General features: G+C 45.0%; 16 protein-coding genes, 1 long non-coding RNA gene, 7 other non-coding genes and 5 pseudogenes across 42 annotated transcripts; 20 read left to right on the forward strand and 9 right to left on the reverse strand.

Moving 5' to 3' along the window:
* Window positions 1-20,243: 20,243 nt before the first annotated feature.
* On the reverse strand, window positions 20,244-36,181 carry Slc3a2 (solute carrier family 3 member 2). The gene is made up of 10 exons (XM_004656570.2): window positions 35,924-36,181; window positions 25,797-26,216; window positions 25,289-25,462; window positions 23,647-23,741; window positions 22,185-22,253; window positions 22,041-22,099; window positions 21,715-21,895; window positions 21,486-21,629; window positions 20,881-20,955; window positions 20,244-20,779 (listed from the first exon to the last, which is right to left on the reverse strand). Exons 1-10 carry the CDS (start codon window positions 36,033-36,035, stop codon window positions 20,417-20,419), a joined length of 1,692 nt encoding a protein of 563 aa, XP_004656627.1. The 5' UTR covers window positions 36,036-36,181; the 3' UTR covers window positions 20,244-20,416.
* On the forward strand, window positions 26,236-29,761 carry LOC123453598 (annotated as a pseudogene).
* A 222-nt stretch (window positions 36,182-36,403) lies between the features above and the next one.
* Window positions 36,404-39,278, forward strand: LOC123463403. Its single transcript, XR_006638913.1, has 11 exons — window positions 36,404-36,431; window positions 36,787-36,834; window positions 37,037-37,085; window positions 37,275-37,323; window positions 37,599-37,636; window positions 37,876-37,950; window positions 38,128-38,151; window positions 38,352-38,388; window positions 38,744-38,779; window positions 39,016-39,079; window positions 39,178-39,278. It is a non-coding gene; the product is annotated as an uncharacterized LOC123463403 (long non-coding RNA).
* Window positions 36,883-36,961, forward strand: LOC123458392. Its single transcript, XR_006635650.1, has one exon. It is a non-coding gene; the product is annotated as a small nucleolar RNA SNORD26 (small nucleolar RNA).
* Window positions 37,137-37,206, forward strand: LOC123458391. Its single transcript, XR_006635649.1, has one exon. It is a non-coding gene; the product is annotated as a small nucleolar RNA SNORD27 (small nucleolar RNA).
* LOC123458390 lies at window positions 37,454-37,529 on the forward strand. The gene has a single exon (XR_006635648.1). It is a non-coding gene; the product is annotated as a small nucleolar RNA SNORD28 (small nucleolar RNA).
* On the forward strand, window positions 37,992-38,056 carry LOC123458389. The gene has a single exon (XR_006635647.1). It is a non-coding gene; the product is annotated as a small nucleolar RNA SNORD29 (small nucleolar RNA).
* LOC123458393 lies at window positions 38,217-38,285 on the forward strand. Its single transcript, XR_006635651.1, has one exon. It is a non-coding gene; the product is annotated as a small nucleolar RNA SNORD30 (small nucleolar RNA).
* On the forward strand, window positions 38,540-38,607 carry LOC123458394. Its single transcript, XR_006635652.1, has one exon. It is a non-coding gene; the product is annotated as a small nucleolar RNA SNORD31 (small nucleolar RNA).
* LOC123458399 lies at window positions 38,818-38,944 on the forward strand. The gene has a single exon (XR_006635657.1). It is a non-coding gene; the product is annotated as a small nucleolar RNA SNORD22 (small nucleolar RNA).
* Window positions 39,279-42,231: 2,953 nt separating the features above from the next.
* On the forward strand, window positions 42,232-51,247 carry Wdr74 (WD repeat domain 74). Of its 3 annotated transcripts, XM_004656569.2 has the most exons (11): window positions 42,232-42,306; window positions 42,378-42,484; window positions 42,576-42,697; window positions 45,766-45,841; window positions 46,029-46,175; window positions 46,337-46,438; window positions 49,167-49,267; window positions 49,352-49,407; window positions 50,209-50,354; window positions 50,480-50,536; window positions 51,034-51,247. In XM_004656569.2, exons 1-11 carry the CDS (start codon window positions 42,243-42,245, stop codon window positions 51,205-51,207), a joined length of 1,152 nt encoding a protein of 383 aa, XP_004656626.2. In that variant the 5' UTR covers window positions 42,232-42,242; the 3' UTR covers window positions 51,208-51,247. The 3 variants fall into 3 exon arrangements, with proteins under 3 accessions (XP_004656626.2, XP_045012306.1, XP_045012313.1); XM_045156371.1 differs by lacking the exons at window positions 42,232-42,306; window positions 42,576-42,697 and having other exon boundaries at window positions 42,362-42,484; window positions 45,766-45,873; XM_045156378.1 differs by lacking the exons at window positions 42,232-42,306; window positions 42,576-42,697 and having other exon boundaries at window positions 42,362-42,484.
* Window positions 51,248-51,394: 147 nt separating this feature from the next.
* LOC101614484 (testis-expressed protein 54-like) lies at window positions 51,395-51,806 on the forward strand. The gene is made up of 2 exons (XM_012948315.2): window positions 51,395-51,473; window positions 51,595-51,806. Exons 1-2 carry the CDS (start codon window positions 51,395-51,397, stop codon window positions 51,804-51,806), a joined length of 291 nt encoding a protein of 96 aa, XP_012803769.2.
* Window positions 51,807-52,092: 286 nt separating this feature from the next.
* On the forward strand, window positions 52,093-81,518 carry Stx5 (syntaxin 5). Of its 4 annotated transcripts, none has more exons than XM_045140475.1 (11): window positions 52,093-52,158; window positions 52,860-53,103; window positions 54,272-54,342; window positions 54,471-54,526; window positions 55,167-55,237; window positions 65,769-65,885; window positions 65,977-66,033; window positions 66,198-66,279; window positions 71,119-71,225; window positions 71,359-71,480; window positions 80,804-81,518. In XM_045140475.1, the coding sequence occupies exons 2-11, from the start codon at window positions 52,879-52,881 to the stop codon at window positions 80,961-80,963; spliced, it is 1,068 nt and encodes a 355-aa protein (XP_044996410.1). In that variant the 5' UTR covers window positions 52,093-52,158; window positions 52,860-52,878; the 3' UTR covers window positions 80,964-81,518. The 4 variants fall into 4 exon arrangements, with proteins under 4 accessions (XP_044996410.1, XP_004656625.1, XP_044996415.1 ...); XM_004656568.2 differs by having other exon boundaries at window positions 52,097-52,219; XM_045140480.1 differs by having other exon boundaries at window positions 52,133-52,219; window positions 53,012-53,103.
* A 1,320-nt stretch (window positions 81,519-82,838) lies between these two features.
* Window positions 82,839-104,238, forward strand: Nxf1 (nuclear RNA export factor 1). Its single transcript, XM_004656565.3, has 21 exons — window positions 82,839-83,025; window positions 93,061-93,244; window positions 93,431-93,584; window positions 95,025-95,108; window positions 95,224-95,328; window positions 95,805-95,885; window positions 95,983-96,052; window positions 96,188-96,276; window positions 96,398-96,505; window positions 96,645-96,754; window positions 98,542-98,578; window positions 98,866-98,934; window positions 99,012-99,067; window positions 99,507-99,614; window positions 99,717-99,775; window positions 99,872-99,987; window positions 100,123-100,165; window positions 100,831-100,903; window positions 101,355-101,537; window positions 103,733-103,793; window positions 103,908-104,238. Exons 1-21 carry the CDS (start codon window positions 82,998-83,000, stop codon window positions 103,944-103,946), a joined length of 1,857 nt encoding a protein of 618 aa, XP_004656622.1. The 5' UTR covers window positions 82,839-82,997; the 3' UTR covers window positions 103,947-104,238.
* A 104-nt stretch (window positions 104,239-104,342) lies between these two features.
* On the forward strand, window positions 104,343-106,190 carry Tmem223 (transmembrane protein 223). Its single transcript, XM_004656444.2, has 2 exons — window positions 104,343-104,661; window positions 105,569-106,190. The coding sequence occupies exons 1-2, from the start codon at window positions 104,343-104,345 to the stop codon at window positions 105,859-105,861; spliced, it is 612 nt and encodes a 203-aa protein (XP_004656501.1). The 3' UTR covers window positions 105,862-106,190.
* Window positions 106,172-108,139, reverse strand: Tmem179b (transmembrane protein 179B). The gene is made up of 5 exons (XM_004656443.2): window positions 108,013-108,139; window positions 107,114-107,298; window positions 106,909-107,034; window positions 106,716-106,794; window positions 106,172-106,552 (listed from the first exon to the last, which is right to left on the reverse strand). Exons 1-5 carry the CDS (start codon window positions 108,109-108,111, stop codon window positions 106,388-106,390), a joined length of 654 nt encoding a protein of 217 aa, XP_004656500.2. The 5' UTR covers window positions 108,112-108,139; the 3' UTR covers window positions 106,172-106,387.
* On the reverse strand, window positions 108,133-124,463 carry Taf6l (TATA-box binding protein associated factor 6 like). 4 transcript variants are annotated; one of them, XM_045133147.1, is made up of 12 exons: window positions 124,331-124,426; window positions 123,127-123,185; window positions 118,305-118,464; window positions 117,785-117,871; window positions 116,399-116,549; window positions 116,206-116,256; window positions 115,577-115,671; window positions 112,222-112,296; window positions 111,878-112,098; window positions 111,456-111,588; window positions 109,055-109,183; window positions 108,133-108,939 (listed from the first exon to the last, which is right to left on the reverse strand). In XM_045133147.1, exons 2-12 carry the CDS (start codon window positions 123,141-123,143, stop codon window positions 108,172-108,174), a joined length of 1,887 nt encoding a protein of 628 aa, XP_044989082.1. In that variant the 5' UTR covers window positions 123,144-123,185; window positions 124,331-124,426; the 3' UTR covers window positions 108,133-108,171. The 4 variants fall into 4 exon arrangements, with proteins under 4 accessions (XP_044989082.1, XP_044989088.1, XP_004656620.1 ...); XM_045133153.1 differs by lacking the exon at window positions 124,331-124,426 and adding an exon at window positions 124,121-124,190; XM_004656563.2 differs by lacking the exon at window positions 123,127-123,185 and having other exon boundaries at window positions 124,331-124,463.
* Window positions 124,464-128,609: 4,146 nt separating this feature from the next.
* On the forward strand, window positions 128,610-129,049 carry LOC101613616 (annotated as a pseudogene).
* Window positions 129,050-133,642: 4,593 nt separating this feature from the next.
* On the reverse strand, window positions 133,643-135,816 carry LOC101613334 (annotated as a pseudogene).
* Window positions 135,817-137,914: 2,098 nt separating this feature from the next.
* On the reverse strand, window positions 137,915-145,359 carry Polr2g (RNA polymerase II subunit G). The gene is made up of 8 exons (XM_004656442.2): window positions 145,233-145,359; window positions 145,022-145,131; window positions 141,198-141,357; window positions 140,396-140,446; window positions 138,900-138,965; window positions 138,730-138,801; window positions 138,318-138,351; window positions 137,915-138,109 (listed from the first exon to the last, which is right to left on the reverse strand). Exons 1-8 carry the CDS (start codon window positions 145,242-145,244, stop codon window positions 138,096-138,098), a joined length of 519 nt encoding a protein of 172 aa, XP_004656499.1. The 5' UTR covers window positions 145,245-145,359; the 3' UTR covers window positions 137,915-138,095.
* Window positions 142,393-142,639, reverse strand: LOC105943896 (annotated as a pseudogene).
* Window positions 145,360-146,599: 1,240 nt separating the features above from the next.
* Window positions 146,600-157,066, forward strand: Zbtb3 (zinc finger and BTB domain containing 3). Of its 4 annotated transcripts, none has more exons than XM_045141984.1 (2): window positions 146,600-146,650; window positions 153,700-157,066. In XM_045141984.1, exon 2 carries the CDS (start codon window positions 153,748-153,750, stop codon window positions 155,284-155,286), a length of 1,539 nt encoding a protein of 512 aa, XP_044997919.1. In that variant the 5' UTR covers window positions 146,600-146,650; window positions 153,700-153,747; the 3' UTR covers window positions 155,287-157,066. The 4 variants fall into 4 exon arrangements, with proteins under 4 accessions (XP_044997919.1, XP_004656618.2, XP_044997922.1 ...); XM_004656561.2 differs by lacking the exon at window positions 146,600-146,650 and adding an exon at window positions 153,224-153,259; XM_045141987.1 differs by lacking the exon at window positions 146,600-146,650 and adding an exon at window positions 153,364-153,425.
* Window positions 157,067-163,712: 6,646 nt separating this feature from the next.
* Window positions 163,713-180,943, reverse strand: Ttc9c (tetratricopeptide repeat domain 9C). Its single transcript, XM_045158222.1, has 3 exons — window positions 180,029-180,943; window positions 170,499-170,681; window positions 163,713-163,810 (listed from the first exon to the last, which is right to left on the reverse strand). Exons 1-3 carry the CDS (start codon window positions 180,264-180,266, stop codon window positions 163,716-163,718), a joined length of 516 nt encoding a protein of 171 aa, XP_045014157.1. The 5' UTR covers window positions 180,267-180,943; the 3' UTR covers window positions 163,713-163,715.
* A 931-nt stretch (window positions 180,944-181,874) lies between these two features.
* Hnrnpul2 (heterogeneous nuclear ribonucleoprotein U like 2) lies at window positions 181,875-201,316 on the forward strand. The gene is made up of 14 exons (XM_004656560.2): window positions 181,875-182,432; window positions 185,490-185,625; window positions 185,883-185,959; window positions 187,229-187,368; window positions 187,767-187,857; window positions 187,956-188,068; window positions 188,274-188,537; window positions 189,543-189,665; window positions 191,268-191,396; window positions 192,598-192,766; window positions 199,238-199,438; window positions 200,579-200,652; window positions 200,899-201,006; window positions 201,124-201,316. The coding sequence occupies exons 1-14, from the start codon at window positions 181,895-181,897 to the stop codon at window positions 201,202-201,204; spliced, it is 2,244 nt and encodes a 747-aa protein (XP_004656617.2). The 5' UTR covers window positions 181,875-181,894; the 3' UTR covers window positions 201,205-201,316.
* Window positions 201,317-211,603: 10,287 nt separating this feature from the next.
* On the forward strand, window positions 211,604-227,987 carry Bscl2 (BSCL2 lipid droplet biogenesis associated, seipin). 6 transcript variants are annotated; one of them, XM_004656558.2, is made up of 12 exons: window positions 211,604-211,785; window positions 213,395-213,601; window positions 215,207-215,526; window positions 219,430-219,511; window positions 224,299-224,442; window positions 225,130-225,264; window positions 225,606-225,703; window positions 226,883-227,024; window positions 227,158-227,224; window positions 227,394-227,474; window positions 227,576-227,653; window positions 227,762-227,987. In XM_004656558.2, exons 2-12 carry the CDS (start codon window positions 213,533-213,535, stop codon window positions 227,896-227,898), a joined length of 1,353 nt encoding a protein of 450 aa, XP_004656615.2. In that variant the 5' UTR covers window positions 211,604-211,785; window positions 213,395-213,532; the 3' UTR covers window positions 227,899-227,987. The 6 variants fall into 6 exon arrangements, with proteins under 6 accessions (XP_004656615.2, XP_044991651.1, XP_044991662.1 ...); XM_045135716.1 differs by having other exon boundaries at window positions 211,605-211,785; window positions 227,573-227,653; XM_045135727.1 differs by lacking the exon at window positions 211,604-211,785 and having other exon boundaries at window positions 213,237-213,601; window positions 227,573-227,653.
* Gng3 (G protein subunit gamma 3) lies at window positions 211,727-213,109 on the reverse strand. 2 transcript variants are annotated; one of them, XM_004656559.2, is made up of 3 exons: window positions 212,790-213,109; window positions 212,333-212,432; window positions 211,727-212,171 (listed from the first exon to the last, which is right to left on the reverse strand). In XM_004656559.2, exons 2-3 carry the CDS (start codon window positions 212,429-212,431, stop codon window positions 212,043-212,045), a joined length of 228 nt encoding a protein of 75 aa, XP_004656616.1. In that variant the 5' UTR covers window position 212,432; window positions 212,790-213,109; the 3' UTR covers window positions 211,727-212,042. The 2 variants fall into 2 exon arrangements, with proteins under 2 accessions (XP_004656616.1, XP_044991708.1); XM_045135773.1 differs by lacking the exon at window positions 212,790-213,109 and adding an exon at window positions 212,544-212,683.
* A 2,800-nt stretch (window positions 227,988-230,787) lies between the features above and the next one.
* Lrrn4cl (LRRN4 C-terminal like) lies at window positions 230,788-233,263 on the forward strand. Of its 2 annotated transcripts, XM_045137890.1 has the most exons (3): window positions 230,821-230,919; window positions 231,469-231,575; window positions 231,713-233,263. In XM_045137890.1, exon 3 carries the CDS (start codon window positions 231,718-231,720, stop codon window positions 232,417-232,419), a length of 702 nt encoding a protein of 233 aa, XP_044993825.1. In that variant the 5' UTR covers window positions 230,821-230,919; window positions 231,469-231,575; window positions 231,713-231,717; the 3' UTR covers window positions 232,420-233,263. The 2 variants fall into 2 exon arrangements, with proteins under 2 accessions (XP_004656497.2, XP_044993825.1); XM_004656440.2 differs by lacking the exon at window positions 231,469-231,575 and having other exon boundaries at window positions 230,788-230,919.
* Window positions 233,264-238,801: 5,538 nt separating this feature from the next.
* Window positions 238,802-239,558, reverse strand: LOC101612168 (annotated as a pseudogene).
* A 987-nt stretch (window positions 239,559-240,545) lies between these two features.
* Ubxn1 (UBX domain protein 1) lies at window positions 240,546-245,323 on the forward strand. Its single transcript, XM_045160416.1, has 10 exons — window positions 240,546-240,612; window positions 240,697-240,784; window positions 240,881-240,934; window positions 241,023-241,126; window positions 241,209-241,281; window positions 242,747-242,938; window positions 243,031-243,082; window positions 243,412-243,528; window positions 244,829-245,021; window positions 245,181-245,323. Exons 2-10 carry the CDS (start codon window positions 240,726-240,728, stop codon window positions 245,228-245,230), a joined length of 894 nt encoding a protein of 297 aa, XP_045016351.1. The 5' UTR covers window positions 240,546-240,612; window positions 240,697-240,725; the 3' UTR covers window positions 245,231-245,323.
* Window positions 245,324-260,903: the final 15,580 nt, after the last annotated feature.

Raw genomic sequence — 260,903 nt, forward strand, 5'->3', positions numbered from 1 at the left:
GACTGAGGACTGAAAACCAGCGGCTCCTCAGGAAGACTCCAGGCCTTCAGGGCCAGATAGTTTATTTTTTCCTGTTTCCTCATTGTGCGCTTTCCTTGCTCTTCAGCATACAGGATCCTTTCAACTATTTCTATAGAGCTGGCTTAGTGGTCATATACTCCTTTAGCCTATTTTTTTGTTGTGGAATGTCCTAATTTCTCCATCAATTTTGATGGATAGGTTTGCTGGATAAATGGAGTCACCATGTGGTGACACATTTAAGGAAGTAGGTTATCCACATTCCTCAAGAAACCACCCAGCATTATCCCTTCCTTGTCTAATACCGCCCCCCCAGGTCATGACTTCCTGTAAGTAACCTTGTCACTGTTCTGGTGTCACACCCTGGCTATCTTAGATCTCCCTTAAAGAATTTTTTTTTCAACTTTTCCCTTCCTCACCTTCCCCCAACTGAAGAGTCCTATAAGCAGCACTTGTGAGTGGACCATGCTCTGCTCTTGAGAGTCAGTCCTGGCAGCTTGTGCTTTTCCTGAATAGAAGCTTCCATCTTTGCCTCAGAGTGGTTTCCGTGGTCTTGGACACTCCCGAACCTTACGCCCAGCCCTTCTGGCTTTTAAAGTTTGTGTTGAGTAATCTGCTGTTATACTGATGGGCTTGCCTCTCTATCAGTGACTTGATATTTCTCTGTAACTACTTTCAATATATTTTCTTTGGTTTGTATTTTTAGTAGTTTATAATATGGTGAGGAGTTTTGATGTTTGGTGTTATAAAGGCATCTTGTATCCGTATTGGCATCTCTTCCCCTATTTGTGGGAAATTTTCTTCTATGATTTTATTGAAAACATCTACTATGCCTTTGGAGTGAAATTCTTCTCCTCCTACTATACCCTAAATGCTTATATTTCATTTTTTCATAGTGTCCCAAATGTCTTGAAATTCCCATTCACGGGCTGGAGAGATGGCTTAGCAGTTAAGTGCTTGCCTGTGAAGCCTAAGGACCCCGGTTCGAGGCTCGGTTCCCCAGGTCCCACGTTAGCCAGATGCACAAGGGGGCGCACGCGTCTGGAGTTCGTTTGCAGAGGCTGGAAGCCCTGGCGCGCTCATTCTCTCTTTCTCCCTCTATCTGTCTTTCTCTCTGTGTCTGTCACTCTCAAATAAATAAATAAATAATGAACAAAAAATATTAAAAGAAATTCCCATTCACACCTTCCTTTTAGTTTTTCTTTCCCTTTATTGAACTGTAGTAGATCTGCCACCTGGTCTTCTAGTTTAAATAGTCTGTCATATCCTTTATCTTTTTTTTTTTTTTTTGGTTTTTCGAGGTAGGGTCTCCCAGGCTGACCTGGAATTCACTATGGTGTCTCAGGGTGGCCTCGAACTCACAGCGATCCTCCTACCTCTGCCTCCCAGTGCTGGGATTTAAGGCATGCGCCACCACAGCCGGCTTCTTTTATCCATTCTATTGGTGAAACTTTCTACGGAGTATTTTATTTGATTTACTGGCCAGGCATGGTGGCACACACTTTTAATCCCAGCACTCGAGAGGCAGTAGGTGGATCACCAGGAGTTCGAGGCCACCCTGAGACTCAATAGTGAATTCCAGGTCAGCCTGGACTAGAGTGAGACCCTACCTCGAAAAACCAAAAAGAAATTTAAAAAAAAATGGCAAAGCCAAACATCAATCAAATTTAACATATAACTTGCCTTGACATGGAAGGTGACAAGCACTTAAACACTTCCAATGCAGGCCTATATACCAGGCTTTGGGGCAGTTACTGACCCAATGTAAGTAGGCCCTATTATCTTTTGGGATAGCCTGTGCTGGACGCTGTGCAGCTGAGTTCCCTTCCCAGGTCTCCAGTGGTTTCTGGTGCTGGGGGCTGGGGGAGGGGAGGGTGCCTGAAGTTGTACTGGCGGTGCGTAGCTGGTTCCCGAGTTCCTCTTCATCAGCAGCTGTCCAGTTGGTCCCTGCTATCTTCTCCATCAGGTTTTGGGGTTGGTTGGTTGGGTTGTCTTGGGATAGGTTCTTGCTCTAGCCCAGGCTGACCTGGAATTCACTATGTGGTCTCAGGGTGGCCTCGAACTCTCAGCAATCCACCTACTCTGCCTCCTGAGTGCTGAGATTAAAGGTGTGCACCGCCGCAACCAGCTTTCCTTCAGGTTCTTGACTTTGTGTGGAGACTGGTGTGAGTGGAGAGCGCCCCACTTGGGTTCTGTTCCCGTGACTCAGCACAAAGCTCTTCCCAGAGACCTGGGCCCGAGCTGCAGTGGAAGCTGATTCTTGCTTCTTGCTGTGGTTGAGAATTCTTTGCACACCTTCATTTTTTGGTAGAAAAGTGTATTGTGCTATTTTTCTGCTTACATTCCCCCCACACACACACAGGCTGCTTTGGCATGGCTACTCTGCCACGTCTTAACCAAATGTCTGGCCCAAACTTTTGAACCTGCTCCTCCTACAGTCTTCCCCACCTCATTAAGTAGCAAATCCAATCTCCCTGTTCCAACCCAAAACCTTAACAGCATCTTTGCTACTTCCATTTCTAGGGCCACACGAGCCTCACTGGCACCGTGATGAGTCAGGACAGGTTACTGTCCTTTCAGTACAGAGGCAGTGCCATGGGTGCATGACTTGGCAAGAAAAAACAATAATAGTGTTCGTGGGATGGCTTAGCCGTTAAGGCGTTTGCCTGCAAAGCCAAAGGACCCAGCTTCCATTCCCCAGCACCCATGTAAGCCAGATGCACAAGGTGGCACATGTGTCTGGAGTTCATTTGCTGGAGGCCCTGGCATGTCCATTCTCTATCTGCCTTCCCCCTCCCTCTCCTCTTCTTTCTCTCAAATAAACAAAAAAATATTTAAAATAATAGTAATAATAACCTTTGTAATCCCAGGACTCAGGACATACCAGGACCATTGCAAGAACATGTTGTGAATTTCAGCACCACCCACACCCTGCCCAGGGCAGCTAATGCCTTTGTGCAGTGTGTTTTTGTGCCAGCCACACACATCTTGGCAGTTTGTCCCCCTGTGGCAGCACCCCAGGCTGTTCCAGTCAAAAGACAATTGTGCTTCCCGTTTCTTGGTGTTTGCTTCCTGTCCATTTGGGGAGTCTAGCTCTACTTCCTCCTTGCAGTTCCTGATGGCCTTCCAATAAATTCTTTTGGTGCTTAAGAAAACCAGGTACTCCAACTGCCCCTATCCAGAAACACATACAAGTTCCCCCATCATTAAAATAAAATTTTTAAAAATTCACTTTTCTAGCCTCCCCTGGAGTACTCTGGAGAAAATCCCCTGTAGACTAACAATGATACCCCTGTCACCTAATCCAAAGGCCACCTGGGACTCTTCGGTTCTGACACTGACTTTGCCAATTCTTCATGACTTCCTGTCTCCACCAACAGGGCTCTGCTTCTGGTCTTCCTTCTTTTGTGGTTCCCCTCCCACTGTGGCTTCAGCTAACTAGCCCTTTTGTCTTTCTCGGCCCACACACTCACCAAGACATCATTCATATTCAAGGCATGTCCCACCTCTACACCAAAGGCTCCTAGATTTGCTGAGCTGTGTACTCTCCCTGCTGGAAACTCAGTCTGCTAATCCAAGGATAAATAAACCCAGCACATCCACAAGGAACTAATCTAATCATTTTCCTGTCTCCCCCACTCAGTGTGATAATTCCAACCTCCTCAACTCCATTTACATCCTGTCTACCTGCTTAACAGTCATAAAACCATAAAAGTTTCTTTCTTTCTTTCTTTCTTTCTTTATTTGATAGAGAATGGGTATGCCAGGGTCTCCAGCCACTGCAAACGAATTCCAGATGCATGTACCCCCGTGTGCATCTGGTTTACATGGATCCTGGGGAATCAAACTGGGCTAATGCCTTAACTGCTAAGCCATCTCTCCAGGCCAAAAGTTTCTTCTCTTAGAAGCCAGGCATGGTGGCACATGCCTTTAATCCGAGCACTCAGTAGGCAAAGGTAGGAGGATCACTATGAGTTCAAGGCCACCCTGAGAATACTTGGTGAATTCCAAGTTAGCCTGGACTAGAGTGAGACCCTGCCTCAAAAAAAAAAAAAAAAAAAATCTTGTGGGCTGGAGAGATGGCTCAGTAATTAAGGCACTTGCCTGCAAGGCCTAAGGACCTGGGTTTGATTCTCTAGTACCCACGTAAAGTCAGATGCACAAGGTGGCACATGTGTCTAGAGTTTATTTGCAGTGGCTAAAGGCCCTGCCACTCCTATTCTCTCTATCTGCCTCTCTCTGAGTCAACTAAATAAATAAAAATAAAATTTTTTTTATTTGGTTTTTCAAGGTAGGGTCTCACTCTAGCCCAGGCTGACCTGAAATTCACTATGGAGTCTCAGGGTGGCCTCGAATTCATGGCAATCCTCCCACCTCTGCCTCCCGAGTGCTGGGATTAAAGGTGTGAGCCACCACGCCCGGCTAAAAATAAAATATTTTTTAAAGCTGGGTGCATGCCTTTAATTCTAGCACTTGGGAAACAGAGGTAGGAGGAACACCGTGAGTTCGAGGACACTCTGAGAATACAGTGTAAGTTCCAGGTCAGCCTGGACTAGAGTAAGACCTTACCTTGAAAAACAAAAACAAAAACAAATCTTGTAGTCCCAGCATGGTGGCACACATCTTTAATCCCCGCACTCCACTTGGGAGGCTAGAGCGATGCTTGCAAAGCTGACTACCCAAGTTCAAATCCCCAGTACCCATGTAAAGCTATATCTACAAAGTGGAGCATGCATATGGAGCTTATTTGCAGAAGGCTTTGGCATGCCCATACTGTGTCGCTTTCTCTCTGTGTGTATCACCCTCTTTCTCTCCCCCCCCTCAAATAAACAAATGTTAAAAATACTCTTTGGACAGGCTTGGTGGCACATGCCTTTAATCCCAGCACTGCAGAGGCAGACGTAGGAGGATTGCTGTGAGTTCGAGGCCACCCTGAGACTACATAGTGAATTTCAGGTCAGTCTGAGTAGAATGAGACCCTACCTCAAAACAACAAAAAGCAAAACAAATATATATACTTTTAAGGAATGGAGAGATGGTTCAGTGGTTAACATGCTTGCCTCTAAAGCCTAACAATCCAGGTTTGATTCCACAGTACCCACATGAAGCCAGATGCATAGTATGGCCTATGTATCTGGAGTGCATTTGCAGTGGCTAGAGGCCCTAGCTTGCCCATTTGGTTTTCTTGACATAGGGTCTTGTTGCAATCAGGTTTACACTGCTGACATAAATCACCCAACCAAGAGCAGCTTATGGAGAAAAAGGTCTAATTTAGCTTACAAACTCAAGGGGAAGCTCCATGATGGCAGCAGAAAATGATGGCATGAGCAGAGGGTGGACATCACCCCCTGGCCAACATAAGGTGGACCACAGCAACAGGAGAGTGTGCCAAACCCTGGCAATCCACTGCCTCCGGAAGGTGTTAATTCCCAAATCTCTATCAGCTGGGAACCTAGCATTCAGAACACCTAAATTTATAGGTGGACACCTGAATACAACCACCACATTCCTCCCCTGACCTTCATAAACTTATAACCTTCCATGATGTAAAATGCAATACATCCAGTCCAACTTTAAAAGTCCCCATAGTGCTGGGTGTGGTGGCACACGCCTTTAATCCCAGCACTCAGGAGGCAGAGATAGGAGGATCGCCATGAATTCGAGGCCATTCACTACACAGTGAATTCCAGGTCAGCCTGAGCTAGAGTGAGACCCTACCTCAAAATTTTTTGTTTTTTTGTTTTGTTTTGTTTTGTTTTTCGAGGTAGGGCCTCACTCTAGCCCAGGCTGACCTGGAATTCACTATGGAGTCTCAGGGTGGCCTCAAACTCATGGCAATCCTCCTACCTCTGCCTCCCGAGTGCTGGGATTAAAGGCATGCACCACCACGCCTGGCTAGAATTTTTTTTTTTTAAGTGCCCATAGTTTATCAATCCTAATGATGCTTAAGCATCCCTATAGTCTGAGATCGTTTAACTGAACCATAATACAAAAATAAAATAAAATAAAATAAAATAAAAAATCCCATAATGGCACAGAATAAACATTCACACTGCAAAAGATGGCATTAGGTATAGCAAAGAAACATTCAGACTTCCCGGTCCCAGTTCCCTGCGCCAGAGTGTGTGCAGGCGCAGCACTCAGTGAGTAGGCCAGATCCCTGTTTTCCTGATCCTCTCAGTTCCCTGGTCCTGGTGCACGGGTGTGCCCTGTGCCCATAATGGGAGCAGGACCTGAGGAGATAAACCACCCAGAGCACTCCACCTTGGCCCCAGCTGAAACCACAGAGGAATTGAGGAAATGAGCAAGAGTGCTGCTTTCTTGGTGAACCTGATTAAGACACTGAGGACACTCAACACCTACCAAACTGAGATCCAGAGGCTCCTAAAAGCCCATCACTGAAGTAGACTTAAGAGGCACCCAGCATGGCTCAGGGAATTTGTGGTAGAGAGGGCGGAAAGATTGTCAGAGCCACAAGTTGGGACATTATGCACAGAGACATTGCCTCTCCCCCCAAAACTGACTGCTGCCTCACAATACATGACCCACCATCCCCATGGGGTTGACCTGCATCCCCAACGAGGGGGGACTCTTCTGAAAAGGGGCAGAGATGAGGGAAAGGATGGTAGCAACATGTGTTTTTACATGCTAAGTATGTCCATATCTAATAAAAATAAATTTAGAAAACCAAAACGTAAAAGCTGGACATGGAAGAGTCGGGTGTGATGGCACACGCCTTTAATTCCAGCACTTGAGAGGCAGAGGTAGGAGGATCGCCATGAATTCGAGGCCACCCTGAGACTACATAGTGAATTCCAGGTCAGCCTGGGCTAGAGTGAGCTCCTACCTTGACAAAACCAAATAAATTAATTTAAAATATATTATAAATTAAAAAAAAAGAGCCGGGCGTGGTGGTGCATGCCTTTAATCCCAGCACTTGGGAGGCAGAAGTAGGACGATCGCTAAGAGTTCGAGGCCACTCTGAGAGAATTCCAGGTCACCCTGAACTAGAGTGAGACCCTACCTCGAAAGACCAAAAAAATAAATAAATAAACAGATTCAAGTAATACAAGATTAAAACAGGGCAAACATCAAACTCTGTAGTCTAACAACTCTAGTCAGTAACAAAGTTCCAAGTCTGATAATTCTAACCAGCAAAAAGTCTCCGGAGTTCCATTTCCACCCCTCCAGCTAGGCTAATCACAGTCCTGGAAAACTTCATCTGGGGCTGCAGCTGTCCTTAGCACCTGCCTGGTAGCCCTGGCATCTCCACTGGGTATCCACTGCAATCCATAGACCATCTTCATGGCTCCATGCAAGCAATCCAGCAAACTTGCTTCATACAACCCATGGCCGTTCTCAAAACACAAGACCATGTTGCAAATTCAATGACCCTCTCTTTCCTGTATGTGTTATACTCTATAATACCAGGTAGAATGCCAATTTTGTGGCTGTCAAGTTACATCTTTAAAGCTTGCTAGGAAATTCTCTCTTCCTTTTTTTTTTTGAGGTAGGGTCTCACTCTACATCACTCACTAACATCAGCCCAGGCTGATTTGGTACTCACTGCAGCTCTAGGCTGGCCTCGAACTCAAACTGGAGGTGATCCTCCTCCGTGTGCCTCCTGTGTGCCAGGATTAAAGGTCCCCCCCTTTTTTTAAATTTTTAAAATTTACTTTATTTATTTAATACAGAGAGAGAAAGAGGTAGATAGAGAGAATAAGCATGCCAGGGCCTCTAGCCACTGCAAATGAACTCCAGACACATGCGCCACTTTATGCATCTGGCTTACATGGGTCCTAGGGAATTGAACCTGAGTCCTTAGGCTTCATAGGCAAGCACCCTAACCTCTCCAGCTCTGATCCTTTTTCTTTTTGGTTTTTCATGGTAGGGTCTCATTCTATTCCAGGCTGACCTGGAATTCACTCTGTAGTCTCAGGGTGGCCTTGAACTCACAGTGATCCTCCTACCTCTGCCTCCTGAGTGCTGGGGTTAAAGGTGTGCGCCACCACGCCCAGCTCTCTGGTCCCATTTTTAAACATTGCTCTATGTGTGAACTTTACAAGATTTAAATTATTATGAAGCTGTCAAAACTGACAGGTAGTGACAGAACTCCAGGTACAATTGTTCTGGACCCAAGTGCTTTAGGAATCCAAGTCCTAACACTTAAATATATGCCTTCCTGGCCCCAAATAAGCACAGACGCCTTTAGGAGGATACACATTGTATCTGTATGCATTTTTCCTTATCAGTGCTGTTTGACAGATTCCAGGATAAAGAGTTCCTTCCCACCCATGTCCCCTAATTTTCTTTTTATTCAGCCTTAAGCCTATAGCACTGGTTATTTTCAGGTGGTCTTCATCCAGGTATTAACCAGGCTATCCAGTCCCAATTCTCTTTAGCTTCCAAAATTAGGCCAGATTGAGTATTTTTTATTTTTTTATTTTTGAGGTAGGATCTTGTTCTAGCCCAGATTGACCTGAAATTAGTCCAAGTGACCTCTCTCACAGTGATCCTCCTACCTCTGCCTCCCTAGTGCTGGGATTAAAGGCGTGCACCCTTAATCTCACCTCTGATTTTTTTTTTTTTTTTTTTTTTAGGTAGGGTCTCATTCTGGCCCAGGATGACCTGGAATTCACTACGTAGTCACTGGGTGGCCTTGAACTCAGGTGATCTTCCTACCTCTGCCTCTGGGATTAAAGGCATGCACCACCCCGCCCAGCATTACCTCTGATATTTTTAGTTTTTAAATATTTTATTTGTATTTACTTATTTGAGAGAGTGAAAGACACAGGGGGAGAGAGAGTGAGAGAGAATGACCTCCAGCTACTTCAGATGAACTCCAGATGCATGCACCACCTTATGCATCTGACGTGGGTTCTGGGGAATCAAACTGAAGTCCTTTGGCTTTGCAGGCAAGTGTCTTAACCGCTAAGAGCTCTGCTATTTTTATTTTATTTGTAAGCAGAGGAGGGGGCAGAGGGAGAGAATGGGCATGTCAGGGCCGCTAGCCACTGCAAGCAAACAAACTCCAGATACATGCTCCACTTTGTTCATATGGTTTTATGTGGGTACTGGGGAATTGAACTGAGGTCATTAGGCTTTGCAGGCAAGCACCTTAACCATTGAGGCATGTCCCCAGCTCCATCTTGCAGATTCAGAAGCCTGCAGTTCCCACTGCTCTTAGGAGACAGGGAATCATCCTAACCTCACCAGCAAGATTGCATTTTAGGGTTCCCCAGAGTCATGCCAGCTGTAAACAGAGCCAGGCTGAATTTATTTTCTGATTTAGCAAATAGTCTCATTTATGGAAGTCCAGATGTTTAGAAGAATATCTTGATTTAATTTTGGACTTATTCATTTTCTATTTTCTAAATTTTTGTTCTTTTGTTTTTCAAGGTAGGGTCACCCTCTAGCTCAGGCTGACATGGAATGCACTATGTAGTCTCAGGGTGGCCTCGAATACACAGCGATCCTCCTACCTCTGCCTCCCAAGTGCTGGGTGGGATTAAAGGTGTGTACCACCACACTTGGCCTTATGTTTTTAATTTTTATTTTAAAGAGAGAGAGGGAGAGAGGCATACCAGGGCCTCAGCCACTGTAATCAATGCTTGTGCTACCTACTGGGTATATACAACCTTGCTCTTTGCCACACCTTTGTGCATCTGGCTAATGTGGGATCTGGAAAGTCAAACATGGGTCCTTAGGCTTCACAAGCAAGTGCCTTAGCCACTAAGCCATCTCTCCAGCACTATTTTATTTATTGATTTTTTTTAAACTTTTTTTTTTAATTTTTATTTATTTATTTGAGAGCGACAGACACAGAGAGAAAGACAGATAGAGGGAGAGAGAGAGAATGGGCACTCCAGGGCTTCCAGCCTCTGCAAACGAACTCCAGACGCATGTACCCCCTTGCGCATCTGGCTAACGTGGGACCTGGGGAACCGAGCCTCGAACCGGGGTCCTTAGGCTTCACAGGCAAGCGCTTAACCACTAAGCCATCTCTCCAGCCCTTTTTTTTTTTTTTTTTTTGAGGTAGGGTCTCACTCTAGTCCAGGCTGACGTGGAGTTCACTATGTAGTCTCAGGGTGGCCTCAAGCTCATAGTGATCCTCCTACCTCTGCCTCCCAAGTGCTGGGATTAAAGGCATGTGCCATCACGCTTGGCCCCTATTTTATTTTTATTTTTATTTTTGTTTGGTTTGGTTTTAGTTTTTGAGGTAGGGTCTCACTCTAGCTTAGGCTGATCTGGAGTTCACTGTATAGTCTCAGGGTGGCCTTGAAGTCATAGTGATCCTCCTATCTCTGCCTCAGTGCTAGGATTAAAGGCATGTGCCACCATGCCCAGCTCCTATTTTATTTTTTAATATATAGTTTAATTTTATTTATTTATTTGAGAGAGAGGCAGGTAGAGAATGGGTGCACCAGGGCCTCCACCCACTGCAAACGTATGCCAGACATATGAGTCATTTTGTGCATCTAGCTTACATGGATCCTGGAGAATCAAACCTGGGTACTTTGGTTTTGCAGGCAAGTACCTTAACCACTAAGCCATCTCTCCAGTACTTTTTTTTTTTTTTTAAGGTTTAGGGAGATTTTATTCGATTAAGAGAAGAAACGAGCCAGGTATGGTGGCACACGCCTTTAATCCCAACACTTGGGTAGCAGAAGTAGGAGGACCAACATGAGTTCAAGGCCAGCCTAAAACTAAATAGTGAAGTCTAGGTCAGTGTGGGCTACAGAAAGACCCTACCTGGAGAAAAAAAGAAAAGAGGCAGATAGAGAGAATGGGCACACCAGGGCCTCCAGCCACTGCAAACGAACTCCAGATGCGTGCGCCCCTTGTGCATCTGACTTATGTGGGTCCTGGAAAATCGAACCCGAATGCTTTGGCTTTGCAGGCAAGTGCCTTAACTGCTAAGCCCTCTCATCAGCCCCACTTTTGCCTTTTTAGCCATCTCCCTAGCTCTATTCATCACATTTTTTAAAACTTTTGCCGCACCTTTACTGGCTTTTGACACGTTTGTGACATGCTGCGCTGCCCCCTGAGCATCGGCGGAGCAGCCCCAGCAGCCAGCGCTCGGCCCCTTAGCCTGCTTCTCAGGCACTGGCTGATCTGGACTTCCTCCATTATGGTGCCCAAGATGCTGGCAGAGTTTCCGTATTTATCACAATTTTTGTAATTTGTTTTGTTTTGTTTCTTTGAGGTACAGTCTCGCTGTAGCCCAGGTTGACCTGGAATTCATTATGTCGTCTCAGGGTGACCTCGAACTCATGGCGATCCACCTATTTTTGCCTCCTGAGTGCTGAGATTAAAGGCGTGCGCCACCATACCCAGCTAATTTTTGTATTTTTGTTGTTGTTGTTTCTTCGAGGTAGGGTCTCACTCTAGCGCAGGCTGTCCTGGAATTCATTATGTAATCTCAGAGTGGCCTCAGACTCACGGTGATCCATCTACCTCTGCCTCCCAAGTGCTGGGATTAAAGGCACGCGCCACCACACCCAGCAATTTTTGTATTTTTTTATTATATTTTCGAGGCAGGGTCTCACGTTAGCCCAGGCTGACATGGAACTCACTCTGTAATCTCAGTATCACAGTGATCTTCCTACCTCAGCTGGGATTAAAGGTGTATACCACCATGCCTGGCCTATCATAAATTTTAAACAGGCAATCTGAGCATGGTACAACATGCCCATGATCACGGCTCTCAGGAAACCAAGAGAAGGATCACTGCATACTGGAGATAAACCTCATATAAATAGTGAGTTCCAGGCCAGCCAGGACTATGTAACAGAACCCTATCTCAAATAACCCCAAAATAAAATAAAAATAAACAGAAAGCCCACAGAATATTGCAAAGCATATAAACATGATAAAACTCCATTTATAGCAACATCATGATAAAAACTTAAGTCAGAAATGAAGCCAGACAGCGAAGAGGGGTAAAGAAAGGGCCAGACCAGGGGATTCTGGGAAAGGACACTAAGACGGATGGAGTAGGGAGCCTCTGGAAGAATCCAGAACAGACAACAGCTAGGGGAAGGGGTGGAAAGGAAGGCTGGTATGTCTTCTCAGAAATGTTCTGGAATATGGAGTCCTTCCCTCACAGAACTCAGGCTCTGTTACAGAGCAAGGCAAACAAGGACTGGGTCCTAATGTAGATCTTCTAATCTCTTTATCTGTCTTCTACACCAGGACACCCTCAGAGGCCCAGGCCACCTCAAGCCCCAGCCAGTGGAAGGAAAAGATGCAGTGTGTGCAACATCTAGCATATTCTTTTCCTTAACACTAGGAGATACAAAGTGAACCCCAACAGGGGCCTAGAGAGATTGCCCAGTGGTTAAGACATTTGCCTGCAAAGCCTAAGGACCTAGGTTCAATTCCCTAGTACCCATGTAAAGCCAGATGCACAAGATGACATGTGCATCTGGAGTTCACTTGCAGTGACTACAGGCCCTGGCATGCCAATTTTCTCTCTCTTTATTAAATAAATAAGATAATTTATTCAAATGTGTCAACAGCAAATTCTGTGGAACTATGTGCAGAATAAGTGCAGGATGCAACCACTTTTTACCACCTCCGCCACCACCATCCTAGTGAATATTCTTGGTTACAATAGCCAACCAGCCTCCCTGTGGCCAGTGCACCTATTCAAACCAGTCAGAAGTTTAGGTGGGTCGTGGTAGAGCACGCCTCTAGTCCCAGAACTGGGGAAGCAGAGGTAAGAGAATCGCCATAGTGGATTCCAGGTTAGGCTGGAAAAAAAAGAAAATACAGAAGTCACTTCAAGTCCTCTACCCAGTCCTATTCCCTCTGACCCAATGTGTAGTGAAGAATGACTCCCGCCCACAGATCTGGCCTTTGTCCTCAGGGACAAGGTAATCACTAGGCCTCTGGAATGTCCTGTATCAGGAGTTTGTCTTCAGGGATATCAGCCAGGCAGTCAATGTGAGAGATTTGAGACTCTGTGTGAGAAATGGATTCCAAAGTATTAACCCAAAGTCCTGGGAGGGGCTAGACTTAGTCACACAGGCAGTAGGAGATTAAACCAAGGAAGCCAGGTGTGGTGACCTATGTCCTCCATGTTAGAGGCACTCAGGGGGGCTGAGGCAGGAGTGCTGTAAACTCCAAACTAGCCTGGATCACACAGTAAAATAGAAACAAGCTGGACGCGATGGCATATGCCAGCACTTAGGAAGTGGAGGCAAGAGGATCAGAAGTTCAGGGCCAGTTTCTTAGCTCCATAGTGACTTTGAGGTCATCTTCTTGGTGCAGCAGCCTCCTAACCCCACCCCAAACCTCCTGCCCACCAAACATCTTTCTTGCTTTATTTTTTCCTCCTTGAACACTGATCATCATATTGACCATTCTATAAAAATTTGTTTTCCTTACAACGTGCTCCCTCCAGACATAAAATGGCCTGGATATCCATGACCTCACAGTGCCTGACACTACCTACACAAGACCATCATAATAGGAGGAAAAGATCATGACATCAAAATAAAAGAGACTGATTGAAACAGGGAGGGGATATGATGGAGAATGGAGTTTCAAAGGGGAAAGTGGGGGGAGGGAGGGCCTTACCATGGGATATTTTTTATAATCATGGAAAATGTTAATAAAAAATTGAGAAAATAAAATAAAAAATAAGCCAAAAAAAAAAAAAGACCATCAACCAACAACAAGGATAGCAACATTGTGAGGGGTTTTTGATGATCTAATAAAGTAAAATAAATCAGGGGACGGAAAAAATGTTTTTGTTTTCTTTCGTTTTTCATGGTAGGGTCTCACGCTATTCCAGGCTGACCTGGAATTCACTCTGTAGTCTCACGGTGGCCTTGAACTCATGGCAATCCTCCTACCTCTGCCTCCCAAGTGCTGGGATTAAAGGCATGCGACCCCATGCCACCTAATTTTTTTTTTTTTTTTTTTGTGGTTTTTCGAGGTAGGGTCTCACTCTGGTCCAGGCTGACCTGGAATTAACTCTGTCATCTCAGTGGCCTTGAACTCATGGCAATCCTCCTACCTCTGCCTCCCGAGTGCTGGGATTAAAGGCGTGAGCCACCACGCCCGGCTTTTTTTTTTTTTTAATTATTTATTTGGAAAGAGATACAGAGAAAAAGAAGTAGACAGAGTGAGCATGGGCCAACAAATCACCTGCCACTGGAAAGGAACTCCAGATGCCATCCGGGTTTGCAAACAATTACCTTTAACAGCTGAGCCATTTCTCCAGCCCTATTATACTATCAATTCTATTATTTTGTTTTGTTTTGCTTTTTTGAGGCAGGGTCTCACTCTAGTCCAGGCTGACCTTCAAGTCACTATGCAGTTGCAGGTTAGACTTGAACTCATCAATACTATTACCTCAGCCTCCCGAATGCTGGGATTAAAGGCATGCACCACCACATTCAACAAATTTTATCCTAATTTCTCCTCCATCTCCCCACAGCAATGAACCCTAAGGAAGCAGGGATTTTGTTTTTTGTTTGTTTTGTTTTTTGTTTTTTTTTTTCCCTAAGGAGAGGAGCACAGTGCTGGGGATCAAACCCATTGTTGTATACTGGAGACAAGCATCCTCCATTGAGTCACACCCCAAAGGCAGAGACTTTTCTATTTTATCAAATCCTCCAAACCTATAACACTTCCTGACACATGTTCAATACATTCTTATTGAATTAATGACCTCTGTGGTGGTTTGATTCAGGTGTCCCCATAAACATAGGTGTTCTGAATGTTAGGCGCCCAGCTGATGGAGATTTGGGAATTAATACTTCTTGGAGGCAGTATTTTTTTTTTTTAATTTATTTGAGAGCGACAGACACAGAGAGAAAGACAGATAGAGGGGGAGAGAGAGAATGGGCGCGCCAGGGCTTCCAGCCTCTGCAAACGAATTCCAGACGTGTGCGCCCCCTTGTGCATCTGGCTAACGTGGGACCTGGGGAACCGAGCCTCGAACCGGGGTCCTTAGGCTTCACAGGCAAGCGCTTAACTGCTAAGCCATCTCTCCAGCCCTTGGAGGCAGTATTGTTGGGGATGGGCTTATGGGTATTATAGCCAGTTTCCCCATGCCAGTGTTTGGCACACTCTCCTGTTGCTATGGTCCACCTTATGTTGGCCAGGGGGTGATGTCCACCCTCTTCTGCTCATGCCATCATTTTCTCCTGCCATCATGGAGCTTCCCCTCGAGCCTGTCAGCCAAAATAAACCTCTTCTTCCCACAAGCTGCTCTTGGTTGGGTGATTTCTAACAGCAATACGAACCAGACTGCAGCAACCTCTTAACTGAATACTCTTTAAGAAACCAGGCTATGGTCTCCATAGAGAGTTTCAGGCAGCCAGAGCTAGACTATGTTCCTTCCCTTGCCCCCCAAAACAGTGACTACAAGAGACTTAGGGTTTCCTAAGCAGGCTACTCCTGCAGTCATTTATCTTAAAGAGTTTAGAAGCGAGAGGATGGCCTACGTGACCCATCCAAGCCTCTTCAGGCTCTTCTTGTCAGCGTCTACCCATTTGCTTAGGATGACTTGCCAGTGGCACCTCTGGTCACATGTTCGCACTTGTCTAGTGTATTTTCCCGGTACCTGGCCTCCGTTTTCAGAGAGGTCAGTAACTTCTCTAGCCATGGGTTTATGGAAACTGTCTGATCATCACCCTTATTATGCGGATCCTAGCTACAGATGATTGGGCTTCTGCATGAGAAGGAAAATACTTGGTAGCAGAGGCCAGTAAGTTAAAAAGGAGACAGAAAGGGAAGAGAAAGGAAGGGAGGAGGATACTTAATAGGTTGATATTGTATATATGTAATTACAATGATTGTAATGGGGAGGTAATATGATGGAGAATGGAATTTCAAATGGGAAAGTGTGGGGGTGGGAAGGGAGGGAATTACCATGGGATATATTTTATAATCATGGGAAATGTTAATAAAAATTAAAAAAAAAAAAAAAAGAAACCAGGCTAATTGTAAAAATACAACATGGTACTGACACAAAAACAGAACATAGATCAATGGAACAGAACAGAGGACCCAGATATAAACCCAGGCAGCTACACCCATCTGTTTTCGACAAAAATGTTCATTGGATTGGAGAAAAGATAGCCTCATTAACAAATGGTGCTGGGAAAACAGGATATCTATATGTAGAAAGATGAAAATAGATCCTTATCTCTCTCCATGCACAAGAATCAAGTACGAATGACTCAAAGACCTTAATATCAGACCTGAAACTCTAAAACCGCTAGAGGAGAAAGTAGGGGAAACACTTCAACATATTGGCATAGGCAATGACTTTCTGAATATAACCCCGGTTGCTCAGGAAGTAAAGTCACAGCTGGTTGTGGTGGCGCATGCCTTTAACCCCAGCACTCAGGAAGCAGAGGTAGGAGGATCCCCTGGGCTAGAGTGAAATCTTACCTCGAAAAAAATATAAAAATATATAAATAAATAAAAATAAAAAGCCTTTGTACAGTAAGGACCCTTTGAAGAGAACAAAGAGCCAACTTACAGAATGGGAGAAAATCTTTTCCAGCTATACATCTGACAAAGGATTAATAATATCCAGGATATAATAAGAACTCAAAAAACTAAATAATAAGCAATAAGCAATCAAAAAACAGCAAAGATGTGGAAAAAAAGAAACCCTTCTTCCTTTTTCTTTTTTTTTTTTAAGCCTGAGACTACAGAGTGAATTCCAGGTCGGCCTGAGCTACAGTGAGACTCTACCTCGAAAACAAAACAAAAAAAGGTGGGGCAGGAGGCTATAAAAGAGTGAAGAGAGGGCTGGAGAGATGGCTTAGAGGTTAAGCACTTGCCTGTGAAACCTAAGGACCCCCATTAGCCAGATGCACAAGGGGGCACACACATCTGGAGTTCATTTGCAATGGCTGGAAGCCCTGGCACGCCCATCACCCATTCTCTCTCTGTCTCTTTCTTTCTGTGTCTGTTACTATCAAATAAATAAATAAAAATAAACAAAAAAAAAAAAAGAGGGGAAGAATTAAGAAGAGGGTATTGTATGTACATGTAAGTGGAGGAATAAATTATTGGGGGTGGAATAGCCTAAATTGAGTGAGGGATGGACCAAAGGAAGGGTAGGAGGAGGATTAATCAAAATTTAAGATATTTGTTATTTTTTGTTTTGTTTTTTCAAGGTAGGGTCTCACCTACCACACCTGGCAAAACTTAAGATATTTTGAATCAGCCATATAGAAACCTTCTTCTTTGGATAATGGTGCACCCGGAAGCCATAGATTGCTACTAGAAAATTTTCATTGCCAATGAGTTGTTGACCAGAGGTCCCTGATGCCCCCCCCCCAAAATAGTACAGGTCACTGCCAAGGCTCTTGGTTGTCCACTAGACCTAGATTGTAAGACCCTACTGCAGGTCACTGAGAAATCAATCTGGAGCTGAGCTGGAAGTCAATAAAGATTGACTAGCAGTCAGAAAGCTGGCAAGAGCTATGCTGCATGCAGCCCTTTGGGAGGAGTCACCAAGGGTGGAAAACAGCAGTGCCAACCAGGTCAAGTGTGCCAACCAGTGCAGTAGGGGCATCTGTTATGAGGGAAACCAACCACACTCTAATTGGACCAGAGGTCTGTTCCATGGGAGGGAATACATGCCTGGTACTGAAAACCTAGTCAAAAGCCTATGGCGGGGCCTGGAGTAATGGCCTACTGGTTAAGGCACTTGCCTACAAAGCCTAAGGACCCAGCTTTGATTCCCCAGGACCCACATAAGCCAGATACAGAGGCCCTGGTACGCCCATTCTATCTTTCCCTCCCTCCCTCTCATAAAGGTGTGTGCCACTGCCCAACCTTAAAAATAATAATGCTGTGGTGGACGAAATCATGAGCCCTAGGAGTAATGCCTGCCTGCTGTGATGTCTGGCTAAATACACATATTATGTTCACCTAACTGCCCTGTGAGTACTTTTTCTTTAAATACCCATATATTAATGCTACTCTCACTTTTCATTAGAGAAGCTTCTCTTTTCAGTGGCAGTGACCATTGGGGTGATCTAAGTCACCATAGTGTTGAGAAATGAAAGTGAGTGTTCAATACTGAGACATCTGTGTCACACCTTCCAAGGCTCAAGGTTCACTGAGGAAGAGCTGGTAGAAAGAATGTTAAGAGCCAAAGGAAGGGTAGGACTGCTTAAAATGCAATCTTCCAGACACAAAATGGCCTTGATACTCATGACCTCTCAGTGCCTGAAACTAACTACAAAAGGTCTTTATAATAGATGATGCTTATCAAAATAAGAGCGAGCTGGGCTACAGCGATGGCTTAGCAGTTAGTGTTTGCCTGTGAAGCCTAAGGGCCCCGGTTTCATTCTCCAAGACTCACGTAAGCCAGATGCACAAGAGGGCACATGTATCTGGAGTACGTTTGCAGTGGCTGGAAGCCCTGTCTCTCACTCTCAAACAAAAATAAAGTTAAAAAAAAAAAAAAAAAAAAGAGCTGGGCTTGGTGGCACACGCCTTTAGTCCTGGCATTTGGGAGGCAGTTTGTTGAGTTTGAAGCAACCCTGAGACTCCAGAGTGAATTCCAGGTCAGCCTGGGCTAAAGTGAGACCCTACCTTGAAAAACCAAAATAAAATAAAAGACACTAATTGGAATAGGGAGGGGATTAAATGAAGGGTGGATTTGAGAGGGAGGGAATGATCATGGTTTTATTGTCTACACTTACAGAAGCTGTCAATATAAAGGGCTTTTTGTTTTGTTTTTCAAGATAGGGTCTCACTCTGGCCCAGGCTGGCCTGGAACTCACTATGTAGTCTCAAGGTGGCCTAGAGCTCTTATTGTTGCCTCCCAAGTGCTGGGATTAAAGAGCACACCACCACACCCAGCTTTTAAAAATATATATATATATATTTGCAATTACAGAGAGATAGAGATAAAAGAGAAAGAGAGAATGGGCACACCAGAGCCTCTAGCCACTGCAAAAGACCTCCTGATGTATATGCCTCCTGTGCATCAAACTAGGTCCTTCGGCTTTGCAGGCAAACACCTTAACTGCTAAGCCATTTCTCCAGCCCCTTTTTGGGTTTTGAAGGTAGGGTTTCACTCTAGTCCAGGCTGACCTGGAATTCACTCTGTATTCTCAGGATGGCCTTGAACTCACAGTGATCCTACCTCTCCCAAATACTGGGATTAAAGGTGTGTGCTGCCACACCTAGCCATATAGTTTTTTGGAAAAAAAAAAAAAGAGGGGGTTGGGCTGGAGAGATGGCTTAGCAGTTGGGGTGTTTGCCTAAGGACCCAGATTCAATTCCCCAGGACCCACCTAAGCCAGATGCACAAGGTGACACATACATCTGTATTTTGCTTAGTGGCTGAATGCCCCAGTGTACCCATTCTTTCTCTGCCTCTTTTTCTCCCAAGTTAAAAAAAAAAAAAAACAGACTAGGCACTGAGACCACGGCTCAGCAGTTAAAGGCACTAACTTGCAAGAGCTACCAGTCTGGATCCAATTCCTGAGCCACACACAAGCTGTGGCATTCTTGTTTATTTACAGCAAGAGGCTCTACATGCACACACAGCCATGCCAGGCCACCTCCACTCTCTTTGTGTAGAATGTGTGTAGTGTATGCATACATGTGTATGTGGATAGGCCAGAGAATTTCAGGTGCCTTTCTCTATTGCACATCCATATACTGCCCCCTCCCCTTTTCGAGGTAGGGCCTCCCTCTAACTGGAATTCATATGTAGTCTCAAGGTGGCCTCAAACTCACAGCAATCCTCCTACCTTTGCCTCTTTCTTGAAAGGCCAATAAAACTAATCACACTTGGCTGGAGATCTTTGCTTAGAGAGATAAAGAGCTGAAAATAGCAGGGCGTGGCGGTGCACGCTTTTAATCCCAGCACTCGGGAGATAGAGGTAGGAGGATCGCCGTGAGTTCTAGGCCACCTGAGACTACATAGTGAATTCCAGGTCAGCCTGAACCAGAGTGAGACCCTACTTCGAAGAACCAAAAAAAAAAAAAAGCTGAAAATACCTAAGACCATCAGAACACACCTAAGTCAACCTGAGAAGGCATGGGTGACAGTCCCAGCAGACACTTCCTTGCTAATGACCTTGAAAGAAGCCCTTCTTCTTTAGGCCTTTAATGAATAATTTAGGAGCTAGATCAGCTGCAGGGAACTCTATCTGAGAGCACTGTTGTACAGGCCAGGAGGGGAAGGAGTCCTGCTATGTCAGAGAAGCAAAGAGAAGACAAAAATCTCACCAGGAAGGAGCAACCTTTATTTTAAGGCAAAATACCCTATTTGGGGAGTGTGTAGTCTATAAAAGTTTTTTTTGTTTTGTTTTTTTAAAAAAAGAAGAAAACCAAAGAACTCAAAAGGCCTCTGGAGACAGGAGGTGGGGAGATGGTGGTAGGTGCTAGGGAGCTCGGGTCAGGCCACATAGGGGAAGCGCAGCAGCAGTCCCTCATGAGGGTGCAGAACCAGGCTCCTCAGCTCCAGGGAGGAGTCCTCTTTCCGACCTGGCTGGGTACTAAGCAGAAGGTCAGCCTGGGCTGGCAGGCTGGTGCCTGCAGGCAGGTTGGAGGCCCCTAGCCCAGCCGACAGGCTGCCATCCTCAAAGTTGAGCACCACCAGGTAGCGTTCATTCTGGTCCCAGTGGCGGATGTAGGAGAAGAGCCCAGATGTGGAGGAGAGTGCGTGGAAATCACCGTGCAACAGAGACCGCTCCTTACCGCGCTGGCCACTGAGCCTCCGGAATAGGGAAAGGAGGGAGCCAGGGTCTTTATCCTGACCCTGCGAATGATGGACACACAGAAGGAAGGGGTGAGATCTCCTGGACAGTAACAACCACCCGCCTACCCTCTGAGGGCCAAGTCTTAACTAAAACCTCTTACCTTCACTGTCATGTTGGACTCTGAGGTGCCAGAGAGGCTAGAGTCATTCCACAGCATGACTGGGGCCTCTAGAGGCTAAAGAATAGAAATAAAGAAGGGTCCACTTGCTAGGTGTGGTGGCACACACCTTTTATCCCAGCACTTGAGAGGCAGAGGTAGGAGGATGGCTGTGAGTTTAAGGCCACCCTGAGACTACACAGTGAATTCCAGGTCAGCCTGGACTAGAGACCCTACCCTGAGGGAAAAAAAAAGAAGGGTCCACTCATGGGTGCGAGATGGCGGGCCAAGGTGGCTTAGCAGTTAAAGGTACTTGCTTGCAAAGACTGATGGACTGGGTTCAATTCCCCAGTACCCATGTAAAGTCAGATGTAAAAGTGGCACATGCAGCCAGATACATACAGTGGGGTGCACCTGTAATTCCAGCACTCTGGAGACAGACATAGGAGGATCACTGTCAGCTCAAGGCCACCCTGAGACTACATAGTGAATTCCAGGTCAGCCGGGGCCACGGTGAGACCCTACCTCAAAAATTGAACCCCTTCCCCAAAATAATGACATGAATGAACACATCACCCCTACTGTGCAATGCAAAGAATGAGCAGTACCTGTCCTGGGATGGTAGCTGCCTGCAGGCCAATCTCATCCCCATAGCTGAAAATAGGGGTCCCTGGTAGGGTGAAGAGCAGCAATTGGTAGAGCCGGAGGAGTTGAGCGGGCACAAAGGATGTCAGGAGTCCTGCCTGAGACAACTGAAGGGAAGACAAGTCAGTGAACCCCAAATCCTACCCCTGCCTCCACCCCAAAGGTGCCTAGCCCCACCAACATGGTACTCACACTCCAGCTGCACCAGTGACCACCAGTGGCATTCAAATACTGGGTGACTAGGAATTTTGTATGCTCCCCAGTGAAACTGGAATTTGAAAGGTATGAGCTAGACAACAGCAGATCCTTGGTGGATTCAAGTAGGCTCAGAATCTGTTGCAGATCGGAGGAGTTGGTCCCTGCAATTAAGAGCCTGCATAGAGCAGGGACAGGAGGGTCAAAGTCAGTATAAGACAAGAGCTGAATAACAAAAATGAAGAAAGTTCTTTAGGCTAGGAAACACCCCTCCTCAGGGCCTCACACTCCACCATGCAGTTTCCCCAGGGTCTGGTACCTACCTAGCTTCACTGAAGCTCTTGGTAATATTCTGCCACTCAGCCAAGTGTAAGGGTGCATCCTAGAAGGAAACAAACATCACTCAGCCCTGCCTGAGACCTTTGGTTCTCACCCATACTTGACTTCTCAATGGAAGAAACACTCACCGTAAGATATCCTACATCCCTAACCTGGAACCCATCCACACCAGCCTTCAGCCAAAAACTCAGCGCTTCCTACAGGGAACAAAAGGACAGAGGAACTAGATCAACATACAGGCAAACCTTCACCCACAACACATTTTCCTGTAACTTCTGAAAAACAGTCTGACTTGCCTGGGTCTCCCTACCAATTCAACATTGGTTCAGCCCTCGTTTCCTGCCAATCTAACCTCCTTATCAATTCTTAGTGTTACATTTTTACTTCTCTATTCACACAGCTTCACCTTTAATTTAATACCTACAGAAAAGACCAAGAGGGCTGCAGAGATGACTTAGCAGTTAATGCTTGCCTGCTAAGCATAAGGACCCAGGTTCGATTCTCCAGTATCCATGTAAGCCAGATGCACAAGGTGGTGCATGCATCTTGAGTTCATCTGCAGTGGCTAGAGGCCCAGCACACCTATACTTTCCCCTCTCTGTATCTCTCTGCTTGCAAATAAATAACACGCCAAGGCAAATGCACTTCTCAGTTTCCAGAGGCCTAGGGAGTGTTAGCATATGCATGTCCTTGGAGCTCATTTGCAGCATCAAGAAGCCCTGGTGTGCCCCCCCACCACACTCTCTCCTTGCAAATAATAAAAAATAAAAATAAAAAGCTTGCTAGGTGCATGCCTTTAACTGCAGCACTCAGGAGGCAGAGGCAGGAGGATTGCCCTGGGTTTGAGGCGACCCTGAGACTACATAATGAATTCCAGGTCAGCCTGAGCTAGAGTGAGACCCCACATTGAAGAACCAAAGGTAAAGATCATTGGGAATTTCAAATCTTGGATACATAAAGGTCCTCAGAACCCCAGTTTCTTCATTTAGGAATAATACTAGACATTTTGCATGGTTTGAAAAGGAACTAGAAAATACCTACAAAATAACTGGCATAGTCCCAGATACATACTAAGACCCCACTGCTCACATGTTCAAACTGGGCTCCATTCCAAGCACATCAAACAAGAACTGGGAAACCAGTCAGGACAGGATTCCCAGAGAAAGAAAGGGCTTCCTATCTTCACAAAAAGAAAAATCAAAATTCAAGACTGACATCTGAGAAATTCCCTTCCTGGCACTGCCTCACCCCTAGAGTCAAGGAAACAAGAAACATGAGTGGTTAGAAAAGTATAACTAAGCCAGGCATTGTGGCACATGCCTTTAATCCCAGCATTCAGGAACAGAGGTAGGAAGATTGCCATGAGCTCAAGGTCAGCCTGAGACTCCATAGTGAATTCCAGTTCAGGCTGGGCTAGAGTAAGAACCCTACCTCAAAAAAGAAAACAACACAAGGTACACTGTTGGTCTATCCTACCTACTGTGGGAAGAGGAATACCTGCACCTGGGAGCCAGATTAGATGTGCTGGGCTCGCTGTGAATGAAGCAGCTCAGCCCAGCATCTGTCTGTCATCAGCTCCAACACACTCACCTTCACATTGGTGGCCACAGTGTCAGCCTGAGAGGGGAGGAACCATGAGTTCTGGCCCTGGTAGTTGGGTGTAAGGTCCAAAATCACTTGAATGCCTGGAACAATAAGCAGTCATGAGTCTTTGGAGAAGGGAAAATGAGGGCATCTGAGTCAGTTGAGGGTTTTTTCTTTTCTTTTTTCGAGATAGGGTCTCACTCTAGCCCAGGCTGACCTGGAATTCACTCTGTAGTCGCAGGGTGGCCTTGAACTCTCAGTGATCCTCCTACCTCTGCTCCTGCGCCCCCCCCCAGTGCTGGGATTTTAAAGGCATGTGCCACCATGCCCAGCTTGAGGGTTTTCTAGTATGAGTTGGCACAAAAGCTTGATATGAATGAACCCCTCTAAGGCAGGCTTCAGTGTACCAAGGTTAAGCTTTGTGGGCTCCCCACCCACAAAGGAACCATTTAAAGCTTAGGTTTGGGGAGGATGTAGGGAAGACATGTAATTCCAAACTGGCCTCCAACTAGCTTTGAACTACTTTTGATCCTCCAGCCATCACTTAATTTAAAATTCCCAAGTGCTGGGATTCCAGGCTTGTGCCACCATATTCAATTCATGCAGTGTTGGGTTTCATACATGCTAAACAAGACTACTAACCAAACCACATCCACACCCTTCTCTACTGATTAGACTAACTTAGTCTCTCTCTCTCTCTGCCTCTTTCTCTCAAGCGTGTGTGTGTGTGTGTGTGTGTGTGTGTGTGTGTGTGTGTGTATTTAAATGTAAATGGTTTAGCAGTTAAGGCACTTGAATATATAGCCTAAGAACCCAGGTTCCATTGCAAAGGACCCATAAGCCAGATGCACAAAGTGGCACATGTGCTTGAAGTTCTTTTTTGCAAGGGCTGGAGGCCCTGGCGCACCCACTCGTTCTCTGTTCGCTACCTAATTAAAAAAAAAATACAAGGACTGGAAGACATGGCTTGGTGCTTGCCAGCAAAGCCCAAGGTCCCAGGTTCAATTCCCCAGTACCCACATAAAGCCAACGCACAAGGCAGCACATGTACCATTTTCAGTGGTTAAAGGCCCTGGCGTGCCCATTCTCTCTTTCTAAATAAATTGCCAATAGAGCAAGACTCTACCTTAAAAAACAAAAAAGAAAATATGACTACTTGCCTGCATTTTATTAAGAAAAATAGGAATAAATGATGAGCCGGGTGCGGTGACACACACCTTTAATCCTAGCACTGAGGAGGTAGTGGTGGGTGGTCACTGTGAGTTCGAGGCCACCCTGAGACAAGCAGGTCAATCTGAGGTAGAGTGAGACCCTACCTTGAAAAACCAAAAAAAGAAAACCACCCGGGCATGGTAGCCTAGACTTTTAAACCCAGCACTGGGAGGCCGAGATGGAAGGATCCCAGTAAATTTGAGGCCTGCCGCGCTAGACTGAGACCCTGTTTCAAAAGAACACCTCTCCCCCAACACCCAAGAAAAAAATAATTGATTCTAGCCAAATTAGCAAAACAAGTCTCCCCTATGCCTGCCCTAGTTAACCCTGGGCCAGTTAAGGCAAAACCAAACCAAAAAATTCTTATTCTGCCTTTCTTCTGGCCAGAAGGCCAAGCCCTTCCTCCCAGCTTCCCTAGAAAGCCCGGGACACCCACTCTTTTTCTTGGCACTTTGCAGGAAGTCGACAAAATCTTCCTGGGAGCCAAGAGCCGGATCAATCTCTTTCAAGTTGGTCCCAGTGACATTGTCCTTCTGGTTCTTGTGAATCGGGCCGAGCACCAGGCCAGCCACCTTCAGCGAGCTCAGATAGTCCAGCCGGTCCTTCAGACCTGCGGGACCGGGAGGGGATCGGGGTGAACAGGCGAGGCCTCCCCTCCCCCACCCCCGCCCGGAGGAGGGGAGAGGAGGGGGGGTCGGACCACGAGGCTGATGCAAGGAGCCTCGCTCATGACTTCAGAAACTGGTTTTGACCGGCTCAGGCGCCTCGTGGTGGCCGGAGTGGCCAGGGGAAGGGGCTGTGCAGTTAGCAAGCTACCCTCGGGAACGAAGAGGAGCGGCCGGGCTGGTTTTCTTCCAAGGTGGGGGGAAGAATCAAGCCATCGCCTGAGCACGGGAGGGGGGGCGGGGGCCAGGGCTGGGGACCCGGGCGAGCCCCGCACTCACCCGCCAGGCCTCGGGCGTCGCGGCCCACGAAGGCCTGCACGTCGCCGACGCGGTAGAGGGCGCCCTTGTGCCACCAGCGCTGCACGGGCAGCTCCCGGCAGCGCGGCGCGCGGACGATGATGACCACCGCGCCGGCCAGCATGCCCAGCCAGCCGAGCCAGAAGAGCAGCAGCAGCGCCCAGCGGGTGCGCACCCAGCCCGGGGTGCCCGCCACCTTCAGCAGCTCCTCTTTGGACAGGCCGGTGAACTTGGCTCCGGCCTCCGCGTCGTCTTCGGCCACCTTGATCTTCACCAGGCCGTTCTTCTCCCCGCCGCCCGCCACGGCTGCCCCGGACGCAGCGTTCATGGGCTGCTTCTCCGGCTCCAGCTCGTTCAGCTCCACCTCCTTCATATCCACTTCGGGGTCCTGGCTCATGATGCCTGCGGAAGCAGCGACACGATGATGCGGACCGCGGTCAGGGGGTGCCCGGCCCTCCCAGCCAAGAACGATCTCCCGGGACCGCGTGGCTTTGCTCAGCTCCGGCGACTGCTTCTGCGGCCCGGCAGCCTCGAGTCTGGGAAGTCCTCCGGGAGCTCCGCCCCGACACGCCTCTTAAAGGAACCCCGGGAATCGAACTTCCTGAGACTGGGTGGAGCGGAGAAATCAGAAATAGGGGCTGGAGCTGCCTCCGGCAGCTGCAAAAAAATACATTTTCGCTTCTCAAACCTGTCTGTTTCTTTTTTTTTTGTTTTTCGAGGTAGGGTCTCACTCTGGCTCAGGCTGACCTGGAATTCACTATGTAGTCTCAGGGTGGCCTCGAACTCTCGGCGATCCTCCTACCTCTGCCTCCCGAGTGCTGGGATTAAAGGCGTGCGCCACCACGCCCGGCTAAACCTGTCTATTTCTAAGGCTCAAAAGCACGTAGCTACCGAACTCTGATTTATCCAGCCGCAGGTCACGAAGCCCTCCTCAGCCTTCTGGCTCCACTCCTAAACCGGTGGTGGTTTAGGAGTAAATCCCATCATCTGGGAGGCAAGAGGTAGGAGGATCACTGTCAGTTCAAGGCCACTCTAAAACGACATACTGAATTCCAGGTCAGCCTGGGTTAGAGCGAGAAACTACTAGGGGGCGGGGGTGAGGGTGGGTGGGAGCCATTTCTGAGGCCTCTATCTTCCACTGCCACCTGGTCTTCCCAATTTCACACAGCCACTTGCACAGAAGCCAGCTAGACCCAGCGTATGCACTCACTACAATGCTTTGCTTCATTAACTATGGAATTCACTCCAATTAAAGGTTATTCTGTTTGGGTAGAGTCAAAGTGGACACACACACACACCCTCCTCTTATCCTACCCCACAGAAGCCACTGATGGGGCTATGTGACATTCCAGAACTAGGCCTCAAAGGCATTCAGACATCTACCTTTTTCTAGAATAGTTCAAATAACTTTGCGTCGCCTTACACGCCCTCTCAAACTCCCCCAGAGCGCAAAGGAATTGGAAGCAGCTAGTCCTGTCAGATGTGGAAGACCTCTCCGATTTCCTCATAGAGGGACTTGGATAGAGGGTAAATGGGGCGGAGACAGGGCTCGCAGCAAGGGTAAGTAGACAGCAAGCAACACTCAGGGACTTCTTGTTCCTGAGCAGTCAGCTGGGTTATTTTCAGAAGAGCTGAAGGAAAGATCCTTTCTCCCTCCAAGGCTGGAAGCCAGGATTACTACATATTCAAAAAGAAAGCCACATTCCCAAAGTCCTCCCTACCCCCATCCAAGAAAACCTGATGTGACACCAGGTCCTAGCAGAAGGCAGGCAAGTGGTAGAGGTGGTGGTTTATACCAGTGCTCAATGATAAGAGCTCCATGGTGCCCTGGGCATGCCAGATAAGAAATGCCATTTAAGGTTCAGAACAAACTTGATCCCAAGCATGAAAGCCCAAGGTTGAGGACTGTGGAGTCAGAATCTCTCCTAGAGATGGTTCAATATAACACCCTCTAGAAACATAGTCTCTTCTGGCCTCCACGACTCCAGATGACCAAAGTCAGTTCTGCCTGTGTGCCTCAGGTGAATCTGTCTCACCAGAGATGGCATATAGCAGACATTTCCTAAGTGTTTGGCAAATGAGTGGATGAACTTTTATCACTCAAACCTACATGTCTCCCTTCTCAGAAACAACTGAACAAAGTAGTATATAAAGATAAAGGGCTAAAAGTAAAAAGGAAAGCCAGGCGTGGTGGCGCACGCCTTTAATCCCAGCACTTGGGAGGCAGAGGTAGGAGGATTGCCGTGAGTTCGAGGCCACCCTGAGACTCCATTGTGAATTCCAGGTCAGCCTGGGCAAGAGTGAGACCCTACCTCAAAAAATAAATAAAAAGGAATTCAAACTCTATTGTAGGGCTGGAGAGATGGCTTGGCAGTTAAGGTGCTTGCCTGCAAAGCCTAATGACCCAAGTCTTATCACCCAGCACCTTACAGGCTCTACGCTCCAGCCACATCAGCTTTCAAACGCCTGCCACCCTCCCCACGTAGGTTTAAAGTTTTCAGGCTTTAGCTTCTTGTGCATGTCATTCCCCTGCTGTTAGGCCTTTTCTACTTCACTGTTCCTTACAAGTTCCAGACCTAGTTCAAGTGACAACGCCTAAGCAGAATTGCTAGTCCTCCATCTGGCACCAAAACTTATGTTCCATTTATTTACTGCTTCCTCATTTAAATATCTGCTCTAAATATGTTTACACACACGCACACACTCTTTAAGGCAAGTGACAATTGCCAGGTGTGGTGATGCACGCCTTTAAACCCAGGGAGGCAGAGATAGGAGGATCACAGAGTTCAAGGCCTGGGACTACAAAGTGAGTTCCAGGTCAGCCTGGACTAAAGTGAGACCCTATTTCAAAACAAACAAACAAAAAAAAAAGCCTGGCGAAGTGGCACACACCTTTAGTCCTAGCACTTGGGAGGCAGAGATACAGGGATCACCAGGAGTTCAAGGCCACCCTGGGATTACATAGTGAATTCCAGGTCAGCCTGGACTAGAGAGAGATCCTACGGCAAAACGAAAAAAGAAAAAAAAAAAGGACACATGCAAGGTCCTTGTGCTATTGGTTGATGAATTCGTCTCACCAGAGATGGCATACAGCAGACATTTCCTAAGTGTTTGGCAAATGAGTGGATGAACTTTATCACTCAAACCTACATGCCTCCCTTCTCAGAAACAACTGAACAAAGTAGTGTATGAAGATAAAGGGCTAAGTAAAAGGGAATTCAAACTCTATTGTAGAGCTGGAGAGAGGGCTCAGCAGTTAAAGGCACTTGCCTGCAAAGCCTAATGACCCAATTCAGTTCACCAGTACCTATGCAGAAGCCAGATGCACAAGATGGATGGTGCGTGCATCTGGAGTTTGTCTGCACTGGCGGCACTGGCGCAAGAGGACCCAGTGCGCGCGTCATGGGGTGCTAAGGCGACACGCACCTCTGCCCGAGAGCTGCTTCGTGATGAGAAGAAGAACCCAGACTCGCAGTTTGGTGAGCTTATTGCGAAGTACACTAAAGAAGATTGTGCCAGTAGAGATAACCATCAGCTTACTAAAGAGGGAAATGGATCAAACAATGGCCGCCAGTGCTCAGAAGAATAAATTCTTGATTGACGGTAAATCAAGACAATCTTCAATCTTCTTGGAACATGACCATGGATGGGAAGAATATCTTTCGTTTTGTTTTTTGACTGTAATAATGAGATCTGTACTGAACAATGTCTTGAGAGGAAAGAGTAGTGGGAGGAGTGATGACAAGAGAGAGAGAGAGAGAGAGAGAGAGAGAGAAAGAGAGAGGGGGGGAGGGAGGGGGAGCAAGCGAGCTTGGAAAAAAGAATTGACTTATCTTCAGTCAACAAAACCTATTACTGATTTATATGAAGAAATGGGGAAAGTCAAGAAAATAAATGCTTCTAAGTATGGTGATGAAGTTGTGAAGATTTTTGACAAAGAAGGATAGCCCTGAAAGCACCCTTGAGATCACGCTTGAATATTGGGTTTGGTAGCTGCTATCACAGCTCCCTTTTAAGGCAGTTTTAATCTTTCAAAATCTTACCTCAATTAATGACTAGACAATACACACTAAGACAAATTACATTTGTTTTGCTTTTTAACGTTTGTTCTCGAGAGTAGACAGTGAGTTCAAGGTCTGCTTCATTCTGATTATCATGGTGCTCACAAGACAGAGAAGGGTATCAGCTAGCTCTGTTTTTATTAAAAAGATCATCCCTCTTATAGTTTGTGCTTTCTGTGAGAGAATTTTTTTAGAATGCATATATTTTTTTTAGTAATTATAACATGCTCAGATTAGAGATTTCCACTGTTTCTTTTTGCTGCAGATTTTAAATTTCCAAACTATTGAGTGAATTTGTGGACCAAATTTAAAAAAGTTTTTTGTGAGCCAGGCATGGTGGCAGACGCCTTTAATCCCAGCATTCAGGAGGCAGAGGTAGGAGGATCGCAGACAGTTCAAGGCCACCCTGAGACTACAGAGTGAATTCCATGTCAGCCTGAGCTAGAGTGAGACCCTACCTCAAAAAACTTAAAAAAAAAAAAAAAAAAAAAAAGCTTTTTGTGTAGTCAGGTCCTACACAAGGTGTTTGGTAAACACACTCATAAAGTGGATTCCAAGCAATGTTTTAGTATTTATCAAGTAACTGATCATTTCCTGTAGGAAGAGGAAAACAGAGGTTTTGATATATTACAGCTTGTGTGAAGTTATCTGAAAGTTGTATACAAGTCTGCTTCCAAGGTTTGGGCAGGAGTTGGAGGAGTTCAGAACCTGGAAGAATTGTCTGCATTCTTCTGACAGAATCTGGGGCCAGGATCACGTTCACATCATGTCCTTGAGCTCCATACACACAGTGCTATTCATTATTAACTGATGTTAACAAAATTCCTAGCAAGAGAAACTTGAGAAAAACAAAGTGAGTTCCACATCAGCTTGGGCTAGAGTGAGACTCTGACTCTGACACACACACACACACACACACACACACACAGAAAAAAAAAGAGAACCTTGAGATGCATATGCTAGATTTGTGTTAATGTGGCTCATTTCTCATTTTAATCATACTTGAAGGGATTTTTGTTTTGCTGTTTTGTTTTCTAGCCTAAACATATAGTTAGAATAAAAAGCAATCTAATGGTCAATTTTCTCATTTGTATTTTATTTTCTGAAATATTTTTTCAGTTATTTGTTTAAAAATCATTGCACTTTGGTCAGAAAAATAATAATACATATATCTTATAAATGTCAGGAAAAAAAAAAGATTCCTAGCCAGGCGTGGTGGCGCACGCCTTTAATCCCAGCATTCAGGAGGCAGAGGTAGGAGTCGTGCCGTGAGTTCCAGGCCACCCTGACACTACATTCCAGGTCAGCCTGAGGTAGAGTGAAACTCTACCTCGAAAAACCGAAAAGGGAAAAAAAAAAAAAAAAAGATTCTTAGTGGCTTCAATGAAAGCAATAGAGGGATGCTTACAGAAACTACAAGGCAATAGTTTAGGGAGAGAATAAGGTGAGGAAGTCACCAGGGAGGCTGACAACAGTTTTAGAGACTTCTCCTTTGCTTCTCAAATGATGACAGCTCTTTTTTTCTGGCCAAAAACCAGTGGTGCCCCTGACTTCAGTGTATCTGCCTCATAAAACACTATGAATATGGAAAATAAACACTGCTCAAGAAATTGACTCAAGGGAGCTGGAAAGATGGCTTAGCAGTTAAGGCATTTGCCTGCAAAGCCAAAGGATCCCAGTTCGATTCTCTTGGACCTGCATAAACCAGATGTACAAGGAGGCACATGCTCTGGAGTTCATTTGCAGTGGCTAGAGACCCTGGCGTGCCCACACACTCTCGAACTCTCTCTGCCTCTTTCTCTCTCTCTCAAATAAATAAATAATTAAAAAAAACACCCTCATGCACCAATTCTCTCACCCTCTCTCTCTGTCAAATAAGGAAATAAATAAAAATATTCTCTCTCCCTCTTTCTGTCAAATAAATAAATAAAAATATTTTTTTAAAAATTGACTCAGAAGGTTGGACAGGGTGTTGCAGGAGATGGCTGAGCAGTTAAAAGGTTCTTCCTTACAAAGTCTGATGGCCTGGATTTCAAGCTAATTGGCAATTGGTTAATCTTTGTTCAGGCTAAACCCTAGGACATGGAAAACTATGCACCTTGGGTGGAGTTCCTAGGACACAAGGAATTCGTCAGCTTCTGCAGAGACTTCCTGAAAAACAAAAACTCACAATCTGACCCTATTTTGAATTCATAAGCGCTCTTTTATGCTCAGACACCCCACAGCTTTGACTGCCTGAAACTGAATAAAAGTTACAAATTAAGTCTGCCCAGGGATTCACTTCAGTGAAGCCCCTGACCCTCCTTTAAGTCATATTTTGTGTTGCACGTTCATTTTGTGTTCTCACAGGCACCACTGGACAGTGGCAACAGGGATCAATTCCCTAGTACTCACATAAAACCAGATGCACAAAATGGCACATGCATCTTGAGTTCATTTGCAGTGGCAAGAGGCCCTGTCATGCCCATTCTCTCTCCCTCTCTTTCTCTGCTTGCAAATAAATAAGTAAATAAAAATAAAGCATTAGACCAGGTGTGGTAGCACATGCCTTTAATCCCAGCACTGGGGGGGGGGGGGGAACTAGGGCAGGATTGCTGTAAGTTTGAGGCCAGCCTGAGACTCTATAGTGACTCCAAGGACCCAGGTTTGATTCCCCAGGACCCATGTTAGCCAGGTGCACAAGGTGGTGCATGCATCTAGAGTTTGTTTGCAGTGGCTGGTGTCCCTGGTGTGCCCATTCTCTCTCTCTCTGTCATTCATGTATATATACATATATACATATTTACTTATATACATATATACATACATACATACATACATACATATAAATATATATAGAGAGAGAGAGATGAAAAAGGCTAAATAAATACAAGGCAGTTTAGGGGTGTATGTTTAATGGTACAGTGTATTCTTGGCATGTACAAGGCCGTAAATTAGATTCCCACCACCGAGAGACAGAGATTAATCAACACAGAAAGTTTCTCTGAAAGAAAAGCAGGTCTCCCAGTTCTGGGTGAAGCATTCTCATTTTCATATTCCTTTCCTCCACTACCTGGTAGCAATACCTCTTACAGCCAGGTGGGGGCAGAGTTGCTCTTTGAACATTGTCCGACCCTCCAACAGCAAGCTGGTTAGATAACCTGTAACAGCGAACTGGACTGAAAAGATCATTCAAAATACAGCCTCTTCTCAGTTAAAAGATCTTGGACTTGGGCTGGAGAGATGGCTTAGCGGTTAAGCGTTTGCCTGTGAAGCCTAAGGACCCCGGTTCGAGGCTCGATTTCCCCAGGAACCAAGTTAGCCAGATGCACAAGGGGGCGCACACATCTGGAGTTCCTTTCAAGTGGCTGGAGGCCCTGGCACGCCCATTCTCTCTCTCTTCTGTCGCTCTCAAATAAATAAAAAATGAACAACAACAAAAAAAATACAGCCTCTTAGAGGCAGGAGGATTAGGAATTCAATGCCAACCTAAACTACTGTCCTAGTTAATCATGATTCTCATGTTGATGGATTTATAATCACAACAGAAACAAATCTCTGGGTAGGTCTATGAAGATTTCTTTATTTCATAAAGCCTGGCATGGTGGCACATGCCTTTAATCCCAGCACTCAGGAGGCAGAGGTAGGACTGCCATGAGCTTCAGGCTTCCCTGAGATCACATAATGATCAGCCTAGGCTAGAGAATGACACCCTACCTCGAAAAATCACAGACAGACACACACACACAAAAGCAAGCCAGGTGTAGTGGCACACGCCCTTAATCCTAGCACTTGGGAGGCTGAGGTAGGAGGATCACTGTTTGTTCCAGACCAGCCAGAGACTACTAGTGAATTCCAGGTCAACCTGGGTGGAACAAAACACTGCCTGGAAAAACTGAAGAAGAAGAAGAAAAAAAAAGCCAGATTTGGTGGTACACACCTTTAATCCCAACACTGAGGAAGCTGAGGTAGAAGATCACCATTAATTGGAGGCCAGACTGGAGCTACAGTGAGTTTGAGATCAGCCTGAGCTAGTGTTACCCTACCTTGAAGAAAATTTACATTTATCTGAGAAAGAGGCAGATAAAGGGAGAATGGGTGTGCCAGGGCCTCTAGCCACTATAAAGAACTCCAGATGCATGCACTACCTTGTGCATCTGGCTTTACGTGGGTACTGGGGAAATCAAACCTGGGTCCTTTGGCTTTGCTGGCAAGCACTTCAACTACTAAGCAATTTCCAGCCTGAGAATTTTTCTTAATTTAATTTATTTATTTGTTTGACAGAGAAAAAGAGGGAGGGAGGAGGGGAGAGAGAGAATGGGTATGTCAGGGCCTACAGCCACTGCAATGAACTCCAGACGCATGCATCACCTTGTGCAACTGGGTAACGTAAGTCCTGGGGAATTGAACCTGAGTCCTTTGGCTTTGCAGACAAACGCCTTAACTGCTAACTCATCTCTCCAGCCCTTGAGAATTTTTTGTTGTTGTTTTTTGAGGTAGGCTCTCTCCCTCCAGCCTGACCTGGAATTCACTATTGTAGTCTCTTGGTGGCCTCAATCCACTTACGTGTGCCAGGATTAAAGGCATGTGCCACATCTAGCTATGAGTTTTTCTAGATTGGGTTTTTTGAGGTAGGACCCACTCTGAATGGCAGCATCCCCACGGGTTGTGATCCCCAACTGAATAAAAAGGAAAGTGGGTTGGAGAGATGACTTAGTGGTTAAGGCACTTGCCTACAAAGCAAAAGGACCCAGGTTCAATTCCTCAGAACCCATAGTAAAGCCAGATGCACAAGGTGGCACATGCATCTAGAGATCATTTACAGCAGCTAGAGGCCATGGTGCGCCCATTCTCTCTCTCAAATAAATACGTTAATCCATCCCAGCACTCGTGAGGCAGAGGGAAGAGGACTGCCATGAGTTCGAGACCAGCCTGAGACATGGTGAATTGTAGGTCAGCCTGGGCTATGGCAAGACCCTAACAAAAAATAAAAATTAAAAAAAAAGAGAGAGAGAGACAAAACTTAGGGGTGGAGAGATGGCTCAGCGATTAAAGGCACCTGCTAATAAAGCCTAATGGCTTGGGTTCAATTCCCCAGTACCCACATAATACCAGATACACAAAGGGGCACATGTGTCTGGTACACCCATTCTTCTCTCACTTTCATCCTCAGTTCTCTCCCTGCAAATAATTTTTTTTGGTTTCAACCTCTTTAAAAATAATTGCTAACTAGGCCCACACAGTTAATTCCAGTGTCTTCCAGGTCAGTGAGACCCTGCCTCAAAAAAACAAAACAATCCAGTGTGAAGGTGCACACAGAGGTAGGATCGCCAGCCTGAGACTACATTGTGAATTACAGGTCAGCTTGGGCTAGACCCTACCTCAAAAAACCAAAAATAGTAATAATTTTATTACTCTCCCCAGTTCCTTATTACCATACAATGGCTTATACTGATGTCAACTTGACAACATCTAGAATCACCTAGAAGACAAATCGCTGGGCACATGTGTAAGAGAATTCGTAAATTAGGTTAACTGAGGTGGAAAAATCCACCCTAACTATGGGCAGCACCATTCCATGGCCTGAATAAATGTTTATGCATCCTTGTGTACATAGTTGTTGATCACAAATGAGTGATGAGCTAATGCTGCTAGTTAGTTTCAATAACTAACCTATAGCTGTGAGCTAGAAAAATCAGTAAGTTTTGATTAGTTCCTTAGGAGGTCTTTAGATACAATCTCATGCATAAATGGGGCTTGTCCAATGCCTTGGTATTGTAGATGATCAACTCATACAGCATCCTTAAAATGGTGCACAGTGATGGGCATTCAGTGGTAGCAGGTAGCACAAGGCCCTGGGTTTAATCCCTAGCACTTTTATTAAAAAAAAAAAAAACTTTCGCAAATGTGAGCTAATATTAGCCCTACTAAAGTCCAAGACCCTGGACTAATTAGAGCACCGAAACAGTTCACTAGTTCGGAAAAAAAAAAAATCAGAATGTCATCTATAATCCCCAAAAGGCTCTGTGGAAGGGACCTCCACCCGAGCTCAGTCAGGGTCCCAAGTACCTGAGTCGCCACCCACGCTGAGACCCTGGGCATCCGGTTCCGAAGGCGCACTGGGCGGCTGGGACGGAACACAGACGACGCCGGCCGCGGGTTCAGCAGGTTCGGGATCCATAGAGATGGGTCTGCACGCAGGTTTACAAAAAGGAATTCAGGGCAGAGAGTACGGGCAGCTGGCCCTGATGGTGACCGAAAGTCAATGGAGGATGGCGTGTAGCTAAGGTTCCCGCGATGACTGACGTCTTCGCCGCAGTGGCTTAGAGCAGCCAAGCGCAGCGCGAGGCCAGAGCGCACGCGCGTCTTTTTCGCGCCTCAAACTCGGGGGCGGAACGTTCCAGCCCCGCCTTCCCTGGAATTCTCTACCCACAATTCTCCGGGCTTGTTAGTCGTTTTCGTTTCCCTGAGCGCGTGCGCCCATCATAGACCCGCCCCCAAGTCCCATGGGCCTCTGCGAAATGATATTTAAGCGTCTTGCGCCCTGAGTCTCGCTCTCATTTTCTCCTGTGTCTCGGTGAGTTTCTTGTGTCTTGTTGGGCGAGAGGGTTTTTCTTTTTTTTCCTGCTCTTAATTTTAAAAGGCCACGTGGGTTTAGCGTATCCTAAGCCTGTTTCGACGGGGTTACTTTTGGGAAAGTGTGGACGAAGGGAGTTGTTTAGGTGCTTTCAAGACGCCAAACTAGCAGGCGTTTGTAGGACAAAATGGTGGCCCTTTCCAGTGATGAGGACTTTCACAGACCTGTACTGACCTCTGTGAGGACGAGTAACTCTGAGGAGACGGGCCCGGTGAGCCCATGCCTGGCACCTAGTTGATAACCCCGGAGGGCCGTTTTCAAAACCTCCGATGCTAATTCGATGTCTCGTCCGCAGGGCTGAGTGCATGCATGAAAAGAGAATGGAAGGGCGCACTTTCTTGGAGTAAGTAGTCATGCTCCGCCTCCTCCCCCATCCATTGGCTGTGGAGTGCTGTAGTGATGATTTACAACCTGAACTCTCTCTTTCTGATACTTCGTGGAGAAAACGAGATTTATAAATTCTGAGTAGCACCATCTGCAAGAGGGAATCGGCTTGATTTTTTAAACGTCTGAATGTTAAATGTTTTTGTTTTTTAATTCCTTAGGTGGTGTTGGACACAATATTCTCCCAATTGCAGGATTACTTTAGTCCGGGTGGGTATACCTGATTTTTTGCTAGGGAAGTGCATGTGCATTGAGATGTCCACTGTATGATGAATATACGATGACAAGCATATGGCTGAATGGTAGTGATGTCGTTTTACTGCTGACAAGTGGATGGGGGGCATAAAAAAGTCCGAGGGGCTACTACGTACAAGTAATGCCTCCATTTTCTATCTCCAGAGTTATGACCCATGCTGACCTCCTCCACTGGGGATTGACCCAGGATAAGGTAATTGTCCCAGGGGGGTTGGACAATCAGGAGGGGAAGTGGACAGCAGAACCATATCACCCGATTTGCTGATCCATGTGCTTATCCTCTGCCTCCAAAGGAGAGCAGCCCCACAGTGCACATCTACACTGTCAGATGATTTGAATCTGTACGCTGATAGTCTGTGAGGCATAACACCTTAATAGCATGTTAGAGTTCTGATGGCAGTTGTTGGTAATGATGAGTATGTTACTATTTGGTGATACTTGAAAGTAAATATTTGCCTGCTTCCCCAGGTTTCCTTGATTATGACGGTGGAGCGCTGTTCCTTCAGGTATTTGTCCTAATACAATGTAAGACTATGTAAACTTGATCCCTAAACCAAGAGTGGTGGCTTTCTAGGGGGGGATCTCTAAGTTAAAGACTGCCTAGAACTGCGAAGTGAGTTAGATCTAAGTCAGCTTGGGTTCGAAAGAGACCCTACCTCAAAACCGAGAAAAATTAATCATTACTCATAGACAGCCACAGTGTTCTCTCACTGTAGTGTATTGTTCTTGGTTTCATTTCTCATAGATGCCTACTGATCTGCCCAGAATGCAACTTAATGGAAATAGTTTAAGGAGATGATTGCTGATTGTAGCTTGTCAGGTCAGTGGAGATTTTTATTTTTTGTTATAACAAGTAGGCAGTTTCTGTGATGAATCAAACTAGCTCACTATGACTGGCAATGAAAATACCTGAACACCTGAGAAACTGAAGACTAGAATGAATAACTATGCCTTATCTGGAGCCTTTTCACTCAGGGTTTTTTACTCTTTTTCCCAGGTTAACAGTAATGTTGACTCAAAGGTGAGTGCCAGTATGTGTTCTGTATACTGTGTTGGGATAAAAAGGAGTGTCATAGGGGGCCTTGTATACATGATGACTTAATGGAATCTCGTTCGGCTGATGACTTGCTGTTGAGACTCGGAAATCTGATTATCTAGGAACGATGTATTAAGCTACAAACAGTTAAGTTCAGCATATGACAATTACTCTCTACTTTTCAGATCCAGTGTCTTTCCAAAAGAACATGGATCACATGAGGTAAGTGCTTTGGAAGTACAACTGTATATATTTATAAGATCTATAGGGGCTGCGGAATTGCAAGTGGTGCAATGCACACTACTAGCAAATACATGGTACTAGGTTCAGTGTCAGTTTGGTCCATATGGCCAAGTCTGAGCCCTTAGTCCTGCTCACCACTGATGAGTTGAATACCGCCCCAGTCTGATCACTGTGAGGAGAGGTATATTCTGAGTTGTGAGCTCACCTTGTATCCATGAATTCTATAGGAAGTTTTAAAGGCCAGCAAGTAGTGTCTGTAAAGTACCCCAGTTCAGTTTATAAAAATGTGTGCCCAGGGGTATTTGAGAGCACTGATTGCTGTTCTGTTTTGCAGGAAAATTAACCTACTGCCTTTGATTGCAGCTGAAAGGTGAGTAAATGTAAATTAACATGTGCTAAGTTAAAATTTCCCAATGAAGAAACATCCACATGTCTTACTTCCTGTCCTAGTTCCAGAGCCTGAAAAGGTGAACCCACTGGAACTGGCTGGGGGAAAAGAGGAAAATTTTGTTCCAAAATGGACTGTCTGAGGGATAAACAGGGGGTTTTGTACAGAGCAAAGGAATTTACCACTTTAACAAAAGTGGCTGTTTGTCTTTTCTCCAGATCTGAGGCAAGAACAATATGCATGTAGATGGTACCATACTACTTGATAATCAACCAAATTAAGGTAATGGTTTAAAGGGAACTCCCTTTTTTAAGTTTTTAAACTCTCAAATGTTAAATTTCTCCTTTATGATAACTAATAACTCAACCTTACCTTTGTAGGAGTCAAATCATCCCAGCAAACAAAACAGGAATTTTGAGATGCTGCAACTAAGATATAGTGGTCATTTACTTTCCTAATAAAGTTACTGCTCTTTCTTAAACCTTCAGTGTGTGATTTGTCTTTGGAAGGGGGTAACAGCTGAATAGGAAATTTGGTATATGATCTAATGTGCTCAGTTAAGTGTCTTCCACCACACATAATTCCTAAATTTATTGCTATGGTGTCAGCCAAGACTAAAATGATCCTACCTAAAAGGGTGCATAAAAGGGCCAGATAAGAGTTTGTTTGCTTGTGTTGCTACAGGTTTTTATGGCACTAACTACATTATAAAACTACCATAATTGGGGCTGGAGACATGGCTTGGCAGTTGGGGTATTTGCAAAGTCAAAGACTTTGGTTTGATTCCCCAGGACCCACATGTGCAAAGTGGCACATGCATCTGGAGTTCATTTGCAGTGCCTGGAGTGCCCATTCTCTCACATTGCCTCTTTCCCTCAAAAAAATACCATGATTGGACTTGGGTCTGAGTCCTTTACAGGTACAGCCCACAGTGCCCTCTCAGACTCCAGCGTGCAGATAGAGATGCATCAGCACACCTGGCCACTAGACTAGTAATATTTATCTGTGAACAAGTGTAGGCAGATCAGTTTTAAGGCTATCCCTAGCTATATGCCAATTGACAGGTCAACCTAGTCAAATCTTAGTTTTAATGAAGGCTGGTCGGATGGGCCTACTTCTGGTACCCACAGAGAGCCTGGTGCAAAAGGTGGCACGTGATATCTGTAGTGTCAAAAGACCCTGATGTGTTACTTTTCCCACATTTTATTTTTGAGGAAGTCTTATCCCAGGCTATCCTGGGTGGAATTTAATCAAGTCTCAAGGTGGGTTTGAACTTAGGCCTCCCAAGTGCTGTGATAAAAGGCATGTGCCACCACAAGTTTTATGTTGGGTGGGGTTTGAGGAAGTGTATCTATCCCAGGCTGATCTGATCTCTACTTCTGCTTACCAATTGTTTGGCTTAAAGGCATGGGCCACTAGGCCCAGCCCCCACAAAACTTAGAAAATGGGCTCTGTGACCTGGCTCCTGAACATGGTGGTTATAAGCATCCTTAGGACCCACCTGAGCTGAGACAAGAGGAGACACCCCCATCACATTCCATCTCATCCTCCAATGACAGTAACTCCCTGCACTTAAGTGGAAAAATGAATGGCTGGTCATGGTCGAGGATCACTGAGTTCAAGGCCAACCTGCAGCCTGGGCTACAGCAAGACCTTTAAAGAAAAATGTACCTGTGTGAAAAGAATATTAGCCTGGAAAGATGGTTCAGCGGTTCCCTGCAAAGCCTAAGGACCCTGGATTGATTTTCCCCAATACCCATGTAAAACCAGATGTGCGAAGTGACATGTGTCTGGAGTTTGCAGTGGTTTGTGGCCTCGCTGGGCCCATTCTCTGTCTCGTTCTCTGCATGCAAATATAAAAACCAGGTGTGGTGGCACACACCTTTAATCCAGCATTTGGGAGGAAGAGGTAAGATCACAGTGAGTTCCAGGCCACCCTAAGGCATAAGTAGTCTTTTACCACTGCAAATGAAAGCCAAACACCTCTGGCTTTATACATGAGTGCTGGGAAATCAAAATTGGGCTGATAGGCTTTGCATGCAAGAGTCTAATAGCTGAGCTATCTCCCCAGCTCCATATCAGAACTTCAAAACCAGGTTCTACAAAGGCCGAGCTAGCCCATTCCTCGAATCTTAAACACTTGTGAAGCTGAGGATTCTTGTGAGTTCGCGGCCAGCCTGGAACCACACCATGAATTCAGTTTTGGCTTGTGCTAGAGACCTCATCTCAAACAACAAAGCCGGGTGTGGAGGCGCACACCTCTAATCCCGTTGTAATCACATCACTCCGGGAGGGTAGGAGGATCACCATGAGTTCAAGGCCACCCTGAGACTACATAGTGACTAGAATGAAACCCTACCTCAAAAAAAATAAAAAAAAAAAGTTCTGTTTAAGAAATTGGCAATTTCATTTTCTTGCTTTGCCCTTAACAGTCAAGAATGAAGCCATGCACCTCCGTTAATGAGTCGTTTCTGAAGTGTATTCCTTGTTTATATTGCACATATGTTTATGTGGTACATCTGGGAGGCAGGTGAGAGCTGGATGTGGTTTCTTCAATTCACAAAATGACCAAATTTCTCTTAGAAGATGGAGAGAATGGGCGTGCCAGGGCATAGGCTACGGCAAATGAACTCCACACACGGGTCCTCTTTATGCACATGGCTTAAGTGGGTACCGGACAATCGAACCTGGATCCTTTGGCTTTGCACGCAAACGCCTTGGCCGCTAAGCGATCTCTCCAGCCCTTAATTTCTTTTCTTCACCCTCCCCCCTCCCCGGAGGGTTTCACTCTAGCCAGGCTTACCTGGAATTCACTATTTATTGTCAGGCTGGTCCAGAATTCAGTGATCCTTCCACCTCTACTTTTTTTTTTTTTTCGAGGTAGGGTTTCACTCTAGTCTAGGCTGACCTGCAATTCACTCTGAATTCTCAGGGAGGCCTCGAACTCATGGCGATCCTTCTACCTTTGCATCCCGAGCGCAGGGATTAAAGGTGTGCGCCACCATGCCCGCTTCCCACCTCTACTCCTTAAAGGTGTGCCCACAGCCAAGTCAAATTACCTTTAACGTCTCCCTTAAAAAAAATTATATATATATATATATATATATACACATACATATACATACATACATACATACATACATGTATACATATATGTATGCATGTATGTATATGTGACCCAGGCCGGGCGTATGTATGTATGTATGTATGTATATATGTATGACCCAGGCCGGGCGTGGTGGCTCACGCCTTTACTCTCAGCACTCAGGTAGGAGGATCACCGGGAGTTCGAGGCCCTAGTGAGACAACATAGGTCAGCCTGGGATAGAGCGACGACCTGCCAAAAAAAAAAGGGGGGGGTCGGCCCTGTCGGAATCGACGCCAGCGCCCTGATGACGTGGCGATGCGCCGGAAGTGAGAGCGTGGGCTCGGGGCGCGGAGCGCGATGGCCGCGGCGTGTGCGCGCCTGAACCACGTGTGGGTCGGCACCGAGACGGGGATCCTGAAAGGTGGGTGTCTCCAAGTTGTTCTCCGGGAATCGCGGGGTCTCTCGCGTGTCACTGACGTCCTCGTCCCGTAGGGGTAAATCTTCAGCGCAAACAGGCGGCGAACTTCACGGCGACCGGGCAGCCGCGGCGCGAGGAGGCGGTGAGCGCCCTGTGCTGGGGCGCCGGCGGCGAGGCCCAGGTGGGTGAGCGGCGGCTGGGCGGGCGGGAGTTGGGGCTCGGCCGGGCGCCGGGGCTCCTCTCGCCAAACTGCTGCCCCTCTCTGGGTGCAGATCCTGGTGGGCTGCGAGGACCGGACTGTGAGGCACTTCGATACCGAGGAGGGCACATTCCAGGGCCAGAGGCACTGCCCAGGCGGGGAGGGCACGTTCCGAGGTCTCGCCCAGGCTGATGGGTAAGAACGATACCGTGATTCAGGTCATAAGGAAAGCGCTGAGGTCTCCTAAGTTTACTTAATAATGACGTTAATATCTTAGGTGACATACACCAGGGGTGGGTGATAGGAACTTTGTTTTGGCTTGGTTTTTGGTAGCATCTCGCTCTAGTCCAGGATGACCTGGAATTCATTATGTTGTCTCAGGGTGGCCTTGAACATACAGTGATCCTCCTACCTCTGCCTCCCTAGAGCTGGGATTAAAGACGTAAATCACGCCGGGCTGCCCATTCATTCAGTGCACACATTTATATTACAGAGTTCCATGTACTGGAACAGAGTGTAAGGGCTATTAGTATTTTCTACTTTCATAAATTTAGGTTGCCTTTTCCTTATAACTCTGGGCAAACCATTTAATTTAACTACCACCAAGATGAAGAAACAAAACAAAGGATAGGTTACAGGTTGATGATAGAAGGCTGTGGACAGGCTGGTAGGTCACCAGGTGAGCTCTGGAAAGGCTCTGTAGGAGGTAGGCGTTTTGAAGTCGGTAGAATTTTGACAGTTTGAAAAAGAGATGAGAGTATTTTAGTAATCTAGTCAGAAGCCAGTGACTGGTCCCAGATTTAAAAAGGTACATGCATGGGTTAAAAAGTTGTGGGAGGTTAAAGTGAAAAAAGAATTCCATCTATAAGATGGGCTTTAATTTCGTAGGGATTTAATGCAAAGGGCTTTTATTTTGTAGATGGTAAGGAATTACAGGGTTTTGAGTAGGAAATGGAACAGACAGCTAGCTGTGAGCCTGTGAATATTGGAAGTACTGCTGCTACAGCCTCAACCTCGGAGGAAAGAGTGGGCAGATGTGAGAAAGCATAGGCCCAGGCTAAAAAGATCTGTGAAGAGACTTCTGTGGGTTTCTTGGGTGGAGTGTTTTTTTTGTTGTTGTTGTTTTTCCGTGGTTTCTGGACGTAGGGTCTCACTGTAGCTCAGGCTGATCTGGAATTCACTATGTAGGGTGATCCCTGATGACTTCTGTCTCCCATAAGGCTGCATGCAGCATAGCTTTTTCCAGCTTTCTTAGGAAGGAGGTGTTTTTTTGTTTTTTTTTGTTTTTTTTTTTTGTCGTTGTTGTTGTTTTGTTTTGTTTTAAGATGGAGTCTCAGTATAGCTCAGACTGACCTGGAATTCACTATGTAGTCTCAGGGTGGCCTCAAACTCTCAGCGATCCTCCTACCTCTACTTACTGAGTGCTGGGATTAAAGGCGTGTGCCACTACGCCCGGCAGGAAGGAGGTTTTAAGCTCAGTTCCAGCTTGGTTTTTCAGTGACCTTGCAGCCCAAGTGTGTGGACTCTTCAGCAATAGGGTCTTGCCATATATTCCTGTTGGAAAACCAAGAGCCTTGGCAATGGCCTGTAATGTTTTGGGGACATCAGAGACCTCCTTGGCCAAGAACTCACTGGAAGGTATCCTGTCATTGGCACTGAAGTTTTTGTAGTAACAATCTGGCTTCTGGGTGTGCTATTGTCCAATAGAAGTAGGTTTCCATTTGGCTTATTCATACCCTCTATTTATTTTTGTTTGTTTGTTTTTGTTTTTTGAGGTAGTTGTCTGTCTCTAGCTCAGGCTGGCCTGGAATTCACTATGTTGTCTCATGGTGACCTTAAACTCATGGCAATCCTCCTACCTTTGCCTTCCAAGTTCTGGGATTAAAGGTGTGTGCCATTATGCCTGGCCCCTCCCCCACCCTTCCTTTTCTCAATCTCTTCCCTGACCTCACTTAGGGCATTCCATCCCCCATAATATGTTTATCTATTTACATATATACAGTATCATTTCCTTAAGTCCTCCCCTCTCCTCCCTCCCTTATAGCACCTTTCTAGCTTACTGGCGTCTCCTACCTATTTATTTATTTGCCTGTTTATTTGACAGAGAAAGAGAATGGGCACACTAGGGCCTCCAGCACTGCAAATGAATTCCAGACACGTGTGTCCCCTTGTGCATATGGCTAAAGTGGGTTCTGGGGAATTGAACCTGGGTCCTTTGGCTTTGCAGGCAAATGCCTTAACTGCTAATCTATCCCTCTAACCCTCTCCTAACTTTTTATCCCAACTTGCATACAAGTTTGAACATATGTAGCTAGAATCCACATATGAGAGAGAAGACGTGGCATTTGACTTTTGGGGCCTATATTACCTCACTTAGCATAATCCTTTCCAGAGCTGTCCATTTCCATGCAAATTTCATAATTTCATTTTTCTTTACCACTGAATAGAACTCCATTGTGTAAATATACCACATCTTCATTATGAATTCATTAGTTGAGGAACATCTAGGATGGTTCCATTTCCTAGCTATTGTGAATAGAGCGGCAATAAATATAGATGTGCAAGTATCTCTAAGGTAGTGAGAAAAGTTTTTAGGATATATGCCTAGGAGTGGTATAACTGGATCATATGGTAAATCTATCTTTAGCTGTCTCAGGAACTTCCACACTGATTTCCACAAGGGTGGTAGCAGTTTACATTCCCACCAACAAATGGGACACATGAAGGCAGTCCTAGGAGGGAAATTTATAGCTTTAAGTGCCTATATTAATAAATTAGAACCTGGGCTGGAGAGATGGCTTAGCGGTTAAGCACTTGCCTGTGAAGCCTAAGGACCCCGGTTCGAGGCTTGGTTCCCCAGGTCCCACGTTAGCCAGATGCACAAGGGGGTGCACGCGTCTGGAGTTCGTTTGCAGAGGCTGGAAGCCCTGGCGCGCCCATTCTCTCTCTCTCCCTCTATCTGTCTTTCTCCCTGTGTCTGTCACTCTCAAATAAATAAATAAAATTTTTTTTAAAAGTTAAAAAATAAATAAATAAATTAGAACCTGGCATAGTGGTGCATGCCTTTAATCCCAAATAGAAAGGTTACAAGTAAACATACAAAGAATCAAAGAAATAGTTGGTTCTTTGAAAAGATGAACAAGATTGATTAAAACCCTTAGCAAATCAAATAGTCTTAACTTTTCAGGTGCTGCAACTACAAACATGTGCCACTATGCCTGACTTGTACTTCTTAAAATGCCTGTTTCCTCTTCTGCTTGCAGCACCCTTATCACATGTGTGGATTCTGGGATCCTCAGAGTCTGGAGTGACAATGAGAAGGAGGCATCCTCTGACCCCGTGAGGCTTCCCTACCCTGTTTATTGGGGAAGGTGGGAGCTAGCATAGGGGCCTAATAGAGATTTGGGAGAGGGATGATTAAGGATTCCAGAACCTGACCCATCTGTTTGTTTGTTTGTTTGTTTTGTTTTGTTGTGTGTGTGTGTGTGTGTGTGTGTGTGTGTGTGTGTGTGTGTTTGCTTTTTAGCTCCTGGAACTGAAGGTGGGTCCTGGGGTATGTAGGATGCGTCAAGATCCAGCACACTCCCATATGGTTGCCACGGGTGGAAAGGAAAATGCTTTAAAACTGTGGGACCTTCAGCGGTCTGAACAACCTGTGTTCAGGGCCAAGAATGTAAGTGATGCAGTGGGGAAGGACTGTGTCTGAGGTTAGTGGAACTTGAGGCCACTGACTGATCAAAGATAAGAGGGGCTTTAGGGGTAATAAAAGAAGATTGGAGGAGGTGGCTCGCCAAATTCACCAGCACCTCTGCCCCCACATACTTCCCACACTAGGTGCGGAATGATTGGCTTGATCTTCGAGTTCCCATCTGGGACCAGGATATACACTTTCTCCCTGGGTCACAGAAGCTTGTCACATGCACAGGGTACCATCAGGTAAGGCCACTGCTTATTTCTTTGGTTTTCCAAGGTAGGGTTTCATTCTAGCCCAGGCTGACCTGGAATTCACTATGTAGTCTCAGGGTGGCCTTGAATTCACCATGATTCTCCTACCTCTGCCTCCCGAGGCCACCATGCCCAGAAACCACTGCTTATTTCTAGGCTGAAGCAGCTTTCTAGAGGAATAGTTTACCTAGGCAGAATGGGCCCCCATGGTAGGGTTCTCTCATCATCATCTTCCTTTTAGGCTTTCAAAGGAGCATGTACTTCCTCTTTCTGAACCTGTGGTCTTCCAATAACTACATTCTAGGATGGAATTTCCTGTATTGTGGCTATTTCTATTTCTCTCACAAGGAGCAGGTTTAGTGGGTGGACATTATGTTGAATGTCAAGAGAACTGTGCTTACCTTCTTAAATCAGACAAAATTGGATACATTCAGAGTGGTATGGCCATAGACAGAACTATGTAGTCCTGATGTAGTCTAATTTGCTTTGGGACTCAGGCCTGATCTTCCTCTCTCTGGCCTTAGCATTTCATGAAAGGCATAAGGTATCTTTTTTTTATTTTTTATTTTATTTATTTATTTGGTTTTTCAAGGTAGGGTCTCACTCTGGTCCAGGCTGACCTGGAATTAACTCTGTAGTCTCAGGGTGGCCTTGAACTCACGGCGATCCTCCTACCTCTGCCTCCCAAGTGCTGGGATTAAAGGCGTGCGCCACCACGCCCAGCAAGGTATCTTTTTAAAGAAATATTTTTATTTCCAAGCAGAGAGAGAGAGAGAGAAGAGAGGAAATGGGCATGATAGGGTCTCTAGTCACTGCAAACAAATTCCAGATGTTTGCACCACTTTGTGCATCTGGATGTATGTGGATACTGGGAAATTGAACTCAGGTCGTTAGGCTATGCAGGCAAGTACCTTAAGTGCTGAACCATCTCTCCAGCTCTCTCTATTTTTTTTGAGAGAACTGGCTTGTCAGGGCCTCAGCCACTGCAATCAGACGCTGGATGCGCCACCTAGTGGACATGTCTAATCTTGTGCTTACCTCACCTTTGTGCATCTGGCTTAGCTATAGGAACTGGAGAGTCTGACATGGGTCCTTAAGTGCTAAGCCATCTCTCCCCAGCCCTTTTGTGATGAAAGGCCTTGTTCTAGTCCAGGCTGACCTGGAATTCAATATGTAATCCCAGGGTGGCATCAAATTCACCATAGTCCTCCTACTTCTGCCTCCTTAATGCTGAGATTAAAGGTGTGTGCCACCATGCTCAACATTTTTTTAAAATTTTGTTTATTTATTTATTTAGGTTTTACAAGGTAGAGTCTCACTCTGGCCCAGGGTGGCCTTGAACTCACAGCAATTCTCCTTCCTCTGCCTTCTGTCCTTCCCACAAAGCACTGAGCCAGGGCGGCTAGGGAGATGGTTCTGTCAGTAATACTTGCCTTGCAGGCATGAGGACCTGAGTTCAATCCTCAAGTCCATCTAAAAGTGGCTGGCATGGGCCGGAGGGATGGCTTAGCAGTTAAGGTGTTTGCCTGCAAAGCCAAAGGACTCAGGCAGGTTTGATTCCCCAGGACCCACATTACCCTGATGCAAAAGGGGGTTCACGCGTCTGGAGTTCGTTTGCAGTGGTTAGGGGCCCTCCCTCTTTCTCTGTCAAGTACATAAAATAAAAACAGAAAAAATAAGCCAGACGTGGTCGCACATACCTTTAATTCCAGCACTCAGGAGGCAGAGGTAGGAGGATTGACGTGAGTTCGAGACTACATAGTGAATTCCAGGTCAGCCTGGGCTAGTGTGAAACCCTACCTCAAAAAACCAAAAACTTAAAAAATAAATAAATAAATCATTCATTCATTTGTAAGGAGAGGAAGAGAGAATATGAATATGTGTTTACCAGGACCTCCTGCTACTGTAAACAAATTCCAGATGCATGTACCACTTTGGGTGTCGAACCCAGGTTGTCAGGCTTTGCAAGCAAGTAACTTTTAACTGCTGAGCCATCTTTCCAGCCCCCTTGGTCCTATTCTTTCATACTCATGAGCAGCTCATTGCCCTCACCCCACCCACCCAAGGCACACAAAATGAAAAGACGCACATTCTTTGAGGGACTCATAAACAAGCAAGCAGTCTCTCTCCCACTCCAACCTACATAGGGTCTTCTAGTAGTCCAGGTCACCTAGAGTTCACTAAGTAGTCTCAAGGTGGCCTCAAATTCTTGGCAATCAAACTCTGCCTCCCAAGTGCTGGGATTAAAGGCATTTGTCACCAAGCCCAGCTTTTTTTCCCGTTAATATTTGAGAGAGAGAAGGAGGGAGAGAGAATGGGCACTCCAGGGCCTCCAGCCACTACAAACAAACTCTAGGTACTACCCTGTGCATCTGGCTTACACGGTTCCTGGGGACTCAAACCTGGGTCTTTTGTGGCTTTGCAGGCAAGTGCCTTAATCTCTAAATCATCTCTCCAGTGTCCCCACCCCTCTTTTTGTTCTTGGATTTTCAAGGTAGGATTTCACTGTAGCCCAGGCTGACCTGGAATTCAATCTGTAGTCTCAGGTTGACCTTGCACTCAAGGCAATCCCCCTACCTCTTTTTCCCAACTGCTAGGATTAAAGGTATGTGCCACCATGCCTGGCTACACAAACAGTCTTTAGAAGAAAGGATAGTTGCAGAGGTGCCAGGACAGTGTGTAGAGAGGATACTTTTATGATGCTTCAGTTTCCTTTTAGGTCCGTGTCTATGATCCAGCCTCTCCTCAGCGCCGGCCAGTTCTAGAGACCACCTATGGAGAGTACCCACTGACAGCCATGGCTGTCACTCCTGAGGGCAAGTGAGTATTTAGAAGGGAAGGGGTGGGGTTCCAGAAGTAGTCCACAAGTCCTGCTGACCCTACTGCCTCTAATTTCCTCCTCAGTTCTGTCATCATAGGCAACACTCATGGACAGCTAGCAGAAATTGATTTTCGGCAAGGTAAATGGATTAAAGGGTGCTTGGGAACGGGTAGGGGAGAATGTCAGGTTGTGAAGGGAGCCACTTGGGCCTTCAGTCAGAGCCACATTGCCTAGATTCAGATCTTGGTTTCACAAAAATTTCTTTGATCATTGCGCATCTGTAGTTCCTTTACAGTGGCAGGATGACTTGTTGGCCCATGCTCACTCTCCACTTCCTTTTCTGTTTCTCTTTACAAATATATATATATATATATATATATATATATTTTTTTTTTTTTGAGGTAGGGTTTCATTGTAGCCCAGGCTGACCTGGAATTCACTATGTAATCTTAGGGTGGCCTCGAACTCACGGCGATCCTCCTCCCTCTGCCTCCCAAGTGCTGGGAGTAAAGGTGTGCACCACCATGCCCAGCTTTCAAATAAATACTTTCTAAAAAAATTTCAGCAGCATGGTGGCACATGCCTTTAAATCCCAGCACTCAGGAAGCAGGGGGAGGAGGATCACTGTGAGTTCAAGGCCAGCATGGGAGTACAGAGTGAATTCCAGGTCAGCCTGGGCTAGAGTGAGATCCTACGTTGAAAAATCAAAAAAAAAAAAAAAAAAAAAGAAAGAAAGAAAGAAAGAAAATACAAAAAACAATAGCAAAACCTAAGCCCTCTGGGATCTTGGACTAGTTACTTAATTCCTTGTGCCTTAGTTTCCTCACTTGCAAAATGACCTGTCTCCAGGTTATTTTGAGGATTCACAGTTGATATGTGTACTACTCAATAAATATTCATTGGCTGGCCATTACCAACTGGTATCTCCACCCTTCTCCAGGGCGCCTACTGGGCTGTCTGAAGGGGCTGGCAGGCAGTGTCCGCGGGCTGCAGTGTCACCCTTCAAAACCCCTACTAGCTTCCTGTGGCTTGGACAGAGTCTTGAGGATACACAGGATCCGGAATCCACGTGGCCTAGAGCATAAGGTGAGGCCCAGTCCTCACGTTTATACCTTTGCCTAATGGTCTTTTGAAGCCCCTACTTCTGTGCTCCATGTTCATGTTTCTGTCTCAGCTTTCCCATACTCTTCAAGGTGTCTTTTCTGTTGCAGGTTTATCTCAAGTCTCGACTGAACTGCCTCCTCCTGTCAGGCAGGGATAACTGGGAGGTGAGCAGCCAAGTGTGGAAATATGAGAGCCAAAGACATGGATACAAAGATTTCCTATGGAGAAAAAAGGAGGCAGGAGCTGGGCAGTAGCTCAGTTGGTAAAACTCTTGCTGCACAAGCTTGAGAACCTGAGTTCCTAATACATAAATGCTGGGCAGGCACCTCAATGCTTGGGAAGCTGAGAGGGAATCACTGGGGGCAATTAAACTAGCATAATGGGCAAACTGGGTTCATATGAGATACCCGATCTCAAGAAATAAGGTGGACAGCGATTGAGGTACACGTTTTTTGGCCTAATAGATAATGAACTGCCTCAACATTAACTAATGTTAGTTTCCTTGATGAATATTAACAAAGTTCAAAAAAACTTATCACCAAGGGTGAGACTTCAGACCATGATGGCAATGTTTTCTAGGTGACAAAGGTGCTGCTCAGAATTCTTTTTCAGCTAGGGTCTCCTCTGTTCCCAACCCATGCACTAACTTTCTACTCAACAGGATGAGCCCGAAGAACCTCAGAAGCCCAACAATGTGCCAGAAGACACAGAGACCGATGAGCTTTGGGCGGCTTTGGAGGCAGCTGCCAAGCGGAAGCTTCCGGATGCGGGTCCCCGAGGGACTGTCCAAACCGGGAAGATAAAAAAGAAACGTTCTAGATCACCAGTTCCTTAAGACTGCTTACTTTCTAAATAAACAGCTAAATTCATCATGATCCTTAACTTTTTGTGATGGAAGAAAGCAGAGGAGGGATGGGGGGCGGGTTTTCCGAGTTGGGGCTGTGGGATATCTGACGTCACAAAAGTCTAGTGTGGAGCCAGACTTGCTAGTGTGGGTAGCCAAGTTCTGCTCATCGCGCGCCATGGGCTGCTGCCAAGACAAGGACATTGAGACATCCGATGATCCGGCAAAGGAAGGCTCCCCTGAAGAAGGCAGGGAAGGTAGGACCACATACAGAGAGGGCCCAGGGAGCCTCTAGAAAGTGTATCTCAAGGGGCTACCCTGGAGGTTGGACGTGGGAGGAGGGCGAGGCTGGACTCAGAAGCCGTTTGGCCTTCACAGGCAATGAGATCGATTTGGACTCTGCAGCTCACAGGAAACCCAAATCTGAGGAAAGCCTTCTGATAACCGTGCTGTGGCGACGGCTATCCATGTTCAGTCGACGGGGCTCTTCGCGGTCAACCAAGAGGCAGTCAGAGCCGGGTCCAAGGCTAGAAAGTTCAAGCCAAGAACGCAAACATAAGGCGAACCCAGAACAGCCAGAGAAGGGCTGACCTGAACTGTTTTCAGGCCGCCCCAACCTCGAGAGAATAAAGTTAATCACATGGGTACGCACAAACAGTCTCTGTCGCCAACTCCGCGGGCGAGAGGCTGCCGAGCGGCGGGCGCGGGCTCTTTAAGGGTCCTTTGACCGAGCCTGCGCGCTTCCGCCCGAGCTCCCCAGGGCCGGGTAAACGGAGGCAGCCTAGCCAATGGGAAGGCGGGGCCGCGCTTGCGTGCGGCGGGGGCGTGTCCCGCGACCACGTTAGAAAAGGCGTGGCGCAGCTCCACGTCGCGAGGGCGGGGTTACGTGCGGGTGACGTGGCGGCTCCTACTCTGGTCTGGTTTCGGCGGCTCAAGCGCAGGGTGAGGCGGCGGTGTCGGCCCCGGGGACTGGCAGTGGCCGAGGTGGTAGGCGGCAGAGGAGGTAGGGGTTCGCACTAAGCGGGGGCGGGTTGCTCTGTCGGCTGCTGCGGTGGCTTCACGGGGTGCCGAAGGCACGGGAACCGGGAGCCACGGTGCAAGTCCTGCTGGCCTGGCTGCGGGTGAGCTAATACCTCGCGGTCTAATCAGAAAAGCCTGTGTTGACAAAGACGTCGGCCCTGACTAATCAGTGGCTGTAATTTTCTAAGAGGCGGAACTTTGGTGGGGTGGGACTTCCTGTTTCAAATAAACATTTAGAGGTTCCCCCCTCCGCCCACCGAAGTGTGTCCACCTCCGGAGGTCGGTCCCGGTTTCTCCAGGAAGGGTTGAAGACAGTCACAGCTACGGTTAGGGCCTGAGGCAGGTGCACAGGTCGTCGGACCTCCTGGAGGCACTGGGCCACGGGACCGGGCTCTGGTGTCTCGGCTTCAGGGCCACAGGCCCACGCTTCGACCACTAGAGCCAACTTGGAAGAAGAATCCGAGGCTTCGTCTGGGGCCTGGAGGCGGGTCCCAGGATCTGCGGGTGGCCCTGGGCTCCAAAGTCGGCCAAGTGCCAGAAAAGGGTCCACGGATTTGTTAATTGAGGAGGGAGTTTGAGGAAGGAGGCTGCCTTAGGGAATGACACTCTCCTCTCCACAACAGTCCGAGGTTATGCGACTCAATGATCCCGCGGAAACGCTACGGATCTAAGAACACGGATCAGGGTGTCTACCTGGGTCTTTCAAAGACACAGGTTCTGTCCCCTGCATCTGCTGGCATAAGCAGCAGCGACATCGCCCCTCTGCCCCCCCCAGTGGCCCTGGTCCCTCCTCCTCCCGACACCATGTCCTGCCGAGATCGTACCCAGGAGTTCCTGTCTGCCTGCAAGTCACTCCAGAGCCGCCAGGTAAGGACTTGGGGTAGGAACAGCAACAGTGAACCCTGCTAAAATAGGCATGGTGGGTTCCAGCACGAAGCAACGTAACTCTTGGGGATCCTAATGGATAGCTGAAAGGTAGGATGAGATCCTTAGAATATACCAGGGCAGGGCCGGAGAATGGCTTAAAGGTTAAGGCGCTTTCCTGCAAAGCCAAAAGACCCAGGTTTGATTCCCCAGGATGCAACATAAGCCAGATGCACAAGATAGAACATGCTTGTGGTGTTTGTTTGCAGTGGCTGAAGGCCCTGGCATGCCCATTCTCTTTCTCTCTATATGCCTCTTTCTCTCTTGCTCTCTCTCAAATAAATAAAATTTTTAAAAATAATATACCAGGGCACAGAGAGAAAGTGAGCTTGCTAACTGGAGGCAAGGGCATATACTGAAGAAATTTCCCCAGAGGATATGATTTCTATTCTGGAAGGAGTATCTCAGGGCCCGAGGGGTTTGTAAGGTAGTTGATTTGGGTAAGGAACAAATTCTAGATAGAGTCTTTAGTTGAGAGACATGCCCCTTTAATTCTAGTTCTATCACAAGTTCGTTCATTGACTGTGGAGAACCTAGTTAATCTAGGTAGGCCTCAGTTTTTCTTTCTATCCAATAATAGCATGGTGGAAAGGAAAGAAGTTTACTCTGTGGTCCAGGCTGGATTGAAAATTACTATGTTGGGTAACTGAACTCATGGTGAGCCTTCTGCCTCAAGCCTCCCTCCCTGACATGGAATTGCTTTATGAAAATTAGATTCCACCAGTCGTGGTGGTGCACACCTTTAATCCCAGCACTTGTGAAGCAGAGGTAGGAGGTACAGGCAGAGAGTGAGCAAGAGAGAGAAGAAAGCATGGGTGTACCAGGATCTCTTGTCTCTGTGAAAGAAATCCATACACTACTTTGTGCATGTGGCTTTATGTGGGTACTGGAGAATGGAGACTGGGTCCTTAGGCTTTTTAGGCAAGTGCCTTAACCACTGAACCATCTCTACAGCCCTGTCATTCTTTTGACTAAAAAACATTGATACAGATAATCTGATGGTAGATGCCACTAATGTAAGAGAGTTTACTGGATATATGAGAGGCAGTGGAAGCTGGAAGTGGTTAGTGGGGGGAACTGAAAGTTCGCACCTCTTGGCATTGCTTTACAGAATGGAATCCAGACAAATAAGCCAGCTTTACGTGCTGCCCGGCAACGCAGTGAATTCACCCTCATGGCCAAGTGAGTTGGAAGCAGCTTTAAAAATGGTAGAATGGCTGAGGAGAAGTGGACTTGGTTTTCTTTGGTGGCTTGGCTGAGTGGGATTGGTTGTGCTGAAGCTAATATGGGAATCTAATGTTTATTTGCAGGCGCATTGGGAAAGACCTCAGCAATACATTTGCCAAGCTGGAGAAGCTGACAATCTGTGAGTGTTCTTGGAGTAACTAGTAAATGGGACAGTGAGCAAAACAAAGTGCTAGAGACTGAGTTTTCATGACCCTTTTGTTTTTCCTTTCTTTCTGTTTTTTTAATTTTTTGTTTATTTTTATTTATTTATTTGAGAGTGACAGAGAGAGAAAGGGGAGAGAGAGAGAGAGAGGGAATGGGCACGCCAGGGCCTCCAGCCACTGCAAACGAACTCCAGATGCGTGCGCCCCCTTGTGCATCTAGCTAATGTGGGTCTTGGGGAATTGAGCCTTGAACCAGGGTCCTTAGGCTTTACAGGCAAACACTTAACCGCTAAGCCATCTCTCCAGCCCTGTTTGGTTTTTTTCTTGAGGTAGGGTCTTGTTCTAGTCCAGGCTGACCTAGAATTCACTATGTAGTCTCAGGGTGGCCTCGAACTCAAATTCATGATGATCCTCCTACCTCTGCCCCCCCAAGTGTTGGGATTAAAGGCATACACTATGCCTGGCCTCTTTTTATTTGTTTTTTTTGGGGGGGGTAGTTTGGGGATTTTAACATTGTGTCTATTAGACAACTACCTCTACCACTGAGCTGTACCCCTCACCCACTCTCCCAGCCTTGTGATTAAACTCATATGTTATAATTTCTTATTTCTGCAGTGGCAAAGCGCAAGTCCCTCTTTGATGATAAAGCAGTGGAAATTGAGGAGTTAACATATATCATCAAACAGGTAAGCTGCTAGCTGTCAGTTGAGCCCAGCATTCTAATTAGATTATTTCTTTTCTTTTTTGAATTTTTAAGGTAGGTTCTCAATCTCGCTTAGGCAGACCTGGAACACATTCTGTAGTCCCAGGCAGGCCTTGAACTCACAGAAATCCTCGTAAGTGTCTAGATTCAGTCTCAAACATCCTCCCCTCGATTGCATCAGTAGATCCTATGCACAGAACACTGTACTAGATGCTGTTGATGCAAACATGAGGCAAGATTCGTTTTGTTTCTTTACTTTAGAAATATTTTTATTTGTTTATTTGAGAGAGAGAGAGAGAGGCAGAAATAGGCACAAGATAGAGAGAATGGGTGCACCAGGGTCTCCAGCCAATGCAAAGGAATTCCAGATATATGTGCACCCTTGTGCATGGCTTACAAGGATCCTGGGGAGTCAAACCTGGGTCCTTTGACTTTGCAACCAAGCACCTTAACCACTAAGCCATCTCTTCAGCCCATTGTTTCTTTATTTTAATGCATGTGTAAGTATGTACGTTTGCATGTGAGTGTGCACATGTGTGACCATGACACATGCATGGAGATCAGAGGACAATCTTGGAAGTGCCTATGCTTCCACTTTCTTTGAGACATGTCTGCCAGTGCAGAGTCCCAGTCTAGCACCTTCAGTTACGCCTTCCATTGTCATAGGCACCTTGGGATCACAGATGTTTATGCTACTCTGTGTCTGGCTTTATGTGGGTGCTAGAGAGGATCAAACTCAGGACAACAAGCTTTGTATCCTCCTTGGATACAAGGCTTTACTCTAGCCCAGGCTGTCCTGAACTCTCTGTGCAGATCTGGGTAGCCTTGAACTTAGTGATCTGTCTGCCTCAGCCTCCCAAGCATTGAGGTTACACATGTGAGCCCCCATGCCCAGAGTTTGTGTGTGTGTGTACGAGTGTGTGCATGCAGGCCAGAGGTTGCTGTCAGATGTCTTTCTCGATTCCACTATTTTAAAAAATATTTTATTTTGGCTTCTGCGTGAGAAGGAAAAAACTCAGTAGCAGAGGCCAGTAAGTTAAAAAGAAGATATAAAGGGAAGAGAAAGGGAGGAGGGTACTTAATAGGTTGGTATTGTATATATGTAAGTAGAATGATTGAAATGGAGAGGGGATATGATGGAGAATGGAATTTCAAAGGGGAAAGTGGGGGGGGAGGGTATTACCATGGGATATATTTTATAATGGAACATGTTAATAAAAAAATGAGAAAAAATATTTATTTTTTATTTATTATTTACTTGATAGTGAAAGGGGGGAGAGAGAATGGGCATACCACTGAAAATGAACCCAGACATGTGTGCCCCCTTGTGCAGCTGGCTAACATGGGTCCTGGGGAATTGAACCTGGGTCCTTTGGCTTTGCAGGCAAACGCCTTAACTGCTAAGCCATCCCTCCAGCCCAATTGCACTATTTTACTGAGGCAGGATCTCTCTCTTGAGCCCAGACCTTGCCCACTCAGCTAGTGTAGCTAGCTAGTTGGCCTTGGGGTAGGGGGGATCTCTTGTCTCTACTTTCTGCACCTTGGGATTGTAGGCAGTAGCCATCCCCCATCTCCCTCTAATATTGATGTGGGTAATAGGGATCTGAGCTCCATATCCTTGCATAGCAAGCACTTTATAAACAGCCATCTCCCCAGCCCAAGAGTCTTTATCTTCAATGGTTTGTTGTTCAGATGAGTTAACCAGCACTAAGTACCCATACTTAAAATAATTAATGAGGTAAGTGGTACAGAAAAGATCTTACTAAAAAAAAGATGAATTTAGCCGGTGTGGTGGAACATGCCTTTAACCTCAGCACTCAGGAGGCAGAGGTAGGAGTATCACCATGAGTTTGAGGCCATCCTGAGACTACATAGTGAATTCCAGTTAAGCCTGAGCTAGAGCATGACCCTACCTTGAAAAAAACAAAACAAAACAAAAAAATGGCTGGAGAGATGGCTTAGTGGTTAAGACACCTGTCAGGAAAGCCAAAGGAGCCAGGGTTGATTCCCCAGTACCCCTGTAAAGCCAGATGTACAAGGTAGTACAAATGTCTGGAATTTCTTTTCAGTGGCTGGAAACCCTGGCCGGCCCAGTTCTCCTCTCTACTGCACCTCTTTCACTCTCTCAAACAGATAAATAAAATATTTAAAAATTAAAAGGTGATGTCTAAACCACAAAAGAGAAAGATCCATAAATATTGTAAGAACGGGGATTTGTTTTCTTTGGGGGCAGTGGGTTTCAAGGTAGGGTCTCACTCTAACCCAGGCTAACCTGGAATTCACTATGTAGTCACAAGGTAGCCTTAAACTCACAGTGATCCTTCTACCTCTACCGCCCAAATACTGGAATTAAACGCATGTGCCACCACGCCTGGCTACTATCTTTTTTTTTTTTTTCCCCCTCTGTACGTAGGACTTTTATTTGGGTTTTCAAAACTGCCCACTGGGTCTTTGTCCCTGTCCCTGCTTGTCACATGTTGCAGGACAAACCAGGAGGGATGCAACCATCCAGGGGGTAACTTCTTGCTTTTGCTGCTGTTCCTGCCCATGGGGTCCACCAAACTTTGTTCTTTTTCTGGAAACAGGTCTGGGAAAGTGAAGGTTTGCCATGGGCCACTTTGCAGTCATGTTTCTTTAAAAAAAAAAAAAAAAAGCTGGAGAGATGGCTTAGTGGTTAAGCACTTGCGTGTGAAGCCTAAGGACCCCAGTTGGAGGCTTGGTACCCACGTAAGCCAGTTGCACAAGGTGGTGCATGCATCTGGAATTCGTTTGCAGTGGCTAGAGGCCCTGGTGCACCCATTCTGTCTGTCCCCCTTCCTCTCTCCCTCCCTTTTTCTCTGTTGCTCTCAGTAAATAAATAAAATGAAAAAAATACACACACACACACATATACATGTATGTATGTATAAATGTATTTATTTATTTGAAAAAAGTAGAGCGGGCATGCCAGGGCCTCTAGCCAGTACAAATGAATTCCAGATATGTGCCCCATTTTGTATTTATCTGTTTTATCAGTGGGTCATTTTGTGCATCCATCTTCATGTGTGTACTAGGAAATTGAACCTGGGTCCATTGGCTTTGCCAATAAGCACTTTAACCTCTTAAGCCATTTGTCCAGCCCCATAGTCAGGCTTCTTTTTTAAAAAATCTTATTTTTTATCAATTTTTTATCATTTTCCATGATTATAAAAAATATCCCATGGTAATATCCTCCCTCTCCCCTTTTCCCCTTTGAAATTCCATTCTCCATCATATTCCCTCCCCATCTCAGTAAATCTCTCTTTAATTTTGATGTCGTGATCTTTCCTTCTTATGGTGGTCTTTTGTAGGTAGTGTCAGGCACTGTGAGGTCATGGATATCGAGGCCATTTTATGTCTGGAGGGAGCATGTCCTAAGGAGTCCTACCCTTCCTTTGGCTCTTACATTCTTTCTGCCACCTCTTCCACATTAGACCCTGAGCCTTGGAAGGTGTGATCGAGATGTTACTCGGTACTCTAGTCACTTCTTTCCAGAACCATGATACCTTCTGAGTTGTCCCAAGGTCACTGCCATCTGAAAAGAGAAGATTCTGTACCCAAAGTGAGAGTAGCATTAATATAAGGGTATGAATATTAAGAGAAGTGCTTACTGGGCAGTTTGATAAGCATAGTATATACACTTATCCAGACAGCAGCAGACATTACCCCCCTAGGGCTCATGACTATCCCTGTTTTAAGTTTTCAGTATCAAGATGTAATTCCCTCCCTTGGAGGGGGCCGCCAGTCCAATTGGAGGGGAGTTGGTTTCCAACACTATTGCACCCATAGTCAGGCTTCTTGATCCTCACATTCCTATGGTCCCTCTTTTTATTGGAGCCATTACTGTACCCATGTGTGGACTGCAGCCACAGGCACATTGTAAATGTATTCAAGATAATTCCTGAGGTTCTCCCTGGTCATCTCCATGGGCATTGGGAACTGCACATTATCCTCAGGCTGGGTCATGCTAAGCTACACAAGCTAAATTAAGAAGTTGGTTCAGAATATGTGGAGTTGTGGCCACCCACAACTCCCACATCATGGCGGCTGCACCTTGCTGGCAGTGTTTCTTTTTTGTTTTGAGACAGTATCTGGCTACTGGCCTCAACTTGTGATCCTCCTGCCTCAGCCTCTCAAGTGTTTTGAAATTTAGGCATGTGTCATCATGCCTATCCAGTATTTTTCTTTTTGTTTGTTCACAGACATATCACAAGTGCATTTAACAATGTTTGACATTATTGGTTTATTAAGTGATTGGCAAGAAGCTAGAAATGTAAATTAGTGGCCAATTGTGAAAACATTGTAGAGTCATCCTCAATACTATACACTCACTACACACAGAATTTGAGCTGGGACATGAATGGGGCAGAGGTCTGGGAGAAGGCCATTGTAGTTGAATAGTACAATGATGAAGACAGAGACCAAAGGAAGACCCAGTCCAGAAATACTGTGCTAGAAGAAGAGAATGTTCCATTAAGTATTGGGTGTTTTTAACCATTTAGGACCTGGCCCACAGTATTCAGACTTGAATTGGGAAAGGTCTGCTACTCACTTAGGTTGTAACCTTGGGTAACCTTCAGAGCTTCAATTTCTTTTAGCAGTAAGGTGGGGGTCATAAAAGTCCCTGCTCCAAAGGTTCTTGAAGATTAATTTATTTATTTGAGTCACTGACTTTACTGAGTGACTGATCCATGGATAAGACTATGATTGATTGATCTAGACTGGTTTTGGTTGAAGAAGTGATACTTAAGAGTTACCTGAATTGTAATGAAAAGAGTCATTCAAAACTGTCATGCCATGGCTGGAAAGATGGTTTAGCAATTAAGGTGCTTATGTGCAAAGCCAAAGGACCCAGGTTCTATTCTCCAGGGCCCACACAAACCAGGTGCACAGGTGGTACATGCATCTGGAGTTTGTTTGCACTGGTTAGAGGCCCTGACACACCCATTCATTTTTTTTTCTCTCCCCCCCCTCTTTCTCATGGTCTCACAGTTAAATTCTTAAAATGTATTTTAAAAAGCTTATTTAAAAAATATCATGCCAGGCTGGAGAGATGGCTTAGCAGTTAAGCGTTTGCCTGTGAAGCCTAAGGACCCCGGTTCAAGGCTCGGTTCCCCAGGTCCCACGTTAGCCAGATGCACAAGGGGGCGCACGCATCTGGAGTTTGTTTGCAGAGGCTGGAAGCCCTGGTGCGCCCATTCCCTCTCTCTCCCTCTATCTGTCTTTCTCTCTGTGTCTGTCGCTCTCAAATAACTAAATTTAAAAAAATTTTTTTTTTTAAATATGCCATTCAAAGGGGAAAGTGGAGGGGGGGGGAATTACCATGGGATTGTTTTTATAATCATGGAAAATGTTAACAAAAATTTTAAAAAATTAAATTAAAATATATATATATCATGCCAGCCCGTTTCAAAAAGTGAGACTGCAATCTAGAAAATAACTATAGAAAAAGGAAGTTGGGTGAGCCAGAGAAATGGTAAAGGCGCTTGTCTGCAAAGCCTAAGGACCTGAGCTTGATTCCCCAGGACCCACGTAACTCCAGATGTTCAAGGTGGCACATGCGTCTGGAGTTCATTTGCAGTGTCTGGAGGCCCTGGTGCACCCATATTCTTTCTCTATATCTCTCTCAAATAAAAAAAAAATTAATTTTTTTGTTTATTTTTAGTAATTTGAGAGCAACAGACAGAGAAAGAGAGAATGGGCCCCCTTGTGAATCTGGCCTACTTGGGTCCTGGGGAACTGAGCCTTGAACTGGGATCCTTAGGCTTCACAGGCAAGCGCTTAACTGCTAAGCCATCTATCCAGCCCAATAAAAATAATTTTTAAAAAGAAAAATAGGAGCTCATCTCTGTCTGTCCCTCTCAAACAAATAAATAAAAATAAACAAAAATAATAATAAAAAGAAAAGTAGACTGGAGAAATGGCTTAGTGGTTAAGACACTTGCCTACAAAGTCAAAGAACCCAGATTCAATTCACCAGGGACCCACATAAGACAAATGCCTAAGGTGGCGCATGTGTCTGGAGTCTGGAGTTAGTTTACAGTGGCAGAAGGCCCTGATGCACCCATTCTCTCTCTATCTGCTTTTCTGTCCCTCTCTTTCTCTGGAATAAATAAAATAAAACATTTTTTTAAAAAATAAGAGAGCCTAGTGTGATGGTGCAGACTTTTAATCCTAGCACTCTGGAGGCAGAGGTAGGAGGATCACTGTGAGTTCAAGGCCACCCTGAGACTACATACTGAATTCCAGGTCAGCCTAGACTAGAGTGAGACCCTACCTCAAAATATCAAAAAAGGGCTGGAGAAATGGCTTAGCAGTTAAGCGCTTGCCTGTGAAGCCTAAGGACCCCAGTTTGAGGCTCAATTCCCCAGGACCCACACTAGCCAGATGCACAAGGGGATGCACGTGTCTGGAGTTTGTTTGCAGTGGCTGGAGGCCCTGGCATGCCCATTCTCTCTCTCTCTCTCTCTCTCTCTCTATTTACCTCTTTCTTTCTCTGACTGTTGCTCTCAAATAAATAAATAAAAATAAAATGAAAAAAAATCAAAAGGAAAGGGGGTTGGAGAGATGGCTAAGGGGTCTTATAAAGGACCTGCCTGCAAAGCCTAAAGACCTGTAATGATGTACAAGGTGTTGCCATACATCTGCAATTTATTTGTAGTGTCTAGAAGGGCTGGAGAGATAGTTTAGCAGTTAAGGCACTTGCCTGCACAGCCAAATAACCCAGATTGAATTCCCTAGGACCCATGTAAACTAGATGCACAAGGTGGTGCATGCTTCACACAGAAGTCCAATCATTTGTAGCTAGGATTCACATATGAAAGAACATGCGATGTTTGGCTTTCTGGGTCTGGGTTACCTCACTTAGTATAATTTACCTTTTCAGATTCATCCATTTTCCTGCAAATTTCCTAACTTTATTTTTCTTTACTGCTGAGTAGAACTCCATTGTGTAAATGTGCCACACCTTCATTATCTACTCTTCAGTTAAGGGACATCTAGGCTGGTTCCGTTCCTAGCTATTGTGAATAGAGCAGCAATAAACATGTTTATTTAAAATACTTTATTTTTATTTATTTATTTTAGAGAGAAAGACACAGGGAGAAAGAGAGAGAGAGAGAGAATGGCTTCTAGCCACTGCAAATGAACTCTTCACACATGTGCCACCTTATGCATTGGGCTTTATGTGGGTCCTGGGGTATTGAACCAAGGTCCTTTGTCTGTTCAGGCAAGTGCCTTAACTGCTAAGCCATCTCTCCAGCCCTGTCTCTTAATTTTTTTTTTTTTTTTTTTTTTGGTTTTTCGAGGTAGGGTGTCACTCTGGTCCAGGCTGACCTGGAATTAACTCTGTAGTCTCAGGGTGGCCTCAAACTCATGGCGATCCTCCTACCTCTGCCTCCCGAGTGCTGGGATTAAAGGCGTGCGCCACCACGCCCGGCCTGTCTCTTAATTTTTAAGTGCTGAAATTATAGGTGATCCACCATGCTCAGCTGGCATTTATATGGGTGTAAGGATTTGAGCTACATTTTTTTTTTTTTCAGGTATGGTCTCATTTAGCCCAGGCTGAATTCACTATGTAGTCTCGGCTTGGCTTTGAACTCAATGATCCTCCTATCTATGCCTCCTGAGTGCTGGGATAAAAGGCATGCACCACCATGCCCTACCTTTTTTTTTTTAATTTGTATGTGCATGTGTGTATGGGCATGGCATGGTCTCATTACCACTACAAATAAACACCTGTCCAGCTTTACATAGGTGTCCATGGAATTAAACCCAGATCAGCAGGTTTTGCAGGCAAGTGCCTTTAACCACTGAGCCATCTCCTCAACTCATTCATACCCACTGATCTTTTAATTTTTAAAATTAAGTTATTATATTTATTGAGGAAAGTACAGAGCCAAGGAAAGGTACCTACATGGCTAGAGATCCCACATGAAGGGCCTGGAAAAAAGCGTAGAAGAAAAGTAAAGAGAAAGTTTAAGGAAGGCCAGGCGTAGTGGTGCCTGCCTTTAATCCCAGCACGCAGGAGGCAGAGGAAGGAGGATCATCATGAGTTCGAGGCCACCATGAGACTACATAGTGTATTCCAGGTCAGCCTAGGCTACAGTAAGACCCTACCACAAAAGAAAAAAAAAAAAAAGAAAGTCTAAGAAGCTCCTGCAATGTGGGAAGCTGGAGGGTATAAAGAACCCATGTGGAGAGTAAGGGCTGGGGCCCCTCCTGGCTGGGCCTGGGCCTAGCCTGCCCTCTCCTTGCAACAGTATTTATAACCTTTTAGTGGTAGGCTGTCTTCCATCTCAGATGAACCAGGACAGCTGGTTGGTTAAGGCTAGGGGCTGTCTAAGGAAGAGGTTAATCCTGACACCAAGTTCTGAGGACTAAACTTGATCAACCACAGAGTTTAAGTCCTATGAAAGACCTCCCTCATAGGAGGGAGGCCTGGTTGTTTGTGGAAAAACAGGTCTGGAGAACTAAACAAGAGAGAAGCCAGATCATCTTTGATTTCTAGCAAGTGCAGATTTTCTTGCCTTTTCTAATTTCAGGGGTCTAGTCACCCCAAGTATATCACCCTCTCATTTCCCCCTCTCATGAGAAGACACTCTAACTGCTATTAGAAGACAAGGGGCAATGGCGGCAGATCATGAACTATTTTCTGCTGAATGGAACAGAGTTGTGGCAGTTAGAGTATTTCCCAGAGAGGGGAACTATTCTAAAGGACCCCAAAAGTTATTGATGGAGTGCAAGAAGATAGTCTTGGAAGAGAATGTTGGGTGTTGGGGAGAAATAATAAAAGTAAGGGGTCAATGAGGAGTGAGCACACAACAAACTGGTCTCAGGGTTTTCCTTCTTGTAGGCTTCTTGGCCTTGGGAAGCATTCAACGGAACCCAGTTAGATGGAATTGGATTGTCTCAGGACCATCTGAGCATGAACTGGCTGAGATTTTTTTGTTCCAGAACTGTCCACCAAATGGCACAATAGTGTCTGACATGGCCTGAATCCGTTTTTGTATGGCTTGTAAAACATGATATAATTAGCAGAGTTACCCAGAATATAAACACAACATTTAACCTTGACAAGGTAAATATACCATATTTTGCATAATAGCCTTCCAGAGTGTATCCTTTTAAAATTTGTCCTGGGGGTGTCCAGGGCCTTTTTTAAAAAAATTATTTATGGGCTGGAGAAACGGCTTAGCAGTTAAGGTGCTTGCCTGTAAAGCCTAAGGAGCCAGGTTCAATTCTCCAGGTCTCATGTAAGCCAGATGCACATGGTGGCACATGAGTCTAGAGTTCGTTTGCAGTGGCTAGAGGCCCTGGTGTGCTCATTCTCTTTCTCCACCCCTTTTCTCTCCCTCCCCCCTCCTTCCCACCCCTCTCTCTGTCTCAAATCTTTAAAAAAAATATTTATTAGAAAGGGAGAGAGAAACAGAATAGGTGCACCAGGGCCTCTAGCCATTGCAAACAAACTCCAGATGCATGTGCTCCCATGTGCATCTGGCTTACATGGTTTCTGAGGAATCAAACCTGGGTCCTTAGGTTTTGAAGACAAACACCTTAACCACTAAGCCAGCTCTCCAACAACCCTCCAAATGATCTTTTTTATTTAGTGTGTAAATGTAAACATGTATATGGATGGGTGTGCATGTGTATATGAGTGCAGGCATTTGTGTAGGCTTTATGTGGGTACTGGGGAATTGAACCTAGGTCCTTTGGCTTAGCGGTTAAGGTGTTTGCCTGCAAAGCCAAAGGATCCCGGTTCAGTTCTCCAGGACCCATGCAAGCCAGATGCACATGCACAAGGGGGTCGCATGCATCTGGAGTTCATTTGTGGTATGGATTTAAAGTTTTGGGTTTTTTTTCTGGTTTTTCTTTTCCTTTTGTTTATTCATTTTTTTGTTTGTTTGTTCATTGTTTTTGAGGTAGGGTCTCCTCTAGCTCAGGCTGACCTGGAATTCACCATGTAATTTCAGGGGGGCCTCAAATTCACAGTGATCCTCCTACTTTTGCCTCCCAAGTGCTGGGATAAAAGGCTTCTGCCACCACACCTAGCTCTGGTTTTGGTTTTTCAAGGTAAGGTCTCACTTGAGTCCAGGCTGACCTGGAATTCACTATGTATTCTCAGGTTGGTCTTGAACTCACAACAATCCTTCTTCTGCCTCTGTAGTGCTAGGTTTAAAGGCATGTGCCATCACATCCAGCTATGTATAATACTTTTGGTCTTTGGAAGGGTTCTGTACTTTCACAGGTGGAGCAGGGCAGAAAATGGAGCACTAAGGCAAATTATGAGGCCCTACTTGGCCTTTTTCTAGACTTTTTCTGCAGGGACTTCTGAACCAAGGTAAAGAACAGAGCAAGAAAAGTCCTAACAGGTCCTTCTAATTGACTGTTTGGTACACTCTTACTAGTAGCTGTCATCTTGTCCTCCCTGTCATAGGTGGCCGCAGAAAGGGACACTGGCTCCTTAGTTAATAACTCTTTGTGATTTCTTTTACTAGGACATCAATAGCCTCAACAAACAAATTGCTCAGCTTCAAGATTTTGTGAGGGCCAAGGGCAGCCAGAGTGGCCGACACCTACAGACCCACTCCAATACCATTGTAGTCTCTTTGCAGGTGGGACCTTGGGAATAGAGGCAGGGAGGAAGGGAGCAGGGGAAAGTGTGTGTCTACTTTGACTTACCCTTTTTTTCTTTTTTTCTTCTAGTCAAAACTGGCTTCTATGTCCAATGACTTTAAATCAGTTTTAGAAGTGAGGACAGAGGTAAGGGGAACCTGTGGGAGGGATGGAGATGTGAAAGTAAGGCCTCAAGGGGAAAGAGAAAGAGGACGAAGTTCTTCAGGGTCATGGGGCCGATAGGAGAGATCTCTTTAATGTGTCTACTTTCCAGAGGCCTCAGGACCTTTGCATTTCTTCCCCAACCCCAGAACCTGAAGCAGCAGAGAAATCGGCGGGAGCAGTTTTCCCGGGCACCAGTGTCGGCGCTGCCCCTTGCTCCCAACCACCTAGGTGAGTCACAAGTAATGTGGGAAGCCCAAGGGCTAAGGCTTTGTTGTTGTTGTTTTATCTTGTTTTGTTTTTTGAGGCAGGATCTTATTCTAGCCCAGGCTGACCTGGAATTCACTATGTAGTCTCAGGGTGGCTTCAAACTCACAACAGTCCTCTTACCTCTGCCTCCCAAATGCTGGGACTAAAGGCATACACTGCCATGCCCGGCTTAGACTTAGTTATTCTGGCATCCTCTGAAGGCACATGTAGAGGACAACAATGGAGGGGCCAAGGAGTTGCTTGGATATTATCTCTCAGAGGACAGACTAGTTTTGGGGCATTTGTGATCCACACGTAGTCCCTCCACCTTCTCTTCTGGTAAATGCAGTTGTTACCCACAAAAATGACAGTATCTAACTTTCTTCTGTTAGTTTTACATTGTTTGTTTGTTTGTTTTTTGAGGTACTGTCTTACTCTAGCCCAGGCTGACCTGTGTCAGCGGGCCTCAAACTCACCACAGTCCTCCTACCTCTGCCTCCCAAGTGCTGGGATTAAAGGCGTGTACCACCATGCCTGGCTAGTTTTACTTTTTTATTGACAACTTCCATAATTATAGACAATAAACCATGATAATCTCCCCCCCAATTTCCCCTTCACAGCTCCACTCTTGATCATATCCTCTCCCAATCTCCATCAGTCTTTTATTTTGAGGCCATCATCTTTTCCTCCTAGTATGAGGGTCTTGTATAGATAGTTCCAGGCATTGAGAGGTCATAGATATCCCGGCCATTTAGTGTCTGGAAGATTTTGGGTTTTTTTTTTTTGTTTTTTTTTTTGTTTGTTTGTTTGTTTTCTTTTTTAAAGTGAGGTCTCACTCTACTGGAAGATTTTATTGTAAGTACTCCTACCCTTCCTTTGCCTCTCACATTCTTTTTTTTTTTATTTTTTTAATTTTTATTAACATTTTCCATGATTATAAAATATATCCCATGGTAATTCCCTCCCTCCCCACCCCCACACTTTCCCATTTGAAATTCCATTCTCCATCATATTACCTCCCCATTACAATCATTGTAATTACATATATACAATATCAACCTATTAAGTATCCTCCTCCCTTCCTTTCTCCACCCTTTATGTCTCCTTTTCAACTTACTGGCCTCTGCTACTAAGTATTTTCATTCTCATGCAGAAGCCCAGTCATCTGTAGCTAGGATCCACATATGAGAGAAAACATGTGGCACTTGGCTTTCTGGGCCTGGGTTACCTGACTTAGTATAATCCTTTCCAGGTCCATCCATTTTTCTGCAAATTTCATAACTTCATTTTTCTTTACCGCTGAGTAGAACTCCATTGTATAAATGTACCACATCTTCATTATCCACTCATCTGTTGAGGGACATCTAGGCTGGTTCCATTTCCCAGCTATTATAAATTGAGCAGCAATAAACATGGTTGAGCATGTACTTCTAAGGAAATGAGATGAGTCCTTTGGGTATATGCCTAGGAGCGCTATAGCTGGGTCATATGGTAGATCAATCTCTAGCTGCTTTAGGAACCTCCACACTGTTTTCCACAATGGCTGGACCAGATTGCATTCCCACCAGCAGTGCAGAAGGGTTCCTTTTTTTCCACATCCCCGCCAACATTTATGATCATTTGTTTTCATGATGGTGGCCAATCTGACAGGAGTGAGATGGAATCTCAATGTAGTTTTAATCTGCATTTCCCTGATGACTAGTGACGTAGAACATTTTTTAAGATGCTTATATGCCATTCGTATTTCTTCCTTTGAGAACTCTCTATTTAGCTCCATAGCCCATTTTTTGATTGGCTTGTTTGATTCCTTATTATTTAACTTTTTGAGTTCTTTGTATATCCTAGATATTAATCCTCTATCAGATATATAGCTGGCGAAGATTTTTTCCCATTCTGTAGGTTGCCTCTTTGCTTTTTTCACTGTGTCCTTTGCGGTGCAAAATCTTTGTAATTTCATTAGATCCCAGTGGTTAATCTGTGGTTTTATTGCCTGAGCAATTGGGGTTGTATTCAGAAAGTCTTTGCCAAGACCAATATGTTGAAGGGTTTCCCCTACTTTTTCCTCTAGCAGTTTCAAAGTTTCCGGTCTGATGTTAAGGTCTTTAATCCATTTGGACTTAATTCTTGTGCATGGCGAGAGAGAAGAATCTATTTTCATCCTTCTGCAGATATTTATCCAGTTTTCAAAACACCATTTGCTGAAGAGGCTGTCTCTTCTCCAATGAGTATTTTTGGCATTTTTATCGAATATCAGGTGGCTATAGCTACTTGGGCTTACATCTGGGTCCTCTATTCTGTTCCACTGATCTACATGTCTGTTTTTGTGCCAGTACCATGCTGTTTTTGTTACTATGGCTCTGTAGTATAGGGTAAAATCAGGTATGGTGGTACCACCAGCCTCTTTTTTGTTGCTCAGTATTATTTTAGATATTCGAGGTTTTTTGTGATTCCAAATGAAGTTTTGGATTGTTTTTTCTATTTCCATGAAGAAAGCCTTTGGAATTTTGATAGGGATTGCATTAAATGTGTAGATTGCTTTAGGTAAGATTGCCATTTTCATGATATTGATTCTTCCAATCCAGGAACAAGGGATGTTTCTCCACTTTCTAGTGTCTTCTGCAATTTCTCGCTTGAGTGTTTTAAAGTTCTCATTGTATAGATTCTTTACTTCCTTGGTTAGGTTTATTCCAAGGTATTTTATTTTTTTTTTGATGCAATTGTGAATGGGAGTGATTCTCTGATTTCATCCTCTGTGTGTTTGTTGTTAGCATATATGAAGGCTACTGATTTCTGTGTATTTATTTTGTATCCTGCTACATTGCTGTAGGTTTTGATCAGCTCTAACAGCTTGCTAGTAGACTCTTTAGGGTCCTTTATGTATAGAATCATGTCATCTGCAAATAATGATAACTTGATTTCTTCCTTTCCAATTTGTATCCCTTTTATGTGTGTCTCTTGCCTTATTGCTATGGCCAAGACTTCCAAAACTATATTAAATAGAAGTGGGGACAGTGGACACCCTTGTCTTGTTCCTGATTTTAGTGGAAAAGCTTCCAGTTGTTCCCCATTTAGTAATATGTTGGCTGTAGGCTTGTCATAAATAGCCTTTATTATATTGAGATATGTTCCTTCTATTCCCAGTCTCTGTAGGACTTTTATCATGAAGGGATGTTGGATTTTGTCAAATGCTTTCTCTGCGTCTAATGAGATGATCATGTGATTTTTGTCCTTCAACCCGTTTATGTAATGTATTACATTTATAGATTTGCATATGTTGAACCATCCCTGCATCTCTGGGATAAAGCCTACTTGGTCAGGGTGAATGATCTTTCTGATATATTCTTGTATTCTGTTTGCCAATATTTTGTTGAGAATTTTTGCATCTATGTTCATGAGGGAGATTGGTCTGTAAGTTTCTTTCAGTCACCTCTTCCACAATGGACCCAGAATCTTGGAAGGTGTGACAGAGATGTTTCAGTGCTGAGCACTCCTCTGTCACTTCTTCTCAGCACTGTGGTGCCTTTTCAGTCAACCCAGAGGTCACTAACGTCTGAAAAGAGAAGTTTCTCTAACAAAAAGTGAGAGTAGCATTAATATGTGGGTATGAATGTTAAGGGAAGTGCTTACCAGGCAGTTTGGTGAGCATAATATATACATTTAGCCAGACACCAGCAGGCAATGTACCCCTAGGGCTCATGACCTCGCCTGTCATAGATTTTCATTATCAGGCATGTATTCCCTCCCGTGGAGGGGGGCCTCCAGTCCAATTAGAGAGCAGTTGATTTCCTTTCTTAACAGACATGCCACTGTGCTCCCATTGGCTCATTTGGCCAGGGTGGCCAAACTTAAAGCTTTCAGTGTCCACTGTTTATCACTGCTGATGACTTCTCTCTTCCATTGGGCTGCATATAGTGTAGCTTTTTCCAGCTTTCTGTCAGCTGGTCTATAGGGAAGAGGTTTTCAGCTCAGCTCCAGCTTGGTTTCTCAGTGACCTTGCAGCTCAAGCATGTTGGAGTCTTCAGTAATAGCTAATATTTGTTTTAATTTTTTTATTGATTTAAGAGAGAGAATGTGGGGAAGAGAGAAATGGGAACTCTGGGGCATCTTGCTGCTGCAAATAAACTCAAGGTACATGTATCCCTTTGTGCATCTGGTGTTACATGGATACTGGGGAATTTAACCTAGGCCAGCAGGCTCTGCAAGCAAGTTCCTTTAACCACTGAGGTATCCTTTAACCACTGAGGTATCTTCTCAGCCCCAATATCTTACTTTTCGTTGTTGTTGTTTTGTGGTAGGATCTCACTCAGGCCCAGGCTGACCTGAAACTCACTCTGTACTCCCAGGTTGCTTTCAAACTCACAGAAATCCTACTACCTCTGCCTCCTGAGTGCTGGGGTTAAAGGGGTATGCCACCATGCCCAGCTAATATCTAAAATTTTTGTGCACTTACCTTCTCTCATTTTACAACCATCCTTTGACAGTGCAATCATTGATCCACACTTTAGACTTGAGGAAACTGAGGCCCAAAGAGGTTAAATGACCTGTCCAGGGTCACAGGCTAGTAAATGCTGGAGCTGGATTCAAATCCAGAGCATATGGGCTTTGAAAGTGGCCCTTTTTTTTTCCCCCCTCTCTCATTGCTTTTATGAGGCATGGTCTTAAGCTTGTGCTGGCCTCTAGCTTGCTATGTAGCCAAGGATGACCTTGAACTCCTGCTTTTCCTGCTACCTCCCAAGTGATGGTGTAACCGGTGTGCACCTCCATATCCAGCTTTTCCTGTTTTTAACCTCTGAAATATGACATGTCATCTTTCCTCCTTAGGAGGTGGTCCTGTAGTTTTGGGAGCAGAGTCTCATGCCTCTAGGGATGTGACCATCGACATGATGGATTCTCGAACCAGCCAGCAGCTGCAGCTTATTGATGAGCAGGTACCCAGGCTCTTGACTTGGGAAGATCACCCAAAGTGGAATATGCTGTGGTAAAACAGCAAGCCGAGAGGGTCTTATAAGAGTCAGACCCTACTCCAAAGAAGTTCATGGTGCTTTATTTTTTCCTCTAAAGGATTCTTATATCCAGAGTCGGGCAGACACAATGCAAAACATCGAGTCTACAATAGTTGAACTTGGCTCCATCTTTCAGCAGTTGGCACATATGGTTAAGGAACAAGAAGAAACAATTCAGAGGTAAGACATTCCCCCCCCTCCCCCCCCCCCCCGCCCTTCAAGGTATGGTCTCTCTCTAGCTCTCAGGCTGACCTGAAATTCACTGTGTAGTCTCAGGGTGGCCTCGAATTCATGGCAACCCTCCTACCTCTGCCTCGCAAATGCTAGAATTAACCACGCCCAGCTTTTTGTTTCTTTGTTTTTAAGGTAGAGTCTCCATCTAGCCCAGGCTATTCTGGAATTCATTGTAGTCTCAAAGTGGCCTCATGCTCACAGGTCCTTCTATCTCGGCCTCCCGAATGCTGAGATCAAAGCTCTGTGCTACTATACCCTGCACATTTTCTCTTTCATACCACACAAAGGAAACTTCTATTCCCTGTCAATTGGCATCTTAAAATTTCCTGGGATGACAGCTAGTTGCCTTTTGGAAGAGCAGGATGATTCCTTAGTCCTTTTTTTTAAAAGATTTTATTTTTATATATTTATTTATTAATTAGAAACAGAAAGAGAGTGTGTGAGAGAATGGGCATGTCAGGGCCTCTAGCCACTGCAAACGAACTCCAGATGCAAGTGCCACCATGTGCATCTGGCTTACGTGGGACCTGGTGAATCAAACCTGGGTTCTTAGGCTTCATAGGCATGCACCTTAACCACTAAGCCATCTCTCCAGCCCTTTTTTTTTTTTTTTTTTTTTTTTTTTTGATAGGGTCTCACTGTACAACAAGCTGTCCTGGAATTCACTATGTAGTTTTAGGCTGTCCTAGAATTCTCGGTAGATCCTCCTACCTCGGCTTCCTGAGTGCTGGGATCAAAGACATGTGGTGTGCAACCATGTCCAGCCCTTGTTCTTCTGTTTAAAATATTATTTTATGGGGCTGCAGAGATGGCTTAGCGATTAAGTGCTTGCCTGTGAAGCCTAAGGACGCTAGTTCAGGCTTGATTCCCCAGGACACACGCAGGCCAGATGCACAAGGTGGTACATGCATCTGGAGTTCATTTGTAGTGGCTGGAGGCCCTGGCGCATCCATTCTGTCTCTGCTTCTTTTTCTCTCTGTCTGTCACTCTCAAACAAATAAATAAAAATAAACAAAAAAATTATTCTATGGTCTGGAGGGATGGCTTAGTTGTTAAGGCATTTTCCTGCAGAGCCACAGGACCCAGGTTCAGTTTCCCATGACCCACATTAGACAGATGCACAAGGTGGCACATGTGTCTGGAATTCATTTGCAGTGGCTGGAGGCCCTGGCATGCCTATTCATTCCCTCCCTCCCTCCCTCCCCCATCTCAAATAAATAAATGAAATATTTTTTAAAAAATTATGCTGGGACTGGAGAGATGGCTTAGCAGTTAAGCGCTTGCCAGTGAAGCCTAAGGACCCCCGTTCCAGGCTCGATTCCCCAGAACCCACGTTAGCCAGATGCACAAGGGGGCGCACACGTCTGGAGTTAGTTTGCAGTGGCTGGAGGCCCTGGCATGCCCATGCTCTCTCTCTGCCTCTTTCTCTCTCTGTCTCTTGCTCTCGAATAAATAAATAAATAAAAATAAACAAAAATAAAATAAAAAATTATGCTGGGCATGGTGGTACACACCTTTAATCCCAGCACTCGGGAGGCAGAGGTAGGAGGATCACCGTGAATTTGAGGCCAACCTGAGACTACATAGTGAATTCCAGGTCAGCCTGGGCTAAAGCAAAATCCTGCCTCAAAAAGAAAAAAATATTTAGAGACTGGGGAAATGGCTTAACAGTTGTAGCATTTGCCTGTGAAACCTAAGGACCTGGGTTCAATTCCCCAGGACCCACATAAGCCAGATGCACAAGGGGGCACATGTGTCTGGAGTTTGTATGCAGTGCCTAGAGAACTTGGCCTGCCCATACTCTCTTTCTCTCTCATAAATAAAAATATCTTTTTTAAAAATTAAAATTTATTTGCAATCAAAGAGAAATAGAAGAAAGGCAGGATGGGTATATCAGGACCTCCAGCCACTACAAACCAACTCCAGATTTATGTATCACTTTGTGCATCTGCCTTTATGTGGGTACTGGGGAATTGAACCTGGGTTGCTGGGCTTTGCAGGCAAACACCTAAACCACTGAGCCATCTCTTGTTTGTTTTGCAAAAAGTTCTCACTCTGTAGTCCAGGAATGCACCTACCTCTGCCCCTCAAGTGCTGGGATTAAAGGTGTGTGCCACCACACCCCTCTAAACATACCTTTAAAGAAAGAAGAACAAGCCAGGCGTGGTGGCTCACTCTTTAATTCCAGCATTTGTCTTTAATCCCAGCACTCGGGAGGCAGAGGTAGGAGGATCACCCTAAGACTCCATAGTGAATTCCAGGTCAGCCTGGGCTAGAGTGAGACCCTACCTTGAACCCCTCCCCAAAAAATAAAGAAAAACAACTGGGTGTGGTGGCACACGCCTTTAATCCCAGCACTCAGGAGTCAGAGGTAGGAGGATCACCTTGAGTTCGAGGCTACCTTGAGACTACATAGTGAATTTTAGGTCAGCTTGGGCTAGAGTAGGACCCTACCTTGAAAAACCAAAAAAAGGAAGAACAAAAATGCTAATGGTGGGACATGCCTGTAGTCCTGGTATTTAAGAAGCAGAGTAGGAGAATCTGTTGCAAGTTTGAAGTCTAAAGTCAGCTTGGTCTATATAGTGAGATCCAGGCTAGCAAGGGCCACAGAATGAGATACTGTCTCAGAATCCCACCCCCCCCAAAAAATAAATTAAATAAAATAAGGGCTGGGTGTGTACATCTCAAGTTGATAGTGCCCTTACCTAACATGTGCAAAGCCATGGGTTCAGTTGATCCCCATGACCACAAAAATAAAACACAGGATAAAATAAAAACAAGTAGCTGGGGCTCTGCCAAAGTGGCTCAACAGTTATGCTCACTATTTACAAAGTCCTCATGTAAAGCCATATGCACAAATGTGGTGCATGCATCAGGGAGAAAGAGGAGAGAAATGCCTGCCATTCTCAACTCTAGATGCATGTGCACTTTGTGCCTCTGGCTTTTTATGGGTGCTAGGGAATCAAATTCAGGCTAAAAGACATTGCAGTCAAGCACCTTTAACTGCTGAGACATCTCCCCAACCCCACTTTCTTTTGTTACTTTTTTTTCGAGGTAGGGTCTCACTCTAGTCCAAGCTGACCTGGAATTCACTATGGAGTCTCAGGTTGGCCTCGAACTCATAGCAGTCCTCCTACCTCTGCCTCCGAAGTGCTGGGATTAAAGGCATGCGCCACCACGCCCAGCTCTTTTTTTACTTTTAATTTACTTTTATTTGTTTATAGAGAGAGACAGAAACTGGGAGAGGGAGAAACAGAGAATGGGTGTGCTAGGGCCTGTAGCCACTGCAAACGAACTACAGATACAGCACCTTGTGCATCTGGGTTACGTGGGTCCTAGGGAATTGAGCCTGGGTCCTTTAGCTTTGCAGGCAAGCAACTTAACCACTAAGCCATCTCCACCACAACCCCCATCTCACCCAACTTTACTTACTGAGGTTTATTGGTGAACCTCGAGCTCACCAGTTTGTCTAGCCCAAGCTTGCTTCAGGGCTTAACTGTCTCTACCTCCTGAGTGCTAGTATTGAAAATATGACACAACACCCACTAGTCATTTATGTGTGTTGTGGGAATCTGACCAGGAGTTCACTATGTATTCATCTCAGGCTGGCCTCAAACTCATGGCAATCCTCCTACCTCTGCCTCCTGAGTGCTGGTATTATTAAAGGGGTGCACCACGACTCCTGGCTATTTTTTATGATACATTTTAAAATTTGCAAATGGGCAGGGTGTAAGAACACTGGTGTTCTAGGGCCTCCTGCCACTGCAGATGAACTCCAGAAGCATGTGCCACTTTATGCATCTGTTTTGACATGGGCACCTGGGAATCAAACCTGGATCAGCAGGCTTTGCAAGCAAACAGCTTTAACCACAGCCATCTTCCCAGCTCTTCATCCATTTTTTAAAATGTTTTATTCGTTTGAGAGAGCAAGAGAGGCAGGTAAATAGAATGTGTATGCCTGGGCCTTCAGCCACTGCAACCAAACTCCAGGTTGCATGCGCAACAATGTGCATCTTGCTTATGTGGGTTCTGGGGAGTCAAACCTGAGTCCTTAGCCTTCACAGGCAAGTAAGTACCTTAACTACTAAGCCATCTCTCCAGCCCCATATTATTTTATAGTGAAAAAAAAATATGTATTTAGAATTAACCAGCTAGATCCAGTTTAGATGATCCCAGTTTTGTTGGCAACATCCAGTGCATCTACAACCAGCCAAGTGTGTCTTCTTCATTCCATCAGGCCTGATAAGGGTAGTGACTTTGGACACATTAATGTCATAGTTTCTTCACAGCCTGTTTGATTTGGTGCTTGTTAGCGTTGACGTCCACAGTGAACACAAGAGTGTAGATGTCTTCTAGCTTCTTCATAGCTGACTGTGGTCAAGGGAAACTTGATGATGACTAGGTTGAGTCTGGGGTGGGGGCAGGGAGAAGAAAAATAATGGTAACTGCCCTTGGCCCAATATTAGAAAGGATGAGCCTTCAAAAAACCCAAAGCTAGAGGCATGTCAGACAATGAAATAGCAGTCATTTCTTGCCTGCCTGCCTTCCTTCCTTCCTTCCCTCCTTCCTTCCTTCCTTCCTTCCTTCCTTCCTTCCTTCCTTCCTTCCTTTCTGTGTTTTTCAAGGTAGGGTTTATCTTGTCCAGGTTGACCTGAAATTCACTATGTATTCTCAGGGTGACCTTGAACTCACGGTGATCCTCCTACCTCTGCCTCCGAAATGCTGGGATTAAAGATGTGGGTCATGGGCTGGAGAGATGGCTTAGTGGTTAAGCGCTTGCCTGTGAAGCCTAAGGACCCCGGTTCGAGGCTCGGTTCCCCAGGTCCCACGTTAGCCAGATGCACAAGGGGGCGCACGCGTCTGGAGTTCGTTTGCAGAGGCTGGAAGCCCTGGCGTGCCCATTCTCTCTCTCTCCCTCTATCTGTCTTTCTCTCTGTGTCTGTCACTCTCAAATAAATAAATAAATAAATTTAAAAAATATAAAAAAAAAAAAACCCAAAAACTAAAGATGTGGGTCATTAAGCTTTCTAGTGGTTTATTATTTTTATTTATTCATTTTTGGCTTTTTAATGTAAGGTCTCACTTTAGCCCTGACTGACCTGGAATTCACTATGATACTCTCAGGGTAGCTTTAAACTCACAGTGATCCTGCTACTTCTGCCTCCCTAGGGCTGGGTTTAAAGGCATGCAACACCAAGCCTGGCAGTTTATCTATTTTTGTTAATCAAAGTAATTCATAATTGCCACTATAAGCATTTTTAAATATGTGATAACAAATGTACCCATAATAAAAAAAAATGTAGGGCTGGAGAGATGGCTTAGCGGTTAAGCGCTTGCCTGTGAAGCCTAAGGACCCCGGTTCGAAGCTCGGTTCCCCAGGTCCCACATTAGCCAGATGCACAAGGGGGCGCACGTGTCTGGAGTTCGTTTGCAGAGGCTGGAAGCCCTGGCGCGCCCATTCTCTCTCTCTCTCTCTATCTGTCTTTCTCTCTGTGTCTGTCACTCTCAAATAAATAAATTAAAAAAAAAAAATGTAGCCAGGTATGGTGGCACACGCCTTTAATCCCAGCATATGGGAGGCAGAGGTAGGAGGATCACCATGAGCTCAAGACCACCCTGAAATTACATAATAAATTCCAGATCAGACTGAGCTAGAGTAAAACCGTACCCCCAAAAAACCATAAAAAGGGCTGGAGAGATGGCTTAGTGGTTAAGCGCTTGCCTGTGAAGCCTAAGGACCCCAGTTCAAGGCTCGGTTCCCCAGGTCCCACGTTAGCCAGATGCACAAGGGGGCGCACGCATCTGGATTTTGTTTGCAGAGGCTAGAAGCCCTGGCACACCCATTCTCTATCTCTCCCCCTCTTTCTCACTTTCAAATAAATAAATAAATAATATATATTTTTTTAAATCCCAGCACTCAGGAGGCAGAGGTAGGAGGATCACCATGAGTTTGAGGACACCCTGAGACTACATAGTAAATTCCAGGTCATCCTGGAGACCCTACCTCAAAAACAAAGTGTAATTACAGCTGGGCATGGTGGCACACACCTTTAAATCAACACTCAGGAAGCAGAGGAAAGTGGATTGCTATGAGTTTGAAGTCACCCTGAGACTACAGAGTGAATTCCAGGTCAGCCTGAGCTGGAGTGCAACTCCCTACCTTAAAAACCAAAAGAAATTTTAAAATTAAAAAAATGTTAGCCAGGCATGGTGGCACCCACCTTTAATCCCAGCACTCGGAAGGCAGAGGTAGGAGGATCACCATGAGTTCGAGGCCACCCTGAGATTCCATAGTGAATTCCAGGTCCACCTGGGCTAGAGTGAGACCCTATCTCAAAAAACTAAAAAAAGAAAAGTAATTATACCAAAGGCTAGAACCTGATAGTTTACCCTGTCTTAACATAAAAGGGAAATTACAAATTACAAATGGTGGCAAACACTTTAAGGTTTGCTTTGTGTTCAAGGTCATCCGGGGCTACAGAGTGAGTTCCAAGGTCAGCCTAGGCTAGTGTCTCCTACCTTGAGGAAAGAAAAAAAAAAAAGGTGGGGGGGGATAAAAAATGTTGGTTGGTCATGATTATCTTCTAAGAGCCTTGAGCTTTTCCTTTCACTTCCCAGTTGGATTACCAGGCCCCCACATAGGCCGTACTCAGCTCCCCAAAGTCTCAATACCAAGGACTTAGCTTTGCAAAAGCCAAGGTTCATTCCGTAGTGCATTGATTAATGATGGGTATTTGTACGTTGTTTTGTTTTATTGTGTTTTTTGTTTGTTTGCTTGCTTTGGTTTGGTTTGGTTTTTTGAGATAGGGTCTTACTCTAACCCAGACTGACCTGGAATTCACTATGTAGTCTCAGGGTGTCCTTGAACTCAGCGATCCTCCTACCTCTGCCTCCCGAGTGCTGGGATTAAAGGCGTGCGCCACCACGCCCGGCTTATTTTTTTAGATGCTTATATGCCATTCATATTTCTTCTTATGAGAACTCTCTATTTAGCTCCATAGCCCATGGCAACATTCTTTTTTAAAGAAATATCTTGCTGGTGGAGCTAGAGAGAGGGCTTAGCAGTTAAGGCATTTGCCTGCAAAGCCAGATCCTGGTTTGACTCTCCAGGACCCATGTAAGCCAGATGCACAAGGGACACATGCATCTGGAGTTCGTTTGTAGTGACTGGAGCCACTGGTATGCCCCCATTTTCTCTCTCTTTCCATCCCTCCCTCCCTCCTTCCTCCCCTTTCTCTTGTAAATAAATTGAACTGGGCTATCAGGCTCTGAAAGAAAGTCCCTTAACTGCTGAACCATCTCTAGCTCAGCAATCCAGTCTTACCTGAACCACTGTGATATATGCAGGCTGTGCTAAGGGAAATACTATGTGGCACATGATAGCATTTGGGTTTGGGGATTGCTTATGCAAATTGGCTGGGGGTCCTGGTATTTTGTTTTCCTCAGTAATTTCTCAAGATTATCCTTCTATTGAGGACCTTTCTATTCGCTGGAGAAAATGTTCACCAAAAATAGGGTATTTGCTGGGCGTGGTGGCACACGCCTTTAATCCCAGCACTCGGGAGGCGGAGGTAGGAGGATCATTGTGAATTTGAGGCCACCCTGAGATTACATAGTGAATTCCAGGTCAGCCTGAACTAGAGTGAGACCCTACCTTGAAAAACCGTAAAACCAAAAAGAAAAACCAAATAAAAAAAATATATATTGGGTATTTATTATCCCCTGACTTCCTGCCTATACCAAATTATTACCCCAACCCCCTTCTCTGCAAAAGCAGGATTTCCTTACAGTAATTGTCTGTGAACTTCCCTCATTATTACAGTACAATGCATGTTCATTAGCTACTAATAAGTAGTGATGAATTAAAATAACATTTGGACCAGGTGTGGTGGTGCATGCCTTTAGTCCCAGCACTCAGGAGGCAGAGGTATGATAATTGCCATTTGTCCGAGGCCACCCTGAGACTACATAGTGAATTCCAGGTCAGCCTGTGCTAGAGTGAAATCCTACCTCAAAAAAAGAAAGAAAGAAAGAAAAAGAAAAAAAAACATGGTGGCGTACACCTTTAATCCCAGCACTCAGGAGGCAGAGGTAGGAGGATTGCCGTGAGTTCAAGGCCACCTTGAGACTACATAGTGAATTCCAGGTCAGCCTGTGCTAGAGTGAAAGCCTACCTCGAAAATCAAAAAAAAAAAAAAAAAAAAAAAAAGCACAAGGCATGGTGGTGCACACCTTTAATCCCAGCACTCAGGAGGCAGAGGTAGGAGAACTGCCATGAGTTTGAGGCCACCCTGAGACTACATAGTAAATTCCAGGACAGCCTGAGCTAGAGTGACACCCTGCCTTGGAAAACCAAACTAATGGGCTGGAGAGATGGTTTAACAGTTAAGGCACTTGTCTGCAGAGCCTAAGGGCCCAGGTTTGATTCCCCAGTACCCATGTAAGCCAAATGCCCAAGCTGGCAAATGCGTCTGTAGTTCATTTGCTATGGCTGGAGGCCCTGACGTGCTGATTCTCTCCCTCTCCCTCTCCCTCCCTCCCTCCCTCTCTCTCTCTCTCTCTCTTTCTCTCTCTCTCTGCCTCTCTTTCTGTCTCTTTCAAATATTTATTTAAACCCAAGATAATAGTAATAATAAATAAAAATAAAGGAACTTTCGGGGTATTCAGATGCATTAGGGAATTCATACCAACTTATTTTGCAGATAAGGAAAATGATATTTCTGGTTAAATAACTTAGAATCATAAACCAAAAGCTGGCAAAACTGGTTTTCAAATTAGAACCAAAGCATATTACACTTCAAGAGCGTTTCTGTACACAAATGTGGGATCAGGGGCTAGAGAGGTGGTTTAGTGGTACAGGCACTTGCCTGCAAAGCTAAAGGACCTACATTTAATTCCTCAGAACCCACAGAAGCCAGATGCACATGGTGACACATGTGTCTGGAGTTAGTTTGCAAATTGCTAGAGGTCCTGCCTGGCATGCCATATTCTCTCTCTCAAATAAAACATTTCAACTGGGTGTGGTGGTGCACGCCTTTGATCCCAGCACTGGGGAGGCAGAGAGAGAAGCAGAGATTGCTGTGAGTTCTAGTCCAGTCTGGGCTAGAGTGAGACCCTATTTTGAAAAACAAAAAAAGTGGGATCATGCTATGTATGCACAGTTTTACTCCTACATGCTGTTTTTTTGTTTCCATGTGAATAAATAAGAGTCTACTTGCATTCCTTTTAACCCAGTGTCCTGTTTCTTCTCCTCCTGGCCCTATTCCCAGGATTGACGAGAATGTGCTTGGAGCTCAGCTGGATGTTGAAGCTGCCCATTCAGAGATCCTTAAGTACTTCCAGTCGGTCACCTCGAACCGGTGGCTTATGGTCAAAATCTTCCTCATCCTCATTGTCTTTTTCATCATTTTTGTGGTCTTCCTTGCCTGAATCCTCTCCACTTTCAGGCACTCCACAGGAGTTTGGAACCCTCCTGGGAGGGCAGGTGGCCAGTGCTGCCATTGAGCCTATGCAGGGTGCTTGGGAGAAAGGCTATTTTCTTGGAACTGCTAAGAATGGCCAGTGTTCCTGATCCCCCACTTTTGCCTTTGGCCACTGTGTCGTACCCTCAGGCCCTTGAAACATACCCATTCTGGATTTGGACTTTGCTGTGAAGTGTCTGGAAGGAAGCAGAAGCATGGGGAAGGTTGTCTCAACCAAATTTTTATATAAACTCAACCAGCCTCTCCCAAATGGAACTTTGGCAGCAAGGAGAGATGTCCCTCCTACCTTCCTAAAATGAGGAGAGGAAACAAAACTGTCCTAGGGACCACCTATCCCATCTGGGTTAGAACTTGACCTCCTCTTCACCATGTGAGTTGGGGTGGGGCGGGGCTCTGAGCCCTTCAGTTGCCTGCACAGTTCCTGACTTTGGCTCCTGGTGACTTGATCTGCAAATGGGCTGCAGCAGGTTTCCTTCCAATTACAGCAAGACTGTCAGCCTCACTAGCCTTGTTGTCATTTGTGGATGAGCGTCGAAAGGCTTCAGCAGCAAGCCAATAAACCCACTGCCCATTCAAAAAGGTTGGACTAGTGGCTCTGAGGGCTGGCCCTGGGAGGCAGCTTTTGGGCTCTACCCACACCATAACTAAGGGCAAAAGCACCTCATCAGCATAAAATGCCTTTCAAAGAATGAACTGAGTCCTAAAGCTGTTTGCTGGTTGATATGCCCAAACGCAGCCTGAGCTACCTTTCGTCTGTGTTCTCAAACCAGGAGGCCTTGATTGTCCTTGAAGGGAGTGAGGCAAGTACTCTGCCTGCTACCAGGAAAAGAATAATTTGTCACCAGCTCTGAGATTTTTGGTTCCCTCTAAACCCTTAACTAAATCCAAGCCTTACCAGAATAAAGACCTGCTCAGCTCATACCCTTTCTTCAGCGATGGTAATGAGTTGATTAATCAATCCAGGTTAAGGATATGTGCCAGGGCCTCCCCCAGTGCACACCTCTCAAAACCCGCACATATCCCAAAGGAAGCCCAGGCTATGAAAACAGTCATACACACCCACGTACAGGTCTTAGAAGAGCTTATGTGCCTGGCATTTAAATTTTTTTCATGGTCTCTGACACATTGTCTAGCCACTGCAGGCTACCTTCTCTGCCCAACTGATGAGAATCTACTCAGGCATAACAGTATGTGAGCATTTTGTGAAAGCCAATTCTCACCAGAGTTGACATGCTTGTCTCATTTGATTTGGCAATCTGTGGATTCCTATATGGATCAAGATTTCGTTTATTTTACAAATATTCTAGTTTCTAGTAATGTGCCAGACATGTTGAGCCAGGAGTTGGAGAAAACGCTATGCATTACTTAAGGTTCCTGCTCCTATGGAACTTGCATTCCAATTTCTTATTTCGTCACAATCCATTTTATAAGGCGAGGAAAGCCGGGCAGAGGTCCGCGACTGGCAAGGAGCTAAGCTGAAACTTAAAACAGGCTGGACCCCGCTAGAGGGAGTGGGAGACCGAAGGCTGGGAGCCATTGCTCCCTCTGAAAGGCGCGGTCCCCACTCCCCTGGTGCAGCCCTCTTTCCCGCTCCTCTCTGAGCTCTGGGCTGCAGCCTCCGGCTGTCAGCTCCGACGCAATCACCGGCTGCGCCGTGGCCAATCCGTTAAACAGGAAGGCAGGGTTTAACTGCCCAGGGGGCCATCTCGCCAGGAGCGTGGTCGTGGGCGGGGCTTGGAGGGCTGGCTCCGCCCCCGCGCGATCGCTCTTCTTCTGCGCAGGCGCGCAGAGCGCGTTCCAGGTCCCCGCCCCCTCGCGGCGCCGCCCACAGCCTGGGGACGTCGGCGGCGCGCGACAGGCTTCGCCGGATAAATGCGGTGGCCCTGGTGGTAGGAGAGCTTCTGTCCTGAGCACTGGGGCGTTCGGACGTTCGGTAGCGTCCGGTCCTGAGCCTGAGCCGGCTCCTGTTCTTCGCTGTGCCATGGCGGACGAGGGGAAGTCGTACAACGGTCAGTGCTGGTCTTCGGGCGGGCAGCGAGCGATGTGGGCCCGGGTGGGCGGCGCCGGCCTAGGCCGCAACCCGGGGGCGGGAGGCCGCGAGGAGCCGGGCGTCCGGGATCCGTGGTGGCCGCGCGGGCAGGGGCGACGCAGCCTCGGGCACCGGCAGGACTCGAGATGGGCGCCGGAGTTGTTGGATTTGGGCGTTGGAGGACCTGTGGCTCGGGGGCGGAGTGACAAGACTCCTTTGAACTTTGAGGGTGGTTGATGCCTGTCACTGGAGTTTGGCGGCCTGACTGACTCTTTAATGTGAGTTAGTAATCCCTTGCTCGTGGTCTGCCCTGGTTCCCTACTTTTTAACGTGATCAATCGATTTTATCCAGTAACTTGCAGCTTGGAGACTTAAACGCCAATTTTCCAGTCGGAGCACTACATTGACTTACTATTAATTCTTTGTACTGGTTGGGAGAGCATAACAGCTGAGGTTTGAATTCTGAGTTGGCTGTGCCGACCTTGTGTGAGTTAAGCTTTCTTTCAGTCCTTAATGTGGATGGTTAACTGTAAACCTGACTCTGAAGTTTGCGTGTGTGTCTTAATGAAATCATCTTGATCAAGATGCCTGGCGTTGGAGAATCTTTTTCTTGTACACTTTTTCTCTAGAGTCTTTTACTTGGTTCATTGTTCATAGACTACCATGGGTAGCTGTGATAAGAAGTCGTGGTTTTTTATTTTTATTTATTTATTTATTTATTTATTTATTTATTTATTTATTTATTTATTTTTAGTATATGTGCTGCTGAAATGAGCACTTGTTTTTTGTTTTTTTATATGGGTATGTGATATTAAGGGATCACTGAGGACCTAGAAAAAGTTGTACAGTTTCTGTTCCACCACAGCCATCGCTTAGCCCCATGAACCTTTTTGTTGTTGTTCAGTTAATGAAATAATTTTGAGACTGGGTCTCCTGTATAGCTCTGGCTGGCCTCAAACTCCATTCTCCTGCCTCAGCCTCTTTAGTATTGGCACTTTAGGCATATTCAACCATGCCTAGCTCCATAGTCTTCTGTTTTTGTTTTTTGTTTTTTCTTCTGTGGTGCTGCTGGGGATGAAACCCAAGGCCTTGTATATGCTAGGCAAGCACCCTACTATTGAATATATTTACCCCCCTTTATTTGTATTTATATGTGTGTGTATGTATGTATGTATGTAATATGTATGTATATATTTTAGGAGAGGGTAGATTGAGGCAGGGTCTCACGCTATCCCAAGCTGGCCTCAATATCATAATGATCCTCCTACTTCAGCATCCTGAGTGCTAGGGTAGGAAAAGGCTTAAGCCACCACATTCAATTTATGTATGCGCATATGGCTTTACATAGGTACTAGAGAATCAAACCCAGATTTGCAAGCAAGTGTCTTTTAACATCGCAGCCATCTCTCCAGGCCTGTGTGTAAATTTGAGACAGTAAATTGCCCAGGCTAACCTTGAGCACTCTATAGCTCAGGGAAACTACTTTCAGTTCTACTGCCTTAGCCTCTTGAGTGATGGAACTGCAGGTGTGTCACTGTGCCAACTTTGAACTTTTAAATTTTTATTTATTTATTTATTTTTTTACTTTAGAGAGAAAAGGGCCTCAACCACTGCAGTCAAACTCCAGACGCTTGTGCCACCTGTTGGGAATGTGCAACCTTGTGCTTGCCTCACATTTGTGCATCTGGCTTACCTGGGATCTGGAGAGTTGAACAGGGGTCCTTAGGCTTTGCAGGCATATGCCTTAACTACTAAGCCATCTCTCCAGCCCTGAACCTTTTTTTTTTTTTTAATACTTTATTTATTTACTTGAGAGGGAGAGAGGGCTGGAGAGATGGCTTAGCGGTTAAGCGCTTGCCTGTGAAGCCTAAGGACCCCAGTTCAAGGCTCGATTCCCCAGGACCCACGTTAGCCAGATGCACAAGGGGGCGCACACGTCTGGAGTTCGTTTGCAGTGGCTGGAAGCCCTGGCACGCCCATTCTTTCTTTCTCTCTCTCTCTCTCTCTCAGTCTCTCTCTCCTCTTCCTCTCTGTCACTCTCAAATAAATAAATAAATAAACAAAAAAAATAAAAATAAAAATAAAAAAAAAGAGAGAGGGAGAGAGAATGGGTGCACCAGGTCTCCCAGCACTACAAACAAATTCTAGACACATTTGCCATCATTGCTTACGTGAGTTCTGGGGAATAGAACTTGAGTCTTGTGATGAAGCACCTTAACCACTAAGCCATCTCTCTAGCCCTGACTTTGAACCTTTTTTAAAAAAATTTTTAAATTTATTTATATATTTACTTGAGAGAGACAAAGAGGCAGAGACAGAGAGCACCAGGGCCTCCAGCCACTGCAAATGAACTCCAGACACATGTGCCACCTTGTTCATCTGGCTTACGTGGGTCCTAGAAAATTGAACCTGGATCCTTTAACTTTGCAGGCAAACACCTTAACCACTAAGCCATCTCTCCAGTCCCTGAACCATTTTTTTAAGAGCCATTTCTTTTTTTAATTAAAATGTTTTATTTTTTTAATTTATTTGAGAGAGAGAATTGGTGCGCCAGGGCTTCCAGCCACTGCAAATGAACTCCAGACAGATTCTCTACCTTGTGCATCATGCTTATATGGGTTTTAGGGAATGGAACCAAGGTCTTTTACCTATGCAGGCTAATGCCTTAACCGCTAAGCCATCTCTCCAGCCCTAAAAAGCCATTTTTAGAGCTCTATGTGGTTCTGCATGCCTTTAATCCCAGCACTTGGGCCCAGAGGTAGGAGGATTTGCTGTGATTTTGAGGCCACGCTGAAACTACATTGTGAGTTCCAACTTTCCAAGTCAGCCTGGGCTAGAGCAAGACCCTACCTGGAAAAAAAATTTTAAAAAGGCAGCCGGGCATGGTGGTACTTGCCTTTAATCCCAGCACTCTGGAGGCAGAGGTAGGAGGATCACCATGAATTTGAGGCCACTATGAGACTACACAGCAAATTCCAGGTCAGCCTGAGCTAGAGTGAGACCCTACCTCGAAAAAATTAATAAATAAATAAATTTTTAAAAAGGCCATATCTGTATACATCTGAAGTCAAGTTAGGTTCTTTCCTTTGCCTTTTTAGGACAGGGTCTTGCTGTAGCCCAGGCTGGTCTCACAGTTGGAATGCTTCTGCTTCAGTCTCAAGTTTTATATTCTTGGTTTTTTTTTTGTTTTATTTTGTGTGTTTTTTCCTCGTAGGGTCTCTCTATCCCAGGCTGACCTAGAATTCACTAGGTATTCTCTGGGTGGCTTTAAACTCACAGAGATCCTCCTACTTCTGCCTCCTGAGTGCTAGGATTAAAGGTGTGCACTGCCACGCCCCATTCCAATATTATTTTTTTTTAATTTTTAAAAATATTTTATTATTTATTTATTTGAGAGATAGAAATAGGCAGGTAGGGACAGACAGAGAGAGAGAGAGAGAATGGGTGTACCAGGGCCTCCAGCCACTGCAAATGAACTCCAGATGCTTGCGCCCCCTTGTGCATCTGGTTTATGTGGGTCCTGGGGAATCGAACTTGGGTCCTTTGGCTTTGCAGGCACGTGTCTTAACCGCTAAGCCACCTCTCCAGCCCCCAACATTATTTTTTAAGGAGGCCTTTAAATTGATCATATTTGTAACCAGCATTTTTTTTAGCCTTTTTAATTTAACTTAATTTATTCTTTTATTGACAACTTCCATGATTGTAAAAAATATCCCATGGTCATTCCGTCCCTCTCCCCACTTTTCCCCTTTGAAGCCCCACTCTCCATCATATCCCCTCCCCTTCTCAATCAGTCTCTCTTTTTTATTTTATTTTATTTTTTTCAAGGTAGGGCCTCGAACTCACAGTGAGTCTCCTACCTCTGCCTCCCAAGTGCTGGGATTAAAGGCATGCGCCACCACGCCTGGCTTTTTAAGTCTGTCTTTTATTTTGATGTCATGATCTTTTCCTCCTATTATGATGGCTTTGTATAGGTAGTGTCAGGCACTGTGAGGTCATGGATATCCCGGCCATTTTGTGTCTGGAGGAGCATGTTGTAAGGAGTCCTACCCTTCCTTTGGCTCTTACGTTCTTTCTGCCACCTCTTCCGCATTAGACCCTGAGCCTTGGAAGGTGTGATAGGCATATTGCAGTGCTGAACATTCCTCTGTCACTTCTTATCAGCACCATGATGCATTCTAAGTTATCCCAAGGTCACTGCCATCTGAAAAGAAAAGGTTCTCTACCAAAAGTGAGAGTAGCATTAATGAATATGAACATTAAGAGAAGTGCTTACTGGGCAGTTTGGTGAGCATAGTATATACATTTAGCCAGAGAGCAGCAGATGTTACACCCCTAGGGCTCATGACTACCCCTGTTGTAGGTTTTCAGTATCAGGGATATGTTCCCTCCCATGGAGCAGGCCTCCAGTCAAATTATAGGGTGGCTGATTTCCCCCATAACAGATGTGCCACTATTGTACCTGTTGACTCATTTGGCCTGTCTGGCCAAATATAAGGTTTGCAGTGCCCACTGTTGAGTGTCTTCACTTGTGATTTCTCTCTCTCCCATTGAACTGCATGCAGTGTAGCTTTTTCCAGCTTTCTGTCAGCTGGTCTACGTGGAAGAGGTCATCGCTCAGTTCTAGCAGGCTTTCTCAGTGGCCTTGCAGCCCAAATATGTGGAGTCTTCAGCAATAGGGTCTTACCATCTATTCGTGGTGGGAAGCCAAGGGCCTCGGCAATGGCCTGTAATGTTTTGGGGCATCAGGGACCTCCCTCGCCAACAACTCACTGGAAGGTATCCCATCCCTGGCACTGAAAATTTTCTAATAACAATCTGTGACTTCTGAGTGTTCCATTGTCCAAAAAAGTAGGTTCCATATGATTTATTTATGTCCCCTTAGATTTATATATATAATTTATTTATTTATTTGATACAGAAAAAGGTAGAGAAAGAGAGAATGGGCGTGCCAGGGCCTCATCCACTGCAAACGAACTCCAGATGCATGTGTCCTCTTGTGCAACTGGCTTACATTGGCCTGTAACCAGCATTTTTTATAGATGCATTGACTTTTATTACAGCTGTACTAGATCACTTGGTTTCAAACAGTTTAAAGTCAAAACCCTATTGCCCTACTGTCTACAGGTGCAAAGCAAACTGGTTTACAAATTAAATACCTAAAAACTTGACAAAAATATTAAAATTTGATGAAAAACAATTGTAAAAATCCTTAATCTCTCTCTTCAAAACAGGAGGCAATCTTCTCAGACCTATTATACAATATTAATAACATTCACTGTTAAAAATTGTTGTTGTTTTTGTTTTTCAAGGTAGGGTCTCACTCTGGTCCAGACTGGCCAGGAATTAACTATGTAGTCTCAGGCTGGCCTCAAACTCATGGCAATCTTCCTACCTCTGCCTCTCAAGTGCGCCACCATACCCAGCTAATGTTCACTATTTAAAATATTTTTTATGGGGCTAGAAAGATGGCTTAGTGGCTAAGTGCTTGTGAAGCCTAAGGATCCCAGTTCGAGGCTCAATTACCTAGTACCCACATAAGCCAGATGCACAAGGTGGCACATGCATCTGGAGTTCATTTGCAGTGGCTAGAGGCCCTGGTGTGTCCATTTTCTCTATGTCACTCTCAAATAACTAAATAATAATAAATAATAAAAATTTATGGGCTGGTGGATGGCTTAGTGGTTAAGGCATTTGCCTGCAAAGCCAAAAGACCGAGGTTCGAATGGTAATGGCTCGGCCAGCGGCAGGGCTGGGCTGGGCTGTGGGGAGACCGACAGACCGGTGACCAACACCGCCTGCTCCTTGTGGCCCCTGTATCGCCATGATGATCCATGGCTTCCAGAACAGCCACCAGGACTTCTCGTTTGGGCCCTGGAAGCTGATGGTGTCCAAGACTCACATCATGAAGTCAGCGGATGTGAAGAAGTTGTGCCTACAACAGATAATATAGATACAGAAAAATTAAAAGCCAGAGAACAAATTAAATTTTTTGAAGAAGTTCTCCTGTTTGAAGATGAACTGCATGATCATGGAGTTTCAAGCTTGAGTGTGAAAATTGCTCATGGCAATCCTTCTACCTCTGCCTCCTGACCTACATGCTACTAGAATATACCTCACGAGAAAGCAAAATTGCTAAGTTAATGCATGTTCCACCTTCCCTATTCACGGAACCCAATGAAATATCACAGTATTTACCAATCAAGGAAGCAGTGTGTGAGAAGCTAATATTTCCATAGAGCATGGATTCCAACCCTGGAGATTCACAAGAAAGTAAAGCTGGAATAGAATGTGATACAAAATCTTCTCACTATGGGCTCTCACTACACCCCTTGGCTCTCTGTTTGGGATGTTTTATTATGAGACTTAATTCCTTGCTTGTGTACAGATTTTCTTTCGACTTAAAGGAAAGAAAAAATAAAGGATTATTGCAGGCAGGTTCCACTCAACTGCTATTTGTACTGTGTATTTTCAAATTTGTACTCCAGGTTTATAGGTTCTGGAGGTAAATTTGGATTCCTAAATTGTCACTCAGTATGACCTCAGCAGTAGTGATGTGTGTGTCTCCTGAGCAGTGGGTGTAATCTGCATTGTTATGAAACACTGTCTTTTCCTGTGAAGAGATAAATTTATGAATTAAGTCCCAATGCCTTGTGACTTTCATAGGATTCCTGGCTGTGCGTGTGGAGGTACTGGCTTTGCTCTGGGCTTTCTGGTGTTTACTCACACTTCTAAAGAGTTGTGACTTGTATCAATATTGTGTGTATGTATACACACACTTGTATTTTTTAAAAATAACTGATTTAGCCGGGCATGGTGGTGCATGCCTTTAATCCCAGCACTCGGGAGGCAGGGGTAGGAGGATCGCTGTGAGTTTGAGGCCATCCTGAGACTCCATAGTGAATTCCAGATCAGCCTGGGCTAGAGTGAGACCCTACCTTGGAAAACCAAAAAAAAAAAAAAAAAATTTGATTTAAATGTCTTGATCCCTGAGTAGTCTTAGATTACTTATTTTGATAATAGTTGTTGAAAATTGTGGAGTTAAAATAATTGACTTTTTTTTTTAATTAAAAAAGTGAAAGTGGGTAGGATGAGTGTATTTCTGAAGAGTTCATTGGTTTATTTCTGTGAGGAATACAAAGAAAATATGTTTTGGCCATTACGAAATATGCCATATACCATTTTATATTTATTTATTCTAAATGTCTTTTGTAAGAAGAATAAATAATACAGAATTACATACAAAAAAACAAAAAACACCCAGGTTCGATTCCCCAGGACCATGTTAGCCAGATACACAAGGGGGCACATGCATCTGGAGTTTGAGGCTCTGGTGCACCCATTCTTTCCCTCTTTCTCTTGTCAAATAAATAATTTTTTTTTATGATTGACAACTTTTGTAATTATAGACATTAAACCATGATAATTCCACACAGACACACACACACACACACACACACACACACAAACACACAAGCACTTTACAACTCCACTCGTTTTGTTTTGTTTTGTTTTGTTTTGTTTTGTTTTGTTTTGTTTTGTTTTGTTTTGTTTTGTTTTTCAAGGTAGGGTCTCACTCTTGCCCAGGCTGACCTGTAATTCACTATGTAGTCTCAGAGTGGCCTCGAATTCATGGCAATTCTTCTACCTCTGCCTCCTGAGTGCTGGGATTAAAGGTGTGTGCCACCACTCCCAGCTACAACTCTACTCTGTCATATCCCCTCCCAATGTCCGTCAATCTTTCTTTTATTTTGATGTCATCATGTTTTCCTCCTGTTATAAAGATCTTGTGTAGGTAGTGCCAGGCACTGCGAGGTCACAGATATCCAGGCCATTTTGTGTCTGGAAGACTGCATTGTAAGGAGTTCTACCCTTCCTTTGGCTCTTAATTCTTTTTTTTTTTAATTTTTTTTTAATTTATTTATTTGAGAGCGACAGACACAGAGAGAAAGACAGATAGAGGAAGAGAGAGAGAATGGGCGCGCCAGGGCTTCCAGCCTCTGCAAACGAACTCCAGACGCGTGCGCCCCCTTGTGCATCTGGCTAACGTGGGACCTGGGGAACCGAGCCTCGAACCGGGGTCCTTAGGCTTCACAGGCAAGCGCTTAAATGCTAAGCCATCTCTCCAGCCCTGGCTCTTAATTCTTTCTGCCATTTCTGCAATGGTCCCTGAGCCTTAGAAGGTTTGATAGAGATGTTTCAGTGCTGAACACTCCTCTGTCACTTTTCAGCACTATGATGCCTTTTGAGTCATCCCAGAGGTCACCACCATCTGAAAAGAGAAGGTTCTCTTAACCAAAAGTGAGAGTAGCATTAATATATGGGTATGAACATTAAGAGAAGTGCTTATCGGGCAGTTTGGCAAGCACAATATATATATTTAGTCAGAATATTCACCATTTTTATAACAGGTAGCTAAATCATTTTTGTTAGCATAAACTCTTAAACTAATAGATTTTTATTTGTATATGTTCCAGTTAAGTCTGTGAATGCCATCTGATTGGAATATAATTAACTATCTTTAATACACATATTTTAATAGTTTGCATAGTTTGAAAGGGATAAAGGTTATTCTACAACTAATTATAGGATATTACAGTGCTATTTCTCAAGGCAGTATTTGCTCCCAAATGAAATATCTTCTGGCAGCAGGGGTTAAAATTACTAGTGGCTTTTTCCACTTCCTGAAATAATCAAACTAGAACAATTGGTTATCCATCTCTAGACATAAAGGCCTAAAAATGTATATACTGATATACTTTACATTTCAAGTCAAATTTTGATCCTTGCATGGGACAATTAGAAAGTAAGACTTTGGCTGGGCATGGTGGCGCACACCTTTAATCCCAGCACTTGGGAGGCAGAGGTAGGAGGATCGTCAAGAGTTCGAGGTCACCCTGAGACTACATAGTGAGTTCCAGGTCAGCCTGGGCTAGAGTGAGACCCTACCTCGAAAAACCAAAAATAAAAGGTAAGACTTTGAAGGTTTACTGTTAGTTTTGGTTTCTACTTTCCATGGCTATTTATGAGAGGGAGAGAGAGAATGGGTACACAAGGGCCTCTAGCTATTGCAAACTCCAGACTCATGTGCCTGCTTGGGTACTGAGGAATTGAACCTAGGTCCTTAGGTTTCACAGGCAAGTGTCTTAACTGCTACACCATCTCTCCAGACCTATTTTTGTTTGAGTCAAGGATTTATGTGGCCTTGAATGGCTTTGAATTTTCTGTTTAATTGAAGATGGCCTTCTGCCTTTACCTCCCTAGTGCTAGGACTATAGGAGTTCACATTTATACAGTGTATACAAAACATATTGGCCACTCATGGTAGCGCATGCCTTTAAACCCAGCACTTTGGAGGCAGAGGTAGGAAGATCACAGTGAGTTAGAGGCCACCCTGAGATTATATAGTGAATTCTAGGTCAGCCTGGGCTAGAGTGATACCCTACCTTGAAAAACCTAAAAAAAAGAAAGAAAGAAAAAAGAAATACTGTGTGGCATATTTCAGGTGATTTTCAGGGGTAGGATTTGTGGCCAGGTTGGGGTTGCTCATACTTCTGTATTCTACTTTGACCCAGTTTCTGCTTCGTTTTTTTTTTTTTTTTTAAATGCATGTATTTGCTTATTGAGATCTAGTCTCATGTAACTTAGGCTGGCCCTGACCTTGAACTCCTGATCTTCTAAGGGTTGGGATCTCAGGTACGGGCCTTTAGGCCCAAACTATTCTGTGGGTTTGTTGTTGGGTGGTGTTGGAAACTGAACCCAGGACAAAAGATCTGCTGCTCATCTCCAGACCTAGCCTTTTCATTTTGTAAAAAGCTCTGCAGTTTCCAACAACTTCTGATGCTGCCATCCTGGAAAAAGTTGTTTTTTTCTGGGGAGGCAGAGGTGCTGTGTGGAGGTTGTCATTGTAGTTAGTATGTATCTCTTGTAGTGCGGAGTACTAAAAACCAATTGCCACACCAAGATAGCTACACCAGATTTATTTACCAATTTACATACCTGTTTCCAACTGCAGAGCATGATGATCGTGTTAGTTTCCCTCAGAGAAGAAAGAAAGGCCGGGGTCCTTTCCGGTGGAAATGTGGAGAAGGGAACCGTCGGTCTGGAAGAGGCGGTTCTAGTATTCGGTCCTCCCGGTTTGAGGAAGATGATGGAGATGTTGCAATGAGTGATGCCCAAGATGGTCCCCGAGTACGATAGTAAGTGATTAATTGGTCTGCTCTGAATGTAGTGGCTCACTAGATTATGTAGTTCTGTTGCTTTCCTTGTCATTCCCTTCCCATATGTTAGGGCTAGCTTAGTAGTTGAACAGTCTTAGTTATAGTTGCATTAACTGGGATGGTCTCTCCTAGTGTTTACAGACATTTAATTCTGCTTCCTAACAGCAACCCCTATGCCAACCGTCCTAACCGTCGGGGCGAAACTTGGCATGATCGAGATCGCATTCACGTTACTGTGCGTAGAGACAGAGCTCCTCCAGAGAGAGGAGGGGCTGGCACCAGCCAAGATGGAACTACCAAGAACTGGTTCAAGATTACAGTGAGTACCTTAGGAGTAGATAATGCAAGGGTAACAGGGAACTCCACTTAAAGTAAAGATGTATGTTTCTCTTCCCCACAAAATTCTATCCCCTCATATATTTACTCCATATTCAGATATCCAACCTTTCTCCTTAGCATCTTTTTTAAAAAAAAAAATTATTTATTTGATATAGAGAATTTGGGTGCTCCAGGGCCTGTTGCCACTGCAAACAAACTCCAGATACATGTGTCACTTTTTTCATCTGGCTTTATGTGGGTGGTAGGGTTATGGAACCCCAGCCATCAGGCTTTGCAAGCACATGCCTTTAACCCCAGTCATCTCTTCAGCCCAGAATCAGTATCTTAAAACATCTAAGGCTGGCATGGTAGCAGACACCTTTAATCCCATCACCTGGCAAGCAAATGTAGGAGGACCATGAGTTCAAGGCCATCCTGAGATTACATAGCAAATTCTAAGTCAGCCTGGGCTAAAGTGAGAACCTACTTCAAAAAACCAAATAATTGCCAGATGTTGTGGTGCGTGCCTTTAATCTGAGCACTCAGGAGGCAGAGGTAAGAGGATCACCATGTGTTTGAGGTAGTGTCTTGGCTCTAGTCCTAGCTGACCTGTAATTCACTATGTAGTCTCAGGGTGGTCTTGAACTCACAGCTGTCCTCCTACCTCTGCCTCCCAAGGGCAAGGATTAAAGACATGCTCCACCACACCTGGGCCTCTTTAAAAAAATAAAAAAAAATTCCAAGCAGAGAAAGATAGAAGAGAGACAAATCAGAGAGAATGGGTGCACCAGGGCCTCCAACATTGAAAACAAACTCCAGATGCATGTGGCACTTTATGCATCTGGCCCTATGTGGTTACTGGGAATTGAACCCAGGTCATTAGGCTTTGCAGGCAAGCACCTTAACTGCTCAGCCATCTCTCTCGTCCCTCTCCAGCATTCCTTTTACAGGATCTGTACCCGAGGCTGACCTGGAAATCACTTTGTAGCCCTGGGATGGTCTCAAATTCACATCAATCCTCCTATATCAGCCATCCAAGTGCTGAGATTATAGGAGTTTGCCACCATGCCCAGCTAACTGGTTCTTTCCTTAAAAAAAAAAAAAAAAAATTAAGGACTGGTGAGATGGCTCAGCGATTAAAGAAACTTACTTGCCTGCCAGCCTAGGTTCAATTCTTCAACCAGTTTGTTTGCAGCAATAAGAGACTGGTGTGCACACATGTTTTTATGCACACATACACACCCAGATTTTAGAGAAAAAATAGTTTTGTGGTACAGGGAATCTTAACTAGGGCCTCATGCATGCTGTACATCTAGTCTATCAGTGAGCTGCACCTCAACCCTAGTAAGTCTTTAAAGCTTAGAAGGTACAAAAGGAGCACTGAATGTATTGACTGTTTAACCTTAGTTACATAGTGTTCCTTTCTTTCTCTCACTTCTAGATTCCTTATGGGAGAAAATATGACAAGGCATGGCTCCTGAGTATGATTCAGAGCAAGTGCAGTGTCCCTTTCACCCCCATTGAGGTAAAGTGAGGGCAAGGCCTGAGTGCCTGGCTGGCTGGGCACCAGAGAGGGCTAAGGGAAAACTAGACAAGGAAATGTAGGCTCCTGGTTTAATGTTCATGTTTCCTCTTTCCAGTTTCACTATGAGAACACACGGGCCCAGTTTTTTGTGGAGGATTCCAGTACTGCTTCTGCATTAAAAGCTGTCAGCTATAAGATTCAGGATCGAGAGAATCGAAGGGTATGTGTAAAGGGCCTGGCTAGGCTCAGGTTGGTGCACAGAGTAAGGGGAACTGGGTCTTGTCTCTGGGAATTAGGCTTCCCTGAAGTATGTCTTTTTTTTCGAGGTAGGGTCTCACTCTAGCCCAGGCTGACCTGGGAATTCACTGTGTAGTCTCAGAGTGGCCTCAAACTCACGGCAATCCTCCTACATTTGCCTCCTGAGTGCTGGGATTAAAGGTGTGTGCCACTGTGCCTGGCCAATCTGTCCTTTAAAAAAAATTTTTTTTTTCATTTTTATTTATTTATTTATTTGAGACAGAGAATGAGTGTGCCAGGACCTCTAACCACTGCAAACAAACTCCAGACACATGCACTACCCTATGTATCTGGCTTTACATGGGTCCTGGGGAATAGAACCTGGGTCCTTTGGCTTTGCAGGCAAGCACCTTTAACTGCTTAGCCATATCTCCCGATGTCCTTTTTACTTCTTTCCAGATAGCTATCATCATCAACCCCTCTACTCCACCCTTTACAATACAGAATGAACTGAAGCCAGATCAAGTAGAGCAGCTCAAGGTGAGGCTAGCTCAAGTAATGTATGCCATCCCAGTCTGTAGACACCCCCACCTCCAGTCCAGCCCTGTGATTGCTGTTTAACTTTCTTTTCCTGTAGCTGATCATGAGCAAACGATATGATGGCTCCCAACAAGCACTTGACCTCAAGGGCCTCCGCTCAGACCCAGGTATAGTTGACAGCAGTTGTCCTCAGTTTAGTGGAATCTGGAAGCTATCAGTGTGGGAAAGGTTGGGGCTGTTTTAGTGCTAACACTGACACAGGCAAACCCTCTTAGACTTCTCTTTATTTTTGCATCCTGAAGATTTGATGTCCCAGAACATCAATGTTGTACTAAATCGTAGAAGTTCTATGTCAGCTGCCCTGCGAATCATTGAAGAAAACATCCCTGAGGTAAGTCCTGGCCCAATGTTAGGCATATAAAAGAAACGTGGGATAAGGAACTACATTTGTCTCTGATCTACTCACTGGTGACACTCACTTCCTCTCTTCCTGTACTCTTCTCTGTTCACAGCTATTGTCCTTGAACTTGAGTAACAACAGGCTCTACAAGCTGGATGACATGTCCAGCATTGTACAAAAGGCACCTAACCTGAAGATCCTAAACCTTTCTGGAAATGAAGTGAGGACTGATAGCCTGGCTATGATTTTTGCTGGGGTGGTAGAGAGTGAGAAAAGCTTGCATGGCCATGGTGGGAGGCAAAAGAGAAAACTGAGAGTTGAGGGCAGGACTTGTTCTCTTTTAACCCCCACTTTCACAGTTGAAGTCAGAGTGGGAATTGGACAAGATAAAAGGGCTGAAGCTAGAAGAGCTGTGGCTTGACGGAAACCCCATGTGTGACACTTTCCGAGACCAGTCTACCTACATCAGGTCAGTTGTAGCTTCTGTCTCTCCTCCTGGGGATGACCTTCACCCCCTAGGAGGCTGAGTTAAAGCACCCTGACCAGTGCACATCTGCAGAAGACAATGCAGCCCTGAGCTGGAACCACCTGTCCTTTGGGAAGACCACATATTCCTCCCTTTTGTCCGTCTCTGTCTCCAGTGGTACCCCAAGATCTCCTCTCCTTTCTTTTCATCTACTACTGTTTACTATTTCTCTGAGCTTTTCCTTCCTTCTTGAACACAGCCTTTTCTAGAATCTCCCTACCCTATTGTTCCAGGAAGGACACCTTCCTTCTCTGTTCTGACCAGAGGGTGTCTTAAATAAGCCCCATCTGATGGTTGCCTTCAGTCAAGAGCCTGGTGTCCTCAGGCTGACAAAGCCCTCTCTAATTGGGATGATCTGATGAGATGGGCCTTCCTTTCTTTGTCCTGTGCTGGCCACTCTTGCCCTAGTGCCAAGAGGGACCCTACACTTGTGATCCATTTACCCAAAGCTGTGGCCTGGTCCTTCCTGTTTATGTTGAGGTTGAGACCTCCTGGAGGCTGCTACCATGCTATTGGTCTCTTGCCCAGTACTGTAAGCTGGGCCCTCCCTGGAGAAGAAACCTGGGTTCCCTAAAATGTGACTAAAGCTGGGGCCCCGCCAGTAGGCGAGGGGATCCCAAAGCAAGTGCTGGGCGTGGATGCCACGGGGGCATCTGCTACCAAGGAGACAAAGAACAGACGCTGCTGGGGCACTGCCCCTCCCTCACTTGCATACCTCACGTCACCCTGCTTGGCCCCAGAGGATGGCTGGTTAGCCAGAGACGGGTAAGATTCCTCAGGGAAGGAACAACCTAAGACAGGCACAGTCGCAGAGGGGCCATCAGGAGAGAACTTGGGGGCCAACAGAGGTGGGGCACAGACCCTCACCCCCCCAACTTGGCAGGGGCCTAAGCCCTCATCCCTTCTGAGGGAGGTCTCCTACCCCCATGGCTACTTTGCCTACCACGCCCAGCTCAAATAGGGACCCAGGTAACAGAGACCTGGCCAACAGCACTTGCAAACTGCTACAGTAGAACTTGTTCTTCATTTCTACCTTGGAACACAGGGAAAGTAGCAGCTGAAGGAAATGGCTGTGTCAAGGTGTCTTTCTTGCTTTTCCCTTTTTTCTAAATACCTCTTTGCCTCTAGTTCCTGCCATTTTGCTTTGGTTTCTCTTTCTCTTTCTTCCCTATAATACTTCCCCATCTCTCCTTTGCCCTGCCCCATCCTTCCTTTCTCTTCTCTTCTTTCTTTCCTCCCTTCCTTTGTCTCCTCCTCCCAAGCCCTGTCTTGCTCATCTCCCTGCCCAAACATCCTGTGCCATCCTTATGTATTTTGGTCTTGGCCAAGGCCAGACCTGGCAGAACTGGTGGATACCTGGTGAGGCAGCGGAGCCCCTGGGCTCCCATCCCATTCCCTCCTCCCTGGGCTGCACAGGTGAGTAGGTGGAAGGTAAGGGGGGAAAGGTGGGGAAGGTAGCCCTGGCTTAAAGCTTGGGCTAAGAATGCTAGTCTTGTGGAACTTTAGAGTAAGGTAGCAAGAAGAGACAGCCTTCAAGGCAGTCCAGATGGGTTGTCCCTGGTGAGGTGGGGAATAGGGGCAATTTTCCCCCCAGTGAAGTCTGGGGAGGAGTGGGTGATGAGCAGGACGGGATGGGCTGTTCCTCGGGTTTTTGGTGTATTTGCTCCTAGAGCAGCCCAGGAGGCATGATGGCTCTGAAGCGTCACTCACTTCTGTCCCGTTCTTGACAGCGCTATTCGTGAACGATTTCCCAAGTTATTACGCCTGGTAAGTCCAAAACAGTTTTCATTTTCTTCTTATGAGCACAACAGCTTGAACCTTAAGATCTTGCCTAATAAGTTTTTAAAGGGACATTAACTTGAGAACATAAATTCCCTTAAGAATCTGATAAAAGTGACAGTCTTTCTAGAAAAAAATACCTGTAGGCAAAGTTGCATATGTCAGGGCTCCTTGACACTTTTCATCCCTTTTTGACAGTTGACTTCTGACCCTTTAGACTTAGCTTTTTTGTGTGAACTATCTGGTTCACATGTAACTTAAATTTCTTTACACAGGATGGCCATGAGTTACCCCCTCCAATTGCTTTTGATGTCGAAGCCCCCACGATGTTACCGCCCTGCAAGGTCAGCAGTGGATACAGTTAGCATTTATAAATGGGAAGGGTAATAGTTTCATTTTACCAATGTCTGTCTAATTCCAGGGAAGCTATTTTGGAACAGAGAACTTAAAAAGCCTGGTCATGCATTTCCTGCAGCAGTAAGTATCCCAGGACCCCTGACACAGTAGCAAGTGGTTGGCCTGTATAAAACTCACTCTGGGGGCTGTAAAGATGGCTTAGCGGATAAGGTGTTTGCCTGCAAAGCCAAAGGATCCTGGTTTGATTCTCCAGGGCTTATGTAAGCCAGATGCACAAGGTGGCGCATGCATTTGGAGTTTGTTTGCAGTGTCTGGAGGCCCTGGTGCGCCCATTCTCTCTTTCTCTCAAATAAGTAAATAAATAAAATATTTTTTAAAAAAGCTGTTGTGGTGGTGCATGCCTATAATCCCAGTACTTGGGAGGCAAAAGTAGGAGGATCACCATGAATTTGAGGCCACCCTGAGACTACCAAAAAAAAAAAAAAAAAAAAAAAAAAAAAAAAACTCTAGGAAGCTGCTGTCTTTGGCTGCAGAATGCAAAGCTCAATTTTTTTCATAGGTACTATGCAATTTATGATTCTGGAGATCGTCAGGGTCTCCTGGATGCCTACCATGATGGAGCTTGTTGCTCACTAAGCATTCCTTTCACCCCTCAGAACCCTGCCCGGTGAGTGTCATATGTCAGAATCTGCTCAGAACCATAGGGTTCCCCGGGGGATGTAGGCCACACTTCTTTAACCACTTCCACCTTTTTCTTATGTTGTCCCAGAAGCAACTTGGCTGAGTACTTTAAGGACAGCAGAAATGTGAAGAAGCTTAAAGACCCCAGTAAGTGCACAGGGTAATGTGAGTACTTGAGATGAAAAGGAATAACTAGAGCTTATAGAGCTTCTCCAACCTTGCCTTCTGTTCCTGTTGCCACAGCCCTACGGTTCCGGCTGCTGAAGCACACACGTCTCAATGTTGTCGCCTTCCTCAATGAGTTGCCCAAAACTCAACATGACATCAATTCCTTTGTGGTAGACATAAGTGCCCAGACAGTAAGTACCTATTTCTATCCTGAAGAAGCCTAGAATTGGGGAAGATGCGGGTGAGTCACTCAGGATAGCATTAAGTAGGTGAGGAGGGCTCTGGCTAGAAAGCCTGCATTGTACCTGATTCTTTTTCTCTTTCAGAGCACATTGCTGTGTTTTTCTGTCAATGGTGTCTTCAAGGAAGGTGAGACTCTTTTTAAGTCCTAAGTTTAAAGCATGGTCCCTCCCCCAATTGGAATCTTTCTTGGCATTCTTAGATTCCCAGCTATTTCTACCTATCATTTTTGGTTTTTCGAGGTAGTGTCTCACCCTGGTCCATGCTGACCTGGAATGCACTATGTAGTCTCAGGGTGATCTTGAACTCATGGTGATCCTCCTACCCCTGCCTCCCAGGTGCTGGGATTAAAAGCTCTACCTACCTTTTCTTTTCTGAACTCCTCCCATTCTGCCTCAAGCTATCTTTGTTTGGCTTACCTTCTTCACTGCAATGTAACAAAAGCCCAAAGACCAGGGCACTATAGATTTTGGATGCAGGCAAGTCTCAATTTCCATCCCAGTGTTGGTTCTGGGTCTGTGGGTACCAGTATCTGAGCCTCATATTCTTTGTGAGATGAGGTTAGTAATACCCTTCAATAAAGGAAATACGGGCTTGTCCTGGCATTGAAGTTCTTACCATAAGTTATTAATTACTTCCTTCCCTGACTTGACCTTTCTTCCCATCCCTGTTCTCCTGTACCTAATCATCCTTGTCTGGCCCAGTGAGGGTTCTTTGTATCAGAGATTATGTCTTGAGGACCAGCTTGTGAATGAATGACTCTTAACAGTTCATTGCTGCTCTTCTCAATGCAGTGGACGGGAAGTCTCGAGATTCTTTGCGTGCTTTCACCAGAACATTCATTGTTGTTCCTACCAGCAGTTCAGGGTAAGTGTCTATATTAGCCATGCTGGGTACCAGTCCTAATCCATACCCAGCACTGTGGTAATTGGAAGGTGGAGTCAGTCCTCAGAGAATTTTCAGAACTGGAGAAAGGCAACAGGAAATCAGAGGAAGCTTATGTAAGTTAAGAGCTTAAATGGGTTTTCATCCTGCCTCTACCATGTTTAACTACTGGCAAGTTTCCTCTTGTAAAAATTTATTTAATGTTCACTTCCTAAGTTTGTTAAAAGACCAAAGGATAACTATCCACGGTTTCATGGGAAATATATCATTCTAGGATGTTTGGTGGGCATAATCTGTTTTAAAATACTGAGTCCATGGGAGGGACACCATGTAGAAAACAAAAGAATCTGAATGCCATGTGTCTGAAGAACAGAAATAATGCTAGAGTGAGGAGGATAATTGTTCTTATATTTAAGTGTTCTTTGTCCCCAAGGCTATGTATTGTAAATGATGAACTATTTGTGCGGAATGCCAGCCCTGAAGAAATCCAAAGAGCCTTTGCCATGCCTGCACCCACGCCTTCCTCTAGTCCAGTGCCCACCCTCTCCCCAGAACAGCAGGAAATGTTGCAGGCATTCTCTACCCAGTCTGGAATGAACCTCGAGTGGTCCCAGAAGTGAGTGCTGAACATGTGTAGAACCAAGGGTAAACAGAAAGGGCTGGTGGTGAATAAGGGTTAAAAAAGAGATTTAGGGCTTGAGAAATGGCTTAGCAGTTACGGTGCTTGTCTACAAAGCCTTAAGGACACATGTTTGATTCTCCAGGTCCCACATAGCCAGAAACACAGTGACACAAGTGCACAATGTTGCACATGCACACAAGGAGACACACCAATCAGGAGTTCATACACAGAGGCTGCAAGGCCCTGGCATGCCCATTTTCTGTCTCTGTCTCTCTCAAACATAAACATTATTTAAAAATAAAAAAGAGGTTCAGAGGCTGGAGAGATGATGGCTTTTGCTGCAAGAGTATGAGGATCTTGTTCAATCCCCGGCACCCACATAAAATAAGCATGGTTTTGCATGCCTGTAACCCTGATGCTGAAGTGGTCAGAGTCAAGATGATCTCGGGGGCTCACTGGTCAGCCAAAATTAGCATCTGCACACACATGAGCACATAACACAAGCCATCTATGTACACCAAAGAGAATGATTAAAACTTAAAAGGGTGTGCCACCATTCCCACCCTTTTTCTTTAAATAGGTTCTCATTTTAGCCTAGCCCAGGCTGACCTGGAACCCCTGAGTACTGGAATTAAAGGCATGCATCACCATGCCTAGCCAATTTAATTTCTTAAAATATGTACAGTAGAAGCTAGCCAGGTATGATGGTGCACGTCTTTAATCCTAGCACTTGGGAGGCAGAGGTAGGAGGATTGTTGTGAGTTTGAAGCCACCCTGAGACTACAGTGAATTCCAGGTCATCCTGGACTAGAGTGAGACCCTACCTCGCAAAAACTAAAACAACAACAAAAAAAAATGTAATTCTTTTGTTTAGTCATTTTTTAGTTTTTTTATTTTTTATTTTTGGGTTTTTTTTTGAGACAGGATCTCACTTTGGACTCAAAGTCACAGCAGTCCTACCTCAGCCTCCCCGAGTGCTAGAACTAAAGGCATATGCTACCTGCCCAGCTATCTTTCTTTTTTCATCAATTTTTTGTTTGTTTGATTTTGTTTTTGTTTTTGAAGGGAGGGTCTAACTGTAGCCCAGGGTGACCTGAAATTCACTTCAGGATGACCTTGAAGTCATGGCAGTTCTGCTTCTGCCTCCCAAGTGCTGGGATTAAAGATGCATGACAACATGCCCAGAATATATATGTATATATTTTATTTATTTTTCTTTTTTACTTTTTTATTTTTTGGTTTTTCGAGGTAGGGTTTCATTCTACCTCAGGCTGACCTGGAATTCACTCTGTAGTCTCAGCATGGCCTTGAACTCACAGCGATCCTACTACCTCTGCCTCCCAAGTGCTGGGATTAAAAGCGTGCGCCACCACGCCCAGCTCTATTTTTATTTTTTTGAGTTAAGAAAGAGAATGGGTGCACCAGTGCTTCCAGCTGTGGCAAAACACACTCCTGACACATGTGCCACTTTGTGCACCTGGCTTACATGGGTCCTGGGTAATTGAGCCTGGTTCCTTAGGCTTCGCAGGCAAGTGCCTTAAGCACTAAGCCGTCTCCCCAGCCCTGTTTTGTTTTGTTTTGTTTTATTGAGGCAGGGTCATAGTGTAGCTCAGGCTGACTTGGAATTCACTATGAAGTTGCAGGGTGGCCTCAAATTTATGGCAATCCTCCTACCTCTGTCACCCAAGTGCTGGGATTAAAGGTGTGTGCCACCATGCCAGGCTTCATTTCTTTCTTTCTTTTTTTTTTTTTAATTTGAAAGAGACGTAGAGAAAAGAGATAGAGAGGATGGGCTTGCCAGGGCCATCCCTCCAGCCTTAACTTTTCATTTCTATAAATTGTGTAACAGTGGGCTGGAGAGATGGCCTAGTGGTTAAGGGCTTACCTGGGAAGCCTAAGGACCCTGGTTTGAGGCTCGATTCCCCAGGACCCACATTAGCCAGATGCACAAGGGTCCACATGCATCTGGAGTTCGTTTGCAGTGGCTGGAAGCCCTGGCGTGCCCATTCTCTCTCTCTCTCTGCCTTTTTCTCTCTCTGTCACTCTCAAATAAATAAATAAAAATAAACAAAAAAATTGTGCAATAGTTTATGTTTCTGTCAAATGTGGGAGTATAGCATGGTTTCTTTAGTGGCAAGTGGTCAGGGTGGTTACATTTTGGTTTTCATGAACTTGTTTTCCCATTCCAGGTGCCTTCAGGATAACAACTGGGACTATACCAGATCGGCCCAAGCCTTCACTCATCTCAAGGTAAAATTTGGGAATGCAGTGGAAAAAACACAGGAACTACTGGATCTTTGGGAGGGCTCTCTGAGCTAGGCAAGGCAGGGACACTGGCTTTTACTGACCTTTCATTTTCCCCAGGCTAAGGGCGAGATCCCAGAAGTGGCATTTATGAAGTGATCCCAGAAGAAGCCCCTTGTAAATAGCCCTTGGAATATTAATGTCATCTGTCGTCTCCTGTCTGGCCTGAGGCCTTCTTGTAACTGTGATTGAGGAAGGAAGGCAACTACATCCTTCTCACCTGCCTTCTGGAAGACTTGAGGAAGACTTCCGGGAGATTGAGCCTCATGGTGCCAGGAAGCCAAAGCTTACTTTGTAGAACTGACACTAAACTACCCGAAGGACTTAGGTGCTTTGTGTACTTAACCCCAGGACTACCCTTACTTTTTAAGATAAAAGAGTGATAATGGTATTTCGTGTCCCAAAGCTGTCTGTTTACCTCAGGCGTGGGAGGGGCAGCCAACCTCGTCACTACAGGAAGTCCCGCCCGCGCAGACGGAAGTGGCCCGCAAAGTCATGGCAGAGCCTTGGCTGCTGGGCTCCCGGGCGTTTCTAGGTGCACTGCGGTGGCTGCCTACACGCCGTTCCTCGAAAAATTGGGCCCCTGCACAGGACGTGCTGCTCTTCAAGCATGAACGAGGCCACTTCTTTGCTGTACTTGGGCTGTTCTGCGCAGGCCAGGGCATCTTCTGGGCCTCCCTGGCTGTGGCAGCTTTGTCCCAACCTCGGGTCCGCGTCTCTGCACAGCGGGAGGTGGAGGGCCCCACCCGCAGCCATCAGGACCTGCGCTCCATGCTCTGGCGCTATGGACTAGCTATTAGTTGCAGCGTGATGGGTAAGGCAGGGCGGCGGGCACCAAGTGCAGATTGAATGGAGAGGGGATTTTCCCTCATTTGGGGTGGGCATATGGTTATTGAATGGGCAACCCATGTGCAGTGCTAAAATGAGGTTTACTCTCCACTGTGATCATAAGCTCTGGGTCCTTTTTCTTTTTTACAATAGGGATGGATATCTATTAAAAGGGTGGTCGGTCGGGCATGGTGGTGCACACGCCTTTAATCCCAGCACTTGGGAAACAGAGGTAGGAGGATTGCTGTAAGTTCGAGTCCAGCCTAAGGCTACATAGTAAATTCTAAATCAGCCTGGAAGAGATCGAAACCCTACCTCAAAAAAATGGGGAGGGGGCACATTGAAGCCAGGTGGAGTGGCACAGCACTCAGGAGGCTGAGGTAGGAGAACCATCTTTGGAAGATGGGAGATACAGGAATTCCAGGTCCTGGCTAAGCATAAACCTACCATTAAAAAAAAAATAAGGCTGAAGCCGGGCGTAGTGGCGCACGCCTTTAATCCCAGTACTCGGGAGGGAGGCAGAGGTAGGAGGATTGCTGTGAGTTCAAGGCCACCCTGAGACTCTTTAGCCTGAGCTAAAGTGATACCCTACCTCAAAGAACAAAAAAAGTAAAAATAAATAAATAGAAGTCTGCCCAGGCGTGGTGGAGCATGCCTTTATTTGCAGAAGAGGCTGGATGTGGTGGCACAAGCTTTGACTCCCAGGACTTGGGAGACAGAGGTAGGAGCATTGTGAGGTAGTGAGTGAGTTCAATGTTAGCCTGGGACTACAGGGAGAGTTTCAGTACAGCCTGTGCTACATTAATAAGTAAATTCAATGTTGGGTGTTGTAACAACACATGCACAGAAAGCTTAGAATCCCTTAACTTTATCCCATTCTACTCTTCCTACAGGAACACTGGTACTTGGTGTTGGTCTTCTCTTCTCTCTCCGATCTGTACGTTCTGTCATGCTTCGAGCTGGAGGGCAGCACGTGACCCTAACCACTTATGCCCCCTTTGGCCTAGGGGCCCATTTCACTGTTCCTTTGAACCAGATTTCCTGCATGGCCCACAGAGGTGAAGTTCCTGCTATGCTGCCTCTGAAGGTTAAAGGCAGGCGCTTCTACTTTCTCTTGGACAAAGCTGGACACTTTCCCAATACTCAGCTGTTTGACAACACTGTGGGTACCTACCGGAGCTTGTGAAAAGCCAATTTGGGTCATTTGCCACTTAAGAGGAGAACAAAAACCTTAGGGATGAAGGGTTGACAACCAGGGTCATGGGAAGATTTATTAACAGCAAATACATGAGTCTTTCAAAGAGCAATCAGCTGTGGCAGGCCTGCTTAAACCTCCTTTCTTCCCTTCCATCTATTTGCTTTAACATCGAGAACAATACCAGGATGAGGAAAGTATGTTTTGCAAACAAGCTCCTTTAACTGCTAAGCCATCTCTCCAGCCTCAAGTATATTTTGTTACAAAAAACATTATTAAAAAAAAAAAAAATGGGCCAGCGTGGTAGTGCACGTCTTTAATCCCAGCACTTAGGAGGCAGAGGTAGGAAGATCTCCATGAGTTGGAGGCCAGCCTGAGACTACATAGTGAATTCCAGGTCAGCCTGGGCTAGTTTTCCTCCTGGAGGGAAAACCAAGGCTCCCAGCATAAACAGGGCTATATGGGGGCAAAAGATTACAAGCACTTGGACATGGAGACTTAAGGCTGCAGAAAGCACTCAGTGTTCTTCAGGTAAGGACCACTGGTCTGGCTCAGGAAGACTGCAAGCCATGGGGGAACTGCTGTCCAGAGGCTCATATGATGAGGCACGTTCACACATGGAGCACTTCATGACCTGGAGCATCAAGACCATACACAATACTAGATTCACCCAAGAAGACATCTGTGAAAGAGAACAGGAGTGTGAGGAGTAGTTATCTTGGATCCAGTCCTTCCACCATCTGTTCAGGGTCAGGTTGACAAGCCCCTAAATTCATTTCAGTTTGTCAGTGTACTCTTATAGGTATAGGTACTTATATGAATCTCAGTGGAGCCCTGCATCTCACTTCAGCATTGTGTAGGTTGGAGTAAAATTGGACAGTTGATCCACGAGGTGTCCATGGGATTTTCTGGGCTTCAGAGCAGCTGTGAGGCCAAATAGACAACAAACATGGGGACAAATGATGGTGATGAAATGGAAAGTTAACCTGACCTGCTCTCTGCAGAAGGGAGGTATTCTGTGCCAGGTTTCCCTCTTACCTCATGGTAAGTTTCAGGGAGACAATGGAATTGCAGAGGGAAATGGTGCCAAATCGAAGGATACAGGCACATACCAAAATCAGGAAGCTGGAGATGGCCAGTGAAATACTGAGCCAGACAGAACTCCTGAGGGGAAGAACAAGCTTGTGGTTCAGATGGCACTCATCTCACCTCAGACCCTGGTCCTCAGAGTGGGGCCATTTACCTGTAGAATTTCTGGGTGTAGCAGCAGTAGGCCCAGACCAACAGTAGCAGGAGGCAGAAGAGGGCCAGGAGGCCAGAAGTCCCTGCCACAAAGTGGCAAACAGATGGGGCAGAGGGACATAAGACTAGAGAAGAGCCATTCCGGACAGCCACACCATATAAAGGGCAGTCACCATTGAAGGAGCCCTGTGGAAAAAAGCTGTTGAGTCCTTAATTTAGTTCAGCGGCTTTCCTCACAGAAGCCAGGCGTAGTGGCGCACACCTTTAATCCCAGCACTCAGGAGGCACAGAAAGGGGGATAACCGTGAGTTCGAGGCCACCGTATGACTACATAGTGAATTCCAGGTCAGTGAGGGCTAGAGTGAAACCGTACCTCGAAAAGTCAATTAGGAAGGGCATAGTGGCGCACACCTTTAATCCCGGCACTCAGCAGGAGCTGAGTTCAAGGGCATCCTGGAACTACATAGTGAATTCCAGGTCAGCCTGGACGACCACCACTGGCAGGTTAAGGTCGTCTCACCGAGAGTTAAGGCCAGCCTGGGGCTACGAAGTTATACATCAACATGGGCTTGAGTGAAAAACCCTACAAACCAACCCCCCCCAAACAAAAAATAAATACTGGCAATAATAAACATTAACTTTACGTTTAACATTTACATTACAATCGCGGTCTGGGCATCTCCACTACATTATGCTTTATTTCTAGGCATAAACAGCTTCTGATTTAACGGTGGCCGCAGAGGCGGGGCTGGCGTCAGAACCAGGGAAAGATTACGAGGCTGGAAGCCTGGCTGTCTGCTGTTGGAAAACGCCTCTCCTTTGGCCACGGTTTGATGCAGCCGAGGCCCAAGAGCGGCCAGCCCGCCTCGCTAACCCGCCCGACCTGACCGGAATAGTCACCTGGGTCCAGGTGAGCTCCACGGCCACCACGGCTCCGCACAGGAAGGCAGCAGCAAAGAGTACGAGCTCCACAAGATGCAGACAGCAGCAGCCCGCCATGGCACCCAAACCTCTCAGACGTCACTTCCGGAAGGGATTTATTTAGAGGCGGCTCCTGCCTCAGAGCGGCAAATACAGCGAGTAATCCGAGAGCGCCCAGCGGCGGGCAGGGCGGCCGGTGCGACCGATCATGGGCAGCTTCTGCACGTAGCGGGACGCCGGGCTGGGCCCGTACGGCGCGGGGAAGGCAGTCTGGAAGAGGCGGCCTCGGCAGCGCCTCCCCGCCTGCCGCCCCGCGATGATGAACCGGAAGTGGGGGGCGCCGCGGGGGGCGAAGCGGCTCTTTTGGAAAACGTCGCGGGTGCCAGTGCCGGGGCCTTGTTGCCGAGGCGCTCCCCGCGCCCGGTGCACGCGAGGCAGCGGCCTGCTGTCAGGAGCGGCCGGGGCAGAGGCCGACGGGAGTCCGCCGCCCCGAGGGCTCTCGTCACCTTGCGGGCTCAGCATGGCGCTGGCAGTCAGCTGAGGCATTTTCCGCACCGAGTCCGGGGCGGCCGCCGGCTCCTTCTTATCTCCAGGCGGCCTCGGGGCCGTGGGTGCAGGCTGGCCAGTGCCAAAGCGGGTGGCCAAGCTGTCACCGAAGAAAGCATAGAGCTCCCGGTAGATATCCGCCAGGGTCACAGAAGAAGGGTCCTCGGGCCCCGCGCCCCCTGGCGGCAGCGGCACACCAGGCCCAAAGCCTGGTTCCGAGCCGCCCCCCGAAGGAGATTCTTGCAAGAGAAGGCTGTCCCAAGGCAGGTCCTCCGGACGGCCGCGTTCCCGGCCGCCTAGGCCACCGCGATTAGGCTCCGCTGCCTGGGCCTTCATCTTCAGCAGTCGCTCCACGGCCACCTGTAAGCAAATGATTAGGATAGGAAAGAACTACAAGCATGGATCCAGCAGGTATTCCTAGATAAGCCTGCTGAGCTCATGCAAGGAAGGGAGGGTGCAAAGGGCTGGCACTCACCAGAATAGCTCCATAGACTTTGTGCCCATCTGCCTTGACCTGGGCATTAGATACCGAATAATCATCCAGCACAGCCTGCAAGTTAGTCCAGTAAGTGGACAAATGTGGGTACAGGACTCGTTCTACTGCCTGCAAGGGAGAGAAGTAATGCTTAATTAAGCACCTTTGTTGCTTTACTGCCTCTCAAGTGCTCTTTCCAATGACAGACCTAACTCTGATCATAAGACAGGGTTTAGTCCTCCTAAATTCTCTCACTTGATATTCCACATTTTTCTAGGACTACTGTATGCCTAAGCCTTTCATAAGCAGTGTGGATAAAAGGAGTAGAAGCAGGCAATATGAGGTGCTCCCCCATGTTATAGTATTTTCCATCAGTGTCGCTAACAACACAGGAACTTAGTTTGTAGACTAAATGCAGCAGATAACTATTATTCTCACTTAGACATGACCAACTGCATAAACATCTGAGACCTGAACTCTGATTATACTTGGATTTTTTTTCTGACTCAAATGCTGAGATCACAGGCAAGTACCCCCACACATGACTTTGATTATAAAATTAGAATTATAAAATGAGAATGCTAAGTAGTTAAAGGTTCTTGTTTGCAAAGGCTGTCAGCCCTGGCTCAGTTATCCAACACCCACATAAACCCAGACCCAAAACATCATGCAATCATGTGCTATTCATTTGCTGCTACAAGAGAACCTGGTGTGCCCAAACACACACACACACAACAAATAAAAAATAATTTAAAATAAATTTCAACACTTGGGAGGCAGAGGTAGGAAGATAACCATGAGTTTGAGCTTTTCTTTTCTTCTCTTCTCTTTTCTTTTCTTTTCTTGTTTTGTTTTTCAAAGTATGGTCTCACTCTAGCCCAACCTGATCTGGAATTCACTATGTAGTCTCAGGCTGGCTTCAAACTCAGTGATCCTTCTACATCTGCCACCCCACCCCCGAGGGCTGATATTAAAGGTGTACACCACCATGCCTGGGGCTGTGATGGGTTTTGACACATACCAGAATTCTTTGTTCCACAGCACAAACCTAAAAATGTTGACAAACTCCAACTCCCAAGAAGAATGGTACTTACAAGCACAGATATGATACATGGAACTGGGAAGGTTGCTCGGCAGTTAAATGTACTTGTTTGCAAAGCCTGTCCACCTAGATTTGATTCCCCAGTACCCACATAAAGCCAGATGCACAAAATGGGACATGTGTTTGAAGTTAGTTTGCAGTAGCAAGAGGCTCTAGAGTGCCCATTGCTTTCCCTTTTTAATTTTTATTTATTTGCAAGCAGAGAAAGAAAATGGGTGCACCAGGACCTCTAGCTGCTGCAAACGAACTACAGACATGTGCTACCTTGTGCATCTGGCTTTACGTGAGTACTGTGGAACTGAACCTGGGTCTTTAGGCTTTGTAGGCAAGTGCCTTGAAAGCTGAGCCATCTGTCCAGTCTGTTTGTTTTTTTTCAAGGTAGGGTCTTGCTCTAGCTTAGGCTTTTTGTTTGCTTGCTTGTTTTTTGTTATTGTTTTTCAAGGTAGGGTCTCAATCTAACCCAGGCTGACCTGGAATTCACTATGTGGTCTCAGGGTGGCCTCAAACTCACAGCAATCCTCCTACCTCGGCCTCCTGACGATTGGGTTTAAAAGCGTGCACTACCATGCCTGACCGTAGCTTAGGCTTTTTTTTTTTTTTTTTTAATTTAAAATCCTTGCTAGGTGGCAGAGGTAGGAAGATTGCTATGAGTTTCAGGCCAGCCTGAGACTATATAATGAATTTTAGGTCATCCTGGGCTACAGTGAGACCCTACCTCAAAAAACAAACAAACAAACAAACAAACTCAACAGCAGTAAATATAAATTATTGCAGGCATCCACGAGTGTTTTAGTAGAAAAAAAATCATATTAACAGATTTAAGGCATATCACTATTTTATAATCTACAGATGCTAAAAAAAAAAAAGGCACCTGACAACATTTTATTTCTATTGCCATATAAAATGTGCAGTACAAGAGAAGTCGAAGCTGGGGATGGTGGCTCACACCTCAGCACTCAAGACTGAGGAAGGAAAAGGAGGACTGCAAACTGAAGGCCAACCTGGGCTGGCTACATTACATAATGAGACCTTGTCTCAAAAAACAGGGTGTTGAGGCTATTTCCTAACATATCAGGATGAGCAAAAATGTATCACATGGGAGTACATCAACAATTGCCATATAGGACTTTTGAAGAAATAAGACATTTATGTACAATGTATTGTTAAGTCTGGCCTAACGCATATTCAATACATGGCAGGATCAAACACATACAATTTTTACATTAAAAGACACACCAGTACTATTTTTGCAAAATAAGTAGCAACTTTTACAGTTGTGAGAAAGGCCAGGGTCCTCACCTTCCAGCCTAGAGCATGCAACCCTACCACAGCTCCATAGTGAGAGCAGAGAGGTCGAACAGGATCTGCCAGAACCTTCTGCAGGGATAGCAGGATCTGCTGATAGAGGCCACTTACGAGGTCCCCATGAGTCCTGTGAGAGCAATGGTTAGAAGGGAATGAGGCACAGCACACATTAGTGTGGCACCCTGAGGCATGCTGCTACAAGTAGACTAGTCTAGGACCCAAGAAATGAAGGATCCTGGTATATTGGTAATTCAGCTGTAGAATCCCAGTGTACTGTGGCACATATGCTAGGGAGCTCAGAGGAAAGAGCTTCCCTCTTTCCAAAATACAGCTGCAAAGCTAGCGGTTTCACACTACCCCAACCCACTTGACTGCAGCAATCCCACTCTCTGTTCAGTTCAAGGCCCAGTGGCTACCAGAAGATGTGGCTGAGTAGGAGAGCAGCCCCATCCCGCAGAGTCCAGTGGTCATTCAGTGGGTTGATGGAGGCAGCCAATGGCTCCAGGACACAGTAGAGAACACTGCCCACCAGGGAGCGGACATAGGGCCCTAAGCAGAGGTGTGGGTTCCGAACCAGGCTCCGAGCCACCTGCAGTAGCCGATGAAGCTGCTCCAAGTCATGGCTTACAGATTTTACCTGTTGGTAAAAGCATGGTTTGGGGAAACAGGAGGGGAGCAAGAACCTGCCATGAGCCCTTACACACTGATGGGTCATCTTCCCCATAAAACACTCTAATCCCCACCCAAGCTGGTCACTTACCCCACTGACCACATAAACAAAGTAAGGCAGGAGTGCTGCAATCTTGGAATTAGTCTGCAAGTCCTGGAGAGCAACCTGGAAGGAAGTGCCCAAACTAATCTGTAAGCATCACCCCAAGTTAAAAAAAAAAAAAAATGCCATTGTTGCTGGGCTGGAGAGATGGCTTAGTGATTAAGGCACTTGCCTGCAAAACCTAAGGACCCAGGTTTCATTCTCCAGTTCCCACATAGGCCAGATGCACAAGGTGGCACATGCATTTGGAATTCGTTTGGAATGGCTAGGGGCCCTGACGAGCCCATTCTCCTTCTTTCTCTCTCTGCCTCTCTCTCTCTCAAAATAAGTAAACAAAAAGATTTGTTTAAGTGTCATTGTTGTGAAGGAGAGTTTAGTACTACACTGATGTATTACCATATTAATTGCTCACATTCTGATCCAGCAATTCCAATTAACCTAAAGAAATCCATTCACACAGCACTGACTGTTGATAAGAAAATAATATGAATATGATTTAAACATCTAACATTGTTTATTCAGTTGATTTTTTTTTTTTTTGAGATAGTCTCATGTTTTAGGCCTAAGCTAGCCTTAAACTAGTTATATGGTTGAGAATGACCTTGAACTCCTAATCCTCATGTTTCCCCATCCTGAATGATGGAATTACATGTGTGCATCACCACACCCAATTGTTGTACAGATTTTTCATTAAGATTTTCTACTTTTTAGCCAGGCGTGGTGGCACACGCCTTTAATCCCAGCATTTGGGAGGCAGAGGTAGGAGGACTGCCATAAATTCAAGGCCACGCTGAGACTACATAGTTAATTCCAGGTCAGCCTGGGCCAAAGTGAGACCCTACCTTGAAAAACAAAACAAACAAAGATTTTCTACTTTGTATATTTTTATATTATATATGCTTCTGCAGTAAACATACTCTACAATTAATTTTATAGGCAAAATAAACCAAACCATCTCAACCATGGAACACCAGGAACCTCAAAACTCCTAAGGATCCTAAAGCTCATAGCCATGAAAGCAGGCAATAAGTGAGGAGAGGCCGCAGCACCTAGGCCACAACAGCCAGCCACAATGTGCTCAAAAAGCATGAGCTAGCCAGGTGTGGTGGCACACACCTTTAATCCCAGCACTCAGGAGGCAGAGATACGAGGATCACCATGAGTTCCACGCCACCCTGAGACTATAGAGTTCCAAGTTCAAGTTCCAAGTCAGCCTGGTATAAAGCAGGACCCTACCTCGAAAAAAACAAAAATAAAAAAAACAGGAGCTGTTTTTTGGGGTTTTTTTGTTTGTTTGTTTGTTTTGTTTTTAATTCATTTACAAGCACAGAGAATGAATGAAGAAGAAATGGACATACCAGGAACTCCAGCCACTGCAAACAAACTCCAGCTGCATGTGCCAGTTTTTGCATCTGGCTTTATATGGGTACTAGGGAATTGAACCCAGGCCATCAGGCTTTAAAGCAAGTGCCTTTAACCACTGAGATATCTCTCTAGCTGAAGAAGCTAAGTTTTGTTTTGTTTTTATCTTCTTTTTGGTTTGTGGTTTGTTTTTTAGTTTTTTTGTTTTGGTTCATATTTTATTTATTTATTTGAGAGTGACAGACACAGGGAGAAGGACAGATAGAGGGAGAGAGAGAGAATGGGCACGCCAGGGCTTCCAGCCACTACAAAGGAACTCCAGACATGTGCACCCCCTTGTGCATCTGGCTAACGTGGGACCTGGAGAACTGAGCCTTGAACTGGGGTCCTTAGGCTTCACAGGCAAGCGCTTAACCACTAAGCCATCTCTCCAGCCCTTTTTTTTTTTTTTTTTTTCCAAGGTAGGATCTCACTCTAGTCCAGGCTGACCTAGAATTAACTATGTAGTCTTAGGGTGGCCTCTAACTCACATTGATCCTCCTACCTCTGCCTCCCAAGTGCTGGGATTAAAAGTGTGTGCCAGCACTCCCGGCCAGGATGCAATTTTTTCAAGGGAAATTGTAGCCAAACGTGAAGATACAGAAGATATAAACTATTACACAGTGAAGCAACATGACTGCACAAATCACAAGTTCTTGGGCTGGAGAGATGGCTTAGCCGTTAAGCGCTTGCCTGTGAAGCCTAAGGACCCCAGTTTGAGGCTCGATTCCCCAGGACCCACGTAAGCCAGATGCATAAAGGGGGCACATGCATCTGGAGTTCATTTGCAGTGGCTGGAGGCTCTGGCACACCCATGCTTTCTCTATCTGCCTCTTTCTTTCTCTTTCTGTCTGTCATTCTCATATAAGTAAATAAAAATAAACAAAAATAAAAAATACATTTTTTAAAAAAAGAAGCTTCTCTCTTAAAAAAATCACAAGCTCTCATCTGACTATGGACAGAGGAAAGACGAAGAGTAGTACCCAGCAGGCCCCGAGGAGCTCAAAGGTTAAAGCAACAGGGATTGGGATCTGGCCTAGCAAGTATGTTTGCATAGCAGGCTTGGCTGGGCACCTAACCTGGCCCTTCTAGTTTTGTTTCTCTCGTGCCCAAGTCCATGCAAATAAGAGCTCCAGGACAGATGGCCTATTTGGCCCCAGATCAACAGATACCTAAAAGAGTAGATACTAGCTAGGCATGGTGGCATACACTTTTAGTCCCAGCATTCAAGAGAGTGAGTTAGGAGAACTGCAGTAAGTTCAAGGACAGCCTAGGTCTACTGAGTGAATTCCTGGTCAGCCTAGGCTAGAGTGAGACCCTGCCTCAAAATAAACAAAAAAGAAAGCAGACTCCTGGGGCTGGAAAGATGGTTCACTGGTTTAAAAAGCTTGCCTGAAAAGCCTAAGGACCTGAGTTTGATTCCCCAGTACCCACATAAAGCCAGATGTGCAAGAGAGTGCATGCATGTGGAGTTCGCTTGCAGGGGCTAGAGGCACTGGTGCACCCATTCTTTCTATCTGGCTGGGCCCCCCTCTCATTTTTTAAAAGGGCTGGAGAGATGCATTAGTGGTTAAGGTCTACAAAGCCAAAGAACCCAGGTTCAATTCCCCAGGATCCATGTAAGCCAGAAAGCCAGATGCACAAGGTGGCACATGCATCTGGAATTTGTATGCAACAGGTGGAGGCCCTAGTGAACCCATTCTCTTTCTGTCTATCTTCCTCTTTCTCTCTCTCCCTCTGAGCTGCCATTCCCCAAGAACAAGAGTTCCTACTAGAGCATGGCAGAGGGAGGACTGGCTAGGCAGAGGACCATTTAGGCACAACCACCCAGACAGCAAGTGCTATCTACACCAGTCGGTCTGCAGAACACTGAAAGTAGGCAGCTATAAACATTTCATGAGAATTTCACTTTCACTCTGTGCCCCAACCCAGGTCGACTCACCTTCATCAACTGTGGATCATCCCCTAGCACAGCCCTTGTCACTTGCTGATAGTATTTAAGCAGGTCATCTGTCAGAGAAGATACAGCACTGGGCACTGTGAGAAGATGGGCAGAAAATGGTCACAGGTAGAAGGCTAACTCTCTCGAAGCCTCCTCAGCCTGTTTTCCCACATCACCGCACACACCCACAAGGAGCCATTCAGATAAGACAACAAGGCACAAGCTTCAGATGCTCTCAGCAGCCGCTCCATTCTGATCAGACAAGCTCCACGTGCCTCAGTCAGCGCTGTCTGCTATCTCCCAACCATCCTCTGTCATACAGACTCCTGCTCGGTCCTCAAGCAACAAGTTCACAGGACTCAGGCACTCTGCTTACTATACCCTGGAAGTGAGACATCTCTCAGGGACCCGAGCATGTGGCGCACACTTCTGTCCTAGCCTCTAGCATGTATCATAAACGGTTATACAACTGGGCTCCCATCTGTAATCATTAGCCCTCTGGGCAGGGACCTATGCCTCCCAGAACATGGCAGGCATTAGTAAATGTCAGATGCAGACTAAGAAGTACAGATCCCTTCCCACATAAAGAAGCACAATTCTGTGAGTCAACCCATTCTCCACATGTTTACCTGATCCTTGAGGTGCCAGGTTCCCTTTGCCATCTAGATAGGAGACATGAACTAGAACCAAGGGCAAGAGGTGTGTCAGCAGGAAATTTATCCCTCCAAATTCTACCCCACCCCACCCCACCAGCCAGATACATCAACAGCACTGTGACCATCCAGTTCCTGTCTCAACTCCACCCAAAACCCCAGCATCTACCTCTGACAGCTGTCTCTGCACAGCCTTTGGGAATGTTGGTGGCCAGTGCCAGCTCCACGAGGTTCACTTCTCGGTCCTCAGGAAAGTAAAGCTCACCCTCTCTGACTGGGCGCAAGGGCAGTGCTTCCTGAGACCCATAACCACACACAGCCTGAAGAAAGAGAAGATTAGCTGGCTGAATCCAGGGAGGTAGCAGGTGCCAGGATGGATCTCCTGACCAGTATAGACAGCCTATATTTAATTTTTTTGTTTATTTTTATTTATTTATTTATTTGAGAGTGATAGAGAGAGAAAGATGCAGAGAGAGAGAGAGAGAGAGAGAAGAGTGGGCATACCAGGGCTTCTAGCCACTGCATACGAACTCCAGACACATGCGCCCTCTTGTGCATCTGGCTAATGTGGGTCCTGGGGAATTGAGCCTTGAACCAGGGTCCTTAGGCTTCACAGTCAAGCACTTAACCACTAAGCCATCTCTCCAGCCCATAGACAGCCTATAGTTGAGGGGGGGGGTCCACAGGTCCCAAAAGAAGTGGGGGAAGCCTGGTGCTCAGAGCCATCATTGGGAATTTGGCTGGGGCATTCACAGCCCACTGAGTCGAGGTCTAGATATGTTCTTTTCTTACCTAACTGTAGATTCCTGAGCCCTGACTCCAGCGTGCAGGTCCTGATCATTCACACTTACCCACCTCTGAAACTGTGTACTGTTTCATCCAAACCCTTCTCAACTCCTTGCACCAGAATAACTGTACCAGGACAGACTAATACCCCCATGATATTTTTAATGTATTTATTTGAGAGAGATAGAGAAAGAAAAAGATAAAAAGAGAATGGGCACACTAGGGTTTCTAACCATTGCAAACAAACTCCAGATACATATGCCACCTTGTGCATCTGGCTTTACATGGGCACTGGGGAATTAAACCTGGGTCAGCCTGAGCTAGAGAGAGTCCCTAACTCAAAAAAAAAAGAAAAGAAAAGAAAAGAAAAGAGAAGAGAAGAAAAGAAAAGGAAATAAACCTGGATCCTTTTGCTTCACAAGCAAGTGTCTTAATCACTAAACCATCTCTCCAGTCTTACTCCCCTCCCCCTAATGCTTTTTAGGGCTCCTCCCTTACCCATGCCCTGTTTTCCTTCTGGAATACTTTAATCCAAGCTCAAATTCTAGCACTCTTTAAGGACTAACTCCAGTTCCACCTCTTCCAAAAAGCCTTCTCTGCCCTTCAGGACCCCAGGCGCCTCCTCATCATTCTCTGTAAACTGTGGCCTGGGCCTAGCACCTGGCACGTGCCCTACTTCTGCTGTGCGCTTTGTCTTCAAGTCTTACATTCCAGCCCCATGAAGATGGGCTCATGCCACCTGAGCTATCCGTGGTTATACTCCACTTACCTCCACACTGCTCCACCTGAGTGCCCTGTTGAAGTCCTCCACTGTGAGCTTCCGCCGTTTGGTATGCTTCATGAACTGAGAACTATTCTGGAAGGGAAAGAACCAAAGGCAGAGAGTCAGGAACAATGGAGCAGCTGTTGAGGGAGCCCCCAAATGAAATGGGTATTGGGGAGAATGCAAAGAGGGCATGACGCCAGAAAGCAGAAACCCTGAATTCCAGCTTAGTTCTCATTCAATCTCTGCAGCTTCATGTCCCTGTGATGTGCACCAGTTTCCCACATACAGAATGAGACTATCCACTCTTCCTGGACCACAGGGATGCTGGGGAAAACATGTGAGAAAATGCCCAGCAAGCAGTTCTTTTTCTGCCTGGCTAAGAAACCTCTGTAAAGGGCACGGACTGTTCCTGCTCTCAAAGCACAAGCATGTGCCCAACACATACTTGTTGAATGAGTCAGTGTAGCAGGAGGTAACAGGGAAGAACAAGGAGGATGGGACCCAGAAGCGGAGAGGAGCACACCTGTGTGGCCTCTCTGAGACGGTAGCACACATCCTCAGCAAGCAGAGCAGCCACCTCATCACTCAGCTCCAGCCCTGTGCTCTCAGCCATGAGCCGGACTGACTCCCGCGGAATCTCCACAAACCGCCGCTCTTCTCGCTCTGACATGGCCCCAGTGGAGCTGGAAGTAGAAATGGAAGGTGTTGCAGTTACATTTTTGTTGTTGGGACAAAGCACCTGTCCAAAAGCAGCTGAGAGGAGGAAGTTTGTATTTTGGCTTATATTCTCAAGGGGAAGCTTCATGATGGCAGGGGAAAGCATGACATGAGCAGAGACTGGACATCACCTCTGTCACAGTGGATGGAAAACAGCACCAAGAGAGTGAGCTGAAAAGCCGGGCACGGTGGTGCATGCCTTCAATCCCAGCACTCAGGTGGCTGAGGTAGGAAGGTCACCATGAGTTCAAGGCCACCCTGAGAATACAGAATGAATTCCAGCCTGGGCTACAGTGAGACCCTACCTCCAGGAAAAAAAAAAAAGAGAGAGTGAGCTTGGATGTGATGGTGCACACCTTTAATCCCAGAACTCGGGAAGCAGAGGTAGGAGGTTCACCATGAGTTCAAGGCCACCCTGAGACTCCACAGTGAATTCCAGGTCAGCCTGGGCTAGAGTGAACAAACAAAACAAAACAAAAAAGAGTGAGCTGAACTCTAGTAAAGAGAACTGGTTATAACACCCCAAAAACTTCCCCCAACAACACACCTCCTCCTGCAAGGCTCCACCTTCAAATTGCCATCAGCTGAGGATCAAGCATTCTGAACACATGAGGTTATAGCAGGCATCTTATTCAAACCACCACATAAGGTGGGAATAGCCAACTCAGTGTCTCTGAGATCACCTCTGAGACAAGATTCTATCAGTCTTTCTGCTCTTGTTCCATAATTCACAGACAAGGAGTTGAGGACCCCAATAAGAAAACTGAGGCTGGCCAATGAGGAGGTTCTAGACAAAGTGTCTGGCCTTGGACACATAGAACTTACTCCCAGCCATGCTCTGACATTCACTATGTGAATCTGTCCAACACCTTCAACAGTCTTTGTTCTGGTGTTCTAAGTTATAAAATATACACAGTAAATCCTGCCCTAACTCACAGGGTTTCTGATAGAATAAAATGAGATAGCTTAAAAAAAAAAAAAAAAAAAAAAAAAAGCTGGGCATGGTGGCGCACGCCTTTAATCCCAGCACTTGGAAGGCAGAGGCAGAGGATCCCTGTGAGTTCAAGGCCACCCTAAGATCACATAGTGAATTCCAGGTCAGCCTAGGCTAGAGTGAAAGCCTACCCTGAGGGGGGGGGGGCAGGAAGAAAAAAGAGGGGCTAGAAGGATGGCTTCAAAGTGACTAACTCAAGCAATGGTCCCAATATTATGGCAAAGTGTTTTCTTTCTCCCTCCCCCACCCTCTCTCTTTTGAGGTAGGATCTCCTCTAGCCCAAGTTGACCTGCAATTCACTATGCACTATCAGGGTGGCCTTGAACTCACAGTGATCCTCCTACCTCTGCCTCCCAAGTGCTAGTATTAAAGACATGTGCCCCCACACCCAGCTCTGTTTGTTTGTTAGTTTTTGTTTTTTCAAGGTAGGGTCTTACTCTGGAATTCAATATGTAGTCTTACAGTGGCCTTGAACCAGTGATCCTCCTACCTCCACCTGCTGGGATTAAAGGTGTGTACCACCACACCTGGCTCCTCTTTTATTTTTTTAAATATTTATTTATTGACTCATTTACAAGCACAGAGGAAGAACACTGCAAACAAATTCCAGATGAATGCACCACTTTGTGCATCTGGCTTTACATGGGCGCTGGAGACTGAAACCAGGGTTGTTAGGCTTTGTAAGCAAGCACCTTAACCACTAAGCCATCTCTCCAGCCCCTGACCATCTTTTGAAAAAAATTCAAAAATTAAGGTGCTTGCCTGCAAAGCCTAAGGACCCATGTTCAACTCTCCAGATTCCACAGCCAGATGCACAAAGGTGAGGCAAGCACAAGGTTACACATGCCCACTAGTTGGTGTAAGTATCTGGAGATCAGTTGCAGTGGCTGAGGCTTTGTCACGGCAATTCTCTCTCTGTCTCTGTCTATATATACATTAAAAAATATTTATTTATTTGACAAAGAAGAAGGCAGATAGAGAATGGATGTACCAGGGCCTCGAAAAAGGCAGAGAGAAAGAAAGAACGGCCACACCACGACATCCAGCTACTGCAAATGAACTCCAGATGTATGTGTGACCTTGTGCCTGGGGAATCGAACCTGGGTCCTTTGGCTTTGCAGGCAAGCACCTTAACCACTAAGTCATTCATCCAGTCCACCCACCTAAGATGAGTCTCACTCTAGCTCTGGTTGACCTGGAACTCACTACATAGCCAGAGATCACTGTAGAGCCAGGGATCATTGTTATTTATGCCTAAAACTAAGGGCAGCTTACAGTCCCCTCCCACTGTCCCCTATTGCATTAAAATAAAAACAAAATTGGCCCTTGTTCAGAGGCTGTGTATGGGAGTATCTATAGAACTCTTAATGTTCTTTCTCCTGTGTTCCTACACATTTCCTTCCATCATCACCTTTCATTTCCTCAGAATTCACCCTATGACAGACAGAACCTTTGTATAGCGTTGCTTCACTTGAACTTCTCTCTCCTTGTCAACCCCAAATCACTTTGTCTAGTAATCTCTTACTCCCTCCTTCAGATCTCTGTTCAAATGTCACTTACCCAGTGAGGTCTTCCCAGATCATCCAACTATCCCTATACTCTGCCTTCAAAGCAGCTAGAAAAGTTTGTAATTGAGGGCTGGCTTAACAGATAAATAAGGAGTTTGCCTACAAAGCCAAAGGACACAGGTTCAATTCTCCAGGATCCATGTTAGCCCAATGTACAAGGGGGCACACATGTCTAGAGTTCATCTGCAATGGATGGAGGCCCTGGCACACTCATTCATTCTCATTCTCTCTCTTTCTCGCTCTCTCTCTCTCTCTCTCTCTCTCTCTCTCACACACACACACACACACACACACACACACACACACACCCTCTTTCTCTGTCAAATAAATACATAAAAATAAAACATTTTTTTTTTAAAGTTTGTAATGGAGTCAGACTTGGTAGTACACATGTGTAATCTTCACTTAGATGGCTAAAGCAGGAGAATAAAAAGTTCAAGGCCAGGGCTGGAGAGATTGTTTAGTGGTTAAGGCACATGCCTACATATCCCCAGAACCCACATAAGCCAGATGCAAAAGGTGGCACATGCATCTAGAGATTATTTGCAGTAGCCAGAGGGCCTGGTATGCACATTCTCTCTATATATCTGCCTCTTCCTCTCTCTCTGTCTCTCAAATAAATAAATTAAATTAAAAATTAAAAAACAAGGCAAAGATAGAACAAAAAAAGAAACTTACAGACCAATCTCCCTCATGAACATAGATGCAAAAATTCTCAACAAAATATTGGCAAACAGAATACAAGAATATATCAGAAAGATCATTCACCCTGACCAAATAGGCTTTATCCCAGAGATGCAGGGATGGTTCAACATACGCAAATCTATAAATGTAATACATTATATAAATGGGTTGAAGGACAAAAATCACATGATCAACTCATTAGACACTGAGAAAGCATTTGACAAAATCCAACATCCCTTCATGATAAAAGTCCTACAGAGACTGGGAATAGAAGGAACATATCACAATATAATAAAAGCTATTTATGACAAGCCTACAGCCAACATATTACTAAATGGGGAAAAACTGGAAGCTTTTCCACTAAAATCAGGAACAAGACAAGGGTGTCCACTGTCCCCACTTTTATTTAACATAGTTTTGGAAGTCTTAGCCATAGCAATAAGGCAAGAGACACACATAAAAGGGATACAAATTGGAAAGGAAGAAATCAAGTTATCATTATTTGCAGATGACATGATTCTATACATAAAGGACCCTAAAGACTCTACTAGCAAACTGTTAGAGCTGATCAAAACCTACAGCCATGTAGCAGGATACAAAATAAATACACAGAAATCAGTACCCTTCATATACACTAACAACAAACACACAAAGGATGAAATCAGAGAATCACTCCCATTCACAATTGCATCAAAATAAATAAATAAATAAATAAATAAAAAATAAATTACCTTGGAATAAACCTAACCAAGGAAGTAAAGAATCTCTACAATGAGAACTTTAAAACACTCAAGAAAGAAATTGCAGAAGACACTAGAAAGTGGAGAAATATCCCTTGTTCCTGGATTGGAAGAATCAATATTGAGAAAATGGCAATCTTACCTAAAGCAATCTACACATTTAATGCAATCCCTATCAAAATTCCAAAGGCATTCTTCATGGAAATAAAAAAAAAAAATCCAAAAATTCATTTGGAATGACAAAAAACATCGAATATCTAAAATAATACTGAGCAACAAAAATAAGGCTGGTGGCATCACCATATCTGATTTTAACCTATACTACAGAGCCATAGCAACAAAAACAGCGTGGTACTGGCACAAAAACAGACATGTAGATCCGTGGAACAGAACAGAGGACCCAGATGTAATCCCAGGTAGCTATAGCCACCTGATATTCAATAAAAATGCCAAAAATACTCATTGGAGAAAAGACAGCCTCTTCAGCAAATGGTGTTGGGAAAACTGGATATATATCTGCAGAAGGATGAAAATAGATTCTTCTCTCTCGCCATGCACAAGAATTATATATGTGTGTAACTTTTTTTTTTCCCAACCAAGTTTTTGATTATAACTTAATAAAACCATGGTCCGTTTGCTCACCTCTGCATCCCCAACATCCAGCACAGTGTCAGCACATACTATGCCCTCATTAACAATTGCTGAAAAAAAGAAATAGGTATTTTCTAAGCACATAAATGCCAGTGACATTAAGTTAACCTTTTTTGTTATTGTTGTTTGTTTTTCGAGGTAGGGTCTCACTTTAGCTCAGGCTGACCTGGAATTCACTATGCAGTCTCAGGGTGGCTTAGAACTCAGGAAGACCCACCTACTCTGCCTCCCGAGTACTGGGATTAAAGTCGTGCACCACCACACCCGGCTAAATTAACCATTTTGTATGACTTACTTCATTGTATCCTCCTTAAAAATGATGTACATGGGCTAGAGAGATGGCTTAGCGGTTAAGCACTTGCCTGTGAAGCCTAAGGACCCCGGTTCGAGGCTCAATTCCCAGAACCCACGTTAGCCAGATGCACAAGGGGGCGCACGCGTCTGGAGTTCGTTTGCAGTGGCTGGAAACCCTGACGCGCCCATTCTCTCTTTCTCTATCTGCGTCTTTCTCTCTCTGTCTGTTGCTTACAAATAAATATTTTTTAAATGATGTACATGGTATACATTTTGTGTACTTCACAGGCAAAGAATTCAAAGCTCAGAGCAGTTGTTACACGACTTGTGAAGATCCTGTGAGTACTAGATTAGGAGACATTAGAGACTGAAGCTCCTACTGTTAATCATCCCGGGACACTATTACATTCAAGATCTTGTGTGTAGAACAAGACCGGGATTCGCAGCACAAAGATTTGGCATTGGAGTTCCACCCTATACTCGCCATTGGATAATGGGTAAACTTCAGTTTCCCCATCTGTCAAATGGAATCACTAAATCTTGCCCATGGGGAAAGGAAGTTTTCCATTATGTGTCCCCTAATAAAGATCTACCAAAATCCGGGGTGTGACTAAGGGCCTCCCATTCCTCAGCCTCCTGCCCAGAGCATCCTCTAAGTCACCCTAAGAAGGGGGCGTGGGAACTGACTGACCTCAGAGGGTCTCCGAGACTGCGCACCCTCGGACCGAGCTTTGCACATCCCATATTCTGGGGGTCTAGGGTGGGGTGGAAGAGGTCAGGGGTCGCGGAAGTTGTGTCACGTGGTCCAAAAAGGGGCGGACCCCTACAGAGCCGACTCTAAGACGGAGGGACGGGGTTGGGGGCGACGGCGAACCCGGGCGGCCAGGCTGGGCCTGCTCACCTGAAGGCTCCAGCGCGACGAGGTCCCAGGACCGGACCGCAGTGGCTTCCACTCGCCCCGATCACACTAATTCCCTCTCTCGGCGCCAGGCCCCGCCTTCTCCAAGCGAGGCCAATTGATGGTCGTCTGGCGAGTTTCCCGCCTACTCGGAGGCTGCGGGCCCCACGATTGGTCGGTGTGAACCAGCGGCCACGACCCAGGCGTCCGTGATCACGTGACCCGGGAGCGCGGCGCCTCTTAAAGGAACAGTTCTAGATAGTTCTGCGATGAAGGGCGTTTGCTTTGCCACAGGTTTAGTAATCTTATTCTCAAGGGAGATTGGCCTCATGCCGACGACCCTCGTTTCGAAGCTCTTCCAGGTTTCGGCTGTAGCAATATTTTGATTTTTTGGGTCTGGTTTAGCTTTCGTCCTCAACCTACCTCTCCCCATATCACCTGCCACCCCCAGATGAGATTTCCGGTAGCTGTTCCCCGCCGAAAAGATTCTGGCTGAAGCCAGCACTTTGTGGGAACCCCAGACTCCAGGGGTCTGATCACTGGGGCCTTCCCATTCTCCCGGATCAAATCCTGAGTCCCTGGTGCTCCCATTTAAAAAATGTTTTTATTTATTTAAGACAGAGAAAAAGCCGGTCGTGGTGGCGCACGCCTTTAATTCCAGCAGGATGATCGCCATGAGTTGGAGGCCAACCTGAGACTCTATGGTGAATTCCCGGTCAGCCTGGGCCAGAGTGAGACCCTACCTGGGGGCGGGGGGAGGGGAGAGAGAGATTGAGTATGGATGCTATAGGGCAGGGTCTCTTACCTCTGCAAACGAATTCCAGACAGGTGCACCACTTTGTAGCTGAATTAATGTGGGTACTGCGGAATCGAACCGGGGACTTCGTGCTTTGTATGCAAGTGCCTTGAGTCGCTGAGCCATCACCATCTACTTCCAGACTTCTATTTTGTTTTTGTGTTTGTGTTTGTTTTTGCTTTTGGCTTTTGTTTTGCTTTGCTTTGTTTTATTTTCCAGGTAGGGGCACACTCTGGCCTGGAATTCACTACACTGCATAGTCTCACGCTGGCATGGAACTCACAGCGATCCTCCTTTCCTTGCCTCCCAAGTGCTGGGAAAGGCATGCTCCATTATACCGGGCTTGCTTCCTGACTTCTTGACTATTTTACACACACAAAACAGCACTGATGATCTTCCTATCACAGCAGACACGAGCTGTTTTTTTGTTTGTTTGTTTGTTTTTTCTGGATTTATTTATTTATATTTGTTTGGTTTTCGAGGTACGGTTTCACTCAAGCCCAAGCTGACCTGAAATTCACCATGTAGTATCAGGGTGGCCTTGAACTCATGGTGATCCTACCTCTGCCTCCCAAGTGCTAGGATTAAAATGTGTGCCACCACCACCACCAGTTTAATTTTTTCAATGTTCATTTATGCATGTGAGGGGGGTGGGCACACTGGAGTCTCTCTTTTTTTTTTCTTTTGTTTTTTTCGAGGTAGGGTCTCACTCTAGCCCAGGCTGACCGGGAATTCACTATGGAGTCTCAGGGTGGCCTCGAACTCATGGCAATCCTCTTACCTCTGCCTCCGGAGTACTGGGATTAAAAGCGTGCACCACCACACCCGGCTGGGGTCTCTTTCAACTACAAACCAATGCCCATTCATTGTTCATGGGAGACTTGAACCCAGGCTCACATGCTTTGCAAGCAAGCACCTTTAACTGTTGAGCCATCTCCCCAACGCCTGTTTTTCAAATTGTATTTATTTATTTATTTATTTAAGAGGAAGAGAGAGAGAGAGAGGCAGGCAGATAGAGAATATGGGCATGCCAGAGCCTCCAGCAGCTGAAAATGGGTAGTCAAACTTAGGTCTTTTGGCTTTGTAGGCAAACCTTTTAACCGCTAAGCCATCTCCCTAGCACCCTTAATTTTATTTATTTATTTATTTATTTATTTTGGCTTTTCGTGGTAGGGTATCACTCTGGTCCAGGCTGACCTGAAATTCACTATGTATTCTCAGGGTGGCCTCGAACTCATCTCAATCCTCCTACCTCTGCCTCCCGAGTATTGGGATTAAAGGTATATGCCACCACACCAGGCACTAATTTAATTTTTTTATTGACAGCTTCCATAATTGTAAACAATATCCCATGGCAATCCTCCCTTTCCCCTTTGAAACTCCACTCTCCTTCATAGCCCCTCCCCCTCTTAATCAGTCTCGCTCTCACTTTTTTTTTTGGATTTTTTGAGGTAGGGTCCCACTCTTGCTCAGGCTGACCTGGAATTCACTCTGTAGTCTCAGGCTGGCCTTGAACTCACAGTGATCCTCCAACCTCTGCCTCCTGAGTGCTGGGATTATAGGAGTGCACCACCACACCCGGCTCTCAGTCTCTCTTTTATTTTGATGTCATGATCTTTTCCTTCTATTATGATGGTCTTGTGTAGGTGGTGTCAAGCACTGTGAGGTCAGTAATATACAGCCCATTTTGTGTTGGAGGAGCACTTTATAAGGAGTCCTACCCTTCGTTTGGCTCTTACATTCTTTCAGCCACCTCTTCTGCTATAGACCCTGAGCCTTAGTGTTGGGCCTTGAGAGGCCCAGACATGAGGCCTGGTGGAACTTCTTGAGCCTAGCTAATGTTTGGCAACCTGTCTCTGGCCAGCTTTTTTTTTTTTTTTTTTGACTCAGCAGGATGCCTAATGACCTCTGGCCTGCTACTTCCGCATAGGAATTAGAGTTCCCACGTGCGCACTTAGAACCAGTCATTACAAAAGTCATGGTATACTATTGGCCCTTACAAGTTATTCCTTCCTACGAACTCCACCTTTGTTCTCAACACTATATAAACACCTGCCTGTTATGACAAAACAAGATCCTGCTTTGAAGAGACTCCCAGCTTGGTGTGTTCGTGGCTGTGAACACCCACCCTCCTCCTCAACCCCTTGGGAGGAACCAGCGGGCCTGGTCCTTCCTCAGCACTACCTGCCGGGGGAGCAGACAGTCTGGCGCCTAACGTGGGGTGATTGGAACCCGACACCTTAGAAGGTGTGGCGGAGATATTTCAGTTCTGAAGACGCCTCTCTCTTCTTCTCAGCGGCATGGCACCTTCTGAGACATCCTAAGGTCACTGCCATCTGAAAAAAGAAGCTTCTCTAACTAAAAGTTACTCAGGAGCCACAGATTGTTGCTAGAAAATTTTCAGTGCCAGGGATGGGATACCTTCCAGTGAGTGGTTGGACAGGGAAGTCCCTGATGCCCCCAAAACATTATAGGCCATTGCCAAGGCCCTTGGTTCCCCACCAGGAATAAATAGTAAGACCCTATGGTTGAAGACTCCACATACTTGGGCTGCAAGGCCACTGAGAAATCCTGCTGGAACTGAGCTGATAACCTCCTCCATGTAAACCAGCTGACAGAAAGCTGGAAGAAGCCATTCTGCATGCAGTTCAATAGGAGAAAGAAAAATCACCAGTGAAGATATTCAACAGTGGACACTGCAAGCCTTGTTTTTGGCCAGCCAGGCCAAATGAGCTAACAAGTGCAATAGTGGCATGTCTGTCATGGTGGAAACTGCCCTCTAATTAGACTGGAGGCCTGCTCCATGGAAGGGAATACATTGTGATATTGAAAACTTTAAACAGGATTAGTCATGAGCCCTAGGCGTGTAAAGTCTGCTGCTGTCTGGCTAAATGTATATACACTGTGCTTATCCAACTGCCCAGTAAGCACTTCTCTTAATGTTCATACTCATATTAATGCTACTCTCACATTTGGTAGAGAATCTTCTTTTTTCAGATGGCAGTGACCTTGGGACGACTCAGAAAGTATCATGGTGTTGGAAAGAAGTGACCAGAGTACTCAGTACTCAGTACTGTAACATCTTTATCACACCTTCCAAGGCTCAGGGTCCATTGCAGAAGAGGTGGCAGAAAGAATGTAAGAGCCAAAGGAAGGGTAGGACACCTTACAACGTGCTCCCCCAGACACAAAATGGCCTGGATATCCATGACCTCACAGTGCCTGATACCACCTACACAAGATCATCATAAGAGGAGGAAAAGATCATGACATCAAAATAAGAGGGACTGATTGAGATGGGGAGGGGATATGATGAAGAATGGAGTTGCAAAGGGGAAAGTGGGGGAGGGAGGGTATTACCATGGGATACTTTTTATAATCATGGAAGTTGTTAATAAAAATTTGAAGAAAAGGGGTCGCCTGCGGCCCGTGACGTCATCGCAGCGCGACGCCCGGCGCTGGGCGGAAGGCGGTGAGCTGGTCGTAATGGCTGGTGAGGAGGCCAGTGGCGACTACCCAGTGGAAATCCATGAGTGCTCATCCACGTTTGAGAGCGCCGGCGGGGCGGTGGGCGACATGCTGAACACCGATGTCTGCTTCCAGAAGTGAGCTGCTGCAGAAGTTGGATCCACTTGAACAAGCAAAGGTGGATTTGGTTTCTGTGTACACATTAAATTCAATGTTTTGGGTTTATTTGGCAACTCAAGGAGCGAATCCTAAGGAGCATCCAGTGAAGCAGGAATTGGAAAGGATCAGAGTGTACATGAACAAAGTGAAGGAGATAACGGACAAAAGGAAGGCTGCCAAGCTGGACAGAGGCGCTGCTGCACGATTTGTGAAAAACGCTCTCTGGGAGCCAAAACCAAAAAATGCATCGAAAGTTGCTAAAAGAAAAAAATAAAAATTAACCTTTGGTTTTGAGTTTATCATTTTTATCAGCTTCACCATGTGGAAGATCATGTATAAATGTATTCCTTATTGAAGTCACATATAAACTTATATTGTTTCAAATGCTGATTTTTTTAAAAAGAGAGATTGTCTTTTGGTTTTCTTAAAGTTTTTAATGTTGTAAGATATCTTATATTTGTAATTTACCATTTCTCTCTCTGTCTATGGTTTTTCCGAGGTAGGGTCTCACTCTAGCCCCACTGACCTGGAACTCACTCTGTATTCCCAGGCTGCCCTTGAACTCACAGCAATCCTCTTAGCTCTGTGACTAAAGGCATGTGCCACCACGCCTGACTACCATCTCTTTTGACAAGATAATATAGGTCAATCCTGAAAGTACCATTGTAAGCAATTGTGAAATTGAAATACTCTTTATACACATTTGTAGAATAATGATCATATGAAATATGCTGTGTATAGGCCAAAGTTATAAATTCATTAATTTTAACCAATTTGTTTTAAGAATGAAATGACTTAAATACCTACTTCTCCCCTATGTAGTTAGTTCAACTTGTTTCCAGGATTTTAGGAGTTAGTCAAAATGTGAAATTAAAATTTAAGATTATACTTAGTTCTTGGCATGTTGCTTCAATGTCCTGTTTAAAATTACATTCTCATTAACATTTGATGGGAAGTAAGGTTGTATGTTGATGGCTGAGTTTTTTGTCTGATACTCTTAATTAAGGTAACAGTGTGTAGCTGAATTATTTATTTACTCCTGTGACTAAATACGCCTTCCAGATTAGGAAGGTGAGTTTCAGAAGTCCTACATGGTAGAGAAATTAATGATTTTTGTTTGTTCTCTTGGTCTTTTTTATTTTTTGGATTTTTTTATTATATATTTTCTAGGCTGTATCATGTATTTATAAGTGTTTCAAAACAACTTTTGTTGTTACACTGTGTCCCTTAAGTACAAGAGAAATCCAAAAGAGATTACATTGTATATGTATTTTATTTATTTGTTTTTGGAATATTTGTCTCAGTAAATTCTGTATATTAAATCATTTAAAAAATTTTTGAAGAAAAGTAAAAAATAAATTGAAAAAAAAGATTTAAAAAAGTAAAAGTTAGAGTAAACCAGGTGTGGTGGCTCACATCTTTAATCCCAGCACTTGGGAGGCAGAGGTAGGAGCATCACCATGAGGTCAAGGCCACTCTGAGAATACAGAGTGAATTCCAGGTCAGCCTGGGCTAGAGTAAGTTCCTACCTTGGAAAACCAAAACAAACAAAACAAAACAAAAAAACAGTAGCATTAGTATATGGGTATGAACATTATGAGAAGTGCTTACTGGGCAGTTTGGTGAGCATAGTATATACATTTAGCCAGACAGCAGCAGACATTACACCCCTAGGGCTCATGACTACCCCTGTTGAAGGTTTTCAGTATCAGGGATATCAGGGAAAATGCATTCCCTCCCATGGAGTTGGCCTCCAGTAAAATTAGAGGGCGGTTGGTTTCCCCCATAACAGACCTGCCACTATTGTACTCATTGGCTCATTTGGCTTGGCTGGCCAAATATAAGCCAGCCCCTAAATTTTAAAAATTATTTTATTTCATTTTGTTTATTTGAAAGAGATAGAAGGAGAGATTGAGATTGAGAGAGAGAGAAGGGGCATGCCAGGGCCTCCAGACACTGCCATGGAACTCCAGATGCATGCGCTCCCTTGTGCATTTGGCTTACGTGGGTCCTGGAGATTGAACCAGGATCCATTCATTGGCTTTGCAGCCAAATACCTTAACTGCTAAACCACTCTCAAGCCCATATGAATTTATGTTCACCTTAGATAGGATAATTTTTGTTTGGATGGTTGTTTTTGAAGTAGAGTCTCACTCTAGCTGAGGCTTAACTGGAATTCACTATGTAGTCTCAGGGTGAATTCGAACTCTCGGCAATCCTGCTACCTCTGCCTCCCCAGTGCTGGGATTAAAGACATGCGCCACCACACCTGGCCCTAGGATTTTTTTTTTTTTTTCTAGACAATATCTCACTCTAATCCAGGTTGACCTGGAACTCACTTTGTAGTCCCAGGCTCCCCTGAAACTCACAATGATTCTCCTACCTCCACCTCCTGAGTGCTGAGATTAAAGGCATGCAACACCACGGCCAGCTTCTTCTTCTTTTTTTAAGATGACAGAATGGTCATCGTTTTTTTAAAAAATATTTTATTATATATTTATTTGCTAGAAAGAGAAAAATGGGTGTGCCAGGGCCTCCAGCCACTGCAAAGGAACTCCAGATGCATGCGCTACCTTATGCATCTGGTTGATGTGGGTCCTGGTGAATCGAACCGAGGTCCTTTTTGGCTTTGCAGGCAAATTCCTTAACTGCTAAACCATCTCTCCAGCCCCCCTCTTTTGTTTTAATGTGGGGGGGGGAGATTGGCGCATCAGCCGCTACACTCGAATTCCAAATGCGTGCGCCTCCTTTTGCGCATGTGCGACCTCGTGCTTTGTCACCTAGCGCCTCCGGGACCTGCAGAGCGGCATGTGGGGCCTTCCGGTTCGTAGGCAGGCTCCTTAACTGCTAAACCATCTCTCAAGAGACCCCCTCCCCTTTTAAGGTAATTTCTAGACAGAAGCTTTCTGCAGAATAGCATGCATATACACATCCTCCTTTCGGGGGTGGACGCTGCTGCCTGGGAAAGAAATCCTCTGGGACCTAGCAGTGAAAACCAGACGGGTGGAACTTGAATTACTGTGGCAACTCCACCTGAGGATTCTGACTCTGCTGAATCTCTTCCCGTTATATTGACATTCGGAGTGATTTCCATGCTTGAACACTGCAATTTCTATTTGCCTACGTGAGAAAGAAGATTCCCAAAGATCCCTGTCTATTAGCTGATGGCTGTTATTGCCCGACTTTATTAGCTTGGATAACCATTGACAAGCTTGGAGTCAGGAGGGGTTAGAAGGAGGAAGTCCCAGATCTGCCATGTATAGTGATATATGTGTTGCATACTGAAGGGTTAATAGCCTTTCCTGAAAACTAGAGTTAACAACCCTAAAGTTTGAGGGAATAAAGGCAGCACAGAAGTATTCAGCCTCATTAGGTTGCCCCCCACCCCAAGAGGCAGGGTCTCACTCTGGCTCAGGCTGACTTGGAATTCACTATGTAGTCTCAGGGTGGCCTTGAACTCTAGAGATCCTCCTACCTCTGCCTCCCGAGTGCTGGGATTAAAGGTCTGTGCCACCATGCCAGCCAGTCTCATTAAATTGGACACTTTCCCTGATTGATGTACTCCCCTTAGCCTAGATGGTCTTGAAGGACCAGAGACCATCTGAGTATTCTTCTTTAGACATTCCTAGCTGAAGAAACCTATTTTGAACAAGGACACAAAGAGCTACAATTTTCTTACCAGCTGCACCTGGTACAGTATGTTTCTTAGGATCCTCCAAATAAGTCTGAACCCCAGCATGGCTCAAGGCTTCACTCAAGTCTCCATGCTGTGGAAAGGTTGCTGCCCCTCGCTATTTCTCTCAATAAACAGTCTGTCTATAGAGATCAAGTCTGGTGTTCCCTTTGTTTCTTCTTACACTTTCCTTATATATACAACCTGTCAGGGGCTTACTTGCTCCCAACTGGAGTGGAAGAAGGGGCCAAGGAGAGTTGAGAGACCTACATTGCCATAAAACATTGCCATAAAAACAGGTGATGGGCTGGGGAAATGGCTTAGCAATTAAAGCATTTGCCTGCGAAGTCTAAGGACTCCAGTTTGATTCCCCAGGACCCATGTAAACTAGATGCACGAGGGGACACACGCATCTGGACTTTGTTTGCTGTGGCTGGAGGACCTGGCAAGTCCATTCTGTCTCTCTACCTCTTCCTCTCTCTCAAATGAATATTAAAAAAAAAAAAAAGGTGACTATGGTGGATACTGTTTTGAATGGATGGTAGTATCTAGCTTCAGAATAAGGCTGCTTTAATGTTAAAGCAGTGGAGTGGGCATGGGAAGTCCAAGATAATTCCCTTACTGCCTCTGGGCAAAACAAAAAGTAAATTTCAACAAGCTCTGGATGGAATCGGCCTTAAGGCTTCCAGATATCACTACAGAGAATTTCACTTTTTGTTCTGTTTTCAAGATAGGGTCTCACTCTAGCCCATTCTGACCTGGAGTTCACCATGTAGTCCCCAACTGGCCTGGAACTCACAGCAATCCTACCATTGCTGCCAGAAGGCTGGGATTAAAGGAATGTCCCACAACACCCAGCTAAATTTAATTTCAGAACTGCTGTTATAACATAAAAGATGCACACTGGGCTTGAGAGATGGCTTAGCGGTTAAGTGCTTGCCTGTGAAGCCTAAGGACCCTGGTTCAAGGCTCGATTCCCCAGGATCCACATTAGCCAGATGCACAAGGGGGCGCACATGTCTGGAGTTTGCAGTGGCTGGAGGCCCTGGCGTGCCAATTCTCTCTCTGCCTCTTTCTCTGTGTCTGTCGCCCTCAAATAAAAATAATAAAACAAAAAACATGCACATATACTAGAGGTTTTCCAAAAGTTGGAAATGAAATGTAAGGGCAAATAGAATAACTGAAATTGTCCCAGAGAAGTTCAGAGGGTCATTCTCCCTTAAATGTCCTTGATAACCTCTTCAAATTCTTCCTTTGTGAACATGTGGAAATTCTGACCAGGCTGCACTGTGGCTAGCTCTGTTGTGTTCAGCTTCTGTTCCATTACTTGTTTGAGGATGGTGGCTTCTTTCAGTGTCATAGATTTGTAGGAAACTTGCAAGGAGCTCTGGATACCTCAGAAGCAGGACCAGTTGTTGACACAAGGTACAAAGGTCCCAGATGGATCCACTTGAAACAACTGGCTCTTTTCAACTAATCAAAAAAACAGCGATTCTCCGAAGGGGCAAGACATGCCACCTGGATCTGCATCTTTTCTGAACTGCACAGCCAAGCTGGACACAGCCTGGTCCACTCTCCACCTTCATTGTCTCATTATAGGTAAAACAGTGGTTCTGTGGCTCCACCCTGGCCTTATCAATTCAACTATTATTTTCATTTATTTATTTATTTTTTAAAACATTATACTAGACTGTGAGGAAAATGATTTTGGGCTATTCTTTTTTTTTAATTATTTATTTATTTATTTAAGAGCGACAGACACAGAAACAAAGACAGATAGAGGGAGAGAGAGAGAATGGGCGCGCCAGGGCTTCCAGCTTCTGCAAACGAACTCCAGACGCGTGCGCCCCCTTGTGCATCTGGCTAATGTGGGACCTGGAGAACCGAGCCTCGAACCGGGGTCCTTAGGCTTCACAGGCAAGCGCTTAACCGCTAAGCCATTTCTCCAGCCCCATTTCTTTATTTTTAAAGAGTATGAGCACACCAGTGCCTCCAGCCATTGCAAATGAACTCCAGATGCATGCACCACTCTGTGCATCTGGCTTTACATGGGTACTGGGGAACTGAATCTGGAAGCTTAGGTTTTGCAGCCAAGCCCCTTAACCACTGAGCCATTCCTCCAGCCCCCAATTCAAGTATTAGCATCAGCAATTGGCCTACCCATGGAGCAACCTATCTGAGCATCAATTACTAGTTATTAATGCCACCAGACTTGAGTGAGGCAACAATTCTCCACTGCTAGGCATACACCTTCTGCAGCCGGATGCCAGTGGCTATAGAACCAAGCTTGATAGTTTCAATGGCATATTTCACTTGAAAAAACCTTCCTTCAGGAGAAAATGTATTTATGCGCCTGTAGTACTCAGATGGGGTAAGGAAGATGGTGAGGACAGGAAACAGCATCAGTGGCTACAGGGTGTTTCTGAAGCCACAGAACTCCAACAGCACTCTATTCAACCACACTGCCACAGCACCACAGACCTCTTCATTCCCTTTCTTCAATGAAGGTCCCTGCTGCAGCTTAGTCAGTCTTTCATTAAATCTTCCTTTTCTTTTTTCCTTTATTGTTTCAGTTATTTATTTATTTATTTTGGTTTTTCGAGGTAGGGTCTTACTCTAGCCCAGGCTGACCTGCAATTCACTATGTAGTCTCAGGATGGCCTCAAACTCACTGTGATCCTCCCACCTCTACTTCCCAAGTGCTGGGATTAAAGGTGCGCGCCACCATGCCCAGCTAGTATTAACTTTATTAACTTCAGAAGATCAGAAGAGGGGATGGAGAGATGGCTCAGAGGTTAAGGCATTTGCCTGCAAACCCTAACAACCTGAATTTGATTCCCCAGCACCCACATGAAACCAGATGTACAAAGTGACCAGCATGTCTGGAGTTCATTTGCAATGGCCGGAGGCTCTGGTATAACCATTCTCTGTCTCTCCCTGCTTGAAAAAAAATAAAGGAACAAATAAGATTGGAAGAGTACATTCCCACTTGTTCTCTTCTGGACAGTGCCAACCTCAGTGCCACATCTCACACCTTCCCCAGCACATGATGAATCTTACAAGCTCTTTATCAGTCTTCCTATAGGCTTTACAATACTACCTGGTTTTCCTTTAAGCCATTTACAAAATAGTTTCATTTTAAAGTTCTGCAAGAATTTTACTTAGTGAGGCACTGTGTTCAGAGACTAGAAAAATCCTGTTGTGTTACTGGAGTAATACCTACATTCTTTACACTTGAAACTCCAGCAAAGAAATTTTCCAGAGTTAACAAACTTTATAATCAACATTCTTCAGTTCAACAAACCTGAAAAAATTAACACAATACTGAAAACTGAATCTACAAATATATGGTAAAGTCTAGTTATCTCAGATTTTTATTTTTTCTTCTTTTGTTTTTTTTGAAGGTCTCACTCTAGCCCAGGGTAACCTGGAATTCACCATGTAGTCTCAGGGTGGCCTCAAACTCACAGCGATCCTCCTACCTCTAGGCGACCCCCCCCCACGTGCTGGGTGCTGGGATTAAAGGCATGTGCCACCACTCCCGGCTTTCATTTTCTTTTTTTTCTCCCTTTGTTTTTCTTGATATCTCAAAATTTCAAATTTCAGTGAAAATCCTCTCACCTCTCCCACCCCAGTGCTGTGGTTAAAGGTATGCACCACTAGCACCAGCTGATTTTTTTTCCCACCAAAGTAGTCCTGAAAATACTTGGGAGGTTGAGAAATGATTATTGTGATTCTAAGGTAAGCCTACCTACATGAGTTCTAGGCCAGTCTGGCCTACAAAATGAGACCTTGCCTCAAATCTAAAGACTGATTAGGCAGGCACATGACTTTAATCCCAGCACTCAGGAGACAGAGGTAGGAGGATCGCCGTGAGTTCAAGGCCACCCTTAGGCTACATAGTGAATTCCAGGCCAGCCTGGGTTAAGAGTGAGACCCTACCTTGAACCCTCCCCCCCAAAAAAGAGACTGATTAGCAAATTAAGGTCTCTAGTTTTTTTTTTTTTTTTTTTTTTTTTTTTTTTAGAGGTAAGGTTTCATTCTAGTCCAGGAAGACCTGGAATTCACTATGTAGTCTCAGGGAAGCCTCGAATTCATGGTTGTCCACCTCCCTCTGCCTCCTGAGAGCTGGAATTAAAAACATGAGCCATCACACTCAGCTCCTCTACTTTTTTTTGTTGTTGTTTTTTTTTTGTTTTCTCACTCTAGCCCAGGCTGACCCGGAATTCACTATGAAGTCTCAGGGTGGCCTCGAACTCATGGCAATCCTCCCACCTCTGCCTCCCGAGTGCTGGGATTAAAGGCATGAGCCACCACGCCCAGCTTCCTCTACTTTTATTTATTAATTTATTTTGTTTTTTCCAAGGTAGGGTTTTACTCTAGTCCAGATTGGCCTGGAATTCAATATGCAGTCTTAGGGTGGCCCTGAACTCATGGTGATCCTCCTACCTCTGCCTCCCGAGTGCTAAGATTATAGGTATGTGCTACCATGCCTGGCAGATCTCTACTTTCGTATACCCATCTTAGGAAAGAGTGTGCTAGGACCCAGTCTGCATCACTACTGCCCTATTGTTCACCTTTCTTTATCTGCTGTTTCTCTGTTCCTTTCCCAGTTATATTACTGGACATGTTTAAAGGCAGAAGAAAGACAAGCACTCTGGAAACAGATTAGGATTCAAAACTCAGAATTGTTCCAATGAGGAGCTGGGAAGATGGCTCAGTGGACAAAACTGCAGTGAAAATGTTGAGATCCATATTAATCCACATTAAAGCCAGGTGTGGTGGTCACCTGTAGTCCCAGCACTGGAGAGGCAGATACAAGAGGATCTCTAGGGTTCACAGGCTGATCTAGCTGAATAGATGAGCTCTACACATAGCAAAAGACTCTGCCTCAAAACACATGATAGACAGCAACTAAGAAAGACACCCAATATTGACCTCTAGCACCCACATTTATATACATGCACTTAAGCCCACATATAGGTTTCAGTTTGCCTTTCAATTAGGGAAATTTTAGGTCTTGGCAAAAGAATCTGTCAAACCTTAAGAGTCAAAGAGGATAGTCAAGGTATCAGGCCAAAAAAAAACCCAGAAAGGACTGGGCTGGAGAGATGGTTTACCGGTTAAGGCACTTGCCTGTGAAGCTTAAGAACCTAACTTCAGCCAGGCATGGTAGTGCATGCATGCCTTTAATCACACCACTCAGGAGGCAGAGGTAGGACAATGAAGGCCACCTGAGACCACATAAAAAATTCCTGGTCAGCCTGAACTAGTGAGACCCTTCCTTGGGGGTCAAAATAAAAGCTGGCCATGGTGGCACACGCCTTTTGTCCCAGCACTGGGAAGGTAGAGATAAAGAGGATCACTGTGAGTTCAAGGCTACCCTGAGACTACATAGTGAATTCCAGGTCAGCCTGGGCTAGAAACCGACCCTACATCAAAAAAAACCTAATAAAAATGGTGGTTATTCTTATCAAAGATGATGACAACATTTCCATGAGAACCAAGGACCTTTTATGGTTAAAACATATTGTTAGGAATCTGGGCACAGCAGGTACACTGGAAGAAGCTTAGAAGTCTTCTGGGGACAAGAAACCTTCCTTGCTTTCCCAACAGTGGCCAGAATGGACAATGTAGCAAGTATGACCAAATAAGGCTAGAGGCTCCTATATTCAGCTCACAAGCCCTGTAAAGCAGAAAACATGTATCAGTTATTTTCCAAGCTCCCAGGTAGCCACAACCATATACTTCCCATTTCAAGTACATGTTTATTGGACTTCCAAGTGTATAGAATGAGACAGGCCTCTGATTAAGACATTAATTTCTATATCCACCCCCTCTCCTACGTACCCCTTCTTGAGGGAATGGGTGTGACACCCATGTCAACCACTCACCCAAGTAATCGTCCATCAGGGAGCCAATCGCAAACTGAAAGAGGAAAGGTTGAAAAATTAAATGAGGCCAAGGCAAGCAGGAACTTTCCCATTCTCTCAGCCCCAAGCCTTGTCACCCAGTCTTTTTTTTTTCCCCGGGGAAAATAGCATAGAACTGCCAGGAACCATGGCTGGTAAGAAATCAACAGCTCTCAGCTAATCATGGAGGTACAGGCCTATAATCCTAGCACTCAGGAGACTGAGTCAGGAGGATCACAAGTTCTAGACCAGCCCAGGGCACACATCAAATTCCAGGGCAGCCTTAGCTGTAATAATAAGACACTGTCTCAAAAACCAACCAATCACACAAACAAATAAATCAATAGCTCTCAGCTTGGACTGGTCTAGAAAGGGAGACAGGCATGAGACTCACAATGTCATTCTTGTCTACACGTGTCCCCACAATCTTCAACCGGATCTCATCATCCTGCTGAATCACAATGTCCTGGGGAAGAGGAGAGCAACATGTACTCAGACATGCCCATACTCTGGTCAGTGTGACTTAGCCTCCTTCCTGTCACCAACCTCTTCCCACCCACTCACCTCATCCATTGTCTTGTAACAGGGTGGATTGGAATTAGGATCAAACTCCATCTCTGATGGGATGGACTGAAAGGAAAATGACCTGGGGTCAATACTTTGAAAAGCTGCTTCAATAGAAAAACCATGAATTGCCAGGTTTGGTAATGTGTGCCTTTCAAGTTTTAGTTATTTTTTAAGTTTTTAAGTTTTTAGTTCCAGGTCACCCAGGATAGTCAGACTAAGCTTAAAAAAAAAAAAAAAAAAGCAGCCAGGCATGGCTTGGTGGCCCCACACCTTTAATCCCACCGCTTGGGAGGCAGAGGGAGGAGAAGCGCTGTGAGTTCGAGCCCACCCTGAGAATAGACCAGAGTGAGACCCTACCTCGAAAAACAAACAAAAAAAAACAAGCAAAAAACCAAAGAAGGATACAGAGTTAGCTCCAGGTCACCTAGGATGGTCAGACTAAGTTTTAAAAAAAACAAAAACAGGCCTGGAGGGATTGCTTGGCGGTTAAGGCATTTGCATGCAAAGCCAAAGGAGTCAGGTTAGGTTCTCCGGGACCCACACGTCTGGAATTCGTTTGCAGTGGCTGGAGGCCCTGGCATGCCCATCCTCTCTCTCTCTACCTACCCATCTCTGTATCACTCACTCTCTTCTTCTTCTTTTTTTTTTTTTTATAATTTTTGTTTTATTTGAGAGCGACAGACAGAGAGAGGGATAGAATGGGCACACCAGGGCCTCCAGCCACTGTAAAACTCCAGACACGTGCACCAACTAGTGCATCTGGCTAACGTGGGTCCTGGGGAGTCGAGCCTCGAACTGGGGTCCTTAGACTTCACAGGCAAGTGCTTAACCACTAAGCCATCTCTCCAGCCCCACTCTCAAATAAATAAAAATGAGTTCTTTATAAATTTTTAAAAAGTTTAAAAAGTAGCAGGAAAAAGCTGGGTGTGGTGATTCCTGCCTTTAATCCCAGCACTCAGAAGGCAGAGGTCACACTGAGACTACATAGTGAACTTCAGGTTAGCCTGAGCTAGTGTGAGACACTACCTTGATAAACCAAAAGGAAAAAGGGGGGGCAGAAGAGATGGCTTGGTGGTTAAGGCGCTTGCCAGCAAAACCAAAGGACCCAGATTCGCTTCCCCAGTACCCACATGAAGCCAGATACACAAGGTGGCGCATGCATGTGGAGTTTGTTTGCAGTGGCTAGAGGCCCTGGAGTGCCCATTCTCTGTGTGTCTTGCTTTCTCCTCTTTCTCTCAAATAAATAAGTAAAATAAACTATGTATAAAAAATAAATAAATAAAGCCAGGCATGGTGGCACTCGCCTTTAATCCCAGCAGAGATTAGGAGGATTACTGTGAGTTCAAGGCCACCCTGAGACTAGATAGTTAATTCCAGGTCAGCCTGAGCTAGAGTGTGACACTACCTTGGAGGAAAAAAAAACAAAAAAACAAAACAGGAAAATCATAAATTGATGTCTATTCCTTGGCCCCGCCAAATATGCCTAGACTTACATGTCGAGAGATGAAGCAAGACATGGGCCCAATTTCGGTAAAGAGTCCAACCTAGGAGGAAAATTGAGTGAGCATGACTTTCCTTGTTCCCCAAAGCCTGTTACTTTTCCTATCTTTTTCTGATATCTAATCATATTATTCACATTTTATAAATATTCTGAATTATAACACTTGTTTCATTTAGCCTTTCATTTTTATTTATTTATTTTTAATTTTTTCAACAGAGTCTCACTCTAGCCCAGCCTGACTTGGAACTCACTCTGTACTCCTAGGCTGGCCTTGAATGCACAGTGATCCTCCTACCTCTGCCTCCCGAGTGCTGGAACTAAAGGCATGTGACACCAGGGCCTGGTTTTAGCCTTATAGTTTAAACTACACAAATACTATGTGATTATAAAAAGCTTAGGCTTGTAAGTCCCAGACCTGAACACTTTTGGCAATATGACCTTGAATACCAGTACGTTTCTCTTAAGTTTGTTTCCCACCCCTCCCCACAAGGAAGTGTCTCACTTTATCCCAGGATGACCTGGAACTCTCTGTATCTCTAAACTAGCCTTGAACTCATGACATCTTTTACCTCAGTCTTCTGAATGCTGGGTGCCACTACCCCTAGCTCAATCCAAGCTTCTATCATAACTGTGAACACTAATTCATAAGCTCTCAAGTTACACAAGACACATTACTTGATATATGTGGAAACCAAAACACCATAACATGACTTGTCTGAAGGCATTAAGTGGACTAGGGACTCAAGCTAGACCTTAAGAACAACCCCAAAACCCATCCCTATGAAGGGTCTTACCTTATTCACTTGCGTGACTACAGCATCCACGACTTCACCTTTAAAAGGCCGGAAAACAATGGCCTTGTACTTAACTGGATAAAGGACAAAACCTCTGCCTGGTTGGATTACCCCAGCACCAATATTGTCGATGGTGGTCACAGCAATTACAAAGCCATATCTGTATGTAGCATGAAACAAGAAAGGTATTGTATGAAGACCCTCTAAAGCCATATGTAACAAGACTCGGTGCAAGCCGGGCGTGGTGGCGCAGGCCTTTAATCCCAGCAATTGGGAGGCAGAGGCAGGAAGACTACCATGAATGCAAGGCTGCCCTGAGACTACACAGTGAATTCCAGCCTGGGCTAGAGTGAAACCCTACCATGGGAGAAAAAAAAAATGAAAGACTCAGTGTGTGTATAATATGTGTAATGTGGCACCTCTGCTCACAGAGCTCAATGACCAAGGGAAAGACAAAACAAAGATCAATATCTATAAAGTGATATGCTGCTTTCATAATTTCACAATAAATGTCCAAGGGCCAGGTATGCTGGCCCATGCCTATAACCCTAGCACTCAAGAGACTGAGGCAGGAGGACTGAGTTTCAGGACAGTATGAGCTATACAGCAAGATCTTAAAATCAAAACACTGGGCTGGAGATGGTTCAGCCTTTAAGGTGCTTGCCTGCAAAGCCTAATGTCCCAGGTTTGATTCCCCACTACCCACAAAAAGACAGATGTGCAAAGTGGCACATGCATCTGGAGTTTATTTGCAGCCAAGCTTCATTGGTGCACGTCTTTAATCCCAGCACTTGGGAGGCTGAGGTAGGAGGATTGCTGTTGAGTATAAGGCCAGTCTGAGACTAATTCCAAGTCAGCCTGGGCTAGAGGGAGAACATACCTTGAAAGAGAAACACACACACACACACACACACACACACACAACCGGCTGGAAAGATGGCTCAACTGGTTCAAAACCACTTCGTTATTAAACTCTGAAAGACAGTGGTTTGATTTCCCACTACTCACATGAAGCCAGACACACAAAGTGGTACATGCACCTGAACTATGTTTGCAGCAACAGGAAGTCACTTTTTCTCAAACTGCTGGGATTAAAGGTGTCTGCCACCATGCCTGGCTTTATTTACTTATTTATTTATGTTACATAAATTAACCCATTAATTGCAGGCCGTGGATGTCTCAAATGACAGGGCTTTTACTGGTCCTTCAGTCTTCTGATGGCAGACTTGACTGTGACAGCAAAAGTCATGTTGTAGGTCCAGGCCCCACTAGCCAACGTTTTCATGCATAACCGCAGTGCTGGATGCCCACAGCCTGTCACTTCATCTTGGTTTTGCCACAGAAGGAGCAAGTGTACTTGGTGTGCTGGCTGATTTCAATTTTGTTCACCATTTTCCAGAGGGAGGCACCATAGCGGGTCCTGTACTTACTGAGGATGCTGACCTTGTGCATTTGGCCATGTTGTCATGACTCAAGCCAGACCACAGGAAGTCAAATAAATATAATTTTTAAAAAACCAAAGGTCTTTTTAGTGGGCAGGGAATGTATTCTTAAATTGTTTGTAGTGTAGTGATGGTCTAACTTTATGCTATTGATTTTTTTTTTTGTTTTGTTTTGTTTTGTTTTTCCAAGGTAGGGTCTCACTCTGGTCCAGGCTGACTTGGAATTAACTCTGTAGTCTCAGGGTGGCCTTGAACTCACAGAGATCCTCCTACCTCTGCCTCCCGAGTGCTGGGATTAAAGGGGTGCGCCACCAAGCCCAGCTTTGCTATTGAATTTAAGGGTGAATTGTCTGGCAAGTAAGTTATATATAAAGCTACTTTTGTTTAACAAAAACAACAAAAAAAGACCACTCAGGAGGCAGAGGTAGGAGGACTGCTGTGAGTTCGAGGCCATCCTAAGACTACATAGTGAATTTCAGGTCAGTCTAAGCTAGAGTAAGACTCTACCTTGAAAATCCAAAAAAAATAAATAAATAAATAAATAAAATAAAGTAAAACTAAAGACCAAAGCTGGATGTGGTGGCCCAAGCCTTTAATCCCAGAATTTAGGAGGCAGAGGTAGGAGGATTGCCATGAGTATGAGGCCTCCCTGGGACTACATAGTGAATTCTAAGTCAGCCTGAACTAGAGCAAGACCACACCTAGAAAAAGCGGGGGAGGGGGGGGCATTCTTTTTTTTGTTTTTCCGAGGAAGGGTTTAGCTCTACCCAGGCTTAGCTAGAATTCACTGTGCATTCTCAGGGTGGCCTTGAACTCCTACCTCTGCCACCTAAGTGCTGGTATTAAAGGCATGCGAGTCATCTCTTTTTTTATATATATATATATAATTTTTTATTTATTTATTTGAGAGCGACAGACACAGAGAGAAAGACAGATAGAGGGAGAGAGAACGGGCGCGCCAGGGCTTCCAGCCTCTGCAAACGAACTCCAGACGCGTGCGCCCCCTTGTGCATCTGGCTAACGTGGGGCCTGTGGAACCGAGCCTTGAACCGGGGTCCTTAGGCCTCACAGGCAAGCGCTTAACGGCTAAGCCATCTCTCCAGCCCATGATTCATCTCTTTTTAAAAAAATATATTCTACTTTGTTTGAGAGATAGAATGGGCTCACGAGGGCCTCTTGCCACTGCAAACTCACTCCAGAAGCATGTACCACGTTATGCACCTGGCTTAAGTGGGTAATGGGGAATAGAACCTGGGTCCTTAGGCTTTGCAAACAAGAGTCTAAATCACTAAGCCATCTCTGTAGTCCTCATCTCTTTCTTCTTGACTGGATGTGATGTGACCCTTTAGATATGGTGTCACAAAAATAAGAAAAGTACCTAATACAGATGGTGATTTAGAGTCAAGGAAAAAGTTAAAAAAAAAACAAAACCTTATTGTTTATATAATGTTCAAAGTACTTTGGAAACAGAGGAGTGAAAATTCCACCAATCATGATGCTACAAAATAGTTTAATCTTGGCTAAACAACTCAATATGTCATTCTCATTGTCTAACATGTCAAAGAAGGAAAAAAAAAATTAGAAAGTCTGCCTAGTAATTGCATGCTCACTCTCAAAATAAGCAAAGTAAATCTTGTTATCTAATTTTGCAAACAGCCCAACTCAAGAAGCAGGGGGTTCTATCACACCTTCCAAGGCTCAGGGTCCACTGCAGAAAAGGTGGCGGAAAGAATGTAAGAGCCATAGAACTCATCTCTATCTCTAGCCATGAATCTATCATTTAATTCAAATAAATTTTATATTAAAAAAAAGCATGTAAGAGCCAAAGGAAGGGTAGGACTCCTTACAAAGTGTTCCTCCAGACACAAAATGGCCTGGATATCCATCACTTCACAGTGCCTGATACTCCCTACACAAGACCATCATAATAGGAGGAAAAGATGATGACATCAAAATAAAAGAGACTAGCCGGGCGTGGTGGCGCACGTCTTTAATCCCAGCCCTTGGGAGGCAGAGGTAGGAGGATCGCGTGAGTTCAAGGCCACCCTGAGACTACAGAGTTAATTCCAGGTCAGCCTGGACCAGAATGAGACCCTACCTCAAAAAACCAGAAAGATAAATAAAAAAATTTAAAAAAATAAAAGAGACTGATTGAGAGGGGTAGGGGATATGGAGGAGAATGGAGTTTCAAAGGGGAAAGCGGGGGTAGGGAGGGCATTACCATGGGATTTTGCTTCTTGTCATCATGAAAATTGTTAGTAAAAATTCTTTTTGAAAAGAAACAAAAAGAAAAACCTAAGCAGGGGATTGCAGCCTGGGGCCCCTGGGTTACAGGCACCAGGACTGAGGGCGCAGGGGGCAGACAGCGCGCGCCACACTCACTTGCCCGTGCAGGTCCCCTCCACCTCGGTGAAGAGCTTCTGCTTCACTGTGTTGAGCAAGTTGGGGCCGAAGTAGCGCGGGTGCAGCAGGATCTCGTGCTCCAGGGAGATCTACCGAGAGAGGGGAAAGCCATTCGGCGGCCGCCGCGGGGACCCTCCAAGGCCTCGCTGCTCCTCCCCACCGGGGCTGGCCTCCATCCCGTCCTGCTCACGTGGTAAAACATCTTCCTCCACCAGCTTGGACGCCGAGGCCGCCGACGGCCGGCGGACGCCTCTCTGGCCCGGCCGGAAGCGCACGTGGCCGGCCACACCCGCTTCCGGCCTCCTCTGAGGACCGGGTTGGGGCGCGAGGGAGCGGGCGGGAGCCGCAGAGCTCCGCCCCGGGCCAACTCCCGGGCAAATTTTCAACCTTTATGAATCACTCAGTGAGTACTTAAAAGTACACGAATATTGAGCCGGGCGTGGTGGCGCACGCTTTTAAATCCCACTACTTGGGCGGCAGAGGTAGGACGATTGCCGTGAGTTCGAGGCCAGCCTGGAACTGTAGCGAGAGATCCTAGTCAGTCTGGGCTACAGTGAGACATTAACCTCGGAGAAAAAAATAATAATGGGCCGGGGAGATGGCTCGATAAAGGCATTGGCATACAAAGCTTGCTGGCCGGGATTCAACAGCGAAGCGAAGCGGGCACACGCACGCACACACACGTGCAAATAAATAAATAAAAATTAACCGCGCTTAACCTAGAGTAGTGGAAAACATGTATGCACCGCGGCTTTATACCTGTGTTTTGAATTATTTCCTCAGTTTTTTTCAAACATTTTTAGTTTCAGGTCTTATAACTAGGTCTTGGATTCATTTTAGGATATTTTCAATATGGTGAAAGATGGAGGTCAAATTTCTGTCTTCTGAGTTGGGCATGGTGCTGTAAACCCTTAATCCCAGCACTCTGGAGGTAGAGGTAAGAGGATCGCTGTGAGTTCAAGGTCAGCCAGGGACAATGGAGTGAGACCCTACCTCTAAGAAAAATAATAATAATAATAAAATAAAATTTTAACCGGGAGTGGTGGCACATGCCTTTAATCCCAGCACTCAGGAGGCAAAGGTAGACAGATCACTCTGAGTTCGAGGCCACCCTGAGACTACATAGTAAATTCCAGGTCAGCCTGGACTAGAGTGAGCCTTACCTTGAAAATTGAAAAATAAATAAATAAAAATTTATGTCTTCTACATATAGATATTGTTCTCCCAGCAACATTTGAAGTCTGCTTTTTACATGTACATGGCTTTGGTCTTCCTGGTTTTTTTGTTTGTTTTTCTCGAAGTAGGGTCTTCCCTCAAGTTTGGGTTAACCTGGAACTCACTAAATAGCCCAGGCTGGCCTTAAACTCACAGCAATCCTACTACCTCAGTCTCCTGAGTGCTGGGATTAAACGTGTGCATTACTAAGCCTAGCTATGAATTTTTATTTTTTCTAGATACCATCTCCCTGACCTGGAATTCAGTATATGTTCTCAGGCTGGCCTTGAACTCACAATGATCCTCCTACTTCTGTCTCCTGAGTGCTCTGACCACTGCAAAGGAACTCCAAAAGCATGAGCTACTTTGTGCATCTGCATTGGCTCTATTTGGGTACGTACTGGATAATCTAATTGGGGTCCTTAGATTTTACCGGCAAGTGCCTTAATCAATGAGCCACGTCTCCGGTCCTTGTTTTGCTCTTTCTCTCTCTCTGTCTTGTGGTTATTCAAGACAGTCCAGGCTGACCTGGAATTCACTATGTAGTTTCAGGGTGGCCTTCCTCTTACCTCGGTACCTCTGCCTCCCCAGTGCTGGGATTAAAGATGTGTATCACCATGCCTGCCTTAAAATATATACTAAATTATATATATATATATATATATATATATATTTTTTTTTTTTTTGAGTAGGCTCTCACTCTAGTCCAGGCTGACCTGTAATTCACTATCTAGTCTCAATGCTGACCTTGAACTCACAGTGCTCCTCCTACCTCAGCCCCCCCAGTGCTAGTATTAAAGGTGTGCAAGACCACACCTGGATTGAATATTTTATTTACTTATTTATTATTGACAGCATAGAGAGAGAAGAAATACAGAATGGGTGCACCAGGGCCTCTAGCCACTGTAAATGAACTCCAGATGCATGTACTACTTAGTGCATCTGGCTTTACATGGGTACTAGGGAGTCAAACTAGGGTTGTTAGGCTTTGCAGATAGGCACCTTAACTGCTAAGCCATCTTTCCCATCCTCTAATATTTTATTTATTTGTAAGGGGGGGAGAAAGTATGGGTGCACCAGGGCCTGTAGCCACTGTAAATTAACTCCAGATGCATGGACTACTTTGTGCACCTGACTTTATGTGGGCCCTGAGGAAGTGTCCAGGTCATTAGGTAATACAAGCAAATGCCTTAATTCTTTCACATGAAAAATCTACTTTGTTTTTTTTTCTTTGTTTTTTTTAATTTTTATTAAACATTTTCCATGATTATAAAATATATCCCATGGTAATTCCCTCCCTCCCCACCCCCACACTTTCCCGTTTGAAATTCCATTCTCCATCATATTACCTCCCCATTACAATCATTGTAATTACATATATACAATATCAACCTATTAAGTATCCTCCTCCCTTCCTTTCTCCACCCTTTATGTCTCCTTTTCAACTTACTGGCCTCTGCTACTAAGTATTTTCATTCTCACGCAGAAGCCCAGTCATCTGTAGCTAGGATCCACATATGAGAGAGAACATGTGGCGCTTGGCTTTCTGGGCCTGGGTTACCTCACTTAGTATAATACTTTCCAGGTCCATCCATTTTTCTGCAAATTTCATAACTTCATTTTTCTTTACCGCTGAGTAGAACTCCATTGTATAAATGTGCCACATCTTCATTATTTTGTTTGTTTGTTTTGTTTTTCCGAGGTAGGGTTTCACTCTAGCTCAGGCTGACCTGGAATACACCATGTAGTCTCAGGATGGCCTCCAACTCGTGGCGATCCTCCTACTTCTGCCTCCCAAATGCTGGGATTAAAGGTGTGTGCCAACACATCCACTTTTTAAAAATTTTTTATGTTATTTTTATTTATTTATTTGAAAGTGACAGAGAGAGAGAGGGAGAGAGAGAGAATGGGCGCGCCAGGGCTTCCAGCCTCTGCAAACGAACTCCAGACGCGTGCGTCCCCTTGTGCATCTGGCTAACGTGGGACCTGGGGAACCGAGCCTTGAACCGGGGTCCTTAGGCTTCACAGGTAAGCGCTTAACTGCTAAGCCATCTCTCCAGCCCTAAAATATGTTTTTTAAAAAAAGAAAATAAAAAGTTAAGCGCTTGCCTCTGAAGCCTAAGGACCTCTGTTGGAGGCTCGATTCCCCAGGACCCACGTTAGCCAGATGCACAAGGGGACGCAATCGTTTGCAGAGGCTGGAAGCCCTGGCGCGCCCATTCTCTTTCTCTCCCTCTATCTGTCTTTCTCTCTGTGTCTGTCGCTCTCAAATAAATAAATAAATTTAAAAAAAAATTAAAAAAAAACATTTTATTGGGGAGGGAGGACATTACCATGGGATATTGTTTACAATCATGGAAGTTGTTAATAATAATAATAAGCTTAAAAAATATTTTATTATTTATTTACTTGACAGAAAGAGAAAGGGAGAGAGAGAGAATGGGCATGCCAGGGCCTCCAGCAAACTCCAGATGCATGTGCCACCTTATCCATCTGGCTTACCTGGGTCCTGGGGAATCAAACCTCATTCTTCGGCTTTGCAGGCAAGCTTCTTAACCACTAAGCAACTTCTCTAGCACTCTTCTTCCTTCCTCCCTCCCTCCCTCCCTCCCTCCCTCCCTCCCTCCCTCCTTTCTTCCTTCCTTCCTTCCTTCCTTTCATTTTTCAAGGCAGGGTCTTGCTCCACCCAGGCTGGCCTTGAACTCCACAGAGACCCTCCTACCTCAACCTTTTCAGTGCTGGGATTAAAGGCATGCCCCCTACAAATGTCAATTTCATAGTGATCCTCCTACCTCTGCTTCCCAAGTGCTGGGATAAAAAGCGTGCGTCACCACACCTGGCTTATTTTATCATTTTCAGTATTAATGGCTTTCACTTCCTTGGCTAAAATGATTCCAAGGAGTGAGAAAAGGGAAAACAAGAGCCAGGTGTGGTGGCGCACACCTTTTATCCCAGTACTTGGGAGGCAGAGGTAGGAGGATCACCATGAGTTCAAGGCCATCTTGAGAATACATAATTAGCCTGGGCCAGAGTTGAGACCCTACCTGGAAAAACAAAAAAACAAACAAAAGAGCTGGGCATGGTGGCGCACACCTTTTATCCCAGCACTTGGGAGGCAGAGGTAGGAGGACCACTAGAGACTTCAAAGCCACCCTGAGACTACATAGCTAATTCCAGGCCAGCCTGGACCAGAGTGAGACCCTACCTTGAAAAAAAAAAGGGGGGGGGTAAAACAAGAGAGAGTAATTTGGGACTGGGAAGATTGTTCAGTGGATAAAATACCTGCCACTCAAGTCCAATCCCCAGGCCTCTCACAAAAAAACAAACGGTGGTGTACGCCTTTAATTCCAGCACTCAGAAGGCAGAGGTAGGAGGATCATGGTGAGTTCAAGGCCACCCTGAGACTCCATAGTGAATTCCAGGTCAGCCTGGGCTAGAGTGAGACCCTACCTGGGGGGGAAAAAAAAAAAAAAGGCTGGAGAGAGGTGCTTGCTTGCAAAGCTTGCTGTCCTGGGTTCAATTCCCAGGTACTCAAGTAAGACAGATGCACAAAGTTACCCATGCATCCGTAGTTGGTTAGTAGTTGCAGGAGTTCCTGGTGCACTCACTCTCTCCATCTGTCTCTACTTCATTACAAATAAATAAATAAAATAATAATATTAATAATAATAACCCTGGGCCAGGCATGGTGGTACATGTCTTTAATATCAACACTTAGGAGGCAGAGGTAGGAGGCCCTGTGAGTTTGAGGCCACCCTGAGGCTACATAGTGAATTTCAGGTCATCTTGCCCTAGAGTGAGACCCTAGGTTGAAAAACAAAACAAAAAACCACCAAAATTAAATAAATGAATAAAAATAAACCCTGGAAATGAGCACACATGCCATATAAATAAATAATTTCCAAAAGCTCAATTTATTTTTTTAAAAAGGTGGTCAGGGCAAAATATGTTTTCTTTCATGTGTGGAGTCTAGATTTTTAAGTTAAGTTTTTAACTAATTAATTTATTTATTTGAGAAGGAGAGAGAAAGAGAGGCAGACAGAGAGAATGGGCATGCCAGGGCCTTCAGCCACTGCAAACCAATTCCAGATGATTGTGCCACCATGCACATCTGGCTTACACAAGTACTAAGGAGTTGAACCTGGGTCATTAGGCTTCATAAGCAAACACTGTAATCGCTAAGCCATCTCTCCAGTCCCCCCCAAACATATATATACATACATATACATATAGATATGTATGATATATTTAAAGGATATTGTTTTTAAATTTTTGTTTATTTTTATTTATTTATTCATTTGAGAGTGACACAGAGAGAAAGGTGGGGAGAGAGAGAGAATGGGTGCGCCAGGGCTTCCAGCCACTGCAAACAAACTCCAGATGCATGGGCACCCTTGTGCATCTGGCTAACGTAGGTTCTAGGGAACAGAGCCTTGAACCAGGTTCCTTAGCCCTATTGTTAGTTACTTTAAAATTTTTTTTTGGCTGGAGAGATGGCTTAGCAGTTAAGCACTTGCCTGTGAAGCCTAAAGACCCAGGTTCAAGGCTCCATTCCCCAGGACCCACGTTAGCCAGATGCACAAGGGTGTGCATGCATCTGGAGTTTGCTTGCATTGGCTGGAGGCCCTGGTGCGCCCATTCTCTCTATCTGACTCTTTCTCTGTCTGTTGCTCTCAAATAAATAAATAAAAATGAACAAAAAATTAATTAAAAATATATTTTATGCAGGGCATGGTGGCACACGCCTTTAATCCCAGCACTCAGGAGGCAGAGGTAGGAGGATTGCCAAAAGTTTGAGGCCACCCTGACACTACAGAGTGAATTCCACGTCAGCTTGGGCTACAGTGAGACTATACCTCAAAAAAAAAAAAAAAAAGGAAAAGAAATACACACACACACACACACACACACACACACACACACATATATGTATATATAATTTATTTAAGAGAGAAAGAGGGCTGGAGAGATAGCTTAGCGGTTAAGCACTTGCCTGTGAAGCCTAAGGACCCCGGTTCGAGGCTTGCTTCCCCAGGTCCCACGTTAGCCAGATGCACAAGGGGGCGCACGCGTCTGGAGTTCGTTTGCAGAGGCTGGAAGCCCTGGCGTGCCCATTCTCTCTCTCTTTCCCTCTATCTGTCTTTCTCTCTGTGTCTGTCGCTCTCAAATAAATAAATAAAAAAATTAAAAAAAAAAAAAAGAGAGAAAGAGAGAATGGGTACACCAGCCACTACGAAAGAACTCCAGATGCATGTGACCCCTGCCCCCCGTGCAGGTTTACATGGGTCATGGAGAGTTGAACTGGGAACTGAGATCCTTTGGCTTTGCAGGCTAATGTCTTAACTGCTAAGTCGCCTCTCCAGCCCTGTTACTTTTTGTTTGTTTGTTTGTTTTTCCAGGTAGGGTCTCACTCTAGCCCAGGCCAACCTCGAATGTATGCCAATCCTCCTAACCTCAGCCTCCCAAATGCTGAGATTAAAAGCATGTATCACCATGCTGGACCTTTTATTATTGTTTTTGAGGCTGTGTCTCAACCTAGCTCAGGCTGAACTGGCATTCACGCTATTGACCAGGCTGGCCTTGACTTCACAGCAATTTCCATACCTCAGCCTTTTGAGTGCTGGAATGGTGGGTGAGAGCCATAATATCTGGCTTCATTCAATCTAAATTGACCTGTGAGTTGTTAAAAGCAAGCATACATTGTGCGTAGTGATTCATGCCTTTAATCCCAGCACTTCCAGAGCTGAGCTAGGAGGATGGCAGTGAGTTCGAGACCAGCTTGGACTACAAAGTGCATTCCAGGTCAGTCTGGACTACAGAGCGACCCTGCTTTAGATAAAAATTATATATATAGAAAGCCGGGTGTGGTGGCACACGCCTTTAATTCCATGACTCCGGAGGCAGAGGTAGGAGGATCGCCATGAGTTCCAGGCCACCCTGAGACTATACAGAGTGAATTCCAGGCCAGCCTGGTCTAGAGTGAAACCCTACCTTGAAAACAAAAACAAAAAATTAGAAGCAAGCATCCTTAACAGTGTAGGGTAGAGGAATGCTGCTCTACTGTTATAAAACATAATAAATTAAAGTCTGTCAGAGCACCGTGGTCTTTAAAAATCAGGTTCTGAGCCGGATGTGTTGGCACACATCTTTAATCCCGGCATTTGGGAGGCAATCCCAGCATTAAGGAGGGAGGAGAATCGCGTTAAATTCCAAGCCATCCTGCAGAATACATAGTGAATTCCAGGTCAGCCTGGGCTAGAGTGAAACCCTGTCTTAAAAAAAAAAACTGATTTCCACTCCTTAGGGACTAGCTGCGATCTGGAGGTCCAGGATGGTGTCTTATCACATTGCACCTCATATGGACTTTCTTCCCCGGATCCGTCGTATTTGTAAATGGAGCGTAGAGTTCAGGCTAAGGACCACCCCAGCATATCCTCGGTTGCTGGATTCTAGACATCACTGAACCAGGGATCCTAGACCTATTGGATTGGTGGATTAGAGAAGTGGTGGGGCATCGTGGAGTCTTGGAAGAGATTTTCAAGAGTTAACATTTTAGATAACTGTGTAACTGGCTTTAAACTCCACGGTTTAGGCGGAGGTAGACCTTCAGAATACTACGCCACTTAGTAACTGTTTCTCCATCTCCTAACCCCTCTGCTCAAGGGATATTCACTCCAGGTCAAAATTCAGTGGTGAACCTCACGCCCCTCTGGGGTGGGTACTTGTCAGCCAGCAGCCTCAGGTAGATGAAGTTCAGCCAATCCGGAGAGCTCTGAGGCACAGAAGGCGGGACAAGGAGGAAAAGTTTAGGAGAGGAGGTCAACCAATCCGGCGTCTCGCTGCATGAGCGACAGCCGCGAGCGCCCATTTGAAGAAGCCGCTTGCAGCGGGGCGGGGCAGTGCACAGTGGACCAATCCATGACGAGAGAGGGCAAGCTTGAACCAATTACGACGGAGGAGGTGGGAAGGGGCGGAGCTCTCCTGGTGGCTGCTAGGTCGTGGGTGAGGGATCAGCTTTCTCTGCTAGTTCCTATCCTGGGAGTCCTTAGCCTCTGGAATGCGAGAGTGGGAGGGTCAGACAGTTCCCGGAGTGGGGCGTGGAAGCAACTCCCGGGAAAGCTTGGGCGCGAAAGAGTGTCCTAGTTGGAGGGACCACTGAACGCCGCCGGTCGGCCATCGAGGAAGCGGAGGCTGGTTGGAGGGCGGGACTTCCGGGGGCTGGGCTTTTTTGAATAGGGGCGGGGCTCGTTACTAAGGTTAGGAGTATGGGGCGGGGCTAAAGGAGATCTTTGGGTGTGATCCTAGGAGAAAGAAGGGGAGTTAACTGAAGCCTGGGTCTTGGGGTAGGGGCAAGTGTTGCTAGTGGTCTTGGGTGGCAGGCCATAGTTAAGGACTGTTGTTGGGGAAGTTACCTGTCCTAACTCACTGTCCTCTCTTCCCAGGGAGCCACAGGGTACCTTTCTTGGGCGTCCTTCCCTCCTTGGTATGCTATGGAGTTCCCAGAACACAGTCAGCAGCTGCTGCAGAGCCTCCGGGAGCAGCGGACCCAGGGTTTCCTTTGTGACTGCACTGTGATGGTGGGTAGCACCCAGTTCTTGGCCCATCGGGCTGTGCTGGCCTCCTGCAGCCCATTCTTCCAACTTTTCTACAAGGAACGGGAACTGGACAAGAGGGATCTGGTTTGTATTCACAATGAGATTGTCACAGCCCCGGCCTTTGGGCTGCTTCTGGACTTTATGTATGCTGGCCAGCTGGCCTTGAGTGGGGATACCCCTCTAGAAGATGTGCTGGCAGCTGCCAGCTACTTGCACATGAATGACATCGTCAAGGTGTGTAAGCAGCGGTTGCAAGCAAGAGCTCTGGCAGAGGCAGATAGTACCAAGAAGGAGGAGGAAACCAACTCCCATCCTGCTACTTTGGAGTTTTTGTCCAGCACTTCCCGTGGCCCCCAGCCTTCATTGGCATCTTCTGCCGAGACATCAGTCCGCTGGGGCAAAGAGGAATGGAAAGGTCCAGCCACTCCCTTACCTATTGCCTGTCCTACAGATGAGCCACCGATGCCTGGTGGGGCTGACACTACACAGCCTAGCATGGAGGTTGACTCACCGCATCTGCGAGCACCTCCTCCGCCAGTGGCAGATGTCTCGGTCTCTCTTGCTAGCCCCAGTAGCTCCACAGAGACCATTCCTGCAAACTACTACTCTTCTGGCCTCCCAGCAGCTTCTGTGGAGCCTTTGACTCCTCTTGATGTGGTCCCTGAGAGTCTGAGGGTGGTGGAGCCAAGGGATCCTGGAGGACCACTGCAAGGCTTCTACCCACCAGCTCCAGCTCCATCTCAGGCTCCAGCCCCAGCCGAAGCTGAACTGGTCCAAGTGAAAGTGGAAGCTATAGTGATCTCTGATGAGGAGACTGATGTATCAGAAGAACAGCCTCAGGGCTCTGAAGGACTGTTCCCACCTGGAGGAACAGTGTATGGGGGACAGCCCTCCCAACCAGAGGCTTTTGAAGAACCAGGGGCAACGGGACTAGAGGAGGTGGGGCCAAGTGACCACTTCCTGCCTGCAGAACCTCATTTACCTTACCATCTGATGCCAGGCCCAGGGCAGTATCATCGAGGACTGGTGCCATCACCCTTGCCTGCACCACCAGCCCTGCATGAGCCACTTTACCCGCCTTCTGAGTATGAAGCAGCCCCTGGAAACTTTGGGGTTTTTACTGAGGATGTTCCTACCTGCAAAACATGTGGAAAGACCTTCTCATGCTCTTACACACTACGGCGGCATGCCACAGTGCACACCCGTGAACGACCTTATGAATGCCGCTACTGCCTACGCAGCTACACACAGTCAGGGGACCTCTACCGCCATATCCGCAAGGCTCACAATGAGGACCTGGCCAAACGCAGCAAACCTGATCCAGAGGCTAGCTCCATTCTAGGGGTGCAGACCCTCTCTGGCTCCCCAACAACAGACAGACAGAGTGGTGGTGGAGGGCCACCCAAAGATTTTGTACTTGGTCCCAAAAATTAACATGTGGTTGGGGGAAGCATGGGCTGATGTGAGGCCTGCTTTTACACATTTTTATATGGCCACACAGAAGATTGAAGTATCTCATTACTCTTACTGGGTGACAGAATGAAAGTTCTGCCTAGGTTGAAAGTGTGTACCTTTTTCTTTGCCCAGCCAGATGAGAAAGACTATGGGGGCAGAGCAGGTCAGCCAGCTTTCTCCAAGCACTGGGTATCTTTTGGGGGTGTAATTGCTTCTCACTCCACATTCTGGTACATAAAACTAGCAGTGAAATTCTCTCTTTGAATTGGTGTTGGCTGGTTTCTTCCACAAAACTGCATGCCTTTATACCTGTCCTTTAATTCTTTTATCTTATACCTGTGCTTGGTTTATGCATTGGGATGTGATTGCTTGAGGGAAACAGTGAGATAGGCACAGGGCAATACAGATTGCATAGGAAAACCTTACAAATTAGGGAATCTTACACACAACTTATTGTAGTTGGGCTTTTGTGTTCTGGGCTGCTTTGGGTATATTTTCAGTTAATCTTAAATGACTTCATGGTGGTATTTAGTCTCCCTCCTTTTTATCACAGATAAAGAAACTTGAGACTCAGATAGTTTGCTCAAGGTCACAGCTGGTGAAGGAGCAAGCCAGGATTTGAACCTAGCTTGTGACTCCAGACACCACACATACTATCCTGGTTTATAACATTGTTTAAGGTTGGTAGGTAGTTAGCCAACAACTAGAAATTGTTTACTTTTCTTGTTTGAGTGTGTGGCTTTGTTCCTTTAACTTGTCATCTCTGTTTTCCACCTAGAAAGAACTTTGGTTGATTTGACAAAAAGATATTGTATAAGTTGAAATTTTTGCCTACATGTTGTGAATGTGAGCAAGCAAGCACCTTGAACCACTGAGCCATCTCCCCAGCCCCTTGTGAATGTGAATTGAGGTCTCTGAAGAAACGGAAGACAGAAAACAGTAAGCCCTGTGGTGGTAGTGTGTGTGTGTTTGGGGGAGAGGTGGCGGTGAGAACTTTGTGGAATTACTGAAATAAGAGGTACTTGGGAAAGCTAAAGCAGAAAACACATGACAGGATCTTACAGTCATCTAATCTTACACATTTGCTTCAAAAGTGTAGGTCTGGGGACTGAGCTCAGTGGTTAAGTGCTTACCTTGCTTGCCTGAGGCCTGGGTTTGATCCCTAACATCCCAAAAAGGAAAAAGAAGTGTGATAAGAACCTCAAGAGCTTAAATTACTCTCCTAAGATCATTCAGGTGGTTGTTGACCATGGAAAGGACAAAGTAATGGAAGTCTGGGGTGCTGATGTGGGATAGGGAAAAGACCTCTAAGAATGTTAAGTGAAGCCTGCACAGGCTGCAGTGAAGAGAGAGCTGTAGAATGGACTATCAGGAGCCCTACAAACCACCTCTCTTGGCACACAAAGACCTAGGTGTAAGTAAAGTCAGGAGGAAAAGTGAAAATACAAGTTTCTCAATTGCTTTTCCATCTTTTTGGGTCCCCCATGTCAAATTGAGAACTGTGAATTATTCTTACCAAGCTACTGTTTTTGAGAAACAGGAATGGGACCAATGATATGTCCAAAGAAAACTCCTTTAGTAGGGCATTATGGGAAGAAAGAGTTGGTAATGCTTAACATTTTTGTTGCTGAGTGAATTTTAAAGCTGAGTTACTTTGGCACCTGTCTGTAGTTCTAGCTACATGGGAGTTTGAGTTAGTTTGGGCAACAAAGCAAGGCTGTATCTCCCCTTCAAAATAAAAGAGTGAATTCTATACCTATCCTCTTCCTTTTGTGTTTTTTGTTTGTTTTTTGCATCCACCCATTCCTTCTTTGTGGCTTGAGACAGTATCTCACTCTATAGTCCTGGCTGAAATTCAGTAAGACTAGTTTGGCCTCCAACTCATACACAGCCCTCTTGTCTCCAGCTCCCAAATGCTGAAATTATAGGCAAATACCACCATGCTGAGCTCTTTATTTTTTTTTTGGGCGGGGGGGGGGCCTTCAACATAGGGTCTTGCTCTGGCCCACGCTGACCTGGAATTCACTCTGTAGTCTCAGGCTGGCTTTGAGCTCACAGTGATTCTCCTACCTCAGCCTCCCAAGTACTGGGATTAAAGGCGTGTTCCACCGTGCCTGGCCCCCTTGGTATTTTGAGACTGGGTCTTGCTATGTAGCCCAAGCTGACCTGAAACTCTGATCCTCCTGCCTTAGCCTTCCCTGTACTGGGATTGTAGATATGTGCCATCAAGCCCAGCTCACATCCTTGTATTGGAATAACCGTCTATCTTTCAAATGGCTTCTTATTTTATTTATGCAAATGTACTATTGCCTTAATTCCTTCATGAGCAAGGCAAGATATAAATAAACACAATAAAAGCAATTCTAGGTGAATTGAGCATCTTTTCTCTTCTTTCCTCCAGTAAATTTCAAATCAAAATGTCATAAAACTCATTTGTCTTCAGAAGGGTAGATTTTATGGACTGTAAATTATATTTCAAAAGCGTGTGTGTGGGGAGATGGCTTAGCAGTCAAGGTGCATGCCTGGAAAGCCTAAGGCCCCAGGTTTGATTCTCCAGGTCCCACGTAAGCCAGATGTACATGGTGGCTCATGTGTCTGGAGTTCGTTTGCACTGGCTGGAGGCCCTGGCATGCCCATTCTCTCTCTCTGCATGTCTCTAATACAAAAATAAATAAAAAAAAATTTTTTTAAGTGCATGAGGTCCTAAGTTCCACCTCTAGCATGGAAGGAAAAAAATAACAATAATTCAACACACATACATATTTAAAGCCAAGTGGGTACTGCATATCTAGAAAAAAAAAATCTGCTGCCTCGGAAAGTCAGTTTATTAATTTGAGAGAGCAGGAGAGAGAATGGGCATGCCAGAGCTTTCAGCCACTGTAAATGAACTCCAGACACATGTGCCACCTTGTGTATCTGGCTTATGTGGGTCCTGGGGAATTGAACCTGGGTCATTTGGCTTTGCAGGCGAGTGCCTTTACCACTAAACCATCTCTCCAGTCCCCAAAGCATAGTTTATAAAATTTGTCTACATGTACATAATTTCTCTAGAAAGTCTGGAGAAATACAGAACAGCGTAATAATTGTTTTGATCAGTGGTCAGGTCATAGCCATACTCAATGATTAACTAAAGAGGGGGATGAAACTCAGTAGGTGAATGCTTGCCTAGCCTGCATGAGGTCCTGAGTTCCATACAGAAAGAAAAAAATAACAATAATTCAACACACATACATATTTAAAGCCAAGTGGGTATTGCATGTCTGGAGTCCCAGCTATTTGACTCAGGTAGATAGACTACTTAGCCTAGTCTCAGAAATTTAAAAGACTCTGTATAAAAGACAGTACCATAAACCAGGTGTGGTGATGCACACCTTTAATCCCAGCAGCTGGGAGGTAGAGGTAGGAGGATCACCATGAGTTCCAGGCCATCTTGAGACTACATAGTGAATTCCAGGCCAGACTAGAGTGAGATCCTACCTCGAAAAGCCCCCTCTTCCCCCCCAAAAAGCAAAAACAAAAACAAAACAAAACAGAAAATATACCACTTGGGAGGCTAACAGAAGTACTGCCTCCAGTTCAAAGCCAATTTGGTCTACAAAGCAAATTTCCACACAAGCCTAGATTATGACACTATCTCCAAAAAAATAATAAATAAATAAAAGGGGGAAGGGGAGATGGTTCCGTGGTTAAAGGTGCTTTCTTGCCAAGCCTGCTGGCCAGGGTTCAATTCCCAGTACCCATGTAAAACCAGATGCCCAACATGGTGCATGTGTCTGGAATTTGTTCATATTGGCAAGAGGCCCTGGATGTCCATACTGCCTTTCTCTTTCTCTCAGGTAATAAATACAAGTTTAAATTTACAAAAAGGGGGGGGGTGATCTCCTATACCTGCTTACCACCCCCCCCCCCCAGAGGTAGGGTCTCATTCTGGCCCAGGATGACCTGGAATTAACTTTGTAGTCTCAGGGTGGCCTTGAACTCATGGCACTCCTCCTACCTCTGCTATCCCAGTGCTGGGATTAAAGGTGTGTGCTACCACACCCAGCTTTTTTTTTTTTTTTTTGAGAGAAAGAGAGAGAATGGGTGCACCAGGGTCTGCAGCCACTGCAAATAAACTCCAGATGCATGCGCCCCCTTATGCATCTGGCTTACATGGGTACTGGGGAATTGAACTGGGGTCCTTTGGCTTTGCAGGCAAATGCCTTAACAGCTAAGCCATCTCTCTAGCCCCCTTTTCTTTTCTTTTCTTTTTTCTTTTTTGTTTTTTCCAGGTAGGTTCTTGCTCTAGAAAGGCTGACCTGGAATTCACTATGTAGTCTCAGGGTGGCCTTAAACTCACGGCAATTTTCCTACCTCTGCCTTCTGAGTGCTAGGATTAAAGGTGTGCGCCACCATGCTGGGCTGGTCTGTTTTTTGAGGTAGGTTCTTGGTCTAGCCTAAGATGACCTGGAATTCACTCTGTAGTCTCATGGTGGCCTCAAACTCACAGTGATCCTCCTACCTCTGCCTCCTGAATGCTGGGCTTAAAGGCATGCACCCCCACACCTGGCTTGATTCCTTCAGGATGTATGTGGGGCCTGACAGACCCCCTCAAGACCTACACCAGAATGCCTTCCTTTATCTACTTTTCTGCCCATTAATATCCATTAGGAGCTGGGCTTCAAAATAATAAACTGACAAGTAAGTCTGACCACTGTGCAACCTCTTAGGAGCACTAAAAAAAGGAATACTAGTTTTATTTTTTCCCTTAATGATGCAGAAGACAGCTTGCTGTAACATCAAGTTTTTGTACTGAAATAAAACATCAGAAAGCAAAACCAACCCTAAACAAATGAAGCATGCAGTATAACAAAAATTTTTAACTTAAAAAAAAAGTGATGGTAAGGCAGACATTTCATAGATAAGAGTCATAGTATAGTAATAAGAACAGGAACCAGTGCAACCAGGTCTTACAATGGTGACAGACTGGACCTAACTGACTACAACCACATCAGTTCAGATTGATAATCCAGGGGCAAAATGGGGGTCAGTGAGTGGGGGAAATTACTAAGAGGAAACAATCAAGGATGAAGGGTTTTGTTTTTTGGTTTTTTTTTTTTTTTTCTTTTTTCTTTTTCCCCTGAGGTAGGTTCTCACTCTAGCCTAGGGTGACCTAGAAGTCACTTTGTATTCTCAGGGTAGCCTTTGAACTCATAGTGATCCTCCTACCTCTGCCTCCCAAGTGCTGGGATTAAGGCATGTGCCACCACACCTGGATGGCTTTACTTTTTCAAAAAAATATTTTTTCTTGGGGAGGAGGATAGAGAATGAGCATGCCAGGGCCTCCTGCTACTGCAAACTCCAGATGCATGTGCCACCATTAGCATCTAGCGTATGGGTTCCAGGTAGTGGAACCTAAGTACATAGGTTTCATAGATAAGCACCTTAACCCTTAAACCATCTCTACAGCTCCTAAGCAAGCACTTTTAACCATTAGCTATCTCCCCAGCCCCTTATCATGCGTTCTTATGGTATTGTTTCAAGAACATGGTAATGGCTTTCAGAAAGAATGAACATGTATCTATTAAAAATTAAAACAAACTGGGCTTGGTGGTGCATGCCTTTAATCCAGACACTTGGGAGGCAGAGGTAGGAAGATCACTGTTAGTTTGAGGCCACCCTGACACTGCATAGTGAATTCCAAGTCAGTTTGGGCTAGAGTGAAACCGTACCTTGAAAAAGACAAAAAAAAAAAAAAAAAAAAAAATTTGTATATATAACCAGCACAACACACAAAAAACATTAATATACTTATTTGGACACAAGGATAGAGGGTTATTATAAATATTTTAAGTACATTATTATATATCTCAAGCATTGACTCCAGAAATTTTATTACTTTTTAAATATATTTATTTACTTGCAAACAGAGAGAGATATAACACAGACAGAATGGGCACATCAGGGCCTCTAGCTGCTGCAAACAAATTCCAGATGCATGTGCTACTTTGTATATCTGGCTTTACATGGGTACTGGGGAAATCCAACACAGGGGATTAAGCTTTGTAGGCCAAGTACCTTAACCACTAAGCTATCTCTCCACCCCCTCTAGAAGTTTTAAAACAGAATAGCTTAATGAAAAAAATTTATATTTATATATATATGAGCCAGGCATGGTGGCACATGCCTTTAATCTTAGCAGTAGGGAGGCAAAGGTGGATTGCTGTGAGTTTGAGGCCAGGCTGAAATTACACAGTAACATCCAGGTCTGCTTGGGCTAGACTGAGATCTACACACATACAATGCTAATGATCTGAGCACAAGCAGTGTCAAGGTCTAGCAATTGCCAGGAGAAAAAGAAATAGAAACGAGATACTGTATTCTTTTTTTCTGGTGCTGGGAATTAAATGCAGGGACCTATCACTGAGTTTTATTCTCAGTTCTTAGGCTTTTGAGATGGTTTTACTATGTAACTCTAGCTGGCCTTGAACTCACTAACTCCTCTAATCCCAGCACTTGGGAGGCAGAGGTAGGAGGGTCACTGTGAGTTTGAGACCACTGTGAGACTACATAGTGAATTCCAGGTCAGCCTGGGCTAGAGTGAAACCAAAAAAAGAAAACAAAACAAAAACCAAAAGCAAAAAAAAAAAAATTATTTTTTCTTTTTATCGGTTTTTCGAGGTAGGGTCTTACTTTAGCTCAGACTGACCTGGAATTCTCTATGTAGTCTCAGGGTGGCCTCGAACTCATGGCAATCCTCCTACCTCTGACTCCCAAGGGCTGGGATTAAAGGAGTGCGCCACCACGCCTGGCCCAAAAAATTAATTAAAACAAAAATGATTAGTGTCTATTTAAGTTTTTTAAAAATATTTCATTCATTTACTTGATATTGGGCATGGTGGCGCACACCTTTAATCCCAGCCCTTGGGAGTCAGAGGTAGGAGGATCGCCGTGAGTTCGAGGCCACCCTGAGACTATATAGTGAATTCCAGGTCAGCCTGGGCTGCAGCAAGATCTTAACTTGAAAAAACAAAAATAAATATTTTTTGTATATTTTTATTTATTTATTTATTTGAGAGTGACAGAGAAAGAGGCAGAAAGAGACAAAAAGAGAGAATGGGCACACCAGGGCCTTCAGCCACTGCAAATGAATTCCAGACGCATGTGCTCCCTTATGCATCTGGCTAACGTGGGTCCTGGGGAATCGAGCCTTGAACTGGGGTCTTAGGCTTAACAAGCAAGCGCTTAACTCCTAAGCCATCTCTTCAGCCCCCAAAATAAATTTTTTAAAAATATTTAATTTATTTATTTGATACTGGGCATGGTGGAGCACACCTTTAATCCCAGCACTTGGGAGGCAGAGGTAGGAGGATAGCTATGAGTTTGAGGCCACCCTAAGACTACATAGTGAAGTCCGCCTGAGCTGAAGTGAAACACTACCTCGAAAAACAAAACCAAAAGCAAAAGCAAAACAAAAAAAATTTTTTTTTCATTTATTTACTTGAGAGAGAAAACAGAGAACATATGCATCCAGGGCCTCCAGCCACTGTAAACAAACTACAGATGTATGATCTTGTGCATCTGGCTTATGTGGGTACATCTGGGAAATAGAACCTGGGTCCTTTGGCTTTGCAGGCAAGCACCTTAACCACTAAGCCATCTCTCCAACCTGCCCCTCCTTTTTTTTTAACTTTTGAGGCACAGTCTCACTCTACCTAGTACAGCCAGACTTGAAACTCAATCTGTAGCCCAGGCTAACCTTGAACTCATGGCAGTCTTCCTACCTCAGCTTCCCAAGTGCTGAAATTAATGATGTGCCCCACCACAACACATAGGGATACTGTTATCTTTTGTGGGATGGGAGATGAAAGCATGTGCATATTTATGGTAAGCAAGAAATCTACCAGTGAACTATATCCCAAGCCCCAAAATGGTTAATTTCAAATTTTCATGTAAATATAGTTGGGCCAAGTTTATAATTATCTAGTTTCACAAAAAATATATTTCCCATTGGAAAAAGAAAACAAAGGCATCTGAGGACAACACTGGAAGACAATCCTTTCTGCCCATCTTTACAATTCCATCCTCTACTAGCCTCCTATGTTTGTGAATACATCTAACAATATTTAATTGAAATCTATGCCATAAATATGGGTAACTCCACCCATAGCTGATGAATGCTTCTGGTCCACTTCTCAAGGCAAACATTCTCAACATGTATTAGAAGCTATACAAATATACAGATGGATATTTACAAAAAGACACAAATGGTCTAAGTAGCAAAGAGCCTGTGCAGAACAGGAAACAAAATAGAAATCCACCTGGGTCAGAGGTATAGGGTTAATTTCTCTTGCAGAGGCTCAGGTTTCCCTTTGATGGGTCTTTAGTGGTCCAGCTATGTTCAAGAGGAGGAGCATCTTTTTTTCTTATTAACCAAACATGCCCAGGTATAGCTGCTTCTCTTTCTTGTGGTAGCTGCTGAGTTCTGACTGTGTCAGCTGGAGGTACCGCCGAACATTGGCATCTTAGAAGATGGAGAAGCCAGTTAAGAGACATACCATAAAACACATTAGGCAGGAGAGGGTTGCTAACATTCTCCATTTGTTTTCTTTCTCTAAAAGCTGAATATATCACAACTATTTCAGTTAACAGTAAATTCCATTACTTGATATCAAGTTGAATTATTTAAGACATTTTTTTAAAAAAAATTCATTTTATTTATTTGAGAGGGAAAAGGTATATTGGGAGAGGGAGAAGGAGAGAGAGAAGGAGAGAAGGGCATGCCAAGGTCTTCAGCCACTGCAAATGAACTCCAGATGTATGTGCTACCTTATGCAGCTGGCTAACATGGGTCCTGGGGAATAAAACCTGGGTCCTTTAGCCTTGCAGGCAAGTGCCTTAACCACTAAGCTAACTCTCCAGCCCTAAGGCATTAATTTTTTTTAATTTATAGATTTGTATACTATATAAATTCAACCAGTAAACATTGATGTAACAATTACAGGCATTATAAAGATTTTAGACTGTTTTTTTTTAAGTAAATGCTTAAGTTGGGCATGGTGGCACATGCAGCACTCAGGAGGTAGAGGTAGGAAGATTGCTGTGAGTTCGAGGCCACCCTAAGACTCCATAGTGAATTCCAGGTCAGCCTGGGCTAGAGTGAGACCCTACCTCGAAAAAAAAAAGAAAAAGAAAAAGTAAATGCTTGTTTAGAAATAAAATGCTACTTTTTCAAAATACAGAATTGGATTCCAATAAAACAATTTAATAAAATAAGGCACAATGTTTAATAAGGCAAAATTCGCAGGAGGTTATATACGGTTCATATAAGATCACATTTTTTTATGTCCTGAGGGGGAGGGAAAGAAGTTCTAGAACTAAAATAGCTTAAACACTGTTTTTAGAACATTTGCTAAGGCATTAATTTTTAATATTTTTTTTTATTTTGAGGTAGGGTCTCTCTCTAACCCAGGCTGACCTGGAATTCACTCTGTAGTCTCAGAGTGGCCTCGAACTCATGGTGATCCTTCTACCTCTACCTCCCGAGTGCTGGGATTAAAAGCATATGCCACCATGCCCAGCTCTTTTAGCTTTTTAAGCTGGTCTCAAACTTGATATGCAGCCAAAGATAACTTTAAACTGATCAGCTTGCCTCTACCTTTCAAGTACTGGATTATACACGTATACCATCATATCCAAATTAACATATTCAATTAATTTTTTTTTCTGCATAAGGTAGGGCTGGTAATCAACTCCCCGCTCCCCTGACAGGGTCTTCCCAAGCCCCTGGCCTTAAACTCATGATCCTCCTGCCGTACTCTCCCAAGTGCTGGGATCACAGATATGTGTCATGTCCACTGTGGTTGCTAATTTTATAATAGAAGAAAAGTGGATAAAATAGTTACAGGACTGCTAAATACACTAGTCACATAAGTGGCAATTTATGTTTGTTTTTTAAATTTTTATTTATTTGAGAGCAACAGACAGAGAGACAGAGAATGGGCATACCAGGGCCTCCAGCCACTGCAAATGAACTCCAGACACATGCATTCCCTTGTGCATCTGGCTTATTTAGGTCCTGAGGAATCAAGCCTTGAACCAAGGTCCTGAGGCTTCACAGGCTAGCACTTAACCGCTAAACCATTTCTCCAGCCCCCAATTTTTTTCTTTCCTTTTATTTATTTGAGAGAGAGAGAAAAAAAAAGAGAGAGAAAGAGAATGGACATGTCAGGGCCTCCAGCCACTGCAAAGGAACTCCAGACCCATGCAACCCCTTGTGCATCTAGCTTATGTGGGTCCTTGGAGAACTGAACTGGAGACCCTAGGCTTTGCAGACAAATGCTTTAACTGCTAACCCATTTCCCTGGCATGCCCATTCTCTATCTGCCTCTCTCTCTCCCTCTCAACTTAATAAATAAATTCATTTAAATAAAAAAGGCAGGTACAACCATGCCTGGCTGTTTTGCTTCACACACACACACACACACACACACGAATATATTTATTTATTTAATTTTTTTTTTTGAGGTAGTGTCTTGTTGTAGCCCAGGCTGACCTGGAATTCACTATGTAGTCTCAGGGTGCCCTTGGACTGACTGCAATCCTCCTACCTCTGCCTTACAAGTGCTAGGATTAAAGACATGTGCCACTAGGCCCAGTCTATATAACTTGAGAGAGAGAGGGGAAGGGGGGGAGAGAGAAAGAATAAATATGAGAATGGGCATGCCAGGACTTCTAGCCATAGCAAATGAATTACAGATGCATGAGCCACCTTATACATCTTACATGGGTACTGAGGAATTGAACTTGGTTCCTTAGGCTGTGCTGGCAAGTTACTTATTTGAAAGAGACACAGATAAAAAGAATAGGAGCCAGGCGTTGGGGCACCCACTTTTAATCCCACCACTCAGGAGGTAGAGGTAGGAGGATTGCCATGAGTTCAAGGCCACCCTGACACTACATAGTGAATCCCAGGTCAGCCTGGGCTCCATTGAGATCCTACCTCAAAAAAAAATTATTTATAAAGAAAAAAATTTATTTATTTGCAAGCAGAGAGAAAGACAAGACAGAATGTATGATCAGGGCCTCCTGCCTGTGTAAAGAAATTCCAGACATGGCCACTTTGTGTATCTGACTTTACATGGGTACTGGGGATCAAATCCAGGCCATCAGGTTTTACAAGAAAGAGTCAACTCTTCAGCCCCTTTGTTTCTTTTTTGAGATGGGGATCTTATTATTTTGCTCAGGCTGATCTTAAACTTGTGGGTTCAAGTGATCTTTCTGCCTAAGCGGTAGCTGGGACAGCAGACATGTGCACCTGTGCCCCATTAGCAGCATTTGTTCTATATATATTTGAGGGTAAGAAACACAAGTAGCTCATATTGCAATCTTTACTAGTTCATGGTGGCTTTAGCATTCACTTAAATCAGTGAAATTTTTACTGCACTGTTATGTTTGGGGACCCTCTACTTTTAGATTCCAATAGCTGCTTTTAGAAGGAATAAAAATAAGGAGTAAGTCAGTAATCCCAGCACTTGGGAGGAAAAGGTAGGAGGATCGCCATGAGTTCAAGGCCACCCTGTGATTACATAGTGAACTCCAGGTCACCCTGGGCTAGAGTGAGACCCTATCTCCAAAAAAAAAAAAAAAAAGAATTCAGTTTCCAATGTGATAATCCAAGTGTCCAGGAATGAATTTGCTATCTGCCTCACCGTGTCCTTTCTGCCTTGAAAATAAAGTGTCAGATCTCAAACTCTCAGTAGGTTATCTTCCAGGTCAAAGCGAGAGTTAGCTGAGCTAAAAGATATAATGATAGCTAAAGCAAAGGTCAGCTCCCATCTGGAGGGCATGCCAGATGGTTACCAGGTTCATTCACTGGAATCTATGGTCATATTCCCCCCAAAGAATAGGAACTAAACCTTGAAAACAACGTTTGTAGGGCTGGAAAGATGACTAAGCAATTAATGTGCTTGCCTGTAAAGCCTAAGGATCCAGGTTCGATTCTCCAGGACCACATAAGCCAGATGTGCAAGGTGGCATATGCATGTAAAGTTAGTTTGTAGTGGCTGGAGGCCCTGGTGTGCCCATTTTCTCTCTCATTCTCAAATGAATGAAAAATAAATAAAAAATATATTTTTTAAAAGTTTCTAAGCCAGTCATGGTAGCGCACAACTTTAATCCCAGCACTCGGGAGGTAGAGGTACAAGGATCACCTTGAGTTCAAGGCCACCCTGAGATTACATAGTGAATATCAGGTCAGCCTGGGCTAGAGTGAGACCCTACATTGAAAAACCATATACACACACATGCAAAAAAAAGTTTTTAGGGGCTGGAGAGATGGCTCAGCATTTAAAGGTACTTGTTTGCAAAGCCTCATGTCCCAGGTTTGATTCCCTAGTACTCATATAAAGCCAGATGCACAAAGCGGTGCTTGTGTCTGGTGTTAGTTTGCAGTGGCTGGAGGCCCTGGTGTATCTAACCTCTCACAAACTAAATAACGTTTCTGAACTGGGCATGATGCTACACACTTGTAATCTTAGCACTTGGGAAGTGAAGGGAAGTAAGATCAGGAGTTCAAGCCTAACCTCCTCTAAAGATTTGAGGCCAGTCTGCACTATATAAGACTCTATCTCACCCCTTCCCTGCAAAAAGTTTCTACAATCCCTGCCATGAGTTGGGCACAGAGATACACACCTATAATCCTAGCACTCAGGAGGCTGAGAGGCAGGAGGATCACAAGTTTAAGGTCATTCTGGGATATACAGTGATATTCTGTCTCAAAAACCTAAAATAAGGCTGGAGAGATGGCTTAGTGGTTAAGCGCTTGCCTGTGAAGCCTAATGACCCTGGTTCAAGGCTCGATTCCCCAGGACCCACGTTAGCCAGATGCACAAGGGGGTGCACGTGTCTGGAGTTCCTTTGCAATGGCTGGAGGCCCTGGCATGCCCATTCTCTCTTTATATGCCTCTTTCTCTCTCTGTCACTCTCAAATAAATAAATAAAAATAAACAAAATTAAATAAAACCTAAAATAGGAGCTGGAGAGATGGCTTAGCAGTAAAGGTGCTTGCCTAAAAAGCCTAATGAGCTGGGTTGGATTCCCACATAAAGCCAGATGCACAGTGGTACATGCATCCACAGTGGTACATGCATCTGCAGTGGCTATAGCCCCTCTCTAAACCCATTTTCTCTCCCTTTCTTTTTTTTTTTTTAATCACATTTTAATTTTTTTCTTTCAATACTCTTTATTAATCCTAATTTTGGAGTTTAGATAACATGAACTCAGGATTGTGTTAATTCTTTTTTTAAATTTTATTTTTTGTGTATTTTTACTTATTTATTTGAGAGTGACAGAGAAAGAGACAGTTAGAGACAGAGAGAGAATGGGCACGCCAGGGTCTCCAGCCACTGGAAACAAAATCCAGACATGTGCGCCCCCTTGTGCATCTGGCTAACTGGGTCCTGGGGAACTGAGCCTTGAACCCGGGTCCTTAGGCTTCACAGGCAAGCGCTTAACCACTAAGCCATCTCTCCAGCCCTTCTCTCCCTTTCTCTCTTCTATTTCTCTCTGCTTGCAAGTAAATAAATAAACTAAGCCCATCGTGGTGGTGCATGCCTTTAATCCCAGCACTTGGGAGACAGAGGTAGGAGGATCTCCATGAGTTCGAGGCTACCCTGAGACTACAAAGTGAATTCCAGGTCAGCCTGGGCTAGAGTGAGGCCCTACCTGGAAACATCAAGGTGGGGGAGGGTGGAGTCGGGGACTCACAAAAGTGGAAGGCTTGTTCACTTGTATACCTATTCCTTTGAACACTTTTTGAATTTTTTTTTTCCAGAAGGCAAAACTTAAGAGACTTCATTAGCTTAAGAGAAGGAAGAAGGAGAAAATACAGAGAGCTCCTGCCACACAGAAGACAGAAGGGGATAAAGTCCAAGTGGGAGGAGTCAGAATCTCCTCCCCCCATCTTGGCCCAGCAGGACCAAGATGAGGGGAGCTTACCAGAGTGAGGTGAAAAGCCAAAAAGAAAGCCATTTTTTGAATTTTGAAACATGCAAAACATTGCCTATGTTTTTTAAAAATCAAGAAACTGAAAATGTTAAAACCTGCTGTCACAAGTTCAACCTTAGCAAGACAATTTTTTTCTCATTCATAATATCTTTTTTTTTTTTTTTTTTTTTGGTTTGCAATGTAGGGTCTCACTCTAGCACAGGCTGACCTGAGATTCACTATGGAGTCTCGAACTCATGGCAATCCTCCTACCTCTGCCTCTGCCTCCTGAGTGCTGAGATTAAAGGTGTGTGCCACCACGCCCGGCTTTTTTTTTTTTTTATTTGTTTTTTGTTTATTTTTCTTTCTTTATTTGAGAGGGACAGACAGGGAGAGAAAAAGGCAGAGAGAGAAAGAAGAGAGAGAGAGAGAGAGAGAGAGAGAGGAGAGAGGGAGGGAGGGAGAGGGAGAGGGAGAATGGGTGCACCAAGGAATCCAGCCACTGCAAACGAATTACAGATGCATGTCCCACCTTATGTAACTGGCTTATGTAGGTCCTGGGGAATCAAGCCTCAAACAGGCATCCTTTGGCTTCACAGGCAAGCACTTAACTGCTAAGCCATCTCTCCAGACCCTCTTTTTTTTTAAATTTATATTTTATTTGAGAGAGAGAGAAAGAAACAGAGAGGGAGAGAGATAATGGGCATACCAGGGTCTTCAGCTCCAGTTAACTAACTACAAACACATGTCCCACCTTGTGCACCTGGTTTACATGGGTCCTGGGGAATCAAACCTGGGTCCTTTGGCTTCACAGGCAAATGTCTTAATCACTAAGCCATCTTTCCAGCTCTAATCATCTTTCTTTTCTTTTTTTTTTTCTTTTTTTTTTTTTTTGGTTAGGGTCTTGCTCCAGTTCAGGCTGACCTTTAATTCACTATGTAGTCTCAGGGTAGCCTCAAACTCATGCAATCCTCCTCCTTCTTCCTCCTGAGTGCTGGGATTAAAGGCGTGTACCACCATGCCTGGCCCTAATCATCATTTTTGTTGATATATAATAGCTATACAACATAAGGGGTACATGGACCTGATAATTCAATACACATACACAATGGGTAATAGTCAGACTGGCTAATTAGTATGCCCATCTCCTTATACTTGATCATTTCTTTGTGCCAACAGCAGGACAATTTTACCTGAGCTTACCACTTCAGTGCCTTCTCACTCACCTTTAGGCTGCCTATTGACAGCAGCCATCAGGTAGTGCCGAGCCTGGTCATAGTCCTGCAGATGGAAGAAGGCCACTCCAGCCCGGTACAAGGCCTTGGCGTTATCAGGCTGACGTTCCAGGACTTTCTGACTGTATTCCCTCACTCGTTCGTAGTTCACTGGCTCCATCTGAAGGAGGCAGGCTAATGGGTCAAGTTAAAGGTAGAGAGAAGTACTTTATTATATTGTTCCACTCAAGGCTGTACCTAACATTCACACATTCAATGAAGTGTCCCCCATGATCACACCCTCTTCAGGCACTGGAGAGGAGGCAGCGAATCAAAGCTTTACATACGTGCAATCTACTTCGATATCTACAATTGTCTTCTATGTGCCTAGTGCTATGAGAAGCCCAGCCTGTTAATCAAAAAACAAACAAAACAAAAAAAGTATACTTTGGGGCTAGAGAGATGGCTTAGTGGTTAAGCGCTTGCCTGTGAAGCCTAAGGACCCCGGTTCGAGGCTCGGTTCCCCAGGTCCCACGTTAGCCAGATGCATAAGGGGGCGCACGCGTCTGGAGTTCGTTTGCAGAGGCTGGAAGCCCTGGCACGCCCATTCTCTCTCTCTCCCTCTATCTGTCTTTCTCTCTGTGTCTGTCGCTCTCAAATAAATAAATAAAACATTAAAAAAAAAAAGCATACTTTGGAATTTGATTTAAAACTCTCTCAAGTTGGGTGTGGTAGTGTACACTTGTAATCCCAGCACTTGGAAGGTAGAAACAAGGAGTTCAAATGTATCCTTTCAGCCAGGCGTGGTAGCACATGACTTCAATCTCAGCACTTGGAAGCACAGGTAGGAGGATCACTGTGAGTTCGAGGCCACCCTGAGACTACATAGTGAATTCTAGGTCAGCTTGGACTAGGGAGCGACCTTACCTCGAAAAACCAAAAAAAAAAAAAAAAAAAAAAAAAAGCATACTCTCATACTGAGTTCAAGCAAGGCTGGGGAGGATGGAGGGCAGAGGTAGGAGAAATGTGGTAAATTCAAGGGCACCCTGAGACTATATAATGAATGTGAATTCCAGGTGAGCTTGAACTAGTGATATCCTACCTTGAAAAACCAAAAAAATAAAAAATTATTGCTTAGGAGGTAATGTTTAGGTCAATATTTTACCTTAAAGAAAAATACAGTTAGGGGTATAGCTCAGTAGTAAAGTCTTTGTGTAGTATACTTGAGGCTGTGAGTTCAATTGAGGAAAAAATAGAAGGGAAATACATTTCCTATTTCACAACTGTGTGTATGAATATACAAGTGTTAAATTATGGCGCTGCGACTGGGCAGATGGCTCAGAGGTAAAAGGTGTGTCCTTACAAAACCTGCCAGCCTGGGTATGATTTCCCAGCCACCCACAGCCACCAAGGTAGCTGGACAGGCATCTGTTCACAACAGCAAAAGATCCTGGCATCCACACAACATCCCCAATAACAATCACTTTTCCTTCATTATTTCAGTCAACAACTAGTTGTCAAGCACTATATGTAGACACTGAATTGGGAGCAAAGGTCCAGAGGAACGAGGCAAACATCTTGGTATGCCTGTGCATGCTAGTCTCCAAGTGGAAACACAAACAAATGAAAATTTAAGGGTACACTGAAGAAATAAAACTGTGTTGTGAGGAAGTCAGACTGTTGCTTAGCTACCAAAGGCTTCTCTAAGAAAGCAACGTTTGGCCTGGCATGGTGGCACACACATTTAATCCACTTGGGAGATAGAGGTAGGAGAATTGCTGTGAATTCAAGTCCAGCCCCAGAGTGAGCCCCAGGTCAGGCTTGGATAGTGAGATCCTACCTCAATAAAAACTAAAAATATGCTGTGCATGGTGGCTCTCGCCTTTAATCCCAGCACTTCGAAGGCAGAGGTAGGAGGATCGCCATGAGTTCGAGGCCACCTTGAGACTACATACTGAATTCCACGTCAGCCTGGGCTAGAGCAAGACCCTACCTTGAAAAACCAAAAAAATAAAAAATAAAAATAAAAATAAACCAGAAATATAAAAAATAAAAAAGTATCAGGGATGTATTCCCTCATTCCCTCCCATGGAGGGAATACATCCCTGATACGTTTTTTTAACTTACTGGCCTCACACAGAAGCCCAATCATCTATAGCTAGGATCCACATATGAGAGAGAACATGCAACGCTTAGCTTTCTGGGCCTGGGTTACCTCATTTAGTATACTCCTTTCCTGATCCATCCATTTTCCTGAAAATTTCATAACTTCATTTTTTTTTTTAACCACTGAGTAGAACTCCATTGTATAAATGTGCCATATCTTCATTATCCACTCATCACTTGAGGGACATCTAGGCTGGTTCCATTTCCCAGCTCTTGTGAATTGAGTGGCAATAAACATGGTAGAGCATGTACTTCTAAGGAAATGGGATGAATCCTTAGGATATATCTAGGAGTGCTATAGCTGAGTCATACGATATATCAATTTTTAGCTGTCCTAGGAACCTCCACACTGATTTCCACAATGGCTGGACCAGACTGCATCCCTACCAACAGTGTAGAAGGGTTCCTCTTTTTTCACATCCCCACCAGCATTTATGATCATTTGTTTTCATGATGGTAGCCAATCTGATAAGAGTGAGATAGAATCTCAATGTAGTTTTAATCTGCATTTCCCTGATGACTAAGGCTGTAGAACATTTTTTTAGATGCTTATACGCCATCCATATTTCTTCTTTTGAGAACTCTCTATTTAGCTCCAAAGCCAAGTTTAAAAAATTTTTTTGTTAGCCGGGCGTGGTGGCACACACATTTAATCCCAGCACTCGGGAGGCACAGGTGGGAGGATCACTGTGAGTTCAAGGCCACCATGGAGCTATAGAGTGAGTTCCAGGTCAGCCTGGACCGGAGTGAGACCCTACCGCAAAAAACCAAAAAAAAAAAAAAGAAAAATTGTTTATTACTTATTTATTTGAGAGCAACAGAGAGAAAAAGAGGCAGAGAGAAAGAATGGGTGCACTAGGGACCCCAGCCACTGCAAACGAACTCCAGATGTGTGCGCCCCTTTGTGCATCTGGCTAATGTGGGTCCTGGGGAATTGAGCCTCGAACCAGGCAGGGTCCTTAGGTTTCACAGTCAAGCACTTAACTGCTAAGCCATCTCTCCAGCCCCATAGCCCATTTTTTAATTGGCTTGTTTGATTTCTTATTATTTAACTTTTTGAGTTCTTTGTATATCCTAGATATTAATCCTCTATCAGATATATAGCTGGCAAAGATTTTTTCCCATTCTGTAGGTTGCCACTTTGCTTTATTCACAGTATCCTTTGCAGTACAAAATCTTTGTAATTTCATGAGGTCCCAGTGGTTAATCTGTGGTTTTATTGCCTGAGCAATTGGAATTATGTTCAGAAAGTCTTTGCCAAGACCAATGTTGAAGGGTTTCTCCTACTTTTTCCTCTAGCAATTTCAGAGTTTCAGGTCTGATGCTAAGGTCTTTAGTCCATTTGGACTTAATTCTTGTGCATGGAGAGAAAGAAGAATCTATTTTCATCCTTCTACAGATACATATCCAGTTTTCCCAGCACCATTTGCTGAAGAGGCTGTGTTTTCTCCAATGAGTATTTTTGGCATTTTTATCGAATATCAGGTAGCTATAGCTACCTGGACTTGTATCTGGGTCCTCTATTCTGTTCCATTGATCTACATGTCTGCTTTTGTACCAGTACCATGCTGTTTTTGTTACTATGGCTCTGTAGTATAGGTTAAAATCAGATATGGTGATACCACCAGCCTTATTTTTGTTGCTCAGTATTATTTTCGATGTTCGAGGTTTTGTTGTGATTACAAATTAACTTTTGGATTGTTTTTTTCTATTTCTGTGAAGAATGCCATTGGAATTTTGATGGGGATTGCATTAAATGTCATCCCTGATACTGAAAACTTAAAACAGGGGTAGTCATGAACTCTCAGGGTGTAACATCTGCTGATGTCTGGATAAGTGTATATACTATGCTTATCAAACTGCCGAGTAAGCACTTCTCTTAATATTCGTACCCTTATATTAATGCTACTCTCACTTTGGATAGAGAATCTTCTCTTTTCAGATGGCAGTGACCTTGGGATGACTCAGAAGGTATCATAGAGCTGGAAAAAAGTGACTGGAGTACTGAGTAACATCTCAACCACACCTTCCAAGGATCAGGGTCTAATGCGGAAGAGGTGTCTGAAAGAATGTAAGAGCCAAAGGAAGGGTAGGACTCCTTACAATGTGCTCCCTCCAGACATAACATGACCTGGATATCCATGATCTCATAGTGCCTGACACTACTTACACAAGACCATCATAAGAGGAGGAAAAGATCATGGTATCAAAATAAAAGAGAGACGGATTGAGATGGGGAGGGGATATAATGGAGAATGGAATTTCAAAGGGGAAAGTGGGGGAGGAAGGGCATTACCATGGGTTATTTTTTATAATCATGGAAAATGTTAATAAAAATTGAGAAAAAAATTAAATTGAAAATGTGCACAATAAAAATAAATAAAATAAATAATAAATAAAGTAACTTTTAGAAGCTGGGGATGTACCTTAGCCACACAGTGTTAGCCCAGCATGCATGGGGTTCTTAGTTTTGATCCCCAACACACACAGACACACACAAAACTTTGGGGCTGTGTGTTCAAGGCCAGCCTGGGGCTATGGAATGAATTCCAGGTCAACCTGGGCTACAGTGAAACCCCACCTCGAAAAAAATAAAATAAATAAATAAAACTGAAGATCCCCATGTATGCAACAATTTCCATTTTCCAACTTTTTCTTTTCCATAGCATTTACTATCTGATATACCCTGTATTATTTATTATCTATTTCCGACTTGAACATGCAAATGTTTCAGGAATATATTTATTATACTGCTAATGCTCAGCACCTAAGAATTGTTGACCTGAATAAATTAAAATCTTAGTTACTATAATTACTATTGTTATTTGAAGTTAAGTGTATCATTAAACAAATATTGTAAGAAACCTAGGATTCTGGTGGTTGTGGTGGCACAAGACAGTAGAGAATTGCTGAAGAGGCTGGAGAGATGGCTTAGCGGTTAAGCGCTTGCCTGTGAAGCCTAAGGACCCTGGTTCGAGGCTCAATTCTCCAGGACCCACGTTAGCCAGATGCACAAGGGGGCGCACACATCTGGTGTTTGTTTGCAGTGGCTGGAGGCCCTGGCGCACCCATTCTCTCTCTCTCTCTCTCTGTTGCTCTAAAATAAATAAACAAAAAAAATTTTTTTTTAAAAAAAGAGAATTGCTGAAGAGGCAGAGGCAGGAGGAACAGAAGTTCAAGGCCAGGTTGGGGCTATACCTTTTAGGTGTTAGGGAGATGGCTCAGTGGTTAAAGGAGCTTGCTTATAGAGACTGACAGCCCAGGTTCAATTCCCCAACATCCAAATAAAGCCAGATGCAAAAAGTGGCACATGCACCTGGAATTCATTTGCACTGGCAAGAGACCCTTGCATGCCCATACACTTACTCACACATGTGCAAATAAATAAACATTAAAGAAATCTAACTTTGGGCTAGAGAGATGGTTTAATGGTTAAAGCACTTGTATGCAAAGCCTAATGACCTGAGTTCAATTCCCCAGTACCCATGTAAAAGTAGTGAGTGCAACTGGAATTCTTTTGCTAGAGGCCTTGGTGTGCCCATTCTCTCTGTCTCTTTTTACTTGCAGATAATAAATAAATAAATAAATATTTTAAAAAATCAGGCTAGCTGGGCATGGTTGCAAAGCCAAAGGACCCATTCCCCAGGACCCACGTTAGCCAGATGCACAAGTGGGCGCACTTGTCTGGAGTTTGTTTGCAGTGGCTGGAGGCCCTAGTGCGCCTATGTTCTCTCTTTCTCTGTCAAATAAATAAATAAATAAATAAATTTTTAAAAAATTAAAATAATAAGAAATCCAGGTTTCACTATAGCTAGTGAATATTGCATTACTTATTTATTTGTGTTGGAGACTGAACCCAGGTTTTGTACATGTACACGCTAAGCATGGGCTCTACCACTGAACTGAGCTATGCTACTAATTCATTTCTTCTTTTTTTCCAAGGTAGGGTCTCACTCTAGCTCAGATTGACCTGGAATTCACTATGTAGTCTCAGGGTGGCCTTGAACTCATGGTGATCCTCCTACCTCTGCCTCCTAAGTGCTGGGATTAAAGGCGTGCACCACCATACCCGGCTCTTTTTTTTTTTTTTTTTTCCGAGACAGTCTCATGCATCTCAGTCTGGCCTCAAATTTCCTATGTAACTGAAGATGACCCTGAACTTCATGTATAAAAAAAATTTTATTTATTTACTTGAGAGAGAGAGAGAGACAGGGACAGATAGAATGGGTACACCAGGGCCTCCAGCCACTGCTAACAAACTCCAGACGCATGTGCCACTTTGTGCGTCTGGCTTATGTGGGTCCTAGGGAATCAAACCTGGGTCCTTTGGATTTGCAGGCAATTGCCTTAACGGCTAAGCCATCTCTCCAGCCCCCTGACCTTGAACTTCTAATCCTCCCTTCTCCACATTCTGAATGTTGGGATTGTTAAGCATGGTTTATGCACTGCTGGAAATAGAACTCAGGGCTTCAAGCATGCTAGGCAGATCACTGTACTCCCCAAGCCACATCTCCAGTTGAATATTGTAATTTATTTAAAATTTTTATTAACATTTTCCATGATTATAAAAAAATATCCCATGGTAATTCCCCCCCCCCCCACTTTCCCCTTTGAAATTCCATTTGAATATTGTAATTCTTAAAAAAGATCACATTTTAGTGAGGGTGCATCTTACTTATATAAAGTCTGCCTAGCATGTGCAAGGCTGTCCCTCCTGGGTTCCTCCTCAGTACCACAAAACCTTTTTTTTTTTTTTTTTTAATTTTTATTTTCCGAGGTAGAGTCTTACTCTAGCTAAGGCTGACCTGGAATTCACTATGGAGTCTCAGGATGGCCTCGAGCTTATGGGAGTCCTCTTACCTCTGCCTTTCGAGTGTTAGGATAAAAGGCGTGTACCACCAATCCCAGCATCACAAAACTATCTTTTTTTAATTTATTTATTTATGAGAGGGTAAGAATGGGCACACCAGGGACTCTTGTGGCTGCAAACAAACTCCAGATGCATGTGCCACTGGTGGGTCTGGCTTTACATGGATACTAGAGAATCTAACCCCGCCATCAGGCTTTGCAAACAAGTACCTTTTAACCATTGAAACATCTCTCCAGCCCAGGCTGATCTAGAACTCATTCTGTAGCCCAGGATAGCTTCAAACTCATAGAAATCTTCTTACTTCAGCCTCTGTAGTAGGACTGAAGATACAAGCCATCACAACTGCCTATAAAAGTGCTTTAAAAATTTGTTTTTAATTTTTTTTAAATTTTCATTTATTTAATAGAGAGAGAAAGAAAGAGACAGAGAGAATGGGTGCACCAGGGCCTCTAGTCACTGCAAATGAACTCTAGACACATGTATCACCATGTGCCTCTGGCTTTATGTGGGTCCTGGGGAATTGAACCTGGGTCTTTGGCTTTGCAGGCAAACGACGTACCTGCTAAGGCATCTCTGCAGCCCTAAGTGTTTTTTCTCTTTCCTTCTTTCTTTCTTTTTTTTGAGGTAGGGTCTCACTTTAGTCCAGGCTGACCTGGAATCCACTATGTAGTCTTACAGTGACCTTGAACTCATGGTGATCCTCCTGTCTCTGCTGGCATTAAAGGCGTGCATCACCATGCTCGGCTCAAAATTGTTTTGTAAATTAAGAATTAGCCAATCCTGGTGGTTTACACTTGTCATCCCCAGCACATGGGACGTAAATACAAAAGGATTGCCAGGAATGTGAAACCAGCTGGTTTACAAAGTGAGTTTCTGGCCAGTCTGAGCTACATAGTGAGACTGTCGCAAAACAAACAGGGTTAGAGGGACAGCTTAGCAATTAAGGTGCTTGCCTGTAAGGCCTAAGGACCAATGCTTGATTCTCCAGGTCCCTCATAAGCCAGATGCACATGCGCAGGTGTTACACACGTCTGGAGTTCAACTATAGTGGCTGGAGGCCCTGGTGCGGCAACTCTCTCTCCCTCTCTCTTGCACACACCCAGACATTTAAAAATAAACGGCTAGAGAGACTTAGTGGTTAAGGCACTCACTACCTGCAAAGCCAAAGTACCCAGGTTCAATTCCCCAGGACTCATGTAAAACCAAATGCACAAGGTGGCACATGTGTCTAGAATATGTTTGCAGTAGCTAGAATCCTGGTATACCCATTCTCTCTCTCCTATCTGCCTCTCTATCTCTCTCAAATACATACTTTAGGGAAAAATAGTGCTCGGGAGGCAGAGGTAGGAGGATCCCCATGAATTCCAGGCCACTCTGAGATTACATAGTGAATTTCAGGTCAGCCTGAGCTAGAGTGAAACCCTACCTCAAAAGAAAAAAAAAAAATTTTTTTTAAATTTACAAAAAGGTCAACAGCCAGGTGTGGTGGCACATGCCTTTAATCCCAGCATTCGGGAGTCCAAGGCCATCCTGAGACTACATAGTGAACTCCAGGTCAGCCTGGGATAGAGTGAGACCCTACCTCAAAAATGAAAAAAAAAAAAAAAGTCTGTTGAGCTTGCCTAATAACAACAAATGCTGGGGAGGCTGAGTTAAGAGGATAACTGATTTTGAGGCCAGCATGGGCGCTACAGAGTGAGTTCCTGGTAAGCCTGTGCAAAAATGAGACCTTACCTCAAGTAACCAAAAATTAATAAATAGGGCTGGGGAAATGACTTAGCGGTTAAGGCGTTTGCCACTGAAGCCAAAGGACCTCTGTTTGATTCCCCAGTACTCACATGAGCCAGATGCACAAGGGGGTGCCCATGCGTCTGGAGGTCATTTGCAGTGGCTGGAAGCCCTAAAGTGCCCATTCTCTCAATCTGCCTCTTTCTCTCTCAAATAAATAAATAATACATTTAAAAATATATAAATAAAAAGGGCAATAATTAGCACATGTAGAAACTACTGATAATGTCTATGGACTCAACTTGGAATATCAGATTGCTTCACTATACTGAGAAACAACTTACTTAGCTCTATGATTAATTTTATGAAAGAAATCTCTTCTCAAGAACGGAAACACCCTCTAATCACTGTAAACGAACTCCAGACCCATGTGCCACCACGTGCATCTTGCTTTAGTACTGAGGAATCGAACCTGGGTCCTTAGGCTTCGCAGGCAAGTGCCTTAACCGCTAAACCATCTCTGCAGGCCCGTTAAGTCCATTCTATACCCACTATATCCGAATTCCTGGGGTTTAGGTCCTAGAAAGTTGTGTATTCACAAACTCCAGGTGAGGTTCAAGGCGCCCTTCTCCTTAACAACGTAATGAGAGCGCTATAGAATGGAAACAGATGTCAATTCACTGCCTAATATCCAGATGACAGCAGAAAAGAAAGTCAGTCAGTGTTGCTTGTGATGTTCACACAGTGTGATGCTCCTACCCTTCAGCCCTGTTCTTACCAGCTAAATTGTTGTAGCAGTCTGTCTGGGTGGTATGTAGTACGTTTTCTTGCTCAGGTGTTAGAGCTGGGCCCTGAGGTCCTAGGTTAGGTATCGGGGAAGGCAGACTTGGGTCCAGACACCGCAGCTGAAGCAGAGCTCGATGGTACCTACTCACAGCATCTCGGTACTTCCCTTCCCGGTAGCGTTGGTTCCCTTCCTCCTTGTATAGCTGAGCCTCCTGCAGGCGCTTCTCCATAACTCTTGGTTGTCCGGTGCCCTCGTGAATGGGGAAAAGAGAGCAAACGAAGCTCTGGCGTTAGGTTCAAAATAACTGATATTTGGCAGCGGACTTTGGAAGGTATGGAATTGTCCTTCTTCAGAAGGGACCCGGGGATTTAAGCTTTGCTGCTTCTACTAGTCTCCAACTCCCCTCTCTGCAGGATTTTTCAGGCATCAGAAGTGCAACGAACTTGTTTGTGAGACTCGGTAGTGAAAACTCGGACGAAAAGATTTCTCAGAGTTGGAGGAGGGGTTCCCAGGGTAGGTACAACCTCGAAAATTCAAAGTTCCTACTAATAAACTGAGGAAGGTGTGGGAACGCCTGCAAAATTCGCTTTCTTCTTTCTTTTAGTCACACCCCCCTGACCTGGAAGAAGAGGGAGTAGGCGGGAACTGCTACAAGTCAAAAGCGTCTCCCTCCTTCCCAGCGCTTTGTCCTTCAGAAAGCATTTGTCGATGTCTCTGCAGTTAGTTGTGGCGAATTAAGTCTGTGTGTCCAACCCACCGGCGAAGCTGAGAAGGCCGCACAAGGATGTCAACCGCAAGCCCACCCAACGCCCTCTGCAGAGGCAGGCCCGGAAGTCTCCCCCCCAGGGCTTCAGTTTCAGGGCGGGAGCACGGAGAGGAAAGGGTGAGGCCGGCCAGCAGACTGGTACCTAGGGCGCGCGCATTGCGCCACACCGCCCAATCAGAAGAGGGTCTAGAAAAGTAATCCCGCAATAAACGACCCCGCCTCCTCAGCGGACCAACCCGGAAAAAAAAAATTCCCCGTCTTCTTCGCCAATAGAAAAAAAATCCACACGATCACGATAGGCCAATCAGAACGGCTGACGGCCATTTAAGTTGGCCAATGAGAAGGGAAAATGGGTGGGGCTAGGTACTGTTGCTGGGTAGAATTTGAAATATTGAGAGAAAAGGAGGCCCAGGGGTTTTACTGAATTCTTTGGTACTAAAGAGCCCTTTGCCTGCTACCACGAATACAACTACTTTGCAACACATAGTCTTCCAGCATTTCTTTGTCTACTACCCTCAATAAGCTGCATTCACACAGAATAAGGTCAATGGAGGGAGCCTCAGGCTATCTTGGCCCCTGGAAACGAGCAGGAAGTAGGGATGACAGTAGGCGGGGCACCGCGCGCGGCTGCGCGAAACTCAGGCCGAACACGGGTGTGTACACGCTTCCGTGCTACGAGGCACTTTGAGCCTCAGCCAGCCTTGCCTGAGTCTGACATTGCCGCGGCTGCGCAGTAATGCTCGGGACGCTAATTGGCCTGGACGCTAGAGGGGCGGGAGAAAGTGAAGGAACTCCGTCCTCCCGGCGCGCGCCCTTCCGCGGTCGGAAAGCAAGAGGCTGGAAGGCAGGCTGCTTCTAATTGCGTTGTTTGGGCTCTGGGAGCCGAAAGGGGGAGGGGACATAGGAGGCGACCCAAACACTGCGCAGTGGGGCCTGCACCGTCTCCACCGCTGCGTGCGTGCGTGCTCTCCCTCGCGCGGGCTCAGTGCTGGCGCGTGAGGCGGGCGGCGGCGGCGGCGCCTGCGCGGTCGGGCTCGGACGACAGTTCGCAGGGGAGGAGGCGGCGGGAGGCGGAGGAGGCGGCGGCGGCGATGGAGGTGAAGCGGCTGAAAGTGACCGAGCTGCGGTCGGAGCTGCAGCGGCGGGGCCTGGACTCTCGCGGCCTGAAAATGGATCTGGCGCAGCGTCTGCAGGAGGCGCTGGATGCTGAGATGCTCGAGGACGAAGCCGGCGTTGGTGGGGCCGGGCCCGGCGGGGCCTGCAAGGCGGAGCCTCGGCCCGTGGCCTCGTCGGGCGGAGGCCCGGGTGGGGACGAGGACGAAGACGAGGAGGACGAGGAGGAGGACGAGGAGGCGCTGCTTGAAGACGAAGACGAGGAGCCGCCCCCTGCTCAGGCTTCGGGGCAGGCCGCGCAACCTCCTCCGGAGCCCCCGGAGGAGGCAGCCTCGGAGGCCGCGGTCGAGCCTGATGTTTCCAACAAGCCGACGGAAGCCACAGCCGGGTCAGGGGGGGTAAATGGTGGCGAAGAACAGGGCACCGATAAAGGGGAGGAAGAAGAGCCGGAGGAACGGAGCGGGGACGAAGCGCCAGGATCCGAGGCACCTGGGGATAAGGCCGCAGAGGAACCGGGTGAGAACTGGCAGCGGAGCCCGGCTCCAACCTGTCGGGTGCACCCCGCCCTGCACCGCGCGGTTAGATACCATGTTCCCACTTGCCCGAAAGTGCATTATTGTCATTGCTGTTTGATGGCACTCCCCAGGGAGGCGGCTTACCTCTGCTGCCCACCTTTTTTGAAAGCTAGGCCACCTCTGTGGTTGTACTGTTTGGAGAGACTCCTGTTAACTCGGTTCCTTGGTGCTAATGGATGGAAGTGAATGATTTTTGTGTGCAAACTACTTTTGAGTTACCTGTGGAGCAGTCTAACTTGTTCTTCTTAACTGTTAATGTGCTGAGAGACTGATGATTTGCAGGGACCTGTAGACGGACAGATAGACACTTGCCTATCTGAGTCGTTATTTTCTCACAACAAAAATACTAAACAATAAACGAAGTCCGTCAAAGGCCGCTTCGACAAAAGCACACTGCTAGAGCCTGAGTTACAGAGATTTTGGATATCTAACTTTGTTCCTGCTAGAGCGGTAGGGGACACCATCTAGTTTGAGAGTGCTGAGTTTAATCGTTAACTAGCAAAGAGAAAGTCACAGACTGCTGCAGGTAGGACAAGTTAGTTACTTGACTAGGGCTTTTACCTTGTCTGGATTATCTATAAATTTTGAATTGCCCGATGAGCCTGTGGATGGCAAATTTGTAGATGTGCTGTGCATTCGTGTTAGCCGCTGAGTTCTTGAACTGAAATGACGGGGATTTAGTAGGTCCATTGAGTAACTTTGTGGAAGTGTGTAGAGACACCCCAAGGGTTAGTGACGTTTCTCCTTTCTTTTGAAGTGATCCGCATGCTTAGGATGATCCATAACAGTATCTGTCAGAATTAGGTGAGAAAGGAGGGTTGCTTCTTAGTCTTTAAAGTAGGTTTCTTAGAATGGGGTGATTGAGCAGCTAAAGGCACTTGCTTGGAAACCTGCAAACCCAGGTTCAATTACCAAGCACCCACATAAAGCCAGATGCAAAAAGTGGTGCAAGCATCTGTTGTCCATTTGCAGAGGCAAGAGACCCTGGGATACACAGGTGTGTGCACACACACATGCAAATATATTTTTTAAATATATTTTATTTATTTGAGCGAGAGAAAGAGGCCCAGAGAGAGAATGGGCGTGCCAGGGCCTCCAGCCACTGAAAACGATCTCCAGATGCGTGCATCCCCTTGCACATCTGGCTTATGTGAGTCCTGGAGAATGGAACCGGGATCCTTGGGCTTTACAGGCAAACGCCTTAACCGCTAAGCCACCTCTCCAGCCGCAAATAGATTTTTTTTAAAAAGGTTTCCTAAGTTTTTTCTTATATAAGTTTTTGGTTGCTATTGAGTGTTTTGCTGTATTGGGACGTGTTTTACAGTCACATGCAGATTTTTTTTTTTTTTTTTGGTCTGATGGACTACAACAAAAATCCCATTACATAATCCTTAACTTATGTGTATCCCAAATAGCAGGTTTAAAAAAAAATGAAGGGTAAGAGACTACCTTAAACAAATTGTTATTAAAAGGTCTTCCTAATAATAGAAAATACAGAAGCCCAAGGAAAGACTCCAGGTAGTCCTCTTTTATAGAATGTTGCTAAATATACAATACTTTACTCCCCCAAAGTCGTAGTATTCATTATGGATCTCTTGTGACTTAATGTTTGCTTTCATAACTGAGTTAGTCCCTGGTAAAAATACAGCTGTATATCATACACCTGAGTCCATTTGCTGTAGAAACAAAACTATTGGGTGATAGTTTTTTTATTTTTATTTATTTATTTGAGAGAGAGAGAAAGAGGCAGAGAGAGGGAAAGAGAGAATGGGCCAGCCAGGGCCTGCAGCTGCTGCAAACAAACTCCTTGTGCCTACGTGGGTCCTGGGGAATTGAACCTGGGTCCTTTGGCTTTGCAGGCAAGCACCTTAACTACTAAGCCATCTCTCCAGTCCGATTGTGTGTTTTGATGCTGAGAGGGCACTTTTGAAGCAGTGAGGAACCCGTGTGGTGGTGCATACCTTTAACCTAGCACTCGGGAGGCAGAGGTAGGAAGATCCCCATGAGTTGGAGGCCACGCTGAAATGACATAGTGAATTCTAGGTCAGCCTGTTCTAGAGAGACCCTACCTTGAAAGAAAGAAAAAAAAAAAAAAAAGCTGTGGGAAAGTGTTAGAAATAGACTTTAAGGGCTTGCCTTAAATCCAAATCTGATTAGGTGTGAAGGGTTTTAAAGACTTACAAGCTATTTTTTATGTAATAGGTAAAGAAATCTTCAAGTTTGGCCTGATTGAAGTAGATAAATTTTAGAATGCAAAATTGTCCCAATTTTCATTATTTGAACTATGTCCCCTCATAAAATCCCAATCAGTAAAGGGAAGATGATATTTAGAAATAAAATGGCATATGGAAGCTGGGCTTGTGGTACACACCTTTAATCTTAGCACTCCAGAGGCAGAGGTAGGAGGATCCCTGAGTTGGAGGCCACTCTCAGACTACATAATGAATTGCAGATCAGCCTAGCCTAAAAGTCATTTGGATACAATAGGAACAATCTATTTTGGTTAGATGGCTCAGGTTCCCATACTAGTAACCTCAGGTTCTACTAATTCTGAGCTTATTCTACACTGTGGATAAAAATTGTCGATTTTCGCCGGACATGGTAGTGCATGCCTTTAATCCCAGCACTCGGGAGGCAGAGGTAGGAGGATCGCTATGAGTTCAAGGCCACCCTGAGACTAGAGAGTGAATTCCAGGTCAGCCTGGGCTAAAGTGAGATTCTACCTGGGGGGGGGGGGGACAAAAACAACTGTTGATTTTCAGGCTGAGAGAGGGCTCAGTAGTGGCTAAGGCACTTGCCTGTATAGTCTAATGATCCAGTTTCAATTCCCCAGTGCCCACATAAAGCCAGATGCACAAAGTGGTGCATGTGCCTAGTGTTTGTTTGCAGTGGTTGGAGGCCCTGGCATGCCCATTCTCTCTGTTTCTCATCTCTCTTTGCTTGCAAATAAATAAACATATTTTTTTAAATTGCTTATTTTCTTTCCATCCTTTTGTAGGAGATGACCAAGATAGTGAACAGTCAAAACCAGCAGGCTCAGACGGTGAGCGGCGGGGGGTAAAGAGACAGCGGGATGAGAAGGATGAACATGGCCGAGCTTACTATGAATTCCGTGAGGAGGCTTACCACAGCCGGTGAGGGAAACAGTCTCTTTCTTGAAGGAAAGGTCTGCTCTTGGATTTTGGCATACCTGGTGTTGATTGGACAGACTGGAAGGAGGGGTGAATTGAAAATGGAATGGATTTTTACAAGCATGAGTTTTACAATGAATGTGCCTTGGAAAATCAATGCCTTTTCTCACTGGTTGAAAGAAGCTGTTTGCTGGGGTTTGATAATTCACTGCTAGTTTAAAATGGGTATAATGCCATGTAAATTTCTCTCTTATATATAGCTCAAAGTCTCCACCACCTCCAGAAGAAGAAGCAAAAGATGAAGAGGAGGATCAGACCCTTGTGAACCTGGACACATGTATGTATGAGGCAGATAGATTTTTATTTATTTATTTATTTATTTATTTATTTATTTTTGGTTTTTCAAGGTAGGGTCTCAGTCTAGTTCAAGTTGACCTGGAATTCACTACATAGTCACAGGGTGCCCTGAAATTCACAGCGATCCTCTTAAGCTGTGCTTCCCGAGTGCTGGGATTAAAGTGTATGCCCCACCACACTTGGCTTGTTCTATTTTTTGTTTTTAATATTCTCTATTTATTTGAGAGAGATATATAGAAATAGGCAGGGGGGGAGAGAGAGAATGGGTGTGCCAGGGCCTCCAACCATTGCAAACGAACTCCAGATGCATGTGCCCCTTATATATCTGGTCCTGGGGAATTGAACCTGGGTCCTTTGGCTTTGCAGGCAAGTGCCTTAACCACTAAGCCATCTCTCCAGCACCGCCCATCTTTTTTTTTTAATGAGAGAGAGAATTGTGCCAAGGCCTCTAGCCCTTGCATGTGAATAATGACCTTGTGTGTCTGATTTATGTGGGTTTTGTGGAGTTGAATCTAGGTCCCTAGGCTTTGCAGGCAAGCACCTCAACTGCTAAGCCATCTCTCTAGTCCTTGCTTTTTTTTTTGTTTTGTTTTGTTATGTAGTCCAGGCTGGCCTTGAGCTCCTAATAGCTCCTAACATTGAGTGGAGATTAAAATACAATGGCCTATAAATTTTAGAGGTTCTGTATCCATTTTTTTTTTAACATTGAAGATTTTCAAAAATTTTTATTTCTTTATTAGAGAGAGAGAGGGAGAATGGGCATACCAGGGCCTCTAACCACTGCAAACAAACTCCAGATGCTTGTGCCACCATGTGCATCTGACTTATGTGAGACCTGGATAATCACACTTGGGTCCTTAGGCTTTGCAGGCATGTACCTTAACTGCTAATCCATCTCTCCAGTCCTATGTGTCTTATTTTTTTTTAGATTTTCATTTATTTGAAAGCGACAGAGGGAGAAAGAGGCAGATAGATGGGGGGGGGGAGAAAATGGGCATGCCAGGGCCTCCAGCCACTGCAAATGAATTCCAAATGTGTGCGCCCCCTTATGCATCTGGCTAACGTGGGTCCTGGGGAATCAAGCCTCGAACCAGGGTCCTTAGGCTTCACAGGCAAGTGTTCAACCACTAAGCCATCTCTCCAGCCCCTATGTGTCTATTTTTGACAACTGAGTATACTTGTACTATGTTGTCAGCTTTTCAAGTGTTGGGCATTACAGTAAACAAGGTGTATCTTTCTTTCTTAACAGATACCTCGGATCTCCATTTTCAAGTGAGCAAAGACCGTTACGGGGGACAGCCACTTTTCTCAGAAAAATTTCCTACCCTTTGGTCTGGGGCAAGGAGTACTTATGGAGTAACAAAGGGAAAAGTCTGCTTTGAGGCCAAGGTTAGAGACTCATTAATCATTAAGCCTCTTTATTAATTTTTTTATTAGACTATATTAGACTCTATCCATTGACATTTTATTTGTTCAGAAAAAGGTGTCACATTTAATATAATCCTAGATCTAATGAGCAAAAAAACCAACCCTCATGATTTTGCTTACTTTTTTGTTCTTTCATACTGGGTATTGAACTGAGGACCTCATGCATACTACGTAGGCAGGCAAGTGTTCTGTCACTGAATGTCCCTATCTCCACAGGATTGATTTTGGTTTAGTGAAAGTTTCTCTTCTGATACTGTGTTGTGACTATTTGTGTTTTTCAATTTGTATAAAAATCTCGTCTTTCTAACTCAGACTATACTCCTGAGTTGATCATAAGAATTCCTTTTTTGACTTACCAGGTTACCCAGAATCTCCCAATGAAAGAAGGCTGCACGGAGGTTTCTCTTCTTCGAGTTGGGTGGTCTGTTGATTTTTCCAGTCCACAGCTTGGTAAAGTCATTTTGTAACTTATTGCTTGGGTTTGCTACCATACTGCTTACGGTGAGGGAACTTGGGGGATTAGTTACTAACTTTGTTGATTATTCTAGGTGAAGATGACTTTTCTTATGGTTTTGATGGACGGGGACTCAAGGCAGAAAATGGACAGTTTGAGGAATTTGGTCAGACTTTTGGGGAGAATGATGTCATTGGCTGCTTTGCTGTAAGTGTTCCTGCAAGTTGTGAATTCATAGCAGAGGGTAAAGGACTGGGAGAATTGAACTGTGCTTCCTACTAATTGCTAGCTTTTAATACATTTCTTCATTTGATTTGTGTAGTAGTCCAACATACAAAAAAAGATTAGCCTATAAGATAAAATCATCCTCAAGCCCTGTCAACCCATAAGGGCTCTTGTTTTGTCCTTACAGAATTTTGAGACTGAAGAAGTAGAACTTTCCTTCTCCAAGAATGGAGAAGATCTAGGTATAGCATTCCGGATCCACAAGGACTCCCTGGCCGACCGGGCCCTTCTACCCCATGTCCTCTGCAAAAACTGTGCTGTAGAATTAAACTTTGGCCAAAAGGAGGAGCCTTTCTTCCTACCCCCAGAGGAGTTTGTGTTTATCCATGCTGTGCCTGTTGAGGAGCGAGTGCGCACCACAGTCCCTCCCAAGACCATAGAAGAGTGTGAGGTAAGCTGAACAGGAGGCAGAAGTGTAAGTTTCATCCTTTGGAATTGTTGGTGGATATATTCTTCCAGGTCTATTTTTAAAATACAAATCCAGAGCTGGAGAGATGGCTTAGCGGTTAAGCACTTGCCTGTGAAGCCTAAGGATCCCGGTTTGAGGCTCAATTCCCTAGGACCCACATTAGCCAGATGCACAAGGGGGCGCACACATCTGGAGTTCGTTTGCAGTGGCTGCAGGCCCTGGCGCGCCCATTTCCCCCTCTCTCTCTCTCTGCCTCCCCCCCCCCCCCCGTCACTCTCAAAATAATTAAAGAAAAATGAACAAAACAAAACAAAATACAAATCCAGGAAGGGGCTAGGCGTAGTGGCACATGCCTTTAATACCAGCAACTGGGAGACAAAGGTAGGAGGAGTACTGTAAATTCAAGGGCAGTCTGGGACTGTACAGTGAGTTCCTGGTCAGCCTCAGCCACAGTGAGACCCTACCTTAAAACAAAATTTAAAAAAAAAAAATTCTTGGTGGTACATGTCTTTAATCCTAGCACTCAGGAGGCAGAAATAGGATTGCCATAAATTCAAGGCCACCCTGAGACTACATGACTACATATGGTGAGACCCTACCTCAAAAAAATAAACAACTCCAGGAAGGGGAGATTATGTAGTCTCAGGGTGGCCTCAAACTCACAGCAATCCTACTACCTCTGCCTGGATTAAAGACATGCACCACCACACCCGGCCCTCTATTCAGTTTTATAAAATGACTCTTATTCTTTTTAAAAAAATTTTGTTTTTCTTTATTATTGGAGAGAGAAAGAGAGAGAATGGGCATGCCAGGGCCTCCAGCCATTACTAATGAACTTCATGTGTGTGTGACCCTTGTGCATCTGGCTTAAGTGGGTACTAGGGAGTCAAACTTGGGTCATTTTGCATTGCAGGCAGGCACCTTACCACTAAGTCATCTCTCCAGTCCCAGCTCTTTTCATTGCATCCCTGGTTCTTTTACTTGCAGGTGATTTTGATGGTGGGACTACCTGGATCTGGAAAAACCCAGTGGGCATTGAAATATGCAAAAGAGAACCCTGAGAAAAGATACAATGTTCTGGGAGCTGAAACTGTGCTCAATCAAATGAGGGTAAGTGGGGGGGGGGGGGGGGCTAGTCAGTTACAGTGTTTGCTTGGGAGGTATCAGGAATCTTCCTGTAACTTGTCCTCACTGGGGCCTGACTGGGTCTGAGCACTAGGGTCTCACAAATAGAAAGGTGATCTTTATCTCTTAGTTCTGGGGGGTTTTGTTTGTTTTAAAATTTTTTAAATTTGAGACAGGGAGAGAATGGGAATGTAAGGGCCTCTAGCCACTGCACATGATCTTTAGACACATGTACTACCTTGTGCATCTGGCTTATATGGGACCTGGAGAATTGACCCTGGGTCCTTGGACTTTGCAGTTAAGCGTCTTAACTGCTAAAGTCATCTCTCTGGGCTTTTTTTAAATTTATTTTTGAAGTAATGTCTTGCTCTAGCCCAGGCTAGCCTGGAATTCACTATGTAGTCTCAGGGTAGCTTTGAATTCATGGTGATCCTACTGCTGTGTTTTTTTAGTGAGAAAGAGAGAATCGGTACATCAGGGCCTCCAGCCACTGTAATCAAACTCTAGACTCTCGCATCCCCTTGTGTGTCTGGCTTATTTACTTATTTGAGAGAGAGAATGGACATGCCAGGGCCTTCAGCTGCTGCAGATGAACTTCAGAAACATGTGCTACCTTGTACATCTGGCTTATGTGGGTCCTGTGGATCAAACCTGAGTCCTTAGGCTTTGTAGACAAGTGCCTTAACAGCTAAGCCATCTCTCCAGCCCTTTGTATCTGTTTTTTAAAAATCTTTTTTTGGCCGGGCATGGTGGCACAAGCCTTTAATCCCAGCACTAGGGAGGCAGAGGTGGGAGGGTTGCTGTGAATTTGAGGCCACCCTGAGACTACACAGTGAATTCCAGGTCAGCCTGAGCTCAAGTGAGAGCCTCACTTTGAAAACCCAAAAAGAAAAAAAGAATTTTTTTTTTTTAAGGTAGTGTCTCACTCTAGTCCAGGCTGACCTGGAACATACTCTGTAGCTCCAGGCTGGCCTTGAATTCGTGGTGGTCTTCATACCTCAGCTTCCACAGTGCTGGCATTAAAGGTGTGCACCACCATGTCTAGCTTTTGTTTTTGTTTTGTTTTGTTTGCTTTTTGTTTTTTTCAAGATAGGGTCTCCCTCTAACCAAGGCTGACCTGGAACTCACTCTGTAGTCTCATGCTGGCCTTGAACTCAGTGATTCTCCTACCTCTGCCTCCCAAGTGCTGGGATTAAAGGTGTGCACAACCATACCTGGCATACTAGGTGTTTTCTCACATAATCATTTAATAACAAGTACCTTTAACACTGAGCCATCTCCTTTGGCTCTTCTATTAGGTGTTTTTATTTTGTTTTATTTTTTGGTTTTTTGAAGCAGGGACCAGCTATATGTTTTTAGATATTTTTTTTCTGCTAAAATATCAAATTTCTGAAAACATGTAAAATCTGGAATATATCCAGGCTGAGAATGAATAGGATTACTGAAGGAAATTGACCATACTCCTAGCATTGAAAATGAGGTAGTAACTGATGTGAAAGATGTAACTTTTAAAGCAGCAACCATGACTCTGAGACATTATCTTGCTACTTATCTCCTTGTATTCCCCTTGTTTTCCTTTCACATTAGATGAAGGGGCTTGAAGAGCCGGAGATGGACCCCAAAAGCCGAGACCTTTTAGTTCAGCAAGCCTCCCAGTGCCTTAGTAAGCTGGTCCAGATTGCTTCCCGGTCAAAGCGGAACTTCATTCTTGATCAGGTATTGTTCAAATATTGATATGATGGTTTTACTAGTGAGCCAGAGATGGAAATTTTGCATCTATTAAACCTTAGAATCAAGGTGGGTGTATGCATAGAGCTGGATTAAAGAATAGATTCAGGTTACTTAATTATGATAATCTGCTAGTGAGTAATGGCTACAGTGGCTTTTATTTTATATATTTATTTATTTATATATTTATTAGTGGTATTACAGAGATACTTCTCAGTATTTTTACCTAAGAATGTGTAGACCCAGGTAATAGAGGTGATGGAAGAATTGAGTTCATTTGGATCCCTGAATTTATCACTTCCTGTGTTTGTGATCATAGGAAAGTCCTTTAACTCTCTAACCTGTACTTTTCTGTTGTGAAAAATAATACATCTGTCATACAGAGTTTAAGAAATTAAGCTGGATTTGGTGGTACACTCCTTTTATGGACGTGGGAGGCTGAGGTAGGAGGAGCACTGTGAGTTCGAGGCCAGCTTGAGACTACATAGTGAATTCCAGGTCAGCCTGGATTACAGTGAGACCTTACCTTGGTAAAATAAAAAATTAAGATCGGGTATGGTGGCGCACGCCTTTAATCCCAGCACTTGGGAGGCAGAGATAGGAGGATCACCATGAGTTCAAGGCCACCCTGAAACTACAGAGTGAATTCCAGGTTAGCTTGAGCTAGAGTGAGACCCTACCTCAGAAAACCAAAATCAAAAAATAAAATAAAATAAAGGTGTCCTAAGTTGGTAGGTTTGTAGCTCTGTGATATAGTACTTTGTTAGCATGTACAAGGCCCTAAATTTGATCCCAAGTACTGCCAGAAAAAAAAAAAATTAAAGGAGATTGCACTTCTAATCTGGTTCCTCAGTTATAAAAGTTATAAAAGGCTGACCTGGAATTCACTCTGTAGTCTCAGGATGACCCTAAACTCACAGTGATCCTCCTACCTCTACCTCCTGAGTGTTGGGATTTAAGGGGTGCACCACCATGCCCAGGTAAAGCAATTTTTGGTTAAAGTTAGTGACAATTTTTATTTATTTACTTTTTTGGTTTTTCAAGGTAGGGTCTCATTCTGGCCCAAGCTTGCCAGAACTACTCCTACCTCTGCCTTCCAAGTGCTAGGATTAAAGTCATGTGCCACCATGCCTGGCTTAAAGTTAGTGACAATTTTTATTTCTAAACTAGTTATTCTTCCTGTTCCTAGTGTAATGTGTACAACTCTGGTCAACGGCGGAAGCTATTGCTATTCAAGGCCTTCTCCCGGAAAGTGGTGGTGGTTGTCCCTAATGAAGAAGACTGGAAGAAGAGGCTAGAGTTGAGGAAAGAAGTGGAGGGAGATGATGTGCCTGAGTCTATAATGCTGGAGATGAAAGGTGGGCTAAAATTATACAAATTAGAGATACTGTGCCTGATTAGTATACACCTTAGTGGGTGGGACCTCTTAGCACCAAGAATGGTTCTCCACATATAAAGTGTAAACATGAGCTACAGAGATGGCTCAGCAGTTAAGGTGCTTGCCTGAGGACTCAGGTTCCGTTCTCCAGTACCCACGTAAAACAAGGTGCACAAAGTGGCAGATGCATCTGGAGTTGGTTTACAGAGGCTAGAGACCTTGATGTGCCCATCCATTCTTTTTCTGTCCTTCTCTCTATCTTTACTTTTTTTTGTTGTTTATTTGATAGTGACAGAGAGAGAGAGGCAGATAGGGATAGAAGAGAGAGAATGGGTGCGCCAGGGCCTCCAGCCACTACAAACGAACTCCAGATGTGTGTGCCCCCTTGTGTATGTGGCTAATGTAGGTCCTGGGGAATTGAGCCTCTAACTGGGATCCTTAGGCTTCACAGGCAAGCGCTTAACCTCTAAGCCATCTTTCCAGCCTTCTATCTTTTCTTAAAAGTATAAAGAGGAACTTTATAAGCACTTGTAAATAAGTGTGGGGGCTGGAGAGATGGCTTTGTGGTTAAGGTGTTTGCCTATAAAGCCAAAGGCTCTCAGTTCGACTCTCCAGGACCAACATAAGCCAGATACACAAGGTGGCACATGTGTCTGGAGTTGAGCAGAGTGAATGAAGAAGCAGTCAGCTCTTAACTCATGTGGGCCACCTTCTTTGGGACAAGGTCTCTTGCCACTGCCATGGGAATTAGGGAATTAAATTTTGCAAGCAAGTACCTTTAACCGCTGATCCATCTCCCCAACTGCTTTTAACATGTTATGAGTAAGTTACCAAAAGGGAAATAGGGCTGGAGAGAAGGCTCAGCTATTAAATAAAGAATCTTGCTTGCAAAGCATGATGACCATGGTTCAGTTCTCCAGTACCCAAGTAAAGCCAAATGCTCAAAGTAGTGCATCTTTCTGGGGTTTGCAGTGGCAGGAGGCCATGGCATGCCCATTTTCTTTCTCTCCCTGCTTGCAAATAAATTTTTTAAAGGAGCTGGGTGTGGTGGTGGTTGCATGTCTTTAATCCCAGCACTCAATAGGCAGAGGTAAGAAGAGTGCTGTGTAATATGACGGAGAATGGAATTTCAAAGGGGAAACTGTGGGGGGGGGGGGAAGGGAATTTCCATGGGATATTTTTTTATAATCATGGAAAATGCTAATAAAAATTAAAAAAAAAAAAAAAGAGTGCTGTATGTTCTAGGCAACCCTGAGACTACGTAGTGAATTCCAGGTCAACATGAGCTAGAGTGAGACCCTACCTTGAGAATAAAAAAAATAAAGGAAATATGTAGGCTTACTGACATGCCTATAATTCGAGCACTTAGGAGGTAGAGGCAAGAAGACAGGGAGTTGAAGGCTATCCTGTGCTGTCTGAGACCCTGTCCCAGAAGAAAAGTAGAGGTAAAACACAAGAGAATTTAAACCTAAGCAAGACATGTGGTAGCACGTGCCTTTAATCCTAGCGCTCAGTAGGCAGAGGTAGGAAGAGTGCTGTGAGTTCTAGGCTACCTTGAGACTACATAGTAAATTCTAGGTCAGACTCTACCTTGAGCACCCCCCCCAAAAAAAAAAAAAAAACACACAACTATGGTAGAGGCTTCTTTGAGTCTTTTTGTTATTGTTGTTGTTTGTCTGCTTTTTGGTTTTTTCTTTTTTTCTCTCTCTTTTTTCTTTTTTTTTTTTTTTTTTTGTTTTGTTTTGTTTTGTTTTTTCAAGGTAGGGTCTCACTCTCGCTCAGGCTGTCCTGGAATTCACTATGTAGTCTTAGGGTGGCCTTGAACTCAGAGCAATCCTCCTACCTCAGCCTCCCAAGTGGAGGGATTAGAGGTGTGCACCACGTTTTTTTTTTTTTTTTGTTGTTGTTGTTTGTTTGTTTGTTTTTGAGGTAGGGTATCACTCTAGCTCAGGCTGCCCTGGAATTTGCTGTTCTAGTCTCAGGGTGGTCTTGAACTCATTATGAGCCTCCTACCTGTGTCCCCCAAGTGCTGGGATTAAAGGCATGCATCACCATGCCTGGCTTAAGTCAATTTTTTAAAATATGTTTTTAATATTTAATTTATTTGAGTGAAGGAGGCAGATAGCAATGGGCACACCAGGGCCTCTAGCTATTGCAAACAAGCTCCAGACACACATACCACCTTGTGCACCTGGTTTATGTTAGTACTGGGGAATCACACCTAGGTTCTTAGGCCTTACAGGCAATTGGCTTAACCACTAAGCCATCTCTCCAGCCACTTTGAGTCAATTTTTATAATGGATCAACTATTCGCCCACTTAGACATAGGGGAATATTAGCATGTGAAATGAGACTCAGCCTTCCTAAATATTTATATTTAATGATTTGGACTGAGGACGTAATTCATTTAGTAGAGTACTTGCTTAGTATTCAAAAAAACCCTGGGTTCTATCCCCACATAAAACCAGGCATGGTCAGGTGTGATAGTGCACACCTTTAATATCAGGATCACCATGAGTTTGAGGCCAGTCTGGGACTGTAGGGTAAATTCCAGGTCAGCCTAGTTATAGTAAGACCCTAACTCAAAAAACAGAAAGAAAGCCGGGCATGGTGACACATGCCTTTAATCCCAGCACTTGGGAGGCAGAAGTAGGAGGACTGCCATGAGTTCGAGGGCACCCTGAGACTCCATAGTGAATTCCAAGTCAGCTTGGGCTAGAGTGAGACCTTACCTTGAAAAACCAAAGAGAGAGAGAGAGAGAGAGAGAAGGAGGGAGAGGGAGGGAGAGAGAGAGAGAGAAACAAAAACTCATGCATACCTCAGGCTCGTAACCCAGCACTGGAAGGTGGAGACAGAAGTATCAAAAGTTCATGGCCTGGGGCTGGAGAGATGCTTTAACAGGTAAGTCACTGGCCTATGAAGTCTAAGGATCCAGGTTCAATTTCCCAGGATCCATATAAGTCAGATGCACAAGGTGGCACATGCATCGTTCGTTTGCAGTGGCTAGAGGTTCTGGCCTGCCCATTGTCTTTCTATCTGCCTCTCTCTCTCTCTCAAATAAATAAATGAATAAATAAATAGTTAGGGTTTAAGTTAAAATATGGTAGTTGAAGTTAATGATCTCAACATATCTTGTGTTAAGCTTGTGTTCTGTTTTGCTGTGATATTTGAAAAAAATCATTAATATATAAGAAACCTAAGGGCAAGGTCCATACAAAGCAGTATTAACTATTCTGATTTGTTTTGTTTCATGCTGTTCCCTCAGGGTTGTGACTTTCCCATTGCTCCCTTTAGCTTGTTGCATCCCAACTTTCCATCAACTGCTGACTTTACAACTCCTGATAATCCCTGGCCCTGAAAAGCAACTTATAATTGTTGTCAGGGATCCACCAAAATTGCACAGAATGAACTATGCCAGTCCATAACTAATATTTAGGCATTTGGAGGAATTTTTTTCCCTAAATATTTATTTGTGAGAGTAAGAGAGAGAGTGGGGGCATATCAGAGTGTCTTGCTGCTGCAAAGAAACTCCAGACAACGTGCCACAAATTGTGTATCTAGCTTTAGGTGTGTACTAGGGATTCAAACCCCCATGGCAGGCTTTATAAGCAGGCACTTTCAACCACTGAGCTAGCTCCCCGGCCCTATTTAGTTCAATTCTACAAAATAAGAATAACTGGACTTATTTAAAAATCATGGTAGGAGCCCAGCATGGTGGCTCATGCCTTTAATCCCAGCACTTGGGAGGTAGAGGTAGGAGGATCACCATGAGTTTGAAGCTACACTGAAACAACATAGTAACTTCTAGGTCAGCCTGCTAGAGTGAGACCCTACCTTGAAAAACTAAAGGGAAGGGGAAAAAAAAAAAAAAAAAAAACCATGATAGGGCTGGAGAGATGGCTTAGAAGTTAAGGCATTTGCCTACAAAGCCAAAGGACTCAGGTTTGATTCCTCAGATCCCACATAAGCCAGATGCACAAGGTGGCCCATGCGTCTGGAATCCATTTGCAAAAGCTGGAGGCCCTGGCATTCTTTCTTTCTATCATCTGTCTGTGTCTGCTTCCCCATCTCCCTAATAAATTAACAAAAAAAAATTATGACAAGTTGAGCGTGGTGGCCCATAACTTTAATCCCATCACTTGGAAAACAGAGGTAGAAGGATCAGTGGGATTTCAAGGCCACCCTTAGACTACATAGTGAATACCAGGTCAGCTTTGGCTAGAGCGAGACCCTACATCAAAAAACAAAGGAAGCCAGGTGTGGTGGCGCACACCTTTAATCCCAGCACTTGGGAGGCAGAGGTAGGAGGATTGCTGTGAGTTCAAGGCCACCCTGAGACTCCATAGTGAATTCCAGGTTAGCATGGGCCAGAGTGAAACCCTACCTTGAAAAACAAAACAAAACAACAACAAAAAAAAAAGTAAAAATCATGATAGTCACATTGAAATAAATTCCACTGGGACATAGCCTGTCAGTTTGATATCCAGAGACTGACAAATGTGCTGGATGTACAACTGGTAAATAAGAGGCCTTGTTTTCTACTCTTTTATAGATGAATAAGTGCCTTTAAGCTTTTATTTATTTTTATTTTCTTATTATTTTAGTGCTATGGATTGAGCCCAGGGCTTTATGCATGCCAGGCACGTTCCCTATAACTGAGAGCTACATCCCTAGGCTTGAGGCTCTTAAAACTGTTATATCACAGGGTGGCACACACATTTAATCCCTTTAATCCCAGCACTCGGGAAGGCAGAGGTAGGATTACCATGAGTTCAAGGCCACCCTGAGACTACATAGTGAATTCCAGGTCAGCCTGTACTAGAGGGAAGACCCTACCTTGAAAAAAACAAAAACAAACAAAACTGTTACATCACCTAAGCAACACTAAAATTCTCTCACTTACTTTTAAAAGCCTCTGTTACCTGTTTCTTTCCTGATAAGAAACCTTAACCCACTTCACTAATTTATTATAGATCACTTGAGAACTTGTAAATCTAGTTTACAGATAGCCGTTTGGGACACTTAAAACTGAGGGAAAATTCAGGGTAAAGGAAGTTAGTTTGTAGCAGGCATAATATAGCAGGCACATGCCTGTAATGCTAGCGTTTGAAATTCTGTGGCTAGAAGGTTGGAGAAGAAGAAAAGGCTGAGTATGGTCGTAGACATTTGTAATCCAAAGCATTTAGGAATTAGAGGTGGAAGGATCAGGAGTTTAAAGTCATCCTTGAGTAAACACTTGAGTTCCAAGGCCAATGCTGGGCTACATGAGACCCTATTGTAAAACAACAAACAGGAAAGTTAGTTTTATGATTTAAGGGTGAGTAGATATGAGCAGAGTACATTTTTATGCATTCCTAGGTGAGGATTTAGAAACTTCTGAGCTTGGCCTGGAATGATGTCAGTGCTTATAATCACAGCAATTGGGAGGCTAAAGTAGGAGAATCTTGTGTTTGAGGCTAGTCTGAGCTACATGGTGAGACCCTGTCTTAAGGAAAAAAGTTTGGTGTTGTGTGGCACACAGCTATAATTGCAGTATTCAGGAGACAGAGGCTGGATTAGGAATTTGGGATCAGCCTGGGCTAGGTACAATAAATGCTTTTGTCAGCCAGTTATGGTGACACTGAGGTCTGTGAGATAGGATCACAATGAATTTAAGGCCAACAGTGAGTTTTAGGATAACTTGGGTTAGAGTGGAAACCTACTTTGAAAAAACAAAAAGGCATGGTAACTCATGCCTGTTATCCCAGTACTGAGGATGTTCAGGTCAAAGGATTGAAAGTTTGGCACCATCCTGGCTTATATAACAAAACTGTCTCAAAAAGCAAAAATAGCCAGGTATGGTGGCACACTCCTTTAATCCCAGCATTTGGGAGGCAAAAGTAGGAGGATCACCATGAGTTCAAGGCCACCTGAGACTACATACTGAATTCACAGTTACCCTGGACTAGAGGGAGACCCTACCTCAAAAAACAAAGGGTTCATGTGTTTTTGTATTGCTGAAATAGAATCTCTACCTTAGCTATATACTTTTTGTTGTTTTTTCAAGGTAGGGTCTCACCCTAGCCCAGGTTACCTGGAGCACTTTCTATAGTCCTGGCTAGGCTCAAATTCACAGTGTTCCTTTTAACTGTTTCCTGAGTGCTGGGATTAAAGCTGTGAGCCACCAGGCCCAGCAGAGGAATTTTTTAAATTTTTTGTTATTTTATTTGAGAGAGAAAAAGAGGCAGAGAGAATGGGCACTCCAGGACGTTCAGCTACTTCAGACTCCTTGTGCATGCGCCCCCTTGTGCATCTGGCTTACGTGGGTCTAGGAGAGTCAAACTTGGGTCCTTTGGCTTTGCAGGCAATTGTCTTAATGCTAAGCAGTCCCTCCAGCCCCCAGCAGAGGATTTTTTTTCCCCCTTATCTATATACATTTTAGCCCCATAAGCGTCTCTTTCATTCTTATAGCCAACTTTTCTCTGCCTGAAAAATGCGACTATATGGATGAAGTGACATATGGGGAGCTGGAAAAAGAGGAAGCTCAGCCTATTGTCACTAAGTATAAGGAGGAAGCAAGGAAGCTGCTGCCTCCCTCGGAGAAGCGGACAAACCGCCGTAACAACCGAAATAAGCGTAACCGGCAGAACCGAAGCCGGGGCCAAGGCTATGGTGAGTCCTGGGGACCTGCCAGCCCCCAGCATCAGTCTGTTCTTTGTGCTCAATGCAGAAAAACCCATAAGGAAGGGCCTAAATCAAGTCAAGTCCCTCACTTGTGCCTTCCTTAAGGAATTTATCTCTTCCTGTGTCCTTTCTATCCTGTTTCCTTGTAAAGCAGTATAGCGTGCCTTCTCATCTGTCTAGTTTTCATGTTAACATGGGTTTCCCCAGTTCCCTGTGCCAGTGTATTGCAAGGATTTGTGTGGTGAAATCCAATCCTCATCTTTTTTTTTTTAATTTTTACTTGAGAGAGAGGGAGAGATAAAATGGGTGCACCAATGCTGCTTCCATCCACGGCAAAAGAACTCCAGACACCTGCGCCACCTTTTCATCTGGCTTACATGGGTCCTGGGGAATCAACCTGGGTTCTTTGGCTTTGCAGGCAAGCACCTTAACCACTAAGCCATCTCTCCAGCCTCCAATCCTCATCTTAAGTTTGCTTGATGCTTTTTTCCACTGCATCAACCTAACTGTATAGACAATAAAGTAAATGTGTTACTCAGTAATTATTAAAGGGTTACTAAGTATGTTAGCTAGTGGAATTTTCCTTCTGAGTGTCTAGTTTGTGAGCTAAATCCCCATTGTGTATTTACTGCTCTATAAAAATGTGTGTGTGTGATGTAAATGGACATGTTTTGCCAGCTTTGTGCTGGATGATGGGAATACCAACAGATCGTAGCTCTGAGGAGTACTGGACTTTATTTCCTTTGTGTACAATGAGGGGTTTAGGGTACATGACACTACAGATCCCTTCCAGGGCTGCAAGTCTAATCCTATGAATGGCAGTTTTTAATTCATGTTGATAACTCTGCCTTGTACCCTTCTGCCATCTTTAAATGTTTTGCAGGATTGGGGAGCTTCCAAAGCAAGGTGGCTCGGTTTTCTTGTGTTTCTATTCCTCTGCCCTCCCCCCTCAGACTCTTAAGAGATCCTGGCTGGTGCTTTAATTAACATTGTGTGAGCCTGTCTGAAGCAGGCCTCCTATATTCCTAGAATTGCCTTTGGCTCCTACTTTTTGATTGCCACTCAGATGTGGAGCCAGGACCCCATCCACGCCAGTTGTCTTGAGCGCGCTCTCCATTTCTCTTCCAGTGGGCGGGCAGCGCCGAGGCTACGACAACCGGGCCTACGGGCAGCAGTACTGGGGGCAGTCTGGAAACAGAGGGGTGAGTGCAGCTCTCCTTCTGCTCCTCCCTCTGGGCTATGATAGCCATTTCTATTGGCTTGGGGGAGCAGAGGGGTTTGGGCTGTTTTCTCAGGGCTTAGGGTTTTGCCCACTTGGAAGAATTTAACCTGGGGAAAGAATTAACCCTGTTCATAGTATCAAGATATGATGTGTCTTAAGAATGGGTAACTGGGTCATGCTTCTGAAAGTCCATAAATCTTCACCGCTCCTCTTTCTCCTTCCTCAGGGCTACCGTAATCTCTATGATCGATACAGGGGAGAGTATGACCGATTCTACGGGCGAGATTATGAGTACAACAGATACAGAGACTACTACAGACAATACAATCGGGATGTGAGTATGTTCTTGGGATAGGTAGAGGGTGAAGGGAGCAGGACCAGATGATGAGTGTCATGCCTCTTCATTCTCAGCCAGCTCTGGCTCAAGTGATGGGGTTTCCCTCTCTTCTAGTGGCAGAACTACTACTACCACCACCCGCAGGACAGAGACCGATACTACAGGAACTACTACGGTTACCAAGGGTATCGGTGAAAACCCTGGTATCACCTGTCAGCCATGAAGCTGAGTCTCTGGGTGTACCAGGCACCCCCCAAAACACAACCAAGGAAAACAGGGGCTGTTGGGGTGGGGCTGAGCTGCCAGGGTGGGGTGGTGGGGGGAGGGTGCGCAAGCAAGGGTGGGGGAAGGGAATGGAAACAAACAAAACTGTACATTTTTTTTAAAGTTTGTTGAAAAGAATATTGTCTTATTCTATAAAACATTTCAAACCTAGTTAGACATTTGTAATCAAAAACATTTGCGCAGAAAGCAGCACTTAGAGCTGCCTGTTCTGTACCCTGCAGTTGGACAGGAAAAGAACTGAAAATGTCACCCTCTGACATTCTAAGGCAGCTGGACTGGCAGTGAAGCAAGTGAGACTGGTGTAGCTGTGGGGTAAGGGAGAACAGAATGAGGGTACTCTCCACTGGCAGGTAGGAGCAGGCAGGAATGGGGACAGAGGGAGCGCTTGTGACGAGGCAGTGAAAATAAACGATTGGCTCTTATCAATCACTTGCACCAACAAACCGTTGTATTTTCTTTACCGACCTTTCCCTCTTGGGATATCTGGTCTGGCCCCCGTGTCCCCTTTGTTGTGCCTTTGTGCCACCTGGCTGAGGCATGAAGACTGCTAGTTGGGTGGTTCTATTATATAGGATTCCCAGGCCACAGAAGTATAGAGACTGTTAGGGACTGCAGAGCCAAATAGCTTGCCCCCTGTGTGTACTCATTAGTGAATTCCTATGAAGTCTTGGAGAGAGGGATTGCAGCACTCAGTTTAGAAACTGTGATTTGCCATCCCTAGTCTTGGTCTTCCTGAGTTGAGAGAGGCGGGAGGTGTCTGAAACCATCAGTAAAGTGTGTCTGCCTCTTAATAGTGCGAGAGAAGGAATGATTCTCAGGGTTTCAGCTTATAGAAATGCAGCAGAACTGCAGCAGGATGTGTATATAGGTGAATTCTGTGGTATGGGCTCCCAAGCCCAGGTGCTGAGAATAGCAACTATTTTATTCAGTGTGGGGGACTCTACCCAGCTGTGTTTTTTTTTTGTTTGTTTATTTGTTTGTTTTGTTTAGTTTTGATACACAGGTAGAGGAATAAAAAAGGGGGGTGAGGGTGGGGGGCAGCTCAGTGGGGCTGCTAAAACTTGGGAAGAGCGTGTGAATTTGTGTATGTGTGTGTGAAAGGAAACACCCCTTCCCAACTTGAAACCAGATTCCCTCTGGGGTGCTTTCCTACATGTCCCTAGGGGGGCTTCTAGCCAAGAGACTTCAGTTGGGAGCTTTCAATTTGTAACTTTACCAAAACCCTTTCCAATTCTTGATGGCAGGTGCAGGTTGCTAGGTTCAAGAATGTGGGTAGGAAATGGGAAAGCCCTTTGAATATTCAGCTTCAGGTGTAATTCATCTTCCTGCTTAGCATCTTGTCATCCAGGTGCTTTCTCCACAAACACCACATACTAAAGCACTGCTTAGGGAAAAAAAAAAAATATCCTGGGTTGTGCTACTAGAAAGTACTTCACTTCCACTTCCTCACCTGAGCTGTTCTCTGGTTTAAATTTTTGTGCTGCGATTCGATGTTCCTCTTCCTCTCCTCTTGTCCTTGCCCAGCAGTGCTTCTCTAGGTTTGCAGACCTTCATTCTGTTAGGATACACGCTTCTGTTTAAGGACATCTTTCCCTGAGGTTGGAGCAGAGGACTGTAGGAGATAAGTTTATTTGCTCATAAAGATGTCTTTTCTCTTGGCATCTGCTCCTATAGTGTCATCAAATGGATTTGTGTGGCAGTGTGTGAAGTGATTGCATGTATCTTCTGTAACATTATTATTCCTGAGTTTGAGAAAACTTTGTTTATAATGTCAGGGCAAGAAGGTAAAAAAACAGAGCCTAAAAAAATTCCCTTATGACAAGATTATAGTAGAAAATATAATTTTCTGAAGTAGAAGTTGCTTTCCCCACCACCACCACCAAATACTCAGACCTCTAGAAAATAACATCTTTACATAGTATTTGACATGAATTGTGGATGGTAGAGCCCTTGGACAGGGGAACAAAGCTTTAAATCACTGAGTTTTTTTTGGGGGGGGGTGATAGAGAGCATACTTGCTATTGACTTTTGTTCCTAGAAAAGTTGTCTTTTTAAAAAGCTGTTTTCTAGGTAGGTAGAGAACGAAACTGCCATATCCTCATTGGTTCTATCCAAGAGATCACTTGCAGCAATAGTGGATGTCTGTGTTTTGTTTCTGTCTTGTGTTTTATTATATTTAAAAAAATGTTGGGGTGATTATGGTAACAGGAGAGATCCCTAGCTTTGTTTTCCTTAGAAGACTTGTTTAGTGTTTTATCAAACATCTGTTGTAGTTCTTGTAGATGGAAAAGCTTGTGAGAAAAACAAACACCACATGGAGCCTGTAAATGTTTTTGCACAACCTGTGAAGCATTCTTGGAAGTGGCCAGTAAAAAGGGTTTTACCATTTAAAAAAATGTAATCTGTGTCATTGTTTACATCTGTAACTTTTCCTCCTTAATCTCATTACAACATTCTGGCAAAAATGTAGACACAGTATCTTCCAGTTTTAGAATAAATAACCATTTGGATCAAATTTCCCAATCTGCTATGGCTGCACTGACTGGGGTGAAGTGTGTCATGGGGGTGTTTGTTTATTTTGGGGGGAGGTAGGGAGCAGGGTCTCCCTCTTGTGTAGGTTAACCTGGAACTCACTATATTTTTGGCTGGCCTCCCAAATTTTAGAATTAAAGGCATGAGTCACCATGGTCAGCTTGGTTGATTATCTATTTATTTTGAGGCAAGTCTCTGTGACCTCATCTGGCCTTGAACTCAAGGCAGTCCTACCTGAGCCTCCTGAGTAACGATTAAAGGTATGAGTCACCACACCCAACTTATTATTTATTTACTTGAGGGAGGCAGACAGAATACGGGTGTGCCAGAGCCTCCTGCCACTGCAAACTCCATACGCATGCCCTGCTTAATGTAGCTGGCTTTATGTGGGTACTTGGGAATTAAGCCTGGGCCATAAGACTTTACAAGCAAATGCCTTTAACAACAGAGCCATCTCTCTAGCCCTGTGTTATTTTATTTTTTTATTTCATTCATTTATTTTTTGAAACAAGTCCAACAGACTGGCTTTTTTTCTCTCTTTTTTTTTTTTTTTTTTTTTTTGAGAGAGACCTAGAAATAATTGGCACACCAGGGCTTCCGGCCACTGCAATCAAGCTTCAGACGTGTATGCCCCCTTGTGCATAAGTCCTTAGACTTTGTAGGCAAGTGACTTAATTGCTAACCCATCTCTCCAGCCCTATTTTTTATTATTTATTTTGGGTTTTCAAGGTAGGGTCTTGCTCTAGCCCAGGCTGACCTGGAATTCACTATGTAGTCTCAGGGTGGCCTTGAACTCATGGTGAGCTTCCTGCCTCTGCCTTCCCAAGTGCTGGGATTAAAGGCATGCACCATAATGCCCAACCCTGGCCTATTTTTGAGACAGGGTCTGATGTAGACCAGAATGGCTTTGGTATATATCACAGAATGACCTTGAACTACTGTTCTTTCTGCCACCACTTCCCAAATTTTGGGATTACAGACAAGCACTACCATGCCTGGTTGTTTTCTGGACTGGGGATTGAATAGGGTGCATGTTGGGCAGGCACTCTATGGATTGGATTGTATCCCCAACCCTTACTTAATCCAGGGTTCTCTAGGCCTAGAACTCTTGTCTTGAACTCACAGCAGTCCTACCTCAGCCTCTTGTATGCTAGGATTACAGGCAGGCATGAGCCACCATGCCTGGCTATTTTAATTCATCTTTTGTTTTATTTTCTTCGAGATGAGGTCTCACTCTAGCCCAAACTGATCTGGAATCTGTAGTACCAGGCTGGTCTCTAACTTACTGGGATTCTGCTACCTCTGCCTCCCAAGTGGTGGAATTAAAAGGCATGTGCCACTACATCTTGTTCATTCATTCTTTAATGCTTATTTCTCTGTGTGTGTGTTTTGTTGTTGGTTGGTTGGTTACTTTTATTTTTTTATTTCCAAGACAGGGTCTTGCTCCAGGCTGACCTGGAACACAGCCTCCCCACTGCTGGGATTAAAGGTGTGCTCCATCATGCCCAACTCATTTATTTCTCAAGATGCACTGCACTAGATGTATTCAATGATAGCTTTCTTCCTGCATGCCTGCCTTTTACACTATGCCTTCACTTGAGAGATGCCATCCCTTCACTTTGGTGTATGAAGGGGTCTACCTAGGTCCTGCCTATGCTAAGAGCTTGAGCCATTGGAATAGAAATGACTTACCTCAACCGGGCGTGGTGGCACACGCCTTTAATCCCAGCACTCGGGAGGTAGAGGTAGGAGGATCTCCATGAGTTCGAGGCCACAGTTCTGAGACTACATAGTTAATTCCAGGTCAGCCTCAGCTAGAGTGAGACTGTACCTCAAAAAAAAAAAGACTTTCCTTATAGCCAGATGTGGTGGCGCACACCTTTAATGCCTTTAATCCTAGTAGTTGGGAGGCAGAGGTAGAATTGCCATGAGTTCCAGGCTTCTCTGAAACAAATTCTAGGTCAGCCTGGGATAGAGTGAAACCTTACCTCAAAACAAAACAAAACAAAACAAAACAGCTGGGCATGATGGTGCACACCTTTAATCACAGTACTCTGGAGGCAAAGGTAGGATCGCCATGAGTTTGAGGCCATCCTGAAACAATATAGTGAGTTCCAGGTCAGCCTGGGCTAGTGTGAAACCCTACCTTGAAAAACAAAACAAAAAGAAAAGAAATACCTGTATGTGGACTGTACTAAAACTAGTTGGATGTTTGAGGTTAAATGTGAGGTTCTATGGTAGGTTCATTATGAGTTCTGGGTCAGCTTGGGTTAGGTTAAGACCCTGCCTCAAAAAAAAAAAAAGAAAAACAAAAAAATGAAATAAGGGGCTGGAGAGAGAGCTTAGCAGTTAAGACACTTGGCTGCAAAGCCAAAATACCCAGGTTTGACTCCCAGGTACCCACATGAAGCCAGATGAACAAGGTGGCACATGCATCTGGAGTTCGTTTACAGTGGCTGAAGGCCTTGGCATGCCCATTCTCTATCTGCCTTTTTCTCTTCCTCAAATGAAAATAAATAAATAAGCTGCCATGGTGGTACATTCCTTTAATCTCAGCACCTAGGCGGTAGGAGGACTGCATTGAGTTTGAGGCCACCCTGAGACTTAATTCCAGGTTAGCATGGCATACAGCAAAACCCTACTCAACCCTCTTCCCCTGCCAAAAAAAAAAAATAAGGTTAAATTTATGAACATCATTATTTACTCATAATTACTACCTAGGAAAAGACTGATTATTGGATATTTGATAGGTGTCATTTTCTTTTCTTTTTTTCCTGTTTGGTTTTTTGAGGTAGGGTCTCACTTAAGCTCAGGCTGACATGTAGTCTAAGATTGGCCTCAAACATATGGTGATTCTCCCACCTCTACCTCCTAAATCCTGGGATTAAAGGCATGGCCCACCATGCCCACCCAGCCATATGCATTATTTTCTAATAAATTTGAAGAATGGCAAGATAACTTTAAAATAATATTTGAGGAGCTGGAGAGATGGCTTAGCAGTTAAGTGCTTGCCAATAAGCCTAAGGACCCCAGTTCGAGGCTGAATTCCCCAGGACCTATGTTAGCCAGATGCACAAGGGGGTGTATGCATCTGGAGTTCATTTGTAGTGGCTGGAGGCCCTGGCGCACTCATTCTCTCTTTATCTGCCTCTTTCTCTCTCTGTTGCTCTCAAATAAATAAATAAAATAAATGAAAAAAATTAAAAATAATATTTGAGGGCTGGAGAGATGGCTTAGTGGTTAAGTGTTTGCTTGCAAAGCCAAAGGACTGAGGCTCAATTCCCCAAAACCGACATAAGCCAGATGCACAAGGGTGTGCACGCACGGGGAGTTAGTTTGCAGTGGCTGGAGGCCCTGGCATACCCATCTTCTTTCTAATTAAAAAAAAAAAAAAAAACACATACATATATACGTATATATATATGTATGTATGTATGGATGGATGGATTTGAGAGAAAGAGGAAGATAGAGAATGGGTGTGCCAGGGCCTCTAGCCTCTGCAAACATCTCCAGATGCATATGCCACCGTGTACATCGGGCTTTATGAGGGTGCTGGGGAATTGAACCTGGGTCCGTAAGCTTTGCGGGCAAGCACCTTAACCACTGAGCAGTCTCTCCAGCCCTGGCAAGGTAAAAATATTGACAAAAATACTGTATTACTGGGACAAACATGATCATAGGTGGTTTTATATGAGGCAGGGCAGATTGAGAGATAGTAGATGCACAAGGGCCTTCATCTGCTGCAAACAAACTAGACTCATGTGCCACCTTGTGCATCTGGCAATATGTAATCAAACTTGGGTTCTTGGGCTTAACCACTACTCCATCTCTCCAGCCCCCATAAGTGGGGTTTTTTTTGTGTGTGTGCATGGGTATGCATGTTTGTGTGTGGGTGCACCACAGGATAACCTCAAAGTTTTATACACAGGAACATCTTAATACCTTTATTATTTTATTTTTATTTATTTATTTATTTGAGAGAGAGAGGCAGAGAGAGAGAATGAGCACACCAGGGCCTCTACCCACTGTAAACGAACTCCAGATGCATGCACCTCTTGTGCATCTGTCTTATGTGGGTCCTGGAGAATTGAACCGAGATCCTTTGGCTTTGCAGGCAAACTCCTTAACCGCTAAGCCATCTCTGCGGCCCTCTTACACCTTTTTATTTTATTTTTAAAATATTTTTATTTATTTAGCCAGGCATGGTGGCACATGCCTTTAACCTCAGCACTTGGGAGGCAGAGGTAGGAGGATTGCCATGAGTTTGAGGCCACCCTGAGATGATATAGTGAATTTGAGGTCAGCCTAAGCTAGAATGATACCCCACCTCGAGAAATCAAAAAAATTAAAAAAATGAAAAAATTGAAAGAGAATGGACACACCAGGCCCTCTGCACACAAACTCTAGATACATGTGCCATTTTGAACCTGGGTCCTTTGACATTGCAGGCAAGCACCTTAACTTTTAAGCTATCTCTCCAGCCCTATTGTTTTTATTTTAGATGGACTCATTATAGCCTAGATTGTTGTTGAACTTGCTACATAATAGCTGAAGATGACCTGGAACTGCTGGTTTATGTGGGACAAACTTAGGGCTTTGCATACAAGGCAAGCAAGCACTCGACCTGCTCAGCCACATCTCCAACTACCTACCTCTTATTTTATTTATTTATTTGCACGTGTGTGGTGGGGGGGGGGGGCAGGATCTCTTACTGCTGCAAAAGAATGCCAGACACATGTACCAGTTTTTTTGTTTCTTTTTTGTTTGAGAGTGACAGGCAGGCAGAGAGAGAGAGAAAATGGGTGCACCAGGGCTTCCAGCCACTGCAAACGAATTCCAGATGGGTGTGTCCACTTGTGCATCTGGCTAACATGGGTCCTGGGAAATGGAGCCTTGAACCGGGGTCCTTAGGCTTCACAGGCAAGCACTTAACCACTAAGCCACCTCTCCAGCCCTTATCTATCTCTTTGGAATAAGATGTTATTGACCTGGAGCTCACCAATTAGCCTAGATTGGCTACCCACCAGCAAATCTTACGGATCCTCTTGCGCTCCTTCAGTGTTGGGATTATAGGTGCTTTCTGATACTCTTGGTATTTTACTGGGGTACTAAGAATCTGTCAGACTCAGGTCCTCATGCTTTCAAGGCAAGCACTTTTCCCACTAAGCTGTTTATCTGTCTCCATCATAACCAATCTGTAATGCTCAGCTCAGAGCATTTGGCTTCAAAGCTGACAGTGCTATTGGTGTAGGGTTTGCTTTAGCTCTTCTCTGTGTGACACATTCAGATTTCAGAGCCTATCAGCATTTTTTAAAAATATATTTCCATTTATTTATTTGAAAGAGGGAGGGGAAGAGAGAGAATAGACATACCAGGCTTCCACCCCTATTAAGCCATTTCTCCAGACCCTTACAACATTAGTGGTAGTGCTCGTGCTAGGGACCAAACTCAGGGCCTCACATGTGTCATTAGAGCCCTTTTTTGTCTTTTGGGGCAGGGAGGGTCTTGCTTTTTACAACCCAGACTACCCTCACATGAACCTGGCTCACTAGAACGTAAAGTCCCGAGCTGAGAGGCCAGGCATAGTGAATGGCACACACCTCAATCCCACACTCCAAAGACTGAGGTCAGAGGATTGCTATGAATTGGGGACCAGCCTGAGGCAACAGAGTGAGATCCAGGTCAGCCTGGGCTAGAGTGAGACCCTGCCCTGAAAAACAAATAAAGTCAGCAGAGCTGAGCAGAGCAAGGAGGATCCAGTTTAAAGCCACGTGTGCTGAGATCCACCCTTTAGCCTTTAGTTTTATTGGCTTATGTGTGTGGTGTATACATGCGTGTGCCCTTGCAGTGCCTCATGGGCTAGCCTACAGTGGGATACACTTGCCTGCACTGGCTGGGGTGATGAGATACTGGGAGTCTCTTGCCAGTCTTGGAATTTGATTGTTCTCATCCCCCCCCCCCCAGCTCCAGGGATTCTTGCTTTACTTAGGTACTAGCATTACAGGTGCACTTGGCCACACCCAGCTGTTAAGTGGGTTCTAGTTTGGTCCCTAGCACGAGCACTACCACTTATGTTGTAAGGGTCTGGAGAGATGGCTTAATAGGGGTGGAAGCCTGGTATGTCTATTCTCTCTCTCTCCCTCCCTCTTTCAAATAAATAAATGAAAATATATTTTTAAAAAATGCTGTTAGGCCCTGAAATCTGAATGTGTCACACAGAGATTCAAACTGGCTCTCAGGCCCTCATGCCTGCACAGAAATTACATTTAACTGCTGGGCCAGCTCTCCATAGTTCCCTCTGTTTTGTTCGGAGAACGGCTCTGAAATTTTTTTGGCTGGGGGGGGGGGGTTTCAAGGTAGGGTCTCACTCTAGCCCAGGTTGACCTGGAATTCACTATGTAGTCTCAGGGTGGCCTTGAACTCATGGTGATCCTCCTACCTCTGCCTCCCAAGTGTTGGGATTAAAGGCATTTACCAACATGTCCGGCTTTTTTCTGTTTTGTTGTAATATTTCTATTTATTTGAGAAAGCTGAGTATGAGCAGGCCAGGGCCTCCTGCCACTGCAAATGAACTGCAGATGCATGCACCACTATGTGCATCTGGATTCTTTATGTGGATATTGGGGAATTGAACTGGAGCAGTCCAGGCTTTGTATGTGAGTGCCTTTAACCACTGAATCATCTCTACAGTCCCACATGTGTGTGTATTTGTAAGGAGATAGCAAGTACTAGGGCCTCTTGCCATACTGCAGACAAACTCCAGATTCTTGCCCCACTTGCTTGCAAGCAGACACCTTTATCCCATCAAGCTATCTCCCTATCCCCTAATTTTTTTTGTTTAGCCTTTATATTTTTTAGTTTTTTTTTTTTAATACTTATTTGCAAGCAGAGAGAGAATACGAATGAATGGACACCCCAGGGCCTATTGCCACTGCAAACTCCAGACATGTGCCTCATTGTTCATCTGGCTTTGTGTGCAAAGGGAGGAATCAAACCCAGACTGGCAGGCTTTGAAAGTAAGCGCTAAGTAGTAAGCCATTTCCCTAACCCATAACCTTATTCCTTGTAACTGCTAAGTCCTGTTTTCTCCCCAGCCAGGGTTACAGATAGTTTGTAGAACAAGCAAACTTTGTCTCTGGCCACTCAGCATGCTGCCCCCCCCCCCAAGGTAGTAGGTACACTAAGGCCCGGTACGCTCTTAATAAGGGCAAGAAGTGCCTGAGTTGGCCTGAGGACGAAATAAGACCTAGTTCTGGTCTCCAACTGAAATTCATTTAGCCCCACGGTGGGTTGTCAGCCCGGTTCCCAACACATCCGTGTGGCCCGCGCTGTGCTTCTTGCCCCCTTCCTTCCCACATTCCTTCGTTGATGCCGCTCGTGTGCCTTGGGCTCACCATTGGGAAGAAGTCGAGGTCCAGACGTCGTGATGCAGGAGCAGCCATTTTAGGACGGGGGAGCCCCGAAGAAAGCCTATCGGGAGCTGGCGGGTTAGGGGCCGCCATCTTAAGGACGGCCTGGGCGCCGGGGCGGGGAGACCGCCGCGCTGGGCCGGGGCGGCCGCCATCTTGGGCCGCGGGCGCGGCCATCTTAGGCGCGGCGCCGCCCCGCCCTCCGCTCCTGGGCCTTGGGGGCCTAAGGCTGCCCTCCCTGGCTCCCGCCCGCCCGCCCGCCCGCCGGCGCGCGCGAGCCTTCCTTCCCCCGCCGCCTTGGCCCGCGGGAGCGCGAAGGCCGTCGGCCGCGGGAGGGTCTGTTGTACCCAGCGCTGCCCCTGGGGGCGCCCGCGCTCCGCCCAGCCCGAGCCCGGCCGCCGGCCTTGACCATGGCTCACCTGCTCTGCGGGCCCTGTAACCTGGATATGGCAGTCCTCTCCCTCAAGAAGGCTAACACAGGAGCTGTTCTCTGAAGCTCTAGATGACTTTATTCTTCCAATGGCTTTCCCTTAACTTCCAATAGCTCCAGGTGAGAACGAGAACGAGCACCTGGGCATCCCTCTCTCCCCTGCCTGAGCGGGTCACCGAGGGAAGGGGCAGGACTCTGGCACTTTGACGGGATCCCTCTGCGGGTGGAGCCGAGGAGATGGGGTCCGCGTGGCTAAGGAGGGCCTTGTGCTTCAGACAATGTTAGGGGTAGGCAAGGGTCGGAGCAGGCTGCTACAGTTTCCAACCTAAACAAGGGCCCAGGAGAGGGGAAGGTGAGATGAGAGGAAAGGCAGCTGCTCAGAGGAGGGCACAGAAGAACTTCTTCTCCCGAAAGGGGTTTTCTGAGGTGGGCACAGGAGTGATGAGGGGATCCTCACACGCATGGGCATCGCAGTAAGTCATCAGGTCTGCTGCTGCCTTGGATACCTGGGGCACAGCCAGGAGAGGAAGTATGAGCCAGAACCCCCCTGAAAGGGATTGCAGATACCAAATGGGGTGTCTTAGAATTTCTAGGGCTACTCGAGAGAGTCTTCTCCCTCCTCCTCACAGAAGCCTAGTGTACTAATGGGAGCCAGGGTCTCACCCACCTTTATCCGGCACAAACTGGCCTCAATCTTCAGCTGTTCCACCATCTTGCGTGCTTGTCCAATGCTCATGGTGCTGTTCACAGGAGTCTCCCCTTTCATGCTGGAGAAAAAAGAGGGAGAACTCAGATTGCCTTTCTATATTCCAATAACTTTTGCAAGGCCAAGGTTGTGCCCCAGTATTTTGTGCTCCCATTGCCCACCCTCAAGTGACCTGTCTCATCTCTGTTCCTCAGGGCTTGGGGGGTGGGGGGAATGAAGAAAAGATGAAATGCTCTCGAGATTTCCACATGGCCTGGGTCCTCTAGGTCATCAAACAATACAAATGATTTAAGGTTTTCCAGTTCTTCAAGCCACCAGTGTTACCAGCTATATAAAAGCCTTAGGCAGAACCCCACCCTGTTCAAGACACATCACCCACCTATATCCAATGGGAGATAAACAGATTGCCCCTACTCACCTGAAGTAACGGGGTGGGGGGAAGAGGGGAGCACCAGCAGCAGCCAAAAACGTAGGGTCAGTTGGGGTGGGGAACACCAAACCCTGCCTCAGATAGGTGCCCCACCCTGCAGGGGCTTGCAGCTGAAAATATCTGTTAAAGAGGCAATTAATACACAGATGGCCACTGGAGAGGGTCAGACCAGAGATCCTTGGAAGGGTGGTCTGTTTCTGCTGCTCAAGCACTGCCCAGATGGCTGGTACCTGAAGGATGAAGGATGCTAGAAGGAGCTGCTCAGGTCCTGGAGCATACCAACTGCCTGGCCAGTAGGGGAATCTGGCTGCTATCTGCATCCCCTGCGCACCCCCCCCCCCCAGTGTTGCTGTCTCGATACCTGCCCCTCCCCCATCGCAGGAGTCCTGAGTCTGAGCTAGCGCCCTCCCCAAAGGACCTAAGGCGGAAGCAGACTCCCCCTCAAATGAGGTGGTCTACGCCTGTGACTGGCTGGGGGGCGGAGGGACCCTGCTCATTTGAAAATCTGACATCAGCTGGGCAGTCGCCCCCTCCTCCTTTCCTCCTCTACCCTGACACAGCACTTAGCACCTGAATCTTCATTTCTCTCCCAGTGACTCCCCTCTCCTCACACTAAGGAAAATGTGATGCGCTACAGGTGATCGGCTTCTAGATCACCACTCTATCCACAAGTGACTTGGGTGTGAGATCCAGGAGCAGTGGAGGTAATCATCAGGAAGACGTCTAAAGAAATGGCAGACCAAAGAGGAGAAGCTGGGGGGAGAGTGACTGGAGAGCAGATCAGAGGATCTGGCAGAGAGGTAAGGTACCTTGTAAGAGAGTTTGGTGGAAATATTTTGAAAATAGGTGGCCTTCTTGAGGTGGAGGTAGTATGCAGCGACTTGAAAATTTTTCATGTTATTTCGAATATGCTACTACGCCCGAAGAAAAAACAGGGACATTATGCAAAGATGTACACAACACTGGCCTTCAGCCTTCTGCAGTACCTTATCTGGAGTGTTTAGACATATGCAAAGTAGAAGATATCATCTGCAGAGACCTAGTCTAATGATTTGTAGGAATTCTGAGGGTAACTTTGTGCACTTAAGGTCTTACGAAGTCGATCGCGCAGCATAAAAACTGGAGTCCGAAAGCGAGGCTGAAACGCTGCCATGCTCGCTGGTGACAGCATGCCACCTGCGCAACCCACTAGATGCACAAGTTCTCACAGGATACTAGATTCTGTGGGAGAGTTATGCCCTCTCTCACCTCCCTCCCGGGTGCTGTGAGATTAAAAAGTAAAAACAGTGCCCACCTCACCATCTCCACCCCCCCCCCTTCAACCTCGTCTTGGTTTAGGGGTTTAAATGACGGTGGTGAAGGTGTGGTAGGAGGGCCGCGGTTGGGGCTTCGAGGGGAGTTCTGAGGGGACACTGCTGAGTCAGAGCGTGCCCTAGGGAACATCTTGGGGCCTGGCGGGTGCCTTGCCCCTCTGGTCACTTTAATAGGAGCGTAATGGTCTCCTGGTAGGGGCCATGGGGGAGAGAAGCAGAAGCCTGACATCCTGCAGGCCCCGCCCCCAGATGAAGCCCTGCCCCCTAGGCTGCAAGGCCCACAGAAAGGGGCGGGTCTTCTCCCGCAGCCGGAAATTCCTCCTCGCGGTTGCCGGGGCAGCGAGAGCCTGGTGAGTCTGCAGGGCGACGACCATCGGGCTGGTTCCCATGGTGGCGCTGCGTCGCTCCCACGGCCGAGCCAGAGGGGCTGCATCCGTTGGCCGTGGGGTCGCCCTGTCCGGCGTGGGGACTCCCCTTCGGGAAATTAGCACAGCTCTGGGTGGAGAGGAAAATCTCGGAAGCATTTGTCACTGCTCTTAGGTTGCTGGCTTGGAGTACCGCTGTGTGACATTAGGCAAGTCACGCATCATCCTCTTGCAGCGTGTACTCCCGTATCCTGTGTGTAAACGCGATTTTAGAGAACCGTAAGGTGCTTGTTCTCAGTAAGTTACATATCGCTGTGAATGAGTGAGGTTTAGCATTCTGGCAGTGGTACGTAGAGAGCGAAGTGGAGGAAGGTGAAGGGCTAATTGGCAGAGAAGCAGTCATTTGGAGAAAGGCCATAGGAAACAATGCCTTTGCTTTGTCCTGCTAGCGCCAACCTAAGAAACTTATCTTTTTTTTTGTCCCCACCTCCCTAAGGAAAGAAAACAAATTTAGATATGTATTCTTATTTTATTTGAGAGAGAATGGGTGTGCCAGGGCCTCCAGCCATTGCACTAGAACCCCAGATGCATGCGCCATCCTGTACATCTGGCTTACATGGGCCCTGGGGAATTGAACCTGGGTTCTTTGGCTTTGCAGGCAAGTGCCTTAATTGCTAAGCCATCTCTCCAGCCCCAGAAACCATTTTTTCCCCTTCTCTTTTTCCAGGAACCTCCAGCTGCTGCCTCATCCCATGGCCAGGGGAATCGCCCATGTAGAAGACCAGCTAGAAACTCAAGGCCTGAACCTGGAGCCAGACCCCCTCCTCCTCCCACCATGGTCAATGATCCACCAGTATCTGCCTTACTGTGGGCCCAGGAAGTGGGCCACTTCTTGGCAGGTCGTGCCCGCAAGCTGCTGCTGCAGTTTGGGGTGCTGTTCTGCACCATCCTCCTCCTGCTTTGGGTGTCTGTCTTCCTATATGGTTCCTTCTACTACTCCTACATGCCAACAGTTAGCCACCTCAGCCCTGTGCATTTCTACTACAGGTGAGAAGGATCCTTTATCTTGAACTGCTGCAAGGGTCCTTGGAGCTTCCTTGGTTGAGTCTTGGTACTTAGCTGACAGGACTTCTCCCCTCACAACCCAAGGCTGGAGCAGGTCTGGGTTGCTAGGGCTTTAAGGTTCTAGTTCCACCTCTATTGCTGAATCCTGGTTAAAAGACAACAAAAAGAAGCTTGGTGTGGTGGCACATGCCTTTAATCCCAGCACTCGGGAGGCAGAGGTAGGTGGATCTCCATGAGTTCGAGGCCACCCTGAGTCTACATAGCTAATTCCAGGTCAGCCTGGACCAGAGAGAGACCCTACCTCGAAAAAAAGAAAAAGAAAAAGAGCCTGCAGTTGTGGCTCATGACTGTAATCCCAGCATTTGGGAAGTTAAAACAGGAGGAATGGCACAAATTCCAGGCTAGCCCAGGCTTCAGAGTGAGCCCTATTTCTAAGCAGGGAAAAAGGGACTAGAAAAAAAATGCACTGCTAGTGGGGCGTGGTGGTGCAGCCATTAGCCTTTAATCTCAGCACTCAAGAGACAGAGGTAGGAGGATCACTATGAGTTTGAAGCCAATCTGAGACAACAAAGTGAATTCCCAGGCCAGCTTGGACGAGAACAAGACCCTAACTCAAAAAAAGGGGGGGGGGCACTTCTAGACTAGCATTATGAGGGTCAATTTTATTTAGGTTGGGTGAAACCTCTCAAAGCCATCCCAACTGCTTTCATCTCAAAGCTATCCAGGTATTAGGAAATACCTCCTTTGCCTTTTAAAAGACTGCCTCCTACCCCAGTCATCTGCTTCACAACAGCTACCTACACTCAGTGGCTTTGGGACATAAAACCTGCCTTCCTCTTGTCTTCCCCACCTTCTTAGTTCCTTCCCATTTTACACACACTGCCAAAATCTAGTCATCTGCTGCATCCCTACATAACACATGCACTTTTGCCTGCAGTTTGAGAGGATTGAGGAACCTCTTAATCATTTGTTCATATATCCTTTTGCAGGAGAATTTTCTTTCTATATATATGGATCCTAGCTTTTAATGTTTGTATATATGTATGGGGATGTGAGACTGAGTATGGAATGTAAGTCATGATAGTAGACCACAAGAAGGGAACAAGAGGTGATAAGGGAGCAAAGGACAAAAGGAAAGAAAATAAAAAAGCAAAGAAACGAAACAGAAAAAAGACCTGGGCTTGGTGGTGCATGACTTTAATCCCAGCACTCAGAAGAGAGATAGGAGGATTGCTATGGGATCAAGGTCACGGAAAAGATATTTTGCAGTCCCAGAGCAGAAGTGTTGAATGAAAATCAGTCCTAAAGATCTATTTCTTTGTGTTTGTGTGTGTGTACACACATATCGAGGCCTCATGCTGTTGCAAATGAACCCTGGATGTGGCACTTTTTTCATCCAGCTTGTGTGGGTGGCTTGGGAATTGTACCTGAGCCAATAGGCTTTGCAAGCAAACTGATCTAACTACTGAGCCATCTTCCCAGCCTGAAATCCATATGTATGTATACATTTATTTTTTGTTAGTTTGTTTTTTCAAGGTAGGGTCTCAGCACTAGTGCAGGCTGACCTGAAATTCATTATGCAGTCTCAGATTGTCCTTGAATTCATGACGATCCTACCTCTGCCTCCAAAGCACTGGGATTAAAGGTATGCACCACCAAAATATTTTCTTTAGTTTTATCTTTTTGCTTTTTAAAAAATATTTATTTATTTATTTGACAGGGAAAGAAGGAGAGAGAGAGAGAAAATCTTTTTGGTTTTTTGAGGCAGGGTCTCACTCTAGCCCAGGCTGACCTAGAATTCACTATGTAGTCTCAGGCTGGCCTTGAACTCATAGCAATCATCCTACCTCTGCCTCCCGAGTACTGGGATTAAAAGCTAATATCTAACTTATTTATTTTCAAGCAGAGAAAGATAGAAGAGAGACAGAGCAAGAGAGAATGGGCATGCCAGGGTCTCTAGTCACTGCAAATGAACTCCAGATGTGTTCGGCACTGTGCATTTGGCTTTATATTGGCACTGGGGAATCAAACCCAGGTCATTAGGTTTTGCAGGCCAGTGCCTTAAATGCTGAGCCCTCTCTCCAGGCCTTAAAAAATATTTTATTTTTTATTCTTATTTATTTATTTGAGAACAACAGACAGAGAGAGAAAGAGAGAATGGGCATGCCAGGGCCTCCAGCCACTGCAAATGAACTTCAGATACTTGCGCCCCCTTGTGCATCTGGCTAACGTGGGTCCTGGGGAATTGAGCCGGGGTCCATAGGCTTCACAGGCAAGCACTTAACCACTAAGCTATCTCTCTAGCTCATTAAAAAATATTTTATTTGGGGCTGAGGATATGGCTCAGTGGTTAAGGTGCCTCTCTGCGAGACCTAACAACCTAGATTTGATTCCCCAGTGCCCATGTAAAGCCAGATGCACAAAGTGGCACATAAATCAAGAGTTCATTTGCAGTGGCAAGAGGCCCTGGTATGCCCTGCATTCTCATTCTCTCTCTCCTTGCAAATAAAATATTTTATTTATTTCCTTGAGAAACAGAGAATCTAGGCATTCAGGGCCTCCTGTCACTGCAAATAAACTCCAGATGCATGTGCCACTTCATATATCTGGATTTACATGCGTACCGGCTAATCAAACCCAGGCTGTCAGGCTTTGTAGGCAAGTGCCATTGACAGCTGAGTCATCTCTATAGCCTTGAAATCCATATATATATTTGTTTTTTCAAGGTAGGGTCAGCCCAGGCTGACCTGGAATTCACAGCAATTCTCCTACCTCTGCCTCCTGTATGCTAGGATTAAAGGGTGTGCCCAACCACACTCAAGGAAATCCATATTTTTATTAATCTCAGTGATTATTTTTTAAATATTTTCTTTAAATTGTATTTATTTCTTTGAGAGAGAATGGCAGATAGAAAGAGAGAATGGGTGCATCAGGGCCTCCAGTCACTGCAAACAAATTCCAGACACATGCATCACCTTGTGCATCTGCCTTCTGTGGATACTGGGAAGTCAAACCCAGGTCCTTAGGCTTAGCAGGCAAGTGCCTTAACCATTAAGCCATCTCTCCAGCCATATTCTCCACCCCACCCCCCCACCTCTGGTTTTTCGAGGTAGAATCTGTCTCTAGCTCAGGCTGACCTGGAATTTGCTCTGTTGTCTCAAACTCATGGTGATCTTCCTACCTCTGCCTCCCAAGTTCTGGGATTAAAGGCATGCGCCACCATGCCCAGCTGGTAGTTAGATTTTTCAGGCATGCACTTTAACCAATGAGCCATCTCTTCAGCCCCCTAATGACTGTTTAGAAACACTTAAATATTCATAGGTTTCTACCTAAATTTTTACCCTAGTAAGAGGAAATAAATTGAAGTAGTAGGAAGACAGAATAATAATAATAATTATTATTATTATTCTGGCCAGGTATGGTGGCATAAGCCTTTAATCTGCAGTACTTGGGAGGCAGAGGTAGGAGGATCTTGATGAGTTCAATGTCACACTGAGACTATATAGTGAATTTCAGGTCAGCCTGAGCTAAATCAAGACCCTATCTTTAAAAAAAAAAAAAAAAAGGCCGAGCATAGTAGTGCATGCTTTTAATCCTAGCACTCAGGAGGCAGAGGTAGAAGGATTACTGTGAGTTCAAGGCCAGCCTGAGACTACATAGTGAATTCCAGGTCAGCCTGGACTAGAGAAAGACTACCTCAAAAAAAAAAAAAAAAAAAAAAAGTTATTCTTGCATCTTGAATCTCTTAGCCACATTTATTCTCCACCTTTCTGTGACAGAGGGGGATAGAAGACAGGAGGAAGACCTAGGGAGTCAAGAGGGTGTGCAGGCTGACAGGTAGGACAAACTAACTTAGCAGAGTATCTTCCTCCCCTTCTCATTTAGGACTGACTGTGATTCTTCTACCACCTCACTCTGCTCCTTCCCTGTTGCCAATGTCTCGCTGGCTAAGACTGGACGTGATCGGGTGAGTATGGGAGCTAGAAAGATGTTTTATGAGAGCTTTTATTGTTTGTTTTATTTTGTTATGTTTTTCGAGGTAGTGTCTCACGTTAGCTCACTAGTGTCAGGGTAGCTTTGAACTCATAGTGATCCTCCTACCTCCCATTCCAAGTGCTGGTATTAAAGAATGCAACACCATGCCCAGCTTCATTTCGGCTTTTTAAAATATTTTTATTTTTATTTATTTAAGAGAGGGAGAGGCAGAGAGATACAGAGAGAATGTGTGTGCCAAGGTATCCAGCCACTGGAAATGAACTCCAGATGTATGCACCACCATCTTGTACGTCTGGCTTACATAGGTCCTGGGGGAGTTGAACCTGAGTTCTTTGGCTTTGCAGGCAAGCGCCTTAACCGCTAAGCCATCTTTCCAGCCCCCTCTTTTTTCTTTTTTTTTTTTTTTTTTTTCCTAGGTAGGGTCTCACTCTAGCCCAGGCAGACCTAGAACTCACTCTGTAGACCCAGGCTGGCCTCAAACTCAAGGTGATATCCTACCTCTGTCTCCTGAGTGCTGAGATTAAAGGTCCAGCTCATATAAGCTATTATGGCTTGAAAAAGATGTGGAGACCAGGGATTGAGTATTAACAGAATAAAAGAAAAACTGTGAAGGGAACGGAAGTTAGAAATAAATTAAAATCTGAAAGTTGAGCATGGTCACAGTCAAAGTATCAAGTGTGATATGACTTATTTCAGATGGGTCATATCTCCTAGATAACATAGTATTTTAGATATGAGTTATTTAATTGGAATAGTGTGGTACCCACACAAAAATTTTTAAATCTTACATATAAAATTATGAAATGGAGCTGGAGAGTTGGTTTAGTGGTTAAGGCACTTGTCTGCAAAGCCAAAGAACCTTGGTTCAATTCCCCAGAACCCACGTAAGCCAGACGCACAGGGAGCGCATGCATCTGGAGTTTGTTGGCAGTGGCTGGAGGTCCTGGTGTGCATGCTCTCGCTCTCTCTCAAATAAACAAAAATAAAACTATTTTTAAAAAGTTTTTTTAATTATGAAATGGTTGACAAATGTGTGTGAGCTGTTATTACAAAAGGTACTGTGTCAGAGGACTGGCCCAATGCCAGTGTGACTTCAGTAAACCTGAGAACTGTGACAAGTACACATGGATATTAAGCTTCTCTACTAGGCAAGCTGGTAGAGGCTCTGCTAAAGGATGGGATCCCATGCCAGGCATAGTGGTTCACACCTGCAATCCCGGCACTTGGGAGGCTGAAATAGGAGGATCACTGTGAGTTCAAGGCCAGTCTAGGGCTACAGAGTAGGTCCTGGGTCTGGGCTAGAGGGACATTCTGTCTTTTAAAAAAGAGAAATAAGCCGGGCGTGGTGGCGCACGCCTTTAATCCCAGCACTCGGGAGGCAGAGGTAGGAGGATCGCCGTGAGTTCAAGGCCACCCTGAGACTACAGAGTTAATTCCAGGTCAGCCTGGACCAGAGTGAGACCCTACCTCACAAAACCAAAAAAAAAAAAAAAAAAAAGAGAAATAAGTGTGGTGATGCACACTTTTAATCCCAGCACTTGGGAGGCAGAGGTAGGAGGATTGTGGAGAGTTCAAGGCCACCCTAAGACTACATACTGAATTCCAGGTCAGCCTGAGCTAGATTGAAATGCTACCTCAAAAAAAAAATAGGATCCCTGAAAAAAAGACCTTGAAAGATCAGCATTATTTTTCATGACGACAGATTTTGTTTGTTTGTTTGTTTTTTAAGTTTTTTGAGGTAGGGTCTCACTGTAACTCAGGCTGACCTGGAATTCACTCTGAATTGTCAGGGTGGCCTCAAACTCTCCACAATCCTCCTACCTCTGCCTCCCAAGTGCTGGGACTAAAGGCATGAGCCACCACGCCTAGCTGACAAGGGTTTTGTTGTTTTTGTTGTCAGTCAACAACATAATTAGAAGTAGAGAGGGCTGGAGAGATGGCTTAGTGGTTAAGGTACTTGCCTCCAAAGCCTATGGACCCAGATGCCCAAAGTGGCACAAACATCTGGAATTTGTTTGCAGTGGCTAGAGGCCCTGATATGCCCATTCTTTACTTTTCTTCCTCTCTGTCTCTAATAATAAAAAATAAAATAAAAAAGTATTCGGAGATAGGGCTGATAGATTGCTCAGTGGTGAACATCACCTGCTCACCATTGCATTGAGCTTTTTGAGCCAGACACCACCAAGTTCAACTCCTCAGAACCCATGTAGAAAGCTGACCATGGCTACATACATTTGTAAATCCAATCCAGGAGCATTGACTGGAGAATCATTGGGGTTTGCCAATGGACAGCAGCTCCAGGTTGAAGGAGAGATCCCATCTCAAGGAAATACACAGATTAATATGAGAAGAAAACCCAACATCTCCTCTGGCTTCCACTAAAACACACATCTACACATGTGCATATTCCATACCACTCATATTCTACACACACACACACACACACACACACACACACACAGTTAGAGGTAAAATGTACTAAGAATTTAAACCAGCTGATATTGTGGGGGGGGTGGTCAAGGTAAGGTCTCGCTGTAGCCCAGGGTGGCCTTGAATTCCAGGTGGTCCTCCTACCTCTGCCTCTCAAGTTCTGGGATTCAAGGTGTGTGCCACCCAGCCCAGCCCAGCCAAGCCCAATTGATATATTTTCAAAAAAAGAATCCAGGCCGGGCGTGGTGGCACACGCCTTTAATCCCAGCACTCAGGAGTCAGAGGTAGGAGGATCGCCTTGAGTTCAAGGTCCCCCTGAGACTCCATAGTGAATTCCAGGTCAGCCTGGGCTAGAGTAAGACCCTACCTTGGGGAAAAAATAAAAATAAAAAAGAATCCAGGTGTGGTGGCTTACATCTTTAATCCCAGCACTCGGGAAGCAGAGGTAGACGGATCACTGAGTTTGAGGTCAGCCTGGGACTACAGAGTGATTTCCAGGTCAGCCTGGGCTACAGTGAGACTTTACCTCCTTTGGCAGACAGGAGGATCAAATTGAAGGCCAGCCTGGGTTATATAGTAATACCCTGTCTGAAATATTCAAGGGTGGGCTGGAGAGATGACTTAGCGTTTAAGGCACTTGCCTGAAAATTCAAAGGATCCCGGTTCAACTTTCTAGGACCCACATAAGCCAGATGCACAAGGGGGCGCTTGCATCTGGAGTTCTTTTGCAGTAGCTGGAGGCCCTTGCACTGTACTCAATAAACTATTCTTCCTTTAAAGAGAGACCTGGAATAACATGAGATACTGCCATGATTGTGCAAGGGCTGCCTAGGGAGACAGCACTGCTAGCCCTTGCTTAATTAACAAGTGAGGGCCCAGAGGGACAGCCTCAGTGGCACATAGGCCTGAGTCACAGATGGCCCAGTTGGCAACGTGATGGTTCACTTTGAAAAAGAAATACCAGCCAGGCATGATGGTACATGCTTTCAGTCCCAACACTGGAGAGGCAGAAGTAGGAAGATCGCTATAAGTTTGAGGTCAGCCTGAAACCACATAGTGAATTCCAGGTCAGCCTTGGCTAGAGTGGTTCCCTTCCTTGGGAAAAATAAATTAATAAATAAATAAAATAAAAGAGAGAAAAAGAAACACCAGAGCCTTTCTCAAAGCGGAGTAGCTTGTCTGATTCAAAAGACCCAACAGGCTGGGTGTGGTGGTACACGCCCATTATCTCTGCACAGGAGGTTAAGTCAGAAGGATTACCATGGTTTTGAAATCAGTCTGAGCTCCATAGCTACATAGAAAGCTTAGCGGTTAAGCTGTTTGCCTGCAAAGCCAAAGGACCTCCATTAGATTCCCCAGTACCCACGTCAGTCAGCTGCACAAGGGGGCACATGCATCTGGAGTTCGGTTGCAGTGGCTGGAAGCCCTGGCACGCCCATTCATATTTTCTTTCTCTCTCTCTTTCCCTCTCTCAAATAAATAAAAATTAAATATTTTTAAAAAGAAAGTACCAGGCCAAATCAGGCAAGGCGGCGCATGCCTTTAATCCCAACACTTGGGAAGCAGAGGTAGGAGGCTCACCATGAGCTCAAGGCCACCTTGATACTACGTAGTGAATTCCAGGTCAGCCTGGACTAGAGCAAAACCCTACCTCAAAGGAAGTACCAGGTCAGCTAAGATATGTTCTCAAAACACCCCCTCAACCGGACATGATGGTTCACGCCTATCATTCCACTACTGAGGAGACTGAGATAGGAGGAGCAGTGTGAGTTCAAGGCCATCCTGGATTACAGAGTGAGTTCCAGGTCAGCCTGAACTAAGTGAGACCCTACCTTAGAAAAACAAAACCACAGTCGAGCATGGTGGCACATGCCTTTAATCCAGCAGTCGTGAGTTTGAGGCCACCCTGAAACTACATAGTGAGTTCCAGATCAGCGTGGGCTAGAGTGAAACCCTACCTGGAAAAGAAAAGAAAAAAAGAAAGAAAGAAAAAGACACACACACAAAACCACCCTGTCCTAATTAAGAACCCACAGAAGAGGAAGACCAGGGAACTAGGGGGATTTGGCCACCAGAAGGGGGCAGCACCTTGTTGGGCTAAACAATTGGAAGTCCTGTTTTAAGACCCAAGGTTCCGGAGGAGGGGAGGGAATTACCATAAATCATAGTCTATAATTATGGAAGTTGTCAATAATTTTTAAAAAATGTTGTTTTGGTTTGTTGAGGTAGGATCTCTACATAGTGAATTCCAGGTCAGCCTGGGCTAGGCGAGACCCTACCTCAAAAAAGCAAAAAAAATTGAGGTATGATGGGGGTTACCTTTGGCAGGTACTGATGTATGGACAGCCGTATCGTGTCACCTTAGAGCTTGAGTTGCCAGAGTCCCCTGTGAATCAAGATTTGGGCATGTTCTTAGTCACTGTTTCATGTTACACCAGAGGCGGCCGAATCATCTCCACTTCTTCACGTTCGGTAAGTGTTCTTGGTCTCTCTAGGCAGTTGTGGACAGTGACAGCAGAGTCTGAGTATCTGTGGAGCTTCAAGAGAAGACTTCTGAGGTCAGGAGCACATCAAGATAATCAAAGATTTCATGTACCAAACTGCACACATTTGCCAAATCCCCTTGTATCTGATGAGCATTTCCAAATTTGGAACAGAGTCTCGAGTAATTCTGGTCTCAAAATGGGAGGAGAGCAGACAGACCTGGCTCTGAACTCACTAGAAACATGTAGTCTATGGGACTTAATTTCTGGAGCATAAGGTATTGTAAAACACATTTTATAGTAACTGACTCATATCAAAACTAGAAGGAAATGGAAGTTTCTTGTTAGCACATAGTGAATTTTCAGTCACCATTGGCACCTATAATTAATGAACTATCAACAGTAGCACTTCATGAATGTGTGCATGAGGATGCTACAGCAGAGTGGTGTTCTTAACCAGATAGCGTCTTGGAGAAGGCACCTTTGGATAGAGGGAGAGGATACTTGAGCAGGTGGAATGGTTGTGTAGAGATGAGAGAACAGGAAGGGAAAGCGAAGGATCAAGAGACCTGAGGAGGAAGAAGCAGCAGCCTGCCTGGCCTGCTCATGCATAAGGAAAGATGACAGAGGGCATTTGAAACCTCGGGCCCCAACCTCTCTTTCCTGACCCTGACAGGTAATGCTGCATTACCGCTCTGACTTGCTTCAGATGCTTGACACCCTAGTCTTCTCCAGCCTCCTGCTGTTTGGCTTTGCTGAGCAGAAGCAGCTGCTGGAGGTGGAACTTTATGCGGACTATAGAGAGAACTCGGTAAGTGAGGTTGAAAGATGAGAAAGACAGTCTTCCAGTTGGCCCAGTATTATATGTGAGGAACCTCTGGAGCCAGTCAGGAGGGACAGCCACAGAGGCTGGAGGTGGGTTTCAGGTCTGGCTGCTGAAAGTGACAGGCCGGGTGTGGTGGCACACGCCTTTGATCCCAGCACTCAGGAGGCAGAGGTAGGAGGATCACCATGAGTTCAAGGCCAGCCTGAGACTACATAGTGCATTCCAGGTCAGCCTGGGCCAGGGCAAGATCCTACCTCGGGGGGTGTGGGGGGAGCAACAGCAGCAGGATCCTGTCCCAACTCTGCCCTCACCCCATGCCTGTGCAGTATGTGCCGACAACAGGAGCGATTATCGAGATCCACAGCAAGCGCATCCAGATGTATGGAGCCTACCTCCGCATCCATGCCCACTTCACTGGGCTCAGGTGAGAACCCACTGACTTTGACAGCTCTCCTATGGTTTCTCTTTAAATGAGGAGAGAGGCCCAAGAGGCAGAATTAGCTGATGGCATTACATCAGGCTTTACAAAATCCAGAGGCTCTTATCTGTGGCTACACACCAGGGTACTGGCTTCCAAGAGAACTTCTTAAAAAAAAAAAAAAAAGTGTGGTGGTCCAAGCCTGTCTCCTCACCACTTGGGGCTGAGGCAGGAGAATCTTCAATTCAAGGCCATCCTGGGCTCCCTAGCAAGAAAATAAAAAAACTAACCAGGCATGGTGGCGCATGCCTTTAATCCCAGCACTCAGGAGGCAGAAGTAGAAGGATCACTGTGAGTTCAAGGCCACCCTGAGATTCCATATTTAATTCCAGGTCAACCTGGACCAAAGAGAGAACCTACCCAAAAAACAAAAAAAAACAAAAACAAATTTAAAAAAAAACTAAGGGAGCGTGGTGGCACACACCTTTAATCCCAGCACTAGGGAGGCAGAGGTAGGAGGATCTCCATGAGTTCAAGGCCACCCTGAGACTCCATAGTGAATTCCAGGTCAGCCTGGGCTAGAGTGAGACCTTACCTCAAAAAGCAAAAAAAAAAAAAAAAAAAAAAAAAAAAAAAAAAAAACTACACAAGCCCAATTCAGTGCTATGTCTCTGTAGTCTCAGCTATTCAGGTAATGTACTGAGGCACCACCCCCATCTGCACCAAAGTAAAATGCCTGTGTAATCTACTGTCTTGATCCGTTGGCTCTCAAGAGTTGGAGTAACTTGACTGATCACAGTTGAGGCCATTATAATGCTGTTGCCTGGCCTTTATTGGAATTTAGTGCCATAGCAGTCGGGCATGGTGGCACACGCCTTTAATCCCAGCACTCGGGAGGCAGAGGTAGGATGGTCTCAGTGAGTTCTAGGCCACCCTGAGACTACATAGTGAATTCCAGGTCAACCTGGGCTAGAGGGAGACCCTGCCTCAAAAAACAACAACAACAAAAAAGAAATTGGTGGAGTAGAGTCTGGTAACTGTGAAGGGAGGGGTGGGCAGGGAACATGGAGGCAGAGGCCAGCTCTTGGGATACTTGAGTTGCCCTAGAAACTGTTTCTGGGAAACAAGAAGGCTAGCACTATCTGGTAACTGTTGCTCCCTTCCTGACCCTCTTTCCCACCTCAGGTACCTGCTGTACAACTTCCCCATGACCTGTGCCTTCGTGGGTGTCGCCAGCAACTTCACCTTTCTCAGTGTCATTGTGCTGTTCAGCTACATGCAGTGGGCGTGGGGGGGCATCTGGCCCCGACACCGCTTCTCTTTGCAGGTCGCAAGGGGCAAAGACCCCATTTTTTTATCCCTTGGTGATCTTTGTGGTTGGACAGTGGCACATTGGGGATAAGGGCATAATCGCTGGAGATGAAGTCAGGCTTTGCTGCTCAGTGGTTTATCCTCCACAGGTTAATATCCGCAGAAGGGATGGCTCTCGAAGGGAAGCCCGGCGTAGGGCCTCCCCCCGTCAGCCAGGTAAAAAAGGGTTGGTTGGGTAATGTCATTGGGAGATGGGCAGATGAAAGGAGCCACCTGCCTCCAGTGTGAAGCACAAGGCACTCCTGGGGCTGAGAGTGTTACGGGCAGACGAAAGGTGACTACATTCAGGTCATGACCACTGACACTAGCCGTCCTCTGCTTGCAGGGCCCGAAGGTCAGGAGTCTACCCAAAAGTCAGATGTGAAAGATGGTGAGAGCCCTGAAGATCCCTCAGGGACAGGGACAGGTACAGTGCAGAGCCCCCTTCCTAACTACTCCCCAGCTCTCCCCTCAGTGCCTGGGTCTCACTTCTTCATCTTACCTCTGGCACTCCCTTTTTGGTAGCAGAGAGCCAGCTACCTGAGAAAAAACCAGACCAGAAGCCCCCGAATGGAGAAGAGGAACTGGAGCCAGAGGCCAGTGATGGTGAGGGCACCCTGTGGATGCAATGGGGTGGGGTGGGAATGTTACCCTCCCACACACCCATTAATCTACTGTCCCTTTTGGATTTTGTTTTGCCCTTTCCTGGTTCAGGTTCGGGCTCCTGGGAAGATGCAGCTTTGCTGACAGAGACCCCTGCCTCTGCCTCTGCCCTTGCCCCTGAGACTCTGGGCAGCTCTGAGCCCTCTAAAGGCACCATCAGACAGCGCCCTACCTGCTCTAGTTCCTGAACTAGAGGGCAAATTCCTCACATTCCAGCACTTTCCCATCTGATTCTCCCTGTGTTGTTCCCTTAATAAACTATTTTGTGCCAACTGCTTCACTGACTCTTTGACATTGATTTAGGGCTGTTGCAGTCTGGTTTGCATTGCTGGGAGAAATCACCGAAGAGCAGCTTGTGGGAAAAAAAAAAGAGGTTTATTTTGGCTTACAGGCTTGAGGGGAAACTCCACAATGGCAGGGAAAACGATGGCATGAGCAGAAGGTGGACATCATCCCCTGGCTAACATAAGTTGGGCCATAGCAACAGGAGAGTGTGCCAAACACTGGCATGGGGAAACTGGTTATAACACCCATAAGCCCACTCCCAACGATACACTCCCTCCAAGAGGCATAAATTCCCAAATCTCCATCAGATGGGAATCTAGCATTCACAACAACTAAGTCTTTGGGGGCCACCTGAATCAAACCACCACAAGGGCCGTTTGAAAATTCCAAGTTTGGGCTAGGAATATAGTTCTCTGGTTAAAAAAAAAAAAAAAAGTTTGTGTAACATGCAACACCCTCGGTTCAATCTCAGGTACTGTAAAAAAATGTTTTCCAGGGCTGGAGAGATAGTTTAGCGGTTAAGTGCTTGCCTGTGAAGCCTAAGGACCCCAGTTCGAGGCTCGATTCCCCAGGACCTATGTTAGCCAGATGCACAAGGGGGCACACGTGTCTGGAGTTCCTTTGCAGTGGCTGGAGGCCCTGGCATCCCCATTCTCCCCCCCCCCCCTCTCTCTCTCTCTCTCTTCCTCTCTCTCTTTCTCTGTCGCTCTCAAATAAATAAATAAAAATTAAAAATGTTTTCCAGGTATATCCTACTTTTTCTTTGTGGATGCATGTGCTCATCTGTGTGTGTGTGAAGGCCAGAGGCTGACAGTGGATGTCTTCATCAGTCACTTTCCGCCTTATTTTTTGAGATAGGGTCTCTTCCTGAACCTAGAGGTGACTGATTTGGCTTTGGCTAAATTAGCTACTTAGCAAGCCCTAGGAACCCTCCATCTTGTCTCCTACCTCCTTAGCATGGGATTAGACACACAACAGCACACCCAGTTTTCCATGGGTACTGGAGATCTGAACGCAGGTCCTTATGCTTTCTTGGGAAGCTCTTTACTCAATAAACCATCTCCCCAGCCCCTGTATTTCCTGTTACTTTTGCACATTCGTGTGTGCACGCATGTATGTATAGGGATGATGAAAGATGGTCTCATGGAGCCTAGGCTGGCCTTGAATTCCTGATCCTCCACTTTCCAAGAGCTGTGATTACAGGTATGCATCACCACACCCACCTCCACCTCTGTTTCCTTCCTATTTTTTAAAATATTTTTATTTATTTATTTGACTTAGAAGGAGAGAGAGAGAATGGGCACGCCAGGGCCTCTAGCCACTGCAAATGAACTCCAGAAGCATGCGCCCCTTGTGCATCTGGCTAACATGGGTCCTGGGAAATCAAACCTGGGTCCTTTGGCCTTGCAGGCAAACGCCTTAAACACTAAGCCATCCCTCCAGCCCTCCTTCCTATTTTTTTGTCCTTTTTTTTTTCAAGGTAGGGTTTCAGCCGGGCGTGGTGGCACACGCCTTTAATCCCAGCACTCGGGAGGCAGAGGTAGGAGGATCGCCGTGAGTTCAAGGCCACCCTGAGACTACAGAGTTAATTCCAGGTCAGCCTGGACCAGAGTGAGACCCTACCTCGAAAAACCAAAAAAAAAAAAAAAAAAAAAAAAAAAGGTAGGGTTTCACTTTAGCTCAGGCTGACCTGAAATTCACTATGTAGTCTCAGGTTGGCCTTGAACTCATGGGGATCCTACCTCTTCCTCCCATGTGCTGGGATTAAAAGTGTGTGCCACCACACCACGCTCAGCTTATTTTTTTATTTATTAGAGAGAGAGAGGGAGGGAAAGAATGGGCACACCAGGGCCTCTAGCCACTTCAAATGAACTCCAGATAGATGTGCCACCTTGTGCAGCTGGCTTACATTGGACCTGGAGAATGGAACCTGTGTCCTTACGCTTCACAGGCAAGCACCTTAGCCACTAAACCATCTCTCCAGCTCTTTTTGTCCTTTACTTGTTTATTGAGATAGACTCTCCCTATTTAGCTGGGCGTGGTGACACACACCTTTGATCCCAGCACTTGGGAGGCAGAGGTAGTAGCACTGAGTTCAAGGCCACCCTGAGACTAGAGTGAATTCCAGGTCAGACTGAGCTAGAGTGAGACCCTACCTCAAAAAACAGAAAAAAAAAAAAATCTCCCTATTTAGTCCAGGCTGCCTTCAAATTTGTGATCCTGCCTCAGCTGCCCCCTAAGCATTGAAATTACTGGCACGTACCACTTTTGGTGGAAGTGTTTCCATCCATAGCCCAAGAAAGGAAAACCTATCCTGGTTAGTTCCAGGCTTTCCACTCCTCCATGTGAATTGCTTCTCCCTCACAGGAGGGGGGTTTAGGGTAGGGCAGTTCTGGAAAACTGGGATACATCATTTTGGCCTCTACACTCCTCCCTTCTCTATCCTTTGGGAGGCAAAAGACAGGAAATGATTGCCATGAATGTGGCATGATTTTTACCAAAACAGTGTTTTGTAACTCAGGCCCCATGCTGTCCACATCTGTTTTCCTGTCTGATACCAGCCAGGTGGCCCTCCCTCCTCCCCCAACCCTTCACATGACTGCAGCATTTGGAGTCTCAGCCCCTGGCTGCTTTCCATGTTCCACTCCTCTGTCAGAACCCAGGCATCCTGGCCTCCAGCTGAAACCACTGCTTCTGGCTTCCCCCAACCCTGGCCCCGTGACTCAGGCCCTCTGAGGGAACCAGCCCTCTTGGCACTTAGGGGCTAGGTGGTGACATCAGAATTGAGGGGATATAAAAGCTTCGGGGCAAAACAGAATTGAAGATACACCCTGACAGTGTGGCCTTCGATCCTGAGGTCCTCTCTGCCTCATACCCACAGATGTCCAGTGACAGATTGACACTGCGGCAAGGCCTATCCACTGGTGAGGGGCTGGCTGGTGTGGGTCTGGGGAGGAGGGTGACAGGCTGGGGTTTGGAGTGCTTTAACACGATTGCGCAAATGCAGGTGGGGAGTGAAGATTCCGGGGTCTGGGTCTGTTTTCTCCCTCTTCTAGTTTCATTCTTCTTTCAGGGTTTTTGCATGTGTTAATAATATTTGTTTTACACGGATCTTTTCTCTGAGTGTTGGGAATTATTCCATCTTTATTCCCTGAGCTGAGGAAGTAATTTCCTCCTTTTTTTATTTTTTATTTTTTATGAGGTAGGGTCTGTAGCCCAGGCTGAATTGGAACTCACTCTGTGGTCCCAGGCTGGCCTCAAACTCTCAGAGATCCTCTTAGCTCTACCTCCTGAATGCTGGGATTAAAGGTGTGCGCCACCAAATCCAGCTTCATTTCCTCCTTTTCGCCAGCACTTTATTCATTAACTGTTTGTTTCTAGCACCTTGCTGGCCACATATGTGTCTCGTGTGCTGGACCATATTGATTTTTTTTTTTTTTTTTTTTTTTGTCGTCCAAACCAACCACAACCAGATGTAGGGCATTGGCCTGTAACCCCAGCTCTCAGGGTGGAGAAGACAAACAGCGTGGATTGGGAACACGATACATAACATGGACTGGGAAGCCAGTAGACAAGACGGGTATTATTCCTTCCTCTTTCCTTTTCCCATCTTGGTCCTTCGTTGTGCACTCCTATCCCCAGAAGTTCTGTCCAGGAGGGCAGAGATTCTGGAAGGCAGGCCTGACAGCTTTTACCCATTCATTCCTTCCCTTCCAGAAGCTATGCTGGGCTCTCCCTGCCTGCTGTGGCTCATGGCCACAACCTTCTTGATTCCCAGAGCTCAGCCCTTAGCTCAAGACTTTGAGGAAGAGGAGGAGGAAGATGAGACAGTAAGCACACCTTTGCTGGCTGTTCGCTGTGATTACGACCGTTGCCGCCACCTGCAGGTGCCCTGCAAGGAGCTGCAGAGGGCCGGCCCTGAGCCCTGTTTATGCCCAGGACTCTCCAGCCCAGCTCAGCCACCTGATCCTCCGCGTCTGGGAGAAGTACGCGTCGTGGCCCAGGAGGGCTGCGCTGTGGTACACTGGTGTGCCCCCTTCTCTCCTGTAAACCACTACCGGATTCTGCTTTGGGAAGGCAGTGGGGCTCCGCAGCAGGGCGCCCTCCTCAACTCTACAGTCCGCAGAGCAGAACTGGAGGGACTGAAGCCCGGGGCCACTTACGTGGTGTGCGTAGTGGCTGCTAATGATGTTGGTGAGAGCCATTTCCCAGAACCCGGTGATGAGGCCCGCAAGAGCCTGGCTGGCCCTTCCTTCGGGCCCTGCGGCCAGTTTACTGTACCACCCAGACCCATCACGCTGGTCCATGCGGCCATGGGAGTGGGCACAGCCCTGGCCCTGCTGAGCTGTGCTGCCCTGGTCTGGCATTTCTGCCTGCGGGAGCGCTGGGGATGCCCACGTCGCGGAGCTGCAGGGGAGCTCTGATGAGAAACAAACCCCGTGCAGTAAACTGCATTTTGGAGAGCCTAGCCCGCTCCCAGGAGGAGTACAGGCCTGCTCCCACGTAGCACCAGCCAAAGAGCCATGCCAGAGCAAGGCCCAGGCAACTGGACCTGAGTGAGGGCTGAGAGCTTGTTAGTCACAGATGGGTCACTATTTTTCATGCTGAGTACTAGGATGGAGTGGGAATTTCTCCTTAAAGGGTCAGAGAGGAATGATTTAGGTTTTGCAGGGTACAGATGATAAAATTGTGGGTTGGGGAGATGGCTCCGGGGTTAAAGGCACTAACTTGTAAAGTCTTCATGCTTGGGTTAAATTTCCAATACCTATGTGAATACACAAGTCATGAATTCCAGACCAGCCTGAGACTACAGAGTGAATTCCAGGTTAGTCTGGGCTACAGTGAGACCCTAACCTCAAAAAAAAGAAAAAGTTCCCTTAATGCCTGCAAGTTTTATATTCCCCTTCTATAGCCTGGCCAGCATTCTTGGGGAAGACTGACAAACATTTCACTTACATACCCCCATGTAAGAGAATCAAACTGTCTACAAGTTCCAAGAGATACCTTCATTGGTCTCAGAGGTCACCACTGCCCTCATTGAATATATTATTCTTTGCTTTGGGGTCCTCTGGTCCTTACAGTCTGATAATGTCTTAGCTTTAATTTCAGTATCACTCCAAGAGTGCTCTCAAAATTAAGTACGATCAAGAGAGAATTTGGGAGGTGTGTCTAGAAGTCATAGATTGTTATTAGAAAAATCTCATAAATGGAGAGATGGCTTAGAAGTTAAGGCACTTGCCTGCAAAAGCTAACCACCCCCAAGTTCATTTCCCCAGTAAAGCCTGATGCAGAAAGTGGCACATGCATCTGGAGTTCATTTGTAGCAGCTGGAGGCCCTGGTGCACACCCATTCTCTCTGTCTCTCTTCTCTCTACTGCTCTCTGCTTGCAAATAAATAAATAAATATTTAAGCCCTGTGTGGTGGCACATGCCTTTAATCTCAGCACTCAGGAGGGAGAGGTAAGAAGATCACTGTGAGTTCTACGCCAGCCCAAGAGTACAACGTGAATTCCAGGTCAACCTGGGCTAGAGCCAGACCCTGCCTCAAAAACTGTGTGAGGGTGGCGGGGGGGCTGGAGAGATTACTCAGTGGTTAAAGGCATTTGTTTGCAAAACAATTCAATTCCTCAATAGCCATGTAAAGCCAGATGCACAATGTGGCACGTACATATGGAATTCATTTGCAGTGGCAGGAGGCCCTGGTGTGCCTATTCTCTTTCCCTCTCTCAAATAAATTTTTAAAAATTTAAGAAACTAGTTGGAAAAAAAATGGATTAAGTGGAGGAGAGATTTGGGAGGGAGAAAAGGAAGGGTGGTAGAAGGGGATTACCATATATATATATATATATATATATACATATACATATACATATACATATACATATACATATACATATACATATATATATATATATATATATATATATATATATATATATATATATATATATATATAAAATACATGACACTCTGTCTGTAGTCCTGGTCTGCCCTGGAACTCATGGCAATCCTCTTACCTCTGTTTCCCCAGTGCTGGGATTAAAGGCATGCACCACCACTCTCAGTTTGTATGTTGTGTTTGGTTTTCCGAGGTAGAGTCTCATTCTAGCCCAGGCTGACCTGGAATTCATTATGTAGTCTCAGGGTGGCCTCGAACTCACAGTGATCCTCCTACCTCTGCCTCCCAAGTGCTGGGATTAAAGGCTTGCATCACCATGCCAGGCTTCAGACCCTATCTTTTTAAGATTCAGGAAGTTCCTAATAGAAAAGGAACTCATTAAGAGTCAGGAAATAGGCTGGGCGTGGTGGTGCACACCTTTAACCCCAGCACTGGCAGGCAGAGTTAGGAGGATCGCCATGAGATAGAGGCCACCCTAAGACTTCATCTTGAATTCCAGGTCACCCTGGGCCAGAGTGAAACCCTACCTCTAAAAAAGAAAAGACCGTCTCATAAAACTAAATAAGATGTACCTTCCAGATACATACATACACATAGATACATACATTTTTGTTTGTTTGTTATGAGGCAGGGTCTCACTCATTCTGTAACTCTAGGCTGGCTTCAAACTTGTGGTGATACTACCACAGCTACCTGAGTGCTGAGATTAAAGGCATGTACCACCATTCCTGCCTCTTTTACAGGCAGCTTTTGGTTTATTTCAGGGTAGGGTCTCACTCTAACCCAGGCTGACCTGGAATTTACTCTGTAGTCTCAAGGTGGCCTTGAATTCATGGCAATCCTCCTACCTCTGTCTCCCGAGTACTGGGACTAAAGGCGTGTGCCACCACACCCAGATTCATTTCTTTTTACAGAAATATTATTTTTTAATTTTTAAATATTTTTTTAAATTGACAACTTCCATAATTACAGAAAATAAACCATGGTAACTCCCCCCCTTTACCCTTTGCAACTGCACTCTCCATCACACCCCTTCCCCCTCTCAATCAGTCTCTCTTTATTTTTTGTTTTTATTTTCATTATTTGTTTATTTGACAGAGAAAGAAGGAGAGAGACAGAGACAGAGGATGGGCATGCCAGGGCCTCTATCCACTGCAAACAAACTCCAGAGGTGTGTGTCCCCTTGTGCAACTGTCTAACTTAGGTCCTGGGGAATCGAACCTGGATCCTTTGGCTTTGCAGGCAAATGCCTTAAACACTAATCCATCCCTCTCACCTTTTTTTTTTTTTTTTTGGTTTTTCAAGGTAGGGTCTTACTCTAGCCCAGGTTCACCTGGAATTCATTCTGTATTCTCAAGGTGGTCTCAAAGTCACAGTGATCCTTCTACCTCTGCCTCCCAAGTGCTGGGATTAAAGGTGTGCACCACCACATCCAGCAGTCTCTCTTTTATTTTGATGCCATCATCTTTTCTTCCTATAATGATGGTCTTGTGTAGGTAGTGTCAGGCACTGTGAGGTCATGGATATCCAGGCCATTTTGTGTCTGGAGGAGTGCATTGTAAGGTGTCCTACCCTTCTTTGGCTCTCACATTCTTTCTGCCACCTCTTCTGCAATGGACTCTGAGCCTTGGAAAGTGTGATAGAGATGTTTCAGTGCTTAGCACTCCTCTGTACTTCTTCTCAGCACTGTGGTGCCTTCTAAGTCATCCCAAGGTCACTGCCATCTGAAAAGAGAAGCTTCTCTAACCAAAAGTGAGAATAGTATTAATATACGATTATGAAAATTAAGAGAATGCTTACCGGGCAGTTTGGAGAGCATAGTGTATACATTTAGCTAGACACGGGCAGACGTTACACTCCTAGGGCTCATGACCTCTCCTGCCATAGTTTTTCAGTATTGGGCATGTATTCCCTTCTATGGAGTGGCCTCCAGTCCAATTAGAGAGCAGTTGGTTTCTCCCATAACAAATATGCCACACTATTGCACCCATTGGCACATTTGGCCTGGCTGGTCAAATTTAAGGCTTGCAGTGTCCACTGCTATATATCTCCACTGGTGATTTCTCTTTCCCATGGAATTGCATGCAGCATGGCTTCTTCCAGCTTTCTGTCAGCTGGTCTACATGGAGAAGGTTTTCAGCTCAGCTCCAGCAGGATTTCTCAGTCACCTTGCAGTCCAAGTATGTGGAGTCTTCAGCAATAGGGTTTTACCACATATTCCTAGTGGGAAACCAAGAGTCTCGGCAATGGTCTGTAATGTTTTGGGGAGTATCAGGGACCTCCCTGGCCAACAACTTACTGGAAAGTATCCCATCTTTGGCACTGAAATTTTTCTAGTAACAATCTATGACTTCTAGATGCACACAATTATCCAAAAAGGTAGGTTTCCATATGACTTATTCATACCCTCTTAGATTTTGATTAGCCCTCCCCCCATGTTTCCTTTACTCAATCTCTTCTCCTGACCTCATTTATGCCTTTCCACCCTCATTAATCTGTTCTTCTAGTTACATATAAACAATACCATCCTCTTAACAGAAATATTATTTGAGATAGAAAGAGGCAGAGAGAGAGTTGGGGGGAGAGAATGGGCACACCAGGGCCTCCAGCCACTGCAAACAAATTCCAGTTTCATGTGCCCCCTTGTACATCTGGCTTATGTGGGTACTGGAGAATCAAACCTGGTTCCTTAGGATTTCTGGGAAAATACCTTAACGACTAAGCTATCTCTCCAGCCCCCTAATTGCACTTTTCTTAAACATACTTTTCATTTTTTATTTATTTGTTTGAAAGAGAGAATGAGGCAGAGGGAGAGAGGGGGGGGAGGGAGAGAGAATGGGCACACCAGGGCCTCCAGACACATGCGCCACCTGGTGAATCTGGTTCACCTGGGTCCTGGGGAATCGAACCAAGGTCCTTTGGCTTTGCAGGCAAGTACCTTAACTGCTAAGCTATCTACCCAACCCCTAATTGAATTTTTTTTGTTGTTTTAGTTTTTCAAGGTAGGGTCTCTAGCTCAGGCCAACCTGAATCTCTCTCTGTAGTCATAGGCATAAAGAGGCATATGCTTCAGAAGTTCATTTGTAGTGGCAGGAGGCTCTCATGCACCCATACTCTCTCTGCCCACAAATAAATAAAAGAACATTTAAAAAAAATTGCCAGGGCCGGGTGTGGTGGCACACACCTTTAACCCCAGCACTTGAGAGGCAGAGGTAGGAGGATCACAGTGAGTTCACAACCACCCTGAGACTACAGAGTGAATTCAAGGTCAGCCTGAGCTAGAGTGAGACCCTATCTTGAAAAAAAAAAAAAAAAAAAAATTTCCAGGCATGGTGGCACATGCTTTTAACCCCAGCACTGGGGAAGCAAAGGTAGGAGGATTGCTATTTGTGAGGTCATCCTGAGACTTCACAGTGAATTCCAGGTCAGCCTGGGCTACAGCAAGACCCTACCTTGAAATAAACAAATTCAGGACTGGATAGATGGGTTAGCAGTGAAGGTATTCCCCTGTGAAACCTAAGGACCCAGGTTTGATCCCCTAGAACCCACATAAGCCAGATGCACTAGGTAGCCAATGCATCTGGAGTTTGTTTGCAGAGGTTGGAGGTCCTGGTGCACTCATTCTCTTTCTCTATCTGCCTCTTTCTCTTCCTCTCTCTCTCAAATAAATAAATGAAATGTATATTTTTAAAAATTCATGTGTGGTGGCTCATGGCAATCCCAGCACTTAGGAGGCCAAGGCCATAGGTCTGCCACGAGTTTTGAGGTCAGCCTGGGCCTCAATTTCAGTATAGGGTAAGACCCTCTCTGGGGCTGGAGAAGGCATGAAAATGTTTGGAGTCTTGGAAAATGGGAGTTAACTAATGTGAGAGAACAATCAGGACATTCTGGGCTGAAAACTGACATTTGCAAAGGCCACTGGGAGAGACAGGATCTGTTTCACAGTACACTAACCTGGTAAGGGGAAGAAACTGCCCAATAGCTACCAACCAGCATTATTTTTTATTTTTTGGGTTTTTTGTTTGTTTGTTTGTTTTCAAACTAGGGCCTCCTTTTTGCCCAGGCTGACCTGGAATTCACTATGTAGTCTCAGGATGGCCTCGAACTCATGGTGATCCTCCTACTGCTGCCTTCCAAGTTCTGGGATTAAAGGCAAGTGTCACCAGGCCAGGCTTATTTTATTTTTTAATTTATTGTATTTATTTGAGAGAGAGAGAATGAGGCAGACAAAGAAAGAGAGAGAAAATGGGTTTACTAGGGCCTCAAGCCACTGCAAATGAACTCCAGACGCATGTACCACCTTGTGCATCTGGCTCATGAGGGTCCTGGGGAATCAAACTTAGGTCCTTTGGCTTTGTAGGCAAGTGCCTTAAATGCTAAGCAATCCCTCCAGCCCTTTTTTGTTTTGTTTTGTTTTGCTTTTTTCTTAATGTTTTTAAGCCTTTAAGTTTACGTTTTTCAATACAAGCAAAACAGTGAAATGTTAAGTAGATGACCATATAATTCATAAAAGAAAGAATGTAACTAATCTAAAATGACATGACAAGAACCTGGGTGTTTTCAAGCTCTTGCTGAAATAATTACTAGGTAATACTGATATTGAGAAATGAAAAGTGATCTGTGAAAAATATACATGTAAGGCTGGAGATGGCTTAGCAGTTAAGGCACATGCCTGCAAAGCCTAAGGAACTAGGTTCAATTGCCCAGGACCCACGTAAGCCATATGCACAAGGTGGCACATGCATTTGAACCTTATTTGCAGTGGCTGGGGGTCCTGATGTGGCCATTCTTTTTCTCTCCCTCTCTATCTCTGCCTTGTTCTCTCTCTCAAATAAATAAAAATAAAATTTAAAAATATATAGAGATGTAAAAAAAAGCTAATGCTAAAATTCAACATGTTAATGTTATCAACAAGGTAGCTTTATATTTGTTTGGTCAGGTTTCTTGGGCCTCTTCTCTGGATAAATACCTTGTGACTACAAAGGAATAAAAGGCCACTAAACTCACTACTGTCCTCAAGGCTTTGAACTAGTTGGGATAATGTGGCAAGAAGAAAAAGTCGGTATGTAGTACTATCCCCAAACCTATTATTGTTATGACCATAGCTTCACGGAGTTCTTCAGAAATGAGGATGGCAAAGCATGAAAACACAACAGGATCCATACTGTTAACTAAATTAAGATAGTCTGGTTTGGGTGGACTACTTTCTGGCACAGTAAAACCCCATCTAACCCCTCCCAAGAATACTAGGAAACTGGCTCCATAAGCCATCTGAATAAAAGCTAACATGGGAATATACATCTTTGTTGTGACCATGACCAGTGGTATAGCAACAAACGGCATTAGTCCTGCCAGTGCTACGTACAGTGCTGGCTTTGGACTGTCACGTAGGTAAGTGGTGGCACTTGGTGGCCTAGCAGAAAGGACTGCTTGCTTCTGATTCTTCTTAAAGCTGCATGGCTATGTATGGTAGCATTGTGTTTTGCTCACCAACACTTGAAATGATGGGAAAAGCCAAGGCTGTGGGAACAAATGAGAAAGGTTCTGCTAGAGAGTTGTCTTGGGATAAAGTTTATCTATTCTGCTAGTTCTGAGCCTCACTATGTAAGGGTATTGCAGTATCTTTGAAGATGCTTGAGCAAACCTCTGGATGAAGTGAAGCATATTGGCCTCTAATAAGGATCTTGCTCAGGAGGATGAAAACAGTTCTGATTTGATATATTTTTGCAACTAAAAAGGGCTGAAGCCTGAACCATGTCGTTGTCAGCATTGCATGGCGAGCTTGAAAGACTTTTTTTTTTTTTTTTTTTTTGGTAGGATCTCACTCTTGACCAGGCTGACCTGAAACTCACTCTGTAGGAGTGCACCACTATGTCTGGCTCCTGCAACTTTTAAACTGGAGGAAATGAAGACAGCTTCCAGAGTTTCACACTGCTTTACTCTTTAAAACTTAGAAGAGTGCGGCTAGAGAGATGACTCAGTGGTAATGGTTCTTGTCTTCATAACTTGCCTAACAATCTGAGTTCGACTCCCCAGTGCCCATGTAAAGCCAGATGCACAAAGTGATACATGCACATGCATCTGGAGTTTGTTTGCAGTGGCTGGAGGCCCTGATGTGCCCATTCTCTCTCTCTCTGCTTGAAAATACATAAAAATATTTTGAAAAATTAGAAAGCCGGATGTGGTGGTGCACTCCTTTAATCCCAGCACTCAGAGGCTGATGTAGGAGGATCGCTGTGAGTTCGAGGCCAGCCTGGGACTAGAGTTCCAGGTCAGCCTAGAGTGAGACTCTCCCTAAAGAAAAAAAAAAAAAAGCAAAACAGCGGGACGTGGTGGCGCACGCCTTTAATCCTAGTACTCGGGAGGGCAGAGGTAGGAGGGTCGCCGTGAGTTTGAGGCCAACCTGATACTATATAGTGAATTCCAGGTTACTTTGGGATTGAGTGAGACCCTACCACAAAAAAAAAAAAAAAAAAAAAAGTACGATCCACCGTCGTCGCTGCAGCCAGGCGCCAAGTTTGGTGAGTTTTCCCTCTGTCGCATGCTTCCCCGGTTCTAACCGCGTACGCGAAGACCTGGCAACAGAGCAAGGCAAGACCTTTCTGGCTCTCTGCGGCACCTGTCCACACCCGCCCCACGTGACCAAACAGACCGAGCACTTCCGCTTCCCTTCAGCTCTCTTTTCCTCGCTGTTCCCCGCCCCCGGGTCCCGAGTGCGGTGAGTGCCTGAGTGCCCCGCCGGGACTGTCGGGCCGAAGTTGCCACGCGCTGACCCTTCCGACCTTCCTTCTCGTCACCCCAGGTCTCCGCGGAAGCGGTGGTGGCGGCGCCATGGCGGAGCTGACGGCTCTCGAGAGCCTCATCGAGATGGGCTTCCCCCGGGGACGCGCGTAAGGAGACCCCCAGCTCTGGCCCGGCCTTTGCCCTCGACTAGCCCGAGTGTCACCATGGCTGGCGGGCTCTATTGTCGGTGTTTCTGCCCTCAGGGAGAAGGCTCTGGCCCTCACAGGGAACCAGGGCATCGAGGCTGCGATGGATTGGTGAGCAGGCCGACCCGGTGACGGAGAATTGAGGGCTTCTGGAAAGGACAGCCACCAGGCTAACCTCTCTGCCTACTTTTCCTGCCAGGCTAATGGAGCACGAAGACGACCCTGATGTGGACGAGCCCCTGGAGACGCCCGTTGGACATATCCTGGGACGGGAACCCACCCCAGAGCAAGTTGGCCCTGAAGGTCCTGACTGGGAGACATCTTGTGATTATTGAGGGCCCGACGGCAATCTGAAGGGGTAATAATACTGGTTGGTTGTTTGTAGGGGCTGGGTCTGCTGCTGCTGGAGAAAGCAAACCCATTTTAACTGAAGAAGAAAGACAAGAACAGACTAAGAGGTAAAGAGGGATATCACCATTTTCTTTTCTTTTTCTTTTTATTATTTTTGTTTTGTTTTGTTTTTCGAGATAGTGACTCACTGTAGCTTAGCCTGGCCTGGAATTCACTCTGTAGTCTCAGAGTGGCCTTGAAGTCATGGCGATCCTACCTCTGTCTCCCTAATGCTGGGTCTAATGGCGTGTGTCACCACGCCTGGCTCTTTTAATTTTTTGAGAAAAAGAATGAATGGGTGTGCCAGTCTCTTGCCACACCAGATGTATGCTTCACTTTTTGCATCTGGCTTTACATGGGTACTGTGGAATTGAACCCCCGGCCATCCGACTTTGCAAGCAAGCAAGCAAGCCTTTTACTGCTGAACCACCTCTCTAGCCCTTGTTTTGTTTTAAGACAAGTTCTCACTTTGGCTTAGGCCTACCTGGAACAAGCGTTATGGACCAGGTTGCCTTGAACTTAGGTGGTTCTCCTGTCTCTCCCTCCCCAGTGCTTAAATTTCAGGCCTTCACTACCATACCCTGTGTTTTTTGAGACAGGGACCTTCATAGGTCATGCTGGCCTGGAACATAGTGTGTAGCCCAGTTGGGTTCAAACTCAATCCTCTTGCCTCCTGAGTTCTAGGATTACAGGCATGGACCACCATGCACAATTCAGCCCATAGTCCTGAGTGCCCTTTCCATTTGTCTCCAAAACAAACTTGTCTGGTCAAAGAACCTTGATCTTTCTACATTTCCTCTGTCCTTTTTCTTTCTCTCTAGACAGGCTCAGCCTCCAACTTCTATGTACAGTTGCAGTTGAGGCTGTCCCTTGACCTCCGGATCCTCCTGCCTGCACCTTTCAAGTGCTGAGGTTATAGTCCTACACTGCCATACCTGATTCTCTTTGTGCATTTGCCTTTATGTGGGTACTGGGGAATTGAATCTAAGCTAGCAGGCTTTGCAATCAATGCCTTATATTTGTGATGGGAGAGACCGCATGGGGACCAAGCACATGCACCACTTTGTGTATTTTACATTATGTGGGTACTGAGGAATTGAACCCCAATTCAGCAGACCTTTGCAAGCAAGTGCTTCTAACCACTAAGCCATCTCCCCAGCACCCCCCTTTTTTTGGATGTAGGGTCTCCCTCTAGCCCAGGCCAACCTGGAATTTACTATGTAGTCTCAGGGTGGCCTTGAGCTCACAGTGATCCTCCTACCTCTACCTCTCAAGTGCTGGGATTAAAGGCATGCACCACCATGTCCAGCTTTTTGGATGTTTTTGAGGCAGGGGCTCACTCTGGTCCAGGCTGACTTAGAACTCACTTTGTAGCCCCAGGTTTGCTTTGAACTCACAGCAGTCCTCCAGTCTCAGCCTCCTGAGTGCTGAGACCACACCTGGCTATTCCTTAGTTTTGTTTAGAAACCCTTGTTGAAAACTCACCTTCCCATTCCATGTCCATTTCTCTTGGGCTTTTTGCTTGCAACACAGAATGTTGGAGCTAGTGGCCCAGAAGCAGCGGGAACGTGAAGAAAGAGAGGAGCGAGAAGCACTGGAACGAGAAAAACAACGCAGGAGACAAGGGCAAGAGCTGTCAGCTGCACGACAGAAACTGCAGGAAGATGAGATGCGGCGAGCTGCTGAGGAGCGCAGGAGGGAAAAGGCTGAAGAGCTAGCCGCCAGGTCTGCATGATGGCATGTTGACTAATAGTTGAGAAGGGAATCAAGGCTACTTTGCATATGTCTGACCTGTTTTCCTCCTGTGTATGTTTCAGACAACGGGTTCGAGAAAAGATTGAAAGGGACAAAGCAGAAAGAGCCAAAAAGGTGGGTGATTGGGGTGACAATAGGTGTGATGGAGTAGGTGGATTAATTTCCAGTTTCAGAGGGAAAGCATGGACTTACATGATTTGTTTGGTGTGTGTGTGTGTGTGTGTGTGTGTGTGTGTGTCTGTGTGTGTGTCTGTGTCTGTGTCTGTCTGTGTGTCTGTCGTCCTTCTGCCTCAGCCTTCCAAGACCTGAAATTAATAGGTGTGAGCATGGTGTTTTGTTACTTTGAGGATTTAAACTAGGTCTTAATACATGCTAGACAAGTCCCCAGGACTGTTTGGTGGTGGTGGGTCAGTGTCTGATGGATGTTTTACTTTGTTCTTCAGTATGGTAGTAGTGTGGGTTCTCAGCCATCCCTGCCAGCAACAGAGCCAGGTGCTGTTCCTTCCTCTCCCAGCCAGGAGCCACCTACCAAGCGGGAATATGACCAGTGTCGCATACAGGTACTCATTTTGATTTTTTTTTTTTAATTTTTGTTTATTTTTTATTTACTTGAGAGCGACAGAGAGAGAGAGAGAGAGAGAGAGAGAATGGGCGCGCCGGGGCCTCCAGCCACTGCAAACGAACTCCAGATGTGTGCGCCCCCTTGTGCATCTGGCTAACATGAGACCTGGGGAACCGAGCCTTGAACCGGGGTCCTTAGGCTTCACAGGCGAGCGCTTAACTGCTAAACCATCTCTCCGGACCCTCATTTTGATTTTTGTCTTGCTCTTGGAATCCCTGTTAACCTACAAGGTACCCAGGTCAGACCTGTTTTCAGTTAAGTTCCCTTTGCCAAATCTCTCCCTTCTTTGTAAATGACTTGTAATTCTACCTCTGCTTCTCTAAGGAAAGATATCAAATTTCACCTGCCCAAGTCTTATTTAAATTAATACCCTCTTACTCAGCTGTTGCCCTTTTACTTGTTTATAGTGCTTTCATTACATTCATTATATAGCTGTTCTAATAATGTACTCATCCAAATTTTTATTTTTTAATCTTGTCCTTGTCTTCTCTTAAGAGGAACTGGAGCCCTTTCTTCAGTACTTAGTAATGCTGAGCATTAGGTAGTGTTCATTAGCTCCTTTAAATACCATTTGTGTTGGTTCATCCAACCTCTGAAAGGAAGGAGGGCCAGCTTTAGATCTTCCTTTCCTTACTTGGGTACCTCACTCAGTTTTGTTTTGGAGACAGGGCTTTGCTGTGTAGCCACTGCTGACCTCAAACTGCTAGTGATCCTCTTGCATGTATCTTCCCACTGCTGGGATTACAGGCATGTACTACCATGCCTGGCACAGGTTAATTAATTAATTGGTATTTGAGATAGGTCTCAGTTGAGGATAACCTTGAACTTTTGATCCACCCTTCCCCCCCCCCCCCCCCCCCCGCCTGACCTGGAATTCACTATGTTGTCTCAGGCTGGCCTCAAACTCAGGACCATCCTCCTACCTCTGTCTCCTGAGTGCTGGGATTAAAGGTGTGAGCCACCATGCCCAGCTCCCTTCTGTCTGTTAACTCTCAAGTACTGGTACCACCTCTCATACCTGTTGGTGATATAACTCACTCATTTGTGTGTGATTGCAGGCTCTGGTGATTGAACCCATGGCCTTGTGCATAGTAAGCAAGTGCTCTTAACACTGAACTATATCTCTAGGCCTCTCTCACTCTCTTAGCCTCCCAAGTGCTGGGATTATAGGCTTGAGCCACCACACCAACCCCTCAGTTGTCATGCTCACAATCCTGGTTATCTCTCTTGTCTTCCAGGTCAGGCTGCCGGATGGGACCTCATTGACCCAGACATTCCGGGCCCGGGAACAGCTGGCAGCTGTGAGGCTCTATGTGGAGCTCCACCGTGGAGAAGAGCCTGGAGGTGGCCAGGATCCTGTGCAGTTGCTCACTGGCTTTCCCAGACGGGCTTTCTCAGAGGCTGATATGGAGCGGCCCCTGCAGGAGCTGGGTATGGCATATGGGATGAGGAAACAGGACTTGGGAATGGAGGGCACTCTTGGAATAAGTAATGTGAAGCAAAGGGACTTTGTGGAAATAGAGCGAGACCAGGAATTTGAAGGACAAAAGGCAAGTTTGTGACTCAAGCCCCTATTCTTCCCATCTTCAGGACTTGTGCCTTCTGCTGTCCTCATTGTGGCCAAGAAATGTCCCAGCTGAGGGGCCTTCATCCCACCGTCCATCCCTCTGACCTCTTCATCTTTGATAAGGCACTGACATCACCTTCCTAATAAATAGACCCTTTGAGTTCTATATATGCCTGGCTCCTTCCTGAATGACTGTGACAGAAGGAAGACAGAGAGAAGCTGAAGAGAGTAGATCCTCTTCCTCATCGTTAAATTTGCAACAGAGAGCCAGGCATAGTGGCACACACCTTTAGTCCTAGCACTCAGGAGGCTGTGAGTTCGAAGCCAACCTGATACTACATAGTGAATTCCAGGTCAGTCTTGGCTAGAGAGAGATCCTACCTCAAAAACTAACAACAAGGGCCAGAGAGCTGGCTTAGTGGTTAAGGCATTTGCCTGCGAAGACAAAGGACCCAGGATCAATTCCCAGGACCCATGTAAATCAGATGCACAAGGGGCACATGTGTATGGAGTTTGTTTAAAGTGGCTGCAGGCCAAGGTGTGCCCATTCTCTGTCTTTCTCTCTCCTCTCCTCCCTCCCTCTCTCCTTGCTATCTGTCCCTCTCTGTTTGGGGGAAAACAAAAAACAAAAAAACAAACAAACAACTGGAGAGATGGCTTAGCCAAAGGACCTAGGTTTGATTTCCCAGGATCCACGTAAGCCAGATGCACAAAGTGAGTGGAGCATGTGTCTGGAATTGTTTGCAGCAGCTGGAGACCCTGATGTGTACCTCTCTCCTTCCCTCCCTCCCTCCCGCCCTCCCCCCCCTCTCTCCCCCTCTCTGTCTGTCTTCCCTACTACTTTCTCTCTCGCTCAAAATAAATAAAAATTTTAAATATATATATTTAAAAAACACAACAAAAAAAACACCCAGTTCTAGGTCAGCCTGGATTAAGAGTAAAAACTAATTTCCAAAAAGAAAAAAAAAAAATCCTAGGCTGGGCTCACTGTTACTGGGTTTGCTTAGGTTAGTATGTACAAAGCCCTGGGTTCAATGCCCAGCATCAAAAAGACAAAACAGGAGCCAAGTGTGGTGATGCACATTTGTAATCCCAGCACTTGGGAGACAGAGGTAGGACGATCACCTTGAGTTCCAGGCCAGCCTGAGAATACATAGTGAATTCCAGGTCAGCCTGAACTAGAGTGAGAACCTAACTCCAAAAAAAAAAAAAAAGAAAAGTGAATTTCAGGTCAGCCTGGGCTAGAGTGAGACCATACCTCAAAAAAACAAAAAAAAGACAAAAGGGCTGGGTGTGGTGGCACACTCCTTTAGTTCCAGAACTTGGAAGGCACAGGTAGGAGGATCCCTGTGAGTTCAAGGTCAGCCTGGGCTAGAGCAGACCCTACCTTGAAAAAAAAAAAAAAAAGCCCGAATTCTAGGTGAGATCCTGTGGTGGGGGGGGGGGGGACCAATAAAAAATCCACTATCTTTTTTTTTCTTCTTTTTTTGGGTAAGGTATTGGCATAACTCAGGCTGACCTAGAATTCACTATGTATTCTCAGAGTGTCCTCTAACTCACAGCAGTCCTACCTCTATCTGCTGGGATTAAAGGTGTGTATGTACCACCATGCCTAGCACCACTATCTCTGATAGCCAATACTTAATGGGAGTGAGTACAACTGGACACTATACTAAAACACATATCAGTATTAGGTATATCTCATGGCAACACAGAGGTACTCTTATCCTGTTAAGGTGTAAAGTGGGCTGGAGAGATGGCTTAGCGGTTAAGGTGCTTGCTTGTGAAGCCTAAGGACCCAGGTTCAGTTCTCCCAGTACCCACATAAGGCAGATGTACAGTGACATCTGTTTAGTTTGTTTGCAGTGGCTAGAGGCCCTGGCACACCCATAATTTATTTCTGTACCTGCCTCTCAAATGTCTAAGAAAGTGGAAAGTACTTGAGGTACACAGCCTGTAAGGATTTTAGACTTGGGGCTAAGCTGAACATACTTTTTATCTCAGCACTCAGGAGGCAAGGTGGGAAGATGGATCACTGAGTTCAAGGCCACCCTGAAACTACAGAGTGCATTCCAGGTCAGCCTTGGCTAGGGTATGACGCTACTTTGAAAAAAAACGAACAGCAGCAACAAAAAAAAAAAAAAAGAAATTTTAGACTTGGGGCTGGAGAGATGTCTTAGCAGTGAAGGCTCTTCTTGCCTTCTTGCTACAAAAGCCTAAGGACCTAGAATTGAATCCCCAGTACCGACACAAGCCAGATGCACAAGATGGAGCATGCATCCGGAGTTCCTTTGCAGTGGCTAGAGGCCTTGGCACACCCATTCAAGGGCTGGAGAGATGACTTAGTGGTTAAGGCGCTTGCCTGCAAAGCCAAAGGACTTTGGTTTGCTTTTGCAGTACCCACATAAGCCAGATGCATGCATCTGGAGTTTGTTTACACTGGCTGGAAGCACTGACATGCTCATTCTCTCTCTGTCTGCCTCTTTCCACCTCTCAAATAAATATAATAAAAATATTTTTTTTAATTATTTTAAAAAGGTGCCATCTGCTGTAGTGGCACACACCTTTAATCCCATCACTTGCGTTTTAGAGGTAGGAGGATCACTGTGAGTTTTAGACCACCCTGAGACTACATAGTGAATTCCAGGTCAGCCTGGGCTAGAATGAGACCCTACCTCGAAAAACAGAGTAAGTAAAATATTGGGGAAGAAAAAAAGATAAATTTCCTACCAAGTACCTCTTTCCTACAACTTTGCAAGGAAGTTTTACCACTGAACCATCTCCCCAGCCCTCCCTGCCATGCACACCTTGGAAGCAACTAATCAGACGCAGATAAAAAGGTCTCTGCTGGGAAAAAAACAATTATTATTTTGTTGTTTTGAGGTAGTGCCTCACTATAGCTAAGGCTGACGTGGAATTCACGATGTAGTCTCAGGGTGGCCTTGAATTTACCGCAATCCTACCTCTCCCTCCCAAGTGCTGCAATTAAAAGCCTGTGCCACACACCAGCTATCTTTTTTTTTTGTTTTCTGAAGCAGGGTCTCGCTATAGTTCTGGCTGACCTGGAATTCACTATGTAGTCTCAGGGTGGCCTCAAACTCATGGCAATCCTCCTTCCTCTGCCTCCCCAGTACTGGGATTAAAGGCGTGCGAGCGGTGACAGCTTTTTTTTTTTTTTTAAGATTGGGTTTCACTCTAGCTTAGGCTGACCGGGAATTCAGTATGTAGTGTCAGGGTGGCCTCGAACTCATGGTGATCCTCCTACTTCTGCCTACCGAGTGCTGAGATTAAAGGTGTGTGCCACTGTGCCCAGCTCAAGGGGTAATTTTTTTTCCTTTACTTTCAAGTTTTATTTTTTTTTATTAACAACTTCCATGATTATAAAAAATATCCCATGGTGATGTCCTCCCTCCCCCTGATCTTTTCCTCCTATTATGATGGTCTTGTGTAGGTAGTGCCAGGCACTGTGAGGTCATGGATATCAGCCCATTTTGTGTCTGGGGTAGCACATTGTAAGGAGTCCTACCCTTTGCTCTTACATTCTCTCTGCCACCTCTTCCTCAATAGACCCTGAGCCTTGGAAGGTATGACAGAGACATTGCAGTACTGAGCACTCCTGTCACTTCTTTCTAGCACCACAATGCCTTCTGAGTCATCCCAAAGTCACTACCATCTGAAAAGAGAAGATTCTCTACCAAAAGAGAGTAGCATTAATATAAGGGTATGAACATTAAGAGAAGTGTTTAGTGGGCAGTTTGATAAGCATAGTATATACATTTAGCCAGAGAGCAGCAGATGTTACACACCTGGGGCTCATGACTAACCCTGTTTTAAGTTTTTGGTATCTGGGATGTATTCCCTCCCATGGTGCCTCCAGCCACTGCAAATGAACTCCAGATACGTGCCCCCTCTTGTGCATCTGGCGAACGTGGGTCCTGGGAAATCAAACCTGGGTCCTTTGCAGGCAAGCGCCTCATCCACTAAGCCATCCCTCCAGCCCATAGCCCATTTTTAATTGCTTTGTTTAATTTCTTATTATTTAAGTTTTTTGAGTTCTTTGTGTATCCTAGATATTAATCCTCTATCAGATGTATAGCTGGCAAAGATTTTTTTCCCATTCTGTAGGTTGCCTCTTTGCTATATTCACAGTGTCCTTTGCTGTACAAAATCTTTGTAATTTCATGAGGTCCCAGCAGCTAATCTGTGGTTTTATTGCCTGAGGAATTGGGATTATATTCAGAAAGTCTTTGCCCTACTTTTTCCTCTAGCAGTTTCAGAATTTCTGGTGTGATATTAAGGTCTTGAATCCATGTGGACTTAAGAAGAATCTATTTTCATCCTTCTACAGATACATACCCAGTTTTCCCAGCACCATTTGCTGAAGAGGCTGTCTTTTTTCCAATGAGTATTTTTGGCATTTTTATCGATTATCAAGTAGCTAAAGGTACCTGGTCTTACATCTGGGTCCTCTTCTGTTCCATTGATCTACATGTCTGCTTTTGTGCCAGCACCATGCTGTTTTTGTTACTATGGCTCTGTGGTATAGGTTAAAATCAGGTATGGTGATACCACCAGCCTTACTTTTGTTGCTCAGTATTATTTTAGATATTTGAGGGTTTTTGTGATTCCAAATTAATTTTGGGGTTGTTTTTTCTATTTCCGTGAAGGAATGGGGATTGCATTAAATTAGATTTAAAGTAGATTGCTTTTGTAAGATTGCCATTTTCACAATATTGATACTTCCAATCCAGGAACAAAGGATGTTTTTCCATTTCCTAGTGCCTTCTGCAATTTCTCCCTTGAGTGTTTTAAAGTTTGCATTGTAGAGATCCTTCACTTCCTTGGTTAGGTTTATTCCAAGGTACTTTATTTATTTATTTATTTATTTTTTGATACAATTGTGAATGGGAATGATTCTCTGATTTCATCCTCTGTGTGTTTGTTGTTAGCATATAGGAAGGCTACTGATTTCTTTGTGTTTATTTTGTATCCTGCTACATGGCTATAGGTGTTTATCAGCTCTAACAGTTTGCTGGTAGAGTCTTTAGGGTCCTTTATGTATAGAATCATGTCATCTGCAAATAATGATAACTTGATCTCTTCCTTTGTATCCTTTTTGTGTGCATCTCTTGCCTTATTGCTATGGCTAAGACTTCCAGTAGTATGTAAAATAAAAGTGGGGACAGTGGACATGCTTGTCTTGTTCCTGATTTTAGTGGAAAAGCTTCCAGCTTTTCCCCATTTAGTAATATGTTGGCTGTAGGCTTGTCATAAATACCTTTTATTATATTGAGATATGTTCCTTCTATTCCCAGTCTCTGTAGGACTTTATCATGAAGGGATGTTGGATTTTGTCAAATGCTTTTTCTGCATCTAATGAGATGATTATATGATTTTTGCCCTTCAGTCCATTTATATAATGTAATACATTTATTGATTTACGTATATTGAACTATCCCGGCATCTCTGGGATAAAGCCTACAGGATGAATGATCTTTCTGATATATTCTTGTATTCTGTTTGCCAATATTTTGTTGAGAATTTTTGCATCTATGTTCATCAGGGAGATTGGTCTATAATTTTCTTTTTTTGTTCTATCTTTGCCTGGTTTTGGTATCAGGGTGTTGCTAGCTTCATAGAAGGAGTTTGGTAGGATTCCTTCTTTTTCTATTGTATGGAAAAGCTTAAGAAGCAATCGTGTTCTTCTCTGAAGGTCAGGTAAAATTCACCAGTGAATCCTTCTGGGCCTGGACTTTATTTAGTTGGAAGATTTTTTTTTTTTTTTTGAGAGCAACAGACAGACAGAGAAAGAGGCTGACCTGGAATTCACTATGTAGTCTCAGGATAGAGAATGGGCATGCCAGGACCTCTAACCACTGCAAAGGAACTCCAGACGCATACACCCCTTGTGCATCTGGCTAATGTGGGTCCTGGGGAATTGAGCCTCAAACCGGGGTCATTAGGCCTGACAGGCAAGCACTTAACCACTAAGGCATCTCTCCAGCCCTGGAAGATTTTTGATAACTGCTTGGATCTCCATACTTGTTATAGGTCTATTTAAATGATTAATCTCATCTTGATTTAATTTAGGTAGGTCATATAAGTCAAGGAAATCATCCATTTCTTTCAGATTTTCATACTTAGTACAGTATATATTTTTATAGTATGTCCCTATGATTTTTTAAATTTCTCTGGTATATGTTGTGATGTTGCCTTTTTCATCTCTAATTTTATTACTTTGTGTCTCTTCTGTCTTTCTTTTGGTTGGACTTGCTAAGGGTTTATCAGCCTTGTTTATCCTACCAAAGAACCAACTCTGTTTCATTGATTCTTTGGATTGTTTTCCTGGTTTCTATTTCATTAATTTCTGCCCTAATTTTTATTATTTCTTCCCGTCTACTGATTTTTGGTTTGCCTTGTTCTTTTTCCAAGGTTTTAAGGTGAAGCATTAGGTCATTTACTTGAGACCTTTGTAATTTCTTAGTAAAGGCACTTAAAGCTATAAATTTACCTCTTAGGACTGCCTTCTTTGTGTCTCAAAGGTTTGGGTATGTTGAGTCCTCATTATCTTTTATTTATTTATTTATTTTTTTGAGTTAGGGTCTCACTGTAGCTCAGGCTGACCAGGAATTCACTCTGTAGCCTCAGGGTGGCTTCAAACTCACAGCAATTCTCCTACCTCTGCCTCCCTAGTGCTGGGATCAAAGGCGTGCACCACCACGCCCAGCTTCATTATCATTTGACTCTGTGAATTTTTTGATTTCTTCATTGACCCATTCATCATTTAGTAGTGTATTGTTTAGTTTCTATGATTTTGTGTATGCTCTACAGCTTTTCTTGCTATTATTTGTAGTTTGATTCCATTGTAGGCAGATAGAGTGCAAGGAATTACTTCAATTTTCCTGTATTTGTTAAGATTTGCTTTGTATCCTAATATATGGCCTATTTTAGAGAATGTTCCATGTGCTACTGAAAAGAATGTATATTCTACAGCATTTGGATGAAATGTCCTGTATATATCTGTTAGGTCCATTCCTTCTATGACCTCATTTAGTCCAGATGTCTCTCTGTTTATTTTTTCCTGGGATGACCTGTCAATTGATGAAAGTGGGGTGTTGAAGTTACACACTACCACTGTGTTTTGTGTTATCTTTGACCTTAGTTGTAATAGCGTTTCTTTGATGAATTTGGGGGCCCCTATTTAGGTGCATATATGTTTAGGATTGCAATGTCCTCCTGTTGGAGGGTGCCTTTAATCAATATAAAGTGGCCTTCCTTATCTTTCTTAACTAATGTTGGACTGAAGTCTACATTGTCAGATATTAGGGTAACAACCCCTGCTTGTTTTCTGGGTCTGTTTGCTTGAAACAAGATTTTCCAAACTTTCACCCTAACATAGTGTACATCCTTTGTAAAAAGGTGGGTTTCTTGGAGGCAACAAATTGAAGGATCCTGCTTTTTTACCCAGTCTGCAAAGGTATGGATATTGCTTTGAGTCCGTTGATATTAAGACATATTATTGAAAGGTGTGTATTCATTTTTGCCATTTTTTTTGTACTTATTCCAGTTCTACCTTTGCTTTCTTGTGTTAACTAGTATTTGAGGATTTTTTTTTTTCTGGCTCCTTATATATGTACATTTATTTTTCTTCAGCATGGAGGATTCTTTCAAGGATTTTCTGTAGAGCTTGTTTTGTCTTCAAATAGTCCTTTATGTTGCTTTTGTCATGGAATGTTCTTATTTATCCATCTATTTGAATGGATAGCTTTGCAGGATAAAGTAACCTTGGTTGATAGTTGTTATCTTTCAGAACTTGGGATACATCACTCCATGCCCTTCTGGCTTTTAAAATTTGCGTTGAGTAATCTGGCACAATCCTGATAGGATTGCCTTTGTAGGTAACTTGATTTTTCTCTCTGACTGCTTTCAATATTTTTTCTTTGGTTTGTGTGTTTGGTAGTTTGATTATAATAAGACCAAGAGAGGTTCTTTCTAGGTTTTGTCTGGCTGGTGTTTTAAAGGATTCCTATATCTGCATTGGCACCTCTTTCCCAATTTGGGGGAAGTTTCCTTCTATGATTTTGTTGAAGACACCTACTATGCCTTTGGAGTGAATTCCTTTTCCTTCTACTGTGCCCTGAATTCTTATGTTTGATCTTTTCATAGTGTCCCCAATATCTTGTAATTCCCACTCATACTTTTCTATTAGTTGGTCTTTCTCTTTGTTGGACTGTATTAGATCTGCCACCTGGTCTTCTAGCTTATTATGTCCTCTCCTTCATCCATTCTACTGGTGATATTTTCTACAGAGTTTTTGTTTTGTTTTCTTTTTTTTCTTTTAAATTTCATTACCTGTGTTCTTCATTGCTAGTAATTCTGACTAGTTTTTCTTTATTATTTCTACTTCCTTATCTATATCTAGTATTGACCTCTTTATTTCATTAGATTGGTATCCTGTTTTTTCTTTGATTCCTTTGATTTCTTCTTTTACTACTTTGAACATATTTATAATCATTCTTTTGAAATCTTTCTCAGTCATTTCCTCTAACTCGTTCTCAATGGAAGTCATTTCTGATGCATTAATACTTTTTGTTGGATTTATATTCTCTTGACTTTTGATATTTCTTGTGTTATAATGTATATATTTTTGCATCCTGTATTATTTGATGATTGGATTTTCTAGTTAGCTGGGTATTATTAGATGTATCAGTCAATCTGATATTATGAAACTTCAGGGTAGCAGCTTATGGTGTTATGTGTGTCTCTCAAGTCTCTGAGTATCTACAAACATGACCCTAGGTGTTGGGTTTGCATACTATGAGAGAATTCAGCTAGGCTGAGTGGAATCAAATACAGATAGTTTCTAAAATTTAACTAAACAATGTACACTTTCAATGAAAACAGCTTGGAGTATTTATCTAAGAGTATGTCTTATGACAACCAGATCCTCTAACTGTCCTTTAGGGTGTGTGGTGCCCCACCCACACCTTGCATCCTGATAACAAGTATGTTAAAATTTCTGATCTGTTGAGGGTTCCAAGTCAGCTTGTGACCAGGTGAGACCCTTCCCTGTTGTAATCCCAGTTACCTCTGCACTTGCTTGGGCCTGCTGTGGGTTCTAGTACGTGACCAGGTCCCTGGACCGCTGCTCTGTTCGCTGGAGCTGGGCACTGGTGGTGGGGTAGGCAAAGCTGCCAATTTGCTCTAGTTCACTCACTGTTCCCTGTGTTCTTCTACCTTGTGATCTGCTCCTCCGTTCTTCACTGCCATTCTCCCTTCACGTTTCTTGAGTTTGTGGAGAGCCCCAGTGTGAGTGGAAAATCTCCTCACCTGGCTTTTCCTGTGGCTCAAACCAAGCCTGGGGGCTGGCTAATGCACCTCCTCCATTCTGCATGTGGACCCCAGAGCTGCTTTTGCTGGCCTGTTTGTGCTCTGAATGCTCTGGATCTCTCCTACTTCTCCGTTACCATTTCAATTCTCTATACACCTTACTTTTTAGTAAAAGTGTGTATTTTGATGAGTTTTTTTTTTTTTTTTTGGCTTTCCCCTCACCCCCTAAACTACTTTGGCATGGTACCTACACCACCATCTTAATCAGAAGTCTCATAACAATAACTATTATAGCTCACTGTTTGCCTGTCTATAATTGGTATGTTACACAGTTTGCAAATCCTTTTCTTGCTAATGACATTACAATTAATTATGTAACTACATTATCATCTATTTAAAAAAATACCTATTCAACATAGAAGTGAAGTCTGAATGTGAATGTTATTGATAATTTTAATATAAACAATTATTTCAGCTATATGTAAATATTGGCATTTTCTCTGGAAAAATGTGTGATAAATATGTCATCTTTAGGAAAGATTGTTAAAAGGAAGTTGTCATTTAATAATAATAATAGAAATATAAATCCAAATACTCAAGATCATATTTTGGCAAGAATGTTCCCTTTAGCTATTATAGAATAAAGGCCTAATCCTTCCTTAGCCAGTAGAGTATAATATTAGTATGTCAGGATATTGAATGTGTAAAGTAATACTGGATAAAGGTGCCTCTTCCTCCCCATTACTTAGCAAAAAAGAAGTTTCAGTGCTGATTTAAGGAATCTTAATAGAGGGCATGTTGCGATACTTAACTTCTGTTGTCAAATTGATCATATTATGAATACACAGAGATTATTTTTGAGCGAGTCTGTGAGGTTGCTTCCTGAAAGGACTAACTGAAGGACAAATTCCTTCCTGTAGAGTGGGTGGGCCTCTTCATCGTGGGCTATATATAAAGATGCTCTGAGAAGAAACAGTTACTTCTTTTTGCCCCCTCTTGGCTTCATGTGCTACTCAATTGTGAATGCCTATTACCTGGCTGCCCCTCACTGTTCACACCTACATGCATCTATCGTGTTCGGCTGAACTTCATCCACATTGGGACAAAGTTTCCTCTGCATTCTAATGGGAACTCAAAATCAGTGGCTTACAGGGAATCCTCCAGGCTTTCAGTGACAGATTGGGACTGATGACACATCCAGTCTCATAGACTGATAAACCACTGGGTTCCTTTACTCTCAAGCTTGAAGACATCTATTACTGGATTACTGTAAGTTAACCCAATAAATTCCCTTTTTAATACCAATTTGCTCTACCTGTTCCTCTACAGAACTCTGAAAAAAAAAAAATATATATATATATATATCATCTGACTAATATATGGAATGGAACAAATGGTTTGGGTGGAGATAAAGGATCAAAGGCAACTTCTGTATAAAATATGGGATTCAAATGTGTGGCCTCTAATATATGTATTTACATGTTTCATTTCACACTTTTGTTTAGCATTGCACTCAAATATATATGCCAGTATTTAACTGAACAGTCATTTGAATTGATTACAGGGATAAAATTACAATTAGAATACTCAACAGAAAATTGAAATGCATGATATAGTTTATCTCAAAAAAATGCCTTCATCTCTAAATGGTATAACATTTTTATAACACTAAGTTCATCTTTATAGATTTGGCTTTATAAATTAAAACAAATTTTAATATTTTTTATATTTATTGAAAAATATTTAAATTATATTTTGACAACTCATTCAGTTTTGAGTAGTCAATGATATCCAATTGATGGTGTCTAAAATAATATCTCATTTGGATATTATTTTTTTCCCAGGATGACCTGTCAGTTGATGAGAGTGGGGTGTTGAAGTCAGCCACCACCACTGTGTTTGGTGTTATCTGTGACCTTAGTTCAAATAGCATTTGTTTGATGAAGTTGGGGTCCCCCATGTTAGGTGCATATATATTTAGGATTGTAATGTCCTCCTGTTGGAGTGTGCCTTTAATCATTATAAAGTGACCTTCTGCTGTATCTTTCTTAACTAATGTTGGACTGAAGTCTACCTTGTCAGATATTAGGATAGCAACCCCTGCTTATTTTCTAGGCCCATTTGCTTGAAACACTGTTTTCCAGACTTTCACCCTAAGATAGTGTCCATCCTTTGTAGAAAGGTGGGTTTCTTGGAGGCAGCAAATTGAAGGATCCTGCTTTTTAACCCAGTCTGCAAACCTGTGTCTTTTGGTTGGGGCATCGAGGCTGTTTATATTAAGAGATATTATTGAAAAGTGTGTATTTATTTTTGCCATTTTTTTTGTAGTTCTTTTGGTTTTACCTTTGTTTTTTTGTATTAACTAATATTTGAGTATTGTTTGTTTTTTTCCAGTTCCTTATATGTGTGTTTTTCTTTCTCTTCAGCATGGAGGATTCTTTCAAGTATTTTCTGTAGAGCTGGTTTTATCTTCAAATATTCCTTTAGCCTGCTTTTGTTGTGGAATGTCCTTATTTCTCTGTCTATTTGAATGCATAGCTTTGCAGGATAAAGTAATCTTGGTTGACAGTTGTTATCTTTCAGAACTTGGAATATATCACTCCAAACCCTTCTGGCTTTTAAAGTTTGTATTGAGTAATCTGGTGTTATCCTGATGGGCTTGCCTTTGTAGGTAGCTTGATTTTTCTCTTTAACAGCTTTCAATATTTTTCTTTTGTTTGTATGTTTGGTAGTTTAATTATAATATGGTGAGGAGAGGTTCTTTACAGGTTTTGTCTTATTGGTGTTCTAAAAGATTCCTATATCTGTATTGGCACCTTTTTCCCAATTTGGGGGAAGTTTTCTTCTGATTTTGTTGAAAATGTCTACTATGACTTTGGAGTGAAATTCTTCTACTATACCCTGAATTCTTATGTTTGATCTTTTCACAGTGTTCTGAATATCTTGAAATTCCCATTCATACTTTCCTATTAGTTTGTCTTTCTCTTTGTTGGACTGTATTAGATCTGCCACCCGGTCTTCTAGTTTATTCTGTCCTCTCTATCCATTCTACTGGTGAGATTTTCTAGAGTTTTTTATTTCATTAACTGTGTCCTTCATTCCTACAAATTCTGACTGGATTTTTTTAATTATTTCTATTTCCCTATTTATGTCTTGTATTGACCTCTTTATTTCATTATTCATTATTTCATTGGTTTCTTGTATCTTCTTTGATTCGTTTGATTTCCTCTTTGACTTCTTTGAGCATATTTATAATCATTCTTTGGAAATCTTTCTCAGGCATGTCCTCTAACTCATTCTCACTGTAGGTCATTTCTGATGCATTAAAACTTTTTGGTGGATTTATATTGTCTTGATTTTTGGTGTTTCTTGTGTTATAATGTATATATTTTTGCATCTTGGATTAATTTAATGCTTGTATTTTGTGTTAGCTATAGTATTAGATGTATCAATAAATCTGATTTTAGTGTTTTGTTTTTGTTTTTGTTCTTTTTGTTTTTCAAGGTAGGGTCTTACTCAAGTCCAGGCTGACCTGGAATTCACTATGTAGCCTCAGGGTGGTCTCGAACTCATGGCGATCCTCCTACCTCTGCCTCCCCAGTGCTGGGGTTAAAGGCATGCACCACTATGCCTGGCTCAATCAATCTGATTTTATATATCTTCAGGGTAAGAGCTTAAGGTGCTAGGTGTGGCTCTCAAGACTCGAGTATCTACAAGAGACCCTAGGTGTTGGGTTTGCCTGCTATGAGAATATTCAAGTAGGCAGATTCTAAAATTTAACTAAACAATGTACACATTCAATGAAAAACAGCACAGAATATTTATGCAAGAGTAGGTATCATGACAACCAGATCCTCTAAGAAAGTCACTGCCCCTTAGGGTGTGTGGTGCCCCACACCCTTAATCTTGTCAACAAGGAGGTTAAAATTTCTGGTCTGTTGAGGATTCCAAGTCAGCTAGTGACCAAGTGAGACCCTTCCCTAATGTACAAGAGAAGAGGAAACAAAGCCACTATAAAGCAAGAAGCAACAAGTCCAAATAACAAGCCCAAAGTATAGCTTATTTAAGAATGGCAAATCCGGCCGGGCGTGGTGGCACACGCCTTTAATCCCAGCACTTAGGAGGCAGAGGTAGGAGGATTGCCATGAGTTCAAGGCCACCCTCAGATGACAGAGTTAATTCCAGGTCAGCCTGGACCAGAGTGAGACCCTACCACAAAAACAAAACAAAACAAAAAAAAGAATGGCAAATCCGGGCTGGAAAGATGGCTTAGCGTTTAAGCGCTTGCCTGTTAAGCCTAAAGACCCCGGTTCGAGGCTCAATTCCCCAGGACCCACGTTAGCCAGATGCACAAGGGGGTGCATACGTCTGGAGTTCGTTTGCAGTGGCTGGAGGCCCTGGTGCGTCCACTCTCTCTATCTGCCTCTTTCTCTCTCTCTCTCTCTCTGGCTCGCAAGTAAATAAATAAAAATAAAAATAAACAGGGCTGGAGAGATGGCTTAGCGGTTAAGCGCTTGCCTGTGAAGTCTAAGGACCCCGGTTCGAGACTCAGTTCCCCAGGTCCCATGTTAGCCAGATGCACAAGGGGGCGCACGCGTCTGGAGTTCATTGGCAGAGGCTGGAAGCCCTGGCACGCCCATTCTCTCTCTCTCCCTCTATCTGTCTTTCTCTCTGCGTCTGTCGCTCTCAAATAAATAAATAAAAAATTTTATAAAAAAAAATAAATAAAATAAACAAAAAAAAAAGAATGGCAAATTCGACCATCCATCAGATTTAACATATAGTTTATCTTGATATGGAAGGTGCAATTAGCACTTCTGATTCAAGCCCATATACCAGGCTTATTTGGCAGGTACTGACCTGGTATAATCCCACTTACATTTTGGGATGATTTTGGTCTCCGTTACGCTGTGTTCCTGCATGGGTCCCTCTTTGGTGCACTATGGGTTCAAGTAGGCTGGCTGGGTCATTTGATTGCTGCTCTGCTCACCAGTGCTGGGTGCTGTAAGCTCCCTTCCCCTGATCTCTGGTGCTTGCTGGCACTTGTACCAGCGGTGGGGGAGGGGAGGCCATAGATGGTGGTTCTAGTTCTCCCACTGGTCCATGTGGTCCTCTACCTCTTAATCTGCTCCTCTGTTTGCTGCGGTTCTCCCTTCACATTTCTTGAGTTTGTGAAGAGCTCCAGTGTGAGTGGAAAATCCCCTTACCTGGCTTTTTCCTGTGGCTCAAGCTGAGCCTTGTAGCTGTGGCCCGGAAGACCTGGTGCCGCTGCTGCTGGAGCTGCTTCTGCCTGCCTATGTGGGCTCTCGATGCTCTGGAGCTCTCCTACTTCTCTGCTACCGTTGGTAATTTCTTATACACCTCACCTTTTAGTAGAAGTGTGTATTTTGCTGGGTTTTTTTTTTGTTGTTGTTGTTGTTTTCTTTTTTTTTTTTTTTTTTGCTTTTGCTACCCTAGGCAGCTTTGGCGTGGTTCCTATGCCGCCACCATAATCAAAGTTTTTTAAATATGACTATCCACAAACAGAAACAACATTGACATTGGAGTTCTCCTCACAAAACAGAACTATTCTACTTTTTTTTTTTTTTTTTTTTTTGAGGTTGGGTTTCACTCTAGTTCAGGTTGACCTGGAATTCACTATGTAGTCTCAGGGTGGCCTCAAACTCAGGGCGATCCTCCTACCTCTGACCCCTGAGTGCTGGGATTAAAGGTGTGCGCCACCACGCCTGGCCCTTGTTCTAGTGTTTTAAAAAATATTTGATTTTTTTTTTTTTTTTTTTTTGGCAGAGAAAGAGGGAGAAAGAGAATCCATGTGTCAGGGCTTCCAGCCACTGAACAAACAAACTCCAGCTGTGTGCATCCCCTTGTGCAACTGGCTAACGTGGTTCCTGTTGAATAGAACCTGAGTCCTTTGGCTTTGTAGGCAAACAACCTTAACCACTAGACCATCCCTCCATTCCAGCCCTTTTTCATTTTATTTTATTTTATTCTTTTGTTTGTTTTTCGAGGTAGGGTCTCACTCTCACAGTCTAAGCTGGAAATCACTATGTAGGCTCTGAGTTGCCTTGAACTCATGGTGAGCCTCCTACCTCTTCCTCCCAAGTGCTGGAATTAAAGGCATGCTTCACCAAACCTGGTTTTCAGGTTAATTTTTAAAAATATCTTATTTTTACTTATATTTGATTTCTTTCCCCATTTTTTTGAGGAAGGCTTTCACTCTAGCTCAGGCTGACCTGGAATTTACTATGTAGTCTCAGGGTGTCCTCAAACTCATGGTGATTCTCCTACCTCTTCCTCCCGAATGCTGAATTAAAGGCATGTGCCACCACATCCAGCTTTACTCATATTTGAAAGAAGAGAGAGCATGCCAGGGCCGTCAGTTACTGCAAATGAACTCCAGAAGCATGCATTACCTT

Source organism: Jaculus jaculus, chromosome 1 (genome assembly GCF_020740685.1).
Source record: "Jaculus jaculus isolate mJacJac1 chromosome 1, mJacJac1.mat.Y.cur, whole genome shotgun sequence".
NCBI lineage: Eukaryota > Metazoa > Chordata > Mammalia > Rodentia > Dipodidae > Jaculus > Jaculus jaculus.

Coding starts and splice junctions, on each gene's coding strand:
- Polr2g (XM_004656442.2), bottom strand. Junction 140,447..141,197: donor TAGTCACGCAAGTGAATAAG/GTAAGACCCTTC, acceptor TTTTCCTCCTAG/GTTGGACTCTTTACCGAAAT. Junction 138,966..140,395: donor CTTGCTTCATCTCTCGACAT/GTAAGTCTAGGC, acceptor TTTTCCTTTCAG/TCCATCCCATCAGAGATGGA.
- Stx5 (XM_045140475.1), top strand. CDS start 52,879: ATGATCCCGCGGAAACGCTACGGATCTAAGAACACGGATCAGGGTGTC. Junction 54,343..54,470: donor GAATTCACCCTCATGGCCAA/GTGAGTTGGAAG, acceptor GTTTATTTGCAG/GCGCATTGGGAAAGACCTCA. Junction 66,034..66,197: donor TTTTAGAAGTGAGGACAGAG/GTAAGGGGAACC, acceptor CCCCAACCCCAG/AACCTGAAGCAGCAGAGAAA.
- Bscl2 (XM_045135716.1), top strand. CDS start 213,533: ATGGCAGACCAAAGAGGAGAAGCTGGGGGGAGAGTGACTGGAGAGCAG. Junction 219,512..224,298: donor CTAAGACTGGACGTGATCGG/GTGAGTATGGGA, acceptor TACCTTTGGCAG/GTACTGATGTATGGACAGCC. Junction 225,704..226,882: donor GCCCACTTCACTGGGCTCAG/GTGAGAACCCAC, acceptor TTCCCACCTCAG/GTACCTGCTGTACAACTTCC.
- Lrrn4cl (XM_004656440.2), top strand. CDS start 230,877: ATGTCCAGTGACAGATTGACACTGCGGCAAGGCCTATCCACTG. Junction 230,920..231,712: donor GCGGCAAGGCCTATCCACTG/GTGAGGGGCTGG, acceptor CTTCCCTTCCAG/AAGCTATGCTGGGCTCTCCC.
- Slc3a2 (XM_004656570.2), bottom strand. CDS start 36,035: ATGGATCCCGAACCTGCTGAACCCGCGGCCGGCGTCGTCTGTGTTCCG. Junction 22,100..22,184: donor GGGATGTAGGATATCTTACG/GTGAGTGTTTCT, acceptor GTTTCCTTCTAG/GATGCACCCTTACACTTGGC. Junction 21,630..21,714: donor GTCACTGGTGCAGCTGGAGT/GTGAGTACCATG, acceptor TCTTCCCTTCAG/TTGTCTCAGGCAGGACTCCT.
- Nxf1 (XM_004656565.3), top strand. CDS start 82,998: ATGGCGGACGAGGGGAAGTCGTACAACG. Junction 95,109..95,223: donor TCCCTTTCACCCCCATTGAG/GTAAAGTGAGGG, acceptor TCCTCTTTCCAG/TTTCACTATGAGAACACACG. Junction 103,794..103,907: donor AAGCCTTCACTCATCTCAAG/GTAAAATTTGGG, acceptor CATTTTCCCCAG/GCTAAGGGCGAGATCCCAGA.
- Wdr74 (XM_004656569.2), top strand. CDS start 42,243: ATGGCCGCGGCGTGTGCGCGCCTGAACCACGTGTGGGTCGGCACCGAG. Junction 46,176..46,336: donor CTGTGTTCAGGGCCAAGAAT/GTAAGTGATGCA, acceptor TTCCCACACTAG/GTGCGGAATGATTGGCTTGA. Junction 50,537..51,033: donor CAGGCAGGGATAACTGGGAG/GTGAGCAGCCAA, acceptor TCTACTCAACAG/GATGAGCCCGAAGAACCTCA.
- Ubxn1 (XM_045160416.1), top strand. CDS start 240,726: ATGGCGGAGCTGACGGCTCTCGAGAGCCTCATCGAGATGGGCTTCCCC. Junction 240,785..240,880: donor GGCTTCCCCCGGGGACGCGC/GTAAGGAGACCC, acceptor TTCTGCCCTCAG/GGAGAAGGCTCTGGCCCTCA. Junction 243,529..244,828: donor ATGACCAGTGTCGCATACAG/GTACTCATTTTG, acceptor CTTGTCTTCCAG/GTCAGGCTGCCGGATGGGAC.
- Tmem179b (XM_004656443.2), bottom strand. CDS start 108,111: ATGGCGGGCTGCTGCTGTCTGCATCTTGTGGAGCTCGTACTCTTTGCT. Junction 107,299..108,012: donor TGGAGCTCACCTGGACCCAG/GTGACTATTCCG, acceptor TTTTTTCCACAG/GGCTCCTTCAATGGTGACTG. Junction 106,795..106,908: donor TCCCTGAAACTTACCATGAG/GTAAGAGGGAAA, acceptor TTGGCCTCACAG/CTGCTCTGAAGCCCAGAAAA.
- LOC101614484 (XM_012948315.2), top strand. CDS start 51,395: ATGGGCTGCTGCCAAGACAAGGACATTGAGACATCCGATGATCCGGCA. Junction 51,474..51,594: donor CCCTGAAGAAGGCAGGGAAG/GTAGGACCACAT, acceptor TGGCCTTCACAG/GCAATGAGATCGATTTGGAC.
- Hnrnpul2 (XM_004656560.2), top strand. CDS start 181,895: ATGGAGGTGAAGCGGCTGAAAGTGACCGAGCTGCGGTCGGAGCTGCAG. Junction 189,666..191,267: donor CTGTGCTCAATCAAATGAGG/GTAAGTGGGGGG, acceptor CTTTCACATTAG/ATGAAGGGGCTTGAAGAGCC. Junction 201,007..201,123: donor ACAGACAATACAATCGGGAT/GTGAGTATGTTC, acceptor CCTCTCTTCTAG/TGGCAGAACTACTACTACCA.
- Taf6l (XM_045133143.1), bottom strand. CDS start 124,173: ATGGGATGTGCAAAGCTCGGTCCGAGGGTGCGCAGTCTCGGAGACCCT. Junction 112,099..112,221: donor TTGTTTATGTGGTCAGTGGG/GTAAGTGACCAG, acceptor TTTTACCAACAG/GTAAAATCTGTAAGCCATGA. Junction 109,184..111,455: donor TGCATGCTCTAGGCTGGAAG/GTGAGGACCCTG, acceptor TCTCCCTTGCAG/GCAGTAGAACGAGTCCTGTA.
- Tmem223 (XM_004656444.2), top strand. CDS start 104,343: ATGGCAGAGCCTTGGCTGCTGGGCTCCCGGGCGTTTCTAGGTGCACTG. Junction 104,662..105,568: donor TATTAGTTGCAGCGTGATGG/GTAAGGCAGGGC, acceptor CTCTTCCTACAG/GAACACTGGTACTTGGTGTT.
- Ttc9c (XM_045158222.1), bottom strand. CDS start 180,266: ATGGAGAAGCGCCTGCAGGAGGCTCAGCTATACAAGGAGGAAGGGAAC. Junction 170,682..180,028: donor CTGCTACAACAATTTAGCTG/GTAAGAACAGGG, acceptor TTGACCCATTAG/CCTGCCTCCTTCAGATGGAG. Junction 163,811..170,498: donor TGTCAATAGGCAGCCTAAAG/GTGAGTGAGAAG, acceptor CCATCTTCTAAG/ATGCCAATGTTCGGCGGTAC.
- Gng3 (XM_004656559.2), bottom strand. CDS start 212,431: ATGAAAGGGGAGACTCCTGTGAACAGCACCATGAGCATTGGACAAGCA. Junction 212,172..212,332: donor CCAGTTTGTGCCGGATAAAG/GTGGGTGAGACC, acceptor GCTGTGCCCCAG/GTATCCAAGGCAGCAGCAGA.
- Zbtb3 (XM_045141984.1), top strand. CDS start 153,748: ATGGAGTTCCCAGAACACAGTCAGCAGCTGCTGCAGAGCCTCCGGGAG.